Raw genomic sequence first — 238,552 nt, 5'->3', positions numbered from 1 at the left:
AATAAACACAAAAAATCTTTAGTATTTATTATGCGGCTCAAAGTTTCAGATAAGTTCCTTGGACAACGGAAATGGTTGTCCGTAGGACATTTCGGTTGTCCCTTGGACAAAAACGATGTGATAAGATTTTTTATAGGGTCTGAAACAAATTCAATAAAGTATCCGAAAGCACTAACATACATACATATATATGTTAGTGCTTTCTGATATTTTATTAAATTTGTTTCATTTAGTACCCTTTTTAAGATTTATTATGAATATTTCCATTGGACAACCAGATATGTCTATGGGACAACTAAGTGGTCCCTAAATTGAAAAATACATAGGGGCTGTCCATAAATTACGTCATCGATTTTTGACGATTTTGGACCCCCCCCCCCCCTATAATCATCCAAAAATCATGCTTCAAATGACCCCATTTCCTCCTACTTCATGCTACCGTCATCCGATGTCCAGACCCCCCCCCTAATTTGAAATGACGTAATTTATGAATAGCCCCATATCATTATTTTTTCTTTTTAAATTCGAGAGCAGTTCATAAATTTTTAAAGATACGATAACACAATATAAAACAAAGTAGCAGGAGCAATTTTCTTTCATTACTATACCTACTTCGCGTTTTAATTAAAAAGTTCCGATTATGTGAAATAAGAGTTGTCCAGGGGACAACTTTTAGGGAAATATTGCGAAATTTCGTAAGTACATATATGCCATATATAAAGATATAAAATTATACTGCATTGTTTAATTAATGTAAGTAAAATAATTGTTTAATATAGTGGTCCAGGGGACAGGGCAGATTTGGGCTTGTGAATTTCTTTCGTCAAATTCACTTAATTCTTAAAGAAACAGCTCTGCTTTATACATTATCATAAACAAGAGGAAATTATCTTTTAAATAAAATATATAAATATGGACAATAAGAAAAATAAATAAAATCCATAATTTCATCATGTGGTAATTTAAAAGTTGATTCACCCACCTACTATTTTTGGCAGCCGGAAAGCGGCAACTCCGTTTAGCACAGCGTGCCGAAAGTAGACGCTTTCCGGCCGTAGAACGAATAGGTAATAAATTTACTTACTTTATTTATTAACTTATGCCAATGTGAATAAATGTAGCAACAGGCAGTAATATGGTTGGAAGTAATCTTTTGCAGACAAGGCAACATAGCAAGTAGAAAAATGTAAAAACATAAAGTTTTAGAAACATGCAGGAAAAAAAAGAATTAAGCAACTGAACTCGCATGAAGCAAAGCTCTATAACTGAAAATTGAACTTACTCAGGTTCAGGTGTGGGAGACTCGAACACAATTTGAACTATTTTTTAAATAAATATAATATTGTATATATAATTATGAGATGTGTAGTTTTTGACACTTTTTTAGGGTTCCGTACCCAAAGGGTAAAACGGGACCCTATTACTAAGACTTCGCTGTCCGTCCGTCCGTCCGTCCGTCCGTCCGTCCGTCCGTCCGTCTGTCCGTCCGTCCGTCCGTCCGTCCGTCCGTCCGTCTGTCACCAGGCTGTATCTCACGAACCGTGATAGCTAGACAGTTGAAATTTTCACAGATGATGTATTTCTGTTGCCGCTATAACAACAAATACTAAAAACAGAATAAAATAAAGATTTAAATGGGGCTCCCATACAACAAACGTGATTTTTGACCAAAGTTAAGCAACGTCGGGAGTGGTCAGTACTTGGATGGGTGACCGTTTTTTTTTTGCTTTTTTTTTTGTTTTTTTTTTTTATATGGTACGGAACCCTTCGTGCGCGAGTCCGACTCGCACTTGCCCGATTTTTTGGAAAATAAAGTATCACAGACTCCACCTACCCATATAACGCAAGACCCTTTATTAATATGATGCACCTAGCCAAATAACTTCATATAAATTAAGAATTTAATTAAACACAACGCATAAAACGAATGAACTGACTTTGATAAGTCTAAGAGCCAGCGCTAGAAAGTCTGTTTTAAAAAAAACCGTATCCACATCAATTTAAGGATGACACGTCAGAACGATCCGGGTCCGAGCTGAGACTTCCGACACTTCGTTTTATATGAGTAATCGGTGATCACGTGATGCTTTCTAAGTTTCTATAGAAAATTGAAGTGTCGGAGGCCTCGGCCCGGACCCGGACTGTTCTAGCGTGACTCATTATCTACTGGTTTAAGAGCTACGGTGCCACAGGCAGGCAGGCGTGTGTGTGTATGTACAGGTATACACATAGCGGTCAAACTTAGTTATAACGCCCCTTTTGCGTGAGGGGTTAAAAACACTTCAATATCTTTTCGCACTGCTACTTACTTCTATTGCAGACCGTATAATACGGCGTTGTTATTGTTAAGTACACGTAATGTCATAAGTTATCGTTCACTGCTCGGTCGGTCGCGGCGACAGACAGACGGACATGTCGCGATACGGCGTGTTACTCAGTTTGGCGGTCATATGGATCGGGTGAGATTATATTTACTTTTCGTTTCTTATGCTCTGAAAGTGTGTTTATCTATAAAGCGGGTTAATTAATATTTTTTTACGATGTGCAATGGATATTTAGGTTCAAAATAGATTTGTCGTTCCATTTTTTTTTGTTTTGGCGTTTCATTTCCATTCCATAAAATAATGATCCTTTTCCTTAGGTGGGTAATTATTGAAAGTTACCTCAAGAAATACCACGAGCTTATACAATATTTTGTTCCATGTTTCATAAAATACACATGTGTTTTACTTTCCTCGTATTCCAAATGAAAAGCAGATATTCAACTCGAGTGAAAGCACCCATTTCATCCCTTGGTTAGCAATCTACTATTAATAGGTACTTTTATCTACCTAAGAGATGTTTGTGTTTTAATGTGCCGTGCTAAAGTTTCACAAATTGCTAAATTTCCACATGCAATTATTTAGAAAACATGAGTGTCATATTTTTTATGGGGAACAAAATATCCCGTTTCCAAAAAGCAATTTTCTTTATTATTATTAGTTATCGTCAAATTTCCGAGAACGTTTCTAACTTTTTGGAAACTCTCCTCAACTTACACATATGTAGTGCCGTTACGTAGATTAATGTTGTTGTAAATAAATAAAGTGGCAAAACCAAGCCAATTATTAATGTATTCTTATTATATTTGCTTGTATGTAAATTCAATGTTGACGTGTAAAAGTGCCTTTGTGGCCTATTTGCTGAATGAATGTTGAAGTTTGAAAATGTTGAAGTTTGAAGTTCAAGTTCCTAACTACACATAATGAAGACAGTCTCAAACAAAAATCCTAAAAATTACATATACTTAACGTACCTAGTCCCTATTAGTGGCACTAGACCTAGAGTGACCAACAGGATCCATAGATGGCGCAAGCATAATAGGTTTTACCTGTGGCCATAAGACCAAAAAAAATAATACTCTAGGTATTAGTGAGATTCACAGGTAAAAGTACTTCGATCGGCCAATCCCACTAAGTAGGTATTTACTTTCGTTTCTGGGGCCGATTTTTTAATTTCGACTGCTCGCTTTCGTATAAGTATTTCGTTTAATATCTCCACTACTAGGCATTTAAAATCTATTAATAGAATGGAAAACGAAAGGTCAATACCACTAGATTCCCAATTTCTATCACTCGTATTTCAAAAATTAGCATTTCACCGTTTTTCACCGATTAAAATCAAATAAAAAAAATCGATCGTGATAAAATCAAGCGATCGAAATTCAAACTTCGCCTCCCTGATATATGGAACGTATGGAACATAATAAAGATCGAGTATACAAGTATTACCGACAAAGTTACCGAGGGGTGCGGACAAGAAGTCAAGGTCAATGACCTAATTACTAGTGCTGCGATGCCATAACCACTATAATTGATAAGCTCACGACGCTACTGATAACCGTAACAAGTGACGTAACGTTGGTCTACTCTGTAACTCAATAAAGAAACAATTAACGATTTTTAACAGATTTGTATTAGTTATTTGTTTTACAAGGGGCAAAGTTGTTGTTTAACCGCTCGTGCTAATATTGATACCCGAGCAAGTGAAAGATTCCAAAATTGAACCACGAGCGTAGCGAGTGGTTCGAAAAATGGAATCTTGAGCGTTGCGAGGGTTTCAAAGCACGAGGGTTAAACAAAATTTGCCCCTGACTGAAACACAAAATTTTTCACCACACCAACCCGAGGCAAATATTAAATGTAAAATATCAAACAAAATCAAACCAAATCAAATTCAAATGAATGTTATTAAATATTTATCATTCAAAATCATCATTTGAAAGTCAATTCTGCCAGCAAACGTAAAAAAACAACTCAAAATTTGCATTTAATTACTTTGCCTTACATGTGAATTAGGTACCTACTGATAGCAAAGTGCAACTTTGCTATCCGTTTTTGAAGTGCAAAGTAAGCCTTTCCGAGCTGGTGTGGTGAAAACAAATTTACTTATGACCCGACTTGACTTTCGTTGTTCTTGAGTATATTATTTTGTTTTTAATCTGTCTTATCCAGGAATCCAGGTGAGCTCGTTAGACTGCAGAAAAGCGAGAACATTATAAGCTACAAGTAAGTAAATTATACGTATTTACAGCCAACTGCAAGAATAACGAAAAAGCTTCTTAAATGTATTGAGATTTAGCTTAAATACCATGCACTGTCACATTCGCTCATTCATTCATTCACTACCGGTCTTTATTAGTTAAGTGTTAAGTACTTACTCAAAGTGTGTAATCAATTAATCAACCTCAACTCTCCTGCCGATCCCTATATCAGAGATAACCTGTCTACAGTTATTTTTTAATGAATCTATCTTGTCCATGCAGTCCTGCGCAGCTATGCTTCTCCAACAAAAGCTTTGTATTCGGAGTGGCCACCGCAGCCTATCAGATCGAGGGCGGATGGAACGCTTCAGGTAGGTACTTAACTTACTTTTCCAATGCATTTTATAGGATTCAGTGGCCATTCTCTCTCTCTTCTTCAACGAGTATGCGCCGACTATTGGACAAACCTACGTCTCTCCGATTTCCCCAAGCACAAGTCGGGCTGCTTGGTATTAGGGGTGCTACGTGCTTGGTTCCCACCTTTAGAATGGAGCCCTGTAGGCCTTTCGTATATTTATCCAACGAGCAAGCGAAACGAAGTGATGTTCTTATAGGTATTCAAATTAGAATGCAGCTGGCTAAGTTTATTATAAAAACTTTTAAAAAAGCCAGTAAAAGTAAAAAGATCAATCAAGGGGATTATGGAGCTTTTAAGGGATTTTGATAATTGTAAATGGAAGGAAGCAAGGTGCCTGGGTAAGGGTAGTTATTAGCGCAAGTTTTGTCATACTGGCTGTGTGAGAGATCATACAAAAGAAATCAGATGATGAGATGACGATGAACGATAGAGAAGTATAGAAGAAGAAAACATGCTGCGCCGACCCCAAGTAAATGAGAAAAGGGCGAATGATGAATGATATTGTTCTTACTGATACTTTTGTAGGCAAGAGTGAAAGCATCTGGGATCGCTACACGCACACCCACCCGGAGCGAGTCTACGACCACCAGAACGCCGACGTGGCCGCGGACTCGTACCACAGGCTCAAGGAGGACGTGCGGCTGATGAGGACCCTGGGCGTGCAGTTCTACCGGTTCTCTATCTCCTGGCCAAGGATACTGCCGGAAGGATTCAATAAGTAAACATTTTGCCTATGTAAACCCTTAAATGGAAGAATACTTAATTATGACTTTAACAGCACTTGTTTGCCTAAGATAACCGCTCTTTTATCGTCTGTCATCTTCTAGCAAATAGGTAAGTATTGTAAGTGCGACAGTGACGCACGTTATGATAAAAGTTCAGCATTCATATGCGACTGATTAAAGCATTTAAGGCTAATACAATAACAGCTTGTGGAATGTATACGAAGTCAAGAATTTTAAGATAAAGCTCTTCTCAATCCTGCTATTGTATTAAATTTCACAACTTCATACTGAGTACTGACGTCCGTCCACCATTTTCTATAATTTTCTCACAGTAAAATCAATGAAGATGGCGTCCGCTACTACAACGAGCTTCTCGACGAGTTGGAGAAGAACAAGATTGGAGCCTTAGTGACCATGTACCACTGGGACCTCCCGCAGTCTCTCCAGGACCTTGGAGGCTGGACCAATCCCATTATGGCTGACTACTTCGTTGACTACGCTAGGGTATGTAGAAACTGCCTTAGATGGCAGAAATACTGCCTAATATATGTTCTATGTTCAAGATCCGGTAACCCTTACCAAGTACTAGTTACCCGAACGTCATCAACTATTAATGAAACTTCAGGCTTTTCCACCATGGATGTTTCTTGGCAGCTATATTCCTTCATGTTTTAAAAGTTCCTTTTCCCCAGGTCCTCTTCCAGACCTTCGGCGACCGTGTAAAAACCTGGCTAACCTTCAACGAACCCCTAACCTTCTGCCACGACGGCTACGGCGGTTGGGACGCGCCCGGCGGACACGCCAGCGGACTTGAAGACTATCTGTGCGCCCACACTGTTCTGCGGGCACATGGGATGGTGTATAGGATGTATAAGAAAGAATTTGATAAGGATCACCAAGGTGAGTTTTGAATCGACACACCTCCAGTTAGTAAGAAGTTCTTCTGATCAACTGAAGTCATATGTGGTACTTTGTATTGAATTGATTGAATTTTCGCGCAGTCTGTACGTAATTCTGGACATTCTTGGTCTTTACGTTTTTGTGACTTATAATTTGAGTAACGCGTATTGAACTCAATACTTTGGGAAATGTTGGGCCAAGTTCTGGCTCATTTGAGTCTTCAGTCTATGAACGGATCAATGGTTTTGTGATTAAGTGAAAAATTGGTTCCAGGCCATGTGGGGATCGCTCTGGACACGCCGTGGATGGAGCCAGCCTCTCCGTCCGTCGCGGACAAGGCTGCTGCTGAAACTGCAAGGCAATTCCTAGTTAGTAACATTATTACGATTTTATTTCTATAACGTATGTAAAGTGTAGATGTTATGGAAAGTATTAAAAAAAACTGCAGAATAGTAAACTATCGTCAAATCAATGAGTTAACTAACTCTACCTTAGTATCTCATAGTCTATAGACGTTGTAAGTAGGTGACATTTCCAAACTTTTTCATTGCAAAGTCAATGACATATAGCGTAGGGGGTTTTAAAAAAAGTTAATTTAATATTATTCCCTTTCACAGTTCGGCTGGTTCGCGCACCCGATCTTCTCCAGCCAGGGCGACTACCCCCCAATAATGCGTCAACGAATCGACACCATCTCTAGGCGCCAGAAATTCGCCCGCTCCCGACTCCCCTCCTTCACCGAAGAAGAAATCCTGAACATACGAGGATCGTACGACTTTCTAGGCCTTAATCACTATACAACCAACTTGGCGAGGCCTGGGCCTGGGAAGATTAGTTTGAAGCCGAGCTATGATGACGATATGGGGGTTAAGTTGACGGTGAACCCGAAATGGCCGAAGAGTAATTCTACATGGTTGAGGGTGAGTTTACAAAGGTTACATTTCATACTAGGTACTTAGTCTAGACGCTTATTAGCACGATAGTTATGTTTATTCTGAGGTAAATTTTGTGCCTTGTTGTTTGTCACTACAGAACTCTAATTCTGAGCTTCTAGATTGCTCCCATTGTTTCAAAATCTAGTTGGTTTTAGGAGTTCCATCAGGGTTACATTTTATAGGTAGGTATGCTAATGGTTTAAGAATTTTGAAAACTTTCCTTAAAGACACCACTGCATGATATCTATGCTATTGCTAATACTTAACTCTAAGTAATCGTTATGCCCTAACAAGGTTTTACTTGATCCTCACATAGAGCATAGTCTTAAATCCTCACCATGAAGTTTTTTTAGGTTTCTTTCAATGTAAATTACCGACACCAGTGACGTTTTTTAGACTTAACTAAAACAATTCTCCAGGTTGTACCTTGGGGTTTCCGCAAGACCCTGAACTGGATCAAAAATACCTACAACAACCCCCCCGTGGTCGTCACAGAGAACGGGGTGTCCCTCGAGAAAGGTCTAGACGACGCCAAACGGGTTAACTACATCGACAGCTACCTGAGGTCCCTACACGCTGCGATTTATAAAGATGGATGCGATGTGGTGGGATACACGCATTGGTCCCTATTAGACAACTATGAGTGGATGAGAGGATTCTCGTACGTATTTTTTTCTCTTACACTAACACTAAGTTGCTGCTCCTTTCTCTTTCTCTAACACTAATTTTACTGCTTCTAAGGCCGTCCAACTTCACACACACGCCAAGTTACTGCTTCGAAGTCCAAACTTTTTACCGTCACTTCGTAATAGGTTTTACAGGGTGCAAGTAAACTACCTATTTATTTACTAAAAATATGATTGAGAAGCTATGGAGCCACGTAAATAAAAGTAACTGAAAGTCATAAAAGCTCACTATAGAATAGAATAGAATTTCATTTAATCAAGTAGGATTTTATAATCTTTTGAATCTCTGAATTAAATTCTTTAACTGTATATGCCCGCTATTATCAGTTTCTAATTCTGGATACGAGTAGGTAATATGTAAACATCGACATTAGGCAACCTAAAATAATATTAAAAGCAGCATAAATAATATATTATAAATAAAAAGGTCTAGGATTGGCAGACGTTTATCCACATTGAATTTACAATGTCGTTATCTACTAGTACTCTGCAGATTTCAAACTAGTCCTGTTCTTGAACTTTACTCTAATTACGTTAATATATGCAACGATAACCACTGTAAACAATAATTAATTAAAATTATAAGTTATCAATGAGTAAACAATCATGAATACCACGATATTCGTGTTATAAAATGTAGGTATAGGTACCTAAAGTTAGACCAAGAAAAGTCTGCAGCGATTTTGATAGCCCGCGCAGTGCAAGTGTTATTTATAAGTACGTCATATTTTCATAGAAGTTTGACGTTTAAAAAAAACACTTGCACTGCGTGGGCTATCAAAATCTCTGCAGACTTTTCTTGGTCTAACTCTACAGCGAGCAACAAAAATGCATGGACAAAATGATGTATTAATTAATAGGTAGGTACGTCACATTTTCATAGAAGTTTGACGTTTAAAATAACACTTGCACTGCGTGGGCTATCAAAGTCTCTGCAGACTTTTCGTGGTCTAACTCTACGGCGAGCAATAAAGTTGCATGGACAAAATTATGTATGATTAATTTATTAACCCTTTGCACGCCTCGCCTATCATGTGCGGTGAGTCATCGTGGACCTTATCAGAATGCACATAAGTAGGTATTGGCACAGAATAAATAATAGTACTGCCGTACAGAAAGGAAACTTCCTACAAAACCGAAGTTTGACAGCGGTTCAGGGTTGAATCATGCTATCCCGTTCTAATATATGGCATTATCCCTTTCGGCTATATAGGGTTGTCAAAATTCAAGTGATTATCTTATCTGTGGTCGTACACGCAAAAGGAAGTCAAGTGGTGCCAACCCTAATAATTGCTCGGAGCAATGCTGAGCCGAGCGGAGCCGAGTTTGGCTGAAGTCAGGAGTACTCAGGAGTTTCGCATGGTCCCTGGTATTGGGCTGTAGCCGCGCGCGCCAGTTGATACCTAGTTCAAGTCTTTGGCGGAAAGGGTTGAGTGTCCATGCAATTTAGCCGGGTGCGCCTACTCCGTCTGTCAAAGTTTTCCTAGGTACCAGCTTAACGAATAGGGAGTATTACTGCAATGTTCTGCCGCTAGAGTGCAGCACTAATTTGTTTAGTAGGTAAACCATAGAGTAACTTATGCATACTAGGCCTTAAACAGTTTTTTGACAAGTTTTCAGTGTTTTCATTATGACATTGATGAATCAAGGTGGTTTGTTTACAGGTGGCTTACCGCGAATTGTGAAATTTCTTTATCTGCCTTCTCTATCGATGGGATAAGCAAGAGTGATAGAGAGGCAGAAACCGAACTTTCGATTGTCGTGTTTCACGGTAGGCCATGTGATTGACCTAGTGACGCATGATGTGTCATTGATGATGTCAATGAGGTTTGTTTACTGTATGTGCTAGTGGTGCCACCTAGGCAGAGCTTTGCCTAATATTCCCTATTACGTGACGTCGATTCCTATCTGTCCTTGATATAACTACGGGTATCCTGTGGAAGGAATTTGACTTGTGTGCCACTTCGTGCCTTGCCACAGTGACAATAAGAAAGCTAGCTTATATTTCTATCTAGATCGAATCACGCTGTCTCAAACATAATTTTCCATTTCCAGAGAGCGTTTCGGCCTGTTCGAGGTGGATTATTCGAGCCCGGATCGCACGCGCACCGCGCGCCGCTCTGCACACTACTACGCCACCGTCGCCAAGACTGGGTGTTTGCCCGACAAGCACAACTATGAATATTAAATGTTTTTTGTACAGAATGCGCGACTGCATTGTTTTACTTCAAAAATTTAAGGAATTTCTCGATTCGTCGGGTTGTGCTTCATAGAAAATTTTGTCCACTGAGTTATTTTTATAATATGTTCCCCGATTTTTTGAAGACGGCTGGAATCATCTGATATCAACATAAAGATATCCCGGCCGAATTTTAGTCATATTTTATTTAGCATTTTATTCGAGGATGTATTTTTTAGGGTTCCGTACCCAAAGGGTAAAACGGGACCCTATTACTAAGACTTCGCTGTCCGTCCGTCCGTCCGTCCGTCCGTCCGTCCGTCCGTCCGTCCGTCCGTCCGTCCGTCCGTCCGTCCGTCCGTCTGTCACCAGGCTGTATCTCACGAACCGTGATAGCTAGACAGTTGAAATTTTCACAGATGATGTATTTCTGTTGCCGCTATAACAACAAATACTAAAAACAGAATAAAATAAAGATTTAAATGGGGCTCCCATACAACAAACGTGATTTTTGACCAAAGTTAAGCAACGTCGGGAGTGGTCAGTACTTGGATGGGTGACCGTTTTTTTTTGCTTTTTTTTTGTTTTTTTTTTTTTGCATTATGGTACGGAACCCTTAGTGCGCGAGTCCGACTCGCACTTGCCCGGTTTTTTGTTCTACCTACAGCACAACCGAGGTTTGATTCCACGATTTTTAGGGTTCCGTACCCAAAGGGTAAAACGGGACCCTATTACTAAGACTTCGCTGTCCGTCCGTCCGTCCGTCCGTCCGTCCGTCCGTCTGTCACCAGGCTGTATCTCACGAACCGTGATAGCTAGACAGTTGAAATTTTCACAGATGATGTATTTCTGTTGCCGCTATAACAACAAATACTAAAAACGGAATAAAATAAAGATTTAAATGGGGCTCCCACACAACAAACGTGATTTTTGACCAAAGTTAAGCAACGTCGGGAGTGGTCAGTATTTGGATGGGTGACCGTTTTTTTTTTTGCTTTTTTTTTGTTTTTTTTTTTTTGCATTATGGTACGGAACCCTTCGTGCGCGAGTCCGACTCGCACTTGCCCGGTTTTTCCTTATTAGGGTTCCGTACCCAAAGGGTAAAACGGGACCCTATTACTAAGACTCCGCTGTCCGTCCGTCCGTCTGTCACCAGGCTGTATCTCACCAACCGTGATAGCTAGACAGTTGAAATTTTCACAGATGATGTATTTCTGTTGCCGCTATAACAACAAGTACTAAAAACAGAATAAAATAAAGATTTAAGTGGGACTCCCATACAACAAACGTGATTTTTGACCGAAGTTAAGCAACGTCGGGCGGGGTCAGTACTTGGATGGGTGACCGTTTTTTTTTTGCCGTTTTTTGCATTATGGTACGGAACCATTCGTGCGCGAGTCCGACTCGCACTTGCCCGGTTTTTTTGACCACACACATATGAAAGGTTAATAAATACTTGACAGTATGCTTAGAGGATAAAATCAAATGAAGACGCCTTGTCTGTAATTTTCCGTACAAAATAGTCTCCCGATTTTTGCGGGGGAGGGGCACGTCAAATGTACGTAACGTAAAAATAGCCATGTCAGATATTTAAACGTAAGACCATACCATACAATGAGTATGACCATTGGCCGCCTATTTTCGGCAGAGGGGAACGCCGGCTACTCCGTTTGGTTATATCCTCTAAGATTGTATGTGTCCAAAGGAATGTGATTTTTTGATAGAGAACAAGAATGAAAGATGAGTAAATAACTTCAGAAAATATATTTTCTGTTGAAATACATTACACGTGTTTGCTTATGCATTTGGAAGACTCAGTTCCTTCTAAGGGTACTTACATAATAACTATAATTAAAATTCATATAAATTAGATTATTTACTATAGTTTGATACAATTAATTCAAAATAGGCATTAATTATACATTAGAACGTGTGTTCTATACATGCAAAGACGCAGACTTGACATGAAATATAATTCTAAAAATGTATAAACCAGTGCTTCTAAGGCCACCCCATACTGGCGTCTCCCAACTTCCAAGCCTCGGCGTCTAGTCAACTGTATGGAAAATGGCGTCGCTGCGCAGTTGCGCCAACGTTGCGTCGAGCAGCAGCCAGAGTTGGCTAGACGCCGAGGCTTGGGGGACGCTAGTGGTGACTGTACAAGATTGCCTGTCATATAACAAAAGTGCGACCAAAGTTGGAATGATGTCAAGTGTCATTGATGGTATTCAATGTGACAGTCCACATCAAAAGGGACCTTATGGCGTATTACGTATTAGTATTAGCGCGCCCTTAACAATGGCGTAAGCGCCGACCGCCATAAGGTCCTTTTTGACGGACTGTCACAAATTCATATAAAATATGTGACTGCGTGAACCATTTGTTTTTTGAACAGTATATCCCAAGTTACAATCACCCACTGTATCCTCTAAATACACCTTTAAGGTATGGTGGGGGTAAGACTAACATATGTAGTTTATTTTGCTCGGAGCAAGACAAACAGTATGAGGATTGCATACAAGTGATAGTCTTACCCCGGCGATAGACTCACCCCACCCTACCTTACATTATTTTCCAATCCACTAACCGCGGAGGCAAACGGCCGTTGGCGGCCGCTGTGAAGCTCATGTTTTTTCGTTTATAGTCTGCCTCTCTCTTTTGCACACTTCATTTTAAATCTTTAAGCGTAAGCGATCTGTGGACGTGACGGAAATAATCAGAATCATGAATTCTATTTCTAGTATTTTAAGGCACATTTTACATTTTAGAACTTTGTAGATACACTTATATCTCTTTAGAGATAAATTTTCATCTAAGTTTACTTTATTAATATTACTAGCAAAGGCCTTTTTATTTGATTGCACAGTCTGGTCTGTTTCTTGATTATTAAGAAGTAATATATTTACATTGTTTCTATAACATCGATAGGAACTAGTTTATTCCTATAATAACTAGAATTATTTTTAACGCATACATTTTTCTATATTATCTAGATAATAATAAAGTGGTTATTGCTTTTAGGTATTTGAGCAATTTTGCTAATCATTATAATATCAACAAAGGCATTATAATATCACCTCATGCACATGTAAAAATTGCGCTAAAATACAATATAAACCTGCTCATATTTTTGGTATCCATAGTTTTTTGATGGGTACTTGTAGGTATATACACAAGTATTTGAATACAATTTTGAATAAATACATACAAATATAAATCGGTATATAAATAAGGCATGAATATTTTGTATTCATGTTGAATTATGATTTTCAAATTCTCCTGGTTGCCTTTTACAAGCAGAAAACTTAGTACGAAAATTATTGGTCTGGCTTGTAAGCTACAATACTAAATACAATTTTGATACTAAGTACTTTCAACTATACCAATCTATGTAATAATAAATACTGATTTATCATAAATTCGGATTTACGTAAAAAGGCTTAAAACTTCCATACTTTAACTGGATCGTAATAATTACATAAAATGTAAATTTAACCAAAAAGCAATGTCGTTAAGGAAATTGCTACTTTTTTTATTGCGATTCGCGACCAAATAAAAATAGCTTGTTGGAGTCGCCCTCGTTTCGGTCGAAATTAAGATTAAAATAAAGCACAGATTTGTGAAAATAAGACAACTGAATCAAAATCGGCCCAGTTGCTTTTCAGCTAATCTCAAACTGACAGGACAAATAGTGTCTATATTTTTTTCAAATTATGTACTCTTCTTTAAAATAAAAATAGTTTTAAGTTCAAAATTTAAGCGACCCCTGTTAATAGACATGCTAAATATTTATTTTAGACTCCTGTTTCAATATCCTTCTACATTGCCTTTCGTTTCGACGCTAGAACTTCAATTTGACTAATGAGTGTATATTGAATTGGACTTTATTTCAACTACAATACGATATACTTTAAATTATGGCTTTCCATCACAGAAGGGTTCTGCTTCAAGTGCAATATGGTTCTTTTTATCTGAAATTCCAACAGAAATTCTGATATAAAGGCGAAGAAGCATAAAGATAGAGAAAGGTCTTGGTATGGAAAGTCACAATTATTGAACTAATGACAACGCCATTTTACAGTGATAACAATACTCTTTTCACATCACCTATTCGGAAAAGGGCTTTTTCTTCCCCGCTAGGAGGGATCATAGTGGCACTTTTCCTCCCTGCTAGGGGGGATCAAAGTGGCACTTTTCTGTTCTAGGACACTGTTTTTGTTATTTTTTGCATTCTTTTTTTAGCTTGAATAATATTTTGAAACATAATCATTTGTGTCAACACTAAGATTTTTTTTATTTTCCTCATAGTTGATGTGAAAAGCAGTATGTGTCACACGGTATCAAAATTATTTCGTCTTGGGTGTTAACACTTAACGTTAGGCGTTAACAAATGTACGCCCTTGACGGAAATATATCATTTTGATCCCTTGTAACACAAACTAGGTACTGTAAATGTCCTGCCTTTTAACGGCTTAAAAATAAACGAATGGTCAGCCAACATCGGCAATGGAGTAGGCAAGTCTACTTTACAACAACAGTAGGGACTCACGCCTGCGGCATCTTGCACTGGCCACAGGACTCCATGCCGTCGCTGAACTCCTCGATCTGGAGCGTCATCTCGAAGAAGTTGTATTTGTCGTGGACCAGCCGCGTCGCTTGTTCTAGGACTTTCTGTGGACTCACTCCGGTGCCTGGAAGGTTAAAGAAGGGTTATAGTAGATTGTTAACCAAGGGCTGGTGCACTGGAGCACTGGTGGCCTACCGGTAAAGGCTCCAGTACACAGTGGTCAAGGATGGTCCATGCCAAGCCATGCTTTGCAATGCGCAACTGTAGGCCTATATCACGCAGATGTTCACACAATGGTGCATCAAAAAAAATTGTAGGCTCTGATTGATATAAATCTATAAACTGAAGTCTCTTCATTGCTCCACGATAATGACATTTTGGGCTATCAACATTTAATCAAGCGGTCAAAAATTCAAGAAACTAAACAAAGAATGGCGACTGTGTGAACACCACAGGCCACGGTACGCCACGATTCCTTTGAAGTGTGCCAAAACAACCGACAACTTCCCGATTGCTCACGACGGCTGACAACTGACGGCCAGTCGTCCGCCATTGTATACCATTGCCCCCTGTACACAATGGCGACGGCGTGGCATGGCCCATCCTTCACCACTGTGTACTGGGGCCTTAAGAGCGTGCAACTTTCAATCCGGAGGTCGCGGGTTCAAACCCCGGCGAATTATGTACGAAATATCATTTGATATTTACCAGTCGCTTTTCGGTGAAGGAAAACATCGTGAGGAAACCGGACTAATCCCAATAAGGTCTAGTTTACTCTCTGTGTTGGAAGGTCAGATGGCAGTCGCTTACGGAAAAACAATTAGAGCCTACGCCAATTCTTGGGATCAGTCGCCAAGCGGACCCCGGGCTCCCTTGAGCCGTAGCAAAATGCCGGGTCAGCGCGAGGAAGATGATGAGATTGTTAACCAAGGGATGAAAGGTACTCATTTCAGTCGGAGTAGTTTGGTGCTCGAACGCAGTGAGAGCGTCAATAGTCCGAGTCTGATATTGACTACATAAAAAAAAAGTACGACTTTACTTTTCTTTCATGAATATTTGACATGATAAACTCATTTGGATCATAATTGACCGTAGTTATGCAGAAAACGACCAACATTTTTTTATCAATGCAGAAAGCGACCAAAGCTGCTGAGTTAGGGTGTAAGTCACATTGACAAATATAAAAAGTTGGTCGCTTTCTACAGAACTACGGTCAATTGTACTTACGAATGGCTAAATGGGCCGACAGGGCAGTTTTATCGAGTGATAGCGCCCACATGCGCAGATTGTGGACACGAACGACGCCGGGCAGAGTTAGGAACGTGTTCGCCACCTCCTGCAAAAGATAATGGGACATTTAGGATTAAAGGCACACAGGTTTCTTATACGACGGCAAAAGCGCCTACTCTGTCTCTTTAGGTACTTAAATAAAAGTAAACAAATAATTTGTACATTTTCAGGTAGTTATAATATTTATTGATTAACCAACCAAATACAAAACCACCTGGATCTGTCACTGAACGACCTGACTTTAACCTACGTCATTTGATCATGTAATGTTAACTGGCTTCTTAAGCCATTTGAGGGTAGATTTTGTTTACTCTTTTTTAAATACCTAAAGATACAGACTATAGAACATGCACGTGAATATTGGGTCCGCCAGATCCCATCGTGGGGACATGCTGTCCCTATGGCCGCTGAGGCAGTGATCTTTGAGAACGCAGAAGGTTCCAAACATTCGACTATTGCAGGGAACTGAATGAACTGGTAAATTGGAGATTCCTGGAGTGTCCATCTTATGATGTTGATGCCTGCAAAATCTACTTCTTATGAAGAGCCGATGATCTGGTCAAAGTAATGATTGGATGAAGGCACCAGTTAGAGATCCTTGGAACGTATGTTCAGTAGTTTGGTATGAGGATATACCTGGAAGTCTAGTCCTCTAGGGGAGCCCTCCATGAGCACCAGCAGGGTTTCCTTGATGATGTTGAAGGTAGTGAACAGCACCAGAACCGAGAACAGGAACGTGCAGATCGGGTCCACCAGGTCCCATGACGGCTGTGGGACAAATAATTTTATTATACAGAATTTAGGTTTAGATTCAAGTACTTAACAATCCGAGGAAAAGATTTAATAAAATCAACTGTTTTTAGAGTTCCGTACCTCAAAAGGCAAAAACGGAACCATTATACGATCACTCGTGCGTCTGTCTGTCTGTCCGTCCGACCCGTACGTGTTGAATAAAATACACAAAATAGTTCTTTACCTATAGATGACAGGAAAACCTATTAGAAATGTGCAGTCAGTGCAATGTGGGACGATAAAAAATCTACATTGTCAAAAAATAGGTAATGTACGGAACCCTTGGAACGCGAGTCCGACTCGCACTTGACCGGTTTTTTTTAAGTTCACTCTATTTAGTTTATACTATATTATCTTGAAGTAAATAACAATGGTGGCTACTAAAACGCCGTACGTCTATAAAAGTCTCCCTAAACGTGGATGAAGGCTGCTCGCACGTTGAAGTTCTCTCTCTGGTCGTGCTGGTCAAATGTGAACCCTACATCTATACCCATATAGCTCTTATTACAATAGCGGTGATTAAAAAGGCTCCGAGGGTCTCCGATCGCGTGTTCATCATGTTCGAAAGTGAACCTTACTTCCTTGTAATATGGTATATAATTACCTTGACGGCACTACACGGACGGCTTGATTACATACACTAGCGGCTACCAAAACACCGGATATATCTATGTAGTAAGTCTCCTAAAACGTGGAAGGCAACTCGTACGTTGATGTTCTAATGTGACTCTTATTTCTTTACAAATACAGTCCAAATTACCTTGAAGTAAATGACGATAGCAGCAACCAAAACGCCGAAACTCTGTAGGAAATCTCCTAAAACGTGGATGAAGGCTGCTCGCACGTTGATGTTCTCTCTGTTGTCTCTGTCGTGTTGGTGAGACGACGAGCTCTCCACGTCAGACTCGCTGGTACGATCCTGAAACATACATTTTCGTTTAGCAAATTTCATAAAATCGCGTCTAAAACGCAACATATTTATTTTAATTCTTGCAAATAAACTAAAAATATTAAAATTACTTCTAAAAAAGCGAAATTTTTTTGCTGAACTCATCAATTAAAACTAAATAAAAATAACAATTACGCAGTCCCAGGCAAGCGGAGCCAGGGAGATATAAACCTGAACTTACGGCACCTTAAGTGAAAAATGTGACATTTTCAACTAAAAGTCGATAAGGTTGATTTCAAATTAAATCATGATGGACCGCACCTTATTGACAAGTAATAAGTACCCTTTTGGTTGAGACTGGCACATATATACCTTATTATTAAGAACAGGGTTGTTGCCTCCATGCGAATGTCCGTGTCCACCGCCGCCACTGTGGCTGTGCCCGTGCTGATGCAGCGTCAAGCCCATACTGCAACAATATCAACACATTAACAACCTTATTGTCATAATAATACGTCTCATTTTTCAAAGACACTCAAAATCCTTTGCTTTTGCTGATAGTTAAAGAAAATTAAACTCTTATGTAATATGAATAAGGTTGAAAATGATACAAGACTGTCTATTTCGAACTGCCCTTTGTAATGCCGTGTATACTGGAATACCGGGCATCACCCACCATTCATAGAACGCCATTCATAGAACAACCTTGTACTCATAATAACACGACTCAAATTTCAATAACGCGTTTCAATCTTCAGCTGGTGCGCTTTATTCTCGCTGGCAAGTTTAAGTCAAATTGAACTTAAAACCTATACAAATAAGGTTGAAACTCACATGAGGTTGACCAGCACGCCGACAGCAGAAGTGATCAGCATGACGGTAGCATCTATCTCGAACTGCCGATATATGACCCTCTGAACGGCCATGTATACTAGGATACCGGTCACCACCCAGATGAGGAGGACTGAGGTAAGGGCGCCTATTACTTCCGCTCTGTACCAGCCGAAGGGCATTCTGAAAAATAATGTCGGTAAGTAGGATGGATTTGGAAGGTAGGAACTTTATATCATGAAACTATTCTTTTGTTACTTAAAAAAGTGAGAATGAGTATGTTATATACAACTTTTATTAAATGTCATTTTATTTTTCGACTTAAGTCACCTTTAAACTTAAAATTCCATTTCTAAAAAAGGTTTTATCTTGAGTACTTAATAAATCTTGTACTGCAGCGACTACCGCGTCGTCGTCATCAAATTTCTTGTCTCTTAGGTATTCCTTCAATCTCGGAAATAGGTAGAAATCACTAGGGGCGAGGTCTGGTGAATACGGAGGATGCTTAAGGATATCGAACCCAGCATCACGTATTGCAGCCATTGCAACGGCGGACTTGTGTGCCGGTGCTTTGTCCTGATCGAACAACACAATTTTCGAGAGTTTACCTCGCCGTTTTTCACGAATCTCATTGCGCAATGTTGCTATTTGTTTGGCATATAAAGTGCCCGTAATAGTGGCTCCATGCTCGAGATACTCAATCATTACGACCCCTTTACCATCCCAAAAACAGAGCCCATGACCTTACCGGCAGATGGGCCCACCTTGAATTTCTTCGGAGTTGGAGATGATGGCCTTTTCCATGTCATAGACTGCAGTTTCGTTTCAGGGTCGTAATGATGGAGCCATGTTTCGTCCATTGTTATAAATCGCGCCAAAAAAAGTTCCCGGTCTTGCTGTATCAGGTCCAAAGCTTCTTGACAAATCTCGACTCTAGTTTGTTTTTGCGTGTCAGTAAGCATTCTGGGTACCCAACGCGCTGATACCTTTTTCATACCCAAGCGTTCATGTAAAATATTATGCACGCTCCCCGTTGAAATCTTTACATTTTCAGCAATAAAACGAACCGTGACACGACGATCCGCCAAAACTAAGTTTTCGACTTTTTTCACAATTTCTTCAGTCACTGCTGTAGTAGGGCGTCCGGAGCGGGGGTCATCCATGGCCGATGTTCTTCCACGTCTAAATTCGGCGCACCAACGTGCGACTGTCGAATACGGAGGAGCATTAGACCTTAAAGTGTCCCGTAAATCTAAATTGACTTGGTCCATAGAAAAAATGTTCAAACAAGTATTTGATAACGGCGCGCAGTTCATTTTTCTCCATTTTCGCTAACGTACTCAATAGCATCGCAAAGAAATCGCCGTATTTTTTTTTTAAACAAAAACCAGTTAGTTTTTTTTTCATGGCAATCAGCTAGGTAGATTAGCTTTACTGGCCAGTATTTACTTTCCTAATATTTAAAGAGTTTGCATCTCATTCTCATTATACATTGAACGCCCCTCGTAGCTTCGATTGTTAAGCATGGCTTTATAGTTTTATAAAGCACTGTTTTTTTATCCGTCTAAGCTAAGTTTGCACCGATTTTTAATGTATACATCTTGGAACGCCATATTTGACGAAGTATTTGGCATGAAACTTAGTCGAACACAATTTTATTTGTATTATTAATAACTCGTTTAACTTCTCTAAGCCATCCCACTAACCCGGGGTTAAGCGGTTAAACCGTTGACCCAGTGTCAAATTGTACTGGTAACCACGGTAACTCGAGGTTTAACGGGTTAACCCCGGGTTAGTGGAATGGTGCAAGTGGCGCTAAGAAAGAGATATAGCCTGAACTGTCAAATTGACGCCCAACGTGGGGCCACACTATCACCTGACCATTATTTCACATTTAACTAACTCGTTAGCAACTGGTCAAATAACTAACTTGCAAATGGTCAAATAACTTACTATCTGGCAAGTAAACTTAACCTCCTAAAACCCTGCGTACAAAATTTTGTACATATTCCACAATCTATTTTTAACTTTCATTGAGTAACTAGGGGTTCCAAATTAAAAAAACAAAACAATATGCCCGGGCCTCAGGCGGTTAAATTTACTGTTTGTAAAAATTATAGACGGTTGGAGCAAAAATACGAGTAATAACTACAATAAGAGTAAACTGAAATAGATGTCATACATTAAAGAAAAAGTGGTGAAGGCCGGATTCGAACCGGCGTCTTTAGCAATCCGGGCTAACGCGTTGAACCCCTAGGCCACCCTGCCGTGCCGTGGTCACTTGGTCAGTTTATAATTTATACTGTGACTACTTAAAAAACACAAATCAAAATATTTAATAAAATAATTTGATTTGTTCCCAAAGTTGTGTACAGTAAGAGTAATTTACCTTCTAGTAGCCGGCCTACTGGCCACCCAAATAGAAAACAGCGATATCATAAAACTGGCGAAATCCGTGAGAAGGTGGGCAGCGTCCGTCGCTATAGCGAGACTGTTCGATAAGTAGCCACCTGGAACAGAAGGGTACAGATTAAGCTTAGAATAAATTTAAAAGTGCAAAAACTACTGCCTTTGGTGAGACTTAAACTCACGGCCTCTGGATTCCAAGCTAAATAACATAATAGCATAACATAACATAGCTTAATAGCATGGTTCGCAGACGTTTCGTTTTCGTTCATTTAGAATACAGATTACTTAAACTAATAACGCATAGACTGATAATCTCCATACGGCTAACCTGCCAAAAGTGAAGCCGAAACACGATCGATGTGTGCGTGGAACGCTCGTGTTTTACGCTCAGCAAACACACACATATATACAAAATATGTTGCCAGTATTCATTTACTTCTCTCAAAGTAGGGGAATTTTAACAACATCACACTTGGTTATTAATAATTTGGAAGTGTGTAGATTCGATTTTGTAGCAAAAGCTTTTTGTTTATTTTGGGATTTGTTGCATTTCTGTACTTTGTGAAATAAGGATTAAATAAATAGCTGATAAGTTTTTACTATTTTTATTTATTTAACAAATGTGCATAAAATAATAAGAATAAATTTAAATAGGACAGAGCATATTCGACTGTGTTGAGTCCGTTTCCAATGTTTCCATATTGCGTCATTCCGATTTAGTCTATTTTTTTCCTTCCATCTCGCAGACAGAAGTAGATCAGTCAGAAAACTGAAACGAACATGACACAAAATAAAAATAAGAAAAAAGTAAATACTTACCTAAATAATTAACTTAATTATAATTTTCTATAATTATACAATGAAATTTAATGGAGCGTATTTATTTTAGAATGTAGACGTCATGTCCCATTTGGAGGAAAAAATATTCACTACACTGGCAACATTTAGAAGAAATGGCGGCTGACGAAAATTTGGATTTTTGTATTTACGATTATGTAAAAATATCACATTAAACTCGATACTTACGCGTGAAATGTAATATCAAGCGGTTTGTTTTTATTATATGATGTGTTGTGACACCCATTCACTGTACAAACAACCATATTTCCTGTAGTTTTTGATTTTTAAACGGGAGGTGTACACAGACCGATTTGACTTTGAGTACTGCGAGGGCCGTTCGAATACGATGATGCGAGTGTGACGTGACGTCGCACTTGAAATGGCTTCACTGGGGGTGTACGAACTAGAAATCTATGCCTTATAAATCTATGACAGATTAGTTCTTTGTTGTGGGGGGCGAAAATCGTGTGACAATGACCGTGCGTGATGGAGGGTCTGCCATCTCGTTGCCTGAATCAAAAGCGAAAACAATTCACGATTCTAAGCAGGTGCTGCCCCCTATACGCTTCACGCTGGCGCTATTTCGCATAGCAGGGTCTGCCATCTAGTGGCTTACGTTTTTCAACACACAAAACATAACCTATATAGAGTTAGACCAAGCAAAGTCTGCAACGATTTTGATAGGCTCACGCAGTGCAAAGTGTTATTTTAAACGTCAAACTTCTATGAAATTATGACGTATTAATAATACTTGCACTGCGTGGGCTATCAAAATCGCTGCAGACTTTTTTTCGTCTAACTCACTCACTCACTTATTTTAAAATGGTTAGTAAAAGTATAATTCCACACAAGTTCCATTTTAATAATATTAATAATAAGCCTGGCCTGCCTAGCCTGGCCTGGTCCTAGCCTGGTTAAGGTCGCAGGAGTCCGCTGGATGCCGGTGGCGCAAGACCGGTCATTGTGGCACTCTTTGGGGGAGGCATATGTCCAGCAGTGGACGTCCTCTGGCTGATATGATGATGATGATGAATAATAAGCCTGAATAAGAGCGGTTTAATAAGTTCCACTCAATGGATTTGCTACTTTATTTGATAATATCTAAAGTTGCAAACCCAAGGATTGCGATTTCACCCCCTGCTCACACGACTTACCGAGGATATCAAGTATTTAAGTAGCCTACTATAGAAGTCCACTAAAGGGACCCACAGATTACCAGTTCGCCGGACGATATCAGCCTGTCAGTTGTTTGGAGCTGTCAAATTTTGCGTTTAACTGACAGGCTGATATCGTCCGGCGAAATGGTAATCAGTGGGCCCCTTAAGATACCTTGATGTGATGCAACTACACAGCATAGAATGTCGGCACTATTTTAATACAGATATGTTAGTATTTCATTTCTAACTGACATAATTATAGCCGTATTATGTAAACAATGGGTAACTAGAAAAAGCCTTGTATAATTCATAGCAATTTATGCATGGCTATTAATAAGGTTAAGGCGCCTTTTATTCTAATTCATTATTCATTCATTAGTAATCGAGACTTGTATTGAATTTTATATTATTTTCCCTTTATCTTTCTATGTAGTGTAGCTGTAGGTTGGAATCACATCTATCAGTATTGAGACGCATTTTATATGTATATGAGAAATCGGTCGTTAGTACAAGCGATTTCAGTTGATATTTAAATTCACTTACCTATAATTTCTCCTAACATAAATATGACGCATAATATACTGGCTATGATGAGTTTTCTCCTCGCTCGTTTGTCTATCTCTTCGTTCCTCGTTCTGTGGCAGTGGAGTCGTCCTGAAACCAGATAATATACAATTAAATGATCGTTTCTTACAGATACTTAAAAAAACCGGGCAAGTGCGAGTCGGACTCGCGCACGAAGGGTTCCGTACCATAATGCAAAAAACGGCAAAAAAAAAGGTCACCCATCCAAGTACTGACCCCGCCCGACGTTGCTTAACTTCGGTCAAAAATCACTTTTGTTGTATGGGAGCCCCACTTAAATCTTTATTTTATTCTGTTTTTATTATTTGTTGTTATAGCGGCAACAGAAATGCATCATCTGTGAAAATTTCAACTGTCTAGCTATCACGGTTCGTGAGATACAGCCTGGTGAGCGGCCCGACGGACGGACGGACAGCGGAGTCTTAGTAATAGGGTCCCGTTTTACCCTTTGGGTACGGAACCCTAAAAATCAAGTGAATCTGACACCTATTGCAAGACTATCGGCAAAATGTCCATGACCACGGGGTTCAATAGTTGAGCCTTAAAGTAAAGATATTCAAGTTGTCACATAGTACAGTCGCCATCTAAGGTCGCCATCAGATACATCGGAGCGGCTAAGGCTCTCGCAAATATCTGAACACGCCTCTATTGTCAGTGCGTTAGAGTACGTGTTCAGATATTGTGAACACCTTGGTCGCTCCGATATATCTGACGGCGAATGTAATGGACAGATCAGATCCGCGAAGGCACAAAATCTAAAATTCACGAAGCACTGCACACTGCTGAAGATCGCAACAAGTGGAAGGAGTTAGTCCACAAAATAATTCGTGGAGGCCACGACCCTCAGCAATGAGGAATAAGACACAAGGAGGAGGGGAAAGAGTAAAATTATTAAGAGCCAACGGGAGTGGTCATTTCTCCATACAAACGTACTCCTCGTTTTCCTCCGTGGTTTTTGAAGCTAGAGCAATGATTTTTTCAACACAGATTAATATTGTCAATATCTGTGTCGGACCGTTTTAATTTTTTTGATATTTTTGTTTTTTAAGGCGCTAGAGCCCTTCAAAAATGGCCAAAATGGCCTAATTGACTATGCCGCAATGAGAGGCGTGGCATTCAAAACTGATATCAATTAGCCAAAAAAGCAAAACGGTCCGACACAGATAATTTCATAATCATTTAGATTTACAAATTTGGTTACGATTGGTTAAGTTTTGGAGGAGGAAACAGAGGAGTACGAAACCTCGATTTTTGAGATTTTTACGCAGGATTTTTCGCCTTGTCCTTATCGCACTACTATTAGGTGCCGCTTCCGTTAGCGAGACGGGTATATTTACCTAAAATATTTAAAACTCAGCTCCTGTTTCGTCTTAAGACACTTACGGTGAAAAAGTTATATGGTGGGTCACAAATCAGTTTGTTCGATTGTACAGTCAGCTGCAGAGAGAGGTGACCCCCCTTGCAAACAATAAATCTCTATGCATGGGGTCACCTCTCTCTGCGCTTATAATATCATATGTTGATAATGATTTAAACCTTCTTTTATTGCCTAGATGATTTTTAGTTATTTCAATGTGCATTCTTAACCTCAAGGCAACAGTTCCAAGGTATACAGGTACCTGCATAATACCCTCTCTACAATGACTCGTAACTCATAATAATTAACATTATAATTATTGTTTGCATTCAAGACATAACATTTATGCGAAATTTGAACACCGTGCGAAATTTGACCACCGTGCGAACAACGAGTCCGCTAGTGTGTGAACTGCACTGTTTGACAACATTAAATTTTACCTATGCATAAAAGGTTCATTTATTCTAATTTCATCCTTGCGTTGAGTATCTTACGGTTGATATTTAAATGATAAATTAAATCGAGCAGATAGGTGTTTGCCAAAGTTATTCTGTAGAATATTAGGCTCTCTTCATGAACGCGAGTTTGTTTACTTTGTTTGTTTGCAGTTTGTTTATAAATAGTCTCTTGGTTATATTCCCCGTGTTTAGGCTACTGTTACTAAGTCTAGTTCCAAAGTCCTGGTCTACCCTGTGCGTACGTTCAAAACTTTAACGATGCTCCCATTGCGCTGAGGCTCAGCTCCATGCTCCATCTTCAGTCTCTATGACAGCGCAGCACCCTGTGGAAGGGTCCCTGTGCACACAGATCACCCACCAACCCGTCTTTCAGTGCCGGATGCATACGATTCTCAGTTGAAATAGTCTCTTGGTTATATTCTCCGTGTTTAGGTTATTGTTCCTAAGTCTAGTTCAGAAGTCCTAGCCTTAGCCCTATACTTACGTTCAACTTCCACGATGCTCCCATTGCGCTGGGGATCGCCTCCATCTTCAGTCTCTATGACAGCGCAGCACCCTGTGGAAGGGTTCCCGTGCACACAGAATATCACCCGCCGGCCTCTCGCTGGACTGTCTGTGCCTGTGCCTGTGCCGTATGACGCTTTGCCATCTTTGAACCTGGAAAGACCAAAAATAATTATGTTAATTGTGTGAGGTTAGTGATCCGCTATCCCAAATATGCTGGGGAAACATCGCGGTTTAATGAGACCGCCTGTGGTCTATCTGTAATTTTGCCCCTTTATTTATAAATCTTTAGAAAATTTGTGAGAGATTAATAACTAATTGAGTCTTATAGCGGGTTTATGAATAAAGCCATAAATAATATTTGTATTGTATTGTATAGATACTCTTCGCGACTCTCGCGTTATGAGATGAACCGTAATGACAGTTATTTCTCTCTTTCGGATGGGTTACATTTCAAAAATAATTGAAGAAATATACCTATTACTACCGTATTTTTATTAGTTGGTATTTTTATAAATAAATTGATGTGAGCTATCCAATGTAAAGCCCCTGCTACACGGTCGCCGACTAGCCTTCAAACCGCGTGGCCTTGGTCAGTCCCGGACCGTGTATACAGTTGTTACCAACAAAATTTGACCAAAACTGACCAAGGACAGACCAAGGTCAGACGGTTAGAAGGCTTGTCGGCGACCGTCTAGCAAGGGCTTATAGTCCGGTGGCCGGCTGCATGAAACAAACCTCATCAAAAAATAGAATATACCTACCCTGTAGAGGTACCTGACATTTAGTAGCTTCCAACGCACTTGGTCGGCCTAGGCTTAACCTGGCAGATTTTGTACAAATAGCAAAAACGTTGGACAAAAATTCATCAAAAAAAACCTCATCGAAAAATAGAATGAAACTTGTATGGTAGGATACCTGACCTTAAGGACAGTAAAAAAAAATTGGTCGGCCTCACCTTAGCCTGGCAGTTTTTGCAGTCCGACCAGATTTATTGGGTCACGTGAGAGCTACAATTTACCTCATCGAAAAATAGAATGAAACAAACGGATTATAATAGCTAAAATAAGCCTGTTGACGTATGTCTTGGTCGGCCTCACCTTAACCTGGCAGTTTTTGCAGTCTGACCAAATTTATAAAAAAATCATCAAAATTTTTTTATCGAAAAATCGTATGAAACTGGTATGGTACGATGGCTGCCTTTGAGGACAGTAAAAAAAAAGTGGTCGGCCAAATCCTGTGTTGGCAGGTTCCTGTGTCCGACCAATTTTGTGGTACCACGTGAGAGCTACAATTTTACCTCATCGAAAAATAGAATGAAACAAACGGATTATAATAGCTAAAATAAGCCTGTTGACGTATGTCTTGGTCGGCCTCACCTTAACCTTTTTCACCTTAACCGGCAGTTTTTGCAGTCCGACCAAATTTATAAAAAAAACATCAAAAAAATTTTATCGAAAGATCGTATGAAACTTACGACAGTAAAAAAAAAGTGGTTGGCCAAATCCTGTATTGGCAGGTTCCTGTGTCCGACCAATTTTGTGGTACCACGTGAGAGCTACAATTTACCTCATCGAAAAATAGAATGAAACAAACGGATTATAATAGCTAAAATAAGCCTGTTGACGTATGTCTTGGTCGGCCTCACCTTAACCTGGCAGTTTTTGCAGTCCGACCAAATTTATAAAAAAATCATCAAAAATATTTTATAGAAAAATCGTATGAAATTTGTATGGTACGATAGCTGCCTTTGAGGACAGTAAAAAAAATGGTCGGCCAAATCCTGTGTTGGCAGGTTCCTGTGTCCGACCAATTTTGTAGTACCACGTGAGAGCTACAATTTACCTCATCGAAAAATAGAATGTAACAAACGGATTATAATACCTAAAATAAATCTGTTGACCTATGGCTTGGTCGGCCTCACCGTAGCCTGGGAGTTTTTGCAGTCCGACCAAATTTGTGGTACCACGTGACAGCTACAATTTACCTCATCTAAAATATGATGAAAAAAAAACGGATTATAATAGCTAAAATAAACCTGTTGACGTATGGCTTGTTACGGACGGCTTTCATAAATTCAATGTGACAGTGTGCGGCAGAATCCACTTGCATCAAATTTGATGCAACACATTGTGGCTGGACATTAAGAGATGAAATGTATAAGATCAAATGGTTTGAAGGACACATAACGCCTTTGCGAGTCGAAGAAATAACAATAGATAAGTCGGAGTCTGGGGAAAGTTCGTCAGACTTCGACTCCGAAGATGATTATGATTAACAGTAATTATTAACAATAAAAGGGTTATTCCCACTAGTTACCACCAAGTTCTTATCAGTGGTAACTACTGGGAATTATTTTCCCACCTTTTACCACTGGTAACTACTGGGAAAAAAAATTCCTAGTAGTTACCACCAACTCGGTTTGGTGGTACCTACTGGAAATTTTTATTCCCAGTAGTTACCACTGCTAAAAGGTGGAAATTTCTTTTCTACAAACCGAGCTTCGAAGGAGAAATGCTACAGTTGATGGAAAAAAGGCTGATTTGATGCAAAGATAATCACTTAATATATGTGAGGTTATCTTGTGTATTTTACCGTTTATTAAAATTTTGGAAGGCTCACGTGCAGTTTTTCCTCTTATATTACAAGTGTTCGATTGAAAACTAAGCTTTGGTGTATACCTGGATCACCTGCATGTACAAGAAGGCGTTTCATATACGCCCACCCATCAGATAGGTACACAAAGTCATGATGCGTATGGAACACAGCATGTGTGGCCAAGCCATTATGCCCTAAATTATGTACTACTTCGTTAAAACTTAGCTTACCTGTGTATTTACTCTTTCCAAAATATTTATCTTCCTTAAAATGCAGCCTACACAAACGGTCTTTGTCATTTGCCTTAGTTTTTGGTACTCAAAGCTTTTTCTCACCGATTTATGCATATCGGGTCCTTGGGAAAAAAGGGAGATCCTATAGGTATATTTCCACAATTTGTCGCACACTATTGCAGTATTGTGGAGAAAAAAAAACATACAACCGAATTGATAACCTCCTCCTTTGGGATTTGGAAGTCGGTTAAAAAAGGAGAATGTTTACAATTTATTGGAAAAAATGTATGTGATTTGACAGTGACAGCAACTCCACTATGGAGGCGCCACCTGGCGTGATAAAATGTCAGTTATGCCTCCTCATTCTATCTGTAGTGGAAAAGTAGGATATACGATTCAAAAATTGTCAAAAATCGATGAAAACCTTTTTATTTTTGACATCTGTGAGACATCATCTCAACGTAAGTGTTACTCTGAAACCACGTCAGTTACAGTAGTTAGAAAACGTTATTTAGATATTAGATAGATTTATGAATAAAATTTGAACTGAATGTTTTCTTTTTTTTTAAAGCCCTCTAAGACCTCCATGGACTCATTTACTTATGACTTTTTTCAGTTAGCATTATTAAGTTAAGTTCAAGCTGCGAAGAAACCATATTTTCAATATAGAAATTATTATTCTTTATAAATGTGGTCGGACTGCAAAAACTGCCTGGCTAAGGTGAGGCCGACCAAGACATACGTCAACAGGCTTATTTTAGCTATTATAATCCGTTTGTTTCATTCTATTTTTCGATGAGGTAAATTGTAGCTCTCACGTGGTACCACAAAATTGGTCGGACACAGGAACCTGCCAACACAGGATTTGGCTGACCACTTTTTTTTTACTGTCCTCAAAGGCAGCTATTGTACCATACAAGTTTCATACGATTTTGCGATAAAAATTTTTTGATGATTTTTGTATAAATTTGGTCGGACTGCAAAAACTGCCAGGTTAAGGTGAGGCCGACCAAGACATACGTCAACAGGCTTATTTTAGCTATTATAATCCGTTTGTTTCATTCTATTTTTCGATGAGGTAAATTGTAGCTCTCACGTGGTACCACAAAATTGGTCGGACACAGGAACCTGCCAACACAGGATTTGGCCAACCACTTTTTTTTACTGTCCTCAAAGGCAGCTATCGTACCATACAAGTTTCATACGATTTTTCGATAAAAATTTTTTGATGTTTTTTTTATAAATTTGGTCGGACTGCAAAAACTGCCAGGTTAAGGTGAGGCCGACCAAGACATACGTCAACAGGCTTATTTTAGCTATTATAATCCGTTTGTTTCATTCTATTTTTCGATGAAGTAAAATTGTAGCTCTCACGTGGTACCACAAAATTGGTCGGACACAGGAACCTGCCAACACAGGATTTGGCCGACCACTTTTTTTTTACTGTCCTCAAAGGCAGCCATCGTACCATACCAGTTTCATACGATTTTTCGATAAAAGATTTTTGATGATTTTTTTATAAATTTGGTCGGACTGCAAAAACTGCCAGGTTAAGGTGAGGCCGACCAAGACATACGTCAACAGGCTTATTTTAGCTATTATAATCCGTTTGTTTCATTTTATTTTTCGATGAGGTAAATTGTAGCTCTCACGTGACCCAATAAATCTGGTCGGACTGCAAAAACTGCCAGGCTAAGGTGAGGCCGACCAATTTTTTTTTACTGTCCTCAAGGTCAGGTATCCTACCATACAAGTTTCATTCTATTTTTCGATGAGGTTTTTTTTGATGAATTTTTGTCCAACGTTTTTGCCATTTGTACAAAATCTGCCAGGTTAAGCCTAGGCCGACCAAGTGCGTTGGAAGGTACTAAATGTCAGGTACCTCTACAGGGTAGGTATATTCTATTTTTTGATGAGGTTTGTTTCATGCAGCCGGCCACCGGACTATTAATGCTAATTTTATAAATACATAAATGAATGTGATAAACATCCACAAAATGTCTACAAACATTTTACGTGACAGCTACGCCACGCCATACAATTAGGGTTGCCAGATCGAAAGGCGCTATTATCGGGGAAAAAATTATTTTTTTCGGGATTTTGGGACTTAAGTCGGGAAAAAATACATTCAAATTAAAGTACCTAATTGTATTAACAACAACGATATTTTATATTATTGGCACTGCGCTTGACGATAGTTCCGCACTTGAAATTATTGTTTTATAACGTGAAGCTGTTTTTCGGGACGATTTCCACTTTGTCGGGAATCGGGAACACATGCTAATCGGGAGAATCCCGCCAAATCCCGACCATCTGGCAACCCTACATACAATCCATACATAAGTGAACTGTCATAGGGATTCAACACGAAAGGTATGATAATTAGTAATTTCTTTGGTAGCTGACTGGATTCTTTTAAACGACCTTATAAAGTTCCAGGGCCAGGATCACTTGCTATTTCCCCCAACTACTTTAGTAGAATAAAAGTACAGTTGTGTTGTGTGTGTGCGCTTTGCAAGGCAAACGGCTAACAACGTACATTACATAACAATAAGTAGGTAAGTGATTTACATGTAAAGATGCCTGACGTTATTTAGTAATACGCATGGTCTAATAAAACATGGTCTTCTATTCCCAGAGTGACACAGGCCTACGTCACAATAACATGGCCGCTATATATAGCGCTATCGCATATTATCATATAGTGCTGTCGCATGATGACGTAGGCTTGTGTCAGTTAGGTGACCTAGAAAAGACGGGAATAGAGTACCAGGCGGAGTATATTATTATACCATGGTAATACGCTACTACTTACTAACATATTTCTACAAGCTCATAATCGTGCTTTTAGATTTTTTTTTTAGATTAACTTTAAAAAAAGATAGAAATTAGTGGAACTAAAAGCGATGCCTTAACAAAAGTGTTAACTGTCGTATGCTTACATTTCTACATCTATTATAAGTCCACTGTCAAAATACCCATCCGGGCAGCGACCAAGCAGGCGCCTCTGTCACGCAAATAGTCAATGGAATCCAAGGCCTCTAGAGGTCACTGTGTCTAGGTGTACGCGTGAGTGACGCAACGAGGAAACTGAAAGTGTTAACATGTTTCACTAGGGCATAGCATATAATAATTGTTATAATGCTTATAATGTAACACTTGTACTTAGCATTCTAACATTGTCCTACTTGGAATTACAAATCTAAAAACATAAACCAGCCAATTATAAAAATATATGAAGGGTCGACGTATACGTGGCTGAAAATTTTGGATTTCACGATTTATGATGGAAATGGTTAGCCAGATCGTACCTACATGTGATTTTCGGCAGTCTTTCAATATTTTTTCTAAAAATCGGTTTCACTACTGGAAATAATCAAAGGAACCATTGTGATATTGGAAACTACCGACCCATCAGTCTAATGTCCAATATATACAAGATCTTTGCAAAGATTATACTGAAGCGAATAGAAAGAAAACTGGACGAAAATCAGCCTATCGAACAGGCGGGTTTCCGGAAGGATTTCTCAGTACTAGACCACATCCATACAGTAAGGCAAATTATAGAGAAATATACTGAGTACCAGCTAACATATTACATAGCCTTTATTGACTACAGTAAAGCATTTGACTCTTTAATACATTCAAAAATCTGGGAAGCCTTAAAAGATCAGGGAATAGAACACAAATATATAAGGATTATAAGAAATATTTACAAACACAGCTCAGCATGCATTCAACTAGAAAAGAAAGGCAATATGTTTCAAATACAAAAAGGCGTGAGGCAAGGGGACCCCCTATCACCAGCACTTTTCCTAGCTGTATTAGAAATGATCTTCAGAAATATGGAATGGGATGATCTAGGAATAACAGTAAGTGGTCGCACACTAACGCATTTGCGATTCGCGGATGACATTGTGTTATTCGCAAGAACATCTGGTGACCTAAACAAGATGGTTAATGATCTAGCATCGGAAAGTGAAAGAGCTGGACTGAAGTTAAACCCTGAAAAAACTAAAATTATGACTAATGGCAAGAAGGATCCTGTAATAGTGGACCAGAATCAAATATCTTATGTGGAAGAATACATATATCTTGGGCAATTGATGTCTCCAGAAAACAGTATAAAGAAAGAAATTCAAAGAAGAATAGCGAACAGCTGGAATAAATACTGGGGACTAAAAGAAATAATGAAGGACAAAAACTTACACATATCAACTAAAAGCAAGCTATTCGACACATGCGTCCTACCTGTACTAACATACGGAAGCGAAACATGGGCTCTAACAAAAGCCATGTCAGGTAAACTTTCCATATGCCAGCATACGATGGAAAGAAGTATGATAGGAATCAAGAGAACGGACAAAGTAAGAAATAGCAACATCAGACACAAGACTAAAGTTCAGGATATAACTAGAAAGATAAGAAGACAAAAATGGAAATGGGCTGGTCACATAGTAAGAGGAAAAGACAAGTGGAGCAAACTAGTCACGCAATGGTACCCAAGAGATGGAAACAGAAAGAAAAGTAGACCAAAGAGAAGGTGGGACGACGACATAAGACAGGTCGCAGGAACAACTTGGGGTAGAGTGGCCACAGAAAGGCCAGAATGGAGGAGGCCTTTGCCACCTGGCAAACGGACACACAGAAATGGAAAAAAAGTGAAATATACGAACATGAATAATGTATTGTCCGACTAAAGGCTAAATATATATATACTGGAAATAATGTATTTTTCTGGGATGAAACGTCTAAATCTAGGTAGTTGTTCTTAGAATCAGCTTGATTCTAGGTCGACCTGATATTAAGGAAAATTTGAGAGCGAGTGTGATATCGATACACCACCGATTATATTATGTAATACATAAACAAGCACAGAAAATCATTAAAAACTCATTAACAAACATTCGTACTCATCACGTGTCCAGGATCAGATCAGAATCCGGAACCACAAGCTAATTAGGCAGACTAGCAACTAACAGGCCAATTCGAGCGTACACTGACATCAGAATAATAACTATTTAGATCATGTTGTTTAGTTTTCGTGCGTCTCGCCCACTTCAATACATGTACAGGCACGTACGAGCGAAATGGACGAGACAGTTTTTCCACTTTTCATTTATGTCTAAGGGTGGTATTCCATCTGTCCAATATTTTGGTCCTTGATCATTGCTTCTCACTCTCTCATTAAGACAAGAAAAACAAGAAATAGGACAGGTGGAATACTACCTTACCATACCATCATCATCATAAACTTAAGAGCTGCGCTGCGCTCTTGTCGGTGAAGCAATCTCCATGTAGTTCTTTTTATTAAGGTAAATGTTTGTAATCAATTTTGATTTCAGATAATTCAGATACCGCTAAGCCTACAGGACAGGTAAGCACACATAAGAATAAGGATTGGACATCAGCCCCAATAGTGTTTTCACAAATATGAGGTTATGACTACGACCAAGTAAATAGAATTATAAATTTTCAACTCATTTGTAAATTTCTATGTGCGGTGGCTAAAAAATTACTGCATTCCCGTTGCCAGGGAGGTTATACTGAGCAACTAAATATATATTGAGCAACTTTAACTGTTGGACCAACCCCGAAAACGCAAAAAAAAAAATTTGGCTGTTTCATACATTTTGGCTGGTCCATTTTCTATGCGAGAGTAATTTTTATTTTGCGATTTCGGGGTTGGTCCCATAGTAAAAGTACTCAGTTTAAGAGCCCATCAACGTGCACTCTAGCGCCACTGCTAAATAATCGTGATTATCTAAATTTATCGACAGGTATTTAAAAAACCGGACAAGTGCGAGTCGGACTCGCCCACCGAGGGTTCCGTACTTTTTAGTATTTGTTGTTATAGCGGCAACAGAAATACATCATCTGTGAAAATTTCAACTGCCTAGCTATCATGGTTCATGAGATACAGCCTGGTGACAGACGGACGGACAGCGGAGCCTTAGTAATAGGGTCCCGTTTTTACCCTTTGGCTACGGAACCCTAAAAAGGACCGCACGAGCAACATAAAAACTAGTTTGATGTATTCAAAAAGGTACTGAAATACACAATACAGTACGTAGCGGCCCCCTTTTTAGGGTTCCGTACCCAAAGGGTAAAACGGGACCCTATTACTAAGACTCCGCTGTCCGTCCGTCCGTCCGTCCGTCCGTCCGTCTGTCACCAGGCTGTATCTCACGAACCGTGATAGCTAGACAGTTGAAATTTTCACAGATGATGTATTTCTGTTGCCGCTATAACAACAAATACTAAACACAGAATAAAATAAAGATTTAAGTGGGGCTCCCATACAACAAAACGTGATCTTTGACCGAAGTTAAGCAACGTCGGGCGGGGTCAGTATACTTGGATGGGTGACCGTTTTTATAGATAATGGTACGGAACCGTTCGTGTGCGAGTCCGACTCGCACTTGGCCGGTTTTTTAAATACCTGTCGTAAAATTTAAATAATCACGATTAATTAGCAGTGGCGCTAGTGTGCACGTTGATGGGCTCTTAGGCAAAGGGGATGCAGTTATTTTTTAGCCACCGTGTATAAATCGGTCCCCATTACACCGCACGTGGCCATTACGCTAACTGCATGATGGCAGGTAGACGCGTAAACGTTTGGCTGATTGCGCTCGATTGCTGTGTTTACAGCAGTGCGCGCGCACCCATAATGTGGTCTTCATATTGGATGCAAATCCGCGCATAACACGGCACTGTATATTGCGTGGCCACTTCGAAATGAATTCATTCATGACGTTGATACGTAGCATTTTGTGTGGAAAATTGCATGGACACATTGTATAAAGTGACCATGCAGTTTTGCGGCTGAGACGGATAGTAATCTCACTTGCTATTCACCGAGCAAGAAAGTAGCTAGATAGAAAATTAGAGAAAACGGTTCGAAAGAGAGGATCAAATTAGAGGTATATGTCTCACTTGCACTAATTACAGTATTGTCAGGCGTGGCTCACTCCGCGATTTCGCCGCTTTGCTACCGGTAGCTAAAAGTACATCCGTTCCACACCAATTTTGGTGGCTAGCTATAAGCCGCGCGTGGCGCTGTCGCCACCTATCGGCCATATCTGTCCTGATCGTAACAGACGCGTTTTGTTAGAGAGTGAGTCTTCTACCTAGTACTATTATTTTATTCTGTGGTATTGTCATAAATTGATATATAATTGACTTACTGTCTAATGACGTCATTGCTCCCTTAATTAAAACGAGATAGGTACGATCATCTAGTTTGATTTTTCTTTCAGTCACATTTTTTTATCGAAGCACTCAGTTCGGAATCTGTACTGCAGGTCCGGCCCGCATACTGCTCCGGCGTACGAGCGGGACATCACTATATACGCACATAGCGCTGTCTTCCTCACACGGCGAGCGGCGTGCGGAACCGCATCAGTGTGATAATCGCGTTACAGCCTTGCCTTGCGCGTTGCGCACCCATAATGCGCGCGTTCAAGCGCATCCGACGTTTTTCCATGCGTTTCTTAAGGTCCCGCGAGGAAAAAGTGTGAATTACTTGAGTTGATTTTTACACAAAAAAGGCTTCATAACATTGTTTTAAGAGCGTTTCTTTTATTTTTTGCCATTTTTATATATTGTGACCGTTTTTGCCACTTTTGTGTTATTTCTAGTCAGGATCGCGAGCCCTTTTCATCCTTATAGGAAAAAAAAGTGTCCTAAAATTTCCATACATTTTTCAAAGGATCATGCCGAATTTGGCCTACGATTCGATAAGCATGCTATATATACCATACATTTTATCTTAATTCTTACAATCTCATACATATATTAGATTCCAACGGACACTTCTTACTAACGAAAATAAGTAAAAGAGTAATTAAACCAAATCAACAGATCCCACGCCATTACATAGAATCAATGACAGTTTATAAATGGACGTCTAGAGCTAAACAAAAAAGTATGGCAGCAAAATACATTTCCTGTTGATGCTAATAACGCTCACTTATAACGTTCTTCAAAGAAAAACATTCATACCACTAACGACATACTGTTTTAAGCAATAAGTATCAAATTTGCAAAAAGAACTGCGATACAGTAAAAACTTTTTTTTCCAATGACTTTAATTGTAACATGCCCAAATGACTTACGTCAAAAGTGAATAGCGAACGAATATGGAACGAATAGAGTCGCTATGGATTGTGTTTTCATATTAATTATTACATATTTATTTGATGGTATTGTATTAAATCTAGAAGAGCACCAATTTACAATTAACTTTCACCGGCTTTCCCAATTGAAGTCGTTTTTTTTTAATTGATCATTAACTTTTTTAATAAATCCTTATTTGATATCAGCGTATGAATAACACAAAAATAGGTTTTAAAGTAACTAAACTAAAACACAAATAGTTAAACTATGTAGACTTAAAAATACATAAAAATGTAATATACTTTAACTAAATATAAAGTAAAGGGATAAATCTATATCAACCTATCTCTTTTTTAATAAATTACCTATATGATAAACCTACAACTTAATAATCCTAATTTCTTTGAAATAAATTAAGTTTATAATTAACGGCTTTTTAGGTAAAAAATTGTTATTGAAACTTTATTTTTTGGAATGAGTTATCGAATTTATTATAACAATCCTGTAATTGTTAGGTACTATATTCCCTTGTCTCTCTGGGACTGAAGTAAATTATGTTTACTTAAGTGATTGGTTTTACATTTGATGGTATAACAATTTTTACTATAAAACAGCTCTAGCTGTTATACTCTATTCCGGTTGGCATATGATGTTTAATTAATTTATGGAAGTCGTATTAAATGTAGTAGGTATCATAGGTATTTAAAAAAAACCTATTAACCTAATACCAACTCATTCGATTTTTGTTCCTTGACAGCCTTTAAGCGCCCAATATCATGGATATGTTTACACTATTTACGGCACCTTATTTCCTTGTAATAAGGCATTAAAATATTGAACATATCCGTACAATCATACCCATTACGTCAGAATTCCTAACCTCAAAATCGTAGAGAAATTCCGCTTTTATAATGTTCTGTGAAGTGTCCGTGAATTTCTAATAACTATCGGGACTTCCATTTCATGTTTAGAGCCTGATAATATACCACCCATGTTTAGCGAGTGTTGGGCCAAACTTGTATGGGAGCGGAACATCATCCTTTGCTTTTTGTTACCGCCATACAAAGTATGTGGGGAAATGGTAACACAATAGGAAAAAAACTCTGTGACATTTTTTTATCCCATCAGGATCGAAAGAGCTCGTGATTCTGAGTAGAAATAACACAAAAGTGGCAAAAAAGGTCCCAATATATAAAAATGGCAAAAATGCTTTTAAAGCCGTAAATTTCAAGGCATTTATAATTATAATCAGCCCAACCCAAGCCAGGATGCCTACAGTGTTTCATTGCGAAGTTCCGTTGATCACTTTTCAATTCTTTTTTTGTATGATATAGGAAACAACCGAGCCGACACATCGCCTGGTGGTAAGCAATTATCTACCCCTATGGACACCTGCAAGACCAGAGGCGTTGCAAGTGCGTTGCCGGCCATTAAAATGTCCGGATGTCTTCCTTCTATAGATTCTCTAGAAATTTTGTGAGCAGGTCCAATAATTAAATGGATTTTTGCGGATTCAGTTTTTGGATTTTTTCCGAAATGGCGGAGCCATGGGGGTCTGAGAGGTCTGCAGCTTACAGAGACACTAGTTAATCATTTACGTTACAAGTAATACTAACTATCGCTTCTTTGACAACACGGAACCCTTAGAGCCTTTAGCTACGCTCGGGCTTCGCTTTCACTCTAATTAGAGCAGTGGGCCGCACGATATGCAGATAATATATGGACAACACAACGTAACGCAATACAATAATGACATCTTCACACGTGATATTGGTCTGTGAAGTGAGTGGTGGGGGAACTAAAAGCGATGATAGCGCTCGACGTGGCAAAAATTTAGCTCTGAAATTGCCATAAGTACCTACACCAAAGAAGGCCCATAATTTTTTTTCTTATGTTTAATATCAACTTGCAGTTTTGTATATGGTACTAGCGAAAATGGACGCAAAATTTGAACCCATTCACACTTATAAAAGTATGAAATTTTGAAATTAGGCAAGCTTTAGAAATGTTAGAATTGGCAGGGGTGCGAAACTCCTGACTTCGGCCAAACTCGGCTCCGCTCGGCTCAGCATTGCTCCGAGCAATTATTAGGGTTGACACAACTTAACATCCCTTTGCGTCCACGACCACAGATAAGATAATGGCTTGAATTTTGACAACCCTAAATATCCGAAAGGGATAATAGTGCCAGATATTAGAAAGGGACAGCATGATTCGACCCTGAACCGCTGTCAAACTTCGGTTTTGTAGGAAGTTTCCTTTCTGTACGGCAGTACTATTATTTATTCTGTGGAATTGGGCCTTTTTTGGCACAGGTATTAGTCACCACACGGGATTGTTATGCCATTTATTAGGGTTCTTGCTAAATTGGAAATTCTATAGCGTAAGTATTGAACAACCAATTAAGCTAGGACCGTAAACGTCACAACAATCGCGGAGCGTGATGGTACCTTATTACATATGATGTATTTGTCCAGTATTTAATAACTAATCAATTATATTTTAGGCATTTCTTGAAGAAGATTAAAACACAGTGGTCCTTTTTGCTCTAAAACGTTACATATATTGAAACTGTCACTGAATGATGATTTCAGTATGGCGGTTTGTTTACATAGTTAGCAAGTTCCATAGAATGACACTCTAAAACGTTACATTGTGAGTTAAGTGTGTTGTTGTTAGTGTTCAGTGCGATCAGGGACATAGGTAAAGGCTTTATTAGTACTGTCATTAATTCATTTAATGCATTTAATGGAGGCTATTTAATAGCAGAACTATAGTTCGTTTTTTTAGCATTAGAAAAAACTTGAAAGAAGGTAAGCAATCTTGACATGTCTTTTAATTGAAAAACGCTTTTTAAAAATCAATAACTATTACTTATGAAAACAGAAGAATATAAATGAACGTATTAGATTCATAATTGTTACATATTTGCCGTAACTTATTTTTAGACTGTGTTTTTCAATTAAAAGACACATCAAGATTGTTTACCTTATTTCTAATGCTAAAAAAATGAACTATAGATGACCACGTAGGTATTTAAATTTATGGATGAATTTTGTGCGTAATTGTTGTTTGGACTTAAAATATGGGTTCAAAATGTTTTGACTAGGGTGCATAGGAAGTAAAAATAAGAGTTTCAGACTCCAAAAACTTATTATACCTTATGCAACAACGTTAGTGTATGTATAGTTATATTTTTAAGGTGTCCGAATGTTAATTATTTAAGAGTTCATAATATTCAGAGATCTTTAAAAAAACTGCCTACAACCACCCCTTCATAGAAAACCTAACTATGTAAATCGATCGATCTGTTTTGCAGATCACATTCATAGAGGCTATCTTTAGCCATCAAACACAAGCATATCACCATTTGTTACCCTAATAGGGTATTTTCCTACTAGTCAAATCAGCTACTTTTTTAGAACTGTCAAAACGATTTGCTTATATGGAATTTATATGAAACATTACATCGTGACGTCACGGTCAACTCACCTACTTTTTATATTTCTATCCGATTTATTAAATAGAACTCGTGTTTAAAAATAACTCCTATCTGTGTTTTTCTAATAATTATCTGGTGCTTTATTTCATGCATGGTGTAAAATAATTTCTTTTAAATACAGTATAATACCCAATTGCATGTACGTATATATTTTGTCTACGTTCCGTGTGTAGAACTAATTAAGTATAAGCGCCAAACTAATTCTAATTATACGTGCCAATACCATTTTCCTAATCTAATGCATTCTTAGTTTTATGACATAGAATACACATGTCCTATTTTAATTGCTAATACCTATACTGGTAGGTATTTGTATGCATCAAGATTTATACGCCACAGTTCCAATAAGTACGGTCAATAATAACACAAAATGAAGGGAACAAAAATATATGACATGTTTGCTCTTGTTCTACAATCATAAATATCATAATACAATCCTGTACGGATATGATGGTCGTTCTTGTCTACGTGACAGCGTAATAAAACGGTGTCCGTCACTTTCTATTCCACGGTGTTAAAAAAAGACAGTTTGCAGACGCCGGCTGGACATATACTTAATAAAATGTGAGGTGTTTGTTTTGGTTCAAATTTTAAATTCAACTTAATTTCGTGTTATCAATTTACCAAAATTCGAGGGTTTGTATAAGGAAATTTGTATGTCTGGTATGGTGTCCCCCATCACGCAAAATAACCTTGTTTTACATACATTTTATTCCGGATTCCATCTCCTAAGTGGCTGCTATGGGGGTCGCAATTTGAGATGATTAGAGATAAGAATGGTTCACCTTCAACGAATTATACGTAGAAGATTGGGGGAAGAGGCTTGTATCGTATATTACCATCTTTGGGCCCAATATTATTGCAAGTGACTGCGCCTATTTCCTTCTTAAGGCAATTAAGCATATGGAAAACCATGATTATTTAAATAGCTAACCTTTTTGTACGTTTTGTACGAGTAGATACGGTAGAAAAAACGTTCAGAGGCAGTGAGGTGTAGATTCATTGTTTTGTGATTATCTTTCTTGTTTTATGTAAAATTATTAGATCAGTATGGTTCATTCCAAGACCAAGATAAGGTTATTTTTTGTTTTCATAAGTTGCAACATCGTCTCTAAAGTCGAATGAATTAAAAATGACACTGTAAGTTTTTCGCAGACAGGTATATGCAATATATGTAGGTATATTAACTATATATTTAAATTTCTGGTAACAAAAACAACGGATGTGTGTTCATGCATAATATCGGGGTACAGATCTAGGTTTAAACATGTTCCAACTTCTATTAAAGCACCTTTAACCTTACTACCTTAAAATAAAATCGAATCTTACTCGACAGGATCTTGCCCTACAAAAACCTATTTCGATTTTCGATAAATGCCAAACGTGTTATCGATTATTTGTTTAGTTTATCGATATCACTACACGTTTCAGTCGATATGTCCTTAATAAGGTCAGAGACGTCGGTGTTATGTCAACGAACTCGCAGACTACCCTCTTGAGATTGAATACTTATCGCGGAGATAAATATGTGCTATGTGCTCAGCGTTTGAATTAAAGGGGCCCACTGATTAACCGTCCGCCGTACAGTATCGGCCAGTTGTTCGGAACTGTCAAAATTTTGTTCTAACTCACAGGCCGATACCGTCCGGCGGACTGTTAATCAGTGGGCCCCTTAAGGCCCCGTAGGTTTGGGTTCGCGGATATCATGTTTATGAATTTTATTTTATTGTAAGTTTAAATAAAAAGTAATCGATGAGTTCGATTGAAAATAAAATTGCGCACTTTTATAAGCAATTTTCATATTTTTAACGTTTGTGCAAAAATTGTTACAATTTTTTAAGGTGCGTTTTAATTTAAGTTTAGACCTGAGTTCGTGTTTTTTTTCTATCGAGCGAAAGTCAAGAAATCAGGTTTCGAATCGATGAAATAACTGGGGAAAGGCCTCAAGATTGCTAATTAGAATTTTGCCAACCGTATTATTTCAATTGTTTTAAATATACATTATTTTACTTCAATTACATATGTATCTCCTTTACGGTTGGACCCATTTAGTTAGTTGCGGACTCTACAAGGTTTGTGATACACCAACGATATCAGGTAAATAGGTTAGGTTAGTATAGACGGACTTAGAAGCATTTAAACATTAACGTAGTAGAATGAATTTATCTTTATACCTAATAAATACAGTAACTATACTATTTATCAAAGACCATAGACGACGATTATGCTATTTATCGTAAGTGCACGCGTCAAGGTAATGATTATGATATCATTATTATCAAACGTTGTCATTAAATTAAATAATAAGTCAAGATCTACACTTATGGCCAGTCTTACTAGTACCAACATATTACCAGGGCTCGGAAACCGTTATATTTTTCAAAACGTTTTTCAAATTGTAATTTCTGACAAGCGCTGTATTAAACACTTACATTAGTTACATTTTACCTGAGAACAACACATTTAAATATTATAAAGTTTTATCCCATAGGTATGAGGATAAAATATAAATAAATTACACGCCGACGGTGGGCGATACTTCGGAGAAATTCGGCAGGGGCAGGAGGCAAAAGAAAGAGAGGCGAGCCGCAGCATCGTTCGCATTCCTGATTTATTAACAAGGGCCGCCAATCAGATATCAAAATTAAAGATGAAACAAGAAGCATTTTTTTACTTTACTTATGGAAAAAATGTATAAGCCTTTGACACAAGTGATGACGAGGATGACGCATGGAAGGAAGAAAGTCCATAATTTCAGCGAGCTTTGGGTAAAAAACATGTCTGTTCACAAATTTTCACAAAAAGAGTACAAATGGCAGACCTAACGCCTCTAATATGTTCGATTCTAAAGTTTGATCATAATTATGACTCACACCAGACTCAGTTGTATCGCTTTTGTATTTATTAGTATTGGAAATTCTTTATGTGCACTATCGATAACTGCATACTTGGATACCTACAGTTACCTACTGCATAATCGTTACTCAGATACCTTAATAAATAAAGCCAACGTTTGGCGACTTAAGAAAACTTCGCATAACAGTTCGAATGCCTGAAGAGACTAACTCAAAATTGTAGTTTTTATATTGAATTGATAATAAATAACTTCTGAAAGTAGAAGTTACAAACCCCCCGAAATCCTCTCTAGCTTTTTAACTTAAGAACTGCTTTCGTAATAGACAACAATCGGAAAAAAACATGTAACTAACTATTTTGGCTCAGTGATCGAAAAATAATCTTGGCCTCCGAAATAAGAGCGTGCCAGCGTGTGAACGAGAGTGTGGTAGCCCAGGGGCCCATTTCTCGAATGATATTAGACTAAAATATTATTAGTCCACGAACTGTCAAATCGTACGGGTTGTCATGAGTTCATGACAACACAGTAATAATATTAAACTAATGTCGTTTGAGAAATGGGCCCCAGGCCCCAATTTCACATCGGTGACAAGTGCGACAATTGTAAAATCACTGTTGCTGACGTCACAGGCATCCATGGGCTACGGTTACCACTTACCATCGGGCGGGCCGTATTCCTGTTTGCCACCATCATTGTATTATTTAAAAAAACTTTATTATATAAAAAAAAAAACCAGATATTTCTCTTGCGAAGTTTCTGTCAATTGTCAAGATTTAGAAGAATTGTAGGTAATTCTTGACAGGAAATGAGTTATATGTCGGAATTTCGTGACAATTGTCGTGTTTCTTGTGACAATTGTCATAAACTTAGCAAGAGAAATATCTGTTTTTTCCCATATAATTAAGTTTTTTTTAATAATACAATGATGGTGGCAAACAGGAATACGGCCCGCTAGGGATTGCAATCCGGATTATTCGAACTTCGAAAATCCGGATTATCCGCCAATTTTTCAACCCGTTTCTAAATCCGGATTTTTAAACCCAAATCCGAATTTTCGGATTTTTTGTTAAACTATTATACAATTGCCTTTTGCACCGTTAAAATGTTCTGATTACTGCAAATAAGCAAATGTACAGTCAGCAGTCAGCCAAATATCGTAATATAACTTTGTTGCCATAGAAATAAGGATGTGTTACGATATAGTGGCGAAATATTGAGAGACCAAAGCGGCAGCTTCAGTGGCTCGGACACTTAGAGAATTATGGGAGAGGACCGTGCCGTGAAGAGAGCGTACTTGGGACTTGGGACAACAAAATGGGAGACGCCCGAGTGGACGTCCTAGGTACCGCTGAAACGACGTAGTTGCTCAAGACCTGCTCAACCTCGGCCATGGCGACTGGCGAGAGCTATTGCAAGACCGATAAACATGGCGTGATCTGGTGTCGGAGGCTAGGACTCACTTTGGGTCGTTGCGTCACCGTAGCCGTAGTAAGTACCTAATGTTAATATCCAGAAAGGGAAATGGGGACTACCTATTTGTATTAAAAGGCGATTTATCGGCGGTGGTCGTCCATATTTGTCTTAAGGCGGAAATTAATCTAATAAATGTTTTTGCAGCTAGGCTTATAAAAATAAATAATTCTTTTTTGTTGAATCAAGTTTTAAATAAATACCTACGTAGATGAAAAAATACCATCTTGCCTTTTCTCAATGAGAAATTTGCGAATTAAGTTATCCAAATAACGGCTACAAATAAGAAATCCCTATCACAGTTATAAACCCTGGTAGGGTTGAATACATAATAATATCGGTATTTAACTAAATTTAAGACAAACTCTTTACTTCACTTACGCGAACGGAGCTGCGGGCCCGTCTAGTATAAGATAATATTTGTAACTGACGATTCGAAAGTGCTTGTTGCTAAGCCTACTCAATAAAGAATATTTTGACTTTGACTTAGGTTCCGCAACTTCCGCAGTGGAGATGTGCTAAAACCCCCAAGAAATTTTGATCTCAGTGTTGTGACTGTAGGATTCTTAATTAAAATGATTAAACAAGATATTTTTTTGTTTCCAAGTTGCTTTTCTTATTGATATAATATAACTGTGTAATTAATATAACTTGTTATTTGATCATAAGACTATTACAGTAAATAAAAAGACTAATTTCTTATTAGAAAGTCGTTTTTTTATTTATTTATTCCTGGTACCAAGAAAACATTCCCTAAATCCGGATTTTATCCGAAGTTCGGATTTCGGCGTGAAAATTATCCGAAAATCCGGATTTTGTAAAATAGATTCGGATTTGCAATCCCTACGGCCCGCCCGATGGTAAGAGGTAACCGTAGCCCATGGATGCCTGTGACGTCAGCAACAGTGATGTTTTACAATTGTCGCACCTGTCACCGTGGTGAAATTGGGGCCAGGTATCGCTGGAAAGACAGTGTGACGGCAGATCTGCTTCGCTTCGCGTCACTGACAGGAAGTTGCGCAGGATCGGGAAAAACACCTGTACATCTCGAAAATTCGTGTTGATAATTAAAAGATTATTATAAAGCATTTCTAAAATGTAATACATACTATACATTACATAAGTAGGACCTACTTAATTGAGTATTAGTAATGTACCACGCGACACCCAACACAACACAAAATGAATATTAACGACTGCGATTTAACACGCACTTGTTTTTTTTTTATTTGCGATTCGTTGCAACGGGTTTTCTTACAATTTCATATAAAACTAAGACTACCAATGAAGATAGTGATTTTACACCTTATTGCACTGATATAAGGTCTACTAAATAGATATCTTTATTTAGAATGTGTTAAGTTTTGTTACTAGACAGTAGATATAGCTCTTTTCTGTCGTAGTAGATTTAGAAAGAAACGTGACTGAAGGTGACTCATGTCAATACTGTGGAAAAAGCTCTGAATCTTGACAGAGCAGACACCAGCAAGAAAACTAATTCAGTACTTTGTATGTACAAATGTGTGTGTGTGTGTGTGTGAATGTGCTTTTTCGTGTCCAAGCAGCGTGTCCTAAGTTAAGGTGGTCTGTGGTCCTAGCCATGTTTGCTATAGTTGTAATTATTATAGTGTTGTTATAAATCCACTACTTGACGCTAGATGTCGACTACCAAATAAGTCGCGTTTTGGTAAGAATACTGATGCATCGAGGTACCTCTTTCCTTCTCTATGGTATGATGGAAATGATGTCGCTTAGAGCGATGGCGGAGAGAAGTGGCAGGGATTCCAAACAATTCCTCGCACTCCCCGTTATACATGCGATACCTTTCCCTTTAAGGTAATTCAGCTCCTAGATTCCACGCGTGTCTAGAACATTGACAAGTAGCCTGCATATATAATTAGTATGCTAATTGCTAATCACTAGATAACATGCACTAATAACACACAACGCATAGACCTATCCATAGAGATCAGAAGACAATAGCGTCGGTGTCGTAAAATCTACCGCTAATGTCCAGCCGCCATCAGATATATCGGAGCGGCCAAGGCGCTCACAAATATCTGGACACGCCTCTATTGTCAGGGCGTTAGAGTGCGCGGTCAGATATTTTTGAGCACCACGGCTGCTCCAATATATCTGCGTACAATCCACATTATTCTACATGCGTCGAACATTGACTGAACAGATGCCGTCATTTAAAAAAACCCAACCGATTTGGTACACGAGTTTTAGGAGCTTTGCCACTCCTTTAACGGATATGAATCTATCAATCTATTATTTATTAGAACACTAGCTTCTGATCGCGACTTCGTCTGCGTGGAATGAAGATGATGATGATTGATAAAAACTACCCTATGTCCTTTGTCGGGGCCCGAACTATCTCCATATCAAATTTTGTCCAAATCGGTTCAGCGGTTTAAGCGTGAAGAGGTGTTAACACACTTTCGCATTTATCTATAATATAAGTATAATATGAATTTAGAACTCTGAACATTTAGATATCAAGTAGATATCTAAATATCCCAATGAAAGAAATGTTTGCATAACGGTAAGAAAATATTTTCTAACAAAAATTGGGACTTAAACTATGTGTAACACGGGTTTGACGGGTTACACTTACACCGGCCGTCAGGTCGGTTCGTATCGACAAAATCGGTTTTAGGATATTATTCAACATTTATTTCTTTATTACTCACTCAGTTATTTTTTTAATTACTCAATGAGTTAGTCAAATTTTTTTAATTTGGCTGTCAGTTCCAAATAAAGTCGCGTGGACTTAGCTACCAACACGTGTCGCGTAACCATTTGTCGCCTAGTTCACTTATGCGTATATACACGACACGAATAAAGAACTATCAATAAGTCTGCAAACATATATACATATATAAAGGTAAATATTATTTTACCAGAATTCTTTTTCGATTAAATGGTAGCCTTTTAGCGGTACAAAACCACCTGTTTTTTCCAATATACTTGTTGACTTTTAGTTTCTTTTGTATTCCAGTATTTACTCTTCGGTAAACAACCAAGAATATTCCATTCCTACTTATAATATTACAAGAGACACGTGTCATAGAAAAGCTAGGTAAACTCACTGTATCAACGGCTTGCTATCTTCAGACATCCTTGGATCCTAATGCCACTTCGATCACACTAAACACTAACCAACGTCGGTTCCAATACTATTTAGCTAGTAAACAGAGAAAAACCGCACTGAGTCACTTGAATTTTACTACTACTTTAGTCTAAACGCACGATAGGAACTAATTCTAACCATTACTGGGTCGTTATCTAGAATACTTGAAGTGGTTATCACCTACCGGGCACTCCTTCGCATTGGAGATAACATTACGATGTGCAAATAGGAGCCGATAATGCTGTAAACATGTCGTATTAGGGTCCCGTCTGTTAGCTTAGGCACTTTATCGAAAACACCTTTGAATGGTCGGAAGTTTTTACTTTTTAGGGCTTATTCGAATTCTGGTGATTTTTGAATAATTACCAGATATCGGACAATTTATCGCAAAAATAAATATAGTATGAAACATGATACAATTTTCTTAACAATTTTGAACTGCAGTTTTTGAGTATAATCTGGAAATTTTATAAAGATACTGTGTACATAATACGAGTTTAATAAATCTTGTCCTATTTTGAGATATAAAATTTATATCGTATATACATTTATATTATAAATGATTTTTGATGGTTTTGCGATGATTTGTCCGATCACTGATAATAACCGTCTGATTTTTCCAAGAACAGGTGTCCTTCCTTCCTCCTTGTTTTGGAAAACTTTTAGTTGGACGACACCGGGATATGCCGGTCGTATTTGTCTACGTGACAGAGTGATAAATGATAATGATAAAGTCTGCCTTTGAATAGCGTGGTGTTATAACGTGATACTTATTTTATCACGTGGATAAATATCCGTAATACGCCTGCAGTTGTCATTTTTTAAATCTTGCTACGGAACAAAACAAGAGATGCCATTGTCAATTACCTTTTCACCACACCAGCTCGGAAAGCCTTACTTCAAAAACTGATAGCAAAGTTGCATTTTATTCACATGTGAGGCAAAGTAATCAAAGGCAAATTTTTAGTTGTTTTCTTATGTTTGCTGGTAGAATTGACTTTTAAATGATGATTTTGGATGATAAATATTTAATAACATTCATTTGGATTTGATTTAGTTTGATTATGTTTGATATTTTACATTTAATATTTGCTTCGGGTTGGTGTGGTGAAAAATTTTGTATTTCACTCGGGGGCAAATTTTGTTTCACCCTCGTGCTTTGAAACCCTCGCAACGCTTAAGATTCCATTTTTCGAACCACGAGCGTAGCGATTGGTTCTATTTTGGAATCTTTCGCTTGCTCGGGTATCAATATCAGCACGAGCGGTTAAACAACTTTGCCCCTTTGTAAAACAAATAACAATTTTAAGCTTGCTTCCATTTTGATGCGTGTCTATATAATACCCTTCAAGTGGCATTGGCATACCTACGTTATTTTTGAGTTGTTGGAATTTTAATTTGATTGTAGGTAATTATTCATATTTCAAATTTAAATGACGTAGGAGCCGGGAGCCGGTTCCTGCCACTTGGAGGGTCAGTATGTTAACAGTTTTAATTCTAACGTAAATACATATGTAAAGATAAGTAGGCTTGTCGTATCCCTAAAATCAATTCATAAATGTTAAGAATCTTGGAACCCCCTACTGATAAAATGTCAGTTAACGTCTTTTGGATTTTAACTTAGTCTGTTTACATTGAGACATTCGCAGAAGTCGTTTGGTATCAAAGAATACATCATTAGAGTAGCGACAAACGGTTGGGCAAAAAGATTTTTTTTGATGCTTATATGATTTTATTCCTGAATGTATGTCTCCTTAAGCTACACATCTATCAGTGCTTGAGACTAGGGCTTCCAAATACCGGACTTCTTTCAATACCGGTATTAATACCGAAACTGTCTTCATCAATACCGAGATCCCGGGAACCCGGTATTGACTATGAATCGCTTAAAAAAATTGAGTTTTATTTAAAAAAGGTTCACTGTAACACCAGATATGTATATAGCTTAGGATATTAAACAATAATCGCCATCTGCAATAATTATCATTTCACCCTCCAGGTTGGCAATAATTTTATCCGCCTTGTTGACTTCACCAGTCACATTTTTAGTTCAACCTAATAAACCAGCCAATATATATTCAAATTTGCCACCAAAAATTCGTTTGCCATACTACAATTCATTTCTTTCTACTTTTTGATATAATTTTAAGAACTAATTATAATATATTAATATCATATCCTGGACATCAAAATTCATCACCAAATATTTATCTAACGCATATGCACAGATCCTGTTTCAATTAAATGGGCAAGTAATCTTCTTGATACAGCCGAATTTGATAATTTTAATGGATTTTAAACGTTATAATCGGCACATTTTCCTTGTTTATGAAAATACCGGGATCCCGGTATTGCATAAAAAAATACCGGTATTGAAAAATGCGTTTAAACAGACTGGATCCCGGTATTTCGGGATCCCGGGATCCCGGTATTGGAAGCCCTACTTGAGACCATTATAATAAGCCCAAATTTAATGTGGTTACGTTTGTTCGTCGAATTTAATTGGTCATTTCATTTCATTAAATAATAAATAAATAAATATTAGGGGACATCTTACACAGATCAACCTATCCCCAAACTAAGCAAAGTTTGTACTATGGGTGCTAGGCGACGATATAAACATATACATACTTACCTACTTATATAGATAAATATAACATGCGTATATACATAGAAAGCACCCATGACTCAGGAACAAATATTTGTGTTCATCACACAAATAAATGCCGGGATACGAACCCAGGACCGTCGGCTTTACCCACTAGGCCAGTCAAAAATTGTGATCATTAAAATAGTAGGTATCAATCAAACTAACGTGATATTGATATAAATTTGAATAAAATTTAATACCCTTTAATTATTCCATTTTTAATTTAAATTTAATCGATTATTAAATTATTGAGACAATTTATTATTAATTATTTTGTAATTAGACAATAGGCTAGATGACAAATTTTCATTTATGGTATCAATCAATCAGGTTTGTTTTTAGGATCAAATGTCTATATGGGACCCATTGCATTAAAGCAATACAAAAGTCAGAAATGATAGTCAAAGTCCGACAGACGTACTTCACTCGCGAAACGCCCCTAACAAAACGATATGTGACCGTGACGTCAAGGTCACAGAGAGTCCATCTTGAAGTATGAATACTATGAACAAAACAAGAAAATTGCGTTTTTGTCGGTGAAATATTGCGTTTATACAAATCTTCATCAACTATATAAGTTGCTATACAATCTTTTTTTGGATAAAACGTGAGGAATCGAATGGTATCCTTACTTGATTCGTTTTTGGAAGCTAAAAAAAACTTAAATTTTGAAACTTTCAGGTGCTGTATTTTTGTATTATTTCCATATATTTTTTTAATATCCGCAATATGTGATAAATTGCTCATTTGCTATCTATTTTATTTACTAGATTTTGTTATAAAATTCAACACGTGTCATCATCCCTATTCTATTAGAAACATCTCCTTCGTAAATCTAACGCCTACTTAAGAGTAATCGATAATAGCACATTTTGAGCAAAATTTTTGTTAATTGTTTTATAGACGGAACCCTAAAAACAAAGATCGCCGTACCTGTTAGTTTATTCGTTTTTAAATAAGTATATAATTATTTTAACTACATTTAAAAATGAAAGATTTAAAATTCGACTAATTAATAAATACGATAGTAAGCACATTATCTGATTAGATACTGCCACTACAAGTTCGAGTACGGATAACATAGGGATTAGTAGATTAGTTCAGATAAATGATAACTGAGGAGTTTATTTTCAGAAGGGCTTATTTCCCTATGAACGCCATACAAAAGAAGCCCTTTTGAAAATACACTCCTCAACTGAGTTCAATCCCCGGCACCGGCAGTGCACACGTGGTTGGTGATTTTTAGGGTTCCGTATTCCGTGCCCAAAGGGTAAAACGGGACCCTATTACTAAGACTCCGCTGTCCGCGCGTTCGTCCGTCCGTCTGTCACCAGGCTGTATCTCACGAACCGTGATAGCTAGACAGTTGAAATTTTCACAGATGATGTATTTCTGTTGCCGCTATAACAACAAATACTAAAAACAGAATAAACTAAAGATTTAAGTGGGGCTCCCATACAACAGACGTGATTTTTGACCGAAGTTAAACAACGTCGGGCGGGGTCAGTACTTGGATGGGTGACCGTTTTTTTTTTTTGCCATTTTTTGCATCATTGTACGGAACCCTTCGTGCGCGAGTCCGACTCGCACTTGCCCTGTTGTTTTAAACCGCGATGTTAGCAAAATAGCCGTACTATCTAATGGAAAGCTGACACCGTAGCCTATGGATACTTGTAACTTGAGAGGTGGCACTACTGCTTTGTCGACTCTTTATACATAGATTGTCTGTGCAAATAATACCACTATTCTTAGTGATTAACAGGCCAATTCGAGTTCCTCAACCAAAAAAGTCACTTTTGCTTTTTTGACACTGACAGATCAGTATCATATTGGAAACATATCTAATAACTACAACTCGAATTGGCCTGTAAGCTTAGAGCATTTAATAACTGGAGTCGCCTTTAAGAGCTTACCCCTCTGCCAAAAAACTTTCACAATTGGCCAACTTGTATGGACTGACATGGCTATTTGTACGTTACGTACAAATAGAGATGGGTAACTACCCGGGTAAATACGCGGGTAGGGTAGACCGAGGCGAATCGGATCACTGGGGAAATCGGATCAAAATAAGCATTTCTGTAAAATTTGAAAGATCACGGTTAGTTACAGCCAGTCAATCAGCGTCCCGCGTTTGCTCTGTTCCTAACGCATGTCGCCACAGTTACTGTCATTGTAAAAGACTCATGCGTCGGTCACGGTGACACTTCCCGATGAGTCGCTCGTACAGGTGTATTGTGATTTTACCGCCGATGTAAAAAATGTGCAAATACAGTCCGTGATAAAAGTAAACGCAAAAGGCTAAAGGTTTGTAATTGTTGTTACTTATTGTTAATGGCGCATAGTGTTTCTTGATTTGATTTTGTTTTTATTGTATTTAAAGGTATATTTCCGTTACACGAAAAAAATTCAAACATATGATATGGGGTTATTCGGATCATCTGATTGGGGGCGATTCGGATCACATTAGAAAACAAGGTTTTTGGACATTTTTTTGGCTTATTTTATGTTCGCATGTTTTAGATGGGGCGTACGTATAAAAAGAAGAGGTATCAGGGGGAATGGTCGGGAGAAAATATGACTACAGCTGCTAATAAGGTTTTAACGAGACCGCTGTCCCTACGTAGAGTCTTTTGTTACCAACAACTAATTTTCTCATATGGGGTGAATCGGATATGTGTGATTTTTCATGTTTTGGTTTGCAAAAGTTTACAGTTTTTGTTTATTTTCATTTAAGTTATTCGATTTTGTTGGTAAATGGCCATTAGCATGTTTTGGATTTATTGTTAATATATATAGTGGCATATAGGAGTGATATTATGTTACACTTTCTGTAGGTGGAATGATAAAAAATGTAACTGGAAAGGAGGAATAAAAATAATGGTCAAATGCAACATTAAAGATACCAATGATAGTTGATCTCAATTATTTGACCTTTGTGATTCTTAATCATATGATTAACATTGTTAACCATTATTAATTAAGATTTAATGACAGAGTTTTTTTGATCCGTTTTACCCCTTAAAATGGGGCGAATCGGATTTTTTACGAGGTTTTGTATTTTATTTTTCATAAATCATATTTAAGTTTTATTTTATGTCTGAACCTTGGATTCCGTTCATTAACAATTTATCCAACTGAATATTAATAAAAACAGTATCACCTTATTGACCGTTTAACAAAAAATGATCCGATTCGCCTCGGTCTACCCTATTTTCGTTTTCCTTCTAAATTTGATGTGTTTAATGGTATGTGAGTATAAATAAAATTAATTTAAGTATTTTTTTATAATGTTACATAAAATGTATGTTCAAACTAATTACGAAAAGGTTGCTATGAAGTGAAGTTCGATTATAACCTATCAGTCCAATTATGAAAATCGTGTAAAATCATTCCCTGGCTTCCGGAAATGTTTTAAAATGCTTTTGATATACATTAGAAAGATAAAAATAAAGAAAACGTATGAATGATAATAAAAAAAATTGTGCAGTATCCCAACTTGTGAAGCTTATAAGTCAAACACAGTTAGTTTTAGGACAAAAATGTATATAACCTTTTTTGTAGAAAATTATGTCTACTTTAGTTTGTACATACAACACTTTTCGATATTAATGACAGATTCCAAGAAATATGAAAAAGTTCACTTTTGCCCCCCTCCCCCCAACCACACCCCCCGCCGACTGAAGTTGGAATGTGTATTATCAACGTATAAGTACGATAATTTACTCAAGTCTAAAAAAAATACTCTTATGACGGCCTTTTTTTAATATTTATCAAAATTGTACTAAAAATTCCTTAGTTACAAATGCAACTGCAACTAAACCATTTCATTTTAAATGACACACAATAATTACAGCCATTAACTCGGTTTATATCTCCACTTTAACACAAATCGACATGTGCAACAAGAAATGAATCTACCCGTCCATTTAGGTAGATACGGGTAAATACCGGGTAGATGGATATTTACCGGGTATTTACCTGGGTGGGTAAATTGGGTAAATACCCGCGACCCATCTCTACGTACAAATCATGTAGAAATAGCAATACATTTGACGTCCCCTCCCCCGCAAAAATCGACAGACTGTTTCGTACAGAAAATGACAGCCATGACGTCTCCAGTTACTAAATGCTCTAAGCCTGTAAGGGCCACTTGCACCATTCACTAACCCGGGCTTAACCGGTTAAATCTGGAGTTACCATGGTTACCAGTACAATTTGACACTGGGTTAACGGTTTAACCGGGTTAGTGGGATGCAGGATGGTGCAAGTGGCGCTAAGTCGCGAATTCGTGTCTCGCACGACCAAGTAAAAGTTTCCACTGTTCGTTAATTTCTTAAGCATTGATATGTCTAAAAGTACTAAGTGTTATTTCTTGACATGCCTATTAAAGTTGGGTAAGTAATAGAACGTATACAAACCTATAATATATTGCTCAGAATATATAAATTCAATTAGTATAATTTTGAATGGCATATCGTGCAATAAGTATAACGTGCGATACGTCTAACAATGAATTCTATAATTTTATAATGTATAATGAACTTTACATATAATATCGTTTATGATACGTATAAAAAGGTATAACGTTGAAATAATATAATATACAAAACAAATACCACGCAATAAACCTAACCTTTTATTTTTCTGGGGGGTAACAGTTCTAACCTAACCTAATACTTATCTGGTAGCAGTTTCTTTCTCTGAGGGGTCACAGCTCTAACCTAACCTAACCTATTTTTCTGGTAGCAGTTTTTTTCGGTGGGGGGTCACAGTTCTAACCTAACCTAACCTATTTTTATGGTAGTAGTTTCTTTTTCTGTGGGGTAACAGTTCTAACCTAACCTAACCTACTTTTATGGTAGCAGTTTCTTTCTCTGAGGGGTCACAGTTCTAACCTAACCTAACCTACCTTTCTGGTAGCAATTTCATTCTCTGAGGGGTCACAGTTCGAACCTAACCTAACCTACTTTTCTGGTAGCAGTTTATTTCTCTGAGGGGTCACAGTTCTAACTTAACCTAACCTACTTTTCTGGTAGCAGTTTCTTTTTCTGGGGAGTCACAGTTCTAACCTAACCTAACCTACTTTTCAGGTAGCAGTTTCTTTTTCTGGGGAGTCAGTTCTAACCTAACCTAACCTACTTTTCTGGTAGCGGTTTCTTTTTCTGGGGAGTCACAGTTCTAACCTAACCTAACCTACTTTTCTGGTAGCAGTTTCTTTCTCTGAGGGGTCACAGTTCTAACCTAGCCTAACCTACTTTTCTGGTAGCAGTTTCTTTCTCTGAGGGGTCACAGTTCTAACTTAACCTAACCTACTTTTCTGGTAGCAGTTTCTTTTTCTGGGGAGTCACAGTTCTAACCTAACCTACTTTTTAGGTAGCAGTTTCTTTTTCTGGGGAGTCACAGTTCTAACCTAACCTAACCTACTTTTCTGGTAGCGGTTTCTTTTTCTGGGGAGTCACAGTTCTATCCTAACCTAACCTACTTTTCTGGTAGCAGTTTCTTTTTCTGGGGAGTCACAGTTCTAACCTAACCTAACCTACTTTTCTGGTAGCAGTTTCTTTCTCTGAGGGGTCACAGTTCTAACCTAACCTAACCTACTTTTCTGGTAGTGGTTTCTTTTTCTGGGGAGTCACAGTTCTAACCTAACCTAACCTACTTTTCTGGTAGCAGTTTTTTTTTCTGGGGAGTCACTGTCCTAACCTAACCTACTTTTCTGACAGTAATTAGTTTCGATGACTTATGAAATACTGAGCTATCCAAATAATTTTACTGATGTTTTGTTCAGATACTTATATGAGATGTTATTCATTATTTTAATTTATATGCATAATGAATGTTATATTAAATGTAATTAGTTTATTTGTATGTTATACCAAACAGCGGTGTGTATATTGAATGTTATATTATTTTTATGTTATACTAATTGAAAATATAGATTTAGTGCATTATACATAAGATTAGTATACGTTTTGAACGTTTGGAAATTGAAATTATATCAAAAGTTCGTATTCATTATGATACGCACCCATTAAAGTTATACTGTATTATAAAGTCAAGAAATGAAAATGGGTCACGTTGTACGGATAGGGCATTATTTATAATAAAAAAAAACACGTTTTATGTTTCCTGCAGAGTTCATAAACGATTTAAAGAATTCGAATACAATATTAACAAAACATAAAAGGACACCTATCTGTCGTGATTCAGGTAAACATGATGAAGTCATACAGTTTCAGTGTCAAATATTATCATGAACAAGTAAGATAGTAATTATTTTTATAGCATTTACATTGTAATTTGTAAAGGTTTTTCAAAATAAGGTAAATAAATAACAGTTTTAAACAATAAGTACTCCATTACTAAGAGCAGCGGTCGGCAACAGGCGGCCCGTGAACCTCTCACTTGTGGCCCGCGAGCCCCCCTTGCTATTTTATATGTAATATTGTCAAACAACAATGTCTGATAAAGCCACACATATTAACGAAGTGCGGCCCGCGTCAACTTCCTTAACTACTATGTGGCCCTTGGCTGCTAAAAGGTTGCCGACCGCTGACTAAGGGGTTAAATTCTAAATAGAAGAAGAAGAATAAAAAAACCGGACAAGTGCGAGTCGGACTCGCCCACCGAGGGTTCCGTACTATTTAGTATTTGTTGTTATAGCGGCAACAGATATACATTTGTGAAAATTTCAACTGTCTAGCTAAATATCACGGACAAGACGGACAGATGGACAGTAGAGTCTTAGTAATAGGGTCCCGTTTCTACCCTTTGGGTACGGAACCCTAAAAAGAGCGTACTCCCATCCCATCATAGGCCCGAAACGCACTTACAATCCATCTGGTGTTGCTGGTTGATCTGGTTAATTGTAACAAGACAAGATTTACATTATTCCGAGCTTAGTAGCTTCCATAAAAAATTGGTTAATTTACTTCCATTTTTACCGTTTTACTTACCTATGGCAAATATAAGAATTTTTGCTTATCAGGAGTATCAGGACTTATGTCATATCTTCATTAATACCTACAGCTCTTATCACAGAAACGATAATTCTTTGGCACGACTTCCGATGTTACATAAGATAATATAAGATACCTACAAAATATCTTATGTAGGTATAGGTAGCGGTCTTAGAGGCATGTGAGTTGTACAGGGATTTGGACCAGCGGCTGAAGTCATACAGCGACTACAAAATAAAGTTAAACATATTTTTTCCATAACATAATAACTGTCCGAGCGAGCGCGAAGCTTGAGCGAAGCGTCTACGTACTCTAGTCGCATTTCTTAACCGATTCTGGTGTACATACCTACATATATGAGGTTTCGACAATTAAGTATGTATATGGGTTTATTGTCGATTCATTTTTTGTAAAATTTACAAAATAGTGGATTCATGGGGGTTCGCGAAGTCTACATCTCACAGAGCCACAAGTGATACTTATTATACTAGATAAAATACAAGTACAATATAAAACAAATATAAATACATTCTGCTGTTGTCATAATATTTTGTATTGTTTAACTTGAATGCATTTGACGTGCGTGGAAAGTTTACTCATTAATATACTGTTTTGAAACCAGCAACGATCTAAGACAATAGCGTATGCAACTGTTTATTACGTTACAGTAGGTACATCGCGTGTGGGGATCAAATACAGAGTCGTCACCGACCTATAATGCTTCTCCAGTACCGTCTTTACCATAAGGGCCCACGGGGCCCGAGCCCAAGACCCCCATCCTCGGGGCCCGAAGGATAGACAGTAACAGTATATTTGATTACCCATAATAAATAGGTAGAAGATCATAGTAGAAAAATGTAAGTTTATTTCGCTTTCTTTACTCCCCAAATTCTTATGTGCCCAAGGGCCCCAGCATAGTTTAAGACGGCGCTGTGCTTCTCACTGATTCTGGTTCTCTAATTCTTGTGGCAGCTCCAGCCTGCATTCTGCAGCGAGGACTAGGAAGAAAAGACTACGAGGGAGATGTGAGGTTGAGGTTAAATAACAGGTTATATTAACGGACGCAGAACTCTGTTTATTCAGCATAAGAGCCACCCCAAACTAGCGTCTCCGAGAGTCGGCGTCTATAGTCAACTTTACGGCTGCTGCGTTGTCGAAACACAACACAACGTTGGCGCAACTTCGCAGCGACGCCATTTTCCATAGCGCTGACTAGATGCCGACGCTCAAAAGGCGCTAGTGTGCTGGGGTGGCCGAGGTGGCCCTAAGCTGCATAAGCTGCTTCTCGAGATGAGAAGCTACCCGGCGCCGAAAAAGGATTCACGCAGGCGTCGAAGGAGAGGCGGCCGCGCAAGGCGCCTCGCAAGAGCCAGTGTGGCACAGCGGAGCCAGATATTGCATCTGGAGTGAGGGCTGCCACGCCGAATACGGCGCAATACGTATCGCGCCTGCATGTTTCCGCCACGGCAGACGATGTGGTGAAATATCTTCGCAAGAAGACCCGTTACGAGTTGAAAGTGTTCCAGCTGCGATCGCGACATTACGTGCACTTCAGCTCGTTTGTGTGGTCACCCTTAGCTCGGCACGGAGTTATGCATAAAGGCCAGAGCACACCGGCTGTGTGTGATTAGACGTGGACGTGCACGTGCGCTATGTTAAAGCCGTGCACGCACTCGTTACGCAAGCGGTGTGCCGTCTCTCATAAAGTTCTGTATACTACAATGCGCACGTGCACGTCTATGCACACGCACCCGGTGTGCACAGGCCTTAAAGGGCGACGTTCTATGAACATGTAACCCGAGTCACGATTTCATTATGTGTTTTTTATTTAGTAATAAAGCAACTTTAATTATTAGCAGAATGACATATTTATCTGCGTGAATTTACAAAAACATTTTCATTACGAGTAATAGGAACACGCAATAATAAAATAACAACAATAAATTGTTAATAAAATGGACCACCAATTTATGGTAATAGTTATAAGTAGGTACCTAGGTAATAATCACAACTAAATTTAAATGGATACCTACTAATAAATAATAAATATCGTCGCTATACTTACTCAACCTCATATCTACAACAATCATTTGATGGAAATGTCGCTTTTCTTTCATTCGGAATACGGGTGTTTTTGTCATCAAATGAGTGTTGCAGATACGAGGTTGAGTAAGTATAGCGGCGATATACACTTTAAAGTATCATCACCCACACTTCTAACTGTCCATCAGTGGACCTTCTGCCTTTCGTAATAATTTGCCTGTAAGTAATTATATATATATTCTAAATAAAACGTAAATTATAAAGAAACAAGCCAATTGAAACCAATTGTTAAGAGTGGCCAATTACTATGTAGTGGCCAATAATTATAGCAGTCACCCTAATATTATTATATTATAATTTCATAGTTCTTGGTGTATTTAAACTAAACCATGTTTAAAATAAGTTTGTGGCAAAAATTTCATTTTTGGTACAAGCTTTTATCGCTGACTGTACTTTTCTTACGACAGACAACTAATACTCATCGAGACAATTCAAAAACCCCTAACACAATTAGGTTGCGTTGTTTCATCACAGAGTTCCTATGGCCACCTCCTGTCTCCATCATCAGATCAGTTGGACGGTACCATAATATTGCATTGTCATGGGTGGATTTCATCACAAAAAATTTCACCATACAATTTTTTTTTTTATGTTTAATTTAACACGATTCTAGCTGGGTAAAGTAATAGGGGGCTGTATATTGAGGATATTTATGGCATTTATACAATCATTTGTGGCTTATATTAGAAGTTATCGCTTTCGGAAAATAAAAACGCAAGATGGTGATGACAACCATGGTATGGTAATGACTCTTTTATAGACGGTAATGACACTGCATGTACGGTAATGACGATTTGGGAACTAATTTATATATGTACGTATTAAATCACATTCAAACGTATTAAAAAAACAAAAACTTTTTCTAATTGTAAGGCTTTAGAACTTTAAAAAACATTACAAATAACATGTTTTTGAACATAAGACTAGCTACATAAATTATTTTTAGAAAATTATAAAAAATACATTTTATTCATATAAATAAATATATAACAAGTATGTTTATTGTATAATTTTAAATAATTTATATTCCGAAATGGGAAATTTATGTATTCATTAATTTTTTTGGGTTTTTCAATGTTAAATCATATTAACAATATTGTACTCTTATTATCAGTTTAAACCCGCATCTTCTTTTATCTACTGCATAACTTGGTATTTATATCATATTATAAAATTGCTGGCTTACCAATGAGCTTAATTTTTATGATATATTACTTTTTTTTGATAATTTGATTAATTGCATAAGTTTGTATTTTTGTTGTTTTATAAATTAACTTTAAAAATAGCTATAATGATTTTTAAATCCATATGTTGTTTAATAGCTAAACATTAATATATAATCAGTGTTTTATAAGTTGCAAGACCCCTACTTTTAATGCATGTCATAAGTTACAAAATGTTAGGTATTGGGTCCGGTGACTACCCAATGGTATAATTATTAATTGCTGTAATTATATATTTGTATGTATTTCTATAATAAATTGGAATATGCTATGGTAAGCAGTCTTAAGATTGCAAAATCAACTCAGGAAAGCAAAAAGACAAGAGAAATTTTACAGGAATCAACTATAGACTTAATAGACAGAAGAAATGAACTAATAGCAACCAAAACCAAAACAAGAGAAACAAAACAGGAACTAAAACACCTATTCAAAATAACTAACAAGGCAATTAAACAGGACTATAACAATCATAGAAAAATTGTCATAGAGAAAAACTTAAATAAATTCAGAAGCTGTAAAAGAGCGTATAAAGAATTAAGTACACACAAAAACTGGATTGATAAACTAAAAAATGGCCAAAATGAAACCAAGACGAGAAAAGAGATCATAGATCATGCCACATCCTTTTACGAAGAGCTTTACAAAAAACCAGATAATAATGACGAGAATGAATCCACAGAAGACTCAACCTGGATCCAATTGAGTCAATTACGGAGAAGGAAATCCTCAGACATATAAAGAACTTAAAACCTGAGAAATGTCCGGGTCCGGACAACATAAGTAATGAAGCCATCAAAATTGGAGCCCCTACTCTCATTCCTTACCTAACAAAACTGTTTAACATGGTCCTTGAAACTGGAATAGCCCCTAAACAGTGGTGCTCCTCGGAAATCATACTTCTTTACAAAAAAGGCGACCCGGCAGACATCGGGAACTACAGGCCAATAAGCTTACTGTCCAGCGTCTACAAACTGTTTACTTCTGTAATACTAAGCCGATTAACACCAACTATCGACAACAACCAACCAATCGAACAAGCAGGTTTCCGCTCCGGTTTTTCCACTATAGACCACATCCACTCACTACTTAGAACAGATACTTGAAAAATGTAAAGAGTTCAACCACCCGCTATATATTGGTTTTGTGGACTACACAAAGGCATTTGATAGTATAACTCACAACTCAATTTGGAAAGCACTTCTATCAAACAAAATACACAAGATCTATATAAACATTATCAAGAACATCTACTCACAAAGTACAAGCAGAGTAAAACTAGAAAGCAAAGGGAATGAGATAATCATTGGACGGGGCGTCAGACAAGGCGATCCTCTGTCACCAAAACTATTTATAGCTGTACTGCAAGGAGTATTTGAGAAAATCAACTGGACTAACAAGGGAATCAAAATTCAAGACTGTCACCTTAGTCACCTCAGATTTGCGGATGACATTGTTATCTTCGCCGAATCAGCTACTGAGCTAGAACAAATGCTACAGACCTTGGATACTCAAAGCAAATTAGTAGGACTACAAATGAACGCCAAAAAAACCAAAGTAATGACAAATTATAGTGAAAGAAAGCAGATACACGTATCAGGAAATCTCATAGAATATGTCAAGGAATATATATATCTAGGAAAACGAGTACCCTTTAACGCAGACAGTAACGAGGAGGAAATAGACAGAAGGGTCAACTGCAGTTGGAAAAATATTCTGGGCACAAAAAGAAATATTGAAAGGGGATTACCACCTAAAACTAAAGAAAACTGTAATGGATACATGCATTTTGCCCAGCCTAACATATGGAAGCCAAACATGGACTTTCACCAACAAAATAAAACATAAAATTGCAGTTTGTCAGCGCTCGATGGAAAGAAGTCTATTACATTTAAGGAAAATTCACAAAGTAAGAAACGAAGATATAAGAAAGAGAACCAAACTCACAGATTCCCTTCAGCATGCATTGAGACTCAAATGGAAATGGGCAGGCCACATTGCTCGATTTAATGACAAAAGATGGACACTTAAAACAACAACATGGTCAGGGCCTATAGCACAAGGAAAAAGGAAACCAGGCAAGCCACGAAGGCGTTGGGCAGAAGATATTCATAAGGTCGCAGGTGCAAGCTGGATGGAGTCAGCCAAAGACCGTGAAAAATGGCATGGGTTGGAGGAGGCTTTTACCCAAACGGGGTCCATATAAAACTATCATCAAATAATATATTTATAAAACTGTTAAAACTATGGAAGTAATAAAGCTTTATAATAATTATAATAATAATTATATACATCAATTAATATAATATTATCAAAAAACATAAGGCCATCACGATAGTGAGCCAGTACCGTAGCCTATGGTCGCTTAAAACTTAATATATGTTGCTTCTTTAAATACTTTGTTTTAACACGACTAACATGCAATTACAGACTCTAAGTTGCACGATTTACATTATTAGATTATAAAAAAAAACATTTGTATGTTCTAAGTTCTAAGTGACCTAAATTTTGCCTACTTCAGTCAAAATGTTATTTAAAAACTAACCATCCTCTAGTGTGAAAGAAATAGTCATATCTTCTTCTACATTTATTCTACATTTATAAGGTAGACATTATATAGTGTTAGAAGACATAGAGAATGTTTTTCAAACATACAGCTTAATTTCAGAATGAATTATAGCAAAATAACTAGAAAAGTTTCTGAGAACCGTCATCACCATACACATGAAATCATCACCGGTCGTCATTTTTTCCCGGTGATGATGGGTATGGTGTTGACGATTTGAGAGTTTCTTGTTTTTATTTCTAGAATACGAATAATAGTAGTTAATGTCTATGCTACACAATAAACTTCATGTAGTTTGCCATTCATTTCAGTAATTATTTCTAATATATCATTTGTAATTTTTTTAAACCAAAGCATAACGGTGATGATGCTCTGTTGTGACAAACTACGTTTTACAAATTTGTTCGTAATATTTCTCACGATTCAATGATGTGACTTTATAGTGAAATCATTTTTGGCATTCTATATTAAAGTGAAAAATAGGGCATGGACCTTTAGCGGTATTTCGTTGTTCATACACGGAGATAAGCTCACATTGACATTACCATGACGGTGTTGACGAATATTCGTGACAAAATTTTAAATATTTTTAAATGTACTTTCTCGGTGAAGGAATTATTGCATATTTTTTCATATGTTAAACAACAACATGGAAAAGATATAAGTAAAAGAAAAATCGCATTCGTACGATAGGTATGCTATAATTTTCACTGCAAACAAAAAGGTTCAGATTTATCCGGTAGACGGTGATGATTTTAGACACATAAAACATTTTATATAAAAAAAACTATTAAGTTATTGGAGATGGTAATTGAAGAAACATGAAGATAATAGTTCTTAAAAACATATAAAAAAGTTGCAACTCGCACAACCTACTAGTTTTTTTTATCAAGACCGAACCATAAGTTTTCGCAGGATTTTGAAATCCACCCTCATCCGATTTATACATGCATGTAAAATTTCAGCTCAATCGGAAACCATTCAGACAGACAGACAACGGTCAGGTGAAACTAAATAAAAGCTTGTTATTTAAACATAATTTAAACTTTAAATGTCAATGGCTTAAACTGGGTATGGTGGGCAGGAGGAGGATATTGATATAGGGATGGTGTTTAGCAAAAATGAGTCATCCCACATCCGTTTTGCAATAAAATGTCAACTTTAAGCGTCAATTTTTTGAGTTGTAATCTTATTGAAAAATTAATGTGGGTTGACACATTATTGCTTAACAGCATCCATATATTGTTGTGATATAACTGATTATAGGTATGTATAAAGTTGCATTTCATAAGAGATAATTATGAATCTATTAATTTCTATAAGACAAGCTTTTCAAATAACAGATGTCATTACTCGAAATCATTGCAGGGCAAATTATGTTAATATAAAATTACTGAATGAGTATGACTTTAATTTTAATGTTAATATCAACTCCATAGCTCACTTTAATCTTACCATGCGATGAAACCTTGGATGCCTAGTAATAATGTTTGGGGTATTGATAAGATGGATTTTTTTTATTCATAGTGGAGTTGCCTGGCCAGGCTTTGGTGAGGCACAGACATTAAAATGGGTCACTCACATTATATTTAAGCCAAATATTGACTCTAAAATATGTCATTCTATTTCAATTATATATTTTTAAATATATGAGTAACCCGTTTTAATGTGTTTATTTTTTTATATGCTTATGATGACTTATTATGTGACACTACCTCTCATCTAAAATAATTATGATTTATGATGTAGGTACCATTAAAATATTACCCTCATTACGTTAACCTTCCTTACATAGTGCTTCTATGTATAGTATAATGTTATCAGATGTGATTTAAAAACGGACAATGTATACAATTAAATTTTCTTTTTTAAATTTATAGTTTTAATGTTTATTTGTAAGTTTTACTTGTAATTTAATTTGTATTCTTTTTTTAGTTTAACCAAATAAATCTTACATTTGAGAATTTAGTAATAATATTAGTATGAAATAAAGTATAGGTTGTTATTGAGTAGACACCAAAGATCCCTTTAATTCAATAAAAGGCAATAAATTTACATGCACCATGCGATCTTGACTCTCGCGAAACGTAAGTACTACATATTAGGTATTATTTATTTTTATCGGTCACTCACTCTATAACTTTTGAACTGTCAAAGGTCCAAGGTGACCCAAAGCCGTGCTGTCTACAAATAGAGGGCTGAACTTACCCGTTCCCGTTATGTTTTTCCTGATCCATCACTTTATTCTGCACTAAACACCCAGGAGTTTCTGACTTCTCGGCGACGTGGTGGGCCTCAACATCGTCCAGGATCGCCGCCCGATCCGCGTTCGACTCATTCAACTTATCACTCGACAAACTCTTAGCTTTATACCGCCCGTTCAGAGGCGTCAGTCCTTTATCACTAAACGAAGCACTCAAACCGTTCAGTTTCGTATCTATCTGCAACTTTTCGCTAATTATATTAGATGACATTTCGCAGTTCACACCAAACAACGCGCTACGTCAGTTCTGTCAATCTCAGCTGGCGCGGGCGAACTGACGTGCTGTGTGTGAAACCAAACGTTTTGCTAGACGTCGCGCGGCAGAACAAAACAATAGCACGCGACCTAGTTCACGATGACATTGCCCTCCACTGCTATTTGTGGGGGCGGACGGACATTCGCATCTGGCAGTGTTAACGGCGCGTGACAACAATCGTTTGAAAAAGTTCGACAGTTTATTTCAATGTCAAAAACTAGGGTGAAGGCAAATAGCGGTCTATTGTGAATATACGACCCATCTTAGTTAAACAATAACTTCAGTGAGGAAGTACCTTTTTCTCAATTAATTAAAAAATAGGAAGCGTATTTTTCATTCACAATTGCCCCCTAATAGAGATGAGACAAAAACATTTCTGGTAAGAAGCATTTCCGTTTTAATGTAAAACAAAACGCTTTTTAAAAACATTTGTGGCGTAAAATAGGCGCGAAGCTTATAGTTTCAAACAATTTTATTGTGTAGTTGTAAACTATTAGCTTGCTGTTGGTCCACAGTCACAAATATCTCTATGTTACCCTCAATATACAGAGAAGTAGGTAAGTAGTATGTATAGGTACTTAAATAGGTACCTAATGCCTAGCCAGACTATATTTAGTTCAATTAGAAAATCACAATCAAATCAGTTCCTCGATTTGGGAGCTACAACGCCACAGACAGGGACATAATATATCTTTTATTAACTTACAACACCCCTCTTTTTGCTCCGGAAGTGAAAATACGAGTAATAGGTACTTACAACAGGTTTCACTTATGTCAGTGGGCAGACACTCCTGACTTCGAGTTTCGGGCAAACTCAGCCGAGTTTGCCAACCCTTTGTGTCAACCCTAATAATTGCTCGGAGCAATTATTAGGGTTGACACAACTTGACGTCCCTTTGCGTGCACGACCACAGATAAGATAATTACTTGAATTTTGACAACCCTAAATAGTCGAAAGGGATAGTGCCATAAGTTAAAAAGGGATATCATGATTCGACCCTGAATCGCTGTCAAACTTCGGTTTTGTAGGAAGTGTCCTTTCTGTACAGTAGTACTATTACTTATTCTGTGCTTATGTACCTATGTAATGCCTATTTATACTTGGTCAAGCAGATCTTGTCAGTAGAAAAAGGCGGCAAATTTGAAAAATGTAGGCGCGAAGGAATCTTGTCCCATAGAAAATTTGATTTTCGCGCGTTTTTTTACTGTCAAGATTTGCTTGACCAGCTATATATACTTACTTCTTACTTAAGGTGGAGGTTCGCGCCGCGACAGAGACATGCGACCAAAGCATGCGACCGAGACAGAAGACGGTCGCGGCTCCGGTCGCGGTCTTCTGTCTCGGTCGCTTGTCTCTGTCGCGGCGCGAACCTCCACCTTTACTTCCGATGGCGCTACACAACCCTTTGTGGGTTTTGGCCTCCTCCAGTTGTCGCGATCCTTGGCAACCTTCCTCCAGTTGGTCCACTTCCTCGTCCTTTCAAGATCTTCTAACAAGAGGTCTTACAGGGTCCGATAGGTACCAAATTTGCTAGAGTGATAGAGTTAGACCAAGAAAAGTCTGCAGCGATTTTGACAGCCCACGTAGTGCAAGTGTTATTTATATGTCATAATTTTATAGAAGATTGACGTTTAAGATAACACTTGCACTGCGTGGGCTATCAAAATCGCTGCAGACTTTTCTTGGTCTAACTTTAGCTACATGTACTTATTTTCGGCACATCATTTTAGTTTATCACGCGGGAAAAACCGCAACATTGTCGTTTCTAACTGTCCCCAGTAGGGCTAAGATGGTTGGTTTTTTATCATCTGTCATCATGCCTGTCACGTCCTAAAAAGTATGCAAGTGCGAAAGTGACGCATGACATGACAAGTGATAAAAATGCGACCATGATACTGCCGCAGGTTTTTGCTCCCCATGGCAAGGAACTGGCAAGTATTAACAAACAGCTTGAACGTTATCAGGACCCAGGGCCACTGACGAGGACGCTTGACCTCGCTCCACGCGTGGTACGATTACTAAGCCACTTGCAAGGGACACGGCGCGGACACAAGTAATAGGTATCTAATCATTACTTATTCAGCTTATATTAACCTATAATAGACTTGGTAGTTAGTTGTTGATTACTAAGCTAAAATATCTCTATAATTATTGACTAGTTGGCTTTTAAAATGCCTTAAAAATTGTCTTAGAATTCACTAGCAGGCCGGTTCCTTCAACGATTTTGAAAGCAGAGCTATAACCCCGAAAATCGAAATTCGTCAATTGCGTTATACCTCTTAATGAGAGTAACAGAGAAAGATCCCCACAAGTTGCGAATTTCGGTTTTCGCAATAGGCCCCCTGAGTTAGCAGAGGACTGAGATACTCTTCGAGGCGATAGAGAGGAGATGTAGTGACCGCTTCTTAGCAGTTAAATTTTGAACCAAATAATTCATATTATAATTTGTACTTAATATTTACAGCCAATAGAAACGTCCGATAAAAACAAGGCTATACTCGTAACTCCCATCTCATAAATATACGTAAATTGCGCTATTGTTGTCAAGTCAACAAGTCTTTAAAAATTATATCGGTCTTCCTAGGAGGTACCTAAATATATACTAAGACTTCAGGTTTGAGTTTGTGCAATTGGTTTTTATTTTTTTATGTTATAACGTCGGCTGAGAATACGTTTGTGCCATATCCATTTTTGAGAAAATCTTTTTTAATGATTCCTAAAATAACAAAAAATATGCTTTAAGTAATTGACACTCATCGGTTTTAAAAAAAAAGATAATTGAAAAATGTTGTGCCATATCCGCAATTTACTATAGGATAATTACACTCTGTCAACAGAAAATTATCACAAATGTGGGACATTTTGTGTCATGTCATACATTATACGTTTAACATTTACTCATCAAAAACGGATATGGCAAAAATAAAATTGCTTTTATTTTATGATTACCACTGTATTCACAATATTTGTTTGGTACTATAAATAGTAAACATATATGCCTAAATGATATATAAGTACGTTCAATATTTCCTAAATGTAAAACTTTCCGAAAAAAATTTTTTTTTTCTTTTCGCTCTCCTGCAAACCATGTAAGTGGCTTATGGCACAAACGCATTCTCACCCGACGATAAGGCAAACAAGCAGACGAATCGGCTGATGGTAAGCAATTGCCGTCGCCCATGGTCACCTCCAACACCAGAAGCGTCGGAAGTGCGTACTTGCGTAGCGAGCTTTTCAGAGTAGGAGTACGCTCTATTCTTGAAGAGCGTATCGGTCCGGAAATACCGGGAGCGACAGTTCATTCAACAGTTTTAAGTCTAAGAGGCTCTTTCTTCGGTAAAATTGTAGAAAAAATATCTTGCCTAGGTACATATATGATAGGTATTTCCGACTTTTGTAAATCTTTATTATCTCCTTTTTGGTCTGCCTGAACCCCGGCCATATCGATGGTGTTCGGTGGGTCCCACTCGGTAACCATTTTGGCCAACCTTTCAGGGTGCATGCGGCAGACATGTCCTACATACATGTACATTTGTATTTCATTATCTATTCAAATAATCAATCTTTACATTTTAAGGACATAGGACAAGTAGATAGGTAAGTACATATGTACCTATTTACTTATTATTTTGCTATCTGGGTTTGTAGCTGACACCTTTCGTTATCGACCCTCCTAACCACAAACATAGCCACGGGAGGCGTGGGAATGGCAAATATAGATAAAATATTCAAATATAGGTACTAAATAGAATCAATATAAATCAGTAGGCCAAGCACGTGATTGACGCGACAGTATCTCGCCGCCAGATAGACTACCCGTCTTTTTCTAACTGTATTATTTAAAGAGGGACGGTAGTCTATCTCGCGGCGAGTTACTGTCGCGCCAATCATGTGCTAGCCCGGCAGACATAAAATTATGCCAACAAGAGACCTGAACTTCTTTTTTAATGCGGGAATTGCGGCTAAAGCAATTGGCCACGACATGCTGCCCATATAACTATTATATAATCTGTGCCCATATTATCAGTAAATTTTTCCGGCGAGATGCCGATGCCGCGTATGACGTAGGTAATAGAAGGAAAAGTGTCACTCTATGGAACTTGCTAACTATGTAAACAAAAGTCACTAGTAAATTCATCATTCAGAGACAATTTCAATATGGCGGTTTGTTTACATAGTTAGCAAGTTCCATGTCACTTTACTCACTTTAGGTTTTTATAGTACCTACCTACTCCACCCTGTACTGCAGAAACCTGAAGAATATTCATTAATCTACCGTTTAAACCTAAGCAAGTTATCTAATGTTATCATGCCAAATACTGGCGTCTTAGCTTTAACTCACTTATAAAAATATTCGCTGAATTTGCAGTTTGCACCTATCTCATTCTTCCCCATAGATATCCATAGATTGCCATCATCAACATGTAAATACCTACAGTAAAAAATATTCAATCAGGACACATATATGCCAGCAGCGTCGTAGCCTCGAGGGACATTTATGAGGTCACAGCATACAATCGATTACATTCAATTAGGATAGGTCAAGTGGCTGGGAACCTCCAGGTGAGGCTAACCCAGTAGGAATGAAATTTCCCATTGCATCATCATAGGTACCTTTACCTAAAACTTTTTCCAGCAAAAATAAGGGATTGACAAAAAGAAATATCGGCAAAACAAAGTAAATTATCGATGCGTAGGTATGTATCACAAGTGGCTTTTAAGAGATTCTGCTAGGCCGACAACACAGAGCATCCAGAGCACCAGCAAGGCACGTTCGTGCGAGGCCGAAGAACCAGCTGCAAGAGAGCAGATCTTGGGCTGGTCAGATCGGACTGTGAAATTAGTGATTTTAAGAAGGCCGAATACCCAGAATATCCTAGTGAGGCGCACGTGCGAGGCCGAAGACCAAACTAAGTGCAGAAGAGTAGATCTAGGAATCAAACCAATGGTCAAAACGAACCGGCACGCAGGCCCGACAGTGAACTTGGAGTCCAAGCGAAGGCCTCGAGTTACTCTTGTACTCATTCAAAACTCGGTCAAATAAATTGAAAGTGTGTGTGTTATATAACTGTTAATAATGAAGATACTTATCAAAAATGTTAAGGACTTTCACACGACACGACACGACCTCGCCACGGTAGAACTTTAACTGCTGCAAATAATAATAATAATTTAATTATTGACGCTGACTTTCTTAAGGATGAAACCTTTTTATTATGAGGTAAAATAGAAATACTAAATAAATACCTATTTGGAAGGATACTTCTTAAACTTGGCATCACTAAAATAGGCAAAGTTTGCTACTGCTTTAAAATTAATAACACTTACTATTTCGTGTCGTACGAAGGAAGTCATATTCTACTTATTATGCACAGCACAAATCGCGTTCAAAGTTAATACGCACTAAACCTGTTCGAAGTAAACTTAAATTCGACCTTATTATTAGTAACACTCAGTCTAAATTTACACGTATAACCATTTAATTTTAGACGAGCGGCGTCATTGCGGTGCGCATACGCCGCTGAAATTCGTTCAGTCAGGAATGTTATTCCCATCCTTACAGCGGGCACTCGCCTCTGGTATAACCATATACTCGTATTGTGAGATCCCTGACAATACACAGTTGTTATACATATGTACTCATTCTTATAGATACAATGTCCACTAATAAGAAAACTAACTTATGTAAAAAGGCGATATATCACTCAAAAACAATACCTAAGTACCTCATGCTTGAAAATTGAACTTTCAGATTAGTATTTAATAGGGAATATTACGCAAAACTCTGCGTAGAGGGCGTTACTAGCACAATCACGTGGCCTACCGTGAAACACGACAATCGAAAGTTCGATTTCTGCTTCTCTATCACTCTTGCCTAATGCCTATTCGATCGATAGAGAGGCAGATAACGAAATTTCGATTTTCGCGTTTAGCGGTAGGCCACCTGTAAACAAACCGCCTTGATGCATCAATGTCATAGTGAAAACTTGTCAATAAACTGTTTAAGGCCTAGTATGTATAAGTTACTCTATGATTTACTAAACAAATTAGTGCTGCACTCTGGCGGCATCGGCAGCACATTGCAGTAATACTCCCTATTGAATGCAAACATGTAGACTATTAGAGTCTGGCTACTGAAATTTTACACAAATGTTTGGCGGGAAATTCAAAAAATCTTGGGCTGGTCACACTTTGTGTAGTAGGAATTATAGTTTTGATACTAGAAAATATTTTTAATTTTCTGTGCACACGTAAGGTACCTAAGGATATAAGTTAAATATACGTTGACGTGCACTCAAAGTCAGCTCACATAATTTCTACCACTATGAAAAGTACAGTCAACAATAAACACATATGTTAACACTTTCTCACCATATACCATTGTTAAATATGATCACGTTTCTTCTTTTCGCTCTCAGCTTGGCTGGCTTCCCATTCGACAACGTCGCAATATTCGCTTGCTTTCCACTCTTTTTTCTGTGCTTAATGATCCACTCTCTCCGGAATACCTCAAATCCTTCTTTCAATACTACGGCGTTTCTCGCGTCCGCCAACTTCGCTCTTCTGGCAATATGTCTTTGTCCATCCCTCCTCACCGAACCGGGTTCATGTCGAATTCGTTCACTGTGCAGGTGGCGCGTCTATGGAACGGACTTCCTTTCAACATAAAAAATGCGCCTAATAAGTTCGCTTTCAAAAAATCCGTACGTGCTTTCTTTGCTAGCAGAATGAAAAAATCTTAGTGTATTATTAGTTTCATAATATGTTTCGTCGTTATTTATATATATATATATAGGTATATAATATATATATATATGTACATATATATCATAGTATATTTGTATACGTAATTAATATGTTATTCGTAATTTATTGATTGTTTTTGCTGTTGTAATTGTAGCACCGCTCACAATCTCTCTGCTTAGCCTTAAGGTTGACTGGTAGAGAATGCCTTATGGCATTAAGTCCGCCTTTTGTACTATAAGGTTTTCTTTTGTGCAATAAAGATTAAATAAATAAATAAATACAAGGCGAAAAATGAAATGTAGTATAAATAAGACCTAGCTCGATAATACCGTAATATTAATCCATCACCAAAAAAATACATAAGTACTATGCCAAATATGCTAAATGCTAAGTATCAAAATATTTATAGAGCACCAACCTCCGAATTTGTTTACATTTGTTTAGGAGTTGTAAACATTGCAGTTTTTCGTTAGGGGCTATTCATAAATTACGTCATTTCAAATTAGGGGGGGGGGGTCTGGACATCGGATGACGGTAGCTGAAGTAGGATGAAATGGGGCCATTTGAAGCATGATTTTTGGATGATTATAGGGGGGGGGGGGGTCAAAAATCGTCATAAATCGATGACGTAATTTATGGACAGCCCCTTATACAACGCTACACCTCGACTTCGCACATTGTCGTAATTATTTACCAGCTTAAATAATAGTTTGCGAACCTCACTCAGTATAGACATTATTAATATTATTTAAAATAAATCCATTATAAACCGCAAACAATTTGAATGAATGACATAAATTGACAACTGACTTTTAGCTTTTTTTTTAAATCATAGACAATTGGTGATACAACAACGAAATATTTGTCAACAATTTTTGGCTAGCCAGACTCTATATCTACTTAGTAAATTTTAGTGGAAATTATTATTAGACTTTTTTATGGATTGATCATCTTGATTGAAAAGTCACGTGACAATTTCCATAGGTAGAGTTAGACCAAGAAAAGTCTGCAGCGGATTTGATAGCCCACGCAGTGTACGTGTTATTTTAAACGTCAAGTCAAACTTCTATTAAATTATGACGTATAAATAACACTGACACTGCGTGGGCTATCAAATCCGCTGCAGACTTTTCTTGGTCCGACTCTACGTTATTTGTTTCGATCGGCGTTTTCTATAAACGATTGTCATCTTGGCTAAGCCCCCTTGGTTAAAGTGAATTAACCAATGCGTTAAGGTGCAGGGGGGCCAATTTCAACTGCAACTAATCGAAATATCTTCCATGTTTTACTTTATTAACTAGAGTCACACACAACACATCTTTTTCGCTATCTGTAGTGCTGGACATATATGGCATTCTAGTTAATAATGTAAAACATGGATGATATTTCGATTAGTTGAAATTATCCCGCAGTCGAAATTGTCCCCCTGCACCGTATAAGTAGCAGTTATAGCTAGGGTTGCTATACGTCCCGTATATACGGGACTGTCACCGTATTTAAGTATCACGTCCCGTATTTTTACTGGTGTTTTTGTCCCGTATTTTGTCGAGCGGTCTGGGGTAGTGGGTAGTGACCCTGACAGGGCTCTCCAAACCCCAGCTCCAAACAAGCAGCAACCAGATACATTTGCTGTAGCGAATGCACGCTAAGTGTTTGGAATGGCAACAACAGTCATGACAGAAATTGCATACTTACTACATATTACTTATATTATATTCGCAATAAGTATTCATTGATTGGTTACATCAAATTTTGGGAAGGAATGACTATCGTGCGTAACATTCTTTTATGAGAATGTCAAGCAATGAAGGCCGGAAGAAATGTGCTTTTCAACCTATATAGCAATAATTGAACAATTAAAATTAGCATAAGAATGATTGTAGCATCGATTCTGAGAGTCATTATTCGGGAAATAGGTATTTCCAAAAAACCGGTTTGTTTACTTCTAGTTTCATATTTAATTCCATATCGATATTAGAATGATGCCAAATTCGAGTCGTCCATGTCGTAAACAGAAAATGCAAACACAGGAAGGACAAATCATAAAATCAAGAAATTCTTCAATCTTCTTCTAGGCCAATAAGTATTCAAAATCCCTCGTTTCGATATTCCTAAATTTTTCATTAGTTAATTCAAAACTCTTTATTGCAAATTAATTATCGTATCTCATTTTACCTAAAGTACCACAAGTAAGTAAAGTAAATATTTACGTCACTTACCAACCCGATGAAGCGTAAATATCTTCCTGTTCCGCGCAATTCAGAATCACAGTTTTTGTCCACTTCCGTCTAGAGCAAATTAGATAAGTATTAAGGTAATTTAATAGTTGTTTACAAGTTAAATTTAATTACTTAATTTGCAATCATTAGCAAATAATAATCTCAGCGACCCGCTTTTACCTTTAGTTTCCTTAGCTCCACTTGCACCATTTCCTAACCAGGCGGCGTAGCACGGTCGCGTTTTTATCCCTTGTCACCATGCCTGTCACGTTCTAACAAGTATGTAAGTGCGAAAGGGACGCGCATAGTGATAGACGATAAAAATGGAACCGTGCTGCGCCCACTGGGGTAACCGGTTAAGCCTGGAGTTACCATAGTTACCAGTACAATTTGACACTGGATTAACGGTTTTACCGGTTAACCCCGGGTTGTTAGTAAGTGGGATGGTGCAAGTGACGCTTATTGTTATTTACTAGGTAGGTACGTACTGTAACAATATCCCCGCAGAAATACCAATATTAACAAAATATAATTTTTTGGCGTGTCTTGGACCGGAAAATTACTCAGTCTAATTTTTCACTGGAATGCCATTATAATGCCGATTTATACCTACAAATTGAAAATCTAAAAAAGTTACCATGTAACTATACTTTTTTCAGAAATTGCCTTTTACTCGCTGTGAAAAATTTCTCTATCCATTTTTTTTATAGAATTAAGTTCACAGTTTTCTTTCCATTCAACTATAAAAACATCCAAAAAAATAACGAGCGTATTAAAAACTAAACATATCTGGAGCAGTGTATAGGGAGCGGGGTGTACAAGGGATGATATTTCTTTTGGATATTTTGGATTTAAGTATATACGTGACTACTTAGTATATATTTAAAAAGAAATCAGGCTGAGAAATTTTCCACCCTCAGTTTTTAATAGTTCTAAAATACATATACAACAACTTGCTTCATTTACTACACTAATTGATATTTACTCGGTCCAGGTTATATTATTGCACTGTAATTATGGAAATATGATATGAGGTTGGTATTACCTAACCTTTCACGTTTTTATGTTTCTTATTAGACCCTTTTAAATGAGGGTTCATGTGGGTCAAAGTTACCCTCCATTGGGACAAAGTAACCCGAGTTTACGGTATCTGATTTAAAAGGAGGCAGATAATGAAATTTCTATTTTCGATGTTCACAGTTAGCCCTCTGATTACGTTTGGGAAAATACTACTTACTATATGTATGTATATGTACTTAAGAAGATGTTTCGTCTTGTTTTTTTAACCGGACTAATGATGTGGAATTTGAACCTATAGGTAAGCCAGCTTTTATTCCCTGATAATTATGATCTAGTCTAGATACTTTCAAAGAAAGACTTGTTAAGGAACTAGTGAGTTTCATCTTAGGCCACCAAGTTCCATCTCGGTCTTGCTGTTAGCACTATGTTGCCGGCCTTGATTGAAGAAACCCTTCCCTTCACTTCAGCCCTTCCCATGTGTTTCTGCAACGGCTATCTAAAAATATGCTTGTATATATTTTCTTGGGGAATCTAAATTTTGGGCGCAACTCAGAGTGTGGTCAACCCATTCCTAATCCCTACTAATATTATAAATGCTAAAGTAACTCTATATGCTATCTCTCCTTGCTTAAGCCGCTGATCTTATTTAAATGAAGTTTGGTATGGAGATATTTTGTGGCCTGCGAAAGGACATAGGATAACTTTCATTGATCATCATCGGGCGGAAGATAGTAATTTACCTATAAAACCGTATCGGGGCTTAATCGCGTACACTTAATTTTATCAGGGGCCGTTTCGAACGTGCATTACGTCCGCGGTCACAGGCAGACTGGCAACCCATTCCTCATCAGTCGGAACTATCTGATTAATGATTCTATTAAAATATGGTGCGGAAGTGGCTTTAAAACGACTGCGCCTGATAAAAGTAACACAGCAATCATTTCATCTTATGAGTTGCCTTCCACATAAATTCAGACTTTACAAGCACTTTTCACGAAAAATTAAACCCTGACAGTTACCATTAATTATGCAAGTTAACCTAGCACGACAAACCATAACACACACCATAACATGTGGCAACAATCATACATTTGTCAAAACAATAATCTTAATCAACTGTTGTTGCTCTACATTGTACAACTCTAGTTTGATGGAAGCGAACGAGGTAGGTACCTGTTATAGTTTAGATTTGTCTTAATGGTAGCAGTAACAGGCAAATATCATTACATTATATTAAGTACCACGACGACTTATTAGACCTAGACTCTTGCATAAAAAATATAAGTTATTATCGTCATTCCGAATAATCATCCTATTTTCGTCATTAGCAATGTATGATTTTGAAGGTTTCAAAGCCTAACCTCAACTGGCGTGAACTAGGTAGCCACTCCAGTTACCTACTTGCGCGGAGATGACACAGTTCACATAGTAACCGAGGCCTCGCCGTGACATTGACCGGCCGCGTTAGGCCTACATTCGACTGTGTGCATACGCTTTGCATGCTGCTGAGGTGGAGGTCACGGCATGCGGTCAATGTAGAGTTGACTCGAACTGGTCGAATTTCATTGTTGTCATGTGAAGATCTAGCTTCAGATAACAACATTATTATTGAGGCTTGCTGTCTGGACAAGAAGAGGGTCTATTTATTTAGCAGTTCTTTTTTTTGTATTTTTATTAAGTTCAGCACTCAACTTCGAGATTTTTAGCTGTCCTAAAATTATGAGTTTCCTTATTTTGCTTAACTTCAGAAATGTACCATATTACCAATACCATACCTACAATGTGCATAACCGTTGGATTCGATAATCAATGGTGATTCACAATGATATGTAGGTACCTAGTTACTAACATATCAAATTACTTTACAGTAGATAAATGAATTTCATAACAAAATCCTAGTATGTTTTATTGGTATACGTACCTAGAAAGAATAAAACAAAATAACAAAACTGTAAGATATCTTGCTCTTTAATGAAAAAAATTCTAAAAATCTAAAGAAAAATAAAAAAAACAATTAAAAACAACAACATGACACATGACAAAAAGCACGGACAAATTTATCAATATTTTACTCGAACAACGCAAATGTCTTCGGGACACGTTTCTTATTACTGCGTATAAGTTCGTATTAGTTTAATGCCTATGATCAGTGCTGTGGTACATGCGACCATCTTTATCGTATTCATATAGTTGAATCGCGGGATCGAGCGGCTAAGAGGTCCTTCATCAAGGATCGTTGGTGAGTTGGTCAGTTCCAAGTCTTCAAATGTCGTCGCTTGGGGTCGCAAGCACCTCAAGAGATGCAAGTAGGCGTTATGCCCTGCTTCTAAAGCGGCTGCTACGTCGCCTTCCCCAAACACGTCCAGGGCCCCCCACTCCACTACGCTGTGAGGTTTTATAGAGGACGTCAGGTTGCGTAGAGCCACGTAGTCCCCGCAGCACGGTACGAAAATATCAGAAATGTTTTTCTCTTTGTAAAAAAGGGGTTTTGCGGCTTCTTCGCCAAATAAATTCGTAAGCTGTTCCAATACAGCATCCTTTGAATTGTTGAAGCCGTCTTTAACTATCAGAACCCCAACTAAGCTTGCGTGGGTTCTCGCACCCGTGGTTGACAAGAGTGGACGCTCCATAGCCCAAACGATGGGACCGCGCATACTAAGTATATCGCCGCTGTATCCTTGACTCTGCCAGAAGTTCCTTTCATAATGAATTTTGAATTTTATCACTCTTCCAGGTAGCATCGCACCAACAACTGCAGCTTCTCTGTTTGACATAAACTGTTCCTCAACCGCTATCTTCAGCAATTCATCAGGCCTCAGAGCCATTGCTAATAAATTGCAAATATAGCTGGTTTCTCCCTTAATGGTTTCCAAAATAACCTGTTCATTGGAATAAGATCGAATTTTCTGAATGGGTTTCGCTACCAGCGTAATGTCTGCTACGCTTTTTTTCAATTTATAGGAGAAATGTTTCGTACAGTATCCGAATACTTTTTCGCGAAACCTCGTGTTGGCTCCGTCTAAATGGTTCCTCACGCTTGAAGTCCTGTAGCACTGGTGTAAGTAAAAAAGGACAGACACGGAGTACGAGGAGGCCCCACAGACTAGTTGAACCATCATCCTCATCACTGCTCTCGAATTCGGAAACAACAGAGCACCGCAGAGATGACTTTCCATCGTAGTTTTATCGAAGTACAATAGATTTCTTCGCTCCACCTCCCTGTTGACTCGCCTTGGTTGAAACAAATCTCTCGCATTCTGGTCGAGTAGGTCCTGATATTGATTCAACTCAAACCTCTCTACCACATTCAGGTAATCGAAGTTATGGTAGTCAGTAGTGCACTGAACAGTGCTTCCGTTAAGATATTGAAAGAGTTTGTTTAGCGGTGATCTCACTAATTTAGGATTGGCTATAGCATCGGGTAGGGGTAAACCGAATTCTTTGGAAAAGCTGAGTATGTAGTCTCTTGCAATGTTGTCGACAAATTTAACCGATTCTGGTTCTTCGGGGCCATCATCATCTTCCGTTTCGTGATCATCTACCTGGAAGGCTACGTTACCTTTCGAGATATCCTTGCGAACTGTCGACATATCTAAGACTACGATATCCATCGACTTTCCAAATGTCTTCTTCAGCTTATGAGCGGCAACTATGCCAGGAAGACTACATCCTAGTATGATCACATCCGCCCTAATATTAGAGTGCACTACCATAAGTAACGTAAAAATGTATAATTTACAACACTAAAATCCAACCATGACGCTTGATGTTTTTAAACAATAAGTGTCAACAATGTGTCAATTGTCATCAATAGACATTTGGTTGTTATTTTGCTTCATGCCATTGTTTCATGCCACTGCGCCGCACCTGCGAGTAAAAAGACGGACAAGTGCACAAGCCAATCTTCCGTTTTTTTCATGCCACTGCGCCGCACCTGCGAGTAAAAAGACGGACATGTGCACAAGCCAATCATCCGTTTTTTTCATGGCACTGCGCCGCACCTGCGAGTAAAAAGACGGACAAGTGCACAAGCCAATCATCCGTTTTTTTCATGCCATATCGGACCATGAAAACTCAGACTTCCGGACAGTAAAATTCATTGTAGTGCACAATCGCCCTTAGACTGCCGGACAGTAAAATTCATTGTAGTGCTCAATCGCCCTATGCAGGGCATACTTTTTCCATACCTATACAGTCGACGTCAAAAATATGTTTAAGTACATTTTTCTTCTTATTACAAAGGAGTAAGGTGCAAAAGTGTAAATTATAACAGTAAGTTAATTAATAATTATATTAGCATGTAGACTACTAAAACGGGTCCTGCAGAAAACCATACCCACAAAACAACGGGATGTTCAGTAGGAAGGAAACCTATAGCAGCGCGGGAGTCAACGTTCGCAGAAGTTAGGTTAATTGTTAAGTTAGTGATGTGTATAGGTACATACAGTCATCATCATCTCTGTTGTCAAGCCATGCGGCCGCGGGAAACTCATGGTAATAAATATTGGTACTTAGGTCATTAGGTTCTGTAATACCTAATTACCTACAGCAAGTAATCGTGACCTTCGGCGTTACGCGTCAGGGGCGCGGCCGTGACGCGAGCCCATCAATGAAGCATCACACGATTCTCACGTCTCGTGATCCCGACGACCAAATAGATTAATTGACATTAGTTTAGTTCAGTCGCCGGATATATCGGAACGGCTGAGGTGTTCACAAATATCTGAACAACGCCCGTAAGTAGGCATTATCAACAATATCAACACGTTAAAGTGCATGTTCACATATTTTTGAGCACCGTGGCCTCTGATATATCTAACAGTAGGTACGAGTATATACCTATTATTAAATAGTGCAGGGGTTAATTTGCACGCATGTCATTAGCTGTCCCTTTTACACTTTTATGAACATGTGCCATGGGGCTTTCCATCTTAAAATCAAACGACGTAGAAAGAAGATCTTGAGGTCGTCGTCCGTAAATTACCCCTATTACCCTTGAATATTTTTAAGTCACTCGAAAATAGGGACAGAGCATACAGGCACATGAAGTGTTTCACAATTATATTTTAACTCTGAAGAGATATACTTACCTAACTTTTTCCATGATTATGCATATAAGTTCCTTGATTGGAACCTATCAGTTCAGCTATGAACCTAATTGATAATCTAAATACCTACGCCACTTGAAACCTGTTTTGTACCCAATAAATCTATCTTAGATTACGCCTAACACCTAATGCATTCAAAGGTTTATTATTTATTAAAATCATAGCAAATCAAAGCCTATGCCTATGATTATCTTGCCATATCTAGCGGAAAAGATTATTAGAATAGTGAAAAGTGATCAATTAAATATGAACCTTATAACAATGACAATGAGCCTTGATTTAAACGAAGGCGTTTCATTGATAAGATTTTCTTCGCTAATTTGCCTCGTACGTCACAGATAACTGCCATTTATCAACGTCACACCTCCAAAGTATAGACTGTGGTATAGACGTAGACGCCTCCTCTCAACCGGTTGGCGCTTACGATCTTCTTCAAATAATTACTTGCGAACAGTCCTTAGCAACTGAGGCGCGCGTGGACACAGTTGTAAAAGGTTGTAAGTGATAAGAGGACGGTGTTATGCAATCGCTTACTCAAGAATGAGAAAGTAAGGATCAGTTACTCAATGAGAAAATAAATATTCTACGTCTATGTACACACTTTCTTAAGGAAACAAGAAAACTCTTTAAAAGTTTTTGGGTAAATCACTTAGAGGATATAACGTAAATCATGATACCCGATGTTCACTCATTGTCTTTGACATGACTTTGACTTTTAATTAAACTAATTCCGTCGTGGTCTCTTGGTATAAAAAATAAGTATTTTTTGCTTTTAAGTAAAAGCATGACAGTGTCAAAAGTTTGTTACTTACCTACCTAAATAGCAGATTTGTCTTTTTTATGACAGGAGGCAAACGAGCAGATGAATCGCCTGATGGTAAGCGATAACCCATGGACACCCGCGACATCAGATGGAAGTACGCTCTTTTCTTGAAGGTTGTATCGGTTCGGAAATACCGTGATACAGTTAATACCACAGTTTACAAAAAAATTGTGTCTCTAGAAACTTAGGTACTTTATTATCGCCCCTGAAAACATATTCTGATGTCAGCTGCTTCGGCAATACTATTCTTAGTCCGTTAGAATGAATAGTTAGGTGCTAATACCGTTGGCTAGTACCCCTTATCGACAGTGACCTAATATTAAGATTGATTAGAATTGACTCTAGATCTATCTTGGATTTATAGAGAATGATTAAAGACGCTTAAATGTATAGGTAGATAACCTGCAACATAGTATTGGCTGGGTCCAAGGACCGTTAGAGATATAAAGAGTTCATAAACCTACCTTTTAGCAGGACACTTTGTTTGGGAAAGGAAGGAGTACGGTACGGTCACGAATCATATATACCTAACTAGCTAAGATTTATTACAATTACGCTGGTGACATACCCTATGACACCATCCTCATCCTACAAACATAACGATTTACGACGTCTGAAACAGGCTCCTTGGCCCCATCTCCCCTTAAGTCCTTTCGCCCCCGAACACAGGCGCCGGCGCACGCGAGCTCGAGCACGTAGGCCAGGACCGACGCGTGCCCATGCGGAGTGACGTCACGGCGCCGTCATTTGTTTATAATTGATGATTCGCGAGCGGATATAGGTCATTGCCATGTAGCGTGAACATCGAAGTACGAAGAACGTTTAGGTCTTTCTCTGTCTTATTGTGACAGGGATGCAAATAGAGTCGGACCAATATAAATCTGCATTGCATTTTGCAACGATAAAAGCTTGGCCATGTCATCATTAATGTAACTTTTCTGGATGCGTAACGATTGCTATAATTTTATTGTTATTACTTAAAAAACTTGGACAAAGAAGGACTGAAAAACTGTCGTCTAATACCAGTAATACCTAATACACATACCTCCGAGTTGTGGAATGAGCTACCTTCATTCCCTTGCCTTGACTTGGGGTTCTTCAAGAAGCGGGTATTTAGGGTTCTTGTTGATTGTCACCAGGCGGCTCGTCTGTTCGTTTGCTGCCTATTATTAGGTACATAAAAAAAATTCATGGCATTAAGATTACGTCGTAATCATGTTCTAATTGCCAATATACCACAACTGGTTTTCGTCAGTAATGTATTTATTACTCATTCTGTGGTAATGTTTGCATTCCGCCATGACGTGTTACTGAGGTTTGAGAATAATACACAGCTGCACAGATTAGGTTGATAAGATATTACATTATTAAGCGTGATTTTGGGATTGGAAGTGGCAAGCGTACTTGTTTAATATTATTTAATTATTTAATCACTTTGCCAACGGTAGCTATAACTTGAGGTCCTACTTTACACTAAATGCTCGCATAATCCTAACAGTTTTCGTGATTCCGTCCACGTAGTTTGCCTCTCAGTCATTGCACCATTTTCTTATATATATGACCACAAGATCATATACGGTAGGGTCCAGTACGGTTACTCGCATCTCGCTCGCACTCGCATATTAGTGCAAACGGGACGTATAGAGAGTAAATTACGTTCTCGACGGCGTTTATGTCAGTGACAAACTGATGGTAACCGTACTGAGCTAAACGAATTTGTTCAGCATACCAAACCTACATATTTCCCGCTTTTTTGCTGGTGCGACATGGTGGAGACGGATCTGCGCGAACTTCGAGTCAATAATTGGCGAGAGGTCGCACAGGACCGAGAAGTGGCGCTGTCTTGTGTCGGAAGCCAAGTCTCATTTTGGATCGCTGAGCTAACGGAGTAAGTAAGTACATCTTTCCCGGACGGACAGGACAAACCGTGTGAGTATGGAAACACGACAAGATCTCATGTAGACAGAGTTCGTTCCCATTTAAGCCGGCGTCGTTACGAGACTGCTTAGACACGATTATTTCCTTTATATCAAGTTATTTGCCCCTTTCAGTTACCAGGCGGAATTCTGTACCCCAACAAATGGACCGTTAACATAAATAAATAAAATTATCCGGGTGTGTCCTGTAAAGGATGACTCACGTTAGACCGGGCCGTGTCCGGGCCGGAGCTTGGAAAACATCACGTGATCGCCTGTCATGTCATAGAAAAGTAAGCGCCGGGAGCTCCGGCCCGGACACGGCCCGGTCTAACGTGAGTCATCCTTAATACGAGCACAAAATTAAACTGTAGGCACACAAGAAAACTGAGAATTTTTCGTGCGATTTCTGATTCTATAATCTGTCAAGGCTTTGATATTGATAATGATGCGATGTTGTTGGAATCGGATGCGCTGTTAACTGTTTTCTATAATATTTAATTCATATAAAGTATTATTTGAACTGAGTGATCTAGACAAGACTTCAACGCGCGCATAATCATTTTGAAAAACGACATTTTTGAGTACCTACTTCGATACAAGGACGCTCCCCGGTGTTTGGGTGGATGGGTGTCAAAAAGCGAAGTTTGAGACTTGAGTGTCTAAAATCCCTATCATGTCTAGATCACGTCGATAATCGTATTCATACCTGAATTCTGAACCGAACCTTTATGACTAACAAGCAGATATGTATATATATAAATAGACGTTATGTAAGCGTAGAGTACCTGGGTCATTCTTTGATTTGGTGTAAATCGGCGGGTCCACGGTAAAAAAATAAAAAATCTTTATTTTGGGTATTTGTTTGACCATAATCAAATGTTTAGGATACAACGATGTTGAAAAACGTTATGGTCCCTTTCTGTGAAACTTATCTGCGAAGTAATGGACCTCGCAATTTTAAAGTGTCATGGTGATGACTTTGTACGGCGATAATACATGGTAATGACAAATTATCATTTTCACCATATAAATAGTTATATATTTTTCTCACTTTAAGTGAAATATTATAGTATATGAATAAAATACAACAAAGAAAAAATAACTCTCCTTCGGCAAATTTTGTTAAAAGAGACCATAAACAATAAAAAAAAGCGATTCATGTTCTTACCGTGGAAGAATGGTCATTACCCTGGTCGAAAAATACCGTGGTTCCGTGGTAATGACTACCACGGTAATGATAAAAACTATCATTTTGTCTCATAACCCTAAACATAGTTAATGTTCCAGAACATTCTTCCAATTACATCATAACAATTCGAATAAGTTATCATATCAAATAGGATTCGTATTAAAATGATTTCCACTTACCGAGAAATAAGACACACGGAACTGACACATTTTTTTGGACGAAACCACGGTAATCGAGTTATTATTTAAAAATAAAATATATACGGGCACAAATGTTGAAGTGTGTTCCCACTATCGATTAATAGGCGACGAAAGGCGCGCGGTGGCAGTGGCAGGATCTCAGCACAGCCTGCTATTCGACAGCTATATGATGTGCAAGTAGCATCCACGGAAATGACGGTACCGCGAGGCCGGAAAAATTCGATGCTGCCAGGTAGTTCTGTACGACACAATTTAATTTGTGCAATCAATAATTAATATACTAACTAATATAGTTTTAGGCACTTAGTAAATACTAGCCATAAAGTTACATTTAAATTGAATTTTAGCTCATGTTTTGATGAAATCTGGTCAGGCGACACGCGTTGGTAGTGACATTTTGACCCTTTGGAGCCTTAAAAAACATAGATCTTCTTAAGATATCGTGAAATGGAAAACGGCCTGTACTAATATTTTTTTATTTACTACTTATAAGTATAAGACACGGTAAAGATCCAACTTCGTTTAGTACCGAAAAACGCGGGCGACATGCATTTACACCAAATCAAAGAATGACCCACCTACATATGTACCTAAATCTAATCAGATTAGGTCCATAATCCATATATCAGTGACATATTAGAATGACAAGATTCGGAATCCTTTTAGTGTAGTAAATGAAGCAAGTGGTTGTATGGAGACCCATGCATTAATTTCTCAGTCGATGAAATTTAGCTAGGTTATTGTATAGCATGAGCCGAGACTAACATATAAATATCCAAAAAAAAAACACTCCTAAGTTAGGTAAAAACACAAATCTGATTATATATTGAACCGAGTAATTGCTCAGTCCAAAATTATTTTACAAAATAAGTTATTTGTATCAGTATGTGATACTAGAAAAAAATCTAAAAGTTTTGTCAAACATGAGAATATTTTTTTATGATAATTCCTTTTTTTGCCGCTCATTTTCTACGGAAAATTGCTCTGTCATTTTTTTCTTCTTATATGATCTTAGAATATAATTTGGCGCAGTGGGTAAGAAAATCCAAAAAAAATGCGTACCCAAATGTATGTATTATAGAACTATTAAAAACTGAGAGTGGAAATTTTTTAGATTTTCATTTTGTAGGTATAAAACGGCAATAAAATGGCATTCCAGTGAAAAAATTAGACTGAGCAATTTTCCGGTCCAAGACACGCCAAAAAATTATATTTTATTAATACTGGGATTTCTGCTGGGTTATTTTTTTGATATTTCATATATTGTTGCAATACGTTACATGAATATGTCCGGTGAAGAAAGTTTGAACGGAGCATTTTTCCGTAAAAAGTTATTAACGATTTAAGACTTTAGGTATTTACTTTAATTCTATTATTATTATTCTTTGGAAATTTATAGAATACTTTTTATTTATTGATACTCTATCATACTGTAAAGTTTTTTCTGGCTGAGGAATTACTGCGGGGTCCACTACCTTTATTTACTACACTATTTGATCTATATGCGAATTTGTGTACCTGCAATATCAATACCTGCAATTAACATCCGTATAATCCATTGGATCATAAATCATAAATACCTAGATAGAAAAACAAAATTTGTCCTTTCTGTACCGCAGAGTTAAGGCTGTAATCATAGAGCCATACTCATTTCTGGCAAAAATGGTCGAAACAGGAAACAGTCACCTATAACCATACATCGGATTCTAGGGGGCAAATTGTATGACGGGATCCCTATCCGTCATACAATTTGCCCCCTAGAATCCGATGTATGCCTATAACCCTATGTTGGCTCATTATAATTGTTAATTAGTAATTATAAAGATGTATAATTAATAATATTTTTTAGAAATTTGGACACTATCAATAAATAAGTATCTACAAAATTATGTTTAATCAAACATTATTTATAGATAAAACGTATTTTGAGCGTTTTTACCCTGTCCGATCTGAATATCGGATGTCGGATACAATACGACTACAATGAAGCAAAAATAAAAAACCGGCCAAGTGCGAGTCGGACTCGCAAACGAAGTACCATTATCTATAAAAACGGTCACCCATCCAAGTACTGACCCCGCCCGACGTTGCTTAACTTCGGTAAAAAATCACGTTTGTTGTATGGGAGCCCCACTTAAATCTTTATTTTATTCTGTTTTTAGTATTTGTTGTTATAGCGGCAACAGAAATACATCATCTGTGAAAATTTCAACTGTCTAGCTATCACGGTTCGTGAGATACAGCCTGGTGACAGACAGACGGACGGACGGACGGACGGACAGCGGAGTCTTAGTAATAGGGTCCCGTTTTACCCTTTGGGTACGGAACCCTATTAGTAATAGGGTCCCGTTTTACCCTTTGGGTACGGAACCCTAAAAAGTGCGTTTTTATATATTTTTTTACACATTTACTTTACTTACCCTTAAAAAATAAGAACTTCATGCCATAGGGCATTTTCTAAGTCAACCCAACATCCGATACCGGTATATTGTGAAAACGCTCTAATATTATTCATTTGTAACCTAGTAGCAAAAAGAAAAAGAATAGATAGTATAGAGGGGTCCTGTCATTGTAAATTTTGTAGTCACTGTAAATTTACTGCCATCTATCGACACACGACTAAAACTCAAAATGAAAACGTATAAAGTTATCAAAAAATGTATATATATGGATAAATGATTTTATTATTTTTATATCATTTTGATCCCTGTTCATTCACTGATATCTATGTGTTAAAATTGTTAAATATGAAACGGTGTCGTCACGCCATCTAGCCGAGGATAGGCTAAAGGTAAGTGCGCCATCTATTCGAGAATGACTTTTGCTTGAATTCCGAGGCACGTTTTTTCCTTAGACTTTATTCGTCTTATACGAAGTTACATATGTCTTTGCTAGTAGGTACATATATACACGTCCGTTCCAATAATCTTACGACTTCTGCTATTATTGCAGGTTTATCTAATTGAGATCTAAGTACGTAGGTAACGTAAGTAGTTGGCGAAATATAAGGTTAAATTAATTTATGGTTTAGTGCCCAACCGAGAATTGAACCAATGGGCTGAGGTTAAAGTTTAACTGTTAAACTACGGTTAGTTGCATGTGTTCAATTGGTTTAATTAAGAAATCATGTTGTGTAGTTATTTCTCTAATGACTAACGGCTCGATTCGGGAAATGAATTAGATATGATACGAATTAGATACGATATAGTAAAGATATGTGACGTTCCACGGAAAAAGGTACCCTATGGCCGATAGATTTGGCTTTTACAGGACATTTAGCATGTAGGTAGTATAGAGTTCAATAAAAATGACAAATACCTAATCTTTAAATAAATATGACAAATTTTGTTATCATTTCACGTATAAGGCTTTTCATAAGTTACGTCATTTCAAATTAGGGGGGGGGGGTCTGGAGATCGGATGATGGTAGCATGACGTAGGAGGAAACGGGGTCATTCGAAGCATGATTTTTGGATGATTTTAGGGGGGGGTCAAATATCGTCAAAAATCGATGACGTCATTTATGGACAGCCCCCAATAAGTAAAATTACGATAGTTGATAATTAACTTTTAGTAATAGACGAGAAGAACTCTTTTTCCTTCAAGTACATACCATATTAAAATGCGAAAGCTCAGAAGGTAAAGAAATTGAAAATAAAACCGGCCAAGTGCGAGTCGGACTCGCGCGCGAATGGTTCCGTACCATTATGCAAAAAACGGCAAAAAAAACATGTTCGTTGTATGGGAGCCCCACTTAAATATTTATTTTTATTTTGTTTTTAGTATTTGTTGTTATAGCGGCGGCAACTGAAATAGCTACATCATCTGAAAATTTCTACGTCCCGTTTTTACCCTTTGGGTACGGAACCCTAAAAACAAAACCATCAGATTTTATTAGCACGCATTGCCCATTGTTGTGTAAAATAACAAAAAATAAAAATAAGAGCAGTTTATCAAATGTCAATGACCTAAGACCGGTTTTGGCAAAAGCACTGCCGATGCGAACAAGATTTTGGTTTCTTAATGTATACAAATAAACCGAAACCGTTAATTCTACCACCTGTAAGCATTTACAAAACATACAATATGTAATAAGTATGGGTATAAGAGTAACAGAAAAACGGAGCTTTTTTTTATTAATAAACTGATCGGCGATTGGCTCTAGTCACACCTGATGCAGATGGAGATTGAAGGCAGAGCCTAAGATGGAGCTCACCGGTTCTGTAATAGCCTATTCAATCCAGCTTTAAATATATAAGTACATTTACTGCTAGATACTCATTGATCTAGAATCCTGATCATAGATCAATGTTCCTCTACATTCTAGTGATAAATAATCCTTCGAATCCTTCTCTTGTGTTTTTTTTCCATCCTCAAAATTAAGTAGGTAATATGCAACGAGATTAGAATCATTAAATTATTTCTAGATTATAAGATATCTGATATGCCAACTGTCAGGAGAAGTTCCATATCTAGAAATGTAAGCAAATAATTATGTCTATAATCTGTACAAGCTGTTTATGGTTTATTGACTGCCTTCTAGTTCCTACTTCCATACTAATATTTTAAATGCGAAAGTCTGTCTTTCTGTCTCTCTGTTACTTTTTCACGCTTAAACCGCTGAACGGAGTTAGTTTAGGCAGAGATAGTTTGAGCCCCGGGGCCTTCCCCTAAAAACTATCCTGGTCTTACATAGTTTTTATGTCGGAAGCCATCCCTAAAGAGGGTGAAAATGGTGGAAATAAGAAAATTAATGAATGGCCTGTTAATTGGTGTAAGCAATAAGCATAATTATGCTCAAAATTATTGCCGTTAGATTTTATCCAGGCGCTATACTTACTAACTCTGTCTGTAACCTCTTCATGCTTAAACTGCTGAACTGATTTAGTAAGATGTTTTGTCATGGAGATACTTTGAGACCCGAGGAACGTGATAGGATAGTTTTTATTAATCATCATCATCATCATCACCCATCATTCCACGCAGACAAAGTCGCGGGCAGAAGCTATAATTTTAATTATAAGAGTTAATGATGATTGGGCTTTTTTTGAGGGACAACATACTGGTAGAAGAGCCGGCTGCAATATTTCGTACACGACACACATCACATCACTCATCATCATCATCATTTTTGGACATGACATCACGATGAAATGCACAATGGTTTCCCATAAAAGTGATGCTAAGTCCGAATTTGATAGTCTGTCACGGCGGAACTTGCCGAAAGTACGAAAAAGAAGGCCACCTCCGGTGCGAAAAAGGGGGCCTGATTTAACCCATCTGATACCGAAATAATAGTTATGGCAGCAGTTTTTACATGTAGACACAGAAAAGCGAAGTCTGCCAGTATTTTTTTGCCGGAAGTGCTTGGCAGACGCTCTCGAAGGTGACCATCGGGACCCCTAAATATACCCATCTGACACCAGCATGAAACCAATTCCAGTTGGTAAGTATGAACCTTCCTTTCAGGAATATATAAGTCTGCCAAGGCTTTTTATGCCGAAACACCTTGACAGACGAGATTATGTAAGCCACATCCGTGTTAAGCCTCAATAATAGAATTGTAGAGATTAGGGGTTGTGCACAAATCATGCGAGGTGTTTTCGGCTACTTTTTGACCCCCCCTCCCCCCTGGTGATATTTGGTGAGGTTTTTCGTTACCCCCCCTCCCCCACACACAACCTCACGTGTATTTTTTTGAAATTTTTTCATTCGACCTAATTTAAGAAAAATTGTATTGTATATAGAAAATCTTGTTTATTTTTCTATTTTCGTTAAATAGACTCGCTATTTTGAAGTGCAGAGTGAAGATTTATGTTTAACGAAACCGATAAAAAGTATCTACTCATGTGGTAGTGTGTAGAAAAATACACGTGAGGTTTCCTTATACCCCCCCTCCCCCAACGTGATCTATCGTGATTTTTTCGTGCCCCCCCCACCCCCTATCGAACCTCGCGTGATATGTGCACAAGCCCTTACGGGCATTACTGCAGGCTTATTTATTACTTTATGTTTATATTTGTATCTCCATTTTGGAATTCACGGGCCTATAAATCCCGGTCTTTTGATAGGCTTGCGTGGGGATATAGATCCAACACGTAGAGGCCCCTTGGAGAACTTTAATGTCATGTAGAACGCCTGCTGGAACCCGTTCACAGGTGCAACAATAAACACCCATGAACCAGTCTCAGCAGGCATTGGGACTATTGTATAAAAAGTGAATAGTATACCGGTCTATGGATTGAAGTTTGGGTGGACAATGAGACTGGGCTATTGTAAAGAGTTCGGACACCTGCCATAACAATGTTAACACCGTCATATTTGTATATATATAATAATTTCAGCCTATATACGTCCCACTGCTGGGCACAGGCCTCCTCTCATGCGCGAGAGGGCATGGGCTATAGTCCCCACGCTAGCCCAATGCGGATTGAGGACTTCACATACACCTTTGAATCTTCGCAGGTGTAAATGCAGGTTTCCTCACGATGTTTTCTTTCACCGAAAAGCTACTGGTAAATATCAAATGATATTTCGTACATAAGTTCACTCACTCATTGGTACGAGCCAGGATTTGAACCCGCGACCTCCGGATCGAAAGTCGGACGTCATATCCACTCGGCCACCACCGCCATCCACTCGGCCACCACCGCCATCCACTCGGCCACCACCGCCATTATTTGTATATTATTACGTTATTCATAACATATATTTACAATTATTAATATACACAATATAATTTGGGCATTAATTACCTGCTTATACTGCTTTTTAATGGTTTGCCTTAAGGTGCTAACGAATTAGCTACCGAGATTTTTACATGCTATTGTACATGCTTTTATCGCTGACTGTACTTTTCTTTTCACAGGCAACTAATACTCATCGAGACAATGGTCACCTCTTGTCTCCATCATGTCATCAGCTCGATGGTACCATAAAATTGCATTGTCACCCGACTTACATACATATGTGTATGCAAATTTTCAGCTTCATCGGAAACAGGTGAAAATAAATAAAAGCTAGAAAAAAAGAACTCGTTTAGATAGCACAAAATTTGAAAATGTGTCTTATAAACGTCACATTTTTATATTTTGACGTTTTAGGTAATCTTTCACTTTGGCACTGCAATGACAGTGGTGTTGAGTTAGCTAGGTCTGATTAGACCAATGCCTACGTGACTAAAACCCTGCAGGGTTACTGCACCCATTGCAAATATCTAACTCTTAAATTGACCAAGCACAACTAAAACAAATATCTCAACCCAAAACCAAACTTATTACCACCGTGCAAGGTCATAAATCGCTTGTACGTCGTGTTAGTTTATTCCCGTTACGTTCATTCGTGATTTTGTTAGTAATTGGCGCCTTCCCGCTTCGGCCCCTGCGATTTAATCTGATCGCATATCTCTATCAATTCAAATAGGAAGGTGTAAAAATGTTTCACGTGGTCTGTGGGTGAACATCAGCTAACGATGGGTACCATACCAGCTTGATGCTGTTATATGACCGGACATCGAAAAATTTTATAGCATTTTCGGTGCAGCGGGATGGTGTTAACGGACTCGGTATAAACAATTTCAACCCTAATGATTAATTAGCGTTAATTACGTTAATATTAAACCTTAATTTACCATTTCACTTGGAATTATCTATTACCAATTCCGTTAACTCCACTCCGCTGCACCAAAAATGCTATAAAGTTTACGATGTCTATATGACCCTTCATCAATAGTACCTATTCATGATTCGGATAGAAATAACATAAAGTTTTGAAGATTTCGAAAAAAGTATAACGGTATTTTTTTCTGTAATTTTTGTTTGTATTTGAGAGGACTAGAGGTGTCTTTCCCATCACGGAACAATGGTGTTCCGGACCTTTGGGAGGCGTGCGCGGAGCCGAAGCCAACACGTAGATCCCCTTTTGACACTTTAATGAAATGTAAGGGGTACACCGAGCGGAGGCTGCCCTTGCCCGTGTCATGGGACGCACGCAGAGGCAGCACCTGCCAGGGTGTAAGGACTATTGAGAGTTGATGGAATCTAAAATGAACTAGGTTATTGGGTGAAAGCGATGGACTAAGAACTGAGCTATGGGGTAAAAAACCGGACGCCTGCCTAATAAAACGGTATGCAATTTTATTTCCGGCAGACGGTGACTCGCCCTCACAAGATGATGGGCCCCCACAAAAAGCGACATCTAGGATGGCTCAAGGGCAACACCGGTGTGAGCGGCTCAGGGGTGTCGAGAGGTGTGCGCCGCTTTCTACCCAGTGGCTGTTAACAGCCACTGTGCCAACTCGCGTCTTATGCATATTTCACTTCCACCCCTGGAGCTTATAGCTCTAACGACTAGAGGTTATAATTATCAATCATAAAGTATGTTGCACTAAAAGTTTGCTCATTCCACGTGCCATAATCGTTATTAATAGTTATTATCATCATCATCAATGAATAGATACGTATTAAAGCTGCTTAAAATATAATACTGTAAGATAGTCAAAATTTTCGTGGATTAGTGTTATCGATCGTAAAGAAGAGTTCTAAGAAATAAGCGTAAATATTATGAATTCTTGAAACGAAGGTCGGTTCTATTTTAAAATTTTTTATGGTCTTTCCTGGTTTTGATACGACTTTGACGATTGTCTTGGTGACTGGTAAATATATTTCATTCTTTCATTCATTTCGCTGCACAGACAAAACATCCTTAGACTTAGCATAGTCGCGCTACCCCCTCTGCCACGCACACGGTAATTTTACTCCATGTTCGAGTCGAAAGTGTCTTTGTGTGACGTCCGTGTCTTTGAACGGACCAATCACGGCACGGGACTTTGCTCATCTCGTCCCGCGCACCCCCGCATTTTTGGCATCATCGGTTGCATGAAATAATTGCTCTAAACTCGGTCTAGAGGATTCCTAGTCTATGTTTCACTGACGCGCATCTCACGCACGCACGACCTTCAATTCATTTCGTATCGACCGATCGGTCAAGTCAAGATCAAGTTGATCAAGTCGTATCAAAACAAGATCAAACCCGTAACAAATGGTTAAATCAGAATCTGGCTCCAGCTTTTACTTAAGCACCATTATTTTACTGTATTACGGAGGTATGTGTATCATGTGGTGTGTAATCGTTTGTGTAATATATTCATAATTAATTATTACGGATAACAAGATATATATTGTAGAGTTAGACCAAGAAAAGTCTGCAGCGATTTTGATAGTCCACGCAGTGTATGTGTTATTTATACGTCATAATTTCATAGAAGTTTGACGTTTAAAATAACACTTGCACTGCGTGGGCTATCAAAATTACTGCAGACTTTTCTTGGTCTAAGTCTATTATCCAAGATTGGCATTTTGATAGCCCACGCAGTGTGAAATGTAATTTATACATCATAATTTCATCGAAGTTTGACGTTTAAAATAACACTTGCACTGCGTGGGCTACCAAAATCTCTGCTGACTTTTCTTGGTCTAACTCTATTATCCAAGATTGGCATTTCACTTTCGTAAGCAATACATAATTTAGGTAGTTCATGGTTTACACATTGCCAGTTTTAGGAGATACATATTTCTGATAGGATTGACAAATTTATTTATGCAGATACTTTCGTATAATGTTTCCTTTATCACGGCAATAAATAGGAACAATATGCGACAGTCGACAATATTAAGTACCTAAGTAGGTAATACATTTCTCTCTCTCTCACTTTCAAACTTAGTTCGACAAGACTACGATAGGTTGTTTCTGTGGCAACTGGCAACGATATTATGACTAGCGCCGCAGCTCGGCTTGTAAACGCCAAATGTTGTGATATCTAAAAAAAGACATGTCAAATTAGCTATTATATTGACGTACTCGTACTCGACGTCGTCATATCAAAAGTGTGGGTAATTAGCGTAATTGAAATAAGTCCTTCTGCCGTGCAGAATGGTGGAATCCCGCATTCATTCGCCTCCTGTTTTGTTCACACGGCGTCGCAAAATGGGCATTTTGCCTATGCTGTTGATTACGCGACCGAAATTACAGGACAGATAACTCAAAAAATTACGCTCGTGTAGCTTCACTCTTGAAAAAAACACGTTTAGTTAAATCAATTATCGCAGGAGCAATAATCCACTGATTATCCAAATTTCCGAAAAAAAAGCCGGCAAAAACATAAACGGAGCAGTTAGAGGATCCAACTGGGAGCTTACACATTGAATCGTCATTAGCTGCACGCACATAACTTTTTTACACAATGATTACTCACTCGATATAACCTCGGAAGTCCCCGGGTACTTCTCCAGGGGTACTGCCCTGGGTCTTATGAGAAAACACGTTATATATAAGTCGGGAAATTTTGGAGCTGATATCCGATAGCTCGATATAAATATAGGCACGTTTTTTAATGCACGCTATAAAAAATGCGAGCAGAACTTTAGAACGGCAATATATTATGTCCCCATCTAAGAAATATTTTGGTCTTATGGATCAATATGAAATCAACAATAAGGTAAGTGGACCTTCATGGCTGAAGGAGGCGCCGAACAAATGGCCGGGAGCATGGTGGCGCTACTGCGCCAAAATTAATTAAGGTCGAAAGGGAATTTTGGCGCAGTAGCGCCACCAGTAAGGAAACATTTTATTCATGATTTACGTATTTTGCATTTCAATAAATTCAAATATTAACCTGACTCTATGGAAAATCTGATGAGATCTGATGATGACACCTACTTTAAATTCACGGAAGTTCCACGAAGTGTAACAGATCAGAAATTTCCTAGTAGCAAAATTGTATCATTTTGTGGTAGATCACGTTGTCCTCCTGGCAAGATTTCCTTATCAACTATATTTCTTTCATAATGTGTTTACGTTTGTGAAGTCTCCGTGGATATACTGGATATCACTAGGAAGAACCTACTTATTTTCATTATCAATCCTCCGTACAAAAATTTGATGTGCGGATGAAAAACCGACACCGTGGCCATCCCATCGCTATCCCGCCGCGTCATAAGCCATCCGACACCACTACCCTCTCTACACGCTGGCCCATCTTAATGGGCCAGTACGTAATATGATGGCCCATCGTATAGATGAGGAATAAAAATTGTAACAGGTTATATATAGCAACTGCTATCACTAACCTGTGAGTAAGTACCTACGTCAAAACGGCAACAAATTTCTTGAGAATATGCAATCTTATCATTTCTATAAACATTTTTAAAAACATTGATTTCTCCATAAATATACGTATTCAGTAGTTCCTAAAATAAAATACAATCGTAACTGACTCATGTAGACAATTTTAAACCTGCGATTATCATCTGTGCACAGCTGTGATCACGTGACGTACACACATGTGAACAAATGTTATGACTTATACTTGTAGTAGGTACTGTGGCGTAGGCGTCCATCATGTGATACCGGTCATATGCTCGTGGGAATGTATAGGTATCGATTAGGTCACAAGCAAATCATATGAACCTGTCATTACCGAATAATTACCTAAGGAAGATATCGGTAAGATCGCTCCACTTTACGCTAAATAGTCCGGTTTTCCATCAACTCTCAAGTTCTTATATGCTCCACATGCTGGCAAACATCGCAAAATCAACCACTAAACAAACTACCAGATATTTTCAATTGTTACAATTAAATACAAAATTACTTAGTTATACTTAGAAATAAAAGGAAAAAACGTACTTAGAAAGTACAGTGCTCTAGAGTAAACGTGTCGTTTTCTGCACACTTTGTAGAACAACAAGGGCCCTCTTTCAGAGCATGACAAACGAAAATAATATTTATTCTTTTTTTTTTCTTTTTTTTATATTTGCGCGAGCTCCGGGTTGAAAACTGGCGAGAAACGGCACAGGACCATCAGTGGCGAGCAGTCGTGTTGGAAGCCAAGACACACTTTGGGTCGCTGCGCCAGAGGAGTACGTAGTAAAGGGGCCCACTGATTAACAGTCCGCCGGACGGTATCGGCCTGTCAGTTGTTCGGAACTGTCAAAATTTTGTTTTAACTGACAGGCCGATACCGGCCTGCGGACTGTTAATCAGTGGGCCCCTTAAGTAAGTATTTATCCCTGCCCCCGCCTTAAGATCCCTTATAGGGATAAATTCGCCTTTGTACATTGTATATACATACATATTTTGTTTTTATTGTGTTTGTAATCTGTCTTATTTACAATGAAGTGTTTATACATAGGTACATATTTATTATTGCTATATTCATTTCCTAAATGTAAAACTAAATCGACTTATACCTTAATATAAAATAATATTTTATGAAGTGTAAAATGTCCAATTATTTCGCGATGTTCCTTCAATATTATTTATATTTTTGACGTGTAAGTAGGTAGCTAGTAGGTACATTAGGTACGAGCACACACTCATCACATCACAATATGTGAAATGTTCCTTAAGGAGCCCACTGATTAACAGTCCGCCGGACGGTATCGGCCTGTCAGTTGTTCGGAACTGTCAAAATTTTGTTCTAACTGACAGGCCGATACCGTCCGGCGGACTGTTAATCAGTGGGCCCCTTTAGTATCTAACACGTACACGCAGTTGTCACGTTACACAAGCATTTGTATTGAACGCCTACAAATTATTGTCCTATAAACATGCTCCTCTGTATAATTACTGCGGAATATTTTACAGTAACTTATGCTAGGAAGTCGATACTCATTTAACAATGTGTTATGATTTTGATACGGACTTGGCTATCGTCTTAGCGCCACTTGTATCATCCCACTAACCTGGGGTTAACCCGTTAAACCGTTAACCCAATGTGAAATAGTACTGGTAACCATAGTAACTCCAAGTTTAACCGGTTAACACCGGGTTAGTGGGATGGTGCAAGTGGCGCTTAGTGATTTACTCGCATGAGTCACACATACCTACATCTCACACACGACTTTCTCTTTATTTCGCATGGACCAATCAGCATTAAACAACACGCAGGCGTATCCTGATTTTAATAACAGGTTATGAATTATATCTGGATTAATTAGGGATCTGATCTGTCAGTGTCAAAAGTGACGTTTTTGATTGAAGAAACGCTGCTGGATGGTTAAACATCGCGAGCGCGGACTTTAGGCCGAAGGGTGTTGTATTTCGGCGGTTGCGTTGTAATCTGCCGAATCCTACACCGGAACACACTACGCAACAGAAACCGTGTCGCTGAAATGATTTTTATCTATTAAAATAAGGTCTTAACCGTAACAAATTGATAAATCTGAATCGAGCTCTAGATGTTTTCCTCGCATTGTAAGAGCAACTAACTTAACTTTTGACTTTGCAAGGCATTTAATCTTATGGGTTGGTATTAAATAGTATACCAACCAAAGTAGCAAGGCGGGTTTTATTTTATATAAACGAGTTAAGCATATGAAACGATGGGTTCATCCTCTATCTCTTATCCAAGTAGTTAGCCTTTTATAGGTGGTGTTAAAAATTTGCCTAATTTCCAAGAATCCGTAAAAGATATCTATGGATAAAAACTATCCTTTGTCCTTGCTCTGGCCTCAAACTACATATTTCCATATCAAATTTCATCTAAATCGGTACAGCAGTTTAAGCGTGAAGAGGTAACAGACAGCCAAACAGTTTATTTCGCATTTATAAAATTAAATACCTAGTGATAGTTACAAACGCTGAAATAAATCTCATATACTAATAAAAAGTGTAGGCACCTGCCGCGATAGCTGGTTTGTTTCCAGCCTGGGGCACTGGAGGCCTTGGTCACTTTTTTTTTGTATTCATATACTATTTATTTCAGTTTATAATTTATTTGTAAATAACGCTTTTAAGCAACATTCTTCTCAGAAGAAACAATTATTAAGTAACAAACGAATAGCTGTAGACAGTAGATAAGCGCATCTATTAGTTATCTATGAAACATTAGTGGCGCCTAACTAATCGCAATGTTATTTCGGGACTACGTGCCAGCTTGAATGTACCAAGCGGAGCAAAAGGATCGATATGCGCAGTTTTCAATACGATACGACTGCAATTCGATTCCGTCTCGATGGTACAAACTGATGCCACTCCTATCGCTGTTTTGTAAGCTAAGATTGGATGGCCTGTAGAGACGATCAAATTATAATGGACTTGTGCTTCCACGTCACAAGAACACGGATAAAATCAGTGTCGTATCCACCAAAACTTAGCAGACTTGAAAGAACCCGGAAATGGCATCTTAAGCTCCATTTAGACGGTTCAAGAAAGCTCCGGAACCTCCGGCCCGGCGACGGCCCGGTCTAACGTGAGTCATTCTTAACACAGACAAACGATACACTTTGTCGCTAAAGGTGACATTTGGATGCCAACTGCAGCTGCGTCGGATTTCCATCGGATGATATTGCTATCATAATCGCGGCAGTAATGCGACGGCGAACATCGCTCGTTATATCAAATAAATTGACAGACAGAGCGGCGACATCGACATCATCGCCGCAACAGTAATGTCGCAACAATAATGCAGCTGCAGTTGACATCCGAATGTCACCCTAAAGGTGACAATCCATTTCCAACGACAGCAGCACTACCATTCATTTTACCAATTTTATTATGGAAATTGACAACAAAACCGACGCGTTCGTACTAGTAGGTAGTGCAGCTGCGGTCAGAAATGGAATGTTACCCTAAAGCGGTGCAGAGTTACTTTACTTAGATGAACTATAGGTGAGATTGTTTTACGTAATACCTAATAAAAAGCACTGGGCGAGTAGCCAACGTGCCAATCGTTATTAACTCTCCGTAGCGTATCGTAGTTATTGCTCTCTATCACTATCACTCTACTCCACTAGTGCGACACGACATTAGCATTTCGTTCGCTACGGAGCGTTAGCATGTTGGCTACGCACCCAGGTGCTCGAAATGATTAGTTAAAAGATTTTAAAGTGTTCCTTATATGAACGTTGTTAGCTGTATACGTCGCGCAGTATCCTGAAGGGCTAGCATGGCTTCTGTTTATGATGATTATTTTGACACCCTTTAGTAGGTAAGTCGCGGTACTTACCTCTGTACCTGATGAGTAAAGGTGGCAATTCATAGAAAAGAAAAAGGAAAAGTGGAAATTTGAGTGATTGTTTTTTTAGTATCGTATGCGAAACGTCAGCTTACTTTAGAAATAATTTACCTAATGGTGCAAGTTGGCAACCAAACCCTAAAAATTAAGATGACTAATTTTTTGGTCGATAAGATAACTCGGTTACCATCGATAAGATCTGATGTTTGGATGATGATAACAATATGAAGCCGATATTCGAGACGGCAACCGCGAAAATCGATAACTAAAATTTTGTTATCTGCCCCTCCCTTTTGAAGATGTTAAAAATAAATTTCATGCAACTTTAAAATCGGCGTCGCGATTCTTATGTATTAAGTAAGTTAAACGCAAGCGATCCCTTAAATTTGTATTTTACCGTCCAATTTGGATTAACCGCTTGTCTATGCGCTTGTGTATGATAAAGACCCAGACCGAATTTTTAGTCATCTTTTTGCATTTTTTTCTGCTCTATAAAGGATGACTCACGCTAGACCGGGCCGAGGCGTCCGACATGTCATTTTCTATGACGGCTGATCGGTGATCACGTGGAGCTTTCCATAGAAAACGAAGCGCTGGAAGCTCCGGCCCGGCCCTGGCCCTGTCTAGCGTAAGTTATCCTTAATACAGCATAACCAAGGTTTGAAACCCACGATTTTTGACCACCACACACTTATGAAAGGTTAACAAAGCCAAAAGAATTTTAGACGGAAAGTTACAGAGCGCTCGAATTCATCTAGGTCACAGGTCCCCACTAATTCAAGTACTAGCCAGACATGATGTTAGCCCTCATCACAGCTGAGACCCAGCACGTAGATCGTCTAAGCGGGCCAGGTCACAAGATTTCGTTGCGACACACTTATTTAATTACTACAAGGCGGGTGACATGTCAGCAGAACTGAGCTTGTCTATTAATTAAAATTATTTCGAAGAGCTTGGATGTCTGACCTCGCCCATTTCCCTGACAACGCTGGAGCAATCACAGAAATAAAGAAAACTTTTATCTTGGAAATGGAAAATTTCTATAGGTACCTATACAAAAAATGTTTTAGAATGTTTTTCTTACATTGAAAATTTTGCAATATGGAAACTTTCCGTCGGAAAGTTTCTCACATCAACCTATGAGTTACGACTCCTTCATAAAAAAAACATCCAAATCCAGTTACTGTGGTACATCTTAATTGTAAAGTGGTAATAGTATTTATGAGCTTAGCGCGGTCACCCCGCTGCCTAATAGCCAAAGTGACAATCGCTTGCGCAACGATAGCGAAACGCTTTGTGTCTCTTTATCACTTTTCCATGTGCGACAGTGACGTTTCGTTCGCTACGGAGTGTAGGTATACGATTGACATGTTGGATACGCACCTTGGCGCCTCCAACTCCTCCAAGCCGTAGGAATTTCCGTGCGACTAGAGGTATAATGTAATGGCTCCTCTACACGATGCGCCAACGTCGGCCAATCCAAGGGACGCATTTATGCGTTAGAGGGAGCAAGTGATATTGCTATCTCATTCTACCGCATAGCTGCGTCCCTAGGATTGGTCGACGTTGGCGCATCGTGTAGAGGAGCCATAAAGGAGAATCAGTAAAACATTGTATCCATGAAAATGAGTCACATCTCTATTTACATTATTTATCAGTTTGATCTAAATGGATTCAACTCGAAAATGTACTTTTCGTATTGATAAATAGAAGGAGTAGGTACTACTTATAGCCCTTATAGGTAGTCGAGTTCTAATAATAGTTTTCCTTTCAAATTTCCCAATGACTGATTCGATCCTCTAAAATAGGATTTTCCAATATTTTGCAGCTAATTGCTACGAGCAAATCTTATAAACCCCTTATCAACCAAACCAAGCCTATATATATACATAAGGACCGCATTTCACTTACAAGTATAATTATTCGTACACGCGCGTTGTTCACACATTTAGCACTCGCTTTTCGTGCATAATTAAAGAAAATGCGTTGTTTATACAGTCGGTATACAAATAAATGCCCGCTCCACTACATACGAAGATTATACAATCACATGCCTTATAAGTTGCATTGCATGTAAGTATGCATGTTTTTTATTTTAAGTTAAGCACTTTATTAGATTTGTAGTTTAAAAGATTTTTTCTTGAAAAGTAATTTACAATCACCAAAATAACAACGCATCAAAAGATGATACCTAATCTTGCATCATTCTCGAATGAGATATACATAGGTATAGGGTAGGTGCGTTAGATTTCGTCCAATTATAGGAGTTGCCAACTTTAAAATGCGAAGAATTCACACAGCGTTGTTGACAATAGAGTGGACGATATTGAAAAACTAATGTATTTGATGTATGTCTCTCTGTAAATGTTTTATTGAGGTTGTGCAAGAAAGAGGATTTGTATTGTATTGTATTCTATTTAAAATAAAATAAAATCACCAAAGGTAATAATTATTAGCCTAGCTATTTGGGTTTCTGTCCGTCCGTGGACGCAACCTAAATAAGTAGGTACCGTAAACCGGGGTTACTTTGATTTGCGGGTCGACTTTGATAACAACTTCCCTCCGCTACTAAAGTGCTTGTTTTAACGAGTTGAAAAATACCTTCGCAGTTATTTTTTCTTCATTGGCAACACTGATAGTTGCTTAACCACGTAGTAATCGGATGCGAGTGTAATTATTAATATTTCGTGTAGAATAAAAATATTAATGGTGGGTACGCTTTTCTTCCTGGTTTTCTTGGTTGAAAAACTTTGACTGTATTTGTGCCAAATGTATTAAACGTGTAATTTTATAGTGTCTTAAGTTAATCAGTGTTTATTCGTGAGTTAATAAAAAAATACCCGAATTCGACAACCTACACATGCGCACGTAGCCGGGGAATCCATGGGTCGGGGTGTCTTTGGTCACTTATACGTGGTGAAATTGATCAAAATATTAAAGTAAAACCATGAATTATTTTGGCAGCTTACGATTTTTTTATGTATATTTTTCAATAGTTATATAATAAATAAGTATCGTTTGAGTCAGTGCAAGAGGAAGAGGATGTAAAATTATTAGTTTGTATGTAGAAGTTGATCTCCGGAACTGCTTATCTGATTTAAAAGATTCTTTTACCCTTTTTTATTGTATGGAATTAACTTTCTGGGTGGAAATTGGCTATATTTTATCCTGCGGCTTTGATTTAGGTTTTTTATCATACGTGCGTGAGGCCACCAGCCCACCAGGGTATTAATTCTACAATAAATAATAATGCATATTCTTTTATAGAAACAATGCCAGAGATTACAAAAAAAAATCGAGTAACGAGACTACAAAAAATACCAAGAAGAACAACTCAATGATGCACTTGAAAAAATAGTGGCGGGCTTAAAATCTATTCGTGTGCCATGGAACGCATACAATATTTTATATAGAACTTTATACAATAAGTATAAAGGCAACATATCAAAGGCACAGACCAAATTTACTGAAACGGAAAAGCTTGCAATTCAAAAATCTGTTGCTAAGTGCGATGATAAGTTAAACCCCTACGTTATTTATAGTAAATGATCTAATAAGCGCTTAAAGTTATTAATTTGTATCATTTGGTATGTTATCAAAGTAACCCCACAACTTAAAAAAATATATAACTTAAAAAGTACTTAACAAATTTTTATTTTTTTATTTTTTACGGGCTTATTAGCGGGTCTACTTTAGATTGTCAGCAGAAAAAGTAGTGGTTTCAAAGTAACCCCATTCTCAATATAACTTTGATCACGTTGTTTTTATTTTTTTCTGAAAAAATTATAAGTCCTAATTTTTTTTTATTTGGCAGGCTGAAAGAAGAGAAAAAACCGATTATTATATTTTTATTTCATATTTTTACGTATATTAGGATCGTCGAAAAATGGTGCCAAACTCTAAAATTGATCAAAGTATCCCCGGTTTACGGTACTTCATAAAATTGGTACTTATGACAGTTCTCGTCCACTAAATTTCTCTAATAAAATTGCTTTAAAAAACCTTTATAAAATTGATAATTTTTGGTTTTATTATACTAAGTAGGTATACAGACGTGATAAAAATATTACTTAAAATAGCTATAACAGTTAATAAACTGACCATGAACATTTCCCTCCTAAGCTTTTCTTGGTTTTATGACCTCGGATGCGAAGCTGCAACTAAAATGTTTAATTTTTATTTGGCTACTTGAACAGATTAGAATACAAGAAAAACCATGAAAAATAGAGCAAATGTTTGGGCAGTGAAATGGAGTACTAATTATATAAATAGGTATTATAAATATGGAAAAATGCTGGTCATAACATTTTTTGTTTCTTTACAGTCCCATAATCATTATTTATTTGATAGTTAGGTATTATTTAAAAAAAGTCGATTAAAATGAAAACAAGAATGATGAGTGGAATAATCATATGAGTCGTAAAACATATACTGCCAGATAAAAGGCCACTTTAGGCACTTTTAGTCAGTATTTATCTTTAATGAAGTTAGTTTATTGCTTGCGTGCTATAAAAATGAGAGCTTCAAAGGAACTAAACAAAATCAAGGAAAATATTATATTTTACCGTTCAATAGAGGAAGACAATAGTGTTTTTACATCACCTATTCGGAAAAGGGCTTTTTCTTCCCTGCTAGGAGGGATCAAACTAGCACTTTTCTTCCCTGCTAAGACGGATCAACGTGTAAATTTTCTGTTCTACGACCTGATTATTTTCTTTTATGCATACTATTTTTTAAACCTAAATCATATATTGAAACATAATAATTTCCTAATAAGTGAAGTGTAAAGCAGTAAGTATGTGTCACATGGTAGCAAAATTATTTCCACCTTGGGCGTTAACACTTGAACAGGTCAGGGGGACGATTTTTGAATTTCGACCGCTCGATTTCGTGTATTTCGTTCAATAATATCTCCACTACTAGGCATTTAAATTCTACTAATAGAATTGAAAACGAGTGGTCAATACCACTCGATTCCAAATTTCTATCGCTCGTATTTCAAAAATTAGCATTTCGCCGTTTTCCACCGATTTTCGAGTGACGAAATCGAGCGATCGAAATTCAAAAATCGCCCCCCAGGTCGTGTCACTACGATCAGGATATTATTTTAAAATTTTTCGTTTCGTTCAGGATTCAATGTACGCCCTCGCCGTAAATATATAATTTTTTTCCCTTTTGACACAATCTATTATTACATTTCATTTTTTTAACATTAATTATGACTTGCTGAAACGTACCAACGTATCCTTTATCTTATTTTTCATGACATAGTTAAAATGTGTTAGTAATAAATGTTTAACCGCCTTTAGCTGAAAACTGTATGTTTTCATATTAAATATCAATCAATCATTCAAATTGCGCTACCTATTCACAAACATTGCATGCACAATCGTAGCCTCTAGACAAGCAAATCTTCAAACCCTTATCGAAGAAAGGCGTTCCTTGCGCACGTCACCGCGCAGTGGTGGGGCTAAGAAATGCTATACTTATATTCGTGAACGCGCGCGCCTCGGCCACACGTTACTCGCTTCCCGCGCGAAACACATCACAAAAAAAATAAACAAAAAATGTGTAATATGTGCACTCGTGACGTCGCCGCGAACAGTGCACCGCCGCCGCCGCCGCCGCCGAAGAAGAGCAACAGTTTGGAACGCATGAAGAGGAAGCATGGAATAGTCACAGACCCTGAGAACGAGGAGAAGCAGAAGGAGGTGGAATACCAGCCAGACCTGCTGGCGGTGTCCACGCAATACTCCAAACTGGCTTACGACATCTTCAAAACTACGCTGGTTCGTGTGCAAGAGACTAAGGCTTATGTGTAAGTTTTACTTTCTTACTAAATGTTGTACCTAAAAAAACATGTAGGTACACGGTTTACAACGGACTGTCCATCGGCTTTACAAGTTTGTGCATTTTTCAGATCTTTTATGCCTAAACAGAAGCTATTCACAAATATACATCTATTTAATGATACTCGTACCTAGGTTACTGTCTTCATAAAGCGTAAATTTAGAAATAAATAATATATTTTTTTTTAAGTATTATCGACTTTTGAAAATTAACACAGGTAAAGCCACGCACACGCACCATGATGCAGAATTTCACTGGAACTTTATTTTTCATACTAAGTATACTCTGTCACCCTATACATTAGAAAACCAGCGCCCTGTTGACAATGATCATATATTACTGCAAAAACTGCAGGCTTTAACTGTAAAAATATTTGACGTTAGATCATGATTCATTTGATTCAATGCTTAATATCAACTTATTGATCAGCTCTACATGATTTTGGGGATCTATCTAACGATGTATTTAGCTCCTACCTAGCTTATCCCAATTAACATGTTTGTTTGACCGAGATTAGTATTAAATATAATATATTTAATTGACCGAAGCGAAGCGAAGGTCTACGTTTTGACTCGGGCATTTTGCTTTCGTATGTCCGGATGTTCTCCTCTACAGGTCGCAATTCTTAACCGATTCTCGTGAAATTTTGTGACCGAATTTTATGACTAAATAAAATTTTTTTGTCAATCCGGTTTTTGGAAATTTTTAAAAATGGCGGAGTCGTGATACCTGGCGCCTAAACAAATAGTCGTATCGATATCATAAGACTTTTTTCTTTTTGAAACATGTTTACAGAGTTAATAGCAAAAAATGCAGAAAAAAATTATCGCTGGTTTAGGCGGTATTTAGATATTTAATTTTAACTAATTTTAATTTGAGAAGGAGTAGCTAAATTTCGTCAACCCATCTAAGAACTATTTGGCTCAGTTTGTAAACGTTTGCTTTTTCTGTTTGCTCAGAGGGTCTGGGTTCGATCCCCGGTAATTGTATGCTGGGATATTATAACTTTTTGTATTTTTTTACACATAAATTTCGTATTGTTTTTCTTTAATTTACTATACACCGTGTTTTTATTGAATTCCGTTAACTTCGGGGTATAGTTAAGTACGTTTATAAGAACTAAATGGCATAGTTAATTTTCAAAAAAAAAATTTTTTTTGTTTTCTTTTTTGTTTTTTTTTTGTTTAAAAAGTAATTAAATGTAGCATATAGCGTTGTTGTAACACGGGCATTACATTTAACTCAACCAAACAATTGAAATCTGTGACATATCAATGTCATTTCGTACATCAATCGACCGAGATTGTACTTAAGTTTAGTAGCAAATGTATGAACTCATTCTAAACACTAATCAATATGTAACCCGGCCCTAAGGCAAGTGTACACGCTTGTAGAGGCCTTATAGTAAAAAAATAAATTATGGATTATCTCCGAAATGGACTTAATTAGAACATCGGTGTCTTTGAGAAAGTTACTATATTTAAGCTCAGGAATGCACCCTTGAAATTAACGGAAATCAAAAAAAACACGGTGTATTTAAAGCTCTTAGCACCATGTTATTTCAAGCTCTGCTCGCGAGGTCTACAGCTCACAGAGCCACTAGTAGTAATATGTACAACTCAAACTAGCATCTTGTAAATCATGTTTCCAATGTCGCGGAAAACGCCTCTTCCTATTTTCGTTTGAACATTAAAGGGCATTACGCATAATAATTTAAAAAAAGGGCAATGAAAACACAGTTTCTTTATTTATTTTACCTATAAGTAAGTACCTATCTAATTTTTTTTAAACTAACGAAGTAGTTTCAACAAACAAACACACGAATATCTTGCGTCAATCAATACCGATTTGCAAACATGTTTCAGTAACAAACTTCTATTGTATTCATACCATATAAACGTATTGTATTGAGATACCTACCTAAAATGGAGATATCTATACCTAAAATGGTGATTCCAACGTTCTACGTTCTATTGCAAATATTATCGAGAGAACAGAAATAAAATTATATAAGATAAAAGATTATTATCGAGAGATAGCTATTATGTACCATATACCTATAATACGTCGCAAAAAACGTCTGAAGCATGTGATCTGCTATTATTTTTAGCCAAGGTTTCCTTATTTTATTTTATAAATATTATCTTGATTGTTGATAACTATTGGTTTTTGTAAAACCGTAGCACAAATCATTACAGATAAATATTATAAACTTTTTAAATTACGTATTCCGTCCAACATTTTTTTTTATTACATAAATTAATTACAATATTTATAAGTACTTAAGTACTTAATCAATTTTCGACGAACCCTAATGTAACCCCATAAAATAATAACCTATTATGAGTAAATTTTAGAGTCAGACCAAGCTATGTTAGCAGCGATTTTGATAGCACAGACTGCGCAAGTGTTATTTAAAAGTCATAATTTCATAGAAGTTTGACCTTTGGATAAACACTTGCACAATGCACAGTCTTGGCTATCAAAATCGCTATTAACTTAGATTGGTCTAACTCTACACAAAATACCCTACACTCACAGTAAGTGCAATAATGCGTATATTGTTTGTACTAGACGTCAATATACGTAAAAGATAACACGTAAAACATTCATAACTCAGTAGCAAATATCTAATATAGGTACATAACTGAACACCTAATTAGAATTATATTTTATAACCTGACCACTTAGCAACCGCTTATCGGACATACTTATACTATACTTCGTACCCATACCTACCGTGACCGTCCAAGCTATTAACTTCTTATAGGCAGAAACAATAAGTGCTAACTGTAAACACGTGTATCGTCAGTTATTTAGCCAAATGTACCCATATTAATGATATAAAAATATAGAGAAAACCAATTCAGGAAGGCATTATTTACCTAGTTTTTCTTGCAATTTTCTTTGTTACTTTTATTACATTTCTAATTTCTAAAAAGTGATCGAGTTTCGTTTATCACCCGGTTACTTATATGTATTGTGAATCTATTTTTATTTTCACATGAAAAGGTATATTGATCTATTGTACATAATATTAGATGTTGCATATGAAAAGTTGAAAATATGTAGGTATAGATTATAAATGACATTGTTTTTGCTACCCAGACCGAAAATACTAATTCACAATATATACCATAAACCGGGCGATAGAGAATACTCGATCACTTACTGGAAATTAGAAGTTTAATAAACGTAACATAAAAGAGATTGCAAGAAAAAATAGGTAAATAATGCATTCCTTTATTAGTTTCTCGGTTTTTATTACATATTTATTTCGCATAGTAATAAATTAACTTGCTGCAGTTCCATTTCGCTCATTTCCATTTGCATTTTATTATATGATAACATTGAAAACAATTTTCAGTGGATACCTTCATAGTATGCTAATAGCACATACCTTGGCCATGGTGGGCTCGCCACCTGTCATGCCACATCTAACCACGATTTGTCCCAATATAATCTGAAACGTTCTATCGCATAGATAATTCAGTGCTTGATACTCGTAACGTAATCACACAAGCTCCTGACCCTGAATGTTACTAACACGATATCATAGGTATTGTTAACACTGGATCTCAACTTTCGCCAGTCTTAGACACTAATGCAACATGAGGTCACAGTAGATTTTAGTATTAATCACGAAACTTGCCGGAAATGTTAACATTTAACGCTAATGTTTGGGGATTTTTAGGAAACGGCAATTTTTAAGACATGTTTTCTTTTCAAACACTTATATAAATATGTAAGCCATTTGCACATACTCACGGTTCTATTTATATATTTGGCAAACTTTTATTACATATGTACAAAAACATAAGTCATGCGGTCACACCCCCATTAGTGTTTCTATTTTTATCAAAGATTATGGCGATGTCATTTCTTACGCAATGAACAAACTAAAGAAGAAAAGGCACGGAAACAGTATGTCACGTGTGACCACAATCACGTGCTATAGTCATTCCACTTTTGCTGTTTGTAAAATCATACGCATAGGTACGGTCAGCCAAGAAAGTGGTTTACCACTTTTCGACTCTATCAATCAGATGATAGAGTCGAAAAGTGGTAAACCACTTTCTTGGCTGACTATACCTAGGCAGGTATAGCTACTAACTATTGTTGTTTCTATGCGCTCTCTAATGACTTTTCTATTCAATAAACAATAACGAAGTACCTTCATAAAAATAATTTTCTCCATATTACTAAAATTGAGCTTGCGGACTCTTAAGGTACCTAAATAATTCTCAGGTCATTAGGAGCACTTCTGTTTGTAGCGCGCCAAGAAATTAATTTACTTCCTGAATTCTCTTCTTGTGAAAATAAAACCATTATCCTTATATTACGGAAATGTCTCCTGTTCGCAATTTGGATGTCACCCAAGACTAGTCACATGTTCAGAGGTACCTGAACGTGGCTGGTGGCACGTACTTTCATGAGAACAAATACTGTTTATACTACTCAGGCCTGTTCTTGTAAACTAAAAACTTCAGTCATTCACTGCACGGAAAAATGCGCTTTATTCTAAAGAGTCTAAGTTGGTAATGATATGACGTGAGAAACGGTAATGATGAACCATTGAAGGCGCGTGCGAATAGCGTGGGAGTAGTGTTAATTTGCACGTTACTCATTCAAGCAGTTACTATGTATTTAGTGATAACTGATTGGAATTAGGTCAACAATGTTTGCTACAGTAAATCTCAAGGTCGCGCTATTAATCTTATTAAGATGCTTAGAAGTCTAGGAAAGCCAATGAGTTATTATTACTTACTGTAATAATAGCACAAAGAGGAAAGCCTTTCAAGCCTTTAAGCCAAAAAACTTCATTCGCCTGTAGTCCATTTATGTAACTGTTACCGATTAAATTTAATAAAAAAAGTGAAGCCTGATCTAATCTGCATATCGAATCTGTGACAAGTTCAGGCCGACCTGTCACGCTCCGTCTAATTCGCAGAAACAACTGAAAATGCTGTTTCTCGCAAAAAATAATTAAACTTGCCAATTAAATAATCTTTTTCTTTTGTCTCTTGGGCACTCTTTGTTCCATTTATAAAAATGCAATGTTTGATTGGTACCAGTTAGTACCTTACGATACAATTGCCAAAAGTAAAAAAATCGCAACGAGTGGCGATAAATTGAAACACGACCGACGTGTAAATACCTAAATCTAAACATTAAGAAATTGTGTCATCATGGTCATGACCTTCCGTGTGTGAATCCGATTCGCACATGCCTTGATTTTTATGAGGATTTCACAATTCCATGATCAAATGGGAAGTACCTCGTTATTAGTTTCCAATAAATATTTATAGTGTAGGTAATCTGCTTCCTTAATAGGAAAACACATCTTAAGACAACTAAGCAACATTACTCAGAATCTAACAAAATAAGTAGATCCCGCAAAACATGTTAAACACTTTAAACTATGACGAGCTAAAAGCGGCGTACCCATCAGCACATCAGATCGCAGCAGTGGCGGATCCATCATCTTGCGCTACTTCAAGTACCTATGGACTCGCGCGCGATAACGCAACTCATGCTAGACGGTCAGGATCTGTGTGGAAAAGTTACGAGTATGTTATCACTAAAGTGATAAACTCTTTCACGATTTGCAATCACATATGGCAGTCACGTACGCAAATAGTTTGCGTATTTAACTTTAACGCAATGTCACGCAATAGTCAACCCAACATTCTATAGATAAACAATAGTGTATGGTTAATTTTATGATATTTATGAATATGTATGTGTATCTTAATTGTATACGAATAAGATTATGATCTTCATGATGTTCGAAAGAACAAAAAAGGTCCATATTTTAAATATCTCAAAACTGTGACCATTCTTGGCACATGCTTGTAGCTGAATTAACTGTGTTGTAATAGAGTGGTTTAAATCAGTTAAATCGCTATAAAGCAATAATAATATTCCGGATTCCGGATATTTATAAAACCAAGACAAATCGCTAGAATAAAAATAACCTCCTACGTATGTTATACGTAATTGACCCAATTCAAATGTAGGTTAAGCAAATTGTATGCTCGTCAGACATTTTTATTGCCTGACCATTTCTACAAACAATCAGAACATGTAATAGTTTGATAGCACAGGGATTGGAATATTCCGCGAACATTCTCGTGGAAATATCTGACCGTGGAGATCATTTTTATTGCTTATCTTTATCTAAATAGTGTAGGTACTTATTCGTAAAACCGTCATATTATGTGGTTTTCAAGGTTGTAGAGGTTGCGGATTTCAAAAATTATAAATAATGTAATAATAATAATTAAAATTATAATTATAAATTATTATTAATGTTATAACATTGATTGTTAGGAACGTACGTAGTTCACCTGGACCACTAGCACATATTAAAAGCCCAGTCGAAAGGCTCCTACACCTTATATTGTTTGATCATATAATATAGATTGATTGTACATTAAGACTTCAAAGTTATCTTATATCTGACTTTGTTAATTATCGTACATTATTAGTTATGAATCAGAAATATTTCAGTATGACGTATTATCAAAACGTCATTATACAAGATCTTCATCAGTAATTTCATTATTATCGGATGAGCGAGGACGGTAATGATGTAATGGTATACCATCTCCATTCGATGGAAGTCTTGTAAGGGCAATAGCTTTTTATTATACCATACGTATCGTACCCTAATTAATAATGAAATCACGGCAAAATAATTTAATAAGACGGGCCAGAGGAAATAACTGACGATTAAAATAATAAGCAAATTTTATACTTAGCAGGTCCTGCTAAGGTGGTCGAACCACATTAATTTTTGAAGAGCAGAGATATGTATGACTTCGAGATATTTTCTATTGAAGTTCTTATATGTATATGTACGTAACACTATCTATATCTCAATTTGTAACATCTAATAGGTAAGTCTGTCCCCGTAACCTGTAAGTCGGTCCCCGTATTTTAATATATTTAATTCTTGAAATATTGGTCATAAAGGTAAATACTCATTAGGTTTAAGTTTCTTGATATTGGACCTAGTTGCTATCGGTCACTGTCTCACGACCTAGATAAAAAATTCAACATGGATTAGATAACATGGATTAAGCCATAGCCCATAACAACAAACCAATGTGGCCTAAATCAAACTTTTATAGCAAAATGCCATGAGTTTAATCATTCAACGTATTATCTTTGAGCGTTCAATATACATTGCCTGTCAGAGTTATCATGACGTGCTGGACTGTACTGGTGTGAACCAATTCCATTTTGCATGTGCCTATTGGATGATGGTTTCAGTTTAGTAGTATTTATATTCCAACCAAGTGTCCTGGCGGCTTAGCACGGTCGCGTTTTTATCCCTTGTGTTAGATGTCTAGGTTTTTCGAACGTTCATTGAGTTTTTTTTTAATGTTTGACAAGTGACTCTGAGAGTTTCCCGCGTTTTGGAACAAAGATGACACTGACAGTAGACAGAAAATGAAGGCTGTGGATTTGGCTGTGTAATTTGTGGAAAGAGATTGAATTTGTGTTATTCTGCTATATTAACTACATAACAAATAAACTTTATGTAAAACTTAATCGGTGTTTACTTGAAACCGCTTTTATCAGAAGTGACAAGTCGAAAAATGGGCCGTAGTCGTAAGAAATCGAAAAAGCGAAACCGGGACAGGTCAAGTTCTGAGGCGACTACGACGTCGGCTTCTTCGGATGATAGACGACACGCTCACAAGAAAAGTCGGAAAAACAGTAGACGCAATCGCCATCGTCATAGGTCGTCGAGTCGTGTGACACGAGGACGAACGCCGTCAGTTCAGAGATCGCTGATGTCGATGGAGCAGCGACCACCAATGTTGGGGTCGACGTCAGCGTTGCCGCTGTCGCAGACGTCCCTTACACCTTTGCTGCCGCCACCGTCGTCGACGGAAGTCTTGGCGCAGAACACGATGCTTAGTGAAATTAGTGGTGGTGATATACCAGTGGTGATCGGTGGTAATAGTGGTGATACGTGTGACAACCGAGGTGATTATACTGGAACACTACACGCACAGCCGGAACTACATACACAAGGTCAGACAAGCACTACTAATCCTAATGTGTTGTTAAATTTGAAAGACATTTCTCAGTTGTTGGAAGCAATTGTCAAACCCAAATCACCATCAACTTTTAATAGCCACATGACTATGATACCAGAATTTAATCCAGCATTAAAGAACAACCGTATAGACCAGTGGTTATTGAAGGTGGATGAGTGTGTAAAAATTTATAAATGGGATGAAGCGCAAACTATGCACTATGCCCTTCCAAAGCTGGCTGGAAGTGCAAAAGATTGGTATCAAGGCCAATCTACAATATTACATACCTGGTCGGAATGGCAAATACTTTTAAAGAAAGCTTTCCCCACAGAGATCAATTATGGAGTGTTATTAACTGAAATGTTACAAAGGCGGTTAAGATATGGTGAAAATTTGGATGATTATTTCATAGACAAAATTATGCTGCTTAATGCTTGTGATATTTCTGGTAAAAAAGCTGTAGACTGTGTAATACTAGGAATAGATGATCGCACTATTCGAGCAGGTGCTTCGTCTGCCCGATTTACTGAACCCGAAGACCTGTTAAAATATCTAAAGGATGTATGTACAGAAAATTCTGATATTTATAGGACTAGGAGTACACGTACATACACAAACAAAAATAATGAACAGGGACACAGACCGATACAGGGAACTACCAATTCGGTAAATAATATTTTCTGCTTCAATTGTAACGATAAAGGACACATAGTAAGGCATTGTCCCAAACCTATTGTTAAATGTACCAATTGTAAACGATTTGGGCATGTCAATGAGAAGTGTACTTTTAGGAAAACTGACAACAATGAAAAGCGTGTACTTTTTATTGACAGCGCAGTCCCTGCTAATGCAAAATATTACAAACCTGTACTAATTAATAAAGAACATACAGTGGAATGTTTTGTGGATATGGGAAGTGATTGTTCTCTTATCAGAAAGGACCTGGTTGAAAAATTAAAACTGCCCATATCATATGACAATTTACCAGTAGTACAGGGTTCTGGGTCGAGCATTCCACTATTGGGAACAACCACTTTTACTGTAAAAATTGATTCTGTAGAAGCAAAAATTGATGCCCATGTTGTTGAAGATAGGTATGTACATAGACCAGTATTGATAGGGCAGAATTATACTGAATTGCCCCAGGTAGTGATTACGAAAACAGGCAATTCTTTGAACATCATGAGTCGTATAGATGACTCAGTACTGCCACAAGTAGACCCTGAACTGTTTGAAAACCAAAAATCTGAGTTGTATGTGACATTGGATTCTGAGATAAGTGATATAGGTTTGCTGAAATGTTATAACAAAAATGTAATTAGCAATGATATATATGTAAAGGGCAGCTATCGGAACATAAATGGTATGGAATACTGTGTTCAAGAAGGAGTTTACAAATTGATAGACGGTAAATGTAATATTGTTATTTTGAATATGAGTGAGTCAAAAAGCCCTTTATATTTTATTAAAGACACCGTTGTAGCTAGGGCATACACAATACATCTTGATGACACTCCAACTCAAATTCAAAATGTAAGGGTATTGCAGTCTGACTCATCCCCGCAACCATTGACTTTAGAAGAAATTCAAATAAATCCTGAATTAAGTAGCGAACAGAATCAGTCTGTCCTTGAATTGATAAATAAGTACCGAGATTGTTTCGCACAAAATCTATCTGAGCTAGGGTGTACCAATCTGACAGAGTTAGACATTAAACTTACTGATGATATACCGGTGGTGTACAGGCCGTATAGGTTAAGTCACTCGGAAAAGGGGATAGTTCGCGATATGGTACAAGAACTTTTAGAAAATGATATCATAGAGGAATCAGAATCGCCTTATGCAAGCCCTATAATTTTAGTATCAAAAAAAACTGGGGGTCATCGTTTATGCGTGGATTATAGAGCCCTAAATAGGAAGACTATAAAGGATTTATACCCACTGCCACGCATAGATGATCAGATTGATCAATTAAGTGGGAATAAGTACTTTATAAGTCTTGATATGGCAAGCGGCTACTATCAAATACCAGTGAAGGAAGAGTGTAAGCATCTAACTTCCTTCATAACACCTGACGGATTATATCAATTCTGTAGAGCCCCGTTTGGTTTAGCAAATTGTCCGGCAGTGTTTCAGCGCACCGTAAATAAGATGCTTAGTAAATCAAAAGACAAATGTGCTGTAGCATACATGGACGATTTGTTGATTTCAGGTAAAAATTTCGATGAATGTATTATCAAACTTGAACAAACATTTATGCTGTTAAGACAAGCCGGTTTGAAATTAAATATAAAGAAATGTAAGTTTTTTGAAACAGTTATAGGGTATTTAGGACTTGAAATATCTGAAAATGGAGTGCGCCCAGGCAAAGAGAAGATGGATGCAGTAAAATCGTTCCCAGTACCGAAAAATGTTCATCAAGTGCGGCAATTTGTAGGGTTGGCTAGCTATTTTCGAAAATTTATTGAAAAGTTTTCTATTATAGCTAGACCTTTAACTGATCTAACTAGAAAGAATGTACCGTGGAACTGGGACGAACAACAACATACTGCATTTGTCGCGCTCAAACAGAAACTAACAGAACGTCCTATTTTATCCATTTACAATCCAGACCATATAACAGAATTGCATTGTGATGCTTCGAAATCAGGACTGGCTGGAATTTTATTCCAAAAAGAAACTGCTACATCAACTCTGAAACCAGTAGCGTATTTTAGTCGCAAAACTACAATTGATGAAGAGAAATTACATGCTTATGAACTGGAAACGCTTGCAGTGATTGCATCACTGCATCGTTTCAGAGTATATTTATTAGGACAACATTTCAAGATTATAACTGACTGCAGCGCTCTCCGGTCAACATTTATTAAAAGAGATATTATACCAAGGGTAGCAAGATGGTGGATAGCGCTGCAGGAGTATAATTGCGACATTGAATACAAACCCGGACATACCATGCATCACGTTGATGCACTTAGCCGAAACCCGGTACCTAACGGGGATGACAGGGATGTGAACGATCACATAACTCGAGTGCTTCAAATATCACAAGAGGATTGGTTACTCAGTTTACAAATGACAGACCCAAAAATAACCCATATTCGAGCTGCATTAGAGGATCCCCAATATAAAGAGCTTGTGGATATAAAACAAAATTTTGTAATTAAAAATAATCGTGTGTATCGTAAGGTTGGGGACAATCTTAAATGGGTAGTGCCTAAAGGGGCTAGATGGCAAATTTGCCAACGCAACCACGATGAAATAGGTCATTTTTCAATAGAAAAAACTTTGGAGAAAATTAAAAAAGACTTCTGGTTCCCAAAGATGAAAAAATTCATTACTAAATACGTAAAGTCGTGCTTGCATTGTGCATTTGCCAAAGAGCCTGCCGGGCCGAAAGAGGGCTATTTACACAGTATACCTAAAGTGGATATTCCGTTCCACACTATACACGTGGATCATTTGGGTCCATTTGTAAAGAGCGGGTTTGGTAACCAGTACATTCTTCTTATCATCGATGGGTATACTAAGTTCTGTGTTATAAAACCTGTACGTAATACCAAGTCAGGGCCGGCAATTAAAGCACTCAAGGATGTAATTTACAACTTCGGATATCCGACTAGAATTATATCGGATAGGGGAACATGTTTCACGTCCGCAGAGTTTAGTAAATTCTGTCAAGAATTTGAAATAGCGCATGTTCTCAATGCAGTTTCGTCTCCAAGAGCAAACGGTCAAGTAGAGCGATATAATCGCACCGTTTTAGATAGTCTTAGAGCTTATACTGACCATATGGGAGAGAATAAATGGGATTTAGATATAGGTAAAATACAATGGGGACTTAATAACACACTTAATAAGGGTATTGGGAAAACACCAGCCGAAGCTCTTTTCTGCAGAAGGCCTTTGAGTAAAGGTGAAGGGCTCTTAGGTGACACGACATTAGAAATACGACGAAACGACAAAGATGTGGAGTTAATTCGTAAAGAAGTTGGTGAACACATAGAGAAAAATCAATCAGAACAAAGATTGCATTTTGATAAGACGCGTAAAATGCCGAAAATTTATGCAGTTGGAGACTTGATTAAAATATTGAAAAACACGCCTTCTAATGACGGCAAAAGTCGGAAGTTATTACCCAAATTTGCGGGGCCTTTCAAAGTTAGTCGAGTATTAGGCAATGATCGTTATGAGGTAACTAATATACCGGGTTCTAATATTACCAGAGGCAAATATAAAAACGTTTGGGCAGCGGATCGTATTCAGCCCTGGATATCAATAGCACAAAAAGATAGTGATTGCAGTGATGATGAGTCAGGTTCAGCAGACGAATAATTAAAATATTAATGTTATTAAGTGTAAACAATGGATAGTGAGAATAATATAAGTAAAGAGAATAGAAGTAATATTTAGTTTGAAACGGAAAAGCTACATTACATATAATAAAACATCAAAGAAGATGATTGTTACTAATGAGACTGCTATGTGTATTAAGTACTATTAAGTACTATTAAGTGTAAGAAAAAGAGTATTAATGAAAATGATTACAACTAATGAAAATGTCTTATTTAGTTGGTAAGATAGAGAGAGATTAAATTTGATGTTACCAGTTATTTTAAATGTTTGTTATTGCCAGTGTACCATGGAAAACTGTTACTTGTTAAAAAAAAATTTTGTTAATGTTATAGACTGAATGGTTAAGTTCAGAATGCCGCAAGTAGAGACTACTGTGGTTCGGAGTGGAATGTCACATCAGGTGAATATTATTAATATTCTAGACCGAGTGGGAAGGTTCGCACGGCCGCATTAGAGACTAATGTGGTACGGAGTGGAATGTCACGTCGGGTGAATATTATTAATGTTCTAGACTGAGTGGGTAGGTCCGCACGACCACAAGTAGAGACTAATGTGGTACGGAGTGAAATGGCACATCAGGTGAAAATTTGCTGCATTAGAGACTAATGTGTGATAAGTAAAAAGTTAACTTAGAAAATAATATGGCGCATGTGGTACATTGGCAAATAAAGTTGTACAGATAATAGATTGAGTTTGAGGACAAACTCCTAGATTTGTCAGGTTGGCCGAATGTTAGATGTCTAGGTTTTTCGAACGTTCATTGAGTTTTTTTTTAATGTTTGACAAGTGACTCTGAGAGTTTCCCGCGTTTTGGAACAAAGATGACACTGACAGTAGACAGAAAATGAAGGCTGTGGATTTGGCTGTGTAATTTGTGGAAAGAGATTGAATTTGTGTTATTCTGCTATATTAACTACATAACAAATAAACTTTATGTAAAACTTAATCGGTGTTTACTTGAAACCGCTTTTACTTGTCACCATGCCTGTCACGTTCTAACAAGTATGTAAGTGCGAAAGGGACGCGCATAGTGATAGTCGATAAAAATGGAACCGTGCTGAGCCCGCTGACCAACTATGCATTAATTTTTATGTCTCTAATGGAACTCTAGGTAGCTATAGTTAAACCTAAGAGTTTCGTGCACTTAGACTTCTCTTTACACATCAATAGATTTTTAGTAGACACACTAATCAAATAAATCTACTAACAAGCTCATCAATGCAGTACAATTCTTAATTAAACTAATTTTAATATTACCTAATTAACTAAAGACCCTTCTTTCAGCAGTTAGGTTAAAACAATAAGTAATGTATCAGCAGAAATTAAAAGACAATCAAAACTGAAAATTACAATAATAAATATGTATAGTTTCTGTTAGAACTTTCCCTATCTAGTTATCAATGAAAAACAGCTAATTGCAATTAAATAGATAAAACTAGTACCAATACTACAATGCACTCGTTACACCATGATTACGATGTCATATCGCACGAATTAAGCAATCACGGCCAGATAGGAATATTTATAGAACGCTCACTAATCACTGAATCAAGGTAAGATTAGGAGTCATAGGATTTGACGTATGTAGATACGTTAGGTACTTATTAATACTAAAAGTGAGCGACCGCTCTGATGGACAAGGACGTTCCTATCTGATCTGTCTGGTAAAACACATTAAGTACATAGCGGGTGATCAAATCCACCATATCGAGGCTCACACATTATATACCTAGGTAATCGATATACCCCGCTATCATCCTTTACTAGTTCACACTACTGAAGGATGATAGCTTGCCTAAAACTACTTTACTACTCGCTTAAAAAAAATCTTAATAATTTAAACGGTAACAATAAGATAATAACTCAACTGCATTAGTTTCAAAGTCTCATTAACTTGATTACAGGTAAAGACCGATTAACACTGAACTGTTGAATAAATTTGAATAATTGATGAATGAACGATAAGATTTTTTGTACATCGAAGGTCGTTGTTAGTGTTGTTACAGCTGTTTTCACGCGTCATTCATTCAATAGGTAGGTAGGCTATTTCGTTTACGTACGAGAATTATTATTCGCTTCAATAATCGTATCAATTGGTTGATGGTTCGAACGAATGATATCGTGACTTCGCATTGAACTTTCATTACATTTATGAATATTTAAACCAAGGTTTTATTTTCAACTTGTATATAAGTATGACAAACTCAACAATTAGTTAATAGTGCCTAGCCTGAAATAGCCCACACCTACACGTTGGCAAGGTGCGCGGAATGACTAGTACTTTCCCTTCAACACTTAGCTATGTTTTTGTTAATGCAAATCTACAGAGGTGTTGAGATTGTTACTATGTAGACGCTTATCTATGATATGTACCTACCTATAAAACTAAAGCTTTTAAACAACAGAGTACTCAACTGACTGATGACTGCTATCCATGTCAACCCGGGCTTGTTGATTTCCTTTAGTTGCATCCCATCCTCTTCTGCTATTTGCGGGTCTTTTTTGCATGTTAAAATATCAGTACGGAAGCGAGTGTCGTCAGGAATATCTGGTTGAAATTGTGTTCCGCACGGTACCTAGGTATATTTACACTTCGTTGCAAATGCTGCAATTAAATCCTACATACGTGTTATTGCCACTGTTACCTATCGTAAATATAAAGGAGCAGTCGTAAAAGCGGACTAAGATATGGGTTTACAAATGTAACGAGGTTCTGCGTCTGCGTTTGCACTGTTGTTATAATGGTTGCATGCCTAGTATTTTCGTTACGACTGAGAGCATTCGCCAAATATTTCAGTCCGACTCAAGAGTTAATATTCATACTCCCCAAGTAACATTTTAGTCCTATAATTTTAGTTTTTATCGCTAAAAGCTTGTATAGACGTCGTATTAAGGTTTCAGAGGTGACCACCTGTCGTATAAAAGCGCTTGGCAACACCTTTTTGCTCTATAGGCTTATACAGCTAATATATTCTATAAGCAATTGATGTAAAGGTTTATTTCATCATTTTATAGAGCCTTTATAGGCGTGTACTATAACAGGTTCAAATATAACCACTATAGAGCAATATTACTGTATAATAGTATTTGGAATCACTTTTATGCAACTAATTTGCGCTATTAAGGTTCCCTGCCAAACCGCTATAGTTTTGTGTTTTAACAGTGACAAAAACCCAACTATACAACGATTTTAGGATATAGTGGCTTTAGAGATCACTGCTATAGTACATAATACTTTAGTAGTTTGCGCTATTAAGGTTCCCTGCAAGCCGCTATAGTTTTGTGTTTTAACAGTGACAAAAACCCAACTATACAACGATTTTAGGATATAGTGGCTTTAGAGATCACTGCTATAGTACATAATACTTTAGTAGTTTGCGCTATTAAGGTTCCCTGCAAGCCGCTATAGTTTTGTGTTTTAACAGTGACAAAAACCCAACTATACAACGATTATAGGATATAGTGGCTTTAGAGATCACTGCTATAGTACATAATACTTTAGTAGTCATATGAACACTATTATAGAACTGTTTTGCTCTATAGTAGCGTTTTTGGGACATATTTATAGCGTTAAAAAGCGCTTTAGTAGTTTTTAAATCCCTATTATATCTCATCGCTGTAAACGTCACAATGACTCTTTTATATCACAAAACTGTTGTATAGTGGGTTTGTTTTTTCTTTTAAAAGACAACAGCGTTATAGTTGAGTTTTTATGTCTTTTATAAACCGAGTTAGATACATAAAGGTAGAAAACGACTACTTGTAAATGATAAATTTGATCTGTAATGGCTACTTATATCTTGCTTATATAAGTTCAGGCCTAAGCCACATAATGTGGTTCCGTACAAAATATTTTTATATTTTAATGAATTGATAAAAAAGACCCCAGTGATATTAGTGACTGTAGGTGAGATTTATCATCAATGATTTAATACAAGCAATAAATCGTGACGGTTTAGATATTTATCGACATCCATTATTAGCACATTTTTTTTACCAATCACACTGAAAAAGGAAACAACAGTAATGACTAGATCTAAATTAAAAAAAAATCCTATATCTTTCTAAAGAGTTTGTAGGTGTAACTGGGTCACAGCAAAATTCTTTTGGAACCCTAATTTTAATCATGATGGCGGTGAATATTTCGCCGTAAGTTCTATAGTTAGCCTATAAAAGCGTCGGATTTACTTCTTGGCTGTATAGTAGTAACTATGGTGAATATCATAATATTTTATTAAATTATTTTATTAAAAACATAAATAAATCGAGGGGGCATTTAAAATTCCTCATTAAACTAATACTATTCTAACGGTAAAACTTTCGTCCCATATACTTTTTGCACTAAGGACCGAATTATTCGACATCTAAATGGCGCATAACTTATCACCATTTTACTTAGTACCGTTTTTGTGAAGTAAACACACAACAAAACCACTCACAACAGTTGATGGAAAACTTGATAGCAAATTTCGTAGTAAAGGAACTATAAATTCTACAATAGTATAAAAAAGCACTATAATACAATTTCAAATACTACTATAGTATAAAACAAGCACTATAATGGAATCTCAAATGCCACTATAGTATAAATTAACACTATAATGGCGTTACTGAAAACAAATTAGCACAAAAGTGATCATCACATCACTTTTATAGACCTAAAACGTCACGACTGACACTGCTACAGGTCTACTATATCACTGAATGGCACATAAGATGCGCCATTTCGGCTTTATACAATCTTCTTAGGTCTTTTATAGGACCTTAGGTGGTATTTGGGAAACGTTCTATCGACTACTATAGAACCACAAATTGTTACTTGGGTCGTATTGTCTTTACATAATTGAGTTTTGAGTTTGTTTATTGAGTTAAAAGAAATCATTTTATATTTATTCCTATTGGCAATCTCAAATACTTAGACTAAAAAATTGCAATAAAAATCTTCCCACTCGTATGTTTCAGTCAAAACCATTATCATACGCGTGTTTATACTTCGCTACACTATGACCGCAAAAACAATAACGCTATCGAGCTTGTTTGTTTTGCATTTTCATGGGTACCTAGTAGGTTAGGTAAATACTCAGATGCATACCTGGGATAACTCGGGGCATCTATACGAAAGTGATATAGCAAAATATTTTATCGACAAAAAAATATATCGATGTTACTGTCAACATCTAAATGTTATTCGACATAAATAAATATTACTTATTTTCTCCTCATTTTTAAATAAACAAATTAAAACGTGTAGGTATTTATATGTATATTTTAAAATAGTTTTATAATATATAATCAATATTTTTTCCATATTCGTCGGTATTAATGATTGCCGTGTAGATGAAAATATCCACTTTAAACTGCTAAACGTTCTTACTCTAAGATATGAATGGTACTGACAGTAAATTGTCATTTTGATTGAAATGACATCTGCATACTTTTATTATCTTAAGAGGCTCGATATTAGATATGACATCGAACCTTTTTATTGTAATCGAGAATGTTCAATGAGCACATGTATTAATTTAATTATATCGACATCTTTTTTATCGATATCAAATCCCTAGAACTTGCCCCGAGTTATCCCAGGAATGCAGATTAGTATGGAAAAAAATGTCGTACGAATAGTGTCGGATTCAAAAGTTAGATTTTTTTCTTTTATTGATTTCAACTGAGAATATTGAGTTGGAACACGCTATAACTCGCTGGTACGAGTAGCAACTACCACGCAACCACTTATCAACCATCTCTTTTTAAAGACTTTAAAGATTCCGTCACACAGACGCGTTTTCCGGGCGGGGCGTGAGCGGAGCGTGAGCGTTTTATATGTAAAAGCGGCGCGCCCCGCTCACACCCCGCCCGGAAAACGCGCCTGTGTGACGAAGCCTTAAATGTCCATTGTAACTAATCATTTATCATGAAATCATTACTCTTAACTTGCCATCGTATAAATTGCTGTCACAAAATACCTTGGTAAGCATTGCAAGTTAAATTAAACTCGATAAATCATCGCAGTTATTTTAAGTAGGTACAAAATACATCGAAAACTTTAATTGAGGAACATAAAATAGCCGGTTACTGAGATTAAATCACAGACAATTACATCGAGGACTTTTCTCAGGCCTTATACAGAAGTGGAATCTCGACGCCAGGAATTTTTCTCGTGGATAAAAATAATGATAGGCAGTTCCAATCGTGACTAATTGACCGAAGCGAAGCGAAGGTCTACGTTTTGACTCGGGCATTTTGCTTTCGTATGTCCGGATGTTCTCCTCTACAGGTCGCAATTCTTAACCGATTCTCGTGAAATTTTGTGACCGAATTTTATGACTAAATAAAATTTTTTTGTCAATCCGGTTTTTGGAAATTTTTAAAAATGGCGGAGTCGTGATACCTGGCGCCTAAACAAATAGTCGTATCGATATCATAAGACTTTTTTCTTTTTGAAACATGTTTACAGAGTTAATAGCAAAAAATGCAGAAAAAAATTATCGCTGGTTTAGGCGGTATTTAGATATTTAATTTTAACTAATTTTAATTTGAGAAGGAGTAGCTAAATTTCGTCAACCCATCTAAGAACTATTTGGCTCAGTTTGTAAACGTTTGCTTTTTCTGTTTGCTCAGAGGGTCTGGGTTCGATCCCCGGTAATTGTATGCTGGGATATTATAACTTTTTGTATTTTTTTACACATAAATTTCGTATTGTTTTTCTTTAATTTACTATACACCGTGTTTTTATTGAATTCCGTTAACTTCGGGGTATAGTTAAGTACGTTTATAAGAACTAAATGGCATAGTTAATTTTCAAAAAAAAAATTTTTTTTGTTTTCTTTTTTGTTTTTTTTTTGTTTAAAAAGTAATTAAATGTAGCATATAGCGTTGTTGTAACACGGGCATTACATTTAACTCAACCAAACAATTGAAATCTGTGACATATCAATGTCATTTCGTACATCAATCGACCGAGATTGTACTTAAGTTTAGTAGCAAATGTATGAACTCATTCTAAACACTAATCAATATGTAACCCGGCCCTAAGGCAAGTGTACACGCTTGTAGAGGCCTTATAGTAAAAAAATAAATTATGGATTATCTCCGAAATGGACTTAATTAGAACATCGGTGTCTTTGAGAAAGTTACTATATTTAAGCTCAGGAATGCACCCTTGAAATTAACGGAAATCAAAAAAAACACGGTGTATTTAAAGCTCTTAGCACCATGTTATTTCAAGCTCTGCTCGCGAGGTCTACAGCTCACAGAGCCACTAGTATAAATATCGTTGTCAAGGAACACCTTTAAATAAATAGATATATATGTCGTAGTCAGATCGTATAATCCGCCGTATTACATTACGGCTAGCCGTTTTCAAAAACAGGGGCGTTTTGAAATGCGGCGGTTCGACGATTAGCCGGATTGTCATTGCGATACGTTCTTCAATAAAGCGGCCTACGTTTAGCCGCATCGTACTACTATTTTAGATTGTAGAGTGACCAGTTCTTTCGGTCGCCTATGTAACCGGAGTTTGACAATGTTTGCAATTTAATTTATTTTTACCATGGTCCCACCGCACTACACGTGTTTCTTTTCCAAAACATTTCCTTCACAACTTAAATAGACGGAGCCCCGCAAGCGGGGCTCCTATTTCTGGGCGGTTTGCCCTTCGGGCATCTGAAGCTACCTAACGAACCTAACCTACTTACCTACCTACGCTTTTTTCCTCAAAGTGTAATGTTTTCACGGACGTCTCACTAAATCAATAGGTAGGTAGGTTAGGTTCGTTAGGTAGCTTCAGATGCCCGAAGGGCAAACCGCTCAGAAATAGGAGCCCCGCGAAGCGGGGCTCCGTCTAGTTAAGTTGCGAAGGAAATGTTTTTTGAAAAGAAACAGTCCGACGAACTCCAGATTTGATGGACACCCCAGCGTTTGTCAGGCAGCGCCACAGGTGTTAAAAATGGGAACTAAAAACTGTCAAAGCGGCGGCTAATGACTCGCTGTATTACATTACGGCTAGCCGTGTTGAAGAACGTATGGCGCCGAATACATTCCGGCGGATTCTTATTCAGCCGCATTCAATCCGGCTAATCGTTAAACCGCCGCATTTCAAAACGCCCCTGTTTTTGAAAACGGCTAGCCGTAATGTAATACGGCGGATTATACGATCCGACTGCGACATATACACCTCTTACATCCAGACCCGACGGGGACTAAGAAACGTCGTAAGAAATGTCACTAGAGTAGAAAAGTTCTAATAAAATATAAAAGTTCATAAGAAAAATTAATTTACTTACCTAACTGCTTATTGTTAAAATATAATCTTTAGATAAAAGATATGTAAGTTTTGATTTTCATATGGACAACGGACAATGTATCAACTGCCCAAGACGAGAGCAGCTGTTTCTGTCAGCTGTCAGCTGTGTCAACTGACGTACGTCATGTTTGGACATCAGCGCACGTCAGTTATGTTTGTCGGCATCAGATTACGTCGAGTATTTAACTACATATGTTAAAACAGTAGCATGTACACAAACACATATTATATCACCCATATCGCCCATGTGCCCACCAAAACCGGTTCATGTCTTATTTATCAACTGTATTATGTGGTAAAACATACAGTTTTATTTTTTTTATTTAACTAAAATATCTAAATATTGCCAGTTTTAAAAACATATAGAATAACTATGACATCTGTTTATTAATTAGCTAGGTAGCCACCAGCACTGTAACTAACAAATTGGATATTAGGGTAAGGGAAACATTGAGGCAAAAGAAACATTTCTCTTATACTCTCCCTCTTGCCTCGAGCAAAGTAAACGATGCTACCCACCATGACCTTATCCAAATTTATATTCAAAAATCGAAGCGCCAAACTACGTCATGGGTAAAGGTTGATTCTAGAAATAACAAATGACAGCGCATCGCACATAGTGCAAAATGTAACGAGAGCGCTACTGATATTCTACACCTAGGCTGAGGTTAAACTGTTGTTGTCTAATTGCAACTGCCTGTCACCAAGGAACTACTGTATATTTATATGTTATTCGGAGAGTTAAAGTAACTACTTGTGTATATATTTAAAGAAAGAAAGAAATACTTTAGCCTTAGATTCTCAGTTTCACAAAAGTGAGACATGCTCGCCACTTGATGTTTAACTGGTTTACAACCTGGGTGGCTTCTCACACATTGCTTAAAACCAGCCTAAAGGTACCTACATATCTTTTAAGATTGTAGGTAATTCACATTCCTGCGGTTTATTGAAGGCGCCAACGCAAGATCGTAAACTCTACTAAGTCCATGTGAACCAAGTTAATTTAGTTCTACACGAACTACTCAGAGTAGTCTACTCTATCATTAGCTGCAAGTAAGTACATACATGTAGAATTACGTAAACATACACTTGGAGTTAGGTCTCATTAACTCTTTCTTGTACAACCAAGTCGGCTAAATGCAACAATTTTTATTCTTGGATAACGTTTTCTTAAATTATAGTCTGTTCAGTCACCTGCAATAATATGTTACTCTTCGAAGGCCGCAAAATATGTGACCCGCTCTTATGGCTCTACAAATAAGGTCGTGTCAGATATTTTTGCGTCCTTCATAGTGTAACATATTATTGCAGGTGACGACTGTACCTATATTTAGATATAAAAAAAAAGAGTAAACAAAATCTACCCTTAAATGGCTTCTTAAGCCAGTTGACGGTAGATGAAATATTACATGATCAAATAATGTAGGTTAACGTCAGGTCGTTATGTACATACAATCATACATGAGTGTAGAGTAAAATAGAGTGGTATAATATATTCCAAGAATTGACCCCTTATTTGTCTTACTATTGGATTAGTAGGACACTTTCAGTCAACTTCCTACATTCGTGAGAGGAAATGGAATGACGTTCTAAGCGACATGCTACATCTAATTCCAAGTAACTGAGAACTAGCGGCATGGTCTTAGGTTCCTTGAATCTATTTATAATTCCACCGCTGTATTGCGGTTACAGTTGTACTAGAATTGTAAGATCCACGAAGCAAAGAAGTTTTGTTTCGCAGCATCATAAAATCCTAAATTTCGTTATCTACCTTTCTAAGATTGCACGAATAGGTATGGAAGAGAGAAATAAGAAATTTCGATTTTCGCTTTTCATTGTAGATCCTTAGCTTTGCAAATTGATTTTGCACGCGGTCGAATACTGATAGCGACCCTGCGGCACCCCATCTAAGGCGGAGTCGGCACTCGTTGATGGTTTTAGACGGTAGTCCTCCACTGGTTAGTCCGTCATCCCCCTGGTTCCCCCGGACCAGGTGGCATGCGTAAACGCATTTCCCCAACGTAAAAAAAAAAGCTTTGCAAATTGAACATCGAATTTGAGACATAGACAGTCTCAGTTAAGTACATTTAACTACCTTAAGTAAGCTTAGTTGGTGTATAAGTAAGTAAGCTTGTCGGTCATATAACGTGCATTTTATGAGCCCGGTTCAAGAAAATTAATTAAGATTATCTCTAGATGGTAAGACACTGTAATCTGCCTAAAGTGCATAAGGACAAGAATTTATGTGACATGACAGTTGCTTTCATAGTTGCTATGCTAGGTAGTTATAAAATAAAGTGCCTGATTTCTGTTATTTCTTACATCAAGCTAAGATAGAGACAGTAATGAGTAAAATGATGTTTGTAGATAATCTAAAAACAGTTTCCTAACCTAACGCACTATGCGTTGAGCGGCTGTTCGTATATTTTATTCCGGTCAGCCAACGTCAGTCCGGTCAGTTATGACAGTCAAACTCATAGACTAGACTAGGTAGTTCGCGTTTGTACTTTATTTCGTATAATATAAATGTACTTTATGCTTACGTAGACTATATTGACACTGATCAGAGATCAAAGCCCCTCAGATTTTTACCGGTTACAATATTGTATTACCAACGAACTATGTAGATCCATCGCTGATTAATACATATGTACCTATATGTAAATGATAAGGTACAATTTTGTATTAAATAGCCGAGACTGAAACATTGTAGTTTACTGATTCATGTAATCATTCTAATCGGGCAATACAAAGATCATTAATCACGCGCTGAGGCCACAATCTTGGTTATCAGGCTTGTAATTCATAAACTTTATAGGACCGACCACTTTATATTATCACTTACTGACCAGTATAAGACTTCCACATCCACACCAAATATTTTACGGAATCAAATGACATTAATTAATTGCATGCCTGTGGTGGCTGCTAGTTATGGCATACCTATTTAGTCACAAAATTAAAGTTTTCGTTAATGCTAGCCCCGAATATTCACAATTTAGCCACGACGCGCGACGTGCAGTGACGTCGGTTTTAGCACCACTCACTTGCACTTTGCACATCGCCAATACTAATTTAGACCATCATTTTTCAGAGAGCACAATCTCTCTGAAAAAAGATGGTCTAGCTAGAGAACAGATGATTCTAAATCCTCTTGTGAATTATCTTGTGAGTACGACGCGATCGCAGGTTCGAGAAACATGCTCTAGATAGATAGACTTTGGCAAACGGATGGTTAGGTACATCTAGTTTTAAAACGCCATATATCTCAATAAACTGCAGTAACATCAACGCACGTGGACTTAGAATAGAGTTTTTATTTCTTTTATTTTTATAATTTAGGTACCTAAATATAACATTGGTTATGTATTTTTTTGTACGAGTAATGCTCTTTAAAAACCGGACAAGTGGGAGTCGGACTCGCCCACCGAGGGTTCCGTACTTTTTAGTATTTGTTGTTATAGCTGCAACAGAAATACATCATCTGTGAAAATTTCAACTGTCACGGTTCGTGAGATACAGCCTGGTGACAGACGGACGGACGGACGGACGGACGGACCCTTTGGGTACGGAACCCTAAAAATGCAATAAATTTAAACTTGCCACACACTACGTTTACTGCCGAGTGCCGTCCTTTTTGAAGTTCAAGATCGATTGAATCGTAAATCGATTTCTCGGTAAATGAAACGATTGAATGTAAAAAGTTATGACGAGGCTGTTGAATTAATCAAAGTTTGTTTAATATTCCAGGGTAAACCTACAAATTCAATGAAATTTATTCCCTTTTTTTAACATTTTGTCTTGAGATTTTATCCTTGAAAAGCCATCATGTTCTTTACAACCAAAAAGGATGCTCGTATCAAATCAAAATATAAAACATTGTTTCAGAAACTGCTCCAATGATTAATTTTACGACACCGTGATACATTCAAACTTTTTACTTATAGTGAACATTAAGTACATCGTTATAAAGTCCATGTTATATTGATGATAAAACTACGTGCGCTTCGGTAACGCTGATATGGTGTTAATGAGTTTGAGTTGATAGACTTTGATAGCGGTCGTTGACTTTTGACTGTCACGCACACTGTCGTTTAATTAAACAACACTCAAACGATTGGCTGAATGCCAGTGCCAAAGTCAACGATGACGAGCTGACTTTCTTTCGATTAAATAAGAAAGTTTGTGTACAGATTTTATTTGGCTTTATTGCGGTAACGTCACATTTTATTTCAGCCGATTTTTTATCCTATAGTCCATCGCTTTCACCCAATAGTCTAGTTCGTTTTAGATTCCATTAACTCTCAATAGGGATGTAGGTACCCCTTACTTACATTTCATTAAAGTGTCAAACGTAGAGTATATCGAGGCCCTACGTGTTGGCTTCGGCTCCGCGCACGCATCCTAATCCCAAATGTCCGGAATATTCCGTGATGGGTAAGAAGTCTTTCAATACCTTATTTCTACTACCTTTGAACTTGTATCTCACCTTTAAATGTATGGCAAATAATTATTCCACTACGTCCAATGATGGATCTATATATAACATCCATTCATGAATCATTTACACACGTCAATCGGTATTTTGGCAATAATCTAGTCGTCCGCTACTGCCTTATCAGGCTTCATTAGGGGCCACGTGCGTTTCGGCACGTCGGCCACAGGCTATTTGATAACAACACAACCTTTGCCACTGTCTAAAAAAAGGCTTTTAAAATATTATCTTAGTTGAACCACGATGACATTTGGCTTTGTTGTTTGTGTTTATCTTCAAATACATATATCGCGAATGATTTAATACTTGCACAGTTGTTTCAGTTAGGTCAAAATTCAAAACTTCATCAGATGTGATCTATAAGAAATAAGAAGGTATCGGTAGATTATACTTCTCGCTGCTCCAACCGCGATAGCCGCCTATACGTACCCATAAAGTTTACTTTAGCACATTTACCTAGTAACAGCTGTTTACTTAAAACACTTGTCATTTGAGTCATTTGACGCGCATTATTGACAGAACAAATCATATATAACAACTACTAACTAAATATTAGCATTCCCGTGCATCGCAACCGTGGGCGGACAATCATCATGTGTTTGTTATTTATTTGCTCTTTGTATCGATATGCCAGGATCTGAAAATCACGACTCTGCTTACAAATGTCTAGACCACTGTACCTACTTTTAATTGTAATATTTCAAATCTCGTCATGTTAAATCGTTTCTGCATTAATTGTAGAAAGTGTTTGCTTTGAGTATGAGTATAGGTATTATCTATAGAAAGCTGACGTCTTTTGATTACTGTTCAGACTTTAAGCAATGAAAAGCCAAGTTACAACAATGAGGCTTTTCATTTAATAAAATAGGCCAGCGTCCCATTCCCATTTAGGCCGTGCCGCCCATGCCGTAAATGCCGTAATCAATTTTTATTTTCAACGTTCATACTATTTTCAGCTAACATAGTATGAAGTCTGTGTTAGCACGCTTGGACATGAAACAGCGCAATAATGTGAATTAATCAGTGATATCGTGCTACAGCTGCACGCCCCTTCTACACGTGTAGACTACGTAGTGTAACTATCACAATTCTAATCACTAGGTAAACATGGACTTGCACGCGGGCTCTGTCATAAAGTCATAATATTTCTTATGCATTTAACTTGGTTAACAGCACAATACCAATATAATTTATGAAGGATATGAAACTTGGTTTTATAAAATAATTAAAACCATCATTAAATAGATATAATCGGGTCGAAGGAGTAATTAAAGAACTTGGTCGTATCGTACTATTTATGTGTAAATAAAAGAGGCTTGCGGAATCCCGCAAACTATGATGATAGGCACCTTCTAGAAAAGTTATAGAGTAATGAAGTGCGTTAAGGAATATTAAGATTTAGATTTTCCAAAACAAGACTAGAATGCTGTTAGACGACAGTGATAATTTGATTGTGTGTAGTGAATTTATATTTTTTAATATTGTCCTCAGTGTCCTGACGCGAACATCACAACCATTCCACGTGGCGCTAGCGGTGTTGGTGATACTGGCCTGGCTGGCGCGCCCCGGGGGCACTGGTAATCTGCGCGGCTGGCGCGCGCTCTACGTCGGCGCCGTGGCCACGCACCTCGGCTCGCAAGTGTGGATGACGCTGGTCTCCGGTGAGTGTTAATACACCGGACACCGCTGCTGCTAGCGTGGCCGTACGACAATCTACCTACCCCTCTTCTCTTCCTTGCCTGGCTCCTTCCCATTTACTTGGGGTCGGCCCTGCTAATCATGCGTCGCCAGGCCGGTCGGTCCTGGGTCGTCTCTGGTCTTAGATTTCCATTCTTCATGTCTTTTCTTTCAACTGCCATCCAGGTTGTCAGAGGTCTACCTGGTCCCCGAGCTGCAACAGCCATATCCAGGACTTTTTTGTCATGTGTTCTGTTGGTCGTCGTATCACATGGCCATACCACCTTAGTCGGCTCTCTACGAGTTTTTCTTGGATAGATTACAACTACCTACCTATACCTACCTATTTACATGTGTTAACCCTTTGAGCGCCACGCCTATCGTGTGAGGCGTATCATCATGAACCTTGAATACACGAGGTTTGATATTGAACGCGCGGTCGCGCGCGTCAGTTGACGTGTTTGGCGGCCAAATGGCTAATACCAAAGATCGCTTCTGAACTCTAATTCTATACCGGCTGTAACGCGACTAAAACAAGGCTGTATAGAACATGTAGGAAAGATTACAAGGAAAGTAATTATGTATTTTTGTTTTTCTGCGATTGCGTAGATAGCTTTTCTCTGATTCACTATTTACTGATAAGATACAAATCAACACGCGCTATGACGCCTATGACGCATCTGGAAAAGCCATGATATAAGTTACCTACCTATTTATCTACCAAACCACAACCAAATTTTAACCTCAACGTAGTGCGCAAGATAATAAATTATACAGTTACTAAATTAGCCACCATAATCGCCGCAAGTGCAGTTTTATAAATACGTGACAAATTATACAACATAATCGTATAAAAGTCATTCAGAATCCGAATTGGTCTAATGAACTTTGAATTAAGTCCGAACCGAACGTGCTAAAAATACAGTCAATTCAAATTTATGTTAAGTTAAACCTTTGAAAATAGCTGCCCAACTCATTTGCAATTCGAAAGGATTGGTAGGTATCTTGTAAAAAACATTCCAAACGACATAATACAAAACTGAACATTAATCATTTTAATTTGTTATTGATACTTGATCCGTAGGTAGCTTTTAAATTACCTATTAGAGAATGTATATTTATATTTGTAACTATTAACTCACTTTTAGCTGGAGCCGGAAATAAATATGTTTATTTCCATTCCATCACATCAAAATCGTCTAATTACCACCTATTTAATACGTCATCACCACTTTCCGCTTTTTCCTTAGCACACGTGGTCGCCACGTCAGTTTGTCGTGACTTGTGATTGAAATTCGGAGTATCTTCCAGTTACATATGATATGTATCGATACAAGTATACACGATCTGTTATGTGGTCGGTCGCGACGCGATCAACAGGATTCGCAAATTGGCAATGGGAGGGCGTCGACTGGGGGAGACTCTTCCGGGTCCTATTGATATGACCTTTACCACCCTTTACACTGTCATATAATACGCAAATAATATATTGCGTATTGATCTTAAAATATTAATTTTATCAAGTATTATTGAAAGAAAACAAAAAGTTACGACCTATTTATTAATGCAAGTTAAACTAAATATACTTAGCTAAGAGAAGTTAGAACGAATTAAGATCGTCACAAGTGTTATAAATTATTATTTCGGAGACAATCCTTATAAACCTCTTAAACCTAGAAATTATTGATAGAAAATTTCAAAACTGAAACTTAAATACACTGGTATGATTGGGTATAAAATAAAGTTCCGTTTTCTTGTAAGATAGATAAGGCTTGTTTTTGTTTGGTTTTCATAAATTGCTAATACATGCCCATTACGCAGAAATGATGTTTTGTTTTTCGGAAGAGAGATAGAACTGAAACAAACATGTTTATTTATTTTCAGTCTATTGTACCTAATAGATATCTCTAGTTAAATACGTAGTACCGCATCATTCAACAACAGTCCGATAGTTATTAAATTAATGTTATAAGTAAGTAATTATCATACAACATTATGACAATTTTATCGATAAATCGGATTATTAAGTAATTTATGCGCGAATGAAACATGTGCTATAGATGGTCAAGCAAATCTTGTCAGTAGAAAAGGTGCAAAATTCAAATTTTCTATGAGACGATATCCCTTCTCGCCTACATTTTTCAAATTTACGCCTTTTTCTACTGACAAGATCTGCTTGACCAACTATAATTCACATTTTATTTATTATGTAATATGTGGGTGCTTGCATATCGAAATATACCAGAGCAAAAAAAATTGTTTCAACCTGTTCTCAATATTTAAGGTTCCCAAGGGATAACTACTTACTTTTGTTTGTACTACATGGACTTCGTTATTTATATTACCCTCACGTTTTACGTGGCGTCCAGTCAACTGGTTACTCGTGGAACAAAGTGGTTTGACAGGCCCGTGGGAACAGCGCGAAAACGATTACTCGGAAGTCTCGGAACTAATTTGCACACCGGATTCAGTCGGCGCTTTTTATTTGTTTCGTGTATTTCAACTCACGTATGGGGTTCTTCAAAAAAGGAGTGTACAGGTTTTTAAAAGGTCGGCAACGCGCTTGTAACACCTCTGGAGTTGCAGGCGTCCATAGGCTACGGTGACTGCTTACCATCAGGCGGGCCGTATGCTTGCTTGCCACCGATGTGGTATAAAAAAAAACGTAATCAGAGTTTGTAGGTACTTAAACCAAATCGATTATTTCTCGATATTTAAAGCAATTATCACCAATTAAGTAAGTTTCGGGTGAATTAAAGATTTTGTGACATATATTTACTTAAATTTGAATAAAATAATAATTTTAGCAGCTCACTTAATGAGAGTTTTCTGGCGTAATTTTCACTAATGGGGCTATTGAGTTGAGACATCAGATCCAGTATTTTGGCATTATTTAAGTATCGTAATTATAAGCCCTTGCTGCAAACAGCATAACACCACATAAAATAATAATAACTCTGTTTTCTTCTTCTACAGGCATCGTGCTATACTTCCATCTCCCCCGACATGAGTTCGGGCGGGTGCAGACGGTGCTGTTCCCCGTGTACTACGCGTTCAACGCCTGCGTCAGCCTGGTGGCGCTGTTCGCGTACCTCCGGACGCAGACCATCACGCGGTTCGAACATGCTAGCTGGATACAGGTGGGGCTTTTTACTTTTTATTCACCAATTAAGATATCATCATCATTAGCCTTCGAGTCAATTACAGACTATACAAGCAGTGTCAAGTGGGGCGACTACATTTTTCATGGCTGTGTACTTAAGCCAAATAAGCCAATACGGGAACGGCGAACTGGATGTCGTGTTGATGAAGCTTGTCTTTGGCTCGCTTACTTGCGCGTGCCTTAAACTTAGCTTTATCAAATAATTAAATAAGACTGATGCAAACATTTTGTTGCTTTTGAATTTACATGACGGTGGAAGTGGAAGTTGGGCAATACACAAACGTAGAGTCAACCTCGAAAGACTATTACACAACGCAGAAGGGTGCGATATGGAATTATATTATTCAAAACGTTAAATGCCATGCGATCCTAGTTTCCGGCTTAAATCAAACACACTCTTTCACCGTGCTCGCCGCTAGATTTAAAGTGCATTGCATATTAAATACCAAATTAGATCTGCATTAACTTTTCAAACACAAGGTCTAAAATGTATCACTTTTAAGAGATAACGCGACAATTAAACCGAGTCCTTTCACCTCACCGCCATTGGCCTTAATTTGCTGACCGATAAAACTGATCGACTGTAATGGAAACTTTCAATTCCGTTATCAATAAATATTATAACAATATTGCGGATATTAAGAAACTGACGATGACGAACTCTCCTTACCAAATCTCGGCTTAGTGTAGAGTTTCTTCGGATAGAGAAGAGTCGTGGAATGTATTAAGTATTGGGCCCCATACATTCCACGACTCTTCTCTTTCCGCACAGACTCTATAGGTGACGTATCTTATTCGCCGTATCGTTCATCCACTTCAGTTGCATCGATGTACCTATATTACCCGTTTTCAAAAAATAGAGGAGGTTCCCAATTCATCGCCGATTTTAATTCTTACATATCCATAATTAGTATAATTACATCAATTTTACAAAAGTGCAGTGGATTTTCCTCCACTAGTAAATATTCACATGACAACATACGAGTAAGTGCTTTATACATAAATGCACATACATATATTTATTTCTCTGTCTCTATCACGTGCAAGATGAAACTGAGTTTCATACCCTAAAAAAATTGGCTGCTGTACAACATTTTTTTACGAATGTATTAATTGCCCTTGTCAGCTAATTGCCCAAAAAATAAATTACCCAAAAAATGCATTAAAAACTTTAAATTATATTGTTTCTGCAATAAATGGCAATATTAATCATCTTGAGAAACGTAAACAAAACTTTGAATTTTCCTATTTTTTCCAATTAGTTGTGAGATTGCTTGATTTATATAGGTACACAAATAAAGTGCACGAAGTAGCCGCGTGCCCGTTAAAACACAAAGACAGATAACGGAAACGGTAATATATCAGTGATATATATCACCTTCGAGATTGCTTTCTTGCCAATTCTTGCTGACGTCAAACAGGAACAAGTATAATAAAACCTCTTCAGTATGACGTACGAAACTTTTTCCATTGTGAAAGTTAAGACTTAACATTAACTAAACTGACCTTAGAGGATATAACCAACGGAGACGCCATGTCTTAAATTTTCGGTACAAAATAGTCTGCCGTTTTTTGCGGGGGAGGGGCACATCAAATGTATAGGTACGTCATGTCAGATAAACGTCAGTCCATACATATGGTTGACAAGTTGTTGACCATTGGCCGCCTATTTTCGACAGAGGGGTACGCCTGTTAATGGCGGCTCCATTGTTAATTACTCCGAGAAACTGACCGACCTTAGTGTATATAGTTATGTATTTCATAAGACGTAGATTAGGCTTATTTCCTTGACCGCTATCCGAATTTTAAAATTGATGTTCGAAATGTTCGAATACCGTTCGTACCGTAACTCATAACCCAGGAAAGACAATACAAAAGTACCTTACCTTACCTTACCCGCTGCTGATGAAGTTTTTTAACATTTACTAAAGTTTCAACTAAGTATATGTTTTATAAGAGAAATAACTTTTTATAATTGGCTCAAACTAAAGACTATAAATACTTCATTAATCAGTCTGATAAATCGTTCTGATACTATTGACCTTTAAAAAAATTGGCTGTAGTGCCTCATAGCAAATTCGCGTTTTTCCAAGGTTTACCTTGTCATATAAGAATGTACATATGTGTAATGACTAGGTACTTACATCTCAATGCACTTAATACTTATGTACTTTAATGATGTAATGATGATTAGTTCGTTAGCATTCGCAATGATTGATGAATGATGATTCTTTCTAATATGTTTATATGTAGTTACTCATATAGCCTTGGATCGTATTAAATTACCTACATTAATCTATAATTTTGAAAGACTATGCAATTAACAACGGTTTTAAAACGGTTTTAATAGGTTAGTATCCGCAATTCCGCAGAAGATAATTTAAATAAGGCAGTAGGGCTAAGATGGTCGGTTTTTTATCATCTGTCATCCTGCCTGTCACGTTCTAACAAGTATGTAGGTGCGAAAGTGACACATAACATGACGAGTGATAAAAATGCTACCACGACACCGCCGCAGCTCCTGATAACGTTCGCAGATCTAACGTTAGATTATTAGTCTTATTTATTACGATATATTTACTCGTATATCTTAATAAACATTAAAATACACTCGCAATAAATAGCAAGATATTATAATCGTTGAATCCAATTGATATTGACCATATTTAGAGCAGTTATAGTAATGCTTAAATTACTTGACACGTTCCTATTCCTACACACCGAAACCATAGGTAACAATAAGTTATCACAAATAGCCTCATTTGATTCGTCATACATCGACAAAAAGATTATTAACCACTAGTGTTTTATAGGCTGATTCCTGACCTCGTAATTTTCTTGTTCTAGTTCGCGCTGCTAACCGCCGTGTTCTTGATAGAGGCGTATGTGCGTCTTTGCCTGGTCAGCCCCATGCTGCGAGCCAAACACATCAAGACTCAGATGGAGGAGGCTGCGGGAGGCGGACAAGAGGTTTGTATTACTAATACATGGCCGAATCAACTATATGACGGACAGTTTTAAGTGTCTCTTGCGTTACTTAAAATTTCTCTGTAGTTACCAAGAATGAAGAGCCGTTATTTAAAGGTGAAATTTTAAAAGTTGTGGATATGTGTGACGGTCAAAAAGTAGATTCACCCACATTCAAAAGTTTATGTTGTTTGAATTTTTGAATGTTTGTTTTGTTGCTCAAACACGGTCACCTAAAAAAACGGTCAAACGGCTAATTCCGGGAAATGAAAATAGTTTAACGACTTATACACGCAAGAGATCGCAAGCAGATGCTAGTTTCTAAATTAAAGTGAAAAAATAAAGCCAAGATTTATTATCCACCGTTGCAAAATAATTCCTGTAATGATTACCTAATTTATTTACCGACTACTGACATTTGTGTTGGAAAACTAGAGAGGATCCAGCGTAAGAAAAGTTTTTCCTAGTTTAAACTACTTACATATAATAGAAATGTGTATGTGTGTATGATGGTCTGTCTTTCGAAGATACCAAAATAGTTCATAGTTTAGTCCTCATCATGTGGTTAGGTATACCTGTACCTACAAAATACGTATAACCAATTATGAAATCAGCATTGCCAATATAAATGCATGTGCCAGTGAAATGGCGATTCAGCGCCGTGACAGGTGCATTATTGTGTAAGCAATGAATAGGTATTGTGACAACGGAGGGGTCATCCATTAATTACGTCACACGAATTTCTAGGTTTTTTGACCCCTCCCCCCCCCTTGTCACATTTGGTCACATTTGGCAAACCCCTCCCCCCTAGTGTGACGTCACATTTTTTCTACGAAATCGCCAAATCGAATTAAGTAAGTACCTAAGTATTATTAATATTTTATCAAAATATTTTTGACGATATAAATATTAGTAATTTTATAACCCAAAACTGCTTAGGAAAGAAAATTAAAAGAATAAATACGATTATCGTTTTAAAAACTTGTTATTTAAATGTACAGCGAATAAAATAATAATAAAAAAAATTCAGTTACTGATGAAGTTAAAGTGACGTCACAAAGTTTGTGTCTCCCCCCTCCCCCATGTCACAATATGTCACATTTTCTTGACCCCCTCCCTCCCCCTAAACGTGTGACGTAATTAATGGATGACCCCGGATGAGCAATACCGGGCTCGGATTACAGTATGATCGAATTATGTGGACGTATACTGACCACCCTATTAGTACCTGGAATTAAATATAGGTAAATAATAGAGCTCTTAGTTATTATCTTAGTTACGTAGAGCTGAAAGTCACTTGCCAATGTATACCTACATATTGTTATTCTTTTCGATGCTGCGAACTGTTACTGTTATTGCTAACACCGCAGTTCGCAAATTTCGGGCATCTTTTTCTTTTACTCCATTTAAGGTTTAATCAGAGTGACAGAGAAATGCCCGCAATTTGCGAATTCGGTGTTCGCAGTAGGTAGGTAGTACTTTGAAACAACTTATTAATTAGCTTCATACTAACGTCCATTTGTTTTTGTTCCAGGTCGGTCGCTTGATCCTGGGCGAGCTGGCTCACTGTCCCCGCTACCTCCGCGTACTGAAGGCCTTCCGCGCCTACCACTCCACCATCGCCGTCGGCACCATGCTCACGCTCGGCTGCTCGCTATACTCCACTATGGTGATCGTGGACGCCATGTGCCGCTAGTCCTGGCCTCTGTGATGTCACAGTCACAGTGACCCCACGGATCAAGGCAGTCTAGATAACCTGCTAGATTTATGGAGCAACACTATGTCGAAAGACGCGCAGTTTTGAAAAGCTGACAAGGTGTATGGAAGATCTGGTCACAAAACCATTGGTAACAATTTATATCTAAGTATACATAAGTATTACTTATCTAGTGTTGTTGCATAATTTTATCTAGCAGGTTCAATATAGTCAGATTGTAGAAAAAAAAAAAAATTCAAGTAGTTTTGATCGGATTTTCAAAAGTAAAATTTATTCAAATCTACTTCAAAACCACAAAACGTTTTGATCATAATAAGGAGTAAATGTAGTTTTTACAAAAATATCAGTATTCCTATTAATAATATTGTTTATTATCTAAAAAAAAGCTGTATAATGAAAGCTTAAAGTCGGTTAAAAATAAATTCATGTTACTGCCAAGCGATGCTTGTGCTTTTGCCAATTATTATTTCGGTACCTAGGTTTTAGTAGGTATTTCATTTACAATTGTATTATTTAAGATTAATTTGTAGTAAAATAATGCAAAGTAGGAAGCGGCTCGGGCTGTGAAGTCTTTATTTTGTGTAGATAGGAAATTAACGAATTTGTTTGATGTAGAAGATACTCTAAAGCGCTGGTCGCTCGTAGTTTCAAGAAAAGTATGAAAGTTTAGGTCCAAATTGTACGAGTATAGGCTTAAGGCTCATACACTGTGGTTGTGAATTTGCACGTCTACATTTGTGTAGCACGCTGTAAAATTAGACTTTTACCGTGCTACATAAATGTAGTCATAAATAGAGATTTAGGTAGTGTACTGATCTTGCCAAGATCTAAACGACCTATTTTATTATGAATTTGCAGCCAGAGCCATCGGAGCTGCTTGATGTTGAAACTCTAGTTGTTCGCTCTCTAATTTCCTGCAGAGGTACTGCCATGAATAGTTGTAAGTGTAGTGAACGTAGTGTAAATAGCTAGAGTCAGGCCAAAACAAGACTTATCTTGGTCTAACTCTAGCGTGTCGGCGAAACTGTGGCGTTGCCAGTGTTGCCACGCTCCTAGTGCGCAGGAAGTTAGGGCTGCAACTACGCGCGATGGCGCCAAAAGCAGTCGCTATTTCGACGTATTTTTGCACTGTCTCAATAAAGCTGTTCATGACTTTCATGGATTTACGAGGTGTATATAAGCGCGATGTGATACAGGGGCAAGGTACGCAATCTCGGTAGACTGCGCGTGTTTGGCGCTTTGTGCGATTTTGTTTTGTATGCGACAGAAAGGTCTAGTCGTGCGAGCGTCACAAGTAACACACACGTCGATTGTGACGCACTGTGCATTTCTATGAAAGTAATTAAAAGGCCTTCCCGTAGCTATCAAGCAGCTTAATGAATTAACAGGGGGTTTATTTAATTACAAGCTTATTTCTGAAAGTAGAGCCACCGTTTACTTTGTGACTGGATGAGAATTTAGCGAAGTTGACTCTACATTTACAAATAGGCATTAATTTTATTACTGTTGTAACTTATAATTAGTTTAAGGTACCTAATGCTAAGGCCTTTACATGTAATTACATTTTGGAAGGCCAGAAGCAATAAACTTTAATTGCTAACGAAAGGACGTCGTATAAATGATGATTTTATACCTATAAGTCACATCACAGGTATACATACTAGATGAAATGCATTAATTAAGTATGTAGTATACGCAGTTTCAATCGTTAGTATGTTATTATTAACAATGATCTGAATGTTAGTGTGTAAGTTTTGTTATTTATTTGGGAGACCGAAAAAACTATTCAAATACAAAACTATAGAGAATTTCCTGTGTTATTTATTTCATTTCACGAAACGAAACCCTAGATAGTCTCAGATGAAAAGAGTTTGTGAAGATTACCATTATGTGACACATAGTGCTTTACACACCACAAATTATTAGTCATAGTCATAGTTGGTCATAGTCATTTATTTATAATATTTTAAATATTACATGTCAAGTTATTAGGCAATAGGTATTCAGTTTTTTATATAACATTCAAATTAATTAAATAATCAGATTCATTAAAATATCAGGATAGGTACAATGTCAATTATTCAATTAAATTATTTTAAGTAGAGTAAATTAAAGTAGATTTAGCTTACATTACATTATTATCAATAAATTACATTTATAAATTATTCGGTAGATGAAAGAAATCATTAATATCGTAAAAAGAGTAGTTTAACAGCCATTATCTTAAATTTTTTTTAAATATTTGGGTACTACCCGCATTCTTTATCTCTGTTGGGAGCTTGTTGTATACTTTAGGTCCTACGTGTGACATGATTTTAGATGACTTGGTCAGTTTAATAGGGTAAGTGCGGAGTTGGTTTTTCAAGCCTTGTCTAGTGCGAGTGATCTTTTTGCACGGGAAAGTATGTAGGTTTTCATTAACGTGTTTTGCTACATCGTAAATGAACTGAGAAGGCAGTGTAAGAATATTGTTCACTTTGAATAAGTCGTGTGCTGGAGTACGAGGTGGAACAAAAGAGATAATGCGTATAGCTCGCTTTTGTAGGATAAAGGCACGTTGCCATTCAGCTGCCATTGCCCACAATTGTAAACCATAGCACATCACCGAGTGGAAAAGTGCGTAGTAACTCGACCGGAGCTATTACTTTCCAATATATTATTAAACCTAAAAAAAATACTATGCAGAAAAGTGCTACTTTGATCCTCCTAGCAGGGAGGAAAAGTGCCACTTATGATCCCCCCTAGCGGGGAAGAAAAAGCCTATTTCCGAATAAGTGATGTGAAAAGGTCAATTTTCGTGTTTCGAAATGTAAATTTCCATGTAAATTCCCACAGACAAGAACAAAATCAACCTACGCACCCATTAAACAGGTTCATTGTTGCCCACGAAGCATGGGTAAACAATACGTCTATCGTTTTAAAGTACCTAGTGAGGAAGTAGGTAGTTACTTAACATTCAGCAGGCTACTCCTACTGAAAGTTCAAATAAAATCATCTCGATAGGTCATCTTCCTCCTCCCCCATTGTCACCTCTATTAGTATTGTCGCCTTGACTCTAAAGCATTTGTCACCCAGGTCGTAAGAAAGAAATGATTGAATTCATCACAATCGATTCAGTGGTTTTGACGCAACAGTGGAATACGCATATTATTATGTTACCTACCTAACCTAGTCAGTAGTTTCTATGCTAAATGTATGCAACAATTATAATCTTTGTATGATTTAATAAAAGTCTGAAAGATCACATTTTTCCTTTAAGCAATTAACTTCAAACCATGCTTAAAATTGCAGAACTAGCTGTTAGCAAACTCTGCGAATTTAAATACAATGCGAAATTACCTGTATAGACGTCATACGTTGAAAGAGTCATTTGCAAATATTGAGGTAACATTAAAAAGTTACAACAAAGCACCTATCCTTAGACGCAGAAAGAGATCCGGAAAGAGAACCTGGGTTCGCAGACAAGCCAGAACAGAGCACTCTGGCGCAGACATACAAGGAGACCCGACCCGACCCCAGATAAATTGGGAAGAGGGACAGGCAAAGAAGAAGATTAAAAAGTTACAAAACATTCAAAAAAGCAACCGTTTCGAAACTTTAAATCGTTTGAGAAAAGTATTCTAACTTTTTTATTTCACCGCCATTTATTTTGTCAGTGTTGCTGCTATAAAATAAGCGAGCGCTATTCAAGTCATTACTTTTTATTTTATTAATTCTATCGCATCCTTTGACTCAAAAGTGTTTTTACAAAGCTTGAATAGATTTAATGTCAAGAGCTGTCGCTGTCAAAACATTTCCCTGTCATCTGTCATCTAACCATGGAATTACGTGGTTTAACATTATTAGCGCTCTCTAAAAATTTTAGCAATACACGATGCAATCTAAATTATTTCCAGTGATTGACTCACAGATTTTATCACTCTGCTGTAGATATTTAGTTCAGTGCCATGTTATTCTTAGGTTGGGCGCCGAAGTGCGAAGAAATGAAGTGCAGTGATACGAAATATTTACACACAAAAATGAAGTTAGAAAGGTTTAGAACGGTGTTGATATTGTCTAGTGTGGTGTGTACGTTGGCTGTGGTCGTCTCTTTGCACAAGTTACTTACTTATGAGGCAAAATTCTCTAAGCCGTTCTTTCCAATACCTATTGGGTTGTATGGTAACTACCTGGAGACGGTTTCCGAGGATACGCCGCTGCCGTCGGCAAAGTCCAAGGACACCGTGCGAGATGCAGAAGCTGTGGTGTCACTAGCAGCTGCTCTTGAGATGAAGAAACATGGGAAGGCTGACAAAGCTTTAAAACTCTTCCAACACGCGTTTGCACTGTCCCCTAAACACGCAGACGTTTTAAACCACTACGGGGAATTCTTAGAAGACACAAAGAAAGATGTAGTCAGAGCTGACCAACTCTACACATTAGCTTTAAGTAATTATCCAGACCATACGGGTGCTCTGATGAACAGGCAACGCACAGCCAGCATAGTTGAAAACTTAGACAGAGAAATGTTAAGGAAAATAGACGAAAAACGAGATGCACTGTCATCCATACCAGAGAACAACTCTGCTTTGCGGAGAGCCAAGAAAGAGGCTTATTTCCAACACATTTACCACACAGTTGGTATTGAAGGGAACACAATGACATTACAGCAAACAAGGAGTATATTGGAGACTAGAATAGCCGTTTCTGGCAAAAGCATAGATGAGCATAATGAGATTTTAGGTTTAGATGCAGCTATGAAGTATATTAATTCAACATTACTGTACCGCTTGAGGGATATCACTATGGGGGACATAATGGAGATCCATAAGAGGGTTTTGGGGCATGTGGACCCAGTGGAAGGAGGGCAGTTCAGGCGAACACAGGTTTATGTCGGGGGACACATCCCACCCGGGCCCTCTGAGATACAGAGGCTGATGCAGCAATTTTTGGAGTGGCTGAACTCTGAAGATGCATTAGACTTACATCCAGTGAGGTAAGGGGTTAGATCCAATTATATAATATTATAATCTGTAGAAGTTTAAGTTGGTCACACTCACATTGTCTACTAATTCAAATGAATATTATGAATTACATTATCAATTTCATAGAACTGAAAAGTGCCATGTTGATCCCTCCTAGCAGGGAAAAAATCCCTTAAAAGTTGATATGAAAGTAACTGATTTCAAAACAACCCAGCTGTCTTAAAAAAATCGATAACATAAAATTAAACAAAAAAAATTAATACAATCCATGTGTGAATTAATAGTTAGAACAACACAACAGTTTAAAATATCATATTTTTCCTTTTTAACAATCAACATCAGACTGTAATCAATCACTGTGAATAATGAAGACATCAGTCATGGTTCAGTGATTTATTTACTTCACTTACCTACATTGTTGCTTAGCACTTAGCATTGTGTAACAATTTTAGCGGACTTGTTAAAGCAATTTTTTTAAATGGCTTTAGAATATTGTAAGATTTATCAAACTAGGATCATTTGGTAATGTAATAACAAGATGTGAGAGATACATGACATTATGGATGGTATTAACTAGGGATGCTGCGAATATCCGCATCCGCAACCGCGTAACTTCCGCATCTGCATAAAATTGATCCGCAACATCCCTGGTATTGACCTCAAACATTGAATTTGCCAGCTGGCAGTCAGCAACATATCTCTGCCTAAACTAGATAATAGATTGTGGCAAATTGTCACCTTAGCATTTTGCCCGTGTGTAGTAAAATATGATGTTCATCATATCAGCCAGAGGACGTCCACTGCTGGAGATAGGCCTAAAATATGATGTTATGAATTATTAATTAATATAAAATCATTTCTGTTGTTTATTTGAAATTGATTTGGTACCTTGTTATCAGGACAGTTGCTATCTTATTATTATGGATTTCCCACTTGAATAAATAATATGTTATTCACGATCAGCAAATGGCAATAGTGGTATTGGTAAATACCTCATGTTTAATAATTTACATTTATTTATTGGGATTTTCAGGTACCTAGGATAGGAACAAATTAAATATTGTTAACACTGGAATTCATCTTAATTTAATTACCGAGCTTTAATAAACAAATCAAACTGATCATTTGTTGTTGGTTGATAAAGTATCAAAACAAAGTGATGTTGACTTGTAGAGTCCATTCATGAAATTCCGATAAGTATACATACATTTATACAGGGTGTTTTTTGAACAACTACTACTACTACTACAACCAACCAACTCTGAAATCACAGAAAATTTTTTGCCCGTTTCATACATTTTGGTCGAGTGAATGTCGACGTTTTCTATGGGAAGGCCAAATTTTTTTTGGGATTTCGGGGTTGGTCCCATAGAAAAAGTTGTTCAGTATGGCCTATATAATCACCTCGCACAATATGGCTAGTTATTAAAAAAACGCCCTGTATAAATGTACCTATCGTAATTATATCTAATACATACAGGAGGATTTTTCCTACACGTTTCTTTAACCCCTCGCATCCCACCCGCGCAATACGAGTATTAAGTTAGCCAAGATAATCAATCACAATTAGATTTTTATTTAATTCTTCAAGATAGTTTTATGGCTGGTAAATTGACTGTTAGTTGAATCTTCATCTTATTTTTAGACCCAATTTCGAGAACCAGTGCGATCATAAAAATAGTACTATAAAAAAATACGTTTTCAGATACGCAGCCCTAGCACACTACAAGCTGGTCCACATCCACCCGTTCATCGACGGCAACGGACGCACGTCACGGCTCCTCATGAACCTGCTACTCATGCAGGCCGGCTTCCCGCCTGTGATCATACCCAAGCAGCACCGGCATCTCTACTACCAGCACCTGCAGACGGCCAACGAGGGCGACGTGCGGCCGTTCGTCAGGTGAGATTAACAGTTGAGCTATTATATGAGAACTAGCATGTTATTGGTCTACCCGCGTTCATCGACGGCAACGGACGCACGTCGCGGCTCCTCATGAACCTGCTGCTCATGCAGGCCGGCTTCCCGCCCGTCATCGTGCCCAAGCAGCACCGGCATCTCTACTACCAGCACCTGCAGACGGCCAACGAGGGCGACGTGAGGCCGTTCGTCAGGTGATATTAACAGTTGAGCTATTATATGAGAACTAGCATGTTATTGGTCTACCCGCGTTCATCGACGGCAACGGACGCACGTCGCGGCTCCTCATGAACCTGCTGCTCATGCAGGCCGGCTTCCCGCCCGTCATCGTGCCCAAGCAGCACCGGCATCTCTACTACCAGCACCTGCAGACGGCCAACGAGGGCGACGTGAGGCCGTTCGTCAGGTGATATTAACAGTTGAGCTATTATATGAGAACTAGCATGTTATTGGTCTGTCACCCGTTCATCGACGGCAACGGACGCACGTCGCGGCTCCTCATGAACCTGCTGCTCATGCAGGCCGGCTTCCCGCCCGTCATCGTGCCCAAGCAGCACCGGCATCTATACTACCAGCACCTGCAGACGGCCAACGAGGGCGACGTGCGGCCGTTCGTCAGGTGAGATTAACAGTTGAGCTATTATATGAGAACTAGCATGTTATTGGTCTACCCGCGTTCATCGACGGCAACGGACGCACGTCGCGGCTCCTCATGAACCTGCTGCTCATGCAGGCCGGCTTCCCGCCCGTCATCGTGCCCAAGCAGCACCGGCATCTCTACTACCAGCACCTGCAGACGGCCAACGAGGGCGACGTGAGGCCGTTCGTCAGGTGATATTAACAGTTGAGCTATTATATGAGAACTAGCATGTTATTGGTCTGTCACCCGTTCATCGACGGCAACGGACGCACGTCGCGGCTCTTCATGAACCTGCTGCTCATGCAGGCCGGCTTCCCGCCCGTCATCGTGCCCAAGCAGCACCGACATCTCTACTACCAGCACCTGCAGACGGCCAACGAGGGCGACGTGAGGCCGTTCGTCAGGTGAGATTAACACTAACAGTTGAGCCACTTTATGAGAACTAGCGGACTTACTCTTATGGATCTACCCGTTTACCCACGGCAATTGACGCACGTCGAGGCTCCTCTCGAACCTGTTACTCATGCATCATTGATGGCAACACTGTACCTGCTACACCAATATACGCATTCCGTAGACTACCGATGAGGGTGAGTGCGGCTGTTCATTTGGTGAGGAAACATTTCAACAAGCCATTTGATCTCAAGTATCTCAACATCCAAAATAGCATACATTCACACATTCAGCTTGTGTACGCAGCCCGCTAACTAGGAAGGGGAACTTCTCATGGGACCTAGGATATCCATTCGTCCAATTTGTCTGTCTTGCCTGGACTATTTGCCGGTCTGACTATGCAAGTATCGCATCCACGCATCGCGCCGGTGCATAGTTCAAGCTGAACTAAAACTATACCTATGTTATGGTTAGCCATAAAAAGTCAGAACTAGCCCTTTCTGCCCTTTTAACCGCAAAAACGCGCGGCTACAGACTAATATCAACCTTCGTGCATTCCGACAAGGTTCACGATGAAGCGCCGCGCACGATCGGCGTGGCGTTCTAAGGGTTAAATCCCGGCACTTTTAAGGCGATTTGTAGCCTTTTAGTGTTTTTTTTTTTTATTTTTAGCCCTGACAGTAAAAAGAACAAACATATATTAATCTTAATCTTAATTTTCCAGATTCATAGCGCAATGCACGGAGCGCACGCTGAACCTGTACCTGTGGGCGACGAGTGAGTTCTCGCATATGGTGCCAGCCATCGGCGACCCGCACATTCTGGCAGGAGAACTCGAGATGGAAGACCCGCTGTAATACACTTATATTTACTTTCAGAGCATAAATAGGAGTAAATTGGATACTTCCCATCACTTTGGATTTTTGACAAATAGAATTTTATTGTTTTATTGACAGTGGGAAGTGGCCAATAATTATCTTGCTCGCGTGAAATCTTTAGTAGGGCAAACAGAACTTGAAGGCTGCAACTATAGCCATTATAGACGAGTATATATGGGAAGAAAACTTACAAGGCACGTACCGACTGTTAACTTTTTTTCAGTTAAAATTTAACATAGGTACTCAGTGGTTTTCTACTTCTGAATATGATCGCGTAAGTTTGTTATAAACCTATTTCTTAGGTTTGGTTGTATTTTGTTTGTGGGGTGTTCTTGTTATGTTAAAAGTGCCCTATCTGATGTAGATAAGTTTGACTAGGTAAACCTAGACGTTACTGGGGACTCATAAAAAAGAAGTCCTCAAAAGTTGATACACTTAAAAATCAATTCAGTAATAAATCAAATCTGGTACAATTTTGTGTGGACTTGGCCGTTACCTACCATGGCCCGGCCATACACTAGTGCACTGGTAAGTCGTTACCAAATGCCATGCAAAGTTAGCTTGGTTCGACTCTATCACATTTTGTGTTGACTTTGTGTGAAGCTTTAAGAGCGCTATTACATTTCGGCGTTGAGCGAGTTTAGGTATTTTACGCGCTGCGGCAGGCCGTGCGAGCTCAGTACGCCGATCCCTTCTACCACACTCGCACTACAATGATGGATTAAACATTCTTGATCCTTCGCGAAGCATATTGAAATCAACCATAACAACACTAACTGTACTTAACTTTTAAAGTTCTTAAACTGTTATTTGGTAAGAACGAAAATACTAAATGCAGTGCAAATGTACATAGGGGCTGTTCATAAATTACGTCATCTATTTTTGACGATTTTTGACCCCCCCCCCACCCCTCAAATCATCCAAAAATCAAGCTTCGGATGAATCTGTTTCCTCCTACGTCATGTTACCATCATCCGATGTCCAGACCCCCCCACTCCTCCCATTTGAAACGACGTAATTTATGAATAGCCCCATACTTGTACTTATGAAGGTATATTACTCGAAAGAAATTATAGGTACCTACTCGCTTATTTACATGTTTCGTCATTGCATTTGGTACCTATAGGTTGTAAAGTTTGTATCAACGAGGGTTTAAAAACGAACTGGTACTGAGGATCTGATGATGATTAAAGTGGTCACGGATACCAATCAACCATGTAGTAACATGATTAGGCTCGTTTGATTCGTCTCAACAAGATCTTTGACACTGAAGATACACAGGGTCTGATGATGGAGCTTGAAGGTGGCCACGGGTACCAGTCTATCATGTAACTAAACAACTTCGTGTTTGGGCTCGTTTGATTCGTCTCAACAAGATCTTTGACACAAGACAGTACTCAGGGTCTGATGATGGAGCTGGAAGGTACCATTACCAATCAACCATGCAACTAAACCACATCGTGTTTAGGATCGTTTGATTCGTCTCAACAAGATCTTTGACACTAGGTGATACTCAGAGTCTGATGTTGGAGCCGGAAGGTGGTCACCGGTACCAATCAACCATGCAACTAAACCATTTCGTGTTTAGGCACGTTTTATTCATCTCAACAAGATCTTTGACACAAGGTAGTACTCAGGGTCTGATGATGGAGCGCGAAGGTGGCGACGGGTACCTGTCTGTCATCATCAGCTCCATCATCAGACCCTGAGTAGTATCTTGTGTCAAACATCTTATTGCGACGAATCAAACGAGCCCAAACACGAAGTGGTTCAGTTACATGGTAGACTGGTACCCGTGGCCACAGTCCAGCTCCATCATCAGACCCTGAGTACTAACTTGTGTCAAAGATCTTGTTGCGACGAATCGAACGAAGCCAAACACGAAGTGGTTTAGTTGCATGGTTGATTGGTACCGGTGACCACCTTCCGGATCCATCATCAGACCCTCAGTACTACCTTGTGTCAAAGATCTTGTTGCGACAAATCAAACGAGCCCAAACACGAAGTGGTTCAGTTACATGGTAGACTGGTACCCGTGGCCACAGTCCAGCTCCATCATCAGACCCTGAGTACTAACTTGTGTCAAAGATCTTGTTGCGACGAATCGAACGAAGCCAAACACGAAGTGGTTTAGTTGCATGGTTGATTGGTACCGGTCACCACCTTCCGGATCCATCATCAGACCCTCAGTACTACCTTGTGTCAAAGATCTTGTTGCGACAAATCAAACGAGCCCAAACACGAAGTGGTTCAGTTACACGGTAGACTGGTACCCGTGGCCACCTTCCAGCTCCATCATCAGATCCTGAGTACTATCCTGTGTCCAAGGTCTTGTTGAGACGAATCAAACGAGCCTAAACACGAAGTGGTTTAGTTGCATGGTTGATTGGTACCGGTGACCACCTTCCGGCTCCAACATCAGACCCTGAGTACTATCTTGTGTCAAAGATCTTGTAGAAACGAATAAAACGAGCCTAAACACGAAGTGGTTTAGTGGCATGGTTGATTGGTACCGGTGACCACCTTCCGGCTCCATCATCAGACCCTCAGTACTACCTTGTGTCAAAGATCTTGTTGCGACAAATCAAACGAGCCCAAACACGAAGTGGTTCAGTTACATGGTAGACTGGTACCCGTGGCCACAGTCCAGCTCCATCATCAGACCCTGAGTACTAACTTGTGTCAAAGATCTTGTTGCGACGAATCGAACGAAGCCAAACACGAAGTGGTTTAGTTGCATGGTTGATTGGTACCGGTCACCACCTTCCGGATCCATCATCAGACCCTCAGTACTACCTTGTGTCAAAGATCTTGTTGCGACAAATCAAACGAGCCCAAACACGAAGTGGTTCAGTTACACGGTAGACTGGTACCCGTGGCCACCTTCCAGCTCCATCATCAGATCCTGAGTACTATCTTGTGTCCAAGGTCTTGTTGAGACGAATCAAACGAGCCTAAACACGAAGTGGTTTAGTTGCATGGTTGATTGGTACCGGTGACCACCTTCCGGCTCCAATATCAGACCCTGAGTACTATCTTGTGTCAAAGATCTTGTAGAAACGAATAAAACGAGCCTCAACACGAAGTGGTTTAGTGGCATGGTTGATTGGTACCGGTGACCACCTGCCGGCTCCATCATCAGACCCTGAGTACTATCTTGTGTCAAAGATCTTGTTGAGACGAATCAAACGAGCCTAAACACGAAGTGGTTTAGTTGCATGGTTGATTGGTACCGGTGACCACCTTCCGGCTCCATCATCAGACCCTGAGTATTATCTTGTGCCAAAGATCTTGTTGAGACGAATCAAACGAGCCCAAACACGAAGTGGTCTAGTTGCATGGTTGATTGGTACCGGTGACCACCTTCCGGCTCCATCATCAGACCCTGAGTACTATCTTAAGTCAAAGATCTTGTTGAGACGAATAAAACGAGCCTAAACACGAAGTGGTTTAGTGGCATGGTTGATTGGTACCGGTGACCACCTGCCGGCTCCATCATCAGACCCTGAGTACTATCTTGTGTCAAAGATCTTGTTGAGACGAATCAAACGAGCCTAAACACGAAATGGTTTAGTTGCATTGTTGATTGGTACTGGTGACCACCTTCCGGCTCCATCATCAGACCCTGAGTACTATCTTGTGTCAAAGATCTTGTTGAGATGAATAAAACGAGCCTAAACACGAAGTGGTTTAGTTGCATGGTTGATTGGTACCGGTGACCACCTTCCGGCTCCATCATCAGACCCTGAGTACTATCTTGAGTCAAATAAATACATATAGAATGTCAGGTCGTTTCAAATATTTTTAATCCTGTCCGGTAGTTTATTAAACTGTACCATTATAAATTATAATACTATAAAAACGGTGCTAGGATCAAAGTCTCTCGTTGCGGTTTACACGCACACAGTATAGCGTTTTACACGGCGCCCGCCGCACACAATGATAAAAAACCTCGTCGTCGCCGTTGAAAATGTGCGGAGCCGACCGACACACGTCCTGCCTCTACAAGCTCTGCCGCGGCACTGAGCTGGCGCAGCGCGCGTCATCGGTAATATAGAGTAGTTTTCAAAAAATTGCCAATAAATTATAGTAGAATTTCATAAACACTAATGTATACCAACAGTATAAGCAAACGTTGCAGATTGCTTGAGTATGAAAATGACTTCGATATTAAGTAGATTTTCGTAGGAATTGACACTTGTTTCGGAGAGAAAATCGAGTTCGTTTTACTTTGATTTTCTCTTTCTCAAAGGTATGTAGGAAAAATATAGTTTGATATGCCTAAAGTACAGGGTATTAGTAATACAAAATAGCCAGGTTTAGCAGAGTAAAATTCTCAACATTTCCAAATAAGAGCTCGCCATTCAGTGCTTCACGGGGTTTTTCGGAAACGACCATCAGAAAAAAAATCATTACTAATTTAATAAGTCCTTTTTCTAATATTTACAACGATATTTATAAAGATAAGATGACGCTTTTACTGGAACAAGTACTCATTGTTTCTAATAATGAGCGCAAAGTCCTGAATTTCGTCGACTAGTATCATCAATTTTGCATTATTTCGACTTTTCTTGTAAGAGCGCTCTTAACTGGAACTTGCTTCATAATAATTACTTTATTTACAACCATCACGACTTTGACTACTAAATCACTTGTGTGACGCTTCCAAAACGGGCCTGCTGGCGGGTTCCACTGTGTTAGTTAAATTCTTGTACATTGTAAATATAAAATACTTGTTAAATTTGTGACACCGCATTTAGGTAGGTAAGTTAAGTGAAAATTATTTTTCGTTGTTTTTTTATTTAACGTATTTTAGTAAATAGATTATTTAACGCACAGTATTTTGAGGTTGCTCAAGGTAGCGTGATTTAAAATTATAATTAGTTATATTGTTTTCTTTTATTTTATGGTCAGTTACTTTTTAGAGAATTCCATAGAGTTGTGATACTTGTACCTATAGTCTAAAACTCGATTGGTTTACATTTAGTAAATTCCTATTATCTAATAGGTACTTAGGTATAATTTAATTTCCAATCATGCATGTAACATTCTCTCTTCTAAAAACTTTTTATGTCTAAAGGATAAAAAGCGAGAGCAAATCATTTAAACACTTTGTTTACATTAAAATGTAGACATTGCTGGAGTTTAATTTAAAAATCAAGATCTGAATAAGGTCAATGCGGTACGTAATTACCCGCAGACGGATTTGGCCGCATTGACGTTATGCTTCTTACGTGATACATAATATACTACACATAACCATATTAATTGCCCTTCTGTAACATTGTGGTAAGTTAGTTTTAATTTGACCAAAGAATTTAGTTTATTTTATTTTATTAGGTATTATAACACATCACGTCTATTCTAGTGCGACCTTTTTTCTGTGATACTGTTCATATATTTATTGGGTTCCCTATTTAGGCTATTTTTTCCCATTATTTATCAATTGTGTGATATATTTTTATGGATAAAATATATTAGGCCTTATTGGACAGTTAGCAAAACTAATCTGCAAAGCTTCGCACTATTACATAGAAATTTGTATAGAGGGGTGGAACAATATTTTGAGAGAGATTAATTACTAGTGTCCGACCGAAACATGTTTTTTTGCCGAAACCGAATGTTCGGCTTTGGCTCTAGTTTCGGCCGAAACCGAAACCGAAACTTTTGTAGACTTGTTAAAATCGTTGAAAAAATGTCATAAAACCGCTTTTACACACATATTATGGGGCTGTCAACACCCAATGTCCTTGAAATTGATGTTAGTTAAGCAATTTTTTAAGAAAATTACTAGAGTTAGACCAAGATAATTCTGGAACGATTTTGATAACACACGCAGTGCAAGTGTTATTTTAAACGTCAAAACTTGTATGAAACTTTGCTCTAGTTGCACTGCGTATGCTATCAAAATAATTGCAGGATTTTCTTGGTCTAACTCTATTCATTCACCAGTCAAGCTAACATGTAGCGAGCGCGAATTTTTTGTTGACAATATCGCAAGGCCGGGTACCGATCTTCACCTGGGCCTAAACGTCCGAAGTGATCCAGTGAGGCGAACTTTCATGCGAAGTCAAAGCCGTGCTTCAGGCTTCAGGATAAGTAGTTGAGCACAGACTCCAACCAATTTCCATTGTATTAAAAAGCGAGATTCCTTGAGCGCTGGTGGCTTAGCGGTAAAAGCGTGCGACTTTCAATCCGAAGGTCGCACGTACAAACCCCGGCTCGTATCTTTTGATATTTACTATTTGCTTTTCGGTGAAGGAAAAACATCGTGAGGAAGCCGGACTAGACCCGATAAGGGCTAGTTTACTCTCTGGGTTCGAAGGTCAGTCTGATGGCAGTCGCTTTCGTAAAAACTAGTGCCTACGCCAATTCTTGGGATTAGTTGTCAATGAGCCGTGGCAAAAATTCCAGGATTACGCGAGGAAGATTGATGAGTTTTCTTATTATTCCTTTGCCCAGGCCCAGTAACATGCGACAGTGCTATCTCATTTACTCCGATACAATTAGACAGTGTGCGCGTTATAGGTATTAACAGCCTCTTAAGACTGCGTCGACCGTCTAGTGGCGCCCTCATTAGTGGAATTGTGTTTTATAATAAACTAATTAATTTCTGTACCTATACTTGAATCAGTATATGTAGGTACATATTAATATTGTTGTCCTACTTATTCCCCAACTTTTGGTCTATGTCACATAGTTTAGTTTCATAGTACAAAGTACCATTTCGTAAGTTTCGGCCCGGCCGAAAGGTTCGGCCGTTTTTTGGCCGAAACCGAAACTACAGCCGTAACATGATTTTTCCGATCGATCGAACCTTCGATCGGACACTAATAATTAAGTGAACACCAGGGACTAAACGTGATACATTTCCTAACAAACTGTATCACTATTGTCCTGGACAATAAACAAGTTGATCCACCCATAGGTAAATTTCACTAATAGTTTTGCTAACTGTACATGCAGCTTCAGAATGTTGTCTCATTTTTGTAATGACACTAAATGACTTAAATGATAAGGGCTAGCACTGTTGTACTTGTTTCGTATTGAAATGGAGATCAATTTCGAACAGTATCTTTGCAAGTTTCATAAAATTTTCGGATACACGTATTCGTTACAGAATTAATAGCAATCTAGTGGGGCTATCCTTCTGATACTTATGCGCTTGTTCGGTGTTATTTTTCCATGACGTTATCATTTTCGGCATTTCCCAGGTCTTCCTATTCATTATGAATGTAATTTAAAGCATTTTCATGATACCAGTACAAATTACTAAGTACCTAAGTTTCTTATTAAACTAATTTAACTAATAAAAATATTTATTTTATTCTTAGATCCGTATTAACCCCTTTCAAGGCCGCACCAATTACAAGGTTTTCCCAGAATATCAAAATATATTCCAATTAATCAAGCTTTGATTAATCATTTGAAGACAAGTCGCATTTTCCGAAAGTGTAATCTAATTTGAACCTTAAATCGGAATCCTTAAGTTTAAATTATAGTGGCTCGAACCTATAAGGTCGATAAGTCGTGGAAAAGAGGTAGGTAAATACTATAAGTTGATGATCGGTGGCCAGGTTGAGGGCAGAAGAGGCAGAGGCAGAATATCCACACGCTGATTTGATGCTACTGAGGAAGTCACACGCGTCAAGTTCCAGGGCTCTATGCGGAAGGCAGAAGATCGGCCAGGTTGGAGAGCAATCCAAGATAAAGCGACTTATGGCGGTCACGACCCTCAGTCATGAGGTTTCGACGAGGAAGATAGAGGGAAAATACCTACTATAAATTGATTATCCCTTTGACCGCCTTATAACTACGGCAGGGACTACAAAATTTAGTTTTACGGTAGATAGATGGTTTTATCCATTTGATTTTCTACCACGCACTTTATTATTTGCAGTTAACTATAATTATTGCACTAATATCATACGAAGGAGCGGCGGTGTTATATATAGGTAGATAAATAAAATGAATTAAATAAAACCTCAACGAATGTACATGTATTTATACTGCCTTTTTGGTGGTCAAAAGGTTAAGAGAGCCGTATTTCACCCGCGATTTTACTTAGGACAAGAAAAATAAAACAGCAGCTTTTCAATTTCGATTAATTTATTATAATGTGCGATGTTAAAATACGTTTATTACAATAAAGCATTGCTCAGGCGGCTGCCTCGTCGTAGCCCGCCGCCGGCGAGCAGTCAACGCAAATGTTACAATTAATAATAATTAAAACATGTATAATAATAATAAAGAGAGATTTCGTTCAGTACAATCAAATCGCCGCAACGCAGTGACTCTGATACAGAGTACTGATTTAGTTATTTTTATTTATTAATAAGCACTATCTAATACGATAAGCTATAGGATGACGGACGGCAAGCTGCCGACAACCTTTGAAGAAGTATCAATCCTTGCATACACGTAGCAATAAATATGGCTGCCATCTACAGCCGTCGGCAGGCCTACCGCGAACATCGACATTCAATCACCTTTAACCTTTTGAACGCCAGACGGCGAAGGAATATGCCGTGCCCCGGACGCCAGGCGATCGCGATTATTTAAGGTTTACGGAGTCCCGCGTATGTCCCTATTGTATTTTGATAACTTGCCACAGCCGACTGCGGTCTAAAGGTTAATATTGAAAAGAGGAAGATGGATGTTCGCAGTAGTTCCCCCGTACAGGAGCCCGCTCCATGTGAAGTAGGTAGCACCCGTTGTAAGAAACCAAAAATATAGTCTACGATTTTCATGTCAATGGACATAGGCAATGCTAAAATGTAAACAATTTTGAGATATCCGCTCACAAACAAAATAAAACCCTGATTTCTAAATATTCGAGTCCGGTTTTACTCTTTTTTTAAGAAAAAAACTTTTACGCTTTTTATGACATGATACTATTTTTATTCGTAATGTAAAAATAAATTACAGTTAAATAGAAAAAGAGAAATCTGTGTGTAGAATTTATTACGTCGGCTCATGTTAAGTAATTCCTTTAAAACCTACCACGCCCGGTTGAAAGCTAGGTCCTATCGCGGTTAGGACCAGATCCGTCCAGGGCCGTTACGGCTGTCTCTACCATGTGTCGGTCCCTCGGGTTGCTATGGCAACCTGCAGGACGCAGGAGGAGATATCGGGCATCCGACAAGTTTGTGTTAACACTAATTCAAACAATTTCGGGATAAAAGTCCTTGGATCTATAGTAGGTTGAATATTAAGCATTTTCGGTTCAGAGAGGTATGTTGGGATCAGTATGTGCAGGCATACGTCCACCTCTTAAGATTTTTAACAAAGTGTGTTATAACTTCTGGTTACTGTACACAAATAAATCATGTACGAACGAGTGGATACCTATTTCATAAGTATAGAAAAACACAATCCAATGAGTTTTACCCTGAACCCATAAATACATTCCTTCCCAATCCACGCATACAAAGTACGCTACGGTGCCGTTGTCATAACAAGGGTTACACTCCACCCCCATCGCAATACCAAATCGGAACGCCAAAATAAAAGCAACGGAATGAATTTTAACATTACTAAATTATGTACACAACCATTTACACGTCGATCCCACATTGCATATGGATTTTAGTTCATTTGTTAGGCACAATTAATATACTAGAGCACTGTTTAGAAACACGAAAATAAGATAAATGAGACCAACAATAATTTTGAAGTCTATTACTTTTGTACATTCGTCTACTTTTCGTGGTTCCTTGAGACCAGTCTTACGTACTCGGGAGAGTTTTCAACTTAAGTATATGTTACAATGAGTTAAACAAAAAAAAAACCGAAACTAATGCAACAACTCTTTCTACTACTTCATCATTTAAGAGTTTATTCTCACTCTAATGCTCTCTCGAATACACAACACCTTTGGGTGCTTAATGTCGTGGTATGATCGAAACACAATGACAATGATATGAATATAATTATTACAATTTAAACAACGATTAATAACAAGCAGAATAAGGCAGCACATTAAACGTATACCGTATAAGTAGTCTCCGGCTTGAGCTGGCATATTTCACACTGACAATGTAATATTTATTTGAACTAGATCTGAAAAACGCAATTGAAACGAATGAAATTATAAATCGTATTACGACAAAGCACCAGCATTCTAATGCACCAAATTAATTTGAAAAGAAATCGTTTTTAGATCAAGCTCTGGCAACTAATCGTTACTATAATTTCAATTGGAAACGTCATGCAAAACAACCACTGGGCACGCTGGTCTTTGTACTCACCCAATCTCACATTTTAATACGAATATATCTACAATTTTTTCGTCTTCTAGAGAATTCTTTTTAACACGTTTTAATCTCATAAATCTACATTTGTATTGTATGTTTTATTTAAAGGATAATTAATTATAAAATGAAAATAAAAAGATACCATTGTGATTTACAAACTTAAATAATGATATCGTAATTATTTTAGGCGGGTTAAAAAAGAATCCTCATTAAGACTCTAAGAGATAGGCCATTAGATGAGTTAAATGCAAATGCATAAGTCACTTATGTTAAGAGGAAATATTTTCCATGAACGCACCAGAGAATCTACTCCAAAATTCCAACAATATTCTCTCTCTTTCTCTATGGCAAGAAAAGAGATAAAACTATATTTACATTTCGGAATAGACACCTAGACCCCAAACCTAGTGAATTTAAATCTACAAGAGCCGCGATTAAATGAGATGATGACGTAGCAGTTTTTGTAGATAATTCTATACATTATACACTAGATCGCGAGTCTTTAACCGATATCATTATATACACAGCGCGTTTGTGATGTTCGCCGGTTTGTGCTTAAAACACTTACAGTAAACAGTCTATCATTTCAACAACGCGACGGCATCCGTTACGACAATGTCATTGTACACTAACTTGCATACTACCGCTTATCTTCTAAAGCTTTGTAAAACGAATTTTACTACAATCGAAATAAGGTCTATATTTCGAGGGCGCAGTTTATACAAAGTTTAGAAAATAAGCATATAGATATGCTAACGCCAAACTCGAATCTACTCAAACTCTCCCACTCACACTAAGTGCGAATGAAAAGGAGAGAATAATTGACGAAGAATCGATTTTGAAAGTCATTTCTAGGAAGATTCCTGTAACTCGACATTCGAAAATTAAATGGAAGATAAACAGGCCAGCTACTTACATAATGGTAAGATCAGGAGGGACGATAACTGAACAGCCCAATCAATTTGACAGCCGAACTCTCAGTTTACGAAATCTAAACAAATAAGATCCGTTTAAATTATTTCTAAAATTCACATGAAAACACACGTAAGAAATTGAATGAAAATAAAAAAGGATAATAAAAAATACAAAACTGCCAACTGATCATAGGACGTTCTTTTACCGTCCGACGAGTACTGATAATATTTATACACAATGGAACAGTTGCCCGCGGCGCCGGCGCAGGCGCGGGCTGAGATCCGAGACATTTACAACATGTATGTATACTGGGAGACGCCATAAGCTTAGTTTGTATTATCCTACAAACTGCGTTTCGTTATCTATCAAAATTTGCTAGCCAAAAAACTACCTTGAGGTTTAAGAACTAGAATTGAATTCTGATCGCCAGGTCGAGTTCGTGGAACTTGTGAATTCTAATTCATCATCATCATCATTTCAGCCTATATACGTCCCACTGCTGGGCACAGGCCTCCTCTCATGCGCGAGAGGGCTTGGGCTATAGTCCCCACGCTAGCCCAATGCGGATTGGGGACTTCACATACACCTTTGAATTTCTTCGCAGATGTATGCAGGTTTCCTCACGATGTTTTCCTTCACCGAAAAGCTAGTGGTAAATATCAAATGATATTTCGTACATAAGTTCCGAAAAACTCATTGGTACGAGCCAGGATTTGAACCCGCGACCTCCGGATTGAAAGTCGGACGTCATATCCACTCGGCCACCACCGCTAATTGCCAGGTCAATATAGAGTTCGTGGAACTTGAAGCGATAACGTGGAACGGAGATGACGAAATTCGATGACAGTGTTTGTGAATATTCCTAGTATATTTTGAGAGCTGAGCTGTATGAAGTTCAGAAAAGTTGTCGGGAATTTCTTTCATTTCACGCCAAGAGTTAATGTATTTTAATAAATTAATGCTGATTAATATGAGAATGATCACTGTACTTTTTCATTGTGTTACATTGTGTTAGAGTAGAATACAAAAATAGACAGTCAATAATTCATATGCATGGCAATATTACTAACAGTAAAAAATACTTCTAAATTTCAATTTAACACAAAGAAAACGAGCTGAATAAAAGACACTGACTTCTAGCAAAAATGACATCAAGAATCTTAAAATAAACTCATAAACAAAAAAGCTGTCAGCTTCAGTCTCGAACAGCCCTAGACAACCCGAATATGCCCAGTCTTAGGTTAGTAGCCATTTGTAACGTTAAGTCAGAGAAGTCGTATCATTCTTCATAGAAAAATATTGATGTTAAATATACAAAAAAAATGAAACCGCAATAAATACGTTACTGATTGGCTATCATTTACTTTTATATCTCACGCAAAGATTTTCCTATGATGCTCGATATTACCTTTAGATATCGAAAACGCGTCCAAATTATCAACAAGCAACGCATGAAACCGAACACAGGCAGACCTTATTTTATCACAATAACGGTTAGGAATAACCAGTCACTATGGTCCACTCGTTTAACTAATAATTCGTAAACTTTATTCCAAAGACAAAGCCCATCTAATATCAATTAAGAGTGTTTCTGTTACGACTGACCCAACCCGATCTGATCGCCGGCGCCGCGACTCCGTGCTACCAAAAGACACAAGTCGTCGAAGATTCCGAAGAGTTTGAATTCACCAGAATATTTCAACGACCTATGAACAGTCAAGGAACTTGATTTATGTACCGTTTAGTACCTAGTCACAGTGATAATCAATACGAAGGCCACTAGTAGGGAATGCTGGTACTGATTTTGTATGAGCCGGGATTTCTCGGTCCCGTATCCGTTCTTGTTTAAAAATCAGTACCGGGAGTACTCTTTAGTGACTAGGGATTTTACGTTTAGACGATGCGAGAGATCGCATGCGAGTTTCATTACATTGCGGTTTTTGATCGGTCGGTTGAATTGGACGTAACCGACCGTCCGCAATGTAACTAAAATCGCATGCGAGTTCGCGCGTCGGCTAAATCAGCTCTTATTATCACTGTAACAAGGTACGGAACGGTACAACAAAGTCCCTGACCGTAGCGTATAGACATGTGAGATTAGCCACAACCGTGTAGGGTGTAGACGGGCAGCATGTAGGCTAGTGGTGCGGCGGCTGCATGCGGCGGCTGATGTGCTCCTCCTGCTGCATCTTGGCGCGGAACTCGGCCACCAGGTCGCGGGACTGCGCCAGCACAGCCAATTGCTCGTTCAGAAGCTCCTCCCATTGCGTTGCGTATGCTGAGGAATTAATTACATAGGTACGTTAAGTTACTGTTGGTTATAGCTAAAAATATGGCAATTAAGGTAGTGTTGATATTTGAATATAATTTTAGAACCGTCTTAATTAAATTATGGAAGTGTTAAGTAAAATTATTATATACATTAATATTATTAGCATAATAAAAAGAAAATTAGTTATTTTTTATAACTGCCATCCAAATTAGTTATGATATTTGTAATGTCATGTGATGTTTAATAATTAATCATTTTACTTTTGGTTCATGTAAAACGCAAAAGCTTACTAATAAGCATTATTTACGTGCGGAACTTATGTAAAAACGAATGTACAGTCGCCATCAGATATATCGGAGCGGCCGAGGTGCTCACAAATATCTGAACACGCCTCTATTGTCAAGGCGTTAGAGTGCATGTTCAGATATTTTTGATCACCTTGGCCGCTCCGATATATCTGATGGCAACTGTACGCAACAAAGCAACCTAAAACATAACACACATTACAGTTTTTAGTTATTAGTAGTTTATGTGACTGCTACATAATGAAAGGCATTAAAATACGAGTGACGGTTTATGAAACGAATGAAATGAGTTTCATAATAGTATCACACGAGTGTTTTAATGCCTAATTATGTACAGTTACATACACTGCTTTATCTACACACATATTATAAACTTTCTATGATATATTCACTAATCTCATATTACAGACGACATTGGGGCACTTTCCTCTCTGACGGAACTCGCGGATATGAGATGGCGTCTCCCAAATATCTTTATCGCACATTTTACACGAAACTTTGTTATAGTTACTTTAAGAATAACATAACAAATTTTACACGAAACTTTGTTATAGTTACTTTAAGAATAACATAACAAATTATTTTTTACTTACAAACTAAAAGATAAACTGTACGTCAAATGGCGGCAAATGAAAACTTTTTTCACGCATGTCACGCATTTTTAAATTCAGAGACAAACTAGAGTCGGGGTCGATTACCATATCGTCCGATATACATGCGAGATTTGTCAATATTTTATGCAATTGTCATTTGATTTCGAATAAAACGTCTTCTCGACTGATATTAGAATAGGGATCAAATCAAATTGCTTTTTTTTTCAGAGATTTTCGAAATTTGAATGCATTACCAAATCGATTTTGATATAGTAATGAAGCTATTACCACATTTGCACAGATAAGAAATTTGCTGTAACAAAACAGTTTATCGTAATGTGGGCCATTATTTACGGATTTTGAAGGCATCATGGAGAGTTTATGATATGTGTGTAGATAAAATATTTTAAGTGTCACAGTTTTAGACGTAATATCATTCGGTAAATAACAGTATTAATACAATATCAAAAATTACTATGTTTATACCGGGTGTAATGTAAATATAGTAATTTTTGATATTGTAAGGAAAAAAAATGGCCGGTATGAGCGTCAGCGTTGGCGTTACTCTCCGAAGCAATGACCGCGCGAATGAATTTTGTTAACTTTTGAATAATGAATAGACATTGGTTTGCGGACAAAAAAAATAGTATATTAATTGATAGTTTTTTTTTTCACATTCAATATTCAGTATTTTTTTATTTAAAAGATATTAAAAGCGCTTTGTTGTAAATCATGTAAGTCATAAGAATAGCTGAATGATTTAGGTGATCTTTTTATTATGTTTGATTTTTTAAAGTTTAATGTAAACATAATAAACCCCATATCCAAAACACGTCGCTAAATAGTAATTATACAATACACCTAGAACATTAACATTTTTAAAATGCAAATCATTAAATAAATAGTTGGACACTGCAGATATTTTCTAGAATTACTTTATCAACGAAGTGAATCTAATAAATTTAATCCATTTACTATCATTCAAAAGTATGTCTTAGTGTTCCGGCAATAGGCTGTTTTTGCTGATAATATTCGATTGTTAATATCTTAGATTTTTTTAAAGTAGTGTTGGGGTCCGCAAACGTCTGTACCGTTAATGAGCATGACGCGTATATTGACAGTGCAGACCTAGTTTCAACCGTCGGTTTCGCGCGCCAAGGCCGAGACTCGAACCCGTACTGGTGGGCCGCAACCGCTTGCGGGCCAAGTACGAGCGCTCTGCAACACCACACCAGTGCACACTACACATGCTTACACACCAACTACACACATACACAATACAAGACGAGATACACATACAAGCACAGTACACAACATCGCCGCGTGAGAATACAGCAGAATTTTATAGTAATGCAGGTCATACAGTCAGCAGCAGAAGTTGCTAAGCGGGCTAAGTGTTCAAAATGATCTTGACGCGACTTTATGGTTAAGAGAATAAGAGCGTGTCAAGGTAATTTTGAACACCTCGCCCGCTTAGCAACTTCTGCTGCTGACTGTACATGCCACGCAGACATTTTTAATATACAAATATTTTACTTTATCCTAGACACTAACATCACCATAGCAATATTGATTATAGTCCCACCTCACCTGGGTAATCTTGATCCAGAAAACAAATTCTTTTGAACTATTTCGGGCAGTAGTAAAAAATAATTGCGGCTTGTATTCTCACGCGGCGATGCGATGCAAAATACACATACTGCTGTTCTAACCACGTGCTGATCCTAATTCCGATAGCATGCATTCCTTCTTATCCTTTACAAATTACATGGAAAGATATAGTCAACAAAGGTCTGACGTTGACTCTGACAATGTCTGCCCCTTTCTAATGGATCACTTATCGTCCTGGTCATAGTCCGAGGTCCTGGTAATCCTGGTCGTAGTCTATAGTAATTTTAGCCTCAATCTATACATTGACCATCCTCCTGTTTATTTTGCGTCATCCAAAAAGCATGCATGTGTTGCCGTAGAGTAGAAGGGCTACTTAACCCCTTAGCGCATGTAATAAAAAATATTTGTTTAAATTTGCCCCCAATATCATATCCCCCATATATGGCTCTGTATGCGATAAAGGGTTAAAGCTCCGCTGTGTCTGAAAATCTGTCCTTATCTAACCTATCATAAATGAAGCTTACCGTCCTGGTCGTAGTCCACGGCCCTGGTGAGCTGCAGCAGCTGCAGGCAGCGCTGCTGCGCGTGCTGCATGTAGTCGGAGATGGCCTTGTGGTTGTCGAGCACCTCGTCCTCGGCTCGCTGCAGCTCGGAGATGGCCTCGTGGAACGTGTACGTCTCGGCGGACATGTCGCCCTCCTGGATTATAATGTAGCTTACCGTCCTGGTCGTAGTCCACGGCCCTGGTGAGCTGCAGCAGCTGCAGGCAGCGCTGCTGCGCGTGCTGCATGTAGTCGGAGATGGCCTTGTGGTTGTCGAGCACCTCGTCCTCGGCTCGCTGCAGCTCGGAGATGGCCTCGTGGAACGTGTACGTCTCGGCGGACATGTCGCCCTCCTGGATTATAATGTAGCTTACCGTCCTGGTCGTAGTCCACGGCCCTGGTGAGCTGCAGCAGCTGCAGGCAGCGCTGCTGCGCGTGCTGCATGTAGTCGGAGATGGCCTTGTGGTTGTCGAGCACCTCGTCCTCGGCTCGCTGCAGCTCGGAGATGGCCTCGTGGAACGTGTACGTCTCGGCGGACATGTCGCCCTCCTGGATTATAATGTAGCTTACCGTCCTGGTCGTAGTCCACGGCCCTGGTGAGCTGCAGCAGCTGCAGGCAGCGCTGCTGCGCGTGCTGCATGTAGTCGGAGATGGCCTTGTGGTTGTCGAGCACCTCGTCCTCGGCTCGCTGCAGCTCGGAGATGGCCTCGTGGAACGTGTACGTCTCGGCGGACATGTCGCCCTCCTGGATTATAATGTAGCTTACCGTCCTGGTCGTAGTCCACGGCCCTGGTGAGCTGCAGCAGCTGCAGGCAGCGCTGCTGCGCGTGCTGCATGTAGTCGGAGATGGCCTTGTGGTTGTCGAGCACCTCGTCCTCGGCTCGCTGCAGCTCGGAGATGGCCTCGTGGAACGTGTACGTCTCGGCGGACATGTCGCCCTCCTGGATTATAATGTAGCTTACCGTCCTGGTCGTAGTCCACGGCCCTGGTGAGCTGCAGCAGCTGCAGGCAGCGCTGCTGCGCGTGCTGCATGTAGTCGGAGATGGCCTTGTGGTTGTCGAGCACCTCGTCCTCGGCTCGCTGCAGCTCGGAGATGGCCTCGTGGAACGTGTACGTCTCGGCGGACATGTCGCCCTCCTGGATTATAATGTAGCTTACCGTCCTGGTCGTAGTCCACGGCCCTGGTGAGCTGCAGCAGCTGCAGGCAGCGCTGCTGCGCGTGCTGCATGTAGTCGGAGATGGCCTTGTGGTTGTCGAGCACCTCGTCCTCGGCTCGCTGCAGCTCGGAGATGGCCTCGTGGAACGTGTACATCTCGGCGGACATGTCGCCCTCCTGGATTATAATCAGCTGTGGTGAGGGGTAGGTACAAGTTTGGGATTATAACTGTAGCGCGCCTATGAAAATAAGGTAACAAAAGTTTCAACGGCGTTTTTTGTTTAATAAGATGCAAATAAACGTTAGAAAGAAAGAAATTGAGCTAAAAATAAGTGTTTTGTATTTCTGTTTTCTTTTGTATTGTTTTCTTTTAATGAGGTGTGCAATAAAGAGTATTTGTATTGTTTTTTTTTTAATTTATTTATCATAAAGTTAACAACAATATTGTAACAAATTATATTCCTCGCATAACTGCGATTGCAGTTTGTTTGTTTAAGTCATTAAGGAATTAAGGTTCTTTATGTCTAGCCATATACTTTTCAAAATGAATATGTAGGCTATACTAAACAACTTTTACTTTAGGCGAATCCCGAAATCGCGAAAAATAAATCCGCTGTTTTATAGAAAGCAAGGATTCTTATAAAAGTATAGTTTTAACTATGTAGTAAACATAGTTTTAGTGTGTAAATTAACATTTACCATAATAACGTCAAGATTAGTATTTACAACAGTAACGGTAATATCTGGGCGTAGGTGAACATAGCAAACAGTGTACGTACGTTGAGCGAGCGCAGCTGCGCGAGGTCGTCGTGCTCGGGCTCCATCTCCACGTCGGCGGCGGGCGACTCCGCGCGCTGCCGCGACGCGTCCGACGTTCCCAGTTCTTTCACTCTGAAAACGTTCGTTTTTCTCGTTAGGCTCACTCACTAACGCAATAGGGATAATAAAATGAAAACTATTTCCCGGTGAATTAGCCCCCCCCCCCCCCCCCCCCCCAATTTACCAGGCTTATGTTTCGGCCCTATATGACAAGAGATGAAGCACCGACCGGAAAGTCTAATGCTCAACAACATAAGACTTTTCTCAAAAATGGATGGCAAAGTCGACTTTGCCGTTGAAAAAATTGGTCGCGAAGCGCGTAGTTTATGGTCAGTCAAAAATTAAAAAGTTAAGAACATTGCAGTCTTGATTTTGGGACTGCAATGTTGCATACAAATTCCATTATTTGTCGTGTTCCAAACTTTTTAAAAGTTGAAATGGCCATATCAAATGAAGGCACAGGCCCATTAAACAGCCAAACAGATAATTAGTACTTATAATTATAATGTTGGTACCGCGACTATTTAGCTGTCTCAAATAGGTTGGCGTATTTTCGGTAGAAAAATACACTTCTATTTTTTAATAAAAAAAATGAAAAGGCGGCAAGCAAACTTTTTCAATTGTTTCTACTTTTATCTGTGAAAATATATACGTAAGAACGTTGCTTTTGTAAAATATTTCTATTATATTTATATTTCTTGCACCATTTTTGAGAAAAGCACTATATATGACTCGGCTGGAAGGCTACTTGCTGGCTTCGGATTCAATTAAACGGACTCCCAAGGTCGTCCGTTTAATACGAATCCTCAGCCTGCAAGTAGCTACTTCCGAGCCTCGACAATAATGTACTATTCCGGTCGGTGCTACATCTATTGTCACTTGACAGTACTACTACTGCTACTTAAAGTACTGATAATTCCGCTACTCGATGCTAGATGTCGTCTATGAAAATAATAGTCTTTTTGGTACCAAAACTGATGTATGGAGTGAGCAATCTATGTATTTTTTTCTCTATGGTCCCGATTACAAAAAACAACTACAAGATGGATCACAATAAAACTCGCGGTCACCACGTGGTCGTTAAATTGATAATTTCTACAAAAAAGAATAGTCCTAGAAGTGTTACTTTATGAATTCATTAATTTATGAATTTCAATTGTTACCTGTCAGCATATCGTAGCGTATTCAACGAGTGTTCACAAGAGTTGAGCGCTGGTGACACCATGGCGATCATACAAGTACGCGACTTGTCGCCGATGAAGCTGTCCCGTAACACTTGCGTCAGCTTCGACGCTCGGAACGGCAAGTGGTTGCCTTTCATGCCTAGCGCCCTAATGCACTCTTTGAGAGCGAGCAGGGATTTGTTGATTTCAGCGCCTTCCATTCCTGCAAGAAAAAACAAATAGGTACAGTCAACAGTAAAGGACAAAATAATAGTTTCTTTATTTTTACGTTTTTTAGTTTATTTTTTTCATAAATACAAAAAAAATACAAGTAATATTGGTTTCAGTACAGGAGTTTGAGTTTTCTTATTCAGTTCCTTAGCTAAATGACTATTGTTATAGAAAGAGTCAATCAAAACTTAAATCATGTATCGCGTAATTTTTCGTCGCAACTTCATTACTAATATACATCTTTATCTACACACATATCATAAACTGTCTATGATGCCTTCAAAATCCGTAAATAATGGCCCACATTACGATAAACTGTTTTGTTACTGCAAATTTCTTATCTGTGAAAATGTGGTAATAACTTCATTACTATATCAAAATCGATTTGGTAATGCATTCAAATTTCGAACATCTCTGAAAAAAAAAGCAACTTGATTTGACCCCTATTCTAATATCAGTCGAGATGACGTTTTATTCGAAATCAAATGACAATTGCATACAATATTGACAAATCTCGCATGTAAGTTGGTATCGGACGATATGGTAATCGACCCCGCGACTCTAGTTTGTCTCTGAATTTAAAAGAAAACTATGGATGCGTGACGTGCGTGAAAAAAGTTTTCATTTGCCGCCATTTGACGTACAGTTTATGTTTTAATTAGTTTGTAAGTAAAAAATAATTTGTTTTGTTGTTTTTAAAGTAACTATAACAAAAGTTTCGTGTAAAATGTGCGATAAAGATATTTCGGAGATGCCATCTCATATCCGCGAGTTCCGCCAGAGAGCAAAGTAGGCTGTAATATGAGGTTAGTGAATATATCATAGAAAGTTTATAATATGTGTGTAGATAAAGCAGTGTATGTAACTGTACATAATTAGACATTAAAACACTCGTGTGATACTATTATGAAACTCATTTCATTCGTTTCATAAACCCACACTCGTATTTTAATGCCTTTCATTATGTAGCAGTTACATAAACTACTATTATACAGCTTTATTTTTGTGTTATCGACTAGTCTAGTACGTACTGGTCTGTCGGTTGGCGGAGGAGGTGTCGGCGCCGCGCTCGTTGCCGGCGAGGTCGATGAGCGAGAACTTGCCGTGCACGCGGTGCATGCCCGGCGACCGCACCACGATCTGGAACACCGCGTGCGACCGAGACGAGTTCGAGTTCGCCGACGTCTGCAACACACAAACACACATTGACACTGACTGACATAAAAAAAAGACTAAACAAATATCAAACACCAAAAGAATCCAACCCGCCTACTACACTCGAGCGCACAAAGAAAACCAAATATCCGTGGAGTGAGTACAAAGATCATCAATAGACAGTATAAGACGGAACCGCGAGATTCACACGTACCCGGAAGAATATTCATACTTCATGTTCGTTTTGTCCGCGAAATATCCTACTAATATTGCACTTGCACTAACTACTAGTGAATGCACTAAACCGGCTAAACCTGGAGTTACCATGGTTACCAGTACAATTTGACACTGGTTTAACGGTTTAACCGCGTAACCCCGGGTTAGTGGGATGGTGCAAGGGGCGCTAACACATAACCTGGATTTATCCCAACAGAGTCAATCCCATGGAGTATATTAGTACACAAGTTGACGGACAAAATCTCAGGTAGATACTATTAAACCTCGACTACCTCCCTACGATCCTACCTGTCCAGAGGTCCTGGCGGCGTTCCCGTGTTGGATGAGCTTGAGCACCTCGTCCACGTTGTCCACCACCTTCTCCGTGAGTCCGACGATCTGAACTTGCTGCTTGCCGTCTTCCAGTACTCGCAGTTTCGCCTTGTCTGCTAGCAAGTCGAAAACCTGCAATTTAATAATAGATTTAGAAATATTTCTCGTAAACGGTGCAGCGCAGACGCCTTCTTTCGTATCCGTATCCTCATCTAGCAACATTTTAGGTCACTTTCTCAAACGAAACTCACTTACGATTTCCTCTCGATCCAAAAGCGCTACTCTTTCATTGTTTGCTGCTGCTAATCTTGAATAGCAATAAAATTAATTCATTTTCCGAAGACGATGAACCCGACCTTATTTTTCTGCCTTTCGCGTGTGTAAAGCTTCGCGAGTGAAGGTTATCTTGAGGGGAGAAGATCATGAATTAGGAGGCGGATAATATGAGGCTGCGACTTTACTTACGTGTACACTCTTGCAATCCTTGGGCTGACCATGGACACGTTCTAGAGAGGATCAAGTGTTACCTTGCCGTAGGAGATTTCGAAGAAGATGGTGGAGGAAAAGGAAGGAAGGATTTGTACAATGTACAGTCACGGAATTTGAAGATTTGTCACTCTTGAACCTTAATGCCATTACATAGAATCGAAAAGTGACCAACCTTCAAATTCCGTGACTGTACTTGAGGGACGTGAGGCGACGCCAACTCTCTTGCAGACCTTGCCTAAAAATCTTCTATAAAAACCGGGCACGTGCGAGTCGGACTCGCGCACGAAGGGTTCCGTACCATAATGCAAAAAAAAACGAAAAAAAAGCAAAAAAAAAACGGTCACCCATCCAAGTACTGACCACTCCCGACGTTGCTTAACTTTGGTCAAAAATCACGTTTGTTGTATGGGAGCCCCATTTAAATCTTTATTTTATTCTGTTTTTAGTATTTGTTGTTATAGCGGCAACAGAAATACATCATCTGTGAAAATTTCAACTGTCTAGCTATCACGGTTCGTGAGATACAGCCTGGTGACAGACGGACGGACGGACGGACGGACGGACGGACGGACGGACGGACGGACGGACGGACAGCGAAGCCTTAGTAATAGGGTCCCGTTTTACCCTTTGGGTACGGAACCCTAAAAATTAAGGGTTACCTTGCCGGAGTAGATCTCGAAGAAGGAAGCAGACACGATGAGGTTGAGGGGCTTGTACTTGGGCGACTTGAGGTACGCGAACACGTCGCGCGCCGCCATCGCGTAGATACCCTTCTTGCAGTCCTGTGTCTTGCCCTACAAAAATAAACACTTTAGTGCAAATTCCTTCACATATTGTATCTCTGAAAACTAAACCTTCCCTTTAGTGTCTTGTTAAAAATGTTGGTTTTGTAAATAGGTATGTGGTACCTGGAAATCTCCACCCATGGTGTGTGTTTTGCCAGAGCCCGTCTGTCCGTAGGCAAAACACGTCGCCATACCGCCTTCGAATATCGTCTGCACTAACGGCTTTGCCGTATATCTGAAAAAGAGACGTTTTTTTTTTCATTCAAATAAATTATCAGAAGGTAAGAATTTGGTATCGTTGTGTATCATTTAAATAAACACACATGTTATGCCATACACACCGGTTTTTAATTCTCTTTCTCCACATATAACCCCAACTTTATAAGATTTAAATTTAGTAGATTCAGACCATTGTTAACGCCACAAATAGCGTCGCCTTAACATTTCTATTAAGACAAGTTATCTTTCGGGTAATCGTTAGACTATTAAAAATAATAGCATGTCTATTCCGAATAAGGTATTCCTTAGGAGATACAGATACTTCGGACATGTGACGCGACGTGGAGAGCAGGCCATGGAGAGACTTGTTGGTCAGGGACGGGTCAATGGCTGTAGGTCAAGAGAACGTTCCCCAATGCGTTGGACGGATCAGATAAAAGCCCTTACCAACACCCCACTTAACACATGTGCCAGAGAAGCATCTGCCAGGGAGAACTGGCATAAAATCGTTCTTCGTTCAACGTGACCACGACTGCTCTGCCAAGAGTTTTGACGACCGGTCTGGCCTAGTGGGTAGTGACCCTGCCTATGAAGCCGATGGTCCCGGGTTCGAATCCTGGTAAGGGCATTTATTTGTATGATGATGCAGATATTTGTTCCTGAGTCATGGTTATTTTCTATGTATTTAAGTATTTATATATTATATATATCGTTGTCTGAGTACCCACAACACAAGCTTTCTTGAGCTTACCGTGGGGCTTAGTCAATTTGCGTAAAAATGTCCTATAATATTTTTACTCGACTTCTAAGTATCCTCCCTGGTATAACAGGCCATTAATTAAAATTATTAAAAACAAATTGAATGCTCATGCTAGATGGAAAAAATACAATAACGCTATCGTTTATGCTGAATTTAAATTACTAAGGAAAAGAGGAAAGAAACTTAGTAAAGATTGTTATACTAAATATATTGCCCTCAGTGAAAAGAAAATTACTTCTTCGCCCAAATATTTTTGGAGTTTCATCAAATCAAAATTTCCTGCAAATGAGATACCTTCTAATATGTATTATGATGATAGATCCACCTCCGAAGGTGACGTTATTTGTGATCTTTTTAACAACTATTTCAGTTCAGTCTTTGTTACTGGTTGTAATCAATCACGACTTCCATCTCCTCAGTCTTCTTCCACCCCTGTAGATATTTCTAGTATTAATATTACTGATGATTTAGTATATAAGCATCTAAAACTCATATGTGTTAATAAGGGCGCAGGTTTTGATGATATTCACCCTTTTTTAGTTTCTAAACTTTACGCTGAGCTCGCGGTTCCCTTGGCTAAGCTTTTCAATGAAGGCATCGTCCCTAGCATCTGGAAGCGGGCTATCATTACACCGGTGTACAAAGGCGGCGATAAACATAATGTTAAGCTTTACCGACCAATATCGAAACTTTGTGTATTCGCTAAGATTTTTGAAAAAATTGTGACTAATGAAATTACTTCTGTAGTCTCGCGACACATCTCTGTGCACCAACATGGTTTTTTCAAAGGTAGAAGCGTCGACACTAACCTAGTCACTTATACCGACCATATTATTAATGCTTTGGATGCCGGTTATCAAGTTGACGCCGTGTATACCGATTTCTCTAAATGCTTCGATAAAATAGATCATTCTATTTTACTTCAGAAGCTTTTCAGGATCGGTATACACGGTGACCTTTTTAGGTGGTTAAAGTCCTACATTAGTAATAGAAGTCAGGCGGTTGCACTCAAGGGCTATAGGTCAAAGTTTCTACCCATTCCCTCAGGAGTTCCCCAGGGCTCGCACCTGGCACCTTTTCTATTTGTTTTGTATGTGAATGATATTGATACTATTTTTCAGTCTTCTTCCCACATTCTTTACGCAGACGATACTAAAATATACAGGGTGGAAAGGCACGACGATCCTTCCCGGAAGTATTAGGTCGTTTAAGTGATACAGAGACTATTGGTAATGGTAAGAATCGTTAATTGAGTAAAAAATAAAAATTGCAAAAATACTACTTTTTAACTGTGGTGATAACCCTTTACCCTATAGCATGTGCACATGACGGCTAGATTAAGGATCTCCGTCGGGAAAGCTCGGGACTTTACACTTTTTTCCGATCGTTGACAGTATCGCAATGATGTATGAATGACGCATAAATGTCAAATAAATCAAATGCATGCAAAAATATTACAAACAATTTTATTACTTTCTTAGATAATTACTTTTTTCCAATATTTAATACTATCTTCTTTTCACATACGGTGTTCAAATGTACCTCCGTGTATTACAACGCCGCCGCAGCCCGTACCCGAGTATGTCGATGCACATGCGATATAGTGTATGCTCTTCGTCATTTATCCTCCGCAGAAAGCACCAATTAGCCTTTGTCTCATTTCGTCCGCAGTTTCACATTCCGTTTGGTTTGGTACACCATATCTTTTACACAGCCCCACAAATTTAAATAGCCACGAGCATCTAACATTTTTATTTGAAGAATATGACATTCAATAAGTATAGTTCAATGAAAATTTAATTTCAAACATCAGACGTCTTGTCTATTTCCTACCACGCAAGAAGGTTTGTTAGTTTGGTATTGAAGAAGTATTTATTCTTGATTTATTCTTAGTATTTCATTTTTGCAAGTTCATTTGGTGCAACTAACACAACCTACATGTAATTTTTTATTATTTTAAATAGTTTCCAATTATTCGAAAATAATTTTGTGAAACGTGTTAAGAAACTAAAACCTTTTTATCAGTCAAGGAAACCAGAGATATTTATAAGACGATTGCGTACTTTTGAGTGGTTGTCAATGTCACCATTTGAACTGTCGTTGTAAACAATGTTGTGGTTAGTATTATTAATATAAAGGAATAACATAACTATTTCATTCAAGTATTGAACAAGTGGAACCACTAAGAAAGCGAAAATCCTGCAATGATTCTTACCGTGCTGTAAGCAGACCTAAAAATGGTTAGATGGCAACAAATTAGCATAATTTCCTGTCGAATACTGATTGTTTACAAGTAAGTTCATTGACCCTGTCACCTGTTAGGGTTAGAACAAAGTAGTTTTTTGCGTGGATGTTTAAAAGGTCATAATTTAGAAACGGTTGCCCATATTAACATAGTTTCTATGGAGAGAATATAGAGCTTAGGCTAAACTATCTCCCATTTCCGGAAAGGATCGTCGTGCCTTTCCACCCTGTATAAGACTATTAGAAATTATGATGATTGTGTTGCGTTACAATCCGATTTGTCACAATTTGAGGACTATTGTCAGCGAAATCATTTAATTCTAAACGCTGAGAAATGCTATACTATCACGTTTTCCCGTAAACATAATCCTATCACTTTTGATTATAAACTAGCTGGTAGCAGTGTCTCACGTGTGTCGTCGATTCGAGATTTAGGGATTACTCTGGACGCTAAACTCTCCTTTAATGAACATATAGATAATATTGTGACGAGAGCATATAAAAAGTTAGGCATGATCTTGCGTTTAAGTAAACCATTCAAAAGTACGTTCACGTTAAAAGTCTTGTATTACTCTTTCGTCCGTAGTATTTTGGAGTTTGGCAGTGTTGTTTGGAGCCCACATTTCGGTATTCATAAGTCTCGACTTGAAAGGATTCAGAAAATTTTCTGTAAGTCCCTTGATTATAGAACCGGCCGCTATAACTGTGACTATCTTTCGTCAGCAGCTAGACATAGTCTTCCTCCTTTGGAAAAAAGAAGAGCATATCTAGATATTTTATTCTTATTTAAAATTATTAGAAATCATATAGATTCCAACCCACTATTAGAAAACATTTCCTTCAAAATTTCTCGGTACCACTCACGTTCTAAACCTACCTTTTCTATTTCTTCCTGTGGCACACAGTATGCTAAAAATTCTTTCTTTAGGCGCACTTGTAATATGTATAATGAATCGCTTAATGATATAGACATTTTTATTCATAGTTTGTCCGTTTTCAAGAACAAAGTTCGGCATATTTTGTTTTCTAGTAATTGAAAAATTTGTTTTTAGTTATAGTAGTAGTAGTAGTAATCACTTTATTGTACACAACACAGGTTTACATAATATTTTTAGTTATATTTTGCATTGTTTTCTTATTTTATTTGCGTGTAGTATTCACAACTATACCTTCGGGTAATTTATAATTAAGTAACCTACTACCTTTATTGTAATAGTCAACCTAGTAATATATGAAACTTTAGGCCTATTTTTAATAATTTTTGTAAGACTTATTTGTAAAAGGCTGTTTGTTTTCTAAATAAATTAAAAAAAAAAAAAAAAAAAAATTATTTATTTATTTATTTAAGAGTAATTCGACGGAGAAGAATTCCTTACGAGGGCATTTAGTACTAACTTGTAGACGATCTCGTTGGTGCAGTTGTCGTCGAATGCGTAGTCGAAGCGGAACTTCTGGTTCTCGAGATACTTGGTGAGGTCCACCTTGTTCTTGGTCTCATGGATACACATCGAGAGTAGGGATAGGATAAGGTGACAACAAACAGTACTAACTTGTAGGTAGACGATCTCGTTGGTGCAGTTGTCGTCGAACGCGTAGTCGAAGCGGAACTTCTGGTTCTCGAGGTACTTGGTGAGGTCCACCTTGTTCTTAGTCTCATGGATACACATCTAGAGTAGGGATAGGATAAGGTGACAACAAACAGTACTAACTTGTAGACGATCTCGTTGGTGCAGTTGTCGTCGAACGCGTAGTCGAAGCGGAACTTCTGGTTCTCGAGGTACTTGGTGAGGTCCACCTTGTTCTTAGTCTCATGGATACACATCTAGAGTAGGGATAGGATAAGGTGACAACAAACAGTACTAACTTGTAGACGATCTCGTTGGTGCAGTTGTCGTCGAACGCGTAGTCGAAGCGGAACTTCTGGTTCTCGAGGTACTTGGTGAGGTCCACCTTGTTCTTGGGCTCGTGGACGATCATCTGGTCGCGTGTGGGCACACTGATCACGTCCACCTGAACACCAATAAACAAAGTTAATATCTACTCTATAGTCTGTATTTTTAGGTATTTAAATAAAAGTTAACAAACAATTTGTACTGGCTTAGGGAGCCATTTGAGGGTAGATGAAAACATTACATGATCAAATAATATAGGTCGTAAAGTCAGGTCGTTCAGTGACTTACCCAGGCGGTTTTGTATTTGGTTGGTTAACCAATAAATGTTATAACTACCCGAAAATGTACAAATTGTTTGTTTACTTTCATTTAAATACCTAAAGATACAGAGTATAAAAAGTTTAGCAGCACCAAAGGCTACGTGAGGCTGCCGAGAAAGACGAAAGAACAATTCGTCGACAGTTGAGTGAAGAAATAGGGGATATGCTGGACATGGCCAGGATAGATTAGATGTTGTAATAGTAATTTGTATTGGGATACTTCTAAACTATTTTCGAATAACTATGCTGGGTGAACAGATTAACCAGCCTTTTCCTTGTTCCGTAGTTGCTAATAAGCCGAGTTAGGCACCGAAGACAAGTAATTTTAAAAGCCTCAAGTAGACGATTCGTTACATAGATGACTAAAGCCAGTTCAATCTATCAAACACCACAATGTAACAAAACTAGCACGCGAGTTTTCGCTCCGTCTAAATGAGCCTTGAGGCCGCGGATTGTTAGTTGTGCGGTCGATCTGATGGTCTTTGCCCGAGCTCGATGCTCTGCTGGTACCATCGCCAGAAACTCCTAATTGGGGTTTCGAGAGTCCATGTTCAGAAACCAGTAGAACTCTTCTACCTATTCCCTACTGGCAGGATTGCTAAGATGTACTGACCTCTTTTTTCGTAAGCTCCTTCTTGTTGAGTGGCCTCTTGCGCACGCACACGGTAATCTGGTGGTCTTCGACAGGCTCGTTGCCGGTGAGCGGCCTGAACTCGATGCTCTGCTGGTATTCGCGGATCATCGCCAGGAACTCCCAGTTCGGGTTGCCGGGGTCCATGTTCATTAGGGCTTCCTGTAAGAGAAACAAACATATGAGTGCACGCTTCAGTGAAGTTTTCTCTCCTTGACAACATTGGACCGCCACATGGCATCGATGGCGTATGACACATTCACGTTGCTGTACTTTAGACCATCACAATGCGTCGGTGCGTCAGTAAGAGGCTCCAACACATGCTGCATGATAGTACCTTCTCCTCCTTAAGCTCAGCCTGCCGCTGTCGCCGCTTCTCGCGGTTTTCCTTGAGCCGCTCGACCTCCTTGACAACATTGGACCGCCGCACGGCGCCGCTGGAGACGGCGTGTGGCACGTTCACGGCGCTGGACGCCGCACCGGTACCCGTGTTGCCACGAGTTAGGCCGGTGTTCGTGTTTGATGCGTTGAACTGCAAACAAAGAGTGTGTTATGGAATTTAACTAATCCAGGGTTGGTAAACATGGTATGTCCGACTGGGATGATCATTTATCTTATAAATGTTTGAACGCCACCCCTATCCTGTGCGGTGCGACTCGTCATCGTGAACATTGTATGCACGAACGTTAGTATTGGACTGTAGACGCGCGCGTCAGTTGACATATTTGGCAGTCAAAGGGTTGCTAGATGAATAAATTAATAATTCCATCTGTCCAATATCTTGATCCAATGATATTGCGTCTCACTCTCTCATTAAGCAAAATGTTAGACAAAATACACATTGGACAAAGAAATCAGATAGGTGGAATGCTACCCTCAGATAGTGAAATTATATGAAGTGTGCGTCTATTTTTACTGCGGAGAACATATGAAACTACCGTAATTTAATCTAGTCACTGAACATGGTACATATCGATATCCAAACTACAATTTCGATTATGCGAATATATCCGTCACTGTCAATATCCTAATGAACTCTAGTGGAACTATTTCTAGGACTAACTAAGGTCCAAAACAAGAATGTAGGGGTGAAACCTCTTTGTTCTTGCGGGAAGTTAAGTTGGCAGGTAAAGCCGACACGACTGAGGCGACGCTGCCGGTGCGCGAGTTGCATGACATTGGTGCCTGCTAGGATTAGAACAAACTTTGGGAAGGGAACTGGAGGCGTAAAATATGTACTTGATGAACAAGACATGTTATCATTAATTGGGAATAAAATAAATTAATGGTTTAAGCCGCCAGGTACTTTTTTTAATACCTACAGAAAGAATTCCTCGCCTTTAAACACCTCTCGTACAGTCATACTAAAAGGAAAGTCATATTTAAGCCCGAAAAATATATTTCGTAATATGGGAACATTGTAGCCTACTCGACCAATTGCCCCTTTTCCTGCAACTGGGGCGTAGGTATTTGCTGGGTTTGTCATACGCTATTCGGAACTCCACAAACCTCCTACATTAATAAAATGTACGGACGTAGTATGCCGCATATAGTACATATGAAACACTGGCTTGACAGCGTTTATAAGTTGATATACGAGCCAGGTCATTCGCCTTTGCACTGGCTAATAGAATCAATTCGCATTCGCACCAAGTCTGATTTATTTACGGCGCTCCATTAATTAACTTATTACAAAACATGGTTTTACATGGGTGCTTAATAACGAAAAAATTCCAAGAAATTTGGGCAATAAATACCCACGCCGACTCTGAAATTCGTTTCGCACTCCATGTTGTCTCATATTGTGTAGCGCTCTGTATACTTTATAGAGTCATGGCTCGTAATTATCTTCAGCCTGTCGTATGTCTCGTGCTCTGTACCTTACAAAGCATCAAACAAAACTAAACCTTACTCATCTACATATAGGCTCACCTGTTGCGTGACTCTGGATACATTAGGCACAGGCGCGGGCGGCTGCGCGGGGGGCGGCACGTTCTCCGCCCCCCGCCGCCCCGTCGTGTCGCCGCCGTGTCCGTTCGTGTAGCCGGGCGCATTGGACATGCGCACCTGGTTGTTGCGCGTCGTCCGCGATGACGCTGGAAAATGAGCCGTGTTACTTTGTGATAACATCAATCTTAGACCTCCTCCATCACACAATAATCGCCGTTTGTTTGCTATACGCACGTGTGATGAACTGATGAGGGTAGACCAAATGTTATAAAATGAAGTACATTAATAATAATAAGACACTTGGAACCGTTATTTTAAGACGCTCTTACATATGTCACCATCCGATCGATTGTCGCTGGTTGCACTTAATTGTCGTTCAGTTGTAGATTGATTCTTTTTTTCTTGGTTTATATTAACAATCAATCGTGGTTAGACACCCAGAGCGCTTCAATCAAACTAACTAAAAACAATCAGGGTCTGCCAGAGTGAATATAAGATCATACGAAAAACAAAATGCTACGTTTAGGCGACTACACTGTATTGTCCATGAATCATCTACACTAAGCCTAAAAATAATCGCTAACGCAAGAGTGCAAAGGCCGCCCTACGAAACCGTGCTACAAGCTGTGTCCCTTACGTGTTGCGCGTTGCGGGATGTGTTGCTCCGTTGCGGGCTCTGTCGAGTGCTTGGGTGAGTCGACGAAAGCCTCCTTCGGGCCATCGCTTTCTGCCGAGACGGACGCCACGCGCCGTCGGCATCTCAGCCATGAGCAGCACATTGTTCTTTATTGAGATTCATTAGCCATTTTTTGACTAAGCTGGGATATTATTTAGGTTTACTCCTTAAACTGCTAGCTCATTTATAAACCTAGAACAATTATGTTCGCTAAGGTGGAATTTAATTTGCAAAAACCGTAAAATATTTGAATCGGTGGAATTCTGAATTATTATCACAATTGGACTGGTGTAAAACTCATTTTAGATTGTCCCAAACACATTCGATTGACCCAAAGCAGTTTGTCGGTTTCCAAAGACCTTAAATAATTTACATTAATAGTTATTAACACAGTTCCGTTAAAACAGTTTAAGGAATAAACCACTTTTATATTGCCCTAACCTAAATCCGAAAGATCAAGTGACATGTGAACCGAGAGACGAATCGTTTGAGACTCGTTGCGTTGGCGCAGCGGTGCGCCATATTAGGATCTGTTTCCGTCAAGGCAATGAACCATGACGCATGCGCGAAGGTGAAGTTGCTCCACACGCGATCCAACGATATCTAGATCGAGGAGAAAAAGACGATCGCTTTTCTGAGCAAGAAAATTGAGAAACCAACCGTTACTGATCACACGGTTTCGAGGAAACTAGTAATTTATTTAATTAATGACCGCGAAACTATAGCAAAATGTACGCTAATGTTATTACAGGCGAAAGTGAGTAGGTTTTGCCTTCGCCGTCAACCGACACCCACCCAAGCGCAGACATTTGCATACCTTCATATTGTTTAGTGGCCGTAGAATGACATAAACTTCGCTTTTTGCACGTAATATAACCTGTATACTTGGGAAATAAACTATTCTATTCTAATCTGGGAATAAACTTTCCATTAGGAATACGATCGCGTGCAAAAACCAGTCGGCTGAGATAATAGATATACATACTTAAAAATGTATGAAGGTATAATAATTTTATCGGTTTGATTCTCAAATCCAATTTATCAGATCACTGGTTCTTGTTCCTATAAATTATAAAACAATATATTTAAGTAGATCACATAAAATAAACATCGAGTTAGAGTAAGAAAGTATAAATCGCAAGCAGCGAATGCACAGAAGACCATAACAGCGTAGGAACGCGATAGCGGAATTGATCGAAAAACTTTGAAAACTTCTTTGAAGCTAATGGACACTTCTTGGAAAAGAGGGCGATAATAAAGTTCACTAGCCTCGACACAATAGCAAGTCGAAAGTGATTTTATCAGTCAGTAAAAACTTTTATGCTACAAGCCGTATTTTTATACAGAAAGAGGTAGAGTCAAAACGAGCTCTCTACAAAGGCAAAGATTACGCATCACATTCTGAAAGATTCCGCCTTTAACTTCTCCTCATTATATTAAATTGATCAACCTTTAGGTAGATACATCACAGTTGCAGCAAGGACCGTAAGATGCGTTTTACCGTCTTCTACTAAAGAAGAAAACTCAATGCAACACAATACTTAGATCATTGGTTTTCAAAGGAAGGGACAGATCACGAGTGCCAAGGACGCGCAGGTACCCATCCATCATAACACACAGAATAAATTTGGAAACCATTATCCGAGATCCTTCACACAAAACTCAATCCGAAAAACAACTGACACCAACACAACTGCACTGTAACACAGATGTATTACAAAAGCGCCAGTTGCCTTCGGAGCTTCGTCTAAGTAAAATTGGAAAATAATTGTCGCCTATTTAGCTCCGTCTTTTGTCCTGATGAAAAATGGACGGAGTGACGTCACACGATTCAAATAGGCGGGTCGATAGTGATTGATTGCGCTGAACTTGGTCTAACTATAGAGCCTGAATTTGTAATGGCCTAAGAAGCGGATTAAGGCCTAATTACAATGTTATCGCAATATCGTCTTCAATTATAAAGTAGAATGTTTATATAGTACTTCAGTAGTGACGTTTCATTGTACCTTGTAGGATTCGCTAGAAGGTTTCCGTATGCGGTGTTACGTTTCTTTATCGTAGTAAATTTTGCAACAAGTTGTTGGATAACTTCAAATGACAAAACGATGTAAGAGATAAGTAAAAATAACTTCTTAAAGGGTCTAGCAGGCTAAGCGAACAAGAAGTGCCCCCAACGACGGATTTGGTCATTCTTTCAGGTGGTGTACTGGCAGGTCCTAAGAACTCTCTACGCTTAATATCAGTCTTCGATCTTCTTTTGTTTTCGAGTTATTCAGGATAATGTAAAATCATCAGTGTATCATTGAAAGTGTCATATTTTGTAAACCGTTCAAGTTAGATTAACCAAACAAAATTATATTTGACAACAATAAAATAGACTACAAAATGAATATGTTTAACCTGCATCATGTCCTTATACTTAATTATAAAAAAAAAACATTTTATTTTTCTTCTCATTATTTTTTATACTATTCGCGGAGGTACACCTACAAAAAAAATATGCATGAGTAGCCACTAATACCCACTATATACACATATAAAAATATTTGCATAAATCTTCGTGCGTCATGTCAAAAAAAAAACATTATCGAACAAGGATCTCGGAAACGGCTCTAAACCTTTACCAGTTTTACCAGAGATAAGACCTAGCTAAATCAATTTATCGCCCCCGAAAACACCCATATAGCAAATTTCATCGAAATCGTTAGAGCCGTTTCCGAGATCCTTGTTCGATAATGTTTTTTTTTTGACATGACGCACGAAGATTTATGCAAATATTTTTATATGTGTATACATTTACATTATCCTGAATAACTCGAAAACAAAAGAAGATCGAGGACTGATATTAAGCATAGAGAGTTCTTAGGACCTGCCAGTACACCACCTGAAAGAATGACCAAATCCGTCGTTGGGGGCACTTCTTGTTCGCTTAGCCTGCTAGACCCTTTGCTTACAAGCTTTGATCAATTTGCAACAATCCAAGAACATTTTAAGTTCATGAACTGAATCCCACCCACAACGCTCGAAGTGGTCGCAATCATAATAAATCAAAGCAAGTGCTTTCAGAACACGTTAAATCGGAACAATGTTCTAACATAAATTTGATTTCACCATTAAATTGTAGTTAACTTCGTATAGTTGTAATTTGGCGGACCATTAATGTCAATGTTTTTTTTAATAAATTGACCACTTCCACGATTACTTCATAATTAAATACAAACAAGGGCAGAATATTTAATAGTAATAACATGGTACTAACAAGACCCATGTTTGACAGCGGAAGGTCACGACTGAGCCATATCATACTGAGCCTCCCTAAACTAGCGCACGTCCTCTTTTTCACTCTCTAGATATTTTTATTGCCCCAAATATTTTGTGATATATCTCAAACAGAAGTTCTGGTAATGAAATATCTGTCAAACTAATTTTTACGAGAAGTATCTTCAGCGCAAACGAACTGATACTTCATCAATCACATGGACCACTTCAACTTGACACTTGCTAACAGAAATTAACCGACACCACTAACTACTAACCACGACCCTACAGGGAACTGCCAGGAAACCATGGAAACTCACAAGGCTACGACGGTAGCCATGGTAACGACATAATACGGATTTTATATGGACAGGTCACATCACCATTTGTAAGTAACCTCCGTGTAGATAACCTCTGCACCGCCGTGTATGGTCTGATAGCATCACGTACGGCTGTTTATGTATCATTTCTTGGGGCTGGTCGGTATAATCCGGTAGTAATCGTGTGCTAAGTGGTAATGACTATTACTAGTAAGGAAATGTATACTTAATTAAAATCTCTGAGTACTATTTGCTGGTGGCTTAAATTATCTGTAGATAAGCACTTATTTAACCCAAATCCCGAAAAACTTTATAAGTTTGATCTGTTACATCTCCCAACATTTCTTGTTTAGGTATATGTGGTTGCCAAAGAACTTCCGAATTGTCAGATACAGTAACACTTTATTTAAAATTTAGGTACTTAGGTAAATCTTACCCTAAGAGTCTGTCTACACATTGATCACATGATTAGTTTTTAGTACAAATTCATACATTAGCTTGCGTTTTGTAACAAATTTATAAACTCATAGCTCGCACTAAACAACAAACAGGCACTGACTTTTTTTGGTGTTTTTCATTTTTAATTTTACCATCGAATCAGTCGATTTTTTTTTCAATTTGCTCAACCTTTCTTAACTCGTAGCCACTGCTAAATAGATACATTTACCTACTGTCATTCTAGTTTTTTACATTAGGTACATCCAAACGACAAAAAGATCAAACAGATCATGAAAGACGCTAAAAATTGCTTTTTGGCCACCCACTCGAGCAGTACGTGCTTACAAGTTTCAGGTTCCCGTTAGACATTAAGATTTACTACTTGACCTGGATGTCTAGAACGGTATTTATTGCACTATCCTCGTGTTCGAGGTATTTCCTTTAGCGATCCGGCGCATCGGAGGATCTTGATATGATATCAAAAATATCAAAAAACGAGATTTAGGAAGAGACCTTAGAACTCAGTGATCGAAATATTCGAAATTATCATAAATGAAGTCGCCTTTTGACATTTAGTTTGAAGGAAGCCTCTGAATGTCGATGCAACAGACAACAGCTCATTGCATTACTTCCATGGCCATGCGCCTGGCTACGCACGTCGTATAGGTACGACTGACGCGACGTGGATGCTACTACGACTTAGGTTATGGACCCCACAAAATCGACAGAATAATTATTAAATTAAGATTGCTATATAAAATACAATTAAAATTGTATAAAGACAATTTGGAGCAACCGAACTGTATTCGTTTTAGATTGACGCTGCAGCTGCTGTTTGCGTCTAAAATTGGGATCGGTTTATCCCGCGACAAAAGTAGAGTCAAAGTCATATGTACGAGTATATTGTATACCAGGAGTACAATAAAACAAATCACTAATTAAATACATGTAGGTACTAGTAATAAATCTCTTTATTCAATACTGTTTTTTTTATTTTAGGAATTCAGGCTTTAAATCAGTCAACCTACCTACAATTTCTACCCACATGCTACCCAGAGCTCTAATCAAATTCGTTATACATTGCTCACAATATTGAGCGTGCTAAATCGAATGAACTTGATGACCCGTCTCATCATCTTATACACTGTTTTGTCTTGCTATGTTAGTTAGTTCAAAAATTGAAGATGAACTCATCTAAATCTGGCATACATGCTAGTGTTAGTCCACAAGAATTTACAGGGCGCCGCCCTGGGCGTTAGCTACCTGACAGTTGCCAGATGTCAAATAGCATGATGATGTTGTCCCACGGAAGCACTGAGAGTAATATTTATTACTACCATACAGAAAAGACCTTCCTACAAAACCGAAGTTTAACACCGATTCAGGGACGAATCATGCTGTCCCTTTCTTATGTATACTACTATCCCTTTCGGCTAATATTTAGGGTTGTCAAATTTCAAGTTGTCATTGTCTTATCTGTGGTCGTACACGCAAAGCGACATCAAGTTGTGCCAACCCTATTATTGCTCGGAGCAATGCTGAGCCGAATGGAGCCGAGAATGCGCGAAAGGATCAGTTTCGCCCCCGCTGACGGAAGTGTACATTTTTCTCACACTGTGCGTTGTGCTTCGTTGTATGTTGGTTAGAGTACAAAATCTGCCTTTCAAGTAACATCTACATGATCGATACAAACTTATAAGTACCAGTAGGTACCCAAACCCCTGAACATCACAAACTAGGAAATGCGACGCAGCTATCGCGCAGGTCGACAGTCTGCGCCCACGCACCTGAATCACCGGCCGGTGCGTTATCCTCATCATAAACAAAAAGTATCACAACATTATAAACAAAAAGCTCCACGTTTGCATGTGGGACGATTGACGATGCGATAATGATGTAGCTTTGTCGAAAATAGTCCAATTTTTAATAGCCGTTAAAAAAAGTTAAGTACCTATTAAAATTATTTAGGTAGGCCTTTCTTAAATAAGTAAATCAATTAGAAGTCCTATAATTGTTAGCTCTTAGTCCCTAAGCTTCACGGCCTTAACAGCATTATACCGGGTGTATACTTATATTACACATTTGGTATATACATATTAGTAATAACATAACATCATAATCCGCCAAAATACTACTAATCGTGAAACACGCAACTGTATATCTTGAAAGCTAATAATATAAATGTTAGTTAGTAGACTGCAAACCCTTGACAATTCAAACATTTTGAAAGAACCTATAGTGGAGTAGGTATTACAAAGTAAGGTACTGGCGTACAATTGACACGGCTTCCTTTTCACATAAAATTAATACGCATTTCACTTTCCGATCAAAAGGAAATTACAGGATATGAGTCAGCGATACAAAATGTTAAATAACAAGATAAAGTTGAAGTTCATTAAGGCGAAGGTTGACAAGGTCGCCCGGCGACATTCACCGGAAAAGGGCAAGCAACTTCAATACGACTACTGAAAAGGGAACTTTCCCATCCACCATCAATATCGGGAAACACCGAAGCACTATCAGAGAACTCTACACCGACGACATAAGGTTGAAAATGGTTTGAACACAGTTGCAGACAGACAAGGGGATGAAGTTTTAAACTTACGGCCAACGCTTTTAGTCGACCGCCTCTGCAAATGCGATTGAGCGCATCTCTCGTACAACACTGGCATAATGGATTTGATTCAACAATAGAAAAAAAACACAGTTGAAGGTTAGGTTCAGTGCACTAATATATCCATTAGTTAGTTGAAAAGCGGTGGTGCCAGCCGGTATTCAACACGGCCGCTCGCGCACTGCCCGCGCGCGTACCGCCGCCCTATACTTATAGCTTTAGGCGGCAGTACGACTGACCGCCCCATGAAAAATTCAACCCCAAAACACACGGCTTTCACACGCTAGTTTAATGATGATAAACATGGATATAACATACGTAACATAGCAGGAAGGGTGTATTATCCGCTTTCCTGTTTCTATATCATGATAAGAAAGCTTACGTTTGAAATAGACAATAGACATGCTAAGCAGGGCGCGAGGCGCGAAATGTTTTTATGGTAACGTAACGACCTCAAAGCGAGTGAAGTATCAAGTCTTTTAAGATATTTTATAGTTTGTCTTGTAGATATTTTATAGTAGGCTTGTCGAGGCTAGCTGAAGTATCATTATTAAACCAGGAGCCAGATAAGTTTGTATATATTCTAGTACGCTTGTGCTTATATCGCAACATTATTCAATTTTCTCGTGTTTCAGATTACTTTCGATGTACAAAATAAACATTAAAATGATACAACTGTACACACACCTTTAGATAAAATGGTGCAAGCTTGATTGCCCATGGGAACTTAACACATGGTGAAGGTACATTGCAGGAATGCGTATAATGTGTCGATATTCACATACATATAGCTATACAATTGAATACCTATACTCGTAGATATTATGCAGATATTGCGAAAAATCTACTTTTTGAGATAACAATGGATATTAAAAATTAATACAAAAAAACTAACGTACGTAATGTACTTAGTTCAAAAACCTAGAAATTGGTAATAAAATGGGATCATCAGGGATAAAACAAACTGTGAAAACATAAATAATTATGTTAAATAAGCTATCACATGGGAACTTCGGCGCTAAAGACAGCATCACAGGACAAGTCTGTTTTTTATCATGAAGAATTGTTTTTACTGTGGCACTCTTAAATTCACCCTCATACGACGGTCGCATCGCTTACCTACATAACTAATCCCTATATCAGTTTGTTCGACCGGACATAATCGTAACCGACCACCTCATTTACATGTGATCGTGCGATAACTATCGCCAACAGCAACACGAAATAGCCCCATAACTTTTAATATTACATTCGGTAATTCAATTACTAAAATCGAATCGACTATTAAAATGTACTAAACTGTTTCATAATCATACTTTTTATTAACGTACCAACTCATAAAAGGTCAAACGGTGAGAATTAACAAGCAAATGCTAGCGGAGTTCGTGATCCATCTCATGGCCATGGTCTGGGTCAAGTTCAAGCCGAAATACGGAGGCTATTATTAGAAGCAACGGGCTCTGTGGCGACACTGTAAAAAGTTTCCTATTTTTCGGGAACTGGTTTTTTGGAGACAGAGAATGATTAATTTATCAAAAAGATTTAGATAGAGAGATGAAAGTCTGAATTAAGCCATAAGTCAACTTTCAGTCCGATGACTAACAATTATTATACTTATAAGTATGTTAAATCTTTAACAAGTAAGCTGGCTTAAAAAAAAAAACAAAAGCATTTTTGTAACAATTAACACAGTACACATTTAAGTTGCAAATAAAAATCCTTTTTTATAGCGTGAATCATTTGTATCGGAGAGCAAGTATTAACGGGTTCTACGCGGACGAAATCGCGGGCAAAGATTGTAATTCTGAAGCCGAAACATACTTGAAAAAGTTATTAAAACACATATTATACAATATGCTTTCTAGTCTCGCGTGAAAAGTAAAGCGTAACTATACGTTAACTACTACAAATGCAAATAGAATGCATGTCATACGAGCGCAGTGGATAAAAAATGGCATCGCATTGCGTCACTTGCGTCACTACGAAATTAACCTGAATAGATTGCAGCTCGAACTAACTTAAACAGAATTTAGATTTCAAATTTATAAGTTTTATATAAATTTCCAATACAAAACCACCTGGATCTGTCACTTAACGACCTGACTTTAACCTACATTATTTGATCATGTACCCTCAACTGGCTTAAGAAGCCAATTGAGGGTAGATTTTGTTTACTCTTTTTTAAATACCTTAAGATACAGACTTATAAGCTGTCGCACATCAGCTTAAAAATACAAGTTATCACGCGGGTTTTTATCTTTTATCTCAATTACCTACTCTGAAAATACCCTTCGGCCGCGTATGTAACCGGAGTTTTGTAACCAGTTACCTAAGAAGAAAAAATGATCCTCATAGGATACTGGTATCCAAGTGATATATTTTTTTCCTTTCACGTAACCGAGTTACAACCTAGGAAAACTTCCTAATGATTACGAGACAGTACTTTATATTCCTCGTAGGTAACTACTTGAAAGATAGATAGGTATGGTATTATCAACCTCTTTTGATATTATGGCACTCAACATTCTATATATAACTGACGACGTGATATCGTGTCTGCGGCATTAGGTTGAGGTTCTTGAAGACGCAATATCGAAGAATATATTTTATTGCAAGTAATGCCAGTTTCACACGAGGGCAGAGCAGTGGGGCAGAACAGTAGGCAGCACGGTAATGCTACAACCGGGCATAACTTTGCAACTCAAATATAATGAACTAAGCGTAGACTAACTCCTAATACTTTCTGTTGCCCTGGTACAACTTCACTCTTTTCTCACCACGAAATTCGTCACTTATTCCACACCATGTGTTCAATTACAAATAAATAATATGGTATAGGTCCTAGGTAAAGCATGGGTCCGGATCACTCATGGTTTCATAAGAGTATTATTTATTCCTTACTGGATACTAGTTACGAACAATCATACAGGTATCAGTAAAGGTAAAAATCCTATTACTTGGATACCAGTATCCTATGAGGATCATTTTTTATTTTTATGCAACTGGTTACAAAACTCCGGTTACATACGCGGCCGAAGGGTGAAAATACTTCTGTTTGAAACTTTGCTCGTCAGATCCCTCGGATATTTTACTAGTTATCATATACTACAATTATACTGCTATCTATTATCTATGGAAGGTACAACTGAAAATTTGATATCGAGCCAACTGTTTAAACTATATTAGGGTTTTGGTTGGAGTCTGCTCTTGAAAATATAGTCTAGTTTCCGTATGAATTTTTTCATCGCATTTACGCTTAATGAAAACGTGTCAATGTTTATTATAAAAACTACAATTTTGCATTAGCCCCCTCTTAATGACTGTTATCTACATTGGTCGATTTATTGAGAATGTTGGGCGGTGAAACCTCATTTAAGGTGCAATAATTGCTAAACATCGAGCTCAGCAAATTGCTAACTAATTAGCAATCCTAATTGCGCGTCCCGCGTAAGCAACAAGTCAACGCGGCGCAAGCGGGGCACTAATCGTTGCCAAACTAACATTACGTAACGAGAACGAACGTAGATGCGGGCTAGCACGCGACTACGGTGTCCAGGTTGTTCAAAAATTCCAATTTCTTTTTTGTTAAGATAATTTTTTAGGAGATACTTAAGGGCCCACAGATTACCAGTTCGGCGGACGATATTAGCCTGTCAGTTGTTCGGAACTGTCACCTTTTGCGTTTAACTGACAGGCTGATATCGTCCGGCGAACTGGTAATCTGTGGGCCTCTTTAGAGAGAAACCACCGAGCTGACCCCAGTCTCCCATGAGCCAAGGCAAAAAGCCGGGACAACTGTAGGAAAATTATGTTGATGATTATTAGAGAAAAATGTGCCGTTTACTCAATACTTTATTGTCATGATGACATGACCATTAATATTTAATATTATAGTACTTACTAGCTGTGTCAGGGCGTGGATTTCCAAAAACAGCCAGAGTCCAAACATTAGCCGTGAAAGGGCAAAGACAAACAGTTTATTTCGCGTTTATCATATGCAAGAAAATATGGATACCTCATATTTTAAAATATATTGTCACCCTAACAAAGCAAAGCTAACCAAAAATAGCAGAAATTATTCTGGGTCGGAATACAAAACAACGTAGAACGAATCGCGTTACGTGCAAGTGCAGTTCTACTGAACACACCAATTTCCGGTAAGTAGGGCGGGCCGAAAGTTTAATTGCTTTCATTAGCCTAGGTTAAACTATATTACTAAGGACGTAACACAGGTGGTACTCTAGATTGTACTACCTTGTAAACCTTTGAAATAATTCGCGTATACCCAAATCATAGTGAATACAAACATAAAGAAAAAACTAATGGCGTTATAAACGCGTTACTGGCCTGAATTAGCTACGAATTGTCTATCTTTAAGTATCTGTCATTTTGACTTATGTATTTGTAAGAAAGGGATAAAACATAATTTAACTAAGTCAAGCCCGTTAAGTTTTATGAATAAAGGGGTAAATAAAGATGGTCAAGCAAATCTTGTCAGTAGAAAAAGGCGCGAAATTTTCTATGAGACAATATGCCTTCGCGCCTACATTTTTCAAATTAGCCGCCTTTTTCTAGTGACAAGATCTGCTTGACCAACTTTATATACTCAGCAATGTTAAAAGTTAAACAACCACGCTAAGTTTGATGTTTCTCTTAGATTACATTAATTAAACTAAAACGCATTATATGACGTCATGTAGTTTATTCCTCACAACGGCCTAATAAAGAGGTGTCTGTATGTGCGTTTGGCCAGCTAAGCGTGTAATGGCCGCCCGATTAGGAACCAGGATCAGAGCTCAATACTGTCAATTGTCTGACTCACAAACTTGACCTAGATTATGCTCGTACTTTAGGAACTAATACATTTTGGAAATGTAGGTACAGGTACCCAGTCACTAAATTGCATGGGCACTTTATGGATGAATTCATTGATATGGTCCAGGCAATTTTGCAGCTCGCCGTACAATTACTTTGATACTTTTTCATTAAAGCTGAAATATCAGTAAGTATATTTGAAATTTGAAAAGTTAATAGGTTCAAGAGTATTCAACATAGTGTGCTCTATTATGAGTTTAATTTCGTTTTTAGTTTTTACGCAACTCAATTTCGCCATCATTTTGCGTAGCAGGGGATCTAAGGTCCCGTTTTCTAAGGGGACCTTGCATTTTGGAGACAAAGCAAACCGCTTGGAACAGGTGTTCCTGGGGGTGACCTGAGCTGATTAAGCCCGGTTGCCAAGAGGTTCCCCCCAGTAGGTGGGCAGGGGAGGGGGGGTAAAAGTGCCTCCGGCGCGCCTCACTCTAAGCTTTATATCTGCATACATCTCGCAACTATATCAAGTTTGGTGTCATTTTCGTATAATTCGAGGATGAAGAATTCATTTCTGTGACTAAATTTTCACTCACCCATACAAACAAATCAAAAAATTCAAAATTCAAAAAAAATCTTTTGATTTTTTTTTCGAAAATCCTCAACAAAATGTATACTATGAGGATTTGCTCCAGAAAAAAAATACCTGTGAATAGCCCAGTTCTCCTACTATACAGAATAGTAAACTTGTCAAACATTTTTTTTCATAACTCTGTTAAAAAAAATGTTTTGTGTCGCGCGGCGTACCTGCATTGTAAGAGTGGTATGCAACGTTTAGGATTTTTAAGTATGTTTAGATGATTTCTGATAAGTTGTTATTCTTCTGGTGGTAGATTACATTAATAAATTACTTCTGGACGTGATATATATACATATATAAATAAAGATGTTGGGAAAACTTTCGCTAATAGAGTTAAGTATTATAAATGTGATAAAATTAACATAGGAGATGTTTGACAAAAAATGCGGGTTAAAATAAGATATATATTGTTCGTAATTGCCATTACATTCCCATGAGACTGTGCATTTTAGGTTTTTTTTTAACGCAGTTGCACCTCCCTGCGCATTTTGTTTTGCAGCGGCAACGAATAAGCTCTAAACAAGCAGCAGCCGCCATAAGTAGGCTTGTCCATATGGGCTCCATGTTGTTTGGACCAGCCCCAGTCAGCAGGGCATGGTGGCTGTTGCTGAGGGGCTATAATCTGTCCCCAAACATAGACCAAATCCTACACCGGAACATGCGACACAACTGAAAACCGCCGTGTCGCCGAAATAATTTTCAACCAGGTTGACAAGGTGCAGAAAACCCTAGAGGAAAAGCAAACCGCTCTATGTGCGTTCCTTGATGTTGAAGGTGCTTTCGACAATACGCCCGCAGAGACCATACTCAATGGTATGAAATCAAAGGGAGTAGACGAAACCACCAGATGGGTACATAGCATGCTCTCGAACAGAGTAGCCACTGACCATCAATACTATATATAGAGCATGAATTTTATACCACTAAAGGGTGCCTACAAGGAGGCGTTTTATCCCCACTATTATGGACCCTAGCAGTGGACCAACTTCTTGCAATCATGTCAGGCCAAGACTTTGATACACAAGGATATGCCGACGACCTTGTAGTCATCGTCAAAGGCCCTTGCCTCAACACAATATCCAACCTAATGCAAGGAGCTCTAAACACAATATTCAAATGGAGTAGAGAAAAAGACTTGTCCATTAATCCGAGCAAGACTGTAATAGTCATTTAACCATTCACGAGGAAATGGAAGCTCGATAAACTCACAAAACCAAGACTTAATGGACAAATAATACCGTTCTCGGCAGAGGTCAAGTATCTAGGGGTCACCTTCGACCAAAAGTTAACTTGGAACCCTCACCTGAGAAACATTATACAAAAAGCGAAAATGGCCATGTGGTCACGCTGTCGAATGGCAGGAGCAAGATGGGGCTTAAGACCCAAATTGCTATGTGGTAAACACAGCGGTAGTGAGGCCAATTGTCACCTACGCCTCTGCAGTCTGGTGTAACAAAACCAGCCAAAAGACAGCAATAGACACTCTATACAGCCTGCAACGCACGGCTTGTTTAACAGTAACAGGCGCCTACTCCTCGACACCGGGAGCGGCCCTAGATGCACTGCTGGACATCATACCACTCCACTTGCAGGTACAAAAGGAGGCCAAGCAGTGCGTCTACAGAATATGATCACTAAACAGGCCAAAATGGCGCTCTCAGGCATTAACCAATCTAAAGGCCTGGGTTTTTGCGAATAGAACCCTTAGCATGCCCACTGATGACACGCACACCGAATGTCATCTCACCAAACTGTAAACAGTAGAAATACCTCCTAGAGACAAATGGATCAACAACCAAATGTACGTCGAAGAGGGAAGCCACATCTGGTATACATATGGTTCCAAGAAAGGCAATGATGTATGATGTGGGATCTATGGTGAGAGATCTAAGCTCAGAGCTAGCGTCAGCATGGGCACACTGGCCTCAATCTTCCAGGCAGAAGTCTTCGCCATCAACAAATGTGCGGAGATCAACCTGGATAGAAACCTAAGACACCGCTTATCTACATCAACTCAGACAGCCAGGCTGCTCCGCTGGCACTAGAATCCCTTGAGTCAAACTCAAAACTAGTCCAGAACTGTAAAACAAACCTAAATGCACTGGCTTACTCCAACAAAGTTACACTTAGATGGGTACCAGGGCACTCCGACATTAACGGAAACGAAGAAGCGGACGAACTTGCTAGAAAGGGCGCAGACACACCCCTGGTCGGCCCAGAACCCTTCTGTGGAAGCACAAAACGAGATGCATATTCTCTGCTCAGCAACTTAGAAAAAACGAGAGCAATCGATTGGTGGAAATTCGTTAAGGGACAAGAACACTCGAAAGCTCTGATCAAAGGGTTCAACAGCAAAACTGCTAAGGAGCTTTTAAGACTCAAAAGGCACAAAACCTGCGCGGTGACCAGAATACTGACTGGACACTGCAAGTTGAACAAACATATGTTTCAAATTGGCAAGAAACAAGATGCGACATGCAGGTTCTATCAGGAGTCAGAGGAGACTGCAATGCACATTCTCTGTTCTTGTGGACTACTAATGTCAACAAGAAGTACCTACCTAGGGCGACACGTAGTGCAACCCTATGAGGTACAAAACATTACGGCCCAAAGAATCTGGAACTTTCTGGATGCAACGGGCATTAGTAATGAACTTAAAGGGCCGTCACAATAGATCAATGCTGGTCAATGCGACACTCAAAGGCCCACAACACCACAATAATAATAATAATGTCCCGCGGGGGCAGCTTGTGGCGAGCTGACGGTGAGTGACGACACCGCGGACCCCTATTCCAGAGGGCCCTGTCATCTGGCCCTCGCCTCTGTGCTTGCCTTGATTTGCTGGCCAGAATGGAGTCGCAAGAGCGGGGCCTATGCTCCAGTTTCGAAGTGTAAAATGTCATAACGCCGGCGGCCTGCTGAACGGATTACCGGGATCTGGCTACCGCAGACTCACCTCTCGACAACCTCACAGCCACTCCAAAGTGTTGGCCTGTTGTCGCACTGTGGCGTTGGCGAGTCACCACCTGTCATTTACAATTTTGAGACTGATTGTCACAGCAGGTGCCCGCTAGTCTCTCCCAAAGCCCATTATCCAGTCCATCCAACTTTCAAATCTATAGCCCATGACCTTAGTTCCCATCGCAGCACAAAAGTGCTGCACTGCAATAGTCTTTGCACCTGGCGGGGACCATCTCCGGATGTATCACATTGTGCGTTCGGGGATAGTATCCACCACATGTATCCCTTGCTTTTAGATTTACGTGCCTTAAAGGGCCTCTGCGCTGTTGGCTTCGTCCCCACGTACGCCTCCCAAAGGTCCGGGACCCCATGGTCCCGAGATATGGAAAAGACATACAAATAATAATGTTAATTTTATCACATTTATAATACTTAACTCTGTTGGCGAAAGTTTTCCCAACATCTTTATTTATATATTTAATTTATATTTGTATATATATCACGTCCAGAAGTAATTTATTAATGTAATCTACAACCAGAAGAATAACAACTTATCAGAATTCATCTAAACATACTTAAAAATCCTAAATGCTGCATACCGCTCTTACAATGCAGGTACGCCGCGCGACACAAAACATTTTTTTTAACAGAGTTATGAAAAAAAATGTTTGACAAGTTTACTATTCTGTATAGTAGGAGAACTGGGCTATTCACAGGTATTTTTTTTCTAGAGCAAATCCTCATAGTATACATTTTGTTGAGGATTTTCGAAAAAAAAAATCAATAGATTTTTTTTGAATTTTGAATTTCTCGAATTGTTTGTATGGGTGAGTGAAAATTTAGTCACAGAAATGAATTCTTCATCCTCGAATTACACGAAAAAGACACCAAACTTGATATAGTTGCCAGATATATGCAGATATAAAGCTTAGAGTGAGGCGCGCCGGAGGCACTTTTACCCCCCCTCCCCTGCCCACCTGCTGGGGGGAACCTCTTGGCAACCGGGCTTAATCAGCTCAGATCACCCCCAGGAACACCTGTTCCAAGCGGTTTGCTTTGTCTCCAAAATGCAAGGTGGTGGACCTTAGATCTCCTGCTAGCGGGGCTGAAAGTAGCGTAATTAATTTCATTCAGAGTTTAATTCCGTTGTTAGTTTTCACACAACTCAATTTCGCCTATCATTTCGCGGGGCTGAAAGTAGCGTCATTAATTTGATTCAGAGTTTAATTCCGTTTTTAGTTTTATTTATTTATTTATTTAAACTTTATTGCACAAAATACTAACTTAATGTACAAAAGGCGAACTTAATGCCACGAGGCACACAACTCAATTTCGCCTATCATTTTGCGTGGCTGAAAGTAGCGTAATTAATTTCATTCAATTATAATCTTCTTTCCATCAACTTATAACACTAATTAATTAGATAGAAATTGTAAAATAAACTACACAAAATTGATACACGGCCATTTTTATGTAGCCGATTATACAGTGCTCAAATCTTAAACAGACAAAGAAATACATCCAGCAGCATATCAAGAAACGAAAGCGCATACATATTCCATAAACCACCAAATTTTATTAATTCAGTATCAGTATATACAGGTGATACAAGTGCGATGACCCGAGATGTGGGTCATTCGTACTGTTTGATCAATACAGATCAATGTCTTCCGATAAGGCCAGCCTTAATGACGTCCATTTTACGGCTACGGTGATACCGTGTCAGGCGTGTCATAATACTGGGCTATTCATTGACGTATATCTCAGGACTAGCCTTACGGGCAATAAGAAGGGGGCATGAATGGAGCTAGTACATATATATAAAATGAGTGGCGCAGCAGTAAAGCGGCAACAGTGTAATGCCGCTGCAGTCCTAATCCAAATGTCACCTTCAGCGATTTGCGTATTGTCACGGAACAGAGGCTAGGTTAACACGGCGTAATTTTTTCCCGCGTATACCGTATACGGGATTTTATCGAATACCGTAGTGACAGCCAAATTTGTAATAGTATACGGGAAAAATTAACGCCGTGTGAAGTGAACCTAGCCTTACGATTGCCACTCTAATTCAAACGTTATTTTTCCGATACCCAAAGGTTGTCTGGAAGAGATCGCTCTTTAGCGATAAGACCGCCTTTTGTTACCTCTATCCAATTGTCTTTAACAAACTACCAGAATCGGTACAAACTTTACCGATTAACAGATTCCGCAATACGTTGAAAACTTTATTGAAAACCAAGTGCTACTATGACATAAACGAATATTTAAATGACAGCGAACTTTTTTGATGCATGTAAGTAATTTATTATGTATAGAATATAGGCCTTAATTTGACATTTAACAATTAGTATTTTGACAATATTTGATGAGCACGCAGTATGTAAATAGTTGACTTTTATTATTATTTAAGGATGATGACAATTAATTTGTAACTCACGAGCTACACCGCCACTCACGTTAAATATTTGTATGCCTCATATGGCCAAAAGTGGAGCACTTAATTATATGTATGTAACACCTGTTTGTAACATTACCTGCTTTTCGACAAATAAATGAATTGATTGATTGATTGATTTGTTTATATTACTGTACATTTATTGTAAACTATGTGAGGTGTGCAATAAAGAGTATTGTATTGCATTTATTTGCATTTCGCTGCAGGGTGATGACTGAACTAGCTTTATTAAATTATATATTCAGTGGCATAACATCAGCTTGCGATGTTGTCTAAGAACAATGTTTACCAACCAGCTTGACCCGAGCAATGACCTCTATTTTCGTGCAACGTCTACTTCATCTTCGACTTCCCAAGATTTGATGGTTTTATTTTATTAATGAAAAGAGAACGTGGAATGAGTAGACCCTTGGTGTCATAGCCTGCATATAGTCTGACAAAAAAGAGTAGAAATTAAAAAGTGGGAATACTATAGTGTAGTGCCTTTCAAATCAATGTATATAAGAAAACGGGACGACACTACAGTATTGCCACTCTTTAAGTTCTACTCTTTTTTGTCTGACTGTAATTTTAATACAATTATGGATACTTTTAATCATAAAGTGAAACAAACGTTTTTACATGGCGATAAGAATCAAAATCTATGAAAATAATAACTTGAGACGGCATTCAAAACTGTAAATAAAATAACCTATTGAAAAAATTGTATAGGGTTTAAAAATGCCTGACCCTTCAGTAAATACGTCCATTGGCCCAAAATAAAACGAGTAAATAACCACCAAATGTGACGAATAACCCAAACCTCTTCCAGTTCTCCCCCATAGATAAAGTTATTTTTTGGTACGTTTATCATTTCCTATCAGAAGATGGATGCCTTCGTAAGGTCGTTTACGAAAAGACAACGAATGGCTAAATGAAAACGACCAATCGTTGAGTCAAAATTCTGCTTAAACTCAGCACATTTACATACAGACCGTGTGTCATTTTCTTTTCACAAAGCGAACAATAAAGGGAGTTTAATATCTTGTGAGATCGCGAACCGTTAAGAGCTCCTCATTAGGATAGTCTTTGTGCTATATTTAGGACGACGGCATAGGACACAGGTATGATTCATGGACAACAAACAGATTTCTTGCAACTGCTAAAAATAATACGACGAACATATCTAGAGAACGTAAAAATAAAAAAAATTTACTTGCACAAAATGCCTTCTAGAATCTGTCTAAGATAACTTTGCATTGATTTTAATAGAACAAAGTGAGGAATGCCATTATAAACGTCACATTTTCATGGAAATTTGATATTAATTATGACATTGTCACGCTTTGTCATTGCAAACACTCTGCAGAGTTAGCTTGGTCAGATTATTGATTTTTTACTTCGGTACTATTAAAATAAGTCAATTTTACATCGTTTACATAATTCTAGTATTTATTAATTTATTATCATTCTAGTGTTGGCTTAGAGATCGTTTACAACTGCAATACTTAGTTAAAAATAGCAATATGTATCGTATAGCACTTGCGTCTCATTTGTCGTGAAATGCAGGTACTATTCTTATTAAAATATGCATATAAACTTACCTTTCGTGGGCACTGGGATGGATTGGTGGATGGATTGTCGAGTCATGTCCTAAAACAGAAAAATTATGTGAATAAAACAATAAACACATACCACTTATAGATTACACAAAAAGCAACTTAAAACAGAACACAGCAGAGACTATCTTACACAAGATACGAAAAGAAGTCAAAGATAGAAAATAAAATATTTACAAATAAAATATAAAAATCGACGGACTAATATATTGACTAAAACACTTCCAAACAAATCGTGGCCAAGTTCAGACTGAAGACTAGCATGGCGTCTGAAATTAGCCACGAGCTCACTTCAATCTAAAAACACTATTCACATCGCTACCAACGTTTTTGAAGCAGTTTATAAAAAAGCTGGGTATCATCGGGAAGAAATAGGGGATAAAATTCAGTCTCTCATATGGACACTACTTGAGTAACTTGAGTTACACTTTCGAAAATGTTCATAGCACCGCGCGCGACCGTATGCGGGCATGTTACAGTAATAAGCATTTTTGTTCTAAATATTACGTAACTTAGAATATTTATTTATTTATTTATTTATATGAGCCTAGAGTGTCCCACTGCTGGGCAAAGGCCTCCCTCCCCCCTTTCCACGTATCCCGGTTTTGACCCGTCTCCCACCAGTTCCTGTCAAAGGAGTCGAGGTCATCTCGCCAACGCCTTCGAGGTTTGCCGCGACCCCGGGTTTGATGTGGGACCCAATTGGTTGCTGTTTTAGCCCACAAGTCATCCGGCATACGGCAAACGTGTCCCGCCCAGTCCCACTTCAGCTTGGCGGCTGTTTCAGCCACATCAGCTATTTGGGTTTTGGAGCGTAGTATAGTGTTTCTGATGCGATCGGTCAACTTCACGCCGAGAATACTACGCTCCATGGCGCGTTGACTTAGAATAGTATGTAATAAATCAAAGCTAGCTGAAACTGTACGTTTGATGTTCAACAAAGTAGCGTGCTATCAAGAGGATTAGGTCCTCAACACTTTTCTTTTCCTCTCTCCTTTTGGATACCACAAAAGAATTAAAAAAAAATAGTTTTTTCTGTATACAATAACAATAACTCAATATTGAAAGAACAAAGAAGTTTTAGGTTAGCTATTGCATCTAAGAAATCGCGTGCAAAGCGCATGTCAGTTGTCCGTTATGCACTCGCTGTTAATTTGCTGGAAGGTCAGCGAGTACCACAAAAAAAATATATAGAAGAATAAAATATTGATCAAAAATAGGTAGTCCCACATAATTCTGTGATTTCCGTGTTTACAAAATGTAAAACAAGCCGTATTTTACCTATAATTTGCAAATTCAAAGGACGAATGATAATTATTCACAAAAGAATGATTAAATTATTGGTTAATGATGACCATAAGCTGTTGTTAGTTGTTAATTCAATTATGAACGCCAGTTTTCTTCAACTCCTACTAGACAATAATTGTCCCGTCCCAAATTAGATTATAATCGGTAGCGACCCAGTTGGCGATCGGTCAGAATTAACATTGACCACGGTAATTCCTGACCAGATGCGTTATTAGACTTATTAGGGTTAATTTGCGTGTTTTAATTGTATAGTAACGTTTCATTTTACGCTTGTTAACTTAGTTAAAATTTGACTGAGAAAACTATAATCATTATCATTAAAGTACGATGATCTGTTGACAAATGAACGTCCGTAAGTACGGACAGAACTGTCAGAAAAGATTTTATTTTGCTCTTTTACTGTATAACCAGGTTTAATTTTACGCTTGTTAGCTACGTTTCAATTCGTCTATAATAAATTGATAATCAGTTTGCTACAAAATAAACAGTCAAACAAAATTGTATGATAAACAACGCCAGCAAAAAACTTGTATATCCGATCTATTTATATCAGTTTGAGTTGATCCACGCTTTCATTCAAGTGCGAGTCGGACTCGCGCACGAAGGGTTCCGTACCATAATGCAAAAAACGGTCACCCATCCAAGTACTGACCACGCCCGACGTTGCTTAACTTCGGTAAAAAATCACGTTTGTTGTATGGGAGCCCCACTTAAATGTTTATTTTATTCTGTTTTTAGTACTTGTTGTTATAGCGGCAACAGAAAAACATCATCTGTGAAAATTTCAACTGTCTAGCTATCACGGTTCGTGAGATACAGCCTGGTGACAGACGGACGGACGGACGGACGGACGGACGGACGGACAGACGGACGGACGGACAGACGGACGGACGGACGGACAGCGGAGTCTTAGTAATAGGTTCCCGTTTTACCCTTTGGGTACGGAACCCTAAAAACAATACCAGTGCAATAAAGTACAGTTACCACAAACGCTTCTAAAAGTTTAATTCCAACCTGTTTATGTAAGACATAGGTTTGCGAACCGTATTACGAATGCATCTAGGCCGACTGCAGGATGCGCTTGTAATTTCCGCCTCCACTAGATCACCTGGGTGAAATGGGAATCCTTCGCTTTCCCTTCCAAGTTAAATTATAAATGAGCTTACTTAGCGCCACTTGCACCATCCCACTAACCCGGGGTTAACCGGTTAAACCGTTAACCCAGTGTCAAATTATACTGGAAACCATGGTAACTCCAGGTTTAACCGGTTATCCCCGGGTTAGTGGGATGGTGCAAGTGGCCCTTAATGATCACAAGGTGATATGAACTCATACATATTTGCCATACCAACATTATGTAGTTAGTTATGACCTACCAGTTATTTCGAACTTTACTGTCCTCGTAAGCTAAAAACCGGTATTTGCATTAAATTATTATTGAAAATACGTCTTTTAGCTTAGTAGGGCAGTATTATATTTGATGGTAAATCACTTTACGCATTTCTAATAAACATGTAAGCTAGTTAACTAGGATGAAAAACTTAGTACTAGAGACAAATCGCAAGTACATTCGTTTTATTAAAGGCAATTACACGGACGATTCCTGAAATGTAATTGTCGAGAGAATTGCGATCCCATTAGGAACAATTTACTTCCCGCCAGGAAACCTAATAATGCTCAGCCCCTGGGGCACGAAGGGAACGTTTTTTTAATAACGAGGGGGTGGAATCCTTAAGACAGAATTGAGAAATTTATTAAATAAAAGCGAAGTCAAACCACGCGCGCAACTTAAAAAAACTGATCACACTGACCAGACCGGGGTGTGTAATGCTTAATATAATTATAAAAAAACTATCATACATTTGTTATAACGCCACTTGATATATTATTGTATGTTATAATGTAATTTTTATTATACGTTGTCTTTGGTATATTGTGATTTCATCTAAACTGCCATTGATATACTGCCTAATGTAATATAATTTTCAAATAGTATATATACATATTTTATAATTACATTTGTTATATTATATTTTTGTATAACGTAATACTTCATACAATTTTATCAAGTATAAATACATATATTGTATAAAAATTTTTGTCATATTTCATTTACTGATAACTGATATCGTAAAGTTTTACATACTAATTCACGCCCTCGCCAGACAAAGAATGAAGGACTTTGGAGCAGGATACCTGGAACCAAAGGACTTTAAAACGCTACCCATGAGCTCCATCATCCGACACATGGATATGGTGGGAAAAGCTCTTGAGTAGTTGACGGATCTCTTCTAGGGGGTAACTGCGCAAAAGATCCTATGAGTCGAAGTGTATCCGCAAGGGCCCCAGAAAACAATAAGATAAGATAAGATTTACATACTTTTTATAACTAGTACGCAGACCTACTGCTTTTGCTAGCTATTTTATTCTAGGGAGGTCGCAGTTCTAACCTAACGTAACCAATTTTTTCACGGTTTTCGTTCTGTGGGGGCCGCAGTTCAAACCTAACCTAAACCACTTTTTTCGTAGAGTATTTTATTCTACGGAGGGGCAAAGTTCTAACCTAACCTAACCCTCCTTTTGTTAGGTAGTTATTCGTTTATGCGGAGTCGCAGTTCCAGCCTAACCTAACCCATTTATGTCATGCAACTATTATGCCACATAAATAATTATGTGATATCACTTGTTATAACAAATAATATGCTTTAGAGTATGTAATAATTATGGCAATGTATATTAGACGAAGTGTAAATATACCTTATGACCATTATACCAATAATAACATTATGTATACCGTTAATTAGGTATTACGGTAGTATGCCATTTATTACGTTATTCAAAATAACGATATATCAAACTATAATATATGAAAAGTAATTATAAAAAATGTAATGCACCCACCAGACCGGACTGATTGGGATGTTTCAATGAAAAATACATGAAACGAAAAAGTTTATTTGCAGACGGTTTGCTGTTTAGTTTCTCAAGAAAAACATAGATGGCGCTTGTCGTAAACTTACAGAACACAATCGAATTCTTGTATATATTTTTCTCGTTTAATTTAAGTAAATCCATTTTGGAAGCTACCTTAATAAAGTTAACGTTTCCACAATTAGTGATTGTGTATCTTTGTCATCTCGCTGCCCCAATATTACAGGTTCTATGTTACATTTTCAAGATAGTTGAAATTCGACTTAATGTCACTATGACAATGTTCAAATTTCAGTTCGATAAAAGTGAAACATAGAACCCTGTAATATTGGGGCAGCGAATTCTGTTATGCTACTTTTAGATTATTGTATAATAATACAACATATGTCTCATTGAGGAAAAAGCTAGTAAACCGAATACGGCAGAAATCCTGGGATATAATTTCAATTACAACGCAATTAGGCATGTTTTCCCAGCTAACAAGTCTAACAACAGCCGGTCTCCTTTCAGATGGCGTCGACATTCATAAATCGAGGATGTTTTGAGCCCGTGCCAAATGAGGGAGCAATAAGGAGTGTTCGTTAGACGTATATCGTCGGGTATATTGCTACCAATTCCGTGGATTCTCTTACATGTGGTTGACCTGTTATATGATGCTTTAGAGATGTGCAAGTTGAGGAAAATGTCCTAAATAGTTAGAAAAGCTTTCGGAAATATTGTTTCCCATAGGAAATTATAATAAATAATAACAAGTTTTCCGGGATGTTTCCTTGTGATGAAACTTGCAGTCGGCACATGAGTGGTCTAGTTACTTTATTTTATCATTGGGACAACACGTTAGGATTTCGAATAAGGGAAACATTTAATAACTTACAATGGGCCTAAAATGCTCAAGCCTAAGAAGCAAATTAATCGATAATCATGCTTAGAAAGTAAATTATAAGTACCTATATAATTATTTACATTTAAAGTTGCATAACGTCGGAGATAATATATTGTATTAAGGAATGTCATACTTTTACTACAATTTTACGTTACTTTCTATTTTTACCTAGCATCTACATAAAAATTGGACGTAGATAATTCAAAATATTTAATTAACTGGAAACACTATAAAAAGCATATTGAAAGTGACGGTACACTGAAGAAAGCTAATCACTTTGGGCTAATATATTGGCTTTGTTTCATAGTCCATTATCCCCTATGAATCGCATTAGGGTATTAACAAGTTAGCATCATTTATCGTACACTTAATTACTAGACACGCCCTAACGTCAAGAACGACTGCAGACTGATAAAAAAAGTATTATAAAAAGACTGCACAGTACAAGTAGATACGTATGTACCTCCGTTGACTATGTGAGGTTCTTAAAACCAGCAAAGGCTCAATAATAATGATGTAAGGTCAACCGGGGTAAATGCGTCTCTTGTGGTAAATGTGTCTTTTGAAGATATCTGCCAAACGTAACATATTATAACTATTATATCCGTCTACAATAAAAGTTCAGTGACCACACTTCGAACAGGTTTAGAAGAAACGTTTAAAAGACGCATTTACCTCAAGTGACGTATTTATCCCGATTGACCCTACCCATAGAAAATTGTTTTAAGTTAAACGGTTTTAAGAAAATCATCATTTATTTAAAAAAAATGCTGGAAAAGAAAAGTAGATATAAAGTAAAATTTCCATTGGTGTTGGTGAAGACTTGTGCGTACCTACCATTCATAATCTTTTAATCTTGCATGCACACCGTCCACCTTAAAAAGACGTCATGGGTCCTTTTAGAAGATTTGTGGAAGAATAGAAATAATAAGTCCCCTAGATACAACCATAGGTATTATATAAAAACATAGTAGAATGTATTACGTGATCTGTAATATTGTGACTGTGCCATTATTCCTCTAAAATGTATTACCAAGAAACGACCAATATTTACACAAGTACCGTCAGTGGTTATACGTTTTTGAAGAAACATTCCTTTTGGAATTGGTGTGGGAAGATGAATCAGCGCCGTCATGATGTCATGCCATTAAATAAGTGCAATTGTAAACAAATTCGTTACAAGTTAACCTTTAACTTTGATACCAAAGTGTAATATTAATTCTAATTGCTTCAAATATTCACAATACAACTACGGAACAATCAATTGAATTTTTGTCACGGTATGGCGGTTGTATTGTGTGGCCAACATGACAATAACACAATCGATCAGAAACGAAAACAAGCTATTCACTTGGTGTGCAAATCATAGATCGTGGAGCAACGTAAAGATAAAACAGTGTGTAGAAAACAGTTTTCGGATCGAGTGAGAGAAACCTTTGTCATGTCATGAATTTTCGTATCTCTTAAAATTTATGAATTTTTTTTTTTATATATATAAGAGAAAAAAGCGATATTCAGTGATTGATTATCATCAGATCAGTATTCAAAGACAACGAAACAATGCAAAATATAGAACGGCACACGGCAGTGCAACTCAGTTCTGGCTTTTAAAGGTGGAATTTTTGATCGATATGTCGGCGGCCGATCGTAAGATCAGGCATATCGTGAAATTCCTAGGCATATCGTGAAACGTGAAAATCTTTGACTCGTTCCCTGAGTCGACGGAGCCCCGCTACGCGTGGCTCCTATTTCTGGGCAGTTTGCCCTTCGGGCATCTGAAGCAACCTAACGAACCTATCCTGCCTATATATTGGTTTGATGTGACTATCGTCAAAACATTACACAGGAACATTACGATCTGCCTGATCGTACGATCGGCCTACGACAGATATACCTGGTAGCAATTATTACCAGTCAAAAACACCAAAGTAACGATTCTATATATTGAATATTGCATGAAAATTCTTGAACCGTTTAAATCAAGCTTTAGGCAAACAAGAGATACAAAAATTCACGACAGACGTGGTTCTCGTCCGGAGCCCGTGCTCGTACCGTCCGAGAGTTGCGCACGGGCAGCGTGTGGCCGGACTCGCCGGCGCCCTCGCCCTCCGCGCCCGCCAGGAACCCGCCGTCGTCCGACGAGGAGCCCGATGCCTCCTTCAAGCATCAGTCAGAGGATTGGAGTTCGAACGATCGTAAGAGTACATCCACAGGTGGGTGTTTAATACCCTACTTACTTAAGACAATACCGCGGCAAGATCAAAAGCAGTAAGGTCTACATACTCGTAACGTTCTTGTCTCTAACACTCTGCGTCTCCCGCTGCTCTTCTTTGGACTTAAGCAAAAGAAAAAAATAACTTGTGTAGCACTGCGCAACGCAAGTAGCAGAGAAAGTGTCTCGTAGACATGCGCTGCCCGTTAAGTTTTTGATCTAGACATAACTTTTGGCGCACAGCGGGAGATGCAGCAAGGAGACAGACAAAAAGAAACATCGAAAGTGCCCAGTCGATCGTGCGTAATTCTTTCGCGATACTTGTTTGCGAGCCTAATCTAATCTAGGCTTTCACGAGACCGATCGAACTCCAATCGAGAGTAAAACTTACAGGTTTATCCGAGGCGTCGTCTGACATGGTCATCGTATCGAATCTGCGGAACACTAGCGTCCCTAACGTTCCAGTCTGGGTGGAAAGTGAAGCTGTTCTGCTAATAGGGCGATAGAAAATCGATGCGAGCCGTGCGTCAGACAGCCGTACAAGTCGGAAGGTCGGGCATCAATCATCTGACCGACGGCCGGCACGCGACTAATGCATTGTTGTGGTAAACATCGACAGCCGCTACTTGTATAGTGATTCGGTGTACATTACATATATCAAAAACAGACATCACGTGAATATTTTACGAGCACCCTAATAACACACAGAGTGATATTGATATAAAATTTCATTTCAGATAATGACGCAGCACGTGTAAAATCTACGTTGCACTACCTGTTGTGATTTGTGGTTTGAAAGGCGTGCGCGTTGCCTTAGCAACAGTGGTAACTTTAAAAACTGTCTAAGTTACAATTGCGGTAACTTTTTGCACTATAATATAGGATGATATGTTGTGTGCAGTAACTAATAAGCAAAAAGTTGTCGCACTGCAATAAAATGATCACCTGCCAGCTGATGATGTATGGGAACATTTCTACATTGTTCTTGAGTTTCTATGACAGTCGTAACACTAGGTTCCGGTCATTGATGAGCGAATTTCACTGAGTATAGGCAATTATCCTGATATTTCTAGTAGTATTTCAAGTAATAAGTACTAGGATAGCAAAAGTGGAAGACACATTATGCTTTCCCGGATTGAGGCGAAGGACTGTGCGTCGAATAGCAACGTGCTTATGGGCAAACAATGCGAGTGATCGCGGGTTGGTACGCGCTGAAGCGGCCAGCTAATCGATATCCATGGCGGATTCATGGTTCACCCACTAATGTGGGTTGCCATCGATTACTCCAAAAGTGTACATAACACATGAAATTGACAATTATCTGATAACTTAGTACAGCCTATGAATATAAACAATACTACATAACTATACCTATAAGCATGTTCTTTGTTAAGAGATGCAAAATTACTCATAGGTACAACTAATTTACTTAATATTCTAGTATCTAAAGCAATCAGTATACCATAAACAGCAAATTGAAGAAAACAAGGCATGGTTTCATCATATTCTATATAAATGATGCACCGCCGAGTGTTTAGTAGTTATGATTAGTAGATGAAATCACTCGAGTTAAGATGGCAAGCGTTAGAGTAGGCAAATAGTTCGACAAGCAAGCGAGCGTGGTCATGGACTGAACTGCGACACGGGTGAGTGGTACAAAGACCTGCCTCAATTTTATGGATCAGGGTCCTTCCGGCATCCCTGCACGTGTGTAATATGCTAATACTTTACAAATAGAGCACGACTAATATTTTAAAATTTATTCATTTTCAATGAGACTTTGGCAATAAAATATATGAGTTAATCGCAAAGGGTTTGCACACGTTTTACGTGTCTCTACCTGTTAACAGTCAAATTTTAAATAATTGTCGCTCTAAACATTTTCTCTGGTCAGAGTAGGTAACATGCGTGGGTAATAACGTGCGTTACACTGGCTTGTCACTTTAAATGTTCTTAGTAAAAGTACCAGGAGAGCATAACGTCCAAAGAGCTTACCCGTGTAATTTTATTAGGCATAGGCTGTAGATGCGGCGTGTGCCTCGAGCCGGCCAGCTCCGGGTTGAGCGCGAGGATGGCGTCGATCTCCACCTCCTTGCCCTTGGTCTCGCCGCGCTCGTACCACTCCACGGTGACCGAGCGCGTCTCCAGGCTGACGCCGGACACGATGGCGGAGTGAATGCGGCCTGGAATTCACAGTTATTATGTGGTTAGAACAGACGAGAAGAAGATAAATAAAAGCAATATTACTAGTCAAAAACTTTTGGAACTTGGACTTGGTAGAATCAGGGAAATAGAGATTTTGATCTAGCTCGTAAGGGGATGAATAAAGCATCTTCTAATAAAAATTCAGATTCATTGGTAATACCATCATTTTTGGCTACTATGAGACACTGTCATAAGTTATGAGTCAATAAAGGTCATAACAAAGATATTAGAAGTCTGCGTAATTCTATGTTTCTGTGAGACGGGCTTCGATCATAGATCGAAGGAGACGGGTTCCATGAATCCATGGTTAGAGTTATTTGGATTTAAATAGGCATTAAAAACCTTATTAATAACTGTAAATTATCCTCGTCATATGTAAAATCGACACTATGGTAGCAACAGCTTCTGCGGTTAATTCTAAACCTCATTTACACAGCTGTTACACAGAGCACAATACTGCAATTCAAGCATTACATTTACACTAACAATACGTAAGTAAAATCAACTCGTACGTCACCAATACAAATATTCCATTTAAACTGACGCTATATAGAGGTACGGAGAACAGTGCCAAATATTATAGTGTGGCTAAAACATAAATGCATTCCCGTTGCCTGGGAGGTTTTGGGATTATACTGAGCAACTTTTACTATGGGACCAACCACGAAATCGCGAAAAAAGAATTTCCCTCCCATAGAAAATGGACCAGCCAAAACGTATGAAACAGCCAAATTGTTTTTTCGCGATTTCGGGGTGCTCCCATAGCAAAAGTTGCTCAGTATAATCCCAAAACCTCCCTGGCAATGGCAATGCAGTTATTTTTAGCCAGCCTGTATAAAACGTTAAGTATAGAAGTAAATTTATGCAATTTTGTGCACAAACAGTTTTCAGTATAATCTTTGCCACTGCATGAAGCGATGAAACCCAGCTTTTGTGCCAACCTATTCAAATGTATGCTAAAGGCAACGAGAGATTAAATGGCCCGCGGACGGGTTAAAACAAAGGCAAAGATTGGAGATACCGTATATTTTGTTTCTATGCACTGGCGAAGTGATAAATGTTCTCTTGTGACATCGGCTAGACGCATATTCTGTATGTACAAAATAGTTTACTTTTAAATAATATATTTAATAATTTATCGTGTTTAATTTATACATAATAAATCTACTATGACAAATGTGAGTAATAGTTAACAAGAGGTTGAATTTGCCCAAGTGACCAATTGAAAGCAGAGTGTAGAAACGTAAGTGTCCGTGTGTTAGGTATAAAATATCAACCACCCAAGACATAAACTATGCTGGCTGGTAAGAAGTTCACTTCTGCTACAAGTAATAAATACCTTGTGAGTGGTTCCTAATCCTAATAATATGCTTATTCGAAAATAAAAATCTGACTTTGGAGTTTTCCATATAACTTATATGTCACGTCCTCACGTCAAGCAGCGACTAAGCCCAGCTTATACAGCTAATCTAATATTCAAACATGTGCAAAACCAAAAGGAAATTCCAGGGTACATGGACAGTCAAAAACAAAGGCTGGGAGATACCGCTTTGACGTCTCTACGGAGGTGTCTGGTGTGAGGTCGGCTAGACGCATTAACTATGCCGTAATGTGTTTAGACAGCAAGGCCGGAGTAGGGATGCGGGGAAAGGTTTAGATGTTGATTGTTAATATTAAATGGAGCCAGACTTTTTTAATTCTAAAAACAATAGCTTGCCGCTTGTAGGTTTTAGGTACAGTTTTTTTGAAGAGAAAATTGCAATTAAAGAATGGTATATAAATGTCTTTAAATATTCCAAATATTCCATATGTTGCCGATATTGCCCATAGGGCAACAACCAGATATGTACCTAAGTTTTTGTATAGCGATTCGAAATACATATAATATTTTAAACTTTCGCGTTTTGAACACATATTAACTCACATTTATAGACGGGTCTAACGCGAATTTTATTCAATTACCTTGATTTACCGACGTTTCGACACAGGTTCAAGGTAATTGAATAAAATTCGCGTTAGACCCGTCTATAAATGTGAGTTAATATGGATTCGAAATATGCCGAACGTAAACCTAGTCACATGCACACTGCCAAGTTTGGCACAGATTTTAAGCTTTCTAGAAGCAATAGCAACAGAAGCCATTTATTAGTCGTAAAACCGCAAATCGATCGTAAAGTTCAAGAGGATGCCTGCCTCATCCGTATTTCATCATACATTGGCAGCAAATTGAAAACATATTCAGTTCCATCAACTAATCGTGTTGCGCAGGGCTCAATCGATTCCTGAGAATACTTGACCGTGATTAATGATCCATCATTAAGGTTGCCAGAATTTACCGAAATATATTATAATAAATGTGAAAGATGTCTATATTTTGGACGTTTTTATGTGTTGTTTGGTGGAGGCAATAATGATTCCGCTTATAGCGTCAAAAAATTTAGATCTAACATCATTACGGAGTTAAATATAGTTAAGGTAGGTTACTCGAACCATAAAACTTTGGTTACCGCCGGCTACGAAGTATGAAAATCTTTCTTCCTGGTGAAGGAAAAGGTACTTACTCATAAAATGTTGCACATTCTACACGATGGGGCGGTAACAAAGAAATATAGCTCTCGACATTGTTTTAGGCGACAAATAAATGCGATTTCGAACATAGAACACTCGTTTCTAGTTTTCTCCACTTCGCTTTTTTGTAGAAAACGGGCTACCTACTTGTGAATAGGTGAATAAGTAGGTAGTAGGTACACAAGTGGATATTATAATATTCGGGCATCGTGAAAGCGAGAACGATTGCGATGACACGGTGCTTTCTCGCGTATTGTTGTTGGGATAATGCGCTCATTGGGGTGTACGACCTTATCACAATAGGGGCCTGGCACATACGCAAATCTCTATTAGATATGCAGCAAAACCATATCGCGATACATTCCACATCCGTTTTTTACGCTACTTTCGGCTACAGTGAAACAAAACGTTAGTTAGAAAAGAAAACAGAAATGGCACTACACGTACACAAGATTAATGCTACGTTTACGAACTAGAAACTTATTTGAAGAATCTAATTTTTCCGCAACTGACAGCAAGTTTTGATATCGAGGTTTTGTATGTTGTTCCCACCTCCAACGGACTACTGTAAAAGCGGGCGGAGCGGCGGAAAGCGCCAAAATTCTAAAACGTAACAAATATAAGAGCCTCGGTAGAGAGTACCATTTTGTACCATTTGGTGTTGAAACTCTAGGTCCATGGGGTCCCAGCGCGCATAAGTTGTTCGCAGAAATCGCGAAGCGTCTGGTTGACGTAACTGGTGACCGAAGAGCTGGCGGCTACCTCGCACAATGTATCAGCATTGCGATACAGCGAGGAAATGCCGCCAGCATCCTTGGTACAATGCCTCAAGGGCCTATTTTAGATTTAAGCTAGTTATTAATTTCGTTTAGTAGTACCACTGTATAGTATATATTGTATGTAAATAAATTATTATTCCCCTGTTCATGTTGGTTGTTGATCGACAATCAATGCATTGACGAAGAAGTTTAGCATTCCAAAGATTTACAAGATTAGGTACAAAGCACAAACGAACCAGCGTTGATTAAGCTAGGTACTTTAGAAAACCTTTTAGGTAACTACATCATATCATAATTAGTAATTGAGAATTCCAAAAGCAAATTTCTCCAATAGCCCATCCATATGTCATACCAAATAGCTGGTCTATGACTGAGATTAATGCGTTACTGTTCTGCTACCGTATGAATACGAAAGGTTCCCATCATTGTGCGCGTCAAAAGGCATTCATATCAAGCGGCAGCGGTTCGCTTTCAGTGACTCACGGCAATATCACCTCTGCCTTTTACGTTTTTTGAAAGTTCAACGTTTCCGCACTTTTGGTGAATATTGGCTCCAGTTGTTTTTACACAAGAGGATCTAAAAATAAATGGCTTACAGCTTCTAAAAACTTGCATCTAGGTTTATTGAATAATTACATTTATAATTTCTCAAACGTAATCTTGTTTTCTGCTTCAAAATAAAGAGTTACGCAAACAAATATCGTTATCTGATAACAGTTCTTAATGGATATCTGCCCTGTCTTGACTCAACATTATTTTTAGGTCTAACGAAACTACTCACGTTCTATTGGGGGGAGTTCGTAAATTCAACCTTTCCCTACGTGTCCCCCTCCATAAACCCCAACTGTCTCGGGAGAAACAGAGATATACGCACGCTAACCGGAGCGTGCGGAAGGTCGGCGACCTTGCCCTCGCCCGTTATAATTAGGAGTTCCTCAGGGTACTCTGCCATTGTTAGGACTTTTAATTCTTCGCTCAAACCATAATTATGAAAAGGATTAACTTGTTAAATATGCATAGAATTTAAAGCGACACTCAAATTTCAATCCAGAGGAGAGGCAGGTCTATCCCAGCGGATGTATAGAATTAACACGGCTTCAAAAGCCGCATCAGTCTAATTTGAGCGGGCGTCACTCTTTAGACTTCACAATATTGTAACCTGTGTGCAACTGTGCATACATTGTAGTCTCATTGTGATGGGATAGGTAGATACTGCTTTGCAGCTATCGAATACATAGTTGCCATGGTTACGCTCCGCGACCGACCCAACGAAAGTGTATCGAACTGCCGAAAACGAGCAAAAAGCGAAGGCAGAACATGTAAAAAACGTTCGTAAAGGCACTCCGAATAGAGTCGTGACAGCTAATCAACACAATAAAGAAGTTGTTTGGCTGGTTCAATAACCAAAAACTATGAAAGTGGTTCAGTTGTTGACAAACGTCCGCCTGAACTAAAAACGAAGCCGGCAAGTAGACTTTAGATAACAACTTTCAATTTAGAGTAATAGGTAATCAATACCGCCTTTTAAAATAATACTTTTCATGAAACTATTGGAGGTCAGAATTATTAATAATTGCAATGTTCTTCGTGTTAAAAATAGACCCATCTTTTTATATTAGAATTACGTAAATATCAAGGCATAAAACTTATCTTAACGGTTAATCCGAGCAATAAGCATCGTTTATCGGTGACAACCAATACATGGCCAACTGCCAATATGTAACCATGTCCACCAGATTAACGTGAGCTTGAACAAATTGACTGCCTTCAAACAACCGAGGATCACAATATATTGGCGTATTGTTGAGCCTGTTACAGTTTCATTTGGTCGCGTGCTGTGCGTGTCATTGACCTGTTAACGCATCGCAGTGAGCTAATTATAATTTGGCTGCGTTTCCTCGTGAGCTCATAGGCTCATTCAACGTGCCGGGATGGCGAGGTGCTATTAACACTATTCATATCCATAAACTCTCTCCACGCTCACCTACATCGAAGGTGCAATTTGCTAGTAATTATAACTCACTAGTTCAAAGTATAGGCTATCAAGCTCAATTACATTTTTTGTATGTTGTGTGCTAGTTACAGCTTTAAAACCGTTGTCCATAACACAAATATTTAGCAGGCTTGGTGAATAATTGCAGAAACAAGTGTCTACACTATTTATAATGATGATGACCTATTTTCCATGAGTACACATCATATGTTAGTGCGTACGGATAGTCGGCTCGTTGAAAGCATATAGCTATGTTGACGATGTTATTAAGCAAGAGCAAGAAATGTGCAAGACACCTAACGATTACTTGGTGAATAAAAGAAAACTATAGTTCGCATCGCGGTTCCCACGGCATCACAGGGAGAGAAGAACGATTACTAGTTACAATGCATCAACTTAACTATACCTTTGCGTTTACGCGGAGTCGAGTTACGGTATAAGTTACATCGCACACCTATCACAACTCTGAACTGAATAAATATATAGGTTTCATTTTAAGCCGAATGCTTAATGGCTTAATTAGAAAATACATAATAAATTCAAAGTTTAAGTGAAAATAAACAGTGGACAGATTTCTCGCAAAATTTCTATAGCTCGAAGATAAGAAGGTTTAGTCATACTCCGGGTAACATAAGGGTCAGAAATGTCACTAAGATATGAGGCTAGGACGAAGGTCAAATTCGTGAAATGCCGGCTTAGGTCAATGTTGCTTTCCATACAAAGCACAATCCCTAATATGGTTAAAGAACCATATCTAAAGGCTTACGTGAATCTGTATGTGACTTTCGGCGATGCTGTACTAGACATGTTTTTGGATTCTACGCGTAGTGCATTCCAAAATGTTTCTCAAAAATAAACCACTTTTGGAGGACAAAATCAAACTACAAAGAGAATGAAAGTTTATAATTAAATAAGGTTTTTAAGGGAAATGGAAAATATGAGACCATCGCCCAGTTCGTTGCTTTCAAATAAGTATAATTTGTCCAACATGATTGAATATCATTCGCGGCTTCCCCGGCAAGGTTCGCTAGGAGAGTGTAAAGTAAAAGTAGGTGCAGCCGTAATGAGGTAGCTCGCATAGTGATTTCGCAAAACGCCGCGACCGTGGCCCACATAAAAAAACAATTGCTGAGCGCTTTAATACATTATTATTTTGCGATTCGTGTTCCGGTCGGTAGCTCCTTACAGAAAGTCACATATGGATGAATTTCCGACTGTCCGTATAAAAAGAAATGCAGAAACATGATGAAGAAAAAGAGAGCTATTGTCGGGGAAATAGGTAATGAGAATGACTGCATAGTTAGACATCGGTTACACGCTAATTCTGGCGTCAGTTCAGTCCATCATTCTGGTCAGAATGACGGGAGAATTATCGTGTAACATGCGGACTGATGGACTGATGGTCTGCCCTGATGAAAATTTAAATTTTTTGAAAATATTTGTCAGTCCGTTTGAATGACAGAAAACTGAACTAGGAGACTGATCGTGTCTTTGTGTCATTCTCGCGTCAGTCACCGTCCATGCGACAATGGAATGATGGACGGAACTGACGCCAGAATTAGCGTGTAACCGATGTCTATTGTCGTAATTTTATCAGTCTGGTGTCAGTCTGGACTGATCGCCTGACCGTGTCCATTTTCCATCATTCTGGCATTAGTCAAAACTCGAATGGAATGATGGACGGAACTGAGTGAACTGACGCCAGAATTAGCGTGTAACCGATGTCTTAGAGTTACATATCTAGTATGCCTATCGCAACTGCGTTTTCTTCCTTGTTTCGGTAACAAGGTAACAACGTATCTAATTATTATTAATATTAAATACGTAATTAGCGCCAACGTCAACCAAAGATTATAGTCATAATCTCTTAATATCCGACAGATGCAGGCACAGTGTGAAAAACTGTCACGTCCAATAAAAATAGTCATTTACTATATCTTCAACAGGGCTTGTTTTGTTAATAGCTTATCTTAAATTATTACAAGTATGTTTTAGTCTCAATCAGATGATATTTTTAATTACGGTTAAAAAAAACATTAAAGGTTACATTTAACAAATTGGTACGATCTTACATGAAACAAAGCCAAGGGTAACCGGTCAATCAAAATGCACACAGAATCTGAACAAATTAACGCATATGTTATGTCACGTAATGAGTTTGACATTTCATCGCCGAGGCCAATGACCTTATATGTCAGGCCGCTATTCCATTCAAAGAGTTCAAAATAAAGAAAAAGATAGTTTGATGAAAACAATCGTTAACAGCTGGGCTCATTTAAAACAAACACTTAACCGAAGAGGAGCGTTAGAAATAGCATCAAAGGAGTCGAGCTATAGGGAAGCATTTACGAAAAATAGGAAAAGATACTAAATTAACTGAACTACTAATATATTTTATTTGTTAGTATCAGAAATATTATTTTTCCATCTTAATGAAAACCAGGTTCTATGCTGCGCTGCTGTTTCAATCAATAAAGGTCAAAAGGGTGTATGAAGTTATTTTGCTTCAATACACCACATAAGCTATTTTGATAATAAAGTGTGGTTGGTCGTGAGTCATCGATCCGGTCGTAACCGGCTAGACGAGCGGCGCCCGCGCACCGAGCATTGCGCACCAAGTGCAGCGCCGTGATTGTAGCGCAGTTTACGTTACAGGAGACTGCCAACAGTGCCACTCTATTGCCCCCTTATTCAATCTTTAACGGATCACCGTGTTTTGTTTTATCTTTTTTTTTTATATGTATTAATGTCAGTGACAGATAAGGACGTGGTAATATCAACAATAAAACCTTCATTCTTTTTACCAGTGTTTTTTTTGTTTGGGGGATGGATGACAATGACAGTATTTTTACGCGCCATCCATTTATATCATAGAGTAATATAAGTAAAAAAAGAGTGGTAACCCCATACATCAGTTTTCTTCCCACAACGCGCGTTATTTCGTAGTCGACACCTAGCGTCAAGTAGGGTAATATATCAGTATCGACAATAGATGTCGCGGCGAACAAAAACTCTAATGCTCAACAATATTCAGCTAATATTATAACCGGATTACTCGAAACTCTATTTTCAACTCCTTCTGCTTCTAATATTAGTTGTAAATTGTTTTAGCAGTACATTTTTCGTCAGTAGCGACACTTGTGCCATCTGGTGTCAAGTAGCGGTAGTGATAGTTCCACTACTTGACGTTAGATGTCGACTACGAAATAACGCGCATTTTTGGTAAGAAACTGATGTATGGAGTTACTACTTTCTTTACTTATATTACTCTATGATTTATGTGTAGTTAGGTTAGAGAGAAGTATTTTTGCACCCTTAATGAAATCACCAGGTACCTGGTGTTTTTCTATCATGAAGCGAGAAGGCTACATGAGAATTTATACATTGCATATTTATTCCGCCGCTATCTGTTTGTCTTTTGGACCGACACCATGTCGCCTTACTTGGTCGGCTCGAATAAATTAAAATGCAAAAATATATTTAATCAAACATCAAACCTGACGCACAGTGTTGACTATTCAGGTCACCGTATTTTTTATAACCGAAGAAGAGATAGCATTTTGCTATCAGAATCAAAAAGATAATGAGGTAGCATAGATATACGGTTAATTTTATAACTACCTAAATGCAATCGCATTTTGAGGCTATCACTTTCCATTCGATCATTTCATTTCTTGTAATATTTTTCCAGAAATAAGGCTGTCAATTAAGTACTTTTACTTTATAACGGACGATGCTGCAGAGGAAATGACGCAGGATAGAAAATGTCATGCGGACCTAGATAACACCTATCCAAACATTCTGAGAGCCTGTGTCTCTGATCTGAATGATCAATTATGACATCTCTCTAAGCTCTAAACTATCAGTCATACACAACGCGCATCCGTTATATCTACAGAGTCGTTATAATATCTATTGATATCTTGTATCAATGATAAAATTAACTTTTTCAAACTTCATCTTTTTTGATGCAGAATGTTGACTCTCTTTTCATTTTTAATACCTTATCAAATCTGTATCAAACAATTCCTCATACTTAAAGCTGCAGCTATAAAAAAGATAAAATTACGAAACGAAATTACACTCATTAAAGACCGCATCATCGATATCACTCGGTGAAGCGAAAAAAATAATGGCGTCTAGTATCTGTCCAATAGATTTATGAACGCTTTCTGAGCATTTCTTATCCGTAGATTTCGAAGCGATACGTTCGTAATAATACTTGACCTGGCAGTAATGCATTCGATTGATTAACTGCACCCACACGACTGAGAAATTCCTTAGATCATAAATCATATCGCTGCATTTCAACCGTACGACGTTTGTTTATTTGCACTGACTTGTAACATGTTTTGTTTACATTATAGCTTTCAGTATTTAAATATATTGGATATCAGCATGCATTCGATCGAAACAGAGAAGACTGTTTAGAATATTATTATATTGTAGTCTCTTCTGCGTTAGTAATTTGGTGACATCAAACATATGGAATTTGAAATATTCATTCAAAATATTGGTACCTGCTGGCCAGCCACAGCTACTCAGCGTGAGTGTAGGTCAAACCGGGCATATGTTACGATGAACTTTCTGTAACGACCCATTGAGGCCATGGAGTACCTTATTGATTTTGTCTATGTTGTGGACTTTGACAATCGGCCTGCAATGTCCAAATTCAACATGGCTGAAGATAGAGAACCTAAGAAAACCTCAGCCTAATTTAATAAATAAATTAACAACGACGCCAATTTCTTTATCTAGCTTTGCCAGTTCGAGGACTGAGAGCGAATGACATCACAACCACCGACTAAAGCCAAAGTGGAACATAAACGTTCGTCCCTCGAGAGTCTATAAGACATTTTGATAATGATCTGGTATGTAGACGGAACCATGCGGCCGCCCACGGCCCGCCCACGGCACGAGGCTTGCAAAACCCTGGACAGTTCCAAAAGCTTCGATGTCCTCTTCCTATCCAAACCAGTGCAAGGTTGAACACGAGATACGTAAGAACTAAGCGCGATTGGAGATCACTGTTACTGGATAGCTTGAGGCAAGAGCTCAGTAAACGCGGGAAATAACAGCCCTGTGTAGACATGGTGTGTCTAAATGAAAACTAACAAGGACTGAGTTTATATTAGTTGAAACTTCAAGAATAAAAACTTATATGACCAATTTTATAGCATTGTACTTAAATAATGGTGCTTTTTTTAATCAGTAATACATTTAAACATTTGTAGTAAGTACCTAATCAAAAACTACTCGCTATAAACATGTAAGAGCTGTTTCCCACTAACGTCCAGTTTTTTGCGGGTACGGTTTTTTGCAGGATCCCGTTTTAGTAGTATAAGGTGCTAATATAGTAACTTTCACACGAGGATTCTGTTTGCGGGATCCTGCATGCATACTAAAGAAAACTGGATCCTGCAAAAAAACCGTACCCGCAAAAAACTGGACGTCAGTGGGAAACAGCTCTAAGACGAAAATAACTAAGAAAATTAAGATATTTTATTTTTGGAGTCTCGCACCGCACTTGATGAATTAGGATTTCAGTTCAGACAGTACTTTTTTACTACTATATTTAATTTTTGTTGTTTATTTACTGATGGGCTTATTACAGTTATTACAAAACCACGATATCATTTATTCGTGACCGAATTGCATTTTCCTAACACATCGTAACTAGGTTCATAATTCCAAAAAAAAAACAAGGATGTGGGTCGTGTGTTAAGCACACAAAAAATACGTATGTAATGAGTCTGTAAACGAATGAGCAAGATATAGGCAACGCAAAACAGGTGTTGCTAATATATTACTAAATGCGATAGCTCAACTAAATTATTAATAACCTTGGTCAATATAGGAAATCTATAACGCGACTGGCTAGTAGCGTAGGTGTAGAACATAAATCAGATAAGTTCGATCTATTTTATTGGCTTCGGATATACAGACGTGACAAAACATTCAACATTGTTAATCTTTGAATTTAAAATGGAAAGTGGACGTTAGTTCCAAAATCAGCTAGAAGATTGCACAACCTGAGATTTAGAAACACTTTAAGCAGTCACCTAATATAGATTTTACCATATGTATAGCCACTACTAGGAGGAGTGGTAAATTCCAAAATAGCCAGTAAGCTAAATGTATACAGGGTGTCCCAAACTTATGGGACATGAAGGGGAAGTACCTTAAATATCGTAGATAGTGTATTTTGCTCAAAGAAGACTTTATGTTATTTTTAAAAGTTAGTAATTCTGCATTCATAGATTTTCTAAAAATTACTTGCTTCGTCTGGGAATCGAACCCAATTAAATGTCAAAAAAAAATCACCCTACTTTTATGATGCCAATCGAAAGAATAGCTAAAAAATAATAACTCTGCTTAAGTAACAATGTATTTTAAAAGAAAGGAACAACGTGAAATTAATAATTTTAATCAAATTAAAAACATACAGTAGAGTCCGGTTAGTACGACTTCGCATATAACAACCAACCGCTTATAGCGACGAAAGTATAGGCACTTGTTTGGTTTTAGTACAAGCTACTATGAAAGCACAACCGTTTATTACGACTCCGCTTATAACGACCGATCGCTTTTAACGACGGAAATTGACTCAAAATAAGTCCGTCAAGTCCGGTTACAACGACGAGCGACGTAGTTTTTACAAATAAATTGTTGGTAAGAAGCTTACTCCGTCCCGCGCATCCAACTCCCCTCCCCCTTTTGCCTATACGGAGCAAGATGAAATAGTCATGTGACTTTTCGTAATTTTGCAAACTAAATAAAACCCAATTCCCATTATTCAATTGAGCTTGAACTTCACATACATAATTATGTAATATTTTGGTAGGTAAGTACCTTCGAGCTGATCTGATGATGGACACAGGAGGTGGCCATAGGAACTGTGTGATAAAACAACGTCATCTTGATTAGATCCCCAAGAATTAAGACTTTATATTTTACGGGATTCGAGTAATTTGCGGAAGACGAGTGAGTACGCGTACCTTGAAAAGTGGTTTCTTCTAAACACACAAGTCTCTCCATTTAAGACAAGGTGTCGTAATACTAACGTAAATAAATATTTTAAAAGAAATGTTTATTTTTCTTTCATTATCGCATAAGTATTAATAAATACAAAATGATGTAATTATTTTGATTAAAAAAATATATTAAAATTGGCAGTTCGTTTTGTACGACGTCCGGTTAGTACGACGTAATATCAGCGGTCCCTTGGGCGTCGTTATAACCGGACTCTACTGTACATGAAACTGCCGTAGTCAATTAAGTGGGTATTTTTATGTAAATTAATTAATTAAATGCTCAAAATGTGATCCCTCTTGTCTTACGCAAATCGCCAATCTTTTAATGAGTCCGCTGCCTGTTGATTTTCTTATCATTTTATGGTGAATTATTTCTTCTTTTGCGTGAAAGATATGCTATACAAAAAGCGATATGAGAACGTGGGCGAGTTGCAAACAGAATTGTGCCATATCACATCGAGTGTTCATCAACAATTAGAACTTCATTCTAACTGTTTGTAAGATTATCAAACCGAATTTAAACGAATCTGTCCAAGCTGTTTTATCTTATATGTTTACAAACTAACAGCACATTATTATTTATTTATATTTATATCTATAAATATCTAATATAATGTATAATGTATCATACTTGGGGGAACCGGTAATAAAACCATCCTAACAAGACGAGGAGTGATTCAACGTCGCTAAATAGAACGACAAAGTTGAACAATTCGATAATTGGTCGCGCAAACGGCTTCAGCCAATTGAGGATAACGACTTGTGTCGACGAACTGCACTATACGTGGCAGGAGATTACGGCACTTGGGTGTAGTTAGATTGTATATCTACTATCTACTGTTTCAGGTTAACTAGTTTTCGCTTGCAAAAGAAGGAGGGGTTTGAGCTAAATCTCAAAGGTCTCACCAGAGAGATGGAGGCGAAAATCGCCAAAACCTGTAACGAATAAAATGGACGCCCCTAATATTTTACCTTACATTACAATTACAAACCAGGTGAAAGTAATAGGATATTAGTAGCCAGTATTGTAAAATTTGTATGTGAGTAAATTTTTCATACAAACATAACCAGTTTCTGACTTAGTAAGTCCCTATAGTATGTGCTGACTCAAATATAAGATGCATTTATGTTAGAAGTAGAGGCGCTTAGGCAATGACGGCTAGGAATTTGAAAATAAGACATTGAAAAGTTTTGCAAAGTCCTCGAGTCCTCTTATTTAATATTAATTTATTGCAGACTAAATGGGACGGAAATTATATGTCAGTATTTGAAAAGGACAGGTAGCAAACGCTTCAGACAGAAGCCGCGTTGAGATTTATAAATATTAAAAGGATACGATAATGTTAGACGTTCAACTAACATGAACGAAATTTCTCTTAGCAACGAAAGGGTAAACTCTTACCAAATAAACTCTGCCATAATGCTAATACAACACTTAAATATGTAACAAAAAGAGTTCTAAAGTAAATACAAGTGTCTTCAAACATGATAGGTCTGTAATGGTGTGCTGACGTGGACTTGCGAGGTACCGAATGGTTAAACCGAGCGTGGGTGTTCAAGGCTTTTGTTGTATGTAACCATCTTTATTGATTAAATCCTAAGCTTTAAAAAACATTGTAAACATTGCTGAATATCTTACTTATGAAGATTTGTTAAAATTTCAGTAAAAATTGGTAATTTCTCTGTTCTGTAAACATAAAAGAATTAAAGGCAAGATCATTATTGGTACCTATACCTTACCAGTCTAACGACGTCGAGATTTTTTTATTTATTAATACTACAAACAGGGGATGGCAACTAAGCCACAATAAATATATAGACATTACCATCTTGGAGAAATCGCTGACTTTTACCTACCACAACACAAGAAATCACGTTCAAGACAACGTAGTCTAGTTGTACAGTCACCTGCAATAATATGTTACTCTTCGAAGGCCGCAAAAATATGTGACACGCTCTTATGGCTCTACAATTAAGATCGAGTCAGATATTTTTGCGGCCTTCGTTGTGTAACATATTATTGCAGGTGACTGTACGAATTGTCACTATTTACTTATGGAATATTATCACTAAAAGAAATACTTATAACAAAAGCTGTCCATAACATAAAATAAACCATAAAAAGGAAAGCGGAACAAACACAGGAACATTGTGAACTAGTTTCTAGCGTTCAAAGATAAGGAACTCTTCCGCTACCATTAGTCCAAATTGAAGGGACAACTATTGTCGATGGCCTGAATTCGATTTATTGGTTATAAAATGGTTACAGAATCGATAGTATTACAGCCGCTCTACTTAAAGGAAAAAGCAACGCGGCATAATATTTACGAAAGCATTTGTTAACGTTATAAATCGACCGAGTAACATAGTTTTGTTAGCTTTTAACAGAATACCCAATAACCTATAATTGCTTTAACATACTGAGCTAAATCGCAGAGCAGAACTAAGTAAAGGATCATGTTTTATACTTAGTAACATGAACTAGAATAGCTTTATAAAGTCAATATTCAATTTCAAATGCAAACGCACATTCGTATTCATCGTTCAACTCATAAAAGGAATAAATGCCTCCATGACAGAAGTTATGTCAATGTTGTAATCAATAAACATACTAAACTATGTACTATATGGAATCTGGATTACAAAACGTTTAACTTGGACAAGAATATGGACGTTTTATCGATAGTTAAAGCAATTGTCAACTACAATGCCGACTCCCACTCAGTTAGTTGATGACATCACAAGAAATCGAAAGTGTCTGTATCTATTCTTGAAACCACAAAATGGGGAAAATGATTGGTTCGAGAGATTTGTATAAAGCTTGGAAATCGTTGTACAGCAGAGAACATATAATTTCAATCAGCTTAAAAAATGTCATTAACCGACTTCAATCTTTCGAAGGTTCTATTTAACATAGATTAATTGTTACTTTATTGTGATGTTACTTGTGTTTTAGTCTCGGAAAACGACATTTAATGACTTGGAAAGACTAATTTAATGAATGACCATAAATCTGTCACTGTTGGCATTTTAAACGGTGTAGTAAAGGTTTTTTTGTTAATAATTTTTATTATCTGTAGCTGGCAAATAACGCAAAATTCAACGGTACGAGATCAAGACAAAAAGAATGATCACTGACCACTGAAACATTCGTCAGACACCGACAGACAATCAACATTCAATTAAAATCATGTCCTTAGGAATAGGAACCTTCCTTTTTTGGAAAAGTTTGTCAATCAGCGCGAAATGCTGGTGGTGCGTGCATGAGGCTACTAAATCCGGCCAATGTTTGGCCTCAGGCGTCGCCCACGTGGCCGCGAAGGTTACTGGCATAACCAGTTATAGTGCTTGTCAACTTAGGACCGAGACTTAGCGCCTAATGATTAGCCAACATTTTGTAACTGTAAAACCGTCCTACGCGTCTTGACAGTTTGTCAATAATATTAGGCTGTCTATAATCTGTGTAAATGAAAGGAGCGTTAATATGTGACGCTGATTTCTTTAAATTACTGATAATTATGTAGGCAAAACGGCGTAATCATCCAAAGGAAAAAATCTAACAATGAAGCTAAATCAGTCATTGATTTAGATCAAAGGTACCTATATAAATCTGCCAATCGAAAATAAGACGGAATTAACGTATGACGAATTGTAACTTGTAACCACTCACTACTATTATGGTACAACAAATAGATCGTCATGTAAAGGAGTGTAATATAATGCGCGCCTATAGAAATGAAGGACGAATCATCAGTCATAAAGTAAAGCAATTTATGTGCGCTTATACGTACAATCGCCTTAACGGCCACACCGCAAATCCAACATTACATTGTCAACAACTACTTTTGCCGGCTAGCGTGTACCGTCAACACTCTTAGCTAACATAAACCTTATCACAAAGACATACAGTCCAGCAATGGGCAGTTAATAATGTTATTAGTACGGTTATTCAGATAGAAGTCGAAATCGCTCGTATGTCGGTCAGCGCTCGCGCGCTCGTGACGTCACGCGCAGGGAAGCCGCGGTGAGTCAACTGCCACGCGGCCTTCGCGTTGAAAAGCTTCGCCGGCTTGTTTTGTTGCGAACAAACGAATGTCGGTTCGGATTTATCAGCAGGCATTAGTCTGAATCCCAGGACAATGCTAAGGTTCTCATTTTCGTACTACCTCGAATCGAATCGAGTTTTGAACTTTGAGTTTGACTTGAAGAATGAATTCGATAATTTAATAAGCCGACGTTTAAAAAACTTACCCGACTACGGTATATTTGGTAACATAATAAAACATGTTAACCTTTGTCACCCACTTGATAAAAACGAATCAATGGACAGTGAACACCTCATTCACCTAAATCGGCTCAATACCTAGTTTTGACGTTAGGGTGGAAATGGGGGAATACACGACACAATTTTAATATAAATTAAGTAACTAGGTACTAAAATCATCCCTTTTCTGTACCTATACTACTTAGTCAAGGTAAATATTATAAAAAATAAGTTTCTGCTCTTTGCACGTCATCGAATTGAAATTATTCTAATGAGATCATAAATATTTGAATGTGTCATGTTGTCAATAAGTCCTTCCTTCTGGACTGATGACAATCAGACCAGCTCTATGAAATAATAATATTACAATGTCATCCAATTCGCAAAATGTCTGCTCAATAATAAATCTCCTCATCAAAATTGAAGTTTCTACATATAAAACAAGTTCCACTCCTCCAAGCACTGCTATGCTAATTTTAACAATGAATCCATCCAAACAAGGACCTGATAGTCATTTGAACGAAATGAGCTTCCAAAACCAGCTCGCTATCCACGGCGTTATAACCATCGGTAGAAGCCAGAGGCCCTCGATCGATGACGCAACCTTGGCCAGCAAGTGGGCGATATACCACGCCAAAGCAGTTTCAATCAGGAAGTGAACGCGTTTAGTCTAAGCCCTGCATAATGTTGAATTTTATGTTCAGGATTTCGGTAACTAAGATGATTAGAATTTCAATTAAAGGCGTAATTCAGTAAAGAGACTTATCATATCTGATACGTCCCAGGTAAAATCAAGATTAAAATACAAAGCTGTATGATGAGCTGTTTATTTTTCATTATTTTTCTTAGTCGAAGCACTCGACACCAGACACCACCATACAACGACGTAAAATTCTAGCAGAATAATGTGCGGTGTCTTTATCGCCATGTTATTTTTCGTTCACAGCGAATCTTGCGATCAAAAAAACATCAAAACATCAACAGTCTAAAAATCATCCTCATTCCCTCACCAATAAAAGTTTAATTAATTGAACAATGGATAAGCCGGCCTGCCGGTTTGATGGGACGTCAAGGTAGAGCATAGGTTGATCAGACAAATACTTGTATTGCTCAATTTGGCGACCACGAAGGTTAATGGGAAGTCTCGAGTCGTCTCTATCATAAAAATGTTATCTTAAGCAATTGACAAAAAATAAGGTCCTGTAGTATGACTCAACCAAAGTTTATTTAAAGAGAATCAATACATTCAATTATATTTATAACTAAATTAATTAGTCCCGCTTTACTGCAATTTCTCCACTAGATTGCAGACGTTGCAGTTTAAATAAAATTCTAACCGTCAATATAAATTTTACATCGTTATTGTCAGTATTTCAGGAGCCGAGAAGTGCGAGGATTTTGCAAAGGGTGTATGTATATAATAGGCTAATAGCATGTCGAAACGTTGATCGTATTCCATGGCACCACGGCGGTTATAAATAAGTCCGCTGGCGAGGACGAGGCCTTGCGCGGCGACAGCCATATACGGTGCGCTTGCGGATTGTGCGGTGCCTCTGAGGACCGCACTGACGTATTCTCTAGACACTGGCACAACAATCTTCAGTGTTTGTTTAAAGCCGTCATAGAGATATTAGAGATACGTCGAAAAGTTATGGGGTAGAAACGTGAAGTCTCTTTACATTTTCATAGACACAGCAGGAAAAATATGTTTGATTTGAAAAGGAATCCGTCGCCAATACCGTAGAGTACAAAAAAAAGAATTTGTGTTAGACGCCTATTTACAAAAAAAACTTCATCTTCTTTTATTGCTGAGGATCGCGACCACATAAGATCTTTCTTTGACTGTTGATCACGCAGAGTATACAGCATACAGTAAACAGTAACTGACTTTATCACAATTTCAGACCATTTGCCCACGTAGGCACAGTATACATGTAGAGTAAGTAGACTTCGCAGCGTCTTCCCATAGTCTTTCTGTTTCCAATAAGGTTTAGGAGAACAAAAATTTAAAGACAGAATCTCAAGACTGCTCATTGTAATACTAACCCCCAGTCGATTGCAATAAATGAATGCATGCAGAATGTTTTGCTGTAGGTCATCCAATGGCTATATTATACACAAAAGGCCGACAGACTCGTGCAGGAAGCTGTTAATGGAGCTGCACAACTGCCCAGGAATATAATAAGTAGCAAGGTTGGGTGGCAAGGTTGGGTGCCCAGGTCCAAGGAAAACGTGAACTCTCATCTATGACAAGTTACTGATGTGGCGTAGGAAAGTTTCCAAAATTGCGAAATTTCCACATTGAAAGATTTCGGAAATATCTCATATTTTTGTATGGGGACCAATATTATGTTTCCAAGATGAAATTTGCCTTAGTTTCCTGTGAAATTTGTCTGAGATTTTCGAGAACATTTCGGATTTCTTGGAAGCTTTCTGCATATCTTTAACTTCAGCAGATCTCAGGTCTATTGGGGATTCCAATACAGGTTTCTGTAAGTGCACCGGCACAAAAATATGAAATAGAAATTTCGAACACATAATATGTAATGACCTTTTATCTGCTAAATGGTAGCTCACAGAAATTACTTTATTTGTTATAATGAGTGCTTGTCACAGAAAGGTCTTTCAGCATGCCTGTGCCCTCACATTATCCAACATTTTCAGCAGTACCATGGTGGAAATAATATACAGAAATAAAACCCAACTCTCCCTTCTGTGTGTATTCACCCAACGGTATGCATACACTTACACCTCTCCAATTTTCCTTTCAAATGGTCTGATGTCTGATTGGTTGTAGTGTGCCAGCACCCACTCTTGATATGATCCACCCATCTGGTATATTTTATGAGGTCTGCCACCCCATGTAGTGGAAGAAGAAATCCATTAATGTGTAGGACTAAAAGCCAATTAGCCAACAAATTATTAAGTTAACTACAGTGTTTTCTTGTTGAGGAGTAATTTATGAATGTATTTTCTGTAGTACTTAGCAACTATTTATATATGTGAAATTTATTTACAGAAATAAAATTAATTTATTTTTATTTATATAAACTGTAAAACCAGGTTTGGATGTTGGTTAGGGTATTATTCCATTTGTCCAATATCTGTCAATGCGTCTCACTCTCACATTAAGCAAAATGTGAGACAAGATATACATTGGACAAAGAAATTGGACAGGTGGAATACCACCCTTAGAAATGAAGTATGCTGATCAGGAAATAAAGGCAAATTCACAGAAACTCAATTAATCCAAATTAGGTTACTTATTTCTACAGAACTCTAACATTTATGAACAGTGGATGAAATAAAATTTGCACTAATTTGGCATTTAAATTGCCCAAGAGATTAATGCAAATTATATTTTGGCAATTACACACACAACACAAACATTACTTTGTTGTACCTAGGTAAGCCAAGTTCTTAACACATGCAGTGTCGAAAACCTGACTATCGGGTTTTTTATGATTTCGGGATTGTGGTACTACTGCTTTATATGACAAAATTGTTGTGGTCTGGTGCCGATGTCTTGTTTGACTGGGTGGCAATGAATGTGTTAAACTTAACCTTTTATATTTGTGTAGTCATCAAAAATCTTGGGTAAACCTTGGTTGTGCTGTATAGAGCAGAAAGACATTCTTGAAAAATATGCAAATAGATGACTAAAAATTTGGCCAGGATCCTTATCAGACAGACAAGAGGTGAAGAATCAACTAGATTGGATCATTGTGCAGTTGCAAGTTGTGGGTGAATTGCAATTCTTTGTGGCAACTATGCCAAGTGGATGGAAACAGGCACTGAATGGTGAACGGACACAATAACCCTATTCTTCTTCTTATAACTACCATTATTCATCAAAATTAAAAATCTGTAGAAATTCACACACTCGTTGCTGCATTAATATACTTATAGCCCCTTTAGTAACCATTTTTAAAATGTTGAGTATAAAAACATAATGTATTGTATCTACAGAAGAAGAAACTAACTTGCTGATCAGAAAATAGTGAAATCAGAAAGCAAAATGTTTATTCTTTGACTCACACTCTTACTCATATAAAGTAATCAAAATATATGATGTGTCAACAAATCACTGCATAGGCTTCATGTTAGCAATACATGGCCTTTTCTCAAGCGCTGCCAACAGAAAAAGAACATTTAAAGCTGTGAATTTCTGAGGTTGTGGGTATATTACCTTCTAAAATGTATGTATTTTTTTATGAAACTGGATTCAACCAGATATTTCAGTAAGCTATTGACCCAACATAATATCAAATCAGACCTGGACTACAATAACACTTATAACTGTGGAAGAAAAGACATGTCAGATTTCAGGACTACCAAATAATAAATGCAAAGAAATTTGGCAAAATATTTTGGGATACACTTAATTTTTACTAGTTTATCTAAAGACTAAGAGGCGTTGAATCATACGTCTATCGCCGATTTTGCAATATGATTCATATGAGCAGGATAAGGTATTTTCGATTGGTTTCAGCAACCGGCGCGAAAAATCACCAGAAATAGAATCAATCGCTTCAAGATCTAGTTGGTTAAACCCCAAAGAGATTCTAAGCTTCATAGCACTTACCATCTGTTCTTTTGATGTTGATGTTAATCCCAGACTGGATCTTCACAGTTCCGTCATCCATTTTAGCACTGATTTAGGCACCACGTACACCATAGAACATTATTTCGCAACGAACCCTTGTTCAAATATGGTCTAACACTTAATGGAATTACACATGAGAACCGGTGAAAATTACAAATAAATTTCTACACCCAGATTGACAGTTATATTGAGCAGTTAGCTACACACTTCAGACTGGAACGTTTCAAATTTGTTTCACTACAACAGTCAAATCAATCACTTTACTTCTAATGGCTACCAATGTAACGAAATTGATTTGAAAATTTAAAAAAATAATGACGAAATAAAAGAGCAATAATATAGTTATTTAAATTATTACGGTTACAATATAACAGAGAATTCCAAAATTATCTCACTGAACACCAATGCATCGAAAATTAGCGAATAGTTGCCAGTTCTCATTCGTGCTTGCCATTCTTAAGTATTTGATTATTTTTCCATAAGATAAAAGTGTTTGTTTAGATTATTTTTGACTTTTATTCGTTCTAATATTTCACATTTTGTATGTTACTTTAAATCGAGTAATAATATTTTTGTAATATAATTATTACAATTATGGCGAATAAATTCCGTCACGTCTTGCCTAAAATTCCTAAATCGATCGATTATATCTTTGTGCCGGGTGCACAACACTACAATAATTACCATAGATAAGAAAACTCAACTCAATATAGATAGAGATTTAACGTAATCGAAAGCTCGATTGATTGATAATAGGTATCGTGTGCTGAATAAATTCCATAGTATAATCTAATTTAATTAATTTATTGCACCAATATCGATTATTTTTGAACAAGTTTTTTAAATAAATTAAATAACATGACCAAAACATGTCGGATATTATATTTCATTATTGAGAATTTCATCGAATGATTAATCGATATTTATAGGGACAGTATTTTTTATTCGTCATCAACTCGAATGTTGTCTAGACATTAGAGTACTCGACTGCTCGCGGCGCCGGCGGAGCGGGGCGAGCGGCGCTGTGGTGAGGTACCAGAAGGAAACTTGTCTGTCAAAGTGTCAATGTAACAATTTAGCACAAGGATTTATGCGGCAATTGTATTGTAAAATCCCGGAAATTTATCACTGAAATGGAAAACGAATTCAAATTGTCGCATAAAGCCAAGAAAAGGATCAAGGATGTAAAAAGGAAAGCTCGACCAGGTGAGTTTACAAAACAAGCTAAGATTTTGCAACATTTTAGTCTACTTCGTTTTGAAGAATTCATGATGATTTTACAAGTATATAAGGGTTTTTTTTTTATTTTAACAAAAGTATGGTTTACTTGAATTTAGTGTCTTTGAAACATTAGTTCTAAATACATCTCGTATTGTACAAGTTCTAGAAAGATCTCCATCAACGCGTGGCTAACGTTTGGTTCTTTCACTATTTGATTTAAGCAACATTTGCGACCTTCGATTATCGTGTGAAGTCTTGTTTTTGTCACTAGGTTATTGAAATACGTGATGGAAACTAGTTAAAGCGTCATTAATCTAGACCAATCAATTTCAGTTTTTATCTTATCAAGTACATTAATTTTGGCTACTCACATTTTTCAGGTGCTAATAACATTGTTTTGTATACCCACAGAGTTAGCAGACAAGTACCAATGGACCGCCTGCAAGTATGCAGGTAACTTTGAGGAATTCCTCAAATGTAATGACAATGTAGACAGAATAAGCGAGACCCTGGTCTCACCACAAGAATTTATAGACAAATACGAGAAAATTTATAAACCTGTAGTAATAACTAATGTCCAGACAAACTGGAAAGCTAATCACAAGTGGACTTTAGATAGACTAGCCAAAAAGTATCGGAACCAAAAATTTAAATGCGGGGAAGACAATGAGGGTTATAGTGTTAAGATGAAAATGAAGTATTACGTAGAGTATGCAAGGACAACGACTGATGATAGTCCGCTTTATATTTTTGATAGTAGTTTTGGAGAGCATCCACGGAGGAAAAAGCTCCTTGAAGACTATGAGGTCCCTAGATATTTTAGGGATGATTTGTTTAAGTATTGTGGTGAAGAGAGAAGACCTCCATACCGCTGGTTCGTGATGGGGCCACAGCGGTCGGGGACTGGCATCCACATCGACCCGCTGGGAACAAGTGCCTGGAATGCTTTAGTGTTTGGTCACAAGAGATGGTGTCTGTTTCCGACGCAGACTCCAAGGGAGCTAATTAAGGTGACCGGAGCTATGGGGGGAAAACAGAGAGATGAAGCTATTACTTGGTTTAAGCTTATTTACCCAAAGACTCAACTAGATAGCTGGCCAAAGGAATATAAACCTGTAAGATATGAAGTTATTACTTTTTATTTCATCTATCCAAATAGTGCTCTGTTGTGTCTTAAACAGCACAACAAAAACAGATGCTGTAAATAGAATATATTGCTCTAAGTGCAGTGCAGGAAAAGATTTATATTCGTACTACTAGTTTTACAAAATAATATCTTTTACTAAATACTTTAGATTTATTGACATAAGCACTTCAGATAATCTTTTTATCATGATACGCATGTCATTAAAGAATATTTTAGAAACATAAATGTTGAGTATTTTTTCAGGTTGAAATTCTGCAGAAGCCTGGTGAAACAGTATTTGTCCCCGGGGGTTGGTGGCATGTTGTCTTGAACTTGGATGACACTGTAGCAGTTACGCAGAATTTCTGCAGCCGCACCAACTTCCCTGTCGTCTGGCATAAAACTGTCCGTGGACGTCCAAAACTGTCCAAAAAGTGGGTTAAAGTACTAGAAGCCAAGGAGCCAGATTTGTACAAAATTGCAAGTGGCATGGACCTTACCCAAGGCACTGGAGTGGCCTCGGACAGTTCATCTAACAGTAGTTCCTCGAGCAGTGATAGTGATAGCAGCTCCTCGGGTAGCTCCAGCGAAGATGACAGTGGCCAGGAAAGCATTTCTGCACACAAAAAGAAGAAGCGAAGGAAAATGTGAACACCAAAAAGCCTTACTACTGTTAACCTAATAAAAAATTAAGCACCAAGAGAGTCAGACGTATCCAATATTTTAGTATATGTTATTTGTAAGCCTACCTTTGTTTTTTGTATTATTAGACATAATTGACTAATATTAATTATCGTTGTTTTCATAATAATGAACAATATCAATATATCATTTTGTTAACAGAAGACATAATATTCTTTATGAATAAAGTATTCATGCAGTGTAACAAGTAGTTTCCTTAAGAAATATTAATTATAAGAAGTACGGAACATTAAAAGCCAGTGATTTGTTGACACAGACGACGAAATTGCAACAAATATAGTAAGAATACGACCACAATATACAGGAGAACAGAATGAGACCATGAATCGTATATAACTAGATCAGGCTTGAGGGGGGGGGGAAGTGACCGAACAGGATAGTCTTATATATCTTTCAGTAGGAGTAGCAGCGAAAGAGCTATTATTGTTTGTCCTTGTCACAGTCTCACATTTTTTTTATTTCCCACCGTAAATTTAGTTTGGATTATGGTGGGCAACAAATAAATTCGACCAATTATTATAGTGTCGCATTGCGTACTATGTTTTGTCCATAGAGGTACAATAATATAGAGATGAAACGGGGGTTACGGGGGAGGGGCCAAACGACCGAACGAGATGCACTTATGGAACTTTCAGTAGGAGTAGCAGAGAAGGCGGTATTATTGATTGTCCTTGTCACAGTCTCACTTTTTGTTTGTTCCCCACCTTTATATTAGTATGAAGAATGGTGGGCAACAAATGAATTCGACCAATCACAGTGTCGCATTTGCGTATGTTTTGTCCCTCACGGAGGCTCGCGTATACCACTTCTAGACCATCCTGCCTTCTATGGTTTTGTCCCTCACGGAGACACGCGTATAGCACTTCTATAGGATCCTACCTTCTATGAATGAGACACAATTATCCCTTTCCATTCAAACAAATAGCTGCGTCCCTATCATACAAAATGCAAACAACGACTAAAGTCGTACCGTAATCGAATTTGACTAAACGTAAAATTAATGTGTCTCAACGCTACTAAACGTCATTCCCAGAAACTGGCAGCTCAGTATTGTCTATGGTTTTCGGCAGCCATTTGTTATCCTTGCTAAAGTTCCTGTAAAACCACAAAAATGTTGAGATCAGTAACGGGAAATCTGGCCAATGTCTTCAAAAGGTCTCTGGTTCCTACGGTGAGGGTCAATGGTGCCTTCCAAGTGCGAAAATCCCATGGCGGCCCCGTCGAGTCCGATGAAGAATTCGACTGCAGGTTAGTTTATCATTGACGTGAATTTCGAGTTATGTAACTGAAAAGTAGGAAAATCTTGACATTACCAATAACATTTTCACGATTTCGTATACCGAATAATGTTCTTTTATTATTGGTGCATTTCATTAATGAGTATTATTTATTTTAGCATGTGGACTTAGGTTTCCACTATCCTCTTAGATAAGAAGTCATAAGGTGTTTAATGTTATGTCAGTCAATTTTCCTTATGCACCTACATGCATTACGGACAAATATCACTGTAATAATAATATATGACTTAGTTAATGACTTCTAAGAAGCATTGGAAAATCTGTAAAATAATATTGATTTTGCTCCAATTGCTTGTTTGGATAAATCTCCTTCATCATTTTATTGTTCACTAGTCAATATATTTTGCATGAGCATGAAATATCTGCTAGAAAAAAACTAGTGGTCAAAGGACCTATGGTGGTCTCTGGGAGCACTTGAAACTTGAGTGTGTAAATTTATAAACTTCTGTTTATAAAATGTAAATTTTTACTATCTGAACCCGTTGTTGACTTTATGATAGTGTCAGGCCTATATTGTCATTCATAAAATTAATTTATATTGTTCATAAAAGTTTAGAGTCTCACATAGTTAAACAAGTGGCTGATGATGTCTGTGATGCTGATGTGTAGACCTTACCCTTACCTTACAAAGTTTCCCTCTTAAAATTTACAAAGTTTCCAAAAACTAAATGAACAAGAAAAATCCTTATATTGATCCTTATATTAAAATCCCAATATTTCACAAGAATCTATTGAAATGTAAGACCTGTAGAGAACTGGTAGCCAGACATCATTTTTTTTTTTGCTTTACTTAAAAAAGAGGTAGAGATGTTCACTACAATGTTGTTACTTACTCGCTTGGTATATAAACACAATAGGCTTGTGCCTGCTCGGTCACTACAGAGAGCGCTCCGCTCTCGGTCAATCGGTCAAACGAACTAGTTCGGTCTTTTAGTTCCTTTAGTTCAGTTCGGTCTTTGAGAGCTGGGAATGTATGAATCGATTTTACAGTAGTTTTTTCCTAAATCTTTGGCAACTGAATTACGATTCAAGTTGTACGATACTATATGACGATTAAACATCAAAAAGCTAGACATAATAAAATAATATAAAAAAAACAGAAAAAATATTTGATTTTTCTTCATACTTTTCAGGTTTAGGACTGTTTGTCACTCTTTTTTCTCGTTCGCACTCGTGCCAGCGTCATTGTGAACCATTTCGTTCAGTCTATTTTCTGTTTCACTCATGTCAAGCGCTCACCAATCCCACTGAACTAAAGGACCTAAAGACCGATTAAGAGCGTACAAAAAGATTTAGTTCCTTTCGGTCCTTGATGGGATTTCATTCTTAACAGTTCTTAGTTCATGACCGACACAAGCCTAAAACACAATAGAAAATGATGGCCAAATGTATAGCTGACTTGCTCTGTAATAGGCCATGCAGTTTTTCTTTTAATAGCAAACTTTGATCACACCTATTGGAAATACAGTTAAATACTTATTAATCTTATTATAGAAGAGTTGAAATTTAATTTCTTATAGTAATTTCTTAGTAGTCATAATTGTTTGACATCTAAGTGCAATCCAATTGTAATAACAGTGTCTATTTCCTATTTACAGATATGAGCAGTTCTTCAACAGACCCGATATTGATGGCTGGGAAATCCGCAAGGGCATGAATGACCTCTGTGGTATGGATTTGGTACCTGACCCAAAGATCATCAGGGCCGCCCTGCACGCCTGCCGCCGCGTCAATGACTACTCCCTCGCTGTTAGGTTCATCGAGGCCTGCAAGGACAAGTGCGGCGCGAAACAGAGCGAAATCTACCCATACATCATCCAAGAAATCCGACCGACCCTCACAGAACTCGGCATTGAAACTCCTGAGGAGCTAGGCTATGATAAGCCAGAATTAGCTTTAGAAAGTGTATATGAAATGTAAGGCCATGTGACATTATCAAATTAAGTTGTAGAAGGATTTGTATAATAGTTTTCTTGTCGATTTTTATTTAAAAATTGTGGAAAAGCACACCTTTACCGTTGTAACAGCAAATGTTAATCGACTTGCTTATTACCTAATGTATAAAGCATTAGTGGAATATGTTTGTTGTTTCATTTTTATATTTGTGTTTTTATACTCCCGTTGTTTTTGTTAACATTGACAGATTGTTTCCCAGTTCATATTGATATAATAAACATTATGTGCATTCCTTTTTGCTTGTTTCTTAAACTAGTTTATAAACCTATAAATCTCGAGAATGTTCAGAACATTGTTCGCTCAAAAACTTCGCGCTGGCTCTAGTTGTCAGTACAGAAGCGGAAGTTTTACTTTTCAGTACTTTGAAATCAATAAGAACTACTGGGGGTAACAGTCAAGTCAGCGTCAGTAAAGGATGAAACAACGTGCCAAAAGTATCTGATGCCACCTTAGAGGATATAACCAAACGGAGACGCCTTGTCTGTAATTTTCGGTACAAACATAGAGGGTAGGATCCTATAGAAGTGGTATACGAGTACCTCCGTGTGGGACAAAACATACTCAATGCGACACTGTGATTGTTCGAATTTATTTGTTGCCCACCATAATCCATACTAAATTTACGGTGGGGAACAAAAAATATGTGAGACTGACAAGGACAAACAATAATAGCGCTTTCGCTGCTATTCCTACTGAAAGATACATAAGACTATCCCGTTCGGTAATTTCCCCCCACCCCTCATTCCAGATCCAGTTATATCCTAGATTCATGGGTACAAAACAGTCTGCCGATTTTTGCGGGGGAGGGGCACGTCAAATGTATACGTAACGTAAAAATAGCCATGTCAGTCCATACAATGTGTATGACCATTGGCCGCTTCTGTTTTCAACAGAGGGGAACGCCTGTTAATGGCTACTCAACTCCGTTTGGTTATATCCGCGTAAAAACCAAATGTAGGGGAATGGAACGCACGTGTAAGACCGTATACGCGCAGAAAAATATGCTAGTCTGAAACCGCCCTAAGTTTCAACTATGGAGGGTACCCACTATAACTCGAACGCCTATCTTATGGCTCCTCTACACGAATGGCCAACGCCGGCCAATCTAAGGGACGCATTTATGCATTAGAGGGAGCAAGTGATATTGCTATCTCAGTCTACCGCATGGCTGCGTCCCTTGGATTGGCCGGCGTTGGCCATTCGTGTAGAGGAGCCATTACCTGTGGTACGTTTAATTTTATATGGT

At 38.1% G+C, this 238,552-nt stretch overlaps 8 protein-coding genes across 12 annotated transcripts; 5 read left to right on the top strand and 3 right to left on the bottom strand.

Annotated features, from left to right (window-relative positions):
- The first annotated feature begins 2,346 nt into the window (after positions 1–2,346).
- On the top strand, positions 2,347–10,378 carry LOC134789674 (myrosinase 1-like). 2 transcript variants are annotated; one of them, XM_063760270.1, is made up of 10 exons: positions 2,347–2,459; positions 4,494–4,547; positions 4,805–4,893; positions 5,466–5,658; positions 5,998–6,169; positions 6,358–6,565; positions 6,839–6,933; positions 7,183–7,485; positions 7,920–8,161; positions 10,242–10,378. In XM_063760270.1, exons 1-10 carry the CDS (start codon positions 2,413–2,415, stop codon positions 10,372–10,374), a joined length of 1,536 nt encoding a protein of 511 aa, XP_063616340.1. In that variant the 5' UTR covers positions 2,347–2,412; the 3' UTR covers positions 10,375–10,378. The 2 variants fall into 2 exon arrangements, with proteins under 2 accessions (XP_063616340.1, XP_063616341.1); XM_063760271.1 differs by lacking the exon at positions 4,494–4,547 and having other exon boundaries at positions 2,361–2,459.
- Positions 10,379–12,114: 1,736 nt separating this feature from the next.
- On the bottom strand, positions 12,115–66,309 carry LOC134789694 (proton-coupled zinc antiporter SLC30A2-like). 2 transcript variants are annotated; one of them, XM_063760306.1, is made up of 10 exons: positions 65,662–66,309; positions 26,025–26,197; positions 23,684–23,794; positions 21,124–21,244; positions 18,738–18,917; positions 18,276–18,372; positions 17,775–17,933; positions 16,859–16,990; positions 16,160–16,268; positions 12,115–15,056 (listed from the first exon to the last, which is right to left on the bottom strand). In XM_063760306.1, exons 1-10 carry the CDS (start codon positions 65,925–65,927, stop codon positions 14,911–14,913), a joined length of 1,494 nt encoding a protein of 497 aa, XP_063616376.1. In that variant the 5' UTR covers positions 65,928–66,309; the 3' UTR covers positions 12,115–14,910. The 2 variants fall into 2 exon arrangements, with proteins under 2 accessions (XP_063616376.1, XP_063616379.1); XM_063760309.1 differs by lacking the exon at positions 65,662–66,309 and adding an exon at positions 47,918–48,074.
- LOC134789724 (cytochrome c oxidase subunit 5A, mitochondrial) lies at positions 43,960–237,541 on the top strand. 2 transcript variants are annotated; one of them, XM_063760357.1, is made up of 3 exons: positions 43,960–43,963; positions 235,160–235,300; positions 236,949–237,541. In XM_063760357.1, the coding sequence occupies exons 2-3, from the start codon at positions 235,164–235,166 to the stop codon at positions 237,268–237,270; spliced, it is 459 nt and encodes a 152-aa protein (XP_063616427.1). In that variant the 5' UTR covers positions 43,960–43,963; positions 235,160–235,163; the 3' UTR covers positions 237,271–237,541. The 2 variants fall into 2 exon arrangements, with proteins under 2 accessions (XP_063616427.1, XP_063616426.1); XM_063760356.1 differs by lacking the exon at positions 43,960–43,963 and having other exon boundaries at positions 235,101–235,300.
- Positions 77,914–79,726, bottom strand: LOC134789673 (amine oxidase [flavin-containing]-like). Its single transcript, XM_063760269.1, has one exon. The coding sequence runs from the start codon at positions 79,670–79,672 to the stop codon at positions 78,068–78,070; it is 1,605 nt and encodes a 534-aa protein (XP_063616339.1). The 5' UTR covers positions 79,673–79,726; the 3' UTR covers positions 77,914–78,067.
- Positions 105,618–142,606, top strand: LOC134789672 (transmembrane protein 205). The gene is made up of 5 exons (XM_063760268.1): positions 105,618–106,032; positions 132,766–132,935; positions 135,928–136,091; positions 138,962–139,084; positions 140,616–142,606. Exons 1-5 carry the CDS (start codon positions 105,782–105,784, stop codon positions 140,775–140,777), a joined length of 870 nt encoding a protein of 289 aa, XP_063616338.1. The 5' UTR covers positions 105,618–105,781; the 3' UTR covers positions 140,778–142,606.
- LOC134789670 (protein adenylyltransferase Fic) lies at positions 144,591–150,187 on the top strand. Of its 2 annotated transcripts, none has more exons than XM_063760266.1 (3): positions 144,591–145,773; positions 147,468–147,665; positions 149,441–150,187. In XM_063760266.1, the coding sequence occupies exons 1-3, from the start codon at positions 144,746–144,748 to the stop codon at positions 149,571–149,573; spliced, it is 1,359 nt and encodes a 452-aa protein (XP_063616336.1). In that variant the 5' UTR covers positions 144,591–144,745; the 3' UTR covers positions 149,574–150,187. The 2 variants fall into 2 exon arrangements, with proteins under 2 accessions (XP_063616336.1, XP_063616337.1); XM_063760267.1 differs by lacking the exon at positions 149,441–150,187 and adding an exon at positions 147,749–147,896 and having other exon boundaries at positions 144,592–145,773; positions 147,468–147,536.
- LOC134789732 (kinesin-like protein KIF2A) lies at positions 157,686–231,365 on the bottom strand. Its single transcript, XM_063760365.1, has 18 exons — positions 230,983–231,365; positions 209,550–209,737; positions 207,395–207,499; positions 200,206–200,254; positions 198,605–198,607; positions 180,434–180,597; positions 179,597–179,689; positions 178,839–179,033; positions 178,484–178,663; positions 177,523–177,668; positions 172,559–172,670; positions 172,310–172,444; positions 171,138–171,293; positions 170,489–170,642; positions 169,227–169,449; positions 168,024–168,135; positions 167,247–167,421; positions 157,686–163,043 (listed from the first exon to the last, which is right to left on the bottom strand). Exons 1-18 carry the CDS (start codon positions 231,041–231,043, stop codon positions 162,904–162,906), a joined length of 2,391 nt encoding a protein of 796 aa, XP_063616435.1. The 5' UTR covers positions 231,044–231,365; the 3' UTR covers positions 157,686–162,903.
- On the top strand, positions 232,010–234,239 carry LOC134789669 (bifunctional arginine demethylase and lysyl-hydroxylase PSR). The gene is made up of 3 exons (XM_063760264.1): positions 232,010–232,209; positions 232,636–233,339; positions 233,615–234,239. The coding sequence occupies exons 1-3, from the start codon at positions 232,137–232,139 to the stop codon at positions 233,999–234,001; spliced, it is 1,164 nt and encodes a 387-aa protein (XP_063616334.1). The 5' UTR covers positions 232,010–232,136; the 3' UTR covers positions 234,002–234,239.
- Positions 237,542–238,552: the final 1,011 nt, after the last annotated feature.

Source organism: Cydia splendana, chromosome 4 (genome assembly GCF_910591565.1).
Source record: "Cydia splendana chromosome 4, ilCydSple1.2, whole genome shotgun sequence".
In the NCBI taxonomy this organism is placed as follows: Eukaryota; Metazoa; Arthropoda; class Insecta; order Lepidoptera; family Tortricidae; genus Cydia; species Cydia splendana.
Note: the sequence above shows the minus strand (reverse complement) of the source record. Positions and strands in the feature narration are given on the sequence as shown.

Coding starts and splice junctions, on each gene's coding strand:
- LOC134789694 (XM_063760306.1), bottom strand. CDS start 65,927: ATGTCATCTAATATAATTAGCGAAAAGTTGCAGATAGATACGAAACTG. Junction 18,918..21,123: donor AGTAGGCCGGCTACTAGAAG/GTAAATTACTCT, acceptor ATTATTTTTCAG/AATGCCCTTCGGCTGGTACA. Junction 16,269..16,858: donor CTAGAGGACTAGACTTCCAG/GTATATCCTCAT, acceptor TATCTTTTGCAG/GAGGTGGCGAACACGTTCCT.
- LOC134789674 (XM_063760270.1), top strand. CDS start 2,413: ATGTCGCGATACGGCGTGTTACTCAGTTTGGCGGTCATATGGATCGG. Junction 4,548..4,804: donor GAGAACATTATAAGCTACAA/GTAAGTAAATTA, acceptor TTGTCCATGCAG/TCCTGCGCAGCTATGCTTCT. Junction 6,170..6,357: donor ACTTCGTTGACTACGCTAGG/GTATGTAGAAAC, acceptor CCTTTTCCCCAG/GTCCTCTTCCAGACCTTCGG.
- LOC134789673 (XM_063760269.1), bottom strand. CDS start 79,672: ATGGTAGTGCACTCTAATATTAGGGCGGATGTGATCATACTAGGATGT.
- LOC134789672 (XM_063760268.1), top strand. CDS start 105,782: ATGTGTAATATGTGCACTCGTGACGTCGCCGCGAACAGTGCACCGCCG. Junction 106,033..132,765: donor CAAGAGACTAAGGCTTATGT/GTAAGTTTTACT, acceptor TATTGTCCTCAG/TGTCCTGACGCGAACATCAC. Junction 136,092..138,961: donor AACATGCTAGCTGGATACAG/GTGGGGCTTTTT, acceptor TTCTTGTTCTAG/TTCGCGCTGCTAACCGCCGT.
- LOC134789669 (XM_063760264.1), top strand. CDS start 232,137: ATGGAAAACGAATTCAAATTGTCGCATAAAGCCAAGAAAAGGATCAAG. Junction 232,210..232,635: donor AAAAAGGAAAGCTCGACCAG/GTGAGTTTACAA, acceptor GTATACCCACAG/AGTTAGCAGACAAGTACCAA. Junction 233,340..233,614: donor GGCCAAAGGAATATAAACCT/GTAAGATATGAA, acceptor GTATTTTTTCAG/GTTGAAATTCTGCAGAAGCC.
- LOC134789724 (XM_063760357.1), top strand. CDS start 235,164: ATGTTGAGATCAGTAACGGGAAATCTGGCCAATGTCTTCAAAAGGTCT. Junction 235,301..236,948: donor GATGAAGAATTCGACTGCAG/GTTAGTTTATCA, acceptor TCCTATTTACAG/ATATGAGCAGTTCTTCAACA.
- LOC134789670 (XM_063760266.1), top strand. CDS start 144,746: ATGTTATTCTTAGGTTGGGCGCCGAAGTGCGAAGAAATGAAGTGCAGT. Junction 145,774..147,467: donor TTAGACTTACATCCAGTGAG/GTAAGGGGTTAG, acceptor ATACGTTTTCAG/ATACGCAGCCCTAGCACACT. Junction 147,666..149,440: donor GACGTGCGGCCGTTCGTCAG/GTGAGATTAACA, acceptor TTAATTTTCCAG/ATTCATAGCGCAATGCACGG.
- LOC134789732 (XM_063760365.1), bottom strand. CDS start 231,043: ATGGATGACGGAACTGTGAAGATCCAGTCTGGGATTAACATCAACATC. Junction 207,500..209,549: donor TGCCTAATAAAATTACACGG/GTAAGCTCTTTG, acceptor TGATGCTTGAAG/GAGGCATCGGGCTCCTCGTC. Junction 170,643..171,137: donor CCGCCAGGACCTCTGGACAG/GTAGGATCGTAG, acceptor TGTGTGTTGCAG/ACGTCGGCGAACTCGAACTC.